General features: G+C 39.6%; 1 long non-coding RNA gene and 3 other non-coding genes across 6 annotated transcripts; 1 reads left to right on the plus strand and 3 right to left on the minus strand.

Annotated features, from left to right (window-relative positions):
- Positions 1 to 5,190: 5,190 nt before the first annotated feature.
- LOC128579635 (small nucleolar RNA SNORA70) lies at positions 5,191 to 5,324 on the plus strand. The gene has a single exon (XR_008378237.1). It is a non-coding gene; the product is annotated as a small nucleolar RNA SNORA70 (small nucleolar RNA).
- A 47,677-nt stretch (positions 5,325 to 53,001) lies between these two features.
- Positions 53,002 to 189,402, minus strand: LOC128579633 (uncharacterized). Of its 3 annotated transcripts, none has more exons than XR_008378234.1 (10): positions 189,095 to 189,402; positions 150,810 to 150,924; positions 71,421 to 71,567; positions 70,334 to 70,415; positions 64,616 to 64,710; positions 63,878 to 63,950; positions 61,274 to 61,351; positions 57,310 to 57,421; positions 54,825 to 54,893; positions 53,002 to 53,288 (listed from the first exon to the last, which is right to left on the minus strand). It is a non-coding gene; the product is annotated as an uncharacterized LOC128579633 (long non-coding RNA). The 3 variants fall into 3 exon arrangements; XR_008378233.1 differs by having other exon boundaries at positions 63,878 to 63,969; XR_008378235.1 differs by lacking the exon at positions 63,878 to 63,950.
- LOC128579636 (small nucleolar RNA SNORA11) lies at positions 181,300 to 181,428 on the minus strand. The gene has a single exon (XR_008378238.1). It is a non-coding gene; the product is annotated as a small nucleolar RNA SNORA11 (small nucleolar RNA).
- A 79,171-nt stretch (positions 189,403 to 268,573) lies between the features above and the next one.
- Positions 268,574 to 268,680, minus strand: LOC128579634 (U6 spliceosomal RNA). The gene has a single exon (XR_008378236.1). It is a non-coding gene; the product is annotated as a U6 spliceosomal RNA (small nuclear RNA).
- Between the last annotated feature and the right edge of the window lie 19,678 nt (positions 268,681 to 288,358).

The raw sequence follows: 288,358 nt of genomic DNA on the forward strand, positions 1-288,358 counted from the left end.
CTTCAGTCTAATGTTCCCTATTTATGGAAGAGATCTTTTGCTCAGAGACTCTGCTCCTTTCCCTCAATACCAGCTCTTTACCTTTCCCCTCTAATTCACCATAGAGGCAGACAGCTTTTCTGCAATCTAAAAGGAAAGCTCTCTCATCAGCCTACAAGACCACACACCTGTCGGCACCATCCACCCAGGCGGGACGTCAATGCCTGAGAGGAGCTGAGCTTCTCAGCTGTTTACCCCAACTTTGATTTGCCCCCATCCTTGGCACAGAAATCACAGATGATGCAAAAACCAGGGTTTGAATGGATTTCAAAGATTTTCAACCAAATCATTTCTTCCAACATCAATTTTAACCCCAAAGTGCTGAAATTTAGAAGGGATGAGTGAAAACTTGGATAACAGAGAAATTGAGTCAGAACGGGGAGTTAGAACAAAGCTCTCCAGGGATTTAGAATGAACCATTCCTCTTCCTCAGATCAGTTTACTTCACTGAGTTTGTTCCCAACCTTACTCCAAGTCAGTGGTTTTCATCTGCCCTGAGAATTTTTAAAGATCATTAATTAAATTATTTTCAAATGAAGTTCAAAGCACAGTAAATATATTCTTTTTTTTTTTTTTTAAAAAGGCTGACTTTAAAACAAAATGTTTGCTATCAAACTTCTTAAAACTAAATAAATGCAAAAGAACTTTAGGTTTCATAGCAGGGTTAATGGAAGGCAAAAGCATTCTATAGATAACATGGTTGTGACAATGTGTGTGATCCTGAGACTATTAATGTCTAGAACAATCAGAAATTCCAGGCAATATTTCAGACTTTCAAGGTCCAAGTTAAGGATTTGCATGGTAACAGGGTCTCGGGTAATATCTGGATGATGGATGAAAGAAAGAAAAGTTCACTGAGGCAAATATATCAGATAAAGAAGGATAAAGTTGGAAAACGTGATGAGGGTGGGGGGCAGAGGGCCCAGGAGGGGTGGAGAGATCTGCTGGGCTGTTGGCAGCTGGAGAAGGATAGTGGCCATACCCTCCTCCTGCTCTTCCCTCTCACCCTCAGAAACTCTCTGTGACTCTCCTGTGCTCTGTGACGCAGGCCTGGGACCATATATACCTAAGCCCTGGCACCCTCAGCCCTCAGTTGCTTCAGGCAGCATAGCTATTGAGAGAATGGACAATATTTTCATTTCTCTGAATAGTAATCCTGAATTATGGTGGAGCCTACACTCTACCATTTTAAATGTGGACCCTCAATTTACATTTCTGGGATTTTTGGCATTAACCTTTATATATGTGACGTACCTGGTCATGAATTCATTCCTATCAACAGCCTGGGACCATAAAGATAAAAAGGGAAAGGAAAACACAAGAGATATTCTTCATTGTTGTTTTCCATTTCCATCCCCATGTTTCTAAATGAGCTGGTCGGCCTGAAGATTGGTAGATATGACTCCGCTAGAGGAAGAGGTGGGGCGGGGCTAAGGGCTCAGGAGGACTAAGGTCCCACCTCAGGCTCACAGGTGCCTGCGTGGGTGTAGTGGAAGGTTCCAGGATAAAACCCCAAATACAGTGAGGTTGTGGTCCTGGGTTGGCACACCTAGAAAGCATAGGTTCTCTGAAGGAGAACAGGCTCCTGACACTTGATGGAGAGTCACATAACCATGGCAGGTGTCACTTGATCAAGCCTTCCTTCTTGCTGCACTGATCAGGAGAGCAATGTCCAGAGCTTACAAACTCTGTCCCCAGGATACAGGGTCCTCTGCTGAGGGAGAAGATGTGACTGTTGGATTCTGACTCAGTGTCCTCTCCTCCTTGAACACAGGGCTTCTGAGAGCATCAAGTGGGGATTTCAAACACAATTCTCCTTTGAACTTTTCAAAGAAGGAAAAAGTGGAAATATTTTATCATTTTTTAAAATTGACAGAAGGAACTAATATTCTATCAATTAAAATGAAGAATCACATTATTTGTGGATAAAGAGTGTCTGCACTTCCTAGAGCAGTGGTTCTCAACCTTCCTGATGCCGCAACCCTTTAATACAGTTGACAGCTGCTATCCTAGTGAGTGGAGTGAGAGGAGTGAGTCCCAGCCTCTTAATCTTTTTTTGTTCCCAGCCTCAGGAAAAAGCCCAGAAGATAGGGAGAGGTGGAAGGAGAAGAGGTGAGTAAAGTTCTGCCTACTCGATGTGAGCTCTTCAAGGGGAGCCGTCCTATTCCTTCTGTGAGGTCCCAGGTCCCTGATCTCTGAGGAAGTCACTTGCTAGACACTGTCTCTCTGGGAAAAAGGGCCCTCAGAGGAGGCACTTCCAGGAAGACAATGTGACCTGAGACACTTCTCAGAGTCCCTGCTCTGCCCATCTGTGGCTCTGGGTGTTGCCCAGTAGGTGGCCATGAGAGGTGGTGAGGGGGGACGACCCCTAGGTTGAAGTCCTAAGAATAGGAGGAAGGGGAAAAGGAAGGGGAGGGAGGGGGTGGTGGGCGGAAGGAGCGTGACTGGTGGGATTACACCTGCGGTGCATCTTACAAGTATATATGTGAAACTTAGTAAATGTACAATGTAAATGTCTTAACACAATAACTAAGAAGATGCCAGGAAGGCTATGTTAACCCATGTGATGAAAATATGTCAAATGGTCTATAAAACCAGTGTATGGTGCCCCATGATCGCATTGATGCACACAGCTATGATTTAATAATAATAAAAAATGAAAATATGAATAACCTCAGCAGGTTATTCATTTCAAGTATCCTGAAATGAAAGACATTGCTGTAAGCAAGTAGAAACTTGAAGGACTTTGAGGCAGAAACATGGCAGATTGCAGCCTTCCCGGGGGCAGATCAAGGTCACCGAGGAGGTGGCCGCTCCTGAGCAGGCAGCTCATAAGTTGGATGCACATTTTAAAAAGGCTGGGAGCCAAGCACAATAAGCTGGAGAAATGATGAAAAACTTTTTTCTATGGAACAAAGTCTCTTTTAATGGAGAAGAACATTTTGTAAGATCTAAATCCTGAGATTAATGAATTGTCCAAATTCCTCAAAAGGAAACTCTTCTGGCCATCCCAGGAACATCCCACCCCTGGAGTAAACAGGAGGATTGTGGCTACTTGCGAACCTCCTTTGGGAAGTGTCCCTCACATATTCACACTTAGAAGTCCTTACCTTCCACTTGAATGCTTCTTCATCCACTCAGGAGAATATTACGACATTTATTCCTGGGTACTCCATGTTCCCCTGCTTTCATCCCAGTCCCCTGGGATAATTTCCCGGTCATTCTTTATACTTGCTTTGGGAGGGAGAGGGCCTGGTTTAGGGAGCCAACACCATTATCAGAAATGCGAAAAACCTCTGTCCAAGAGAGGGCACTTTGGAATAGAGAGGTCTATAGAGTCTAATGTATCAACTCAGACCCTGTCCTTAAGGAGTTTATTTTCCAAAAATGAATTCAAACTTTTTAATTTATGGGAACTCCATAATATAAGAATGACAACGCCATCTATGTCCAGACTGAAGCATGAAGTACGGATTGTTTAGAGCAGCAGCATCTGTACAATGACCTGTGAATTTCACCTTTAAATGCTGGATGCTTTGCCAAGTATAGTCAGGTCTTGTGAAAAGTCAAATAATTTTGACTGAAGGCAATTTCAAAGCCGCTTGTGGTTACACACATGAAAGGTCAGTCCTTAATTTAATTCTGATTTACAAATGTTTATTTACCATCTATTACACTATCTCACAAAGCACCACTGCTGTAGTGGTGATATAGCCCTGATCACACAAACTTTTCAGCCTTCGTAGAGTTTGCCTGTTAATACGTTCGTGTAAAATGAATCAAGTTGGCAGATTTCAAAATAGGACAGTTAACTGACAGAATGGAGTTTGCAGTATGGACACCATGAACTTTCAAATAGAAATCATTTTACACCTAAACCAAGACACATTGCTGTGCCAGTTTGCTGATGCCCCAATTTGCTCTTATTTTCAAAGACATTTTATGGTTTATAAATATTATGATCAGACAATAAAGTGGACTTCCAACAATTGTTCTAGAACAACAGCTGACAGTTATATAGTCTTTTTTTAGTTATATAGTTTTTAATAAGTGGTATTAATGTAGATACATGTTCTATGGAATTTTTAATCTATGATTCATTTAAATATTACAGCAGCCCTGGGAGGCAGGCGCTACTATTATTCCTATGTTCAGATGAAAAAAAGTGAGGGTAAGTAACTTGTCCAATGTCAAACTGATGACTTGGGTGTCAGGAGTCACCCTCAGGCTATTTTGTGCTTAATCTGTTCCTAAATTTGGAACACACTATGTGCAATGCAAACAAAATATTTCCAGAATCTTTTGAGCAGTGATAAAGACAGCGGGAGGTGCCTTTGACTCAGGGACCCAACACAAAGAGTCACAGGCACACAACCTCTGTTTCCTGCCCTCAGTCATGACGATAGGCCCAGTCTGGACACATAGGGGCACCAGAGCTTGTCTGTGTGATAGAAAAAGAGATGAACCAAAGCATAATCTTTTCTGATCTGTTTATTAGCCTGAAAACCCTCTGGATCATGTTGGTACTTACAAGGGTACTGCAGCAAAGACCCAGTGTACGAGGCTTAGGGCCTGTTTGGATGCTGACGTCAAGCTGAGGTAGCTTATGGCAGTTGTCACAGAGAGAGGCCATGGAGGGTGGCCAGCAGCTAATGAGCAGCATCACACAGGATACAGATCCTTGGTGGGGTGCACAGAACCTGTCTGACCTATGGGCTTGCAGGGCTCATAACTTGATGATCTCAGAACACACGTGCTGTGAGGGCAGAGGGACCACCTACTGTTAACCAAGCTCCCCATGAAGGAGAGACTCAGTATCAAGGTGCTCGTTACAAAAGGGAGATACTGCTTTGTAGTGACAAGGATCTGGTGCCTCTTACCGAAGTGTGTGAGAGCCACGTTAATCATCAGTGGTTGTTGGTGGTCACCAAGAGACATATTTTCCAAGAGTGTAGTAAGGCATCATTGCCACCCCACAACCCAGAAACAATGTTCCAGGAGCCTGACAGTTCCCACACGCAGGCCCAGGGGTGGGTAAACCGGCCCTTTGTGCCCCAAACTGATGCAGAAAGGGCTCCTCCATGCAGACGGACTGGTGACTACCATTGTTTAGATGATCCTCAATGCTCTTTGGTGAAAAGCAAGAGAGAACTGCAGCTAATTAAGCCAACCATGCTCCTTTCTTCATGGAGGCCTGGTGTGCAATGGCTGCAAACAGCAGCCTCCTTGGTAGTGTATACAGCCGGTTGTTTTATAGGTTCCTCTAAGGGACTTCGGAGACATTCCTTTCCAATACATGTTCATGTGTTAGAACTTGTGCTGTCCACAATCTAGGGTCCAGACAGGTATGTGTGGTACCTTTGGAAAGTCCCACGGCACTGTGGCCAGGGTTCACACTGGTCAAGTCATCATGTCCCTCTGCACCAAACTACAGAATAAGGAACATGTGACTGAGGCCCTTTGCAGGGCCAAGTTCAAGTTCTCTGGCCTCCACTTCACATCTCCAGGAAGTGGGGTTTTACTGAGTTTACATCTAAATTTGATAAATTTGAAGACATGATGGCTGAGAATCAGGTCATCCCAGATATCTGTGGGGTCAAATACATTCCAAGTCATAGCCCTGGACAAGTGGTGAGCCTTGCACTCACGAGGACTTCTACTGTGTTGCCTGTCATTTGTGCCTACCAATAATAAATCCTAGTTCCTGTCCAAGAAAAGGAAGAGAGAAATTGACCCTGCTCAAATAATTGGCATGTTGGATATTTAGGCTGCTGTACATGGACAGGTCTGGAGGGCCCCAAAACAGGGAGCTCAGGAGTGGTCTCACAGCCTGGCCAGTCTGGTCTGGAAACCACCACAATTTCTGTTTCTCACTCGGGTTTCAAATGCCAATGAGTATCTAATTTTCAAGCTAATGTCTGACCTTGGCCTAGAGGAGGCCCATACATGAGTCTTCCTAGACTGGCATCCATGAAAAGAGCTAATTCTTCAGTGGAAGTCAGGGTGCTTCTCAGAACTGAAATCAGTGCTGAACTGCTCCAAAGCAACAGAAGCCCACAGCACGTTAACAAAGCTCATGAACCAAAGACCATCAAGAGCAAACTTATAATAAAGAGAAGCTGGGCTCACTGGGCCAGGGGGATGCCCCCAGAGGAACCAGGGGCACTGTGCTAAGAAGGAGTCTGCATGGGCTTATTCGACACCTGGGTGTTGTCTTGGTGATTTCAAGGATTTTAGGAAGAGAGGATCTCTTCTGGATTGGATGTGACTTGGAAGTGGTTGCAATTAATAATTAGATGTCTTAATACTTTTTATCTAGGAGGCAAGATGAAAGTGAGAGTAGAGATTCATTGGTGAAGGAGCCGTCATCACTGATGTTAGGCAGAGAGGAATGTTTAGTGATTTTTGTGATTGTTGAGTGTCCTCATCACTGTCTTATTTCAGACATGATCAGAGTGGCCTTGCCTCCTTCCATTCTGGAAGTATCTTCAGTGTCCCTTGTGAACCTTTTGCTCTGGCTGCCAGCTGTGAACTATCAGAGGAGACTCCAGGGAAGGCTGGGACAAATGGAGTTTCTCATTTTCTTAGTCTTTGACAGTCATCAAAATAGATCAGGGCCCCTTGCCCTGATGTTCCTCCTGGGGACTTAGAGAGTCACCAGAGTTTAAGGTGATTTCTGCAGCTAGCTGACCACATCCTTTGGGGCTGCTACCACCAGAAGTAGATAAAGGGGTGCTGGAGCAATGCCCTGCAGGTGTTGACCACATGACACTCTGGGACTGCAGGGCACTTGGTACAATTTTATTAATAAGTCTGAGGATGCCTTTAGATTTTACTAACTTGGTCCTTATGCCCCGTGAACCCAGTCTCTGACTGAAGGAATTTTTCCCCCCAAGTAAGAGTGTTGATATACAGAGATTTAGTGGTTTCCAAAACTGAATCATTAAACAACATAGCTGGCCCACAATTTAATGGTCAACAAGTATCCTTCATGCATCGATGCAACTTCTTCCTCTCATTGCTGATGGCCCAAATTCTCCTGAAAACCTTAATCTTGGGATGACGAACTGGGACATATGCATGGTCAGAGTCCTTGTAGGTGAGGGGCCTCACTGCCAGTGGAAGGGGCAAAGGAAAGAAAGGAGACACTGGGCCACTTTCCTTTGAATTATTTTGCTTCTCATGTTGTGACTGCTTGAGCTCTCTGTGTAGGCTCCAAATTATCACTGTCTCTTCTGACTGTTTCATGAAAACACCCCTGGGCCAGCTCCATAATGACCAGAGGAAACGCGGGTTCCTGCAGCAGGCTTCACCCCCTAACGCCCTGGGCGCTGTGCAGTGTGCTGTTGGCTGCTGTTTCCTGCTCCTCCCTTTTTCCTTCTGTCTCTGTTCATCCTCCTAGGCTCTTGGTGAATTTGTCTTGGTGGAAAGAGATGTCAAGATTAAGAAGAAAGGAAAGATTTACAGCCTCAATTATGGCTAGGCTTAGTATTTTGATGCTGTCACCACTGAATATGTGCAGAAAAAGAAATTCACTGAGGTGAGTGAAGCTAGTCCAGGCTACCAGCACAGAGCCTGCTATCAATGTGGGGTCCTGTTATGTGGCGGCTTAGGGAACCTGGCTGGAAGAAGTTGATGCCATTGTTTATAGCCCTGGTCACTGTAAGTGTGGCAGACTCTGTCTTACTTCATAAGCAATCAATATCTTTTATAGCCAAAATTTACCTACCAAAGGTAATGCTTGCCTTTACAAATGAGTTTTTTTTTGCAGGAGAAATTATTTCTAAAGAAGGTAGAATCTATACTTCCAAAATTCACCAATTCAGTCCAGAACCTCTCGTAAGCTCCAAACTATAGAGTTACTCACTCAGTTGTACTTGTTTTTCTGAATAACAGCACTACCTCATAGGCTATGTTTTAGAAAAGATGAAAGTGAGTTTGAGTTTTGTGCAATTTATATTTTAATTGTTCATTAGGAGTATGGGTGTGAGAGAGAGAAAGAGAGATCAAGTGAGAAACCAAGTGTTGAGTTTGTGCTGAGTGCTTCTTCATGTCAGGACACAGCAATGATCATTATTGACCTCATTCTCCTAGGTCTAGGAATAGACAGGAAAGACACGAATGGTATGATCCCTGCCCATAGGTCAGTAATTTTATTTCTATGCCAAGACTAATACGCAAGAAATTACTAAGGAAGAATATAAGAGAATATATAAGTGATACAAAAATTTACAGTAGAGATGCAATAATTAGGATGTCATGTCCCTTTGACTCACTTGGTAGAAGAGATAAAAAGAAACACTTGCAGAACACTGCACAATAGGAGCTTTTGAGTGCTAATGAAAATGGCATGTTTCCTTTGAAAGAATCAAGCTTTGGCTCAGCACCTGTAGCACAGTGGTTACACCGCCAGCCACATACACCCAGGCTGGCGGGTTTGAACCCCACGCAGGGGGTAGGGGAACAACAATGACAACTGCATCAAAAAAATAGCCAGATGTTGTGAAAGCTGCCTGTAGCCCCAACTACTCAGGAGGCTAAGGCAAGGGACTTGCTTGAGCCCAAGAGTTAGAGGTTGCTGTGAGCTGTGATGCCACGGACTCTACCAAGAGCAACATAGTGAGACCCTGTCTCAAAAAAAAAAAAAAAAAAAGAGAAAGAAAGAAAGAAAGAAAGAAAGAAAGAAAGAAAGAAAGAAAGAAAGAAAGAAAGAAAGAAAGAAAGAAAAAAAAAAGAAAGAAAGAAAAAGAAAGAAAGAAACAATCAAGCTTTCAGCCAATTATGTGGAAGGTTTAAAAAATATGAAGATTGCTGCTCTTCTTTCTCTGGTTAAGTATTTCTTTCTTTTCTTTCTTTCTGTTTTTTGAGACAGAATCTCACTATATTTCTAACTTTACCACTCATCTGTCTGGCAGATGTGCTAAAGGAGATCACTCCTTAGAGAGTTGATTGGATTTTCTGGTGGTTTGTGAATCCAGGGGTGACTCATTAACACCACTAGAGGCCTGGCTTTAAAAATATATCCAAAGCCTGGTCATTTCTTACTGGCTATGCTGTTAGTGCCCCCGAGGGCTAAGTCTGCAAGGGATCTCAGTTCCCACCTTTAGGCTGCTCAGTCACAAGATTACAAGCTCCCGCCTGATCCTTGCTCTGCGACCCTGAGGGCAGAACTTGACAGGGTACTTTTCTCACAATGGCTCTGTGTGGTCCATGGATGAACACTATTAGCTCAGTCTGGGGCCCCAGACAATACTCAAGTCCTCCACACTCTTGTCCAAATTCTCCCAAGGTAGTTCAATTGAGTGCCAATTCCAAAAAAACCAAAGCAGCTCACAGGTAAGGCCTTTCCAGTTTGCAATCTCACTGCCGCTTTACTTACAGCTGAGAGTAGGATTAGACCGAATGAACACATGCAACCACTTGCCAGTTTTACACTGCTTTTGACCTCCTCCTGGGGTCCAGAAGTCTCTCGCTGACTCCCTGTGTCCTCAAAGGGATGTTTATGGTTATATCCCACAAGTCAGAGATGCCTGGAATCTTGTCTCCCCAGACTCACCATGCCTGGTTGCAAGGAAGCTGTTAGTTGGCCACAATCTTGCCCCTCCTCTCCATTTTAAAATTTTATTACCAGATAGAAATGTTTGATGAAACTTTTCTCCTTTTTCCTCGGGGTACAGACGTTCACCTTTCTGAGCCTATTCCACAGTTCACTGTGACCAGGAGACTGAGCTCCAGCCAATGGAATGTGGGTAGAAAGTGGGAATTCCATTTAGGCCTGACCCATAAAAACCTCTCACCACCATCCTCACTAATCTTTCCCCTTGTGCCTGGTGCAGATGACCATGTACCTAGGAAAGCCAGTTTTAAAGGTGGGGCTACAATAGAAGAAACTGTGATCCCCAAATCACTGCCAATCAGGAACAAAACACCCATTTAGGTTTCGGAGAGAGAGAAATGATCTCTTATGGTGTGAAACCACTGAGGCTATAGAAACCAGGTTACCTGAAAAAATGTGAGACAAGGTTTTTCCAACATTATTTACTGAAAGTTCATCCAGTCACCACTAATTTCAAATATTTATTTATTTATGCTTTGATTCAGTGATTTATTTTAGACAGAGTGTCACTCTCTTTCCCAGGCTAGAGTGCCATGTTATCAGCCTACCTCACAGCAATCTCAAACTCCTGACTCAAGTGATCCTACTGCCTCAGCATCCAGAATACCTTCTCTGATAATTTTTCTATTTTCCGAAGAGACAGGGTCTTGTTCTTGCTCAGGCTGGACTTGAACTCCTGAATTCAAGTGATCTTGCTGCCTCGACACCCAGAGTGCTAGGATTACAGGCTTGAGCCACTGCTTCCATCCCATGAAATACGGTTACCTTTAGCAGACGCTAGAGCAGCACATAGAAGTATGGTTATGGCACTGTCCTGTGAACTATAAATTTTACTTGAGCCTTAGTTTTCTCATAAATGAACTGAAATCCATGAGAATATCATACATACTCAGCTTTCAATACATGATAATTTTAGTCAACATTGTTTTAATTATCATATGCTAAGCTCCCTTACACATGGGTCTATTCTTGTCCGTGATATATTTCTCTGTTCCATGTTTCCTTATTGTGTTCTAGGTCTAGCTTTTGGATTCAGTTTTCATGTGGTTAGCCTTAGTTCCACCCCAATACTTGGGCAACTGGGCCTCTACTGTGCATCTCAGATGTGATAAGGTCCTGCTTTGGCTTTTCTCTAGCCCCTTCCAAGGCAGTGAAGAGTCTATGGGACCTACCCAGACTTCATCTCCTCTCCTTCAAGACTATGGACTGTGGTCATGACAATCAAGAATTCCCTGTCCACCTGGCCCCTAAGCCACTCGCAGAGCATGTGCAGGTCTATTCTCTGGCTTCTACCTCCTCAGGCAGTTCACAGTTCTCGGGAGAGCTGAGGGCCAGGCAGAAAAAGCCTGCTTGAGGTGGTTTGGATGGATCTCAGACTTGTAGACTTTGGTTTCTGTATGGGTGGTGCGAGTTCCCTTGCTGAAGATAAAGATGGAGCCAATGTTAGGAAGAAAAAGGGCAGGGAGCAGAGAACATAATTTACAAATCTGCCTTTGCACTCCTAGGTAGCTTCTGCAAAGAGTAAGGAAGCCCTTGGCTGGATTATATACTTGGAAATATGTTTTTTTTTTTTTTTGTTTGTTTTTTGTGAACATCTGTGGTAGGAAAGCTTCAGAGTCCTCACAACAAACAGATTTTTTGTGATTTAATTTGACTGCTGATATAGCTGGGAATAAATCAGACACTGGTTAAAGAAAAAGAATCAAGTTTGAAATAATTGCTCTACTATATTCCAGAATTTGGCTTTCCTGGTGAGAGGCACAAGGCAATCGAATTCTTATCTCTCCCACTTACACATTCCCAGAAGCCTTTAGGATGTCCTCTTTACCTCTGGTATATTGAAATTATGACATTATAAGTGGACACCCAGCACTGCATCCTTCTCCATTGTTCCTGTTTGACACTGATACACATGTTTTGATTCCGGCTCCTGTCTTGTTTCAGTACAATAACAATTCAGATGTTCTGTGGATAGTGGTGTCTTTGTCCTTTAAAATGACAATGATAAGAATTAAAACTTCCTCAATGAATTCTCCTCATAATTGAACTTTTCTTTTATCCAGTTTCCCATTAGTGCTCTGAGGAATGCATCATGTCCCTGGACAATGTCTACTACAAGGTCTTTCTGTGGGTTTGTAACTAATTAGAATATGTGGCAGTTAGCTATAGCTGCATAAGAAATAACCACAGAATACAGGGATATTGAACAATGAAGATTTCTTGAGCATCAGCAGGATGGCTAGGAGATTGTTCTCATCTAGCCTTGGCTAGGGCAGCTCAGTGTCTCAAATCTCTCATCCTACACAGACTAGATGGCTGGACCCCATATGCCTTCCCAGGAATGACAGAAAGTCCAGGTCAGCAGGCCAAATCATACCTTCACTTGCATTTGGCTGATTTCCTATTGACCAAAATGCAAAATCGCTTACATTTTGGCTGATTTCCTATTGAGCAAAGCCAGACACATGTCGAGCTCTGGGTTGGAAAATTACACCCACCTGCTGAGTAGTAGGACAGTGCAAAGTTGCATAGCTGAGATGGTGGATACCGACAATGGAGAAGAATCAGGCCATTAATTTCATCATAGGTCGAGTAGTGTGTATGCTCTCTTGTAGTACCCATGCTGTCAACACCAACGACATTTGTGCAAAAGATGGACAACACTGCACATGTACAGGCCGAGGGCGAGTGTCAGGGCCGTCCGGGATGTTTCTCCTCCACTTCTGTTCAACCTCCTGCCCTACTGCTGTACCTTGTGTTGCCAGTAGGTGCTCAGGTCAGGCTGGTCACGGAGGCTCCTGATGCTGGAACTTAGAACCTGGAGTGCTGAGCGTGCTGCTCAGAACACAGAATGTCAGCAAACACTGATCCCTTTACCTTGGCAAAGTCTGTAGTCAACACAAACCTCCCAGAGTAGCGGACCCTATTCGAAGAACCAGACTGTGCTGAACTGCCCTCATGGGCAATTACCTGGACAAATCTGGCCCGCAGCAGCCTGCGCCAGCTCAGGAGGGCAGGGACCCACAGGAGAGGCCGGACCGCCCACCCGCCCGGACCTCACCTCCCGACCGGTTGACCTATCCTCTCTGGCATGTTACCCCTTGCTCCCCACTCCTCTGCTCCCAGCCTCCAGGAGGCCTTGCCACGGGGACTGTGGGATGTCCTCAAAACGGTAGGTGACGGTACCTCCAAGATGGGATCCGCTTCCACAGCCTAGGTATTCCCATGGGGGGGTACTTCCCAGGGTGTCCTGGTATGCCTGCCCCAACAAGAAGACCCTGCTACCTGTTTGTGGTTTCAGGTGGGTGGGCCACCTGGGGACTGTGAGGATCCTCCCTCCTGACAGGAAATGGACTCGCTCTGTAGGACCGAGCAGGTGATCAGCTCAGCACCGTCCTCACCATCACGTCAAGTCCCAGACCCAAGTGCCAAGGAGACTGTCCCGAGTGCCCTCAAAGACAGGATGAAAAAGACACTGAGGGGAGAAGACCAAATATTTGGTGATGGCCAGGAAAATAGAAGAAGTTGCCATGACAGAAGTGGGACTGGACATTCAGCCCTTGAGCCCCTGGTGGCCAAAGGAGTCCCCGCTCCTTTGGTGCCTAAGCCTGACTGTCTGAAGAAAGGTCCCAATTCACAGAGCTCAGAGGACCCCTTGAATAAGAGATCATGCACATCTTCTGCGAGCTCCTTGGCCAGCACGTACACATGTGGCATCCCCGTCCCTAGACGCAATGCCATTACCAGCTCCTACAGCTCTACCCGAGGCTTCTCAGGGCTCCAGAAGAGAAGCGGCCCCAGTTCCTCTCCCTCCTTATCCCCCTCCCAGACACAACAGAGGCCAGAAAAGAAAATAATAGGAGAGGAGCTGTGTCATCATTGCAATTCCTCAACTCCACCTGTCATAGACAAGGAGTCCCAGGGAGAGAAGGCTGCAGAAACGACCACGCGAAAGGAACAAAACTCCTGGAGTTCCCCATCTACACCTCCCAGCTCTGGGCCTCGAAAAGGGAAGTTTCAGCTGCTGCATTGTAGGCGGGGGAAACCTCTGACATTGCCTCCACCTCCAGAGCTTGGCTATTCAGTCACTGCTGAAGACCTGGACTTAGAAAAGAAAGCTTCATTCGATTTGTTTAACAAGCTTTTGGCAGACACAAATGAAGCTGCCTCCACCTGCCTCCCTGAAACCCCAGCTACTATGCAGCCTGCATTTACTTTGACCCCATCTCCTTCAGAGACTGCATCCTCCATGGCCTCCCTCCCAGCCCCAAGCACTAACCCACTGCTGGATAGCTGGATGGAAAGGCAGAATCCCCCAGGCCTCCCACCCTTCCCGGAATCGGCTAGACTGGGAACCACTGAGGACCATCTGTTTGCAACAACACTCAGCCTTCTGGCTGGGATGGACATTTCACAGTCGGGGCCCCTTCCAGACACCACTACAGACTTAATTTCCACAGTCGAGATGATGGAGGTGGACCCACCAGACACTGATACCAGGTCACCTGTAGCTCTTCCAGCGGAGACGTTTACCAAATCCCAACCCTATCTGGCCCATCCGCCAGTGCCATGCAAGGATTTCAGTCTGGAATGCTGAGCACCCCACCTTCTAACCCTCCATCTTCTGTGGCTCCTGCTGTGCCTTCCTCATCTCCCCTGAGCAGTGTGAGCCGCACTCTGGCATATGGAAACTCTGCAGCCCTGGCCTGAGCTAAAAAGCGAAAAACAACCCCACTCCAGCCAGGCTTTGGCACTGCTGTTCATTCAGCTTCTGGAGGTTTGCTAACCATATCCTCTGCGTTGGGGACACCTGCTAGCACTCAGCCAGCCTTTGCTACCACCACGGCTGTTTTCTCCCTTGCTAGAGCCTCCATCCCCAGCTTTAGAGCCACAACCCAAACCAGCAGCAGAGGCCCCATTAGTTCAATGTCTGGTCCCTTCCCACTGGGGACATCAGCTGCCCCACCTGCCAGTCAAGACATTGAGAAGAGTAAGGATACCCCAGACCACACAGCCACCACCTCTGGCTTGACAGCTTCAACCCAAACCACCAGCAGTGGGACCAGTGGCTCAGTGCTTGGCTCCTACACATTGGCGGCCTCAGCAGTTCCAGCTCGCAGCAGGGCCTTGGGAATCAGTGTGGCTACCCCAGGCTTTAGATCCACATCAGGAGAGTTTAGCATCGGAGCAGCACAGAATGGGACCAGGAGCACTACCACCAGCTATGGGGGGAGCTTACGTCAGAAAAGGCCACGTACACCCATCCCAACAAGTGAGGTCTTCAAGGTGCCCAGCCCGCCTGTCAAGAAACCTGCAGGCGGAGCCACCTCAAGCCTGGGCACACCCATCCTGACAAGTGAGGTCTTCAAGGTGCCCAGCCCGTCTGTCAAGAAACCTGCAGGCGGAGCCACCTCAAGCCTGGGCACACCCATCCTGACAAGTGAGGTCTTCAAGGTGCCCAGCCCGCCTATCAAGAAACCTGCAGGCGGAGCCACCTCAAGCCTGGGCACACCCATCCTGACAAGTGAGGTCTTCAAGGTGCCCAGCCCGCCTATCAAGAAACCTGCACCTGGAGCCAATTCAAGGCCGGGCACACCCATCCCGACAAGCGAGGTCTTCAAAGTGCCCAGCCCGCCTGTCAAGAAACGTACAGGTGGAGCCATCTCAAGGCCGGGCACACCCATCCCAACAAGCAAGGTCTTCAAGGTGCCCAGCCCACCTGTCAAAAAACCTGCACCTGTAGCCACCTCAAGGCTGGGCACACCCATCCTGACAAGCAAAGTCTTTCAGGTGCCCAGCCCGCCTGCCAAGAAACCTGCACCTGGATCCACCTCAAGGCCGGGCACACCCATCCTGACAAGTGAGGTCTTCAAGGTGCCCAGCCCGCCTGTCAAGAAACCTCCATGTGGAGCCACCTCCAGTGCCACCTTTCATCAGAACACCGCCAGCACTGGAGTGGGCTCATCGGGCAGCAGCATCTCTGTTGGAGCATCCTCAACACCCACCAAAGGCTTTGTTGGAGGTGGGCTTGTCATGTCTCCAGCCCCTGCATTTCCCATTAATGCAGGGTCCAAGGATACAGGTGCTCGGCGGCAACTGCATATCAGAAGGAGGCTCACCTCTAACAAGTTGCCTTTGTCCCTTGACTCTGGTCCCCCAGCATCTTTCCCAAATCTGGACCATGGCACCTATTAGGAAGAGGCTTTTACCCTTCAAGTTAGTACCTGCCTTATGGGAAGGGAAGGCTGGTTACAGCAGGGCAGAGCCAGGGACCTTGACTTAGACAATCTCACTGGTGAGGCTGCAGAACATTCTGTACATTCAGTTCACTCATTTCCCTAACTCTTGCTTAGTGTGTAACCTTACTCGGGTGGCCTCCATGCCTACCTTTGCCCTGACAGTCATCTTTGCTGGCAGCTATAAGGTGCAGTCCACTTGGATGTCTGTGCATTTGATAGGATTGGGAAAGACTTCTTTCTAAAACATTTCCTTACTTGGCTTGGTTATCAGAAGTGGCTCTCTTCCCTGAGTTCCCTTAGGGCAGTGGTTCTCAACATTCCTCATGCCGTGGCCCTTTAATACAGTTCTTGTGGGTCACGACGCACAGGTTGAGAACCACTGCCTTAGGGGACTCTTTCTCCATTTCCTGCTGCTTTGTCCCTTGTAGGATTTCATCACAGTGTATGCTGCCTTTGCCATTTTCCTCCTGTCTATTCTGAGTCAATGCCTCATCTCCCAACCTCTCTGCCAGCTGGCCCCTAAAAGCTTGCTGGCAAAGGACTGTTAGCATGGCAGAGCCAGGGGTCAGCCACTTCCCTCCGAGAGGGCAAAGCTCTTAGAGCGGGCAGGACACCCACGCCTGCGGTCAGCTGCCTCCTACCCAACCTCCTTGGTGGCCTCATGGGGCCATTGTCTGCCTCTGCAAGATAATACGTACGAGGCCTTGTCCTGTTACTTGTCTGATGCTCCTGCCTATGTTTGAGGAGAAATTGAATTGTATGAGTGGCGCCATGTTGGGACTTAACTGCTTCAAGTTTTCTGGGACCCAGCTAACTGAAGGGGTGGACATTACAACCACTGTCTGGCTGCAAGTGCTGCCCCTGAATTTCAAAAGGTTTTTTTCCTTTAAGGGCTGGCAGACCTGGAGGGTAGGGGTGGGGAGGAGTTGAGTAAATACCTCCTGGTAGACAGCTGGGTGCCCATAAACTTGAAGCAGTTAAGCCTGGCACTCCCAACATGCCACCACTGATACAATTCAATTCTTCCTCAAACATTCATAGGCATGAGCCTCACACAAATATCACAGGGCAAGGCCACCCACATATAATCTCAGAGAGGCAGACAATGGCCCCATGAGGCCCCCAGGGAGGTGGGGTAGGAGGCAGCAGACAGCAGGCCTGGGTGTCCTGCCTGCTCTAAGAGCTTTGCCTTCATGGTGGGAAATAGCTCACCTCTGGCTCTGCCATGCTAACAGACTTTTGCCACCAAGCTCTTAGGGGCCAAACTGCCAGAGAGGACTGGAGATGAGACATTGACTGAGAAATGGCAGAAAGGAAATGGCAAAGGGAGCACGCACCCTGGTCTCCAAGATAAAGCTAAACTTCAAGATCATTTTCAAACAATGAAATTCTACAAGGGATGAGGGAGTATTACCCTCCACTTATGAGACCTCACTGGGGGCTACCTCACCCATACTCTAAGTTACAAAACCTACCTTAATGAACCATACTTTCAGGTTGCAACTTAGTTATTTTCCCTCCGAGAGCCCTGTCCAGTCATTTCCCCTTTCCTGCTTTATACTACAACCACATGCCCAGGCCCAAGAGCCCCACTGTCATGCCCATCCTCTTTGGGAGAAGACTGAATATGAGTGTCATGCCAACTTTTCTGAAGAGTGTTCTACGGTTGGGATTTTGCCCATCACCTGTTAAGAAGACCAAAATTTAGGGTCAAATACTAATGTATAGTTTGTTAACACTATTTTCATTGTTTTAAGGTGTTTACTATATTTCTTTAAAAGCTGAGGATGCTGAATGATCTTAAGTGAAATGTTAATATCTTTAGTTTTGATGTATTAGAATTTAGGGTTATAAAATCATAAAACAATAAGAAATATGTGTTTCTGTCACCACTTCCAAAATAAGAATGTTTCCAGAGAATGCTTTATAGTCATCATGTTTGTGACAGAAGCCCTACTTCCAATTTATCTCTTTCTTTAGAGTGGTTCTGTATATTCCAGTTACCTAGATGCTCTTTGGAGATTTTTGATATAATTTAAGGAAGATGGCTTGATATCTGCTTTTGGAATCAGAAAAAAACAGGAATATTTATGATATTTGTGTATCTGTATGTATTTTTAGACTATCTTTGATATCTTACACATGGTTTTCACAATTTACTTTGCCATCACCCTGAAGAAATAAAAGCACTTCCAAAAGGTAATTTTTAAAAAAACAAAATTGTGGGAACAAATTTTAACTTTGTAAGATAAATAGTCAGAAATTGAACCCTCAGTAATAATGAACATGGGGAATATTGATATATTAGTTGACAATGTTGCTTCTTCATTTGCATGGAAGTTGATCATCAGGTACATAAAGTTGTTTTTGCTGTTCAAAATAAGTTATGTGAAAAGATGCCATTTTCAAATGTATGCATTGTAACCCTCAGTATAAAGCTGTATAAAAAATTAAATTGGAATGTATTATTGAAAAGTGAATTTTGAAATTCTTCTTTGTCAAATGATACCTAATTTGGAATGAGGGAAGGAGCACCAACTAAAAGATGGGTTCTGTTCTCTAAAGAGAAAAGTCTCAGCAGAGCAATAGAATAAAGTGTTATGTTGAGTATAAATATTTAAAAAATTAAAAGAAAAATAAAAAAGATAAAGATAAATACCTTGAAGTTCAGGGGATCCCGGGGCTACCCTCACTTCAGACCAGCTGACTACAAATTCTGCGGTTCCCACAACCACCTTTTTGGTTGATAATTCTCTAGAAGGACTCACAGAACTCCGGAAAGTGTTATTTGTGAGCATAGCTTCTTAGAGTGAAAGGATGCACATTAGAACTGGGGAAGGAAGAGACACCTTGAGCACAATCTGGAGCATTCCAGATGTGCAGTCTCGTGTCCTGGGAACACGTTCCCCTCCTAGTATCAACAAGGTGAGGCAGGACACACAAAGTCCCGCCAACCCAGGAAGCTCAGCCGAGCCCCAGGTGTTCAGGCTTTTTCGTGAACTTGATCACATGGTGTTTGCATAGTTGACCATTAGCCTTCAGCTCTTCTGGTTGTCAGAAATCGTAGGGGATGTCCTAAATCCCCCAACATACATCACCTTCTTAGACTGTCTGATGGCTAAAGCCCCCAGGCAGTTAACAATGCTGTGATGAGGCAGGACACTCCAGGGACTCTGAGATTTCCTCCCAGTAGCTGAAGCCAGAGACCAAACATCTCTCCAGGTGAAGAGAATTCTCTGCCTGTATCGGGGAAGACATGTTCACCATGAGCTTGCTTGCCCTGTGTAGCTGCCATGACACTATCCATAAACATCCTGGTTTTCCTCTCCTTCTGGGCACGTGGTGGGGTTACGCTTCCTTCCTTTAGCCTTTTGAAGATAGATGTGCCCTAATGACTTGCCTTTGTAGAGGAAATGATGAGAAGGCAGAAACTTCAGAGTCAACATAGGTTCACCACGTTCCCTTCACTGATCTCAGGAGCCTGTGAAAACAGGTTGGGATGAAGGGCCCATGAGCCTGGGTCCCTGAGAAACTAGGAATAGGTACCCCTCAACAACCCTTGATACACTGTCCACATCAGTGAGTGGAAACCCTTTGTTGTGTTAACTGGCTAAGATTTGGGAATTTTTATGGTAGCACAGCATATCCTGGTAGCCAGATATTATACTGTGGTGGATCGTGGGCAAGTTATTTATCTTCTCTGTGCCTCAGGTTTCTTTTTATAAAAAGCAGACAGTAGTACCTGCCTTTTGAGGCTATGGCAAGAACAAATGTTACACATGGTAGTAGTTTGCTAGAGAAGTCATAAGAAAGTACTACAGACCTGGTGGCATAAGTAATTATTTTCCTAGCATTCTGGAGGCTGGAAGTTCCAGATCATGACCGCAGGGTTAGCTTCCTCTGAATCCCTCTCCCAGCCTTGCATTTGGCTGTCTTCTTTATCCCTCTTCACATAAAGATTCCTTTGTGTGTGTCTGTGTGTTCATGTCCTAGTCTCCACTGTGTATAAGGACAACAGTCATGTTGGATTAGAGTTCACCCTAATGACCTCATTGTAACTTCAATACCTCCTTTTTAAGGTCCTATGTCTGTTTACAGTCACATTATGACATTCTGAGTGTTAGCACGTGAACATGTGCTCTTCAGGGGGACACAGTTCAGCCCATATTATACGTGGAAAACAGTTACAGCAGAACAGTACATGGCACAGTAAATGTTCAAGTCAGTTAGTGATTATTGTGCTTTATACACTAATCTTTGGTCATACTGTTGAGAAAATATGATCAAGACTTAATTTTACTGTTGAAAGTTGCTAAATACTGTTTGAATTTTACTGAAGAAAGTTGCTAAACACTGTTTGATATTATCCCTAGTTAATGAATATATAATAAATAGTCACCAATGCTTAGGCACAAGACATTTTAAAAATACAAACAAGCCACTCTGAAATTGCTATATGCCATACTATCTGATATATGATATTCTGGAAAAACATAAAACTAGAGACAGTGAAAAGATTAGTAGTTGCCAGGGGTTGTCAAGAAGGTTGAAAAGAACAGGCAGAACACTAAGAATCTTTAGAGCAGTGAAACTACTCTGTATGCTACTATAATGGTGGATACAGGACATGTGTCCAAACTCAAGCCATCCCTTTGTAATCTAGTCAGCTGCTGATTTCTATGTTTTCACCAGTAAACTTTAGCCCAGGAATTATTTGATTAACACTAGGCTGTAAGGCATCTGGGTCCCTGCCTTTAGGCTGCTCAGTTAATAGATTACTAGCTCCCACCTGATCCTTGCTCTGGGACCCTGAGGGCAGAACTTGACAGGGTAATTATCTCACAATGGCTTCGTGTGGCCCATAGATGAAAACTACTAGCTCAGTCTGGGGCTGTAGACAACACTTAAAGTTCTCCACACTCTTGTCCAAGTTCTCCCAAGGTAGTTCAATTGAGTGCCAAGTCCAAAAACACCAAAGTATCTCACAGGTCAGGCCTTTCCAGTTTGCAATCCCACTGCCACTTTACGTACAGCTACTGGTAGGATTAGACCGAATGAACACATGCAACCACTTACCAGTTTTCTATTGCTATTGTCCTCCTCCTGGGGTCCAGAAGTCTCTTGCTGACTCCCTGTGTCCTCAAAGAGATGTTTATGGTCAGATCCCACAGCCAGGGATGCCTGGAGTCTTGTCTCCCCAGACACAACATGCCCACTTGCAAGGAAGCTGTTACTTGGTGCCATCTTGTTCCTCCTCTCCAGTTTTTAATTTTATTCCCAAACAGATAGAAATGTTTGATGAAACGTTTCTCCTTTTTCCTTGGGGTACAGCCATTCACCTTTCTGAACCTATTCCGCAGATCACTGTGACCAGGAGACTGAGCTCCAGCCAATGGAATGTGGGTAGAAAGTGGGAACTCCATTTAGGCCTGATCCATAAAAGCCTCTCGCTGCCATCCTCTCTAATCTTTCCCCTGGTGCCTGGTGCAGATGACCATGCACCTGGGAAAGCCAGTTTTAAAGGTGGGGCTACGATAGAAGAAACTGTGATCTCCAAATCACTGTCAATCAGGAACAAAACACCCATTTGGGTTTTGGAGAGAGAGAAATGAGCTCTTATGGTGTTAAACCACTGAAGCTGTAGAAACCAGGTTACATGAACTAATCTGAAACAAGATTTTCCCAACATTATTTATTGAAAGTTCATCCAGTCACCACTAATTGCAAATGCTTTATTTATGTATTAATTCATTGATTTATTTTAGACAGAGTGTCACTCTCTTTCCCATGCTAGAGTGCCATGTTATCAGCCTACCTCACAGCAAACTCAAACTCCTGGACCCAAGTGATTCTACTGCCTCAGTATCCAGAGTACCTGTGAACATAGGTGACCACGCCCTGAGTATTTTTCTATTTTTATTAGAGACAGGGTCTTGTTCTTGCTCAGGCTGGACTTGACTTCCTGAATTTGTGATCTTGCTGCCTCGACACCCAGAGTGCTTCAATTACTTGCTTGAGCCACTGCTTCCATCCTATGAAATACTGTTACATTTAGGAGAAACTAGAGCAGTACGTAAAAGCATGGTCATGGCACTGTCTTGTGAACTAAAAATATTACTTGAGTCTTAGTTTTCCCATAAATGAAATGAAATCAATCAGAATATCATACATACTCAGCTTTCAATACATGATAATTATAGTCAATGTTGTTATAATTATCATATAAAGCTCCCTTAAGCATGGGTCTATTCTAAGTTCATGATATATTTGTCTGTTCCTTGTTTCCTTATTGTATTCTAGGTCTTACTTTTTCATTCAGTTTTCATGTGGTTAGACTTAGTACTACCCCAATATTTGGGCAACTGGGCTTCTACTATTCATCTCAGATATGATAAGGCCCTGCTTTGGCTCTTCTCTAACCCCTTCCTAGGCAGTGAAGGGTCTATGGGACCTACCCAGACTTCATCTCCTCTCCTTCAAGACTATGGACTGTGGTCATGACAATCAAGAATTCCCTGTCCACCTGGCCCCTAGGCCACTCCCAGAGCATGTGCAGGTCTATTCTCTGGCTTCTACATCCTCAGGCAGATCACAGTTCCGGGGAAAGCTGAGGACCAGCCAGGAGAAGCCTGCTTGAGGTGTGTTTGGATGGAACTCAGACTTGTAGACTTTGATTTCAGTATGAGTGGTGGGAGTTCTCTTGCTGAAGATAAAGATGGAGCCAATGGTAGGAGGAACAGGGGCAGGGAGTAGAGAACATAATTTACAAATCTGCCTTTGCACTCCTATTTAGCTTTTAGCTTCTGGAAAGTGTAAGGAATCCCTTGGCTGGATCATAACCTTGGAAATATGTTTTTTTTTTTTTTTTTTCTTTTTAACATCTGTGGAAAGAAAGTTTCATAGTCCTCACAACAAACAGATTTTTATTTTGTGATTTCATTTTACTGCTGATATAACTGGGAATAAATCCGAGACTGGTTAAAGAGAAAGAATCAAGTTTGAAATAATTTCTCTACTATTTTCCAGAGTTTGGTTTTCCTGGTGAGAGGCACAAGGCAATCTATTTCTTATCTCTCCCACTTACCCACTCCCAGAAGCCTTTAGGATGTCCTATTTATCCTTGGTATATTGAAATTGTGACATTATACATGGACACACAGCTCTGTATCTTTCTGACTTGGTCCAGTCCCCACTTGTCAGCTCCCTGGACTGCAGTCATAAGTCCTGGCCTCCACCATCCCCATCCATATTTCTCTACCCACAACCCAGAGGCTGTTCAATCCTCAGCCCATTAATGTCATTCCTCTTCTCCCCACCTGCTAGGGCTCCCCCTCATTCACAGCAATCACAGAGACCCCCACAGCCAGCAGGTCCCACAAGTGCAGCCCCCTGCACCTCTCGAGTTTCTGTCTACTGCTTCCATTTTGCCCCCTCCACTCTAGCTACACTGACTTCTCCTTGTTCCTTGACCTGCTCCTGCCTCAGGACCTTTGCACATCCCTCTTCCCCCTGCTGGGAAAGCTCTTCCCCAGATATCCTGAATGCGCACTCCCTCTCTTGGTCAATTCTCTTCTCAAATCCCACTTTGTCAGTGATGCATAAAATTGCAACCTCTCCACCTCCAGCTCTCCCTGTCCCATGCACTTTTTTCTGTGCAATTTATCTTCAAAGACAATATTTCTATGTATATTTAATACAGGAAAAACAAAAGTATCACCCACAGTCCAATGACCCATGGATTTATATGTTTATATTTTCTTCCTATTTCATACTGTATGCAGAAGTCTGTGTTCCAAACTTTTTTGCTTTATATCATCAGCTCTGCTACAAATTAACATGTAATGTTAATAAAATTATTTCAAATTATTATATTACTATTATATTTTGGTATATGATAATGATTTATTATACATAATGCTGTGGTGAATATCTTTATGCTTGAAACTGTTTCATTTTTGGATTATTTTCTTAAAAAATGGTATTCCTCATGTGCTGTGGCTCATGTCTATAATTTCAGCACTCTGGGGGAGCAAAGTGGACGGATTGCTTGAGCTCAGGAGTTCGAGACCAGCTTGAGCAAGCACAAGACCATGTGTCCAAAAGAAATAGCTGGGTGTTGGGGCAGGTGCCTGTAGTCTGAGTTTGGGAGGCTCAGGCAAGAGGATCTCTTGAGCCCAAGAGTTTGAGGTTGCTGTGAGCTATAACACCACAGTACTCAACACCAGGGTGACTGAGTGAAACTCTGTTCCCCACCTCCTCCAAAAAAAAGTGGTATTCCTAGGCCAGTCCTTTTAATGGTTAAGTTTTAGGTTCTTGATTCACATCACTAAATTACTTTTGTAAAGCCTGTAAAAATGTGCCAAACAGCCAAATTTGAAATGTTAAATCAATTTTTAAACATATCTTGAAAGATACTCCATTTTCATACCTGCATTCTTAGGATGATCAGAGCAGCCAGAGCTGACTATGGTTTTCTTTTAAAGTATCTTCTCCAGTTGTTACAGAACCATCAATTGGCTCTCTGCCCTATTTACAATGAAACCAATACTATGACACTGGCCTTTTAGAAAAGAAGAGCTATTGCATGTTGTCTCATAAGGAGACAGGAAAAAAAAAAAATCTTAAATCTGTCTCTGTTATCTGGATCAGTTAATGGGGAGTGATCTTATTGGGTCTTGTCATGGGGTGATGCCAGGGATCAATCTGATTGGATCCTGGATTCTGCCATACAGTGTCAGCTTCTTCATTCAGTGAACTGTCCTCGGTCTGGTTCAAGCACTTAGGTTCCACCTATGGTTGCACACTTGGTTCATCTTGGCATGCTTGGGTTATTTGACCATCAACGTTAATATCCATGGCAACTGAAAATCAGTTCACAGTTTGTTACATAAAACTTGAGCCAGATTGGTCTGGTGCAGTTGCACATTGACCTGAGTGGCCAAAGGTAGGGAAGAGGGGCCAAGAAAGGATAGGGTAATGGGGCCCTGAGAGTCTTATGGTTTGGAGGGTCTTTGGAGGCTTGTTTGGACCCAGAGAGATACAAGCAAGGGTTGGGACTGTGGGTACTGGATTGGAATATAAATAAAAATCAATAACTATGGGATTAAAACTATTCATTTTATGGGGTGGTCAATGGTTGAGTGCCAGAAAAAAAGTATTCACTTTATGACCTGTCGGCATTGTGATAGCATTTCGTATGGAAGTTTTGCATCTTAGAAATAGGCATGATAATATCTAGCACTTACCTCTTATAAAAGGATAGATTTGCATATTTAATATTCCTCCCATGACCAGTGGTATATAAGTATAGAGTTATACATGTATTACTCCCTTTAGTGATGAGTAATATTTCAATGGAAAACACCCAAGGTAAGGATAATTATTTGGATGAAATAATTCCAAGTTCTCTTGTTTCCTCATTTTAATTAAAGTATAGAAATACATGAATTCTCTAGTTCTGGCTGAGAGCAGACACAATCATATAGATGCTGTCTCACAAGGAGATGCAAAACTGAGAAAACTGAAAAATGTTAGTCTCTGAAATGATTTTTTTTTAATGAGAAATAATAGAAATAAATAGAAGAAATACTAGTAACAGCTGTTGTCTGGGGGGTGGCTTAGAAACAGGGAGGATGAAATACCATTCACTTCTGTGCCATCTGAATTTTATAACAAGTACCTGTATTACTTGTATAATGATGCACCAATCAATAAATGTAACACTGGTTGACATAGCCTTCCTGGTGTTTTCTTAGTTATTGTGCTAAGCCCCATGATCACATCAATATACACAGCTATGATTTAATAAAAATAAATAAATAAATAAATAAACGTAACACAAAGATGCCACCTATGTCTACTGGTGCTGTCAAGAGGTCATATCTCTATGGTCTTTGCTATTCAGTCAGGTGGTCCATAGCACTGAGCATTGCAGGAAAATCCCATTAATTGGGCTTCAACTATTAAGCAAAATTTTATGACGGAAATGGCCATGTAAGGAACTGTTTTCAGTTATCTTGGAAACTGCCTTTGATTTATTTTATGAAATGTGTCTTGAATGACTGTCAGGTGCCAGACACTGGGCTTGATATGGCTCTAGATAATTCAGACAGGCTCCATGTGGAATTTACAGCAGGATGAAGACAACGATGGTGGGTGTGGCGAGGAATAGGAAATATACAAGGGTCTTCGGGAGCACGGAGCAAGGGGAGTTTTCCAGATTCCTGAGCAGTGAGTAGCTGTTGTTTGGTGAATTCAGGAGGCAGTTCGTGAAGTCAGAAGTCAGGAGTACAGTGTGTATTCAGGTTGGCCTGCTCTGTCCTTTGCGGTAACTGCCAGACACCCAACAGCTGCTGTGTCCTTGAAGTGGGGACAGTCTGGATTGAGGCACGTATCTTAAGTGTAAAACACACACAGGATTTCAAAGATAGTAGGAAGAAAACTATATAAAATATCAGATAATGCTTTAGAGTGGCTATATGTTAAAATTGTAATATTTTGGATTTATTGTGTTAGATGAAATCTATTATTAAAATTAGTTTTACTAATTTTAGTTTCAGTTTTAGAAACTAAAATTAGTTTCTGTTCAATGGCATTATGTACTAGAAAGCTTAATATTATGTATGTGGAGCACAATATATTTCCACTAAACAGCACTGTTGGAGTTTACTATGAGCCCAGTGTGTTTCTGGGACCTGAAGTTGTTATAGTACAGTTGTGCTCTGGAAAGCAAGGGAGGTGTGACCAGGATGGGTCTAGGCACAAAACATGACTGTCCCTTGGATGTCTTACTAGGGCTGGGAGCTACTTGATAGCATGGGAAGCCTTTGAAGAGATGCCAGCAGGCCAGTGGTAAGAGCAATCTGCATTTTAAAGAGCATCTAGCTTTTGTGGGGAATGCACTGAGAGACAGAGGACTCCTGCCACCATCCACGGCTGCTCTGTGCCCTTGGCCTAAAATCAAAATCCTCACCAGGGCCTACAAAGCCCTTTGCACCATGCCCCTCCCTTCTGTTCCCGTCTCCTATTGTGCTGTGTTTTTTGCTTTCTTTCTGAGGCAAAGACAAAAAAAAAAAAAATACACTTACATCCTTGTAAAAATGCACAGGAAACAAAGTATTTTAACATTTTTTGTAACATGCCAAATTTGTAAATATTTCAAGTGATTAAGAATGACCCCCTTATACTATCTATGGTTACATTTTTTGCTAGTACATTTGGCTCACCCTGATTTGTAGAAAAAAAATTTTTCCTCTCACAATTTCATCATGCATGCATACATTTTTCTATTTTAAATAGTTACTGCTACTAAAAGATGATTTTCTAATAAAAAATATTGCATTTTATTTCCCAGTGATACAAAAGGTAATACATATTCACATCAGCCAGATGAAATCCTTCATTGCTATGTTTCACTCTTGGCATATAAATTGATTTACCATTTCTGGAAAGAAATTTCGGAAAATAGATGGAGTTTTACAAGTGTGGTATTCTTTGACCCAGAAATTCCACCTAATGCACTGGGGCAGGGGGGTGAGAAGGGCGGTGCACAATATGCAGAAACCTGGAAAAAATAAATATTTTTTTCTGAGGAAATAATCAGAAATGTTGACAAAAATTATTGGACCAAGATGTTCATTAGACTACCATTCATTATAACAAGAAAAAGAAAAGCCAATCAAAATTTCCAATGGAAAATGATTAAAAATCAGGGTGACACCTGTGGCTTAAGGAGTAGGGTGCTGGCCCCATATACCAGGGGTGGTGGGTTTGAGCCCAGCCCTGGGCAAAACTGCAAAATAATAATAATAATGATAACAGTAAATAAATAAATAATCATGTATAGAACTGAATGACGTGAGACATGCTCATAATATGCTACTAAATGAAAAAAGCATGTTTATATAAGCAGTATGATCTCAACTATGTCTTTCAGACAAGAAAAAAGTGTAAGACCAGTGGCAAACTGGAGGGCAGAAGGACATTTCCAGCCTTCCACTGCTGCCTGAGGTAGGGAAGGCCTCTTCTGGGACCTAAAGGGGCCCCATGCCCCTCTCATGGGTTAGTGATCCCAGGTATGACACAGCAATCCCACTCTCACAGGGGCAATTTTCCACCTGAACCTTCAAAGAAAGATACCCCTAAAAACTGACAAACTCTTCAACCCTTTGTTTGCAATTCCCCTGATTACAGAATGCTGAGCAGAATCCCCACACAGAAAACAGACACACAGAGATGGGGTCCTGGAACAGAACCTACTATAGTCACAAACAAGAATTCATAAAAGGACTTCTAAAAGCCTTTAGGAGGCTCAAGAACAAATCTGGCAACCACTGTTCTAGATGAATCACTGCTTTGTGATATTTCAAATATTAATGAGAGTCCATTGGCATGGCAATAGGCCAGGGCTAAATGCTGAGGAAATTCTCCTCTCCTCCCCCGCCAGCTTTTTAGAGGGAATACAGATAAATATTTCTGCTTACCATCATGGACATTTGAGGTTTTTATGTTTGTTTGTTTGTTTGTTTTTTAAAACACAGTCTTATTGAGTCGCCCTGGGTAGAGTGCCAGGGCATCATAGCTCACAGCAACCTGGAACTATTTATTGGGCTCAATCAATCCTCATGCCTAGGCTTTCCAAATAGCTGGGACTACAAGTGCCCACTACAACACCTGGCTGTTTTCTATTTGTAATAGAGCCAGGATCTCACTCTTGCTCAGGCTAGTCTCAAAAAACTCTTGAGCTCAAGCGATCCAATCACCTCAGCTTCCCAGAGTTCTGCGATTACAGACATGAACCACCACACCCATCCTTCTGCTTATCACCTTGTTAAAACAACATGTGATCTCACAGCTCACATGGAACAAACAGACCTTGCAGAAACAAAACAGAAAGCAAATATAAAACAGGAAATAAAAGTACCACCATACTTTCTTCCCATCCTTTTCTCCCAGGACAGTTACTCTCCTTTAATTCTCAAGCTTAAAATCTCACCCTTCTTTCAAATCCCTCCTTCCTACCTTTTAGCTTCTAATTATTCATTATGTGTGTGATTATTATTTTAACTACAGTGTGTTACAATAGTTAGCTTTTCATACAGTTTTCGTTTTTCCCCTCTCTTAAACTTGCTTTCATCCTCTAGGCTACTTTTCAGAGACCCTCAGGGAATTCCTTTCCTCTCTTTTTTTTGTGGATCTTCTGCTTTTATGTAGAGAAAGAGAACCCAGCAAGACCAGCATTCTGTATTGTCCCAGCTATTTCTTCCTACCTTGTGGACTCTACCCAAAGCTGTGGCTGCCTTTCCAGAGGAAGAAGAAAGGGCAGACAGGGATGCAGTACCAGCCTCCAAATTCTGCACAATAAACACTGCACCAAGGATGTTTTTCTTGTTCGGGGCACTGAGATCAAGAGAACAGTATCAGTAGCAATACATTTGGACACCCTTGAATACTCTTCCTGTTTTGATTCATTTGTCTGTTTGAAGAATTGGGAATGCATGTCTAGGCAGTGACATAAGGTCCAAGAAAGCAGAGGACGTGTGAAGAGGAGAATTGATTTTCCATAATGAAAATCTGCTTCTGAAAATCTGTTTCTGAAAGTCAGAAACACTGCTTGCTAAATCAGGCAGAAGCCAAAGAGGGGGAATAGCTTTCAATGTTAAGAGCTTTCAGGGGTATGAATTCCATCTCTACTTCTGCAATAAATTTCCTGACACAGATTTGGGGCAAGGCAATAACTTGCCTCTACTTTGTGGGTGACTGGCAGCTACTGGACAGCCTGGAGCCCTGATACCATGACTGTAAAATGGAGACAATAACTCTGCTCATGGTTGTGATGAAAAGGAAATGAAACGTGTATTTCAAGTGCCCAAGACAACGCTGGTTCCTAGATGGTGAACAAGAAATTGCTATATGCTTATAGAAGGCCAGGCTGAAAGCGCAGACTCTTCATCTGTCCTGGGGTTCTATTTTTTCTTTTCCAGAATACTACAGAGGTACAAATGTTTTGGTTTCATAAATCACTTTTGCACAGTGTGAGTCAAAGTTATAAGTGTGCCCTTCACCCAGATGGTGTGCCTTGCACTTGTTAGGTGTGAATATGCCCATCCCAACCTCCCCCCTTCCACCTGCTTGACATCCTGTGAGTGTTATTTCCACATGTGTACAGGTATTAATTGATTTGATCAATTTAATAGTGAGTTCATGTAATGTTATGATCTTGGCAGCACCATTTATCATCTCTGAGCCTCAGTTTCCATGTCTTTAAAATAAGCATTATAAAGGCCATGTGTGCCTCCAAGATTTGCCAGGAGGATCAACCAAGTTAATATGTGTGACATGATCAGATCCATTCCTGACACCACGCAACTATTTAATAAATGCTAGTGATATTCTTTTCAAAACATGGGCTTTTATTTTTTTGGGGGGAGGGTCTCTTTTAACTGCTTAAGAGGAAGACAATGAGGATTTGAGTAGTTCGGATTCTCTTCCTTCAGCCAGCCATCTGTCTCTGTAAGATCTAATTACTAGTTACTTCTCTCCAAATAGTAGGGAACCAGCATTTCTGGTTGTTAAGACTTTAACTGACCAGCGTCTTACCTTGAGAAAATTATGGATGCTTACTGAAATCTATAAAACTATGATAATATTTGTGTTTACAGCACTGGGTACCTGATAAAGAGTAGGCATTTCATAAGCACAAACTGGAATCACTTCATCTTCATTATCATGTATTTTATTAGCTGGTAACTAACAGATATAATAGATTCTTCCATTAGTTATATCAGTTATAAAACAATTATGGACATCCACTGAAATTTTAGCTGACTGCTAACTCCAAGCAGAGATAATAAAATATTATTATATTCATTAAATTTCCTTGTAATAAATTTACTCTTTAAATATTCATTGTTGGAGGAGACAAGTGGCTGACTGAAGCCAGCTTTCCACAGAGGCTCCCATCCAGAAGGAGAGTTAAAGGACAAAAATTGAGCAAGTAACCTGGTGGATTTGAGCTGCACTAAGAGAGAAGGTTGAAGAACGCACGTCAACCCCGCTGAGGCAAGCTGCGACCACAAGGATACAAACAGAAGGTACAAAATCCATCACCAAGTGGACAGGGGTCCCCTCCCACATGAGAACAGCTCAGAGCGTCCAACAAACAATCAGGCAGAGTTCAAAGGTCCTCCCACTACACTCCATGGGACAGACCCTCTAAAAACTGGACCGACCTCCCCTACTAGGGGGCCACGACATCCTCCTGCCAGGCATAAAACTGTATAAAACTGTATATAGTCTCTGCCTGGAATACTGAGCTCCCAGCACTCCCCTCCACTCACACTGAGGTCTGGAGGTCAGACCCCCAGGAGTTCAGAGTCTTGGTTGACTTCTCGAGGGGTGTGGACAGTGCCTGGACTGCAGCTGGTTGGCGCCATATCCAGGGCACAGGAGTGAGGAGAGGATGGTCGGTGGAGAAGGGACCACACCAGAGCGGCAAATCCCTGAGGCACAGTGCAACAGCCGTCTTTTAGTGACAATATGGCCAGGCATAAAACTATGTAAAACTGTGTGTTTTCTCTGCCTGCAGAGATCCCAGCACTCCCAGTGCTCCCCTCCGCTCTTGTTCCAAGGTCTGGAGGCCGACCCCCCAGGAGTCCAGACTCTTGGGTGATTGCTCAAGGGGTGTAGACAGTGCCGGGGCTGCAGCCAGTCGGTGCAGAGTCTGGGGCATGGGAGCAGACAGAGGATGGTTGGCCAAAAGGGAGCTGCACCGGAACAGCAGGTCCCTGAGTCATAAAACAGCAGCCGTGTTTTACTAGCAATAAGGCTCACTACCGAATATTCTGAAGCCACACTCCCAGTCTCCCTGGGAAACCAGAGACTGTGAGTATAGGATTTGCCTGAGGCAAAACCAACTTGCAAACCGGAGAAACTCCCAGGGCGGGGCTGACACAGAGGTCTGCTTTACAGAACCTAAGATGCACCTGGCCCTCAGGGAATCGTCAGCCTATAGACAATTCAAGACCAAAGACAAGCTGATTTAGAACTCAATTCAGCATCTCTTCTGAAGGGGAACCACAAAGTTGTTGTGTTCTGTTCTGTCAGTAACATTAATCAGGGGCGAGACTGGATCTGAGTGAAAACACCCCAACCTTCATCAAGTGCCTGAGGTTGTCAGGCCTCACCTCCTCCTGCTAGAGAGAGGCAGAGTGCAGCAGTCTGACTTCCTTATGATTCAGGCAGGTGCAAATTCCTAGAGTACAGGTTCACTACAGGCAACTGGGTCAGCCAACTGCAGGGCTATCAGTGACTGGGTGTGACAGTGGTGCAAGGTGGGGAAAGAGGCATCAACCTTCCCAGACAGATCTATTGGCTGGGTGGCTCCGTGGCTCCTCCTGACTCCACACAGCACTGGAGCAAAACACACCAGAGTAGTCACCAGACCCCTGTGATCCAATTCTCAGAGACCTCTTAAATTTTCTCACCCAAGACAGGTGCAGACCGAGACAATTGATTTGGACATTTTGAACTGAACCAATCGCCTGAGACAAATCAGGTGGTGCCCTGGGTGCACGGTGGTGGGATGGTTTGATCTTTCTTTTCCAATTGTTTGCCGGTGGGGGGGCGGGGTGACATAATTGCTGATATTTCTCCACAGCTGAGACTTCAATCCAGAGTATCTGTTTCACTAGGGTGGAACAGAAACCAGCTGAAAACAAGACAGAACCACTTAGCCCCACCACACCAGACAAGGCCCCAGTTTCTCAGGCCACAACACTGTACAGGCCCTCGACAAAGCCTTTTTTTTCCCCAGGGGAAAAAAATCAAAGGGCGTAAAACAACCATGAGTGGAAAAGCTCTGGTAACATGAATAACCAGAATAGATCAACACCCCCAAGGAAAGATATGGCAGATGTAATTGAAGAGCCCATTCATAAACAACTGGCTGAGATGTCAGAAATCAAACTCAGAATTTGGATTGCAGACAATAAAATGGAATTAGGAATTCAATGAGAAATTCAAATGTTGTCTTAAGAATTTAATGAATTTAAAGAGAAAACCAGCAAAGACTTAGACACACTGAACCAAGAATTAGCAGCACTCAAATATATGAAAAATAAAGTAGAATCCCTCAGCAACAGAATGGAGCAAGCAGAAGAAAGGATTTCTGACATTCAAAATCAAGTCTTTGAATGCTCCCAAACTCTCAAAAAGGAAGAGAAATGGAGAGCAAAAACGGATCATTCTCTCAGAGAGCACTGGGATAATTTGAAGAAGGTTAATATCCGAATCATTGGAGTTCCTGAAACAGATGAAGGGGCCTCACTGGGCACAGAGGCCATTCTGCATGAAATTATGAAAGATGATTTTCTGGACATGCCTAGAGATTCTGAAATTGAGATAGCAGACAGCTTCAGAAACCCAGCATGATTCAACCCCAATAAGACATCCCCCAGACATATCATAATTAACTTCACTAATGTTAATATGAAGGAGAAAATTCTCAAAGCTGCCAGGAGAAAGAAAACCATTACCTTCAAAGGGAAGAATATTAGAATGACTGCAGATCTCTCTGCTGAAACTTTTCAAGCCAGAGGAGGGTGGTCATCGACTTTTAATCTCCTAAAGCAAAATAACTTTCAACCCAGGATCTGGTATCTAGCCAAACTGAGTTTCATTTATGATGGAGAAATTAAATACTTTAATGACATTCATATGTTGAAAAAATTTATCATAACAAAACCATCTCTTCAGGATGTTCTCAGACCTATCCTCCATAATGATCAACCCAATCCTATACCACAAAAGTAAACTCACTCAGAAACTTCAGATCAAACTCCAATTTCCACACTGGTGAAAGGATTAAAAATGTCCACTAGACTTTTGAAAAACTCGATACCCAAAATTTCACCAGACTTATCAATATTCTCCATTAATGTGAATGGATTAAACAGTCCTCTAAAGAGGCATAGGTTATCTGATTGGATACAAAAACTCAGGCCAGATATTTGTTACCTACAAGAGTCACATCTTAACTTAAAAGGCAAATACAGACTCAGGGTAAAAGGATAGTCATCCATATTTCAGGCAAATGGTACTCAGAAAAAAGCAGGTGTTGCAATTTTATTTGCAGATACAATAGGCTTTAAACCAACAAAAGTAAGGAAGGACAAGAATGCTCACTTCATATTTGTTAAGGGTAATACTCAATATGATGAGATTTCAATTATTAATATCTATGCACCCAACCAGAATGCACCTCAATTTATAAGAGAAACTCTGACAGACATGAGCAACTTGATTTCCTCCAGCTCCATAACAGTCGGAGATTGCAACACTCCTTTGGCAGTGTTGGATTGATCCTGCAACAAGAAGCTGAGAAAAAAAATCTTAGATTTAAATCTAACCATCCAACATTTGGATTTAGCAGACATCTACAGAACATTTCATCCCAACAAAACTGAATACACATACTTCTCATCAGCCCATGGAACTTAATCCAAAATTGACCACATCTTAGGTCACAAGTCTAACCTCAGTAAGTTTAAAGGAACAGAAATTAGTCCATGCATCTTCTCAGACCACCATGGAATAAAACTTGAGCTAAGTAACAACAGGTATCAGCATACTCATACAAAAACATAGAAGTTAAATAACCTATGCTGAATGATAGCTGGGTCAGAGATGAGATTAAGAAAGAAATTGCCAATTTTTTGGAACAAAACGACAATGAAGACACGAACTATCAGAACCTCTGGGACACCGCAAAGGCAGTTCTAAGAGGGAAATTTATAGCACTACAAGCCTTCCTCAAGAGAACGGAAAGAGAGGAAGTTAACAACTTAATGGGACATGTCAAGCAACTGGAAAAGGAAGAACATTCCAACCCCAAACCCAGTAGAAGAAAAGAAATAACCAAAATTAGAGCAGAATTAAATGAAATTGAAAACAAAAGAATAATACAAGAGATCAATAAATCAAAAAGCTGGCATTTCGAAAAAGTCAATAAAATAGATAAACCTTTGGCCAACCTAATCAGGAAAAAAATGACTAAAAATCTATAATCTCATCAATCATGAACGACAATGACGAAATAAGAACAGACTCCTCAGAAATCCAGAAATTCCTTAATAATCCAAGAAACTTTATTCTCAGAAATATGAAAATCTGAAAAAAATTGACCAATACTTGGAATCATGTCACCTTCCAAGACTTAGCCAGAATCAAGTAGAAATATTGAACAGGCCCATAAAAAGTTCGGAAATAGCATCAATCAAACAAAACCTCCCTAAAAGGAAAAGCCTGGGACCAGATGGTTTCACGTCAGTATTCTACCAAACGTTTAAAGAGGAATTAGTACCAATATTACTCAACCTGTTCCAAAAGGTAGAAAAAGCAGAAAGACTACCTAAGACATTCTATGAAGCAAACATCACCGTGATCCCCAAACCAGGAAAAGACCCAACAAAAAAAGAAAATTATAGACCAGTATCACTAATGAATATAGATGCAAAAATATTCAAAAAGATCCTAACAAACAAAATCCAGGAACACATCAAACAAATTATACATCATGACCATGTCGATTTTATCCCAGGGTCTCAAGGCTGGTTCAATATATGTAAATCTATAAATGTAATCCAGCACATAAACAAATTAAAAAACAAAGACCATATGATTCTCTCAATTGATGGAGAAAAAGCTTTTGATAATATCCAGCATCCCTTCATGATCAGAACACTTAAGAAAATCGGTATAGAAGGGACATTTCTTAAACTGATAGAAGCCATCTACAGCAAACCCACAGCCAGTATCATATTGAATGGAGTTAAATTGGAAACATTTCCACTCAGATCAGGAACCAGACAAGGCTGCCCATTGTCTCCACTGCTTTTTAATATTGTAATGGAAGTTTAACAACCGCAATTAAGGAAGAAAAGGCGATCAAGGGTATCCATATAGGGTCAGAAGAGATCAAACTTTCGCTCTTCGCAGATGATATGATTGTATATCTGGAAAATGCTAGGGACTGTACTACAAAACTCTTAGAAGTGATCAAGGAATACAACAGCGTCTCATGTACAAAGTCAACATTCATAAATCGGTAGCCTTTTTATATACCAACAATAGTCAAGTTGAAAAAACAGTTAAGGACTCTATCCCATTCACAGTAGTGCCAAAGAAGATAAAATATTTGGGAATTTATCTAACAAAGGATGTGACCGATCTTTATAAAGAGAACTATGGGGCGGTGCCTGTGGCTCAGTAAGGCGCCAGCCCCATATACCGAGGGTGGCAGGTTCAAACCCGGCCCCGGCCAAACTACAACCAAAAAATAGCCGGGCGTTGTGACGGGCGCCTGTAGTCCCAGCTACTCGGGAGGCTGAGGCAAGAGAATCACTTAAGCCCAGGAGTTGGAGATTACTGTGAGCCGTGTGAGACCACGGCACTCTACTGAGGGCCATGAAGTGAGATTCTGTCTCTACAAAAAAAAAAAAAAAAAAAAGAAAACTATGAAACTCAAGAAAAGAAATAGCTGAAAATGTTAACAAAAGGAAAAATATACCATGCTCATGGCTGGGAAGAATCAACATTGTTAAAATGTCCATACTACTCAAAGCAATATACAATTTCAACGCAATCCCTATTAAAGCTCCACTGTCACACTATAAACATCTTAAAAAAACAATACTTGGTTTTATATGGAATCATAAAAAACCGCAAATAGCAAAGACATTACTTAGAAATAAAAACAAAGCTGGAGGAATTACGCTACCAGACCTCAGACTGTACTACAAATCGATAGTGATCAAAATAGCATGGTATTGGCACAAAAACAGAGAAGTAGATATCTGGAACAGAATAGAGAACCAAGAGATGAATCCAGCTACTTGCCGTTATTTAACCTTTGACAAGCCAATTAAAAACATTCAGTGGGGAAAAGATTCCCTATTTAACAAATGGTGCTGGGTGAACTGGCTGGCAACCTGCAGAAGACTGAAACTGGACCCACACCTTTCACCATTAACTAAGATAGACTCTCACTGTATGAATGATTTAAACTTAAGACATGAAACTATATAAATACTAGAGGAGAGAGCAGGGAAAACCCTTGAAGAAATCGGTTTGGGCGAGTATTTTATGAAGAGAACCCCCCGGGCAACTGAAGCAGCTTAAAAATAAACTACTGGGACTTGTAAACTAAAAACCTTCTGCACAGCCAAGAAGTAAGTAAAGCAAGCAAACAGCCCTCAGAATGGGAGAAGATATTTGCAGGTTATGTCTCCGACAAAGGTTTAATAACCAGAGTCCACAGAGAACTCAAACGCGTTAGCAAGAGAAGAACAAGGGATCCCATTGCAGGTTGGGCAAGGGATTTGAAGGGAAACTTCTCTGAAGAAGACAGGCACGTGGCCTTTAGATGTATGAAAAAATGCTCACCATCTTTAATCATCAGACAAATACAAATCAAAACTACTTTGAGATATTATCTAACTCCAGTGAGACTGGCCTATATCACAAAATCCCAAGACCAGAGATGTTGGCGCGGATGTGGGGAAAAGGGAACACTTTTGCACTGCTGGTGGGAATGCAAATTAATACATTCCTTTTGGAAAGATATATGGAGAGCACTTAGAGATCTAAAAATAGATCTACCATTCAATCCTGTAATCCCTCTACTGGGCATATATCCAGTACACCAAAAATCACATCGTAAGAAAGATATTTGTACCAGAATGTTTATTGCAGCCCTATTCATAATTGCTAAGTCATGTAAAAAGCCCAAGTGCCCATCAATCAACGAATGGATTAATAAATTGTGGTATATGTACACCATGGAATATTATGCAGCCTTAAATAAAGATGGAGACTTTACCTCTTTCATGTTTACATGGATGGAGATGGAACATATTCTTCTTAGTAAAGTATCTCAAGAATGGAAGAAAAAGTCTCCAATGGAGGCGGCGCCTGTGGCTCAGTCGGTAAGGCGCCGGCCCCATATACCCAGGGTGGCGGGTTCAAACCCAGCCCCGGCCAAACTGCAACCAAAAAATAGCCGGGTGTTGTGGCAGGAGCCTGTAGTCCCAGCTACTTGGGAGGCTGAGGCAAGAGAATCGCTTAAGCCCAGGAGTTGGAGGTTGCTGTGAGCTGTGTGAGGCCATGGCACTCTACCCAGGGCCATAAAGTGAGACTCTGTCTCTACAAAAAAAGAAAAAAAAAAGTCCCCAATGTACTCAGCCCTACCATGAAACTAATTTAGTGTTTTTGCATGAAAGCTATAACCCAGTTACAACCTAAGAATAGGGGGAAGGTGGGAAGGTGGAAAGGGAGGGGAGGGAGGGGAGGTGGGTAGAGGGAAGGGGATTGGTGGGATTACACCAGCAGTGTATCTTACAAGGGTATATGTGAAACTTGGTAAATGTGGAATGTAAGTGTCTTGGCACAGTAAGTCAGAGAATGCCAGGAAGGCTACTTTAACCAGTGTGATAAAAGTGTGTCAAACGGTCTCTGTAGCTAGTGATTGATGCCCCATGATCATATCAATGTACACAGCTATGATTTAATAAAAAAAAATACTTTACATATATGTATATGATGTTCAACCACAAAAGTTATCAAAAAATTGGAAAGAAAATGGGTCATCGAAAAAAAAATTCATTCTTTAAGAGTCCTTAGGACTATCACATACCTCAGAGGACTTCTCTAATATTCATTAATTTAATAATAACATATGTTAATAATATATGTGTGATACGATGGATATAGTCTCGGTACATAAGAAAAAAGAGAGGCTGGTCCAACAGCACTGAGAGTCAGGACCACGCAGCAAGGAAAGCAACCAGATGTATAATCCAATGTCCTCATTTGGATGGTCAGGTGACAACATCTGTCCTAGCCATTTCAAAGAAATGGTCAGGATTCATAGGATTTTCTTATCAGGTTGAGTGTTTGCTGCCTGTAAAGTGAGAGTCTTCTCGGTGGGGCCGGGAATCACTACATAATGGTGGCAGAGAGGCCAATAAAGACCCTCTGGAGAACACAGCTCCAGTCAGGGTGGAGTTCAGACAGCGCAGCCAGATTCTCTCCAACACCATTGCTCACAGGAGCCCTGAGAGCCTCCTCATGGTTAGTTCCTTATATTTTCTTGACACAAGAAAGAGCCTGGCATTCCAAGCAGTTAGATTTGGAAGAGAAAAGTCAGAAACCATGACTTGAGACAGATGTTTTCATTAAGTCACTCTATGAAGAGAGTGTATGATGCCCCATGATCATATCAATGTATAGTTATGATTTAATTAAAAAAAAAAGAAATACGCTTTAAATACACTCTAAAGAATGTATTTAGTCGCTCACCCTCTTCCCCAAAATTGACTATGAAATTTCTGCATAAAGTGTTTAAAATTATCCCACTCTGCTCCCATGGGGTAATGTTTAAAAACTTTAAGAAATAGTGGCAGGACAAGGAATAAAAAAAGCCACTTATTTTTTTTTTTTTTAATAATGTAAAAAGCCGAATGTGCTGTAAAAATAAAAAGTACTCATTCTGAGTTTTCGATGGACATCAATTAGAATTTTGACTTTTGTGTGTTACTCCGTAACACAGAACTTATGTTTCATCTTAGGGGTTCAGTTCAGGACCAGAAAAGTCATCTTAGCATGATTCAGTCATTTGTCTTTTCTTGAGCAGGACCAGGCTTGTGCTGGAAGGGAGCACCCAGTTGGGCCAGACATGTGCCCAGATGATTAGAGAGAAGTGTTTAAAACCAGAGTGCAAACACAAGTTAGTTCCTACTGCTATGCCAAGACCCAGGAAATGTCACAGAGGAGAAGCTGCTTGAGAGATCAGTGTACAATCAGTATAGATTGATCTCGTGGGACGAGGGGAAGAAAACAGAGCAGCGGGAACAAAGGAGCCAGCACGGGCAGGAAGGAGCTGGCACAGATGAGCAGCACAGGAAGGGGAAGCTTTGCTCGGGAGAATGGCACAAGGGTCACGGCAGGAAGAAAAGCTGGAAATGAGGCAGGAGGGTGGAGGGGCAAGCAGAGACCACAGTGTGAGGAACCGTGAACACCCTGTGCACTGGACTCTCCTCACAGTCCATGGACAGGTTCCAGCAACTTCCAAAAAGGGCTCTAGCAGGAGTTCAGAGGGTAGGTTACAGGGAGATCACTGAGGGAGGTGCTGCAGAGCTCCAGGGAAGAGAAGGAAAGCGGATCTACAATGAAGCCAGAGCAGCAGAGTGGGGTGGCGGTGGGGGGAATGTCAGAGTTATTTCTGAGACAGAATTGAGAAAACTCCAGTGTGAGTAAGAAGGCGAGGGTGGCCTCCAGATGTGGCTGGGAAAACTGTGACTCATTAGCCAAGTCAGAGCAGAGGAGGTTTGGGAGTGGGTTTCAGGGAAGGGAGGATGGCGATTGTACTTATAAACATGTCAGACTTGATGTGTGGAGTGTGAGCATTGCTTGCCATCTGGGCGGCGGTGGCTCGTTAGCAGCTGAGAGCACAGCGCAGCAGCACAGACTGATCAGGCTGTACAGGGTCTACACATCACAGAGGAGGTCGGGCTCATCTCACTCCACCAAAACACTTTGCCTAGAATCCCGAATTCCTTATCTTGACTTCTCTGACTTTCTCCAGACAACAAAGAATAACAGAAACAGTATTTTGAATACTAATTGATGGGCTCCTCCTTCCTTCCAGCCATACTTACAAAATTCCTGAGGCCTTGTCATGACCTTTAGGCTGGAGAGCAAAGCTACCCACCCAACAATAAAACCCGGATTACAAACACCGGACCACTAATGTGGCACGCCATCACTCCCTGAGAGAAAGGTCCCTGCAGACAGGATAAAAGAAGCCATGTGCTGAGAAAAGAGAGAAGTGAAGGAGCCACACACAGGGGACAGGGCCTGCAGCCTCCAGTGATCAAGCAGCACATGTGGGCAGCACCAGGGCAGCACACAGATGTCATTACTCAACCAGCAACCCAGAGATTGTCCAGCAAGATAACTGTCCATCTCCTCTCTGATTTATCTTCTATAAGAAACACCCTGATACTCAACAACCCACGACACTCCAAACTCCTATGAATAAAACTAGGTTTATTCCATACCTACAGTTACCTCCACTGTAGGGGTGGTGGTAATGTGAAGGGAAACATTTCATAGCTGTCCATAGATGGAACCAGCTGAAAAATCTACCATGGAGATCAGACAGAAACTAGAAATTTCACAACTGTAATGCATTCTTCAGACACGTGCAGGAGAAATTTCCTTGGAGTGGAATTTAAACCATCCTGCTGACCAAGGCTAGCTATTGTTCAGACTCTTTCTTCCATTTAAATAGAGTGGTTTTCTTCTACCCTGCTTAAACCTAGGATGCTTGAAAATGTTCCATGATTTGGCTACATCAAGGCAATCTATTGATAGTGAAATTTTGTCAGATGCCAACGTCTTCTCTCCAGAGGCTTCCTGGAAGAAATGCTCTGCTCACGGGCTCCAATTAGACAGCCCCCTTTGATTTGTTTGTAACAGTCACAAGCAAAAATCCACTTCCTTTCTCTCTGTACAAGATTAATTTGTTTCCCCATCACTTCTGCTTCATTATTTCACATCTTCCAGGCTCAAGTCACCATTACAGATAAACTTTTTTTCCTCCGAATAAAGGAAATGAAATCAAATTGTATAAATAAATGGAGCTCTAATTTTTTTCTCCATATTTCTCACAGCTTTGCAGATGCCCCTTGTGATGTTGCTCTGTAATAAAGAAGCTTATGGGGGCAGGACTAAATTTTTACGAAACACATTAGCCAACGGCATCTCTCTCACACATTCTACTTGAGACTCAAAAAGGAAAAAAAAAAAAAAAAGTTCATCCATTCTAGGTTTTGCCTTTCCAATTAACCAAAATTTTAAAAAGGAATTTGAAAAAATCATATATACAGGATGATCCCAAATGCATGAAAAAGTGTAGGGAAGGAAATTGCCCATGCATTGATATGAATTGCCTCTGGAATGGAAACAATCTGGGAGGTGAAATTTTTTTTATTTCTTCTCATTTGTGCTTTTTTTGATACTTTCTAAATTTTCTAGACCGTGCTATCCTAGTCTTATAGTGAGAAAAAAAAAAGCAAATAGCAATCACAAAACCCCATGGCAGGGTCAAGTGGTCTGCCATCACCAGGTAGGGGCAACCACAGGGTAAGAGGATTCCATAGGATTTATAACCAGTTTCTTTTTTTTTTCTGAGACAGAGACTCACTATGTCACCCTTGGTACAGTGCTGCAGCGTCACAGCTCATAGCAACCTCTAACTCTTGGGTTTAAGTGATTCTCTCACCTCAGCCTCCTGAGTAGCGGGGGCACCTGGCTATTTTTTGTTGCAGTTTTCATTGTTGTTTAGTGGGCCCGGGCTGAGTTCTAACCCGCCAACCTCGGTATGTGTGGCCGATGCCCTACCCGCTGAGCCACGGGTTGCCACCCTCATAATGAGTTTCTATCATTTTGTAGAGCACGAAGTAAGAGAAATCTCAAGCCACACCAGTGCATCACTGGCGATACATATGTTGTGACATACCTGAGCCAAAGGGAAGAAATGGCTTAGCACCTGGAGGAAAAGTGGCAGGGAAGGAAGATCCAGAAACTGCCACGAGAAGGGGATAAATCTGTTTGTGCTAGGACTACGGAATTCCAGAAATCTAGAGGAGGAGGAGGACAGTGTTCTTTCATGTCAGACAGACAAGGAGGAGCCCAGACTCAGTGGAGAGTGAGAACAGGAACTCGCCGCAGCAGAACCACGGCAGCCTCGGGCTGTCGCAGACTCCGCAGTGATGGATCAGAGCAGCTGTGTGGTGCATGAAAGACACACACAGGGACAACATTGCAGGCCCTGCTGCCACCTGTTAGGTGCTGGGTGGAGTGTGGGTGGGATCGGAGGATGGCATGCTTGAGAGATAAGAACGATATTCTTTTTATACACTCAGAATGCCTCCACATGTTCCCATGCAGACTTTGTAGCATTTCAGTAAAGACACCTTAGGCCATCTATGGTTAGGGTTAGACACTGTAAGGAACACTTTAAACACTCCTGCTGCTTCCCACCTCTCCATCCGTGGGCCACACATGTCCTGTCACAGCCACAACATACAGATGCAATCACACACACACACACGACCTAAACACACACACGACAAACCTTGATGGGGGCAGCTGTAAAGGTGGCTTAGGAGAGTTAGTTTACCATTCTTTTAATTTCCGTCTATTCTTTGATAAAGATACTTTCTCAACCATATGCAAAAGCAGCTTCAACCCACCCTTTAATCTACCACACTGCCATCCTCGAGCCCCTGCTTTACGGAAATTCTGGTGTTTCCACTATGCTTTCGTATTGGCAACAGGGGGAGTCAAGCATTTGCAATTCTTATTTGGTTTTACTTCTTAAGCATGGCTTTTCTTTATCTTTTTATTTTTATTTATTTATTTATTTATTTTTATTTATTTTTTTTTTTTGAGACAGAGAGTCTCAAGCTGTCACCCTAGGTAGAGTGCTGTGGCGTCACAGCTCACAGCAACCTCAAACTCCTGGGCTTAATTAATTCTCTTGCCTTGGCCTCCTGAGTAGCTGGGACTACAGGTTCCCACCACAACGCTTGGCTATTTGTTGTTGTTGTTGTTGTTGCTATTGTCATTGCTGCTTTAGCTGGCCTGGGCTGGGATTGAACCTGCCGGCCTCAGTGCAGGTGGCTGGCGTTCTACCCACTGAGCCATGGATGCCACCAAGCATGGCTTTTCCAACATGTTTAATTAAGGCAGCCTGCACCATTGCTATGGCAGATAAGAATGATGTTTGCTATGCGTTTGTAACTGCCAGTTATAAAGTATCACGTGATTTCTACCCTAACATAGAAATTGTTACCATAATCCAGCTTCTTACCCAATGGGAAATATACTCCAGCAATAAAATACACAAGCATTTTGCACTATGGAGAACCCGCTCCATTTTGTGTGTGTATTTATTCGGATTAATGACACCTTAGTATGTCATTGCCACCCAGAACAATTCCCACTGACAATTTTTTTTCTCCTGAAATTCTCATGCACTTTGAAGAGTCACTCTTCAAATGTTTTGCTGTGTCATCGGAAGCTGTCCATACCACTAGTTCTGTCAGATCTCGTAACCAAGCAACTTTTGGCTGAGCATTGAAAACCTTCTTGTTGCCCAGTAGTGCCTAGAAACTGATTGTTTTTTCTCTACCCAGATTCATCCAGCTTCAGATCTAATCCTCCAGCTGTCGTGGGTGAATGGGGTCACACATTTTCCCAGAACACCATTGGACTAATCTGGGCAATCATACTCAATTAAGCTGTCTTTGAGAAACTTGACATTCTGGAAGGAATAGAAAGAGTTTGTTAAACAAAATGTTGCTCCTGACCCGAGAGAGCCAGGACAGCAGCCGAGATGCCCCTGTCAGGACCCCCAGTTACCTCATAGAGATGGGAATCCCAAGGATCAGAGTTAAGACCATCTGCCTTCTCTCAACCTGATTTTTTAAAAAATCCCAATTATACACAATTCTTTTAACAGGGGTCAGACTGCTGATTTTGACCTGTTCATAAATACAGTTCTAAAATATCTGATTTGAAACTCTCCAAAGGAGAATCTGAGCCAGTGGGGAACAGTGACATCAAAGGTAAGTGCTGACGTCTGAGTTTCCCCCACCCTGTGTCTGAAGCTCAGAGAAGAAACAGCCGTGCTGAACCCTCTCTATAGCTCCAACATCCACATGTGTGTCATGAGCTCCCTGTATGATGCTGACATGCTTTCCTGTCTCTCTGTAGCCTCATCTTAAAAAAAAAAAAAAAAAAAAAAGAGGCTGGAGTCATTTTTTGTCTTACTCAAGGTCTCCAAGACAAGGGTAACATCTGAACGGTGGGAGTCCCTACACTCTGGACTTCTAGATAATCAGCAACACTGTCTCTAATCAGAGAGCCTTTAATCTCCAGAAATTAAAGCTGGTTCTCTTTCACTTGCCAAACACACAAAATCACATATTCTGCCAATATACATAGATAAGAATTATGGACACACAGACCCTTCGGCTAAGAAAGTTAGCTTAGCATGGGATTTACAGAGTTAGTTATTAAGGCAGATTTTGAAGGCCATAATGATGAGATTGATCTTTATCATCATTTCTCATGACCCAGTTGGGGATAGAAGATTCCTTCTAAGACCCCATCTTCACTATTTGCACTCTTCACACTGTCCATGCAATTTTTGGCAACCAGTTGCCCACCTTCCCTTCTAACCATCATAACTTCCTTTTAGAAAAAGATTTGCTTTATAGCACTGCAAGCCTTCCTCAAGAGAATGGAAAGAGAGGAAGTTAACAACTTAATGGGACATCTCAAGCAACTGGAAAAGGAAGAAAATTCCAACCACAAACCCAGTAGAAGAAAAGAAATAACGAAAATTAGAGAAGAATTAAATGAAATTGAAAACAAAAGAATTATACAACAGATCAATAAATCAAAACGTTGGTTTTCTGAAAAGGTCAATAAAATAGATAAATTTGGCTAACCTAACCAGGAAAAAAAGAGTAAAATCTCTAATATCATCAATCAGAAATGACAAAGACGAAATAACAACAGACTCCTCAGAAATTCAAAAAATCCTTAATGAATATTACACTTTTATTCTCAGATATATGAAACTTTATTCTCAGATATATGAAAATCTGAAGTAAATTGACCAATACTTGGAAGCACATCACCTTCCAAGACTTAGCCAGAATCAAGTGGAAATGTTGAACAGGCCTATATCAAGTTCTGAAATAGCATCAACCATACAAAATCTCCCTAAAAAGAAAAGCCTGGGACCAGATGGCCTCACGTCAGAATTCTGCCAAACCTTTAAAGAGGAACTAGTACCTATATTACTCAACCTGCTCCAAAATATAGAAAAAGAAGGAAGACAACCCAACACGTTCTATGAAGCAAACATCACCCTGATCCCCAAACCAGGAAAAGACCCAAAAAGAAAAGAAAATTATAGACCAATATCACTAATGAATATGGATGCAAAAATATTCAACAAGAACTTAACAAACAGAATCCAGCAACACATGGAACAAATTATACATCATGACTAAGTCGGTTTTATCCCTGGGTCTCAAGGCTGGTTCAATATATGTAAATCTATAAATGTAATTCAGCATATAAACAAATTTCAAAACAAAGACCATATGATTCTCTCAATTAATGCAGAAAAAGCTTTTGATAATATTCAGCATCCCTTCATGATCAGAACACTTAAGAAAATTGGTATAGAAGGGACATTTCTTACACTGATAGAAGCCATCAACAGCAAACCCACAGCCAATATCGTATTGAATGGAGTTAAAATTGAAATCATTTCCACTAAGATCAGGAATTAAGGCAATGCTGCCTATTGTCTCCACTGGTCTTTAACATTGTGATGTAAGTTTTAGCCATGGCAATTGGGGAAGAAAAGGTGATCAAGGGTATCCATATAGGGTCAGAAGAGATCAAACTTTTGCTCTTCACAGATGATATGCTTGTATATCTGGAAAACCCCAGGGATTCTACTACAAAACTCTTAGAAGTGATCAAGGAATACAGCAGTTACCAAATCAACATTCATAAATCGGTAGATTTTATGTATACCAACAACAGTCAAGCTGAAAAAACATTTAAGGACTCTATTCCTCTCACAGTAGCGCCAAAGAAGATGAAATATTTGGGAGTTTATCTAACAAAGGACGTGAAAGATCTCTATAAAGAGAACTATGAAACTCTAAGAAAAGAAATAGCTGAAAATGTTAACAAATGGAAAAACATACTATGCTCATGGCTGGGAAGAATCAACGCTGATAAATGTCCCTACTACCCAAAGCAATATACAATTTTAATGCAATCCCTATTAAAGCTCCACTGTCATACCTTAAAGACCTTGAAAAAATAATATTTCATTTTATATGGAACCCGAAAAAACCTTGAATAGCCAAGAAGTTACTCAGAAATAAAAACAAAGCAGGAGGAATCATGCTACCAGACCTCAGACTATACTATAAATCGACAGTGATCAAAACAGCATGGTACTGGCACAAAAACAGAGAGGGAGATGTATGCAACAGAATAGAGAACCAAGAGATGAACCCAGCTACTTACCATTATTTAATCTTTGACAAACCAATTAAAAACATTCAGTGGGGAAGAGTCACTATTTAACAAATGGTGCTGGGTGAACTGCTTGGCAACCTGTAGAACACTGAAACTGGACCCACACCTTTCACCATTAACTAAGATAGACTCTCACTGGATTAAAGATTTAAACTTAAGACATGAAACTATAAAAATACTAGAAGAATGTGCAGGGAAAACTCGAAGAAATTGGTCTGGGCAAATATTTTATGAGGCGGACCCCCCGGGACAATTGAAGGAGCTTCAAAAATACACTACTGGGACCCGATCAAACTAAAAAGCTTCTGCACAGCCAAGAACACAGTAAGTAAATCAAGCAGACAACCCTCAGAATGAAAGAAGATATGCACGTTATGTTTCTGACAAAGGTTTAATAACCAGAATCCACAGAGAACTCAAATGTATAAGCAAGAAAAGAACAAGCGATCCCATCTAAGGGTGAGCAAGGTAGCTGAAGAGAAATTTCTCTGAAGATGACAGATGCACAGCATACAGACATATGAAAAAAAGCTCATCATCCTTAATCATCAGAGAAATGCAAATCAAAAATACATTGAGATATTATCTAACTCCAGTAAGATTAGCCCGTATCACAAAATCCCAAGCCCAGAGATGTTGGCATAGATGTGGAGAAAAGGGATCACTTCTACAGTGCTGGTGGGAATACAAATTAATACATTCCTTTTGGAAAGATGTTTGGAGAACACTTCGATATCTAAAAATAGACCTGCCATCGAATCCTATAATTCTTCTACTAGGTATATACCCAGAAGACCAAAAATCACATTATAACAAAGATATTTATACCAGAAAGTTTATTGCAGCCCAATTCATAATTGCTAAGTCATGGAAAAAGCCCAAATGCCCATTGATCCACGAATGGATTCATAAATTGAGGTATATGTGCACGATGGAATATTATGCAGCCTTAAAGAAAGATGGAGACTTTACCTCTTTCATGTTCACATGGATGGAGCTGGAACATATTCTTCTCAAGAATGGAAGAAAAAGTATCCAATGTACTCATCCCTACTATGAAACTAATTTATGGCTTTCATATGAAAGCTATAACCCAGTTATAACCTAATAATATGGGGAAGGGGGAGAATTAGGGGAGAGAGAGTGGAGGATGGGTGGAGGGAAGGTAATTGGTGGGATTACACCTACGGTGCATCTTACAAAGGTACATGTGAAACTTAGTAAATGTAGAATATAATTGTCTTAACACAATAACTAAGAAAATGCCAGGAAGGCTATGTTAACCAGTATGATAAAAATGTGTCAAATGGCATATAAAACCAGTGTATGGTGCCCCATGATCACATTAATGTACACAGCTATGATTTAATAAAAGAATAAATAAATAAATAAAAATAAAGTAGAAACTACAAAGGGGGCAGAATGGGGGGGAGACAAGGGATAAAAAATTGCCTATTGGTCACAATCAACACTGTCCAGACGACAGGCACACTGAAAGCCCTGACATCTGCTTCATACAGTGTGTCTGTGGAACAAAAACATTAGTACCCACTTAATATTTTGAAATAAAATAAAGAAAAACAAAGTATCTCTAAATTAATTAATTAATTGTCCCCTAGGATTAATCACCTCAAATTAGCAACAGTGAACAATGGAGTAGCTTCATTGTGCCTTTTTTCCTCCTGAGGTGAAAATAAAATACCATATGGTATCTAATTTCCCCTACCAAAGAATTTAAGAGTTCACCTTGTCTGTAGTTTTATTCCTTCTCAGCCCCTACAACAAGGCAATTCTGATGGCTGAAAATGTTCCCACCACATGCAGGTGCTCAGGAAGCCACAGCTGTGGGCCACCTGCCTACAAGCCATCTCACCACGCTGACCTTGCCTTTCAAGCCTCCTTTTCTTCAGTGTAATTGAAAGATTCAAAGTGAAGACCAAGTCCAAATGTGAATAACAAAATGTTTTCCTGTCGATTCTACATTTTGGTGTCTATGCCTTAACCATGATTATGCATTCTTCCCTGGACTCATCGCTTTTCCCAAGGAGCTCCACTTGTTCCCTTGAGTAGCCACAACTCTGTGCAGTGACCGTCCCTGGGAATTCCTTTCTTGGCATCCAGGCTTCTAGGAACCTACTGCTCACTTTGGTACTTTATCGAAGTAGCAACCGGTGTTGGCTCAGCAGGTCTGACAGAGGCTCCCATTCTACCTCACATCACTAATAAGTGTAAGCAAGGGCCATGTGTTTTCCACACCTCTGGTTTCTCATAAAAAATGAAAGTAACATTTCTTCCTTTCTCAGATGTTAGAAAGATGAACAGAACATGTGGAAATTATGCAGGGTAAAGATGGTATGTACACGTGAGCGCACTTTCACTGTGTTTGTCATCATTTTAAGTCACGCTAATCTAGTAGAAAAAAGTATACATTTACTTATCCTTGTGGAAGTCTACTGCCATTGCAATCAGTTGTGTCTCACGTTACTTCTTTAGTTAGAAAGAGAACATTTCCCAGAGTCTAACTTGAGATCAGACGGCAATTGGTTCTCTGGCCACTAATGTAACTTCATGATGCCTTTTTAAAGTTACAGATGATACACTCGCTTGAAAACCTGTATTAGCCACTAGTTTATTTTTCAATGGAGTATGCTGACCATAGCTTGAAGTGTAGTGTTATGTGGATTAATAACTGTTGACAGCATGCTAAATGTAGCCAAAGTCATTTCCTACTTTTTTTTTTAATTTTTTTATTAAATCATAACTGTATACAATGATATGATTATGGGGCATCATACACTCACTTCATAAACCATTTGACACATTTTTATCACAGTGGTTAACATAGCCTTTCCGGCGTTATCTCAGTTACTGTGCCAAAACATTTACATTCTACATTTATCAAGTTTCGCAAATACCCTCATTTCCTACTTTTAAAAATTATTTACCAGCTGGATTTGGTGGCTCATACCTGTAATCCTAGCACTCTGGGAGGCTGAAGAAGAAGGATCACTTGAGCTCAAGAGTTTAAGACCAGCCTGAGCAAGAGTGACACTCTGTCTCTATTAAAAATAGAAAAATTAGCTGGGTGCCGTGGTATGCACCTGTAGTCCCAGCTGCTCAGGAGGCTGAGACAAGAGGTTTACTTGAGTCTAGGAGTTCGAGGTTGCAGTGAGCTATGATGATGACACCACTGCACACTACCCAGGACAACAGAGACTCTGTCTCCATATGAAGAAGGGGGATATTTTGAAAACCTAAAGGGGGAAGGCAAGCACAATGATAAGAGATTCATTACTAGTCAGAATTTTTTGACCTATTTGTGTTTTTGATAAAAGGCAAAGAAGTGAAATCCCAAGTTGAGAAATCACTTCCATGGATGTCTAGATTTTACATTAAAATACAAGTATAGCTCAAACATTTTCAAACTCAACTGAAATAAGGTAACTAAATCTTACTTACTTTACAAAGTAAGCCATCTTTACTTGCCCTAAGAATGTTTTCTTTATAATTAACTATGTACAAATACGAAACAAGTTATAGTTTTGGTTAGAGTTCTTACAGAAAAAAAACACACAAAGCCAAGTTTATACATTAAAATCAACCATAATTTGATTATAAATAAAAATGTATGTATTAAAATCAAATACCTCCCCAAAACAATAAAATTAAATGTATAACGTGCTTTTATTAAGCTTTTATACTAGCATTAAGAAGAAAAATTGTTACCATCTAATATCAAATTAGTTACCTCCAGAAAGAACATTGGTCCATGCCACAGGAGCCTCTAGTTGTAGCTTCAGGTGGCACCTGATTACTATGCTTCTGCACTGGGAGGGACAAGTGGTGTGATGACCTTGTTCCTTAGAACGTTTTTCAAGGAGTGTTTAGTACAGTACTAATGAACTATTTTATGGTGTTTAGTCTTCAAAATGAATCCTGGCAAAATTCCTGAAATAATTTTCAGTTATGTACCATTCCCCCCATTTGGTTAGAATCGATGGTTAAATGTCAGCCAAGAAAAATGGCATCATACCTACACATTATTAAAAAAAAAATCTGTATTCCTCCCTGACAGAACAGTCAACTGCTTATCAATAAGCCATTAAAATTTATTACATAACAACTACGTGAAAAATAAAAACATTTTATACATGGATAGAATTTTGTTAGACGTGGTCACCAATAAGCCTTGACAATACAGGTTTTCCTGAATGACAGCTGGACCATTTGTTATCAGCAGGGTATGTGAATTAAGTACATTATTATCTTTACCAAAACTACCCAAATGGAAAGGGGGGGCGAACATAAAACAGAAAGTCACTAAGAAATGGAGAGGTGAAAACCTTTAGTTCATGCCTTTACTTTTACTTTCAAATTTTGACATACTACAAAATTAACTTTTTAACTAGCAACACTGAACATATGTATATATACACACATGCAATCCTTTGGTGTTTATTACTAGGTCTAAAGTAATAACAGGCTCAATATTTTAGTTCATTTGACTAAAAATAGGCCTAAATTCTATCTTTTGGTCAGCCTGACTCTTTCAGTACAGTAGTTTATAAGCATCTACTAGCCATACTTCTATTTGTATTGAAAGTTTCCTTTTCCTGCAGCGAGCTTACATAGTATTATGGTAAGCTATTAAACATTTACAGGTCCTGACAATAGTCTCAACAATTTATACACATGTACTGCATCACCATATGCCATTGACTCCATTGGTTTCCTTGAACCATCTCTTACGGATGCCACCTCCAAGAAACAAGGACACAGTGAGGAATGAGGTGACTGTGAGCAAACATAAAACTAAGGCATAATGCCTTATGGAAATAACTCTGCCCTTCCTGAAACATTTTTACTTTCAATTTTTACATGGTTAGCATTTCAGAACTTTAAAATAAGACCATAGAAATTAGTGACTGAAATATATTCTATTCTTTTAATTCACCACTAAGAAAATTTACTTTCCTTGTAACTTTGACTTTGAAACTTTTTGACTTTTCAAAAGTCAAATGAAGTAAGCGGGTCGAACAAACTTGTCATAGCCCAGAGTTTGAGGAGAATGACCATTGAATTTGGGACTGCTTCTAGTAATTGTATTCCCTGGTGATACGTTATTTATGCACTGTAATATATAAGTTATTTATTTGTCAGTTCAGGTAAACATTTTATTATTTTATGTACACACAGGTACATGAGTGCTCACACACACATACATACACACTGTTTTTTTCTTTTAACTGGGGCATACTATGTAACTTCTAACGTAACTAAAAGTTTAGCATACTATAGGACCAAATGTGAGCAGGAAAATCACCGGGAAAAGCTGCAAGAAAGATAACTGACCACAGCAATCTCTTCTCTTCATCCTCTCTTAATTCTAAATCCTACTGCACACTCCATAAATGAGTACTCTGGTTCCCCAATTTGCCGAGATACTGCAACACAGCCTTCCTTGGATTTGCCTCCTCTTGAACCATATTTTGACTCAGTGATGACTGTTCCCTAACCAAACACGGCACTGGAAGCTGATCCCCCAAAGTGGGATAAGGTGCTTTCTTACAAATGCAGTCTGGGGACAGTCTTCAAAATTCCAAGCGGGACTTAGCTTGTTTCTGTAGGAGGACTGAAAATCCAAAGCCCCATTCTGGTGATCTATCATGAAGAATACTCAATGTGTCTAAATTCACCCTTTGGCCACAGCACCCACTCCTGCTTCTCAATTGGGCAAGATTTTTATTTTTACCTCCACGAGATTTTCCATTTTCTGTTATATCATTGCTGTTTATCCGTGCACACCTTGACTTCCTACTACATTACAAACTCTCCCAGGGCAATGCTTGCACATTATACGTCCTTCTCTAATTTCCTAGAACATCCACCAAAGAGTTGGTTAACAGCAAGGCATTTATTTCTGCAGAGAAGTAGCATATATATATTTTTTTAATTTGGAAAACATTGCCTCTTTTTATTTGAAGGAAAGAGGTTTTCATTATTAAAAGAATCTACATGAAGTTCTCTAAGAAATTACATGATATTCATCACCTTTAAAATACCCTACCACTAGAAAGAACGAAATACATTATAACATTACATGGCCTACCAAGGATCTGTTGAACTTGCTGTAACTGTTTTCGAGGGCACTCCTAAGGCCATTGTTACTGTCGTGAAGCTTCCGGTTAGCTGTTCTGCAGGGTAGAGAAACAGACGAAGAGGTGTAAAAGGAATGTGTTAGTGGGGGGAGTCAATGTCACCACTTTCTTTTCAGGCTGTAACATTCAGAATGTGGAATAACATTACCTCTTCCCTCCAAAGGTCATAAACTGAGATCACAGTTCACTACTCCAACTGCAACAACTTAATTGGTAACTTAATTGTTCTTTAAAGGTCTAGGGACATGTTAGATTGAATTAGCTATGGTGTGCAACACACTCCTCCCCCCGGAAGCTCCGTGGTTTGGACAGGTTTGGGGCAGGTCTTTATTATCTAAATGCCTGAACTTAGCCAGCCAGTCCACACTCCCCAGGGCCAGGAATGGACACCACATGTTCTATCAGCCCTCGCGGCCGGTGCACCACTGTGTACCAGGTAAAGGGGTGGATGATAACCAGTCAGATCTGGGTTCGAATCCTAACTCAGGTGCTTATTTCCATCTGACACTGTTAGAGCGTCAGTGCTTCCTCAGATAAAATAAGGATGATAATAGGGCCCTATCACACAGAGTGGCTGCTCTTCCCCTCTGAAGGCCAGTTCATCCTTTATACCTCAGCTCAGCCCTCACTTCTTCTAGGAACACTTCCTTGACCTTTTAGGACAGGCCAAAGCTTCCCTCAGGAGACAGAATCTCTCTGCACCCCACTTGGCATTTCATATTTATTTCTATGATTATGGGCCAGCTCCTGTCTTCCTCCCCCAGAGTAGCCCCCAAAGGAGAGAGAGATTTCTCACTTCCTTGCTATCCTATCCTCAGCTCCTGGCACACCTGACCTATGAACAATGCTGACTAAAAATCTGTTGAATGAATGAACGAACTCAAATTCTATAATCACCCAGGTGAGCCTTAATTAGAATTTAAAAATGGTAACTAAAAGAAACTGGTCAAACCTAATTTTATTTCATTTGGGAGAACTAAAACCAGAAGAACATACTGCATGGGTAGAAAAGAAAGAAAGGGGAAGGGAGAAGGGAAGGTTTACGGGCAAGATCGTGGGAAGTTGGAATTATTGCAACTTAGTTATGAAGGTGACAGAGCAAGTATAATATTAATACTTTCAACTTAAGGACGGAAAAAAAAAAAAAACTAAGAAAAAATATACCATTAGCCAAGAACAATAAATTGAGAAGGAATGATTAAGTCAGCCCAGTTGTATGGCTCTCACTACAGTGAGAAGCCCGACAAACTTGGTATAGAGCTCAGAGAAAGCCATGGGGTCAGGGTTGTTCTTCTTTACAGAGGTTCAAAAAAGACACGTGGGACAAATCCCCTGACTTGTAAGGAGCTTTGGAGAATTATCCTCTATGTCCTGCAATTTAATAATTTATTTAGGATTAGAAGCAGCAGAAAGTTAAGCCATGCACCAAGGGCCCACTGCCTCGGGCAGAAACACACACTGACCTGCGAACCTGGTCTTAAGAACACAGCAGCGCGTTCTAGGCGGCATGGGTTTTAGTGACGAGGAATAAGTAAAGTGTAAATGTGATAAGTATTCGATTTGAGAACTTACTGGAGTATTTTAATTTGCCTCTCAAGACTATTTTGATCTTCTGTGTACTCTCAGATTATTTCCAGGTCTCTGTAAAATTATATTTTATGTTTGAAACAGTATTAGATACCAAGGTCTGCCTTATGTATACCCACCCTCCCAGAACCTTTTCCACCTTTTTCAAAGACAAGTGACCTTGGCCACGATTTTCCATCCTCTCCTCTTGCAACTCCACAAACACACTCACAGACTGTGCTTCACGGAGCCAGCATCTGCCCCACCTCTGACACTGGAAACCCAGTGCTTTTCCTCCTCGGCTGCACCTTGGCACCCACCAGCTCTTCCATCCCCATCCTTGTGAGCTGGCTCTGTTCTCCATGGGGACTGAACCCCTGACCGGCTCCTAAGTCCCCTCTCTTCAGTTCCTCTCAATATGCTGGACATTCTCTGCTCATTCCAAGCCTTATGTAATCCCAATTTCATCTGTTTCCTCCTTTCCTGTGATTCCTTCCCCTCTCCCAACCTCAAACCTACTCCTACCCTCCCATCTCTCCTTATCCAAAGCCACAGAGACACTCACAGAACCCAGCTTGCTGGGCTCACTAGAAACATCCCAGCCATCCTCTGTTGCTTTATTACAGAAAACACACATTCTGAGCATTTGCAACTCAACTCCAACCTACAATTCCCTCTTAGTATACAAACCCCATCACTAGCACCCCAAACTCTCAGGCTAAGAAGTTTTGTCCCCAACCTCCTTTCCATTTGCTCTGTGGATGATAAAGCAGACAGTTTCCTAATTGTCTATAAGCTTTACATTCTTTAGCCCCAAATTCTGGGCCCCTACACGATAGCCTTAAATGAGCTTTTATAGTTTTTATTTTATTTATTTATTTTTTTGTAGAGACAGAGTCTCACTGTACTGCCCTCGGGTAGAGTGCCGTGGCATCACATGGCTCACAGCAACCTCTAACTCTTGGGCTTACGCGATTCTCTTGCCTCAGCCTCCCGAGCAGCTCAGACTACAGGTGCCCGCCACAATGCCCGGCTATTTTTTTGTTACAGTTTGGCCAGGGCTGGGTTTGAACCCACCACCCTCGGCATATGGGGCCGGCGCCCTACTCACTGAGCCGAAGGCACTGCCCTATAGTTTTTAATTTTTTTTTCATCTTTTGATTTTCAGTTCAAAATATTTCTTTCGGACCAGTGGTCTGACCACCATTCCCCAAGCTAGACTTACCCTTCATTATGTCCCTGCCCTGCTTTGGTACTTGCCTTATCTGGCACATCTCTGGGACTCTCTTTTCCAATCTGCACAGTGGACATAACAAAAGTCCCTATCCCATGGGGTGCTCTGAGGATTGAATGAGTTAGTACTAGCAAGCACCAAGGACAGTGCCTAGCGGATGGCCAGTGCCATGAGCTCTGAGTTGGCATCCCTGCTGCCTCTTCCTCCTTCCACCAGCACAAACCTATCCCTCTACCTGAGTGCACCTCTAGCATCTCATTTTTATAAAGTTCTGCATTTTTTCTAAACTAAAAACTTTTTCTGTGATCACATAGCAATTAACCCAAACCATGACCCTGGTAGTGATTTGCTTCTGAGATTATTCAGCTCTTGCGATGCTTTTCTCCAGCGGCTCTCAACCTGTGGGTTGCGACCCACAGGAACTGTATTAAAGGGCCATTGCATTAGGAAGGTTGAGAACCACTGCTTTACTCCATCATCTCTTTTGCTTTTTATCCCAACTAAACCTTAAAGTATTCAATTAACAGAGACCACATCTTTTCTTTTTTGCATACTCTACACTCACAGCTCCTTATCTAGCTCAGAGACCTATCTATACAGTAAGTATTTAATAAATGTTTCATTGTTTTCTATTTTAAGACCTTAATTCTAATTAAAGTTTATAAATAAAGAATATTTTCCCCAAGGGTACATGCCCTAGGGGTTACATATGTATACAAATATCTATACATTTCTATTTACATAAACTTATATAAATATCCACATCTCTACCCTTTATACATAAATACACATCTGTGAGTGTATATGAGTGAGTACATCAGGTCTTATGTTATCAATACCATAGTGCAAAACTAACACCCAGAAAAATAAAACAACTTGACTAACAGGTCCACTTTTCCCTTTCTTATGTTATATGGCCAGGATTCCCACCCATAAAGCATTTTAATAGGCATTGACTCTCGATATTGTACGCATATTCTTCTGGCTCCCAGTTCAACATTTGTTTAACATTTAATTATTGGCTGTTCCAACAAGCAAATAATTAAATTAATCTGTTCGTCTAAAAAAAAAAAACTGAACAGTGTTAGGACATCTGACAATGGAAGTATTATAAAAATAATTAATAAGAAAGGAAAAACTGTATTAGCAAAGTTAACACCTAACCCTTTATTACTACATAGCCAAGCTCCATTTGCCTGAATAATCATCTAATGAACATTCCACTCCAACTAAAAAATAAAACGCAAAGTTTCTTACCTTTCAGAATTCAGACTCTGATCAGCATAATCACTTTTCAAAGCATCTAATTCACTCTGAAGAAAGGCGATGTTTGTGCTTCTAAAAGATCTTTCTTAACTTTCTGATTTTCCTAAAGAAAAGCGATACATCAAATGATCAGGGTCAGAGCTTCAGCTTCCTCCTCTGGGAAGAAATGAAGCTAAGTGCAGCGTGACCCTCTCCCACGCCACTCCCACCCTTTCAGCATTCTTCACATTTTGGTATTCAAAGAACTGTCACAGCAAGGTAATTTGAAATTATAACAAATAAAGTATTATGTATATATATACACAATATACATAAAATATATTATATATATATATATATTTTTTTTTTTTTTTGTCGGGGAGGACACAGAGTCTCACTCTGTCACCTTGAGTAGAGTGCCATGATGTCATAGCTCACAGTAACCTCAAACTCCTGAGTTGGAGAGATCTTCTTGTCTCAGCCTCTGAGTAGCTGGGACTATAGGCACCTGCCACAATACCTGGCTCCTTTTTCTATTTTTAGTAGCGATGCACTCTCACTCTTGCTCAGGCTGGTCTTGAACTTCTGAGCTCAGGTGATCCACCTGCCTTGGCCTCCCAGAGTGACAGGATTATAGGCATGAACAGTATATAATCTGGACAGTATAAAAAATCTAAATCCTCAAAATTATTCTTCATTTTTTAATGCTTGGCACTTGGTACCAGACTGTAATAGTCAAAACTGTATAATGATGTATTTTCACATGTTACTGGCAAATTAACACCAAACATTTAAATACCTTCTTTACTCAATGAGAGCTGTGAACTACTGGTAAACACTCTGTGGAATAAATTCCACTCTGTAGAATAAATTGTACCTATTACCAGGTACACTGACTACTTTTTACGTAAATTTTTTCACTTAACAATTTTAAGTTTGCACTTAAAAATAAGCATGATTAGGAAATTTCTATGCTTTCTTTTAAAAAAAAAAGATTTTTCTACTCAAGACAGTGGACTAAGGACGTAATTGTCTTTTTTCTCTTCTAAAACCCCATTCACAAGAAATACCAAAAGAAATGAACCCATTGATAACAGTTAAAAGAATGAAAGAGTGGCCCGTGAGAATTCAAGTGACTTAAACACATTTTTGGAACCTGGAAACTGAAAGGAGGTGGGGGAACGAAAATCCCGGAGGTTTTGAAGGTCCTGATGCAGAATGCCGAGGAGGCCAGCAGCCAGAAAGAGGGCATGAGATGTGGGGCTGGAAATGGAGATTGAGAGTGTGCATCAAATTAAGGCAGCCTGCCCCAAATCCCTCCCTCCCTGACCCTAGCAAAGAACACAGACAGACTGGACCCCCAAGGCAACAAGGCAGAGACTGTCTTTTAAAAAATGAATGACTGTACAAAGAAAACTAATACTTCTCTCTGAATATCCCTTCTTTGTTCATTCTGGTGACTGGAATCACACAGTCTGAAAAAGCTCCTAAGAAGACACCCTCTAATGAAAAAGGCTTTGAGGCAAATGGCTGTTATCCAGAAACACAAGGCTCCTACATCAGCCACCTAAAATAAAGCTAATCCTTTACTTTAGAATATGTACAGACCACCAAGGATTGCCAGGTATTTGGGGTGGGGGTTGGGGGAGAAATGTAACTAGAAAGATCTGAATAAATAAATCCCAGAGGAGTCCCAGGAAAGCCTACTTATCTAGACAAATGCAACAAATTGTGAGGGGAATAGACATACGCAACTATTCAAAAACTGAGGACATTTCTCTCTCATATACCTTTCTGAAGAGATTCTTTGAAGATGTACTATAGCAAAATGAGGATGAAAACCCAAAGGAGGAAACCTACAGTACGCAAAACACTGCAATTCAACAAAGGACCCAATGAAAAAATATTCCAGGATAACATATTGGTATAAGTTTAAAAAGCAATCAGTCCAGTAAGAATTGTATATTCAAGAAGAAAAAATAAATTTCAAGTATTGGGAAGACTCAGTAAGAAGTCAAAGTATCACTGAATAACTTTTTATAACAAAAAACCAAAATCTCAACCAGAAAATCTAAGAAACACAGGTAACTCCATAAGAAAGTCATGATCTAAATAAAAAACCAACGAAGATATGGCAACTTCTGGAACTGTTGTTGTGTAAATGGAGTGAGTTCATTTGACATTGAAGCCAGGAACTTTCTCCTAATGGTACAGGGATAATGACAGGAGGGAAAGACTTGCAATCCTTGCTTATTTCCTGGCTCTGTGATGAAAGTATTTAATAGCACCATAATAAAGAAAATACTCTTTTTTTTTTTTTTTTTTGCCGGTACTCAACACACTTTTATTTCAGCTCTTGCATCCCCCTCACAGGCCACCTGACATCTCTTCCCCACCCAAGCCTGGAGGCACCCTGACCTCATCTTCTGCTTTGGTAGTGGGAGTATTACCCACCACTGTCTCCCAGGACAGCAGGAAGGACCACTGTACCTTAAGAGTTTGTAAACCTATGAAAATACTCTCTTTTTTTTTTCTGCCGTGGCCGGGTTTGAACCCACCACCTCCGGTATATGGGGCCGGTGCCTTACTCACTGAGCCACAGGCGCCACTCGAAAATACTCTTAATGGATGGCTGTTTCCTACGTTCTTAGAAAATGGATAATATGAGTATAACTCTTAAAAAAAAAAAAAGAAAATAGTTTGAGTTTGATTTTGCATATTTTAAATCAATGTTACATGTGTGCCCTTCACCCAGAAAGTGTAGGATGTATCCATTAGGTGTGAATTTACCTCTCCTTTCCTCCCCTCTTCAACCTATTGGAATTCCGTTAAATTTGGCTTCTATATATGCACATAAATGTTGATCAACAGGATTCAATTTGGAATTGAGTACATGTAGTGCTTGTTTTTCCATTTTTATGATGCTTCATTTAGGATAATGGTCTCCAATTCCAATTTAGATGTTTTTGTTTGTTTATTTATTGAACACTTACTATGGGTCAGTTTCTTTTTTTTTTTTCTTTGTAGAGACAGAGTCTCACTCTATGGCCCTCGGGTAGAGTGCTATGGCGTCACATGGCTCACAGCAACCTCTAACTCCTGGACTTACGTGATTCTCTTGCCTCAGCCTCCCGAGCAGCTGGGAATTCAGGCGCACGCCACAACGCCCGGCTACTTTTCTGTTGCAGTTTGGCCGGGGCTGGGTCAGAACCCTCCACCCTTGGCATATGGGGCCGGCACTACTTACTGAGCCACAGGCGCCGCCCGGGTCAGTTTCTTTTTAATGCTACCAAAACAGATGTACCCTATAATGTTCTAAAATTTTAAAAAAGGTGTATAAAGCTACCAATAGTAAGATACCCTTTATATAAAGTTTAAAAAGTGGTATAGTTAAGTCTCCTAATATTTAAATTTGTGATGGAAGTATTAAATGTGCATTAGAAGAATAAAAAAAAGAAAATATTCTTCATTTGCTTTCAAATTTGAGTTGACCTAAAATCAAAATAAAGAAAACTTAACCATGATTACAGAACAGATGTAAATAATATCAATTTTGTCAACTGCAAAAGCAAAAATATGGTCAGCAGAGGATGGAAAGGGGAAGAAAGGAAAAAGTGGAGGAAGGGTAAGGCACTAACATCCTCATCGACAAAATCAGGGACACAGGCCACAGCCCATACTACGGAAATGCAGGGTTAGCCTAAGTCGAAGAACCATGTCAATACTACTTTGAATAAAAAAATAAATAAAAATTGTATAATCAGCAGCATATCACTGAGGGGAAAAGCCTGATTAAATAATACCTTTGCTCAAAAGTATTTTAAAGGCTTTCTCTCACCATAGTATTAATTTCTCTATAAGTTGCTGTTCCTGGAACACTGCAATAACAGCACGATTATGTAGTCTAACAGAAAGTCCATTTCCATAAATGAAAAGGTGATTCTGTGCATTGCAGTGAGTGAAATGTAATTCTTACCATGAATAAATCGTAAATTTGCTTTTTCAGTGCTGCCACATCTTCCTTTTGACTTATGTGTTTTGATTGTTCTTCAAGCTGAAAAAGCAAATAAAAACTTTGCACTTATAAACAAAGTCACTTAGAATTACTTTAAATTCAGGACTATCCTTGAACATAGACATGGAAATTCTAGAAGTCTTCAATCGTCAATATTATGTGACTTTATGAATCATTAAGCTACACAAAATCCGTAAGAATTTAAAGATTTATTCTAAATAAACATTTCGAGAAAGGTCTTATTACTAAATTAATTTTCTTGGAAGTAATTAAAAAGCTTTTTTTCAGAATCCATTTAGCTAGTAAACAACCCAGCCCTTGCCATTTTCAGTTATGTTGCATGTGAGTCTGGATATTTATATTCCTCACCCTTAACACTTTCTACCCAGTATTAAAATTTTTTGAGGAATTTCTTCTCTCTCCTTCTAGAGTATAAGTTTTTTTAAAGCAGAGTTCGTGTCAGATTCACCTATGTTTTCTTCATGGTAAGTTCAAGAAATGTGTATTAAATAATAAAAATCAGTAAAATCTAAGTGTAACATGAAGCTAGAAACACAAACATATTAATACAAACACACACATGAGTTTTGCAAGCTGATTGACTCTTTAGTATTAATTACCAGACTAAATTGGTTCAGGAAAATCTATTACATGAAGAACAAAATATGTCTTTCTAACTACTAACTTACATCCCTTGGAACTGTGGGATTTATGGTTATTCACTCATAAAATGTCTATGCATTATCAACATGGACCCCAGCTTCCTCATGGCTAAGTACTCTGACTTTGCATATTCTTCCCTTGGCCAGGTGGTACCAAGGGAAGGTTCTTACACACCGAGTCATGAGACTGAGAAGAGCGTTCTGACTTTAGGAAGAGAAATTGTGGGGAAAAAATGATTTTCTCAGAATCAGCGACATAAATGAATGGCAATAGTAATAAATGTGTACATTTTTGTCTGGTTCTTTATAGACTTTCATATAAATTACCATACTCTTGGGCAGCGCCTGTGGCTCAGTCGGTTAGGCGCCGGCCCCATATACCGAGGGTGGCGGGTTCAAACCCGGCCCCGGCTGAACTGCAATCAAAAAAAAAAAAAAATAGCTGGGCGTTGTGGCGGGCACCTGTAGTCCCAGCTACTCAGGAGGCTGAGGCAAGAGAATCACTTAAGCCCAGGAGTTGGAGGTTGCTGTGAGCCGTGTGATGCCACGGCACTCTACCGAGGGCCATAAAGTGAGACTCTGTCTCTACAAAAAAAAAAAAGTAATAATAATTAAAAAAAATTACCATACTCTTCTGCATAATGACCACACTGGGCAAGAGGAAGTCTGGAATAAGGGAGAAAGCCCAAACTATATAGTAAGATGACTGTCAGTTACCATATTTTGCTGTATATAATATGCACTCCCATTGTTTTGGCTCAAACTTTCAGGGAAAATATCCTTCATTTTAATTTTTTAATTAAAATTTTTATTTGTTTATATTTAGGTACTTGTTTTTTGTATTATGAAAGAAATTTGTAAAAATACTACCTGGATTGCTAGGTATATGAAGAAAAAGTATATGTTGCTCTTCATTGGCTGAAAATGCAACTTCATTGCACGCTCATATGAGTTCAACCAAACCAATTACTGTATTTCAGGGTATTATTTTGCATGTGAATATTGTTATTCACTCTCTAGAGTTACACTTTCAATGCATAAGCATAAATAAAAGAATTAAATCATTCATATAGATACTGAATTAGTACTACCCATATACAATGTGCATCCTCATTTTTCCCTCAGAAATGTGGGCAAAAAGTTTGCATTATATGCAGCAGAATAGGGTATTAGCTGTGTGACTTAAACAAGTTAGTTATTTAACTTCTCTAGAATCCAGTCCTTGCCTTTAGAGGAAGAATATTTATACCCTCCTCAAAGATGGTCTGACAATTCAATTTTTTAAATTATCAAACAAGAGCTTAAAATAAGGTGAAAAGTCAGTAAATTATAATGAGTTATTGTGGTTGAATAAAACAGTTCATTATTAACCCCACTTTTACATATGAGAAGCTGAAGATAAGCAAGACAAAGGGAATTGTGACAGGTGTTACAGGGAAAAACCGGCAGAGTCTTGAGAAGGACTCAGACTTCCTCACTCTGACTCAGGTCCTCTCTTACTGCTCAGAGACATTTGGTCTTCATCACATGCTGCACAAGGGCAAGAAATTACATGCCTTTTTTTGTCTAAAGATTCAGGAAGTCACAGAAATAAGTGAAGACAGTTCCTAGGACAATCTGTGGCTCTGGGATAGACAGGAGATTGGTCCACTCAACTCTATAATCCAAGCATAGTATGTACAGTTCAATAACTTCTGCAAATTAGATATAAGTTTGACATTGATGGTAATTTTCCAGGAAGACTATTGAGGAGAATTCTTAAATCATCCCGGAGGTTTGAATTCTAATAGCCTAAAAATTACAGTTGATTGTCGCTTAATCTCATTACCACTTTCAGGGGTGATTATTTTTTAATTATTCACTTTTATTTTAGCTAAGGTATTTCATTATGGAAACAACTCACATGTGAGAAGTGAGCCTGGTGCAGTGCTGGAGCCAGCTGTAACAGCAGGGGACAGTCTACAGTCTTCTCAACTCTGAATTTAGTGATATCAGCTTGAAATCAATAAATGATGGAAATACTTATACCATGAAAATACACAAATGCTAAAAATCCCTTCCTTCTCCCCCTTCCACTTCCAGAGACACTTTCTGGCATGTCCCTGAGTGAAACAGACCCTTCTCATTAGAAACCAAGTATAAAGCAAAAGCCAAAACCCAATCACAACTTTTTCATATGTCAATAAACTCTCACCTCTTGCTGATCAGGGGTCCCCAAGATCTGAAACTTTCTCCTTAGAACAGCTATATTCATTTCATTTAGTAAACAGCCACCAGATACCTTCCATACACCTTGCAGGAAGCTAGGGTCAGGGCCAAGGGATAGATGACCCAGAAAGTCATTGTAACTGGGCCCATGGAGCAGACCACTGAACAGGGAGACTGGAGCACATGCGCTTGTGAGACTAAGGAAGCAAACTGAGGTTTGACAACAACTGCTCAAGAGGTCAGAAATATTTATCACATCTCTACAAAACACAAGAAGAACTCAGAGACGCTTAGAAAAAAGTCTTTCCATGGAGTCCATCTGACTCTGAACTCTGATTCTACCTGCCATATGATTCCAAAACGTTTCATTGTCAGTAGCATAGACACACGGCAACACCAAGGCTGTTCCTCAAGTATAGTGCCACATTCCTACCTTTTAAAGCTTTTTGTTGGTCACCTGCAGATCTCCCACTTCCATTTCATACTGACGCCTGAGGTCACTGAGGGCTTCCTCGGCTATACATTCTTCTGAAGGGAATAAAAGAGAGAGATTGTACTGATTTAAATAGGTTCAGTCTCTTAAACAACCTCCCAACCCCCACAGATAAGAAAAATTCTGCATCAAACCAAGGCTGACTTCCATAGGGAGGGCAGGAGGAAGACCAGTGACCTGAAGACAGCTCTGCAGCTGAAACCCACCAAAAACGAAGAACTGCGAGACCCACAGCCTACATGCAGACCTCACCTGGGAGTGCCGCCTCTAGGACTTACTCATGTGACAGAGGCCGCAGCACAGCAATTAATTAAGCACTAATTGCTGTAATTAATTAAAAGCTACAGCCAAGCAAAGGGCTCCAGTGCTGGCCTATATCCCATCACGTCAGCGGGCACAGAGGGTACAGACTTCTTCCTAGACCTTATGCCTCATCTGAATTCAAATCACTGCACATTTCTGTGCAGAGTGCTTCCCCATAGGCAGGTGCTTCTCAAAGGTGTCCCTTCAAGTTGTGAAGCAGAGAACAGCAAGAGGGTCCCCTGGGAGACCAGAGGTTGCCATTCAGAAGCTCTCATGGACTGAAACATCTCCAAATTTCCTTTTTCTCTCTTATGTCCTATGTTCAGTATTCAAATGATTTTATATTGGTAGCCAGTGAAATTCAGTGTACAAATATTCGCTGATGCCCCATCTATACTAAGAACAGTTCCAGGCACAGGCACCGGGGACGTGGGGACAGAGCAGGGGACGACGCAAACCAATGCTCTCAGGTATTCTTGTGGGGAGTCAGGGAACAAAGACAGTTTCAGGAAATGATATGAAGAAAAACAAAATACAGGCAGATGTGCTGAGAAGCCAGTTGGGGGCATGGTAGGGCCTCTCTGCAGAGATGTCATGTTCCCACCTCTACATACCTGCCCGGGTAAAAGGGTCTCACTGCCTACTTATTGACTGTGGCATCTGGGAAAGCTACTTAATTCCTTTGTGCCTCCACTTTCTTGTTAGATTATTGTGAAGATTAAATTTAAAAATCCAAGCAAATTAAAGAATCCACATAAATTAAGGTAAATTAAATATTCCATGAAAATTAAATGATCCATATAAATTAAGTAATCCATCTGTAATTCTTAGTATAAAAGCAACATTGTCCTTAAAGGTTACTTGTTTTTTTCTTAGAGATAGGGTCTTCCTGTCACCCAGGCTAGAGTGCAGTGACATCATCACAGCTCACTGCAACCTGAAAATCCTGAGCTCAAGTTTTCCTCTTGTCTCAGCCTCCCAAGTAGCTGGGATTACAGGCAAGCAACACCACACCCAGTTAAAATGTTTCTATTTCTTGTAAAGACAGTGTGTCATTCTGCTCTCAAACTCTCAGCTTCAAGCAACCTTCCAGCCTCCCAAAGTGCTAGGATTATAGGCGGAAGCCACTGCACCCAGCCTGTGTTTTCTTTCTTTCTTTTTTATTAAGTGACTACCTTGACTTAATCCAGATTAACAGGTCATTATTTAATTATCATTTATCTATTGAAGGACATTTGAGTTATTTCCTGTTTGAGGCTATTGCAAATTAAGGGGCTATGAGTATTTATGTATAGGTCTTCATATAGGCATACACTTATGCCTTGGGCAGGCCACAAGTACGGCCCACTTCACAGGTGGATGAAGAAACCAGGCCTCACAATGAGGATTAATGATGCTTCTTGACATCAGAAGGGACATGGGATCAACAGCTACAAAACCAAATTTAACAACTTTCATGCAAAGCTAACTAAAGAAATTTATCGCTTATTTCATTCCCAAACTTCAACAGGGTAGAAGCTGGGACATCAGTAACCTAGGTGAGAAATGGTGGTGGTTCAGATCAAATCTTCACAAACTTCCAGCAAAATGAAATGGAAGGATGCAGCCCAACTCATTCTATAAGACCAGCACTAGCCTGGTACCAAAATCAAAGACATTAAAAGAAAATTACAAACCAACAACTCTTATGAGTGCTGATGCCAAAATGAGAAATTAATTCAAAATGATAATCTATGAAAAGGATAATACATCATAACCAATTGGGGGTTATCTCAAAAGTATGAGTTCATTCTAACATTCAAAAATCAATGTAATTCACCATATTAATAATCCAAAAAAGAAAAAAGAAAAGATCCCTTCCATAGAGTCAGGAAAGACATTTGACAAAATCCAAAATCCATTCCTGATTAAAATAACAACAGAAGCAATAACATCAACGAACTAAGAACAAAAGGGAACCTCCTCAACTTAACAAAGGGCAGATATGTGAGCGACAGACGTTACAGCATCCTCTCTGAATGTAGACCAGGACGACCTCTCCACCACCGCTAATCTACTTGCCAGTGCAGTAAGTCAAGAAAAAGAAAAACATCATGCATGTCACAGGGACCAGTAAATCGGATTTTATTCCTATATAATCATCAACCTAGAAAATATAATGGAATCTACAAAATATTTCAACTTCATCAAAATTAAATTTTTCTACTCTTCAAGAGACACTGTTAGGAGAATGAAAAGACTAGTAATAGTCTGGGTGGAAATATTTATAGATCAGGTATTTGATGAAGGACTTATAAAGAATAGAGAAAGAACTCGGCAAGGCTCGGAAATCAAAAACAACTTAACTTTGAAAATGAGAAAAATGTCTTTTAACAAAATATCTTTTAACAAGATACTTCTCAGCAAAGAAGATATATACATGGCAAATAAACACAGATCGACACTGTTAGTCATTAAAGAAATGCAACTGAAAATCCCAAAGAGATTCCTCTACATAGCTATTAGAATGCTCAAAGATTGGAATTCTCATACACTGCTGATGGAAAGGTACAGTGCCATAGCCAGTCCAGAAGTCAACTTGGCAATGTCTTAGAAAAATAAACATATACTACAGTTGACCACGCCATTCCACTCTGGAAATTTACTCACAAGAAATGAAAGTGTATGCCTACATGAAGACCTGTACATAAATACTCATAGCCCCTTAATTGCAATAGCCCAGAACTGGAAATAACTCAAATGTCCTTCAATAGATGAATGAATAAACAAACAGTGTCTCACCTACACAATGGAATACTACTCAGTGGTAAGAAAAAAAGATGAACTATCGATACCTAGATAAGTCTCAAAATAATCACGCTGAGTGGAAGAAGCCAGACCAGAAATAGTACATAGTGCCTAATTCCATTTCTATACAATTCTACAAACTTGAAACTAATCTACATTGACAGAAAATACAACAGCAGTTGTCTAGCAAAGAGGGGCAAAAAACGGGAGGAAGAAAGTCTTGTTATGCCTTCAAAGGGGCACGAGGAAACTTCTACAGTGGATGGTTATGTCCCTGATAACGCTTGTGGGGATGGTTTCACAGTGTGTAATATGAGTCTAAAATCACCATATTCCGTATTTTTTATTGCATGACAATTATATTTTTGTAAAGTTGTTACAATTTTTTAAAAATCTAACTGAAACAATACAATATGAGAAAGAGATGAATATGGCTAGAGGACCAGGGGAGGGCACCAAGAAGCCAAGACTTTCTCTGAGCTTTTCAGATTTTAGGACAGTGGAAAGGAATGGGGAGACAATCACCAAGGCAAAGAAAACAGCGGGAGCAAAAGCAGAGTCACGGGCAGCGGGCAGGCAGTGATGCAGCCGGCAAGACTCAGAGGTGAAGAACCGTGGGGAGCCCAGGGGAGTCATGTAGACAGGAGAGAAACTAGGGAAAATCTTCCAGCAGCCTGAGCATGTTAGTCCAGAGAGACCATGTTCAGAAGGGTGTAAGAAAGACGCAGGACAGGCAGGCAAAGAGGCTTCCTACCAGGGCCACAGCTGCCCAGCCTAGTGAGGTCATGGGCTGACCTGCTGAGGGCTCAGAGGCCACATCAATGTGGTGAATGACTGGCTGCATATCCCTTGCTGTGGAATAGAAAAATGTTGCCACAGATGCCACATGTTTGCCAGCCTAGGGCCAAAGCCCAAGAACCCAAGGCAGACGCTATAACTAACAAGACATGAATTTATAGTAGGAGCCAAGATTATATCCCCATTACCAGCAACAAACTTGGGAGGTATTTATAAGCAACGAGACTGGTTACCAGAATAACACAGGTATTTGATTAAGTATATGATGAATGAATGGATTAAAAACAGTGGATAAAGAGAAACAAGGCAGAAAAAAAATAAATTTTACTGTTTTTAGAGGAAAGTACTAGAAGAACGGGATACCCATTGTAGTAAAGCTGCACTATGAACCCTGAACCATTTACTGAGCTGATTATGACATCTAAATGCTTACTGAACTTGTAAACACAGAGGACAACACAGAGACCCAAGGTCATATAGAGGGTAAAGCCATATAAGATGAAGAATCTCAGAGGAACCAAAGGTACACGGAGCCACAAAGAGGAAAGCACAGTTAGTCACGGTGCAGCCACCACATCATAGACACTGTATCCAGTCACGGCGGGAATCCTTGTTAAAGCAGGTAGGCGGCATTACTCCATTTTTAAAGATGAAACAACAAGGCTCAGGAGTTGGGCTATTTGTCAGAGCCACCTTGTCCAGGTAAGGGCAGGGCCAGGGTACAAACCGAGGTTCCTGGATGCCACTGCTCAGGCCACGTGCCTACTATCTCACTGCTCTTCAGTGTTAACAGGGCAGAGGAATGCATAAAAAAGGAATTCTTAACCTAATATTAGCGACTCAAAGAAATATATCTATTTTCTGTTTTCAGTGAGCATTAACCACCCAAAAATATTTTTTAAGGAAAAAAATAATTATGTCTTCAATGAAAATCACTGAAAGTAGCGTGCAACTCTCAGCCCAGACAGGTTCCTATAATGCTGAGTTAAGGTGTAGGATCAACCCTCCATATATCTGAGATGCACATCTGTGAATTCAAACAACCATGGATTGAAAATACTAAAATAAAAAATGATGCAAATATAAAAGATTAACAGCAATGTACATAGAATTTATATTTTGTTAGGTATTATAAGTAATCTGGAGATGAATTACAGTATACTGGAGGATGTGATAGGTTAGGGGCAAATACCGTGCCATTTACATATGAACTGGAACATGCAGATTTTGGTACAGCAAGAGTGGGGGGAGTCCTGAAATGAACCGTCTGTTCTGTAATGATGGATAACTATATTCTATTATAAACAATGAAGTTAGAAGACAGAATTTTAATTTCAGTGTAATGTACATTTAAAGCGGTCAGCAGAGACGGCAGTGAGGCAGACAGGTGTAAGTTAAGCCACCTTCTCTGCTGAAGGCTAGCTCTGCCCTCTTCAACTTCAGCTCTCACAACCCTTCTTCATCAAGGCCTCTCATGCCCGACCCAGCAGCCTCCTCTCCCAGTCACTGATTGTCACCCACATTGTCTCTTTACTGTAATTGTCACTATCTGAATTTATCTGCGTTATTTATACATTTGATTATTATCTCCTCTGATCCTTACCCCACCCCTAAAAATGTCACCAGTAAAAATTCCCTTGGTAGGAGCCTCTGTGGGAGCCTGGGCTTGTGCTACTCACATCCTGACACCCAGAGGTGTGTCCAGGGCCCAGTACATAAAAAGTGCCTCATAAAGATCTGTTAAAGGAACGGCCAACCCCAGAAACATACGTCTTTCCGTGTCTTATGCTCCGCAGCCTGAATCCTCTGATCCATTTCCTCTTCCAACTCACTCCACTACTTGTCCTGGGCTCTGCAATTCAAAAGAATGGCTCCTTTCATTAGGTTCGTAGACTTACAACACAAAGAGAAAATGTCAAACTCATCGATGTTAAGCTCTCTATTTTACAGATGAGGAGAAACATAATAATATTCCCCCTTCCCTCTGCATAATCAAATGAGATTGGCAATTTGACCGTTTGGGCGTAAAATGATTTTAAAACTAGATATGGTCATGCACTTCTGAATAATGGGGATATGTTCTAAGAAATGAGTGGTCAGGATATTTTGTCATTGTGCAAAGATCACGGACTTTACCAACACAAACCCAGATGGCACAGCCTACTAAACACCTAAGCTACATGGTGTGGCCTCTGCTCCCAGGTTACAGGCACGTTTGATGGCAACACATATAAATTCTTTTGCAACGAGATGGCTGTTAAAATGAGTAAGATATCCCATGTGAGCCACCTCTGGCTTATGTGGACTTTTACATAGTAAGGGTTTAACAGGTTTTTAGCTTTCAGTTCACAGGAGAGGGCTGGTAACGAGGGCGAGAGATAGGGACAGCAGCATCGCTGTGGCAGCCACAGCATGAGGGGCTCATCCATGATGTCATCTACTAAATCTCAATACCCTGACGATGAGAATATTTTCATCCTCATTTTCCAGATATTGGAATGGACTCAGGAAAATTAATTAACCAGCCCCCAGGGTCTCAAATTTGTGAGTTACAAATCCAGGCTTTAAATGGGGTCCTGTTTGCCTTTCTCAAGTTTCCGATCTGTAGCCAGATATAAGCTAAATCTATGAATTGTTTTATTGAACATTATTTGTGAAGAGTTTATATAATGACCAACTGATTGCTGACTGACCCTATAAATTTCTGTATGATTCAAATTTCTCTGTGCTGATTTAACTCAGGAGGACCACCTACATCATAATGTGATCATGCAGTTTACTCCATCTACCACCCCTGTCGGGGAGCAGGTTAAAGGACACGCTCTCTATGCCACTGAGAAAGGAAAGACTCCAATACCTCTTCACTGCAATGGCCAGGTTTTCCATTTCTGTGCTTTGAAGTTTAATCTCACGAATAAAATTCTTTATAACATGTTCATATGGCTGAAGTAGACCTGGCTCCACGAGGTTGATGTTTTGATAAAAGGTACTAACTTGTTCTTTTCTGCGAAAACAAACAAACAAACAACAACAACAAAAAAAAACAGGTAAATTAACCAAAACAATTAAAAAACAAAAAGGAAACAGAGTAGAATACTTGTAAGAAAGAGAAACATTAAGAAAAAAGAAAGAAAAACCAGTGATTAATAAAATGATCCAGAAGGAAGGAAAGACGACAGTCAGAAATACTGTTGCTTTTTTCTCCACATTAGGAAATGGAGGCCTTTGAGGGAAGAGGAAATGAACCAGAAGAGCCTTGAAGGGAAGTAATTTTTTGCCACTTCTGTTTTGTTTTTTAAAAAGAAAGGTAAATAAATTTACAGAAAAGCTAAATACATTAAACCAGTCACTTCATTTCATGTTTGGCTAATCCCTAATAAAATATTTTCACTTTTATGGTCATAAGAGTGGATATACACCTATTATTTATAGTCAGTTAAAATGACTTCATATAAATTCACATTTATATGTGTATTTGCACTGCTGTTATTCACAATACTCCAGATACCAAACGTGTGGATTTTTTCCTCCTACCAACCAATTCTCCACCTTTCTGGACACCTCTGTGAATCTGACAATTCAGTTCAGTTCTGACAGTTAACTACCCAGATTTAGCACGGACCCCCACAGGCTAAGCATTCAGTCCCATAAGCCTGCCCCTCACTTCAGACCCCCATCATGAGTTCTAAGTTGCCACCTGTACTTCTGACCAACTGGCTATAAATCACGGGCTCTCATGACATGCTCCACAGGTTCCATGATTTGCTAAAACAGCTCACAGAACTCAGGAAAACACTTTGGATTACCAGTATATTATAAAGGACACAACTCGGGAACTGCCAAATGGAAGAAATGCTTAGGACAAGGTATGGGGCAGGTGTGGTGAGTGTCTCTGGGAACTCCACCCATGCCAGCCCCTCAGTGTGTTCTTCAACCCAGAAACTCTCCTAATGCCATTGTTTAGGGGTTCTATGGAGGTTCTACTGAGTAGACATGATAGACTTAATCACTGGCTACTGGTGAGTAACTCCGTCTTTGGCTCCCCTACCCTCCCCAGGTCAGAGGTGGGGCTGAACATTTCAACCATCTAAATCAGGTTTGAGCCCTTCTGGCAACCAACTCCCACCCTGAAGCTACCTAGGGGCCACCAGCCATCTCATTAAAGGACATTCTTGTCATTCTGGAGATACCACTGGTTTTAGGAGCTGCACGCCAGGAACCTGGAACAAAGAAAAAATATTTTTCATATTGTAGCTCAGTATTTACATGTGACAGCCTCTTACCTATCATTTAATACTTTTTATTAAAAGACAAAAGTTTTGGGCGGTGCCTGTGGCTCAGTCGGTAAGGCGCCGGCCCCATATACCGAGGGTGGCACGTTCAAACCCAGCCCCAGCCAAACTGCAACCAAAAAATAGCCGGGCGTTGTGGCGGACGCCTGTAGTTCCAGCTACTCGGGAGGCTGAGGCAAGAGAATTGCTTAAGCCCAGGAGTTGGAGGTTGCTGTGAGCTGTGTGAGGCCACGGCACTCTACCGAGGGCCATAAAGTGAGACTCTGTCTCTACAAAAAAAAAAAAAGACAAAAGTTTTCAGAGGCATTTCAAAAGAAAAAGTCACCAGATTCAGATGCTGAACTGACAAAGGAACGGAGCCAGTTGGTGAGGCTTAGCCATGTCCTTGACTCAAAGGTTAATGGCTAATGCACTGAGTGAAACCTTGCAGTTGTCCAATAATGCATCTTGATGTTTAATGAAGTCTGTAACTAACTGCTACTGAGGGGTGCTATCATCCTGTGTGGACTGAATAACCACACTATTCCTCCCCATAGCAAAGCTTCTCTTCATCAGAAGGGCTGCATACTGGCCTCCTCAGAGGTCATGCAATCCAACCTTCCTTCTTCTGATCCTAGTGGAAAGGCATGCTTGCTAGTATTTAACATAAGCTGTGACTGAGTTGTAATAGTAGCAGCACATGCAGCCTTATTAAAAAATTACTTTTAGTGTTTGGATAATTCTTAGATTTGATGATCTGCCTCTGATGATTTTGTAGTTACTTCTCCAAGAATGCAAAAAGTCGTCTGTCTCTGGCCCCTGGTATGGAGACTACTCTTCTTTGGTGTTTGTCCAGTGCTGTTAAAACCGCTAGGCAGGCTCTACAGGAGGGGGACTTTTTAGAGCAGGGGTCCTCAAACAGTGACCCGTGGGCCACATGAGGCGGTGTGATTGTATTTCTTTCCATTTTGTTTTTTTACTTCAAAATAAAATATGTGCAGTGTGCATAGGAGTTTGTTCATAGTTTTTTTTTTTTTTTTAACTATAGTCCAACGGTCTGAGAGACAGTGAATTGGCCCCCTGTTTAAAAAGTTTCAGGATGTCTGTTTTAGAGTATTGCACAGCCATCTACACTGGCTAGTGATTCTAAAGTTGCAGCCACTGAAGACCTCTTAAATCCTGGGCACAAAATTCACACCCATCCACTCAATCAACATTCCCTGGGCGTTTGTCCTGGTACTCTGTCAAAGACAGCCTGTTAAGAAGCTGCAGGAGTGCTGGGCATAGTGGCTCATGCCCATAATCACAGAGGCCAAGGCAGGTGGATTGCTTGAGCTTAAGAGTTCCAGACTAGCCTGAACAAGAGTGAGAACTCATTTCTAAGTCTCTAAAAGCAGTAGGGTACCATGGCAGGAACCTAGCTACTTGGGAGGCTGAGACAAAAGGGTTACTTGAGCCCAACAGATTGAGGTTGATGTAAGCTATGATGCCATGGCCCTCTACACAGGGCAACAGAGTAAGACTATTTCAAACAAACAAACAAACAAACAAAAAAAAAAACAAACAAGCTACAAGAGCATGAGAAAGAATATGATAATCCCAGACCTTAGTACTTAAAAGGCATGCATACAGCCATCAACTGCAACAGATGACAAAGATACATGATTTACCTATTTTTGTAATAAAAATGTTCTCTTTAGGGTAATCAGTACAGTCCACGTACTGTGCTAAGCAATTTGTATGCATCACATGTGAATGCTCACAACAATGCTATAAACCCATTTTGCAGATCAGGCAGGACTAAGACCTAGCTATGGGCTCATTCCCCATTCACATATTGGAATCTTAAACCCCTAGTATTTCAAAATGTGGCTATGCTTGAAGATAGCATCATTGAAGAGGTAACTGAGTTAAAATGAAGTCTTTAGGGTGGGTTCTAATCCAATGTTCTGGTGACTTTATAAAAAGAGGATATCTGGAGCCAGACACAGATAGAGACAGCCATCTACAACTTTGGAACCAAGTTCAAGATTGTAACACTTGCTGCAGGACAGCCAGTAAGTCAAGAGACAAGGCGTTGGGGAAAGGAAAGCAACTTTTCCTCAGCCAGCAAACAGGAGCAGATGGCAAACTAACGTCCCCCATAACTATCTTAAGTTCATATGTACTTGGGGCTCTTTTTATGCGAAGGGAAGGGGAAGGAGTTGTCAGCTGGGCATCAGTGAGGGGCTGAGCAGGTTGTAAAACTTCTTTGCTCTTGATCAGTTAACTCTGGAGGGTGAACTGGATGTTCTATGAGTCTTTATAGTGACAGTGCTCCTTGTGCGTGGACCATTTTTAATCTCGTAGGAGTTAATTTTGGAACAGTCTTGGCTGTCACCTTTCTCCTAGCCTACATGCAGAGCTATGCAAAAAACTTAAACCTAAAGGATATCATTTCATAGGGTCAGAAGCAAAATGGAGCTAGTCCTGTTACGCCCATCAACGCCTCAGAAGAAACCAACACTGCCCACACCTTGACCTCAGACTTCTAGCCTCCAGAATTGTGAGGAAATCAGTCTGTCGTTTAAGCCACCAAGTCTGTGATATTTGTCACCATGAATACCTAGGCTGCCGTAGCCAACAAGTATTGTATAGTGCCCAAGGTCACACTGTAGTTCATGCAGAACTGGGATTCACAGTCTCACGCTACAGACCTCGTGAACGACGGTAGCATCAGACTGCTTCCCAAAGGTGTTAAACATCTGAATGCTGGTAGAATAAATGGGGCTCAAAATCATTCCCCAGACCTATGAAACACTCTAAAACATTAGGTACACATTATCTCTAAAACCATATTATGACCCCAAGGAATGTCCATGTGGCAAAACTTGCCCAGGTTTGCTCTTATCAATACACTGCTTGATCTGTGAGGAGGCCAATTATGATTCAAAATAATCATTCAAGTGAAATATTAATTAACCTGCAGGAGTAAGTCACTTTTTCAGTGATGTAAGACACAGACAATTGCACAATTTGGGAGGCTGAGGCAAGAGAATCACCTAAGCCTAAGAGCTGGAGGTTGCTGTGAGCTGTGACACCAAGGCCTTCTACCGAAGGCGACAAAGTGAGACTCTGTCTCTAAAAAAAAATAAGAAAAGAAAATTGCACTCAACCCCTCCCATTGGAGTTGAGTACAAACACTGGTTGCAACAGTGAGAAATAATTATTAGAGAGCAGTAGGGGGAAAAATCTACTCTTAGGTTGTCCCCTGTAATTTCAATGAATCATTAACTTCTCTGCCTTTGCCATTTACTGAAATCAAAGCACACAAACCTGTTCTTTAACAGAAATCTGACTGCCAGGGATGATCATTAAGATAGTGTTACCTGGGGTCCTTGATCACTGGCTAACTGCAGAAAATAAAATGTTCACACGTGGATGTCTCAGTAGATGCCCTCAACTTTCTAAAATGGGAAGAAAGATAACGATGCATAAATTCTCTTGGGTCACATGCTGGTTCCGGAATTCATCACAGAGAATTTCAGGAATAGTTTACAGTGAACAATACAAGTAGATTAATATCTGCCACTGACAGAAAATATGTTACATGGTTAAAGGCTGAGCCAGAGCTGCATAGATAACTCCACTATCCTTTTCATCACAAGGCACACAGGGAGATTTGATTTCCCAGAACCGCTGGGCTGGCTGGTATGTTAGAGGCACATGACTAGTTCTGGTGAAGGGAACAGGTACAGAAATGGTGTGTGTTTGCCAAATCCATGCTTGGCCCCTAAAATCTTTTCATCCTGTGTGAGATCTTCAGCTCTTAATTCTTTCCTGTTTCCCCTTTCTTTCTCATTTTCTCTCTCTCTCTCTCTCTCTCTCTCTCTCTCTCTCTCTCTTATTGCTACAAGGATTGTCCTCATTATAAAAGACTACTTGAAAGAAAGCATGACTAAGGTTAAAATGAGATAACCTTACCATACTTAGTTTAACTAAGCCACTATTATCTGCAGTGGAGCACCTCCCCACCCACCTTCCACCTCCTGCCCTGTCTGCCTATATTTGTGAAACTAGAGAACCACCTGGATTATTCTGAGAGACTGTAACGTAATGTACTTGGCCATTCTCACATCTGATGGAAAAAGCGAAAACAAAACAAAAACAAACAAGAAACCCACTTCAACATAACAAGAGATAATACCTGGTCCCTCTGTTTACACCTGAAATGCTGTGACTACACAGGCAGTAGAACACTTGGGGATCCTTCTACTTAGCAGAGTTGGTGCTGGTAACCTTTTACTCCCCTCCAAGGGTGTAGTAGTCACTGGCCTCTCCTGGTACCCTGCTCCTGACATCAAAGGTTAAAGAGGCAGAAACTATACAATGGCCACCCACAGAACTCTGTTTTCTTCTGGGCCTGACCCATTTTGGCACATGTGAGTGCTCAGAGGGGCTTGGAAGCACTTTAAATTCATTAAGACCCAGAGCCTCACCTAAGGCAAATACACTTGGACTCAAACACCATGTAGACCTGTTTACAGGTGTACTTGACCAATACTAGTTAAAGATTAAGGGTCAAGTCACAAGCATTCATCAGTCAAGACAAAAACAGTCTCTCCATGTGCTGAGAGAGCCACCAACACTAAAAATAATTTTGTCTCAAAATATCAAAATGGAAATTCAATTAGAGAAAAATGTACCTTGAATTAACCAATTTTAGATGCTCAAAACCTAAGCCTACTTATCTTCTTGCTCAATAAATTATATGATGAATTGTGTGAGTGACAACAGTAATTACTGATGAAAAATTCACAACTTTTTAAAATATTAAAATAAAAAAAAAAAGAAAGGGCAGTGCCTGTGGCTCAAGGAGTAGGGCGCTGGTCCCGTATGCCGGAGGTGGTGGGCTCAAACCCAGCCCCGGCCAAAAACCACACACACACACACACACACAAAAAATTAAAATAATCCCTAGGAATTAGGCATCTTAAATAGCAAATATTCCCACTGATGCTGAGATGGAATTTTTTTTTTTTTGTAGAGACAGAGTCTCACTTTATGGCCCTCGGTAGAGTGTTGTGGCCTCATACAGCTCACAGCAACCTCCAACTCCTGGGCTTAAGCGATTCTCTTGCCTCAGCCTCCCAAGTAGCTGGGACTACAGGCGCCCACCACAACGCCCGGCTATTTTTCGGTTGCAGTTTGGCTGGGGCCAGGTTTGAACCTGCTACCGTCGGTATATGGGGCCGGCACCCTACCGACTGAGGCACAGGCGCCGCCCTGAGATGGAAATTATATGTACTTGAAGAAAAGATAGGTGTACTTAAGATGTATAAAAATTTTAAAGGGTCACACATTTTCATAAGATGTAACATTTTACTTAAAATATCATACATATATTTATGTTTGTGTATCAGTAATGCAATTAAGGCTGGTATTTATAATGGCTAGATACCTATGATCTCCAGACACCCCTGGGAAACAGTCAAGTGCAGACAACTCTACTCCCTTCTATAGAACATGAAAATCCAGCAGGTTTATTAGGAAAATCACCCTTAGCTCCCAGGACTTGCTGCTTGAGAGCTAACTATTTATCTATTTATTCAAACTATGTGTCATACAGAGGCAGTTTTTGTGGGCAAAAGCAAATAGTATTGAATGTCAATATCTTCATTTTATAGTAACAAATGCCTCAAGAAAATTGATGCTAAGATCTTAATAACTGAGCATTAGAAATTGAAATACACATGCACTATAGGTGATCCTGGAAATAAAATGCTAAAGAGCAGGCTGAGTTCCTACCTGCCTGACTAGAAGGAAGCTCACACTTGGTTGGAATGTTCTGGAAAGATTACCTAAGAGATACTCTGACAGCATAGTTAGGGAAGCCTGACCCTCTGAGGGGAATTACCTAAGACAGGTGTAGACATTAACTAGGCACAAAGCAGACAGGGGGCTGGAGTGTCCTGCTCCAGGCATCAATAACCACAGGTGTGCAAAGCCTCAGGAAGAGGGAGTTGGGGACAGCAGAGGAGCCTCCCATTCTCCAGATGGGGTTAGAGACCTCGGCAGGAGCCAGATGAATGTACCGGGCCTGAAAGCACAGTAAAGACACAGGGCAGGGGAGGGTAATCTGCAGGGTGGGAAGCCAAGGAAAGATCTAAAGCAAGAGATGGCATAACTGAGTTTGCATCTTCACACAGTTTTGGCTGGAGTGCAGAATTAAAGAAAGGATTCTGAAATAAATATTCAGAGATAAAGATAAAACTAAGGCCATTATCATTTAATCTGCAAATATGAAACTTCAGTTGTCACTAGTTTCTTCTTGACTATAGAACTGGTAAAATTATGAACAGTTAAAATCTGATGGAATACTTATTCCTCTTTGGGGGTATGAATAAGGAGTATTTTCTTATTAATGTAGTATCAGTTGACCATTTTAGATGCCCTGAATGAACCACACTATTATTTAGTTTTTTTTTTTTTTTTGGCCAGAGCCGGGTTTGAACCCGCCACCTCTCATACATGCTGCCGGCACCCTACTCTTTTAGCCACAGGTGCCAACCTCACACTATCATTTAGTTAAGTATAAAAGCTTAAACCTTTCCTCTCACACAAGCAAAAATTGATCTCTTTAAAATATACTTTCATTAAATAGTATGCATACTTCCAGAATAAACCCAAATTAACTCCGAAAAAAAAATTCCATGGGCCAAATTCACCTAAGTTGCTAGAACAGGGCAACATTAGTTCTCTTTCTAAAGGTCAAGTTTTACTTTCTAGACAGGATGGCCTCTGCCCACCAAGAGAGCTGCCTTTGATTGGCAGTGGTTCCAATCTGTATTCTCAAGATAGGTCTCTCCCTTCACTAACTCAGCTATAGGATGGCTATCTGGCCCTCTGTTCTAAAGAAAAATCATCAATGGTCTCTTCAAGTTGGCCCCTGCAGACAGCTGGCTTGGAGAGACAACATGGTCCAGGTTGTCTGACCTCCATTTTGCTGCTATTTGATCAGAGGGGGATCTGGCCCAGGCATTCAACCACCAACATCTCATCCAGGGCCTCTTCCCCAAACATCTTTCCTGCAGATAAAATTCCTTCTGGAATCCTATTACACTGAAAAATATTTTACTTATGTAAGTATTTATTTGGATAACATTTAAAAGGTTTTAAAATGGAAGTTTTCTGAAAGATGATAGAGTTAACTAAATCCATTCAATTCAATGTCTAGAAACAATTCAGAATGCAAATTGCTTCCCATTTAAAATCACTGACATTTGGTTACTGGGAGGCTCACCAACGGAGGCAGGAAGATAGAAACAGCAAGAGGTATTGTGCTGAAAGTTTAGAGAAGGTACAGCCTCAAAACAACTGAGGACTTCTAAAGTTATGAATGAATAAATAGTACGCAGGGTAAGTGGAATGGTCTGGGTAAATTTTAAATGCTTCCTGCACCACATCTAAGCTTTATGACCCAGCGAAAACTATCTAACCTCTTGAGCATCAGTTTCTACCACAAAGTGAGTATAATAATGAAACCCGCCACATAGAGTTGTTGTGAAGACACATACCTAATAAAGCACATTGGGCACAGCATAAGGTACATTGGGGGTAACTATTAAGTGTCAGCCATTGCTACCATCTGTTATTATTCCTGACTCCAGAACTGAGTTAAAGACTGTGGCTGTGTCCTGCCTGCGTCCATGTGGTGTTTTGGGAAAAGTGTTAACTGGAAGAAGGTCATACGGTATCAAAGCCCATGGACAGAAAGGTCTTATGGGAACAAAGTTCTGCGGAAACAGAAAAAAAAGAGAATTAGGTCATGCCCAAGGTCAGCCTGAGAAGGTTTTAGGCTGGGTGGATGAGTAAATCTTTTCTGTAAAGCGATAGGTAGAGGACAACTTAGGCTTTGTGGGCCAAATCCTCACTGTTACAACTACTCATCTCCATCCCTGTAGAGTGAAACCATCCCCAGACAATACCTAAACAAAGGAGCCTGGGTGTTTCCAATAAAATTTTATCTGCACAAATAGAGAGCCAGATGGATTGTGCTTTGCTGACCCCCTTAACAGTCTACTCAAAAAGGCCCTGAGCACGGCAATGCAGACCTCACTGCTCCATACCTAGGGAAACAGGCTTTTCTTCACATCCTGGCCCTAGGTTCAGATCAACTTTTTTATATACATAAGTTTATGCTGTCAATATCACGTTATTAATATGCTATATGTGTGTATCTATAATGTAGGAATGTACACCTCTTTATGTAAGAACACTTACCCTGCAATGCACGTTTACTCTTCTAGTATTTTTCTGCCAACTTCCCTTGAGTCAAGCTAAATGTAGGCATAATCTAGTAATATTTAGTGCAAGTGAGTACACTATAGTTATTTTTCACTGAAAAATTCTATTCTGGCAAGAAAGACAGGGGTTGGGGAGAAAATAAACAATGGAATCAGTTTCAATATAAGATTGCCTTCCTCAACAACATCTGTTACCTTTCCAGGATTGTCTAGGAGCAAACTGTCCTTTTTAAAATTTATCCAGAATTTCCATTTTAATCAAAAACTGCATTGCTATTAAATGTTATTAAACTATGTACTAAGTTATTAACAGGTGTATTAAAACAAGCCAGGGTGAGTTTTGTGAATCGCCACTTTCACCTAGTAGCGAGAGACATCCTTGCAATGAAAAGACTTCTCGTTGATACCTAGCTAAATCAGGAGATGATCTGTGATACTAAACCCACCTCTCCTTTCCTGACCCTTTCCAGGCACAGTGTAACTATGACATTCCTTTCAGGACCAGGTAACAGAGTACTCACGGATAAAACAAATTAAGGCTGGACAAGAGAAGCTGAAGACAGATAACTCCTTTAGAGCTCAAATGGGGCTGGAGAAAGATCAAAGGCAGCAGCTTCTGCTGACCACCTGGAGAACCAGCCAGTTGTGGACTGGCTCTGCAAGATGTGTGATGCTGCCAGGTGGCTGTGTGGCCCAAATCATGGGGATTCACAAGCTCAGTGCATGTTAAATTGGTATAGAAAACAGAAGTTAGACAGTACTGTCATACAGAAATAAGCTCATGCTACGATCTTATTTAACCTTCTTTTTTTTTTTGGTATAGTTAAAACGTATAATTATTTCACTGAATGGCAATGCTTTTATATTTTGCAATAAACCCTTTTGATGGCAATGGCCTCAAAAAACATGCAAAAAAGATGCATGCTTAATAAAAAGCTGAGTACTCAATTTGCTTTCCTTGAGAAAACTGATAAATGTGTAACTATTCAAAATGTTTGACTATCATAACCAAGAGAAGACTAAGGAAATATGACAACTGAATATAATATAATGTCCTGAATGATATGCTGGAACAAAAAGGGGGGGGGCATGAAGGAAAAGTTGAGGACATATGAATAAAATAAGGACTTCTGTCATTAAATTTTCACAAATGTACTGCCCCAAAGCAAGATGTTAATACTAGGAGGAAGTGGGCACAGGTTACATTGGAACTCTTTGCTTTCTTCCCAAATTTTCTTTAAATTTAAAACCATTCATTAAAAATGTTTATTTAAAAAAAAAATAAAACTTGTCAACATTTATCATCCATCATGGAAATTATCAAGCCCCTGAAAACCAGAAGATATAAATCTCCTGAAGAAGTAACAGAATCTACATATTTTAAGAAAACTGTATTCACAGCCTATGATTTTACTGAAGTTTCTATGGAAGGTACATTTCTATATCACCTGTGAAGCATAACTTACCAAGGATCAAGAAACTATTCTAAACTAATTTTGCATAGTTTTGATTTCAAAACTTTATTGTATAAATGCAAACAGGAAAACAATAGCGGGTGAAGTCATCTCCATTAGCAGAGAAAGCTCTCATCCAAGGTGAATGAGGCTAGTTTTCTATCAGCGAGTGCAACAGGAGACTTCAAATAGAATCAGTTGTGTTCATTCCAATCATGGTTTGCTTTTTTCCAACCACTGAGTGAAATCAAAGTTAAAGCTTTTGGAAGTTCATCTGGTCGAATATAAAATGCCCAGCCTTTGTATAAATACTATTATAAATTCAGTGAAAAATAAAAGAGTACTGTGGTAAAAATTCTACTTTTACTGAATTAGGAAGTCTGTGAATTAGAAATGCACCTGGAAAATATCCACGTAATTTAATCCAAATATACTGACATTCTGCCTCTTTTATTTTACATGAAATAAAAGATGTAGCTATCAAAATTTCCAATGTATTTACACACATGATTATACTATCTAAACTAAGCATTTTTGTGATAGTCATTTCGTTTCTTTGCCACCTAGCATCCTTCAGGTATTGGAAATGTTTGAACCTTTGAAGAACTCCTAAATGTCTTATGTTTCATCACACTTTGTCCCAAGTCAGTAGGAAATTTTAATCATATTACTCAATAATAGGAGCTATAAAAGCTACTTTCAGTTTATTAAGCTTTCAGCAGATTGAAATTAGTTGAAAACTAAAACTGAAAACATGAAGACACTAAGAAACTAAACAGATTAAATGAGGAGAGCTCAAATGTACACATTTAATTGAGATTCTGTAATTGTTAGTCGGAATGTCTCAATTCATAGGAAAAATCTTTTGTTGGGCTTTTCTTTCATTGATTAAATATATATTCTGAGACAGAAAAGAATGGAATGAAAAGTCCTACGATTGCAAAGCATATAAGTATGGAGAAAATATTTAAATCGTAAATGAAGACTGTTAACATACTTCACAAGTCTTATCTTGTAAAAGTTAGGAAATGTGTCGAGGAAAATACTTTCGAAGGAGGTAAAGACACAGAACTTGTGACAATCAGGTAATTATAGACTCAAATATTTATGTGTTAGTATTTATACATGTCAATTACCAAAAAAGGAAAAAAACTGAGAATATCCTCCACTTATCAGAATTTGGTCTACACTGATATTTCAGCACTTGGGTATTAAAAATATTAAAATATTTTCAAGGTATCCAACCAGATTATTTGAGGACTATTTTGCTTATTTGTGGTGAAGGATATTGCAAAAAGTATGCACAGCTCATCAGCTTTCATTAGTGTTTGTGTATGTAAGATGACCCTTGTTCATCCAAAGTGTGGCAGAAAAAAGGGTGGATACCTCTGATACCTAGAAGAGTCAACTGCTGTCAACAATTTCAAATTGAATTTGAAGCATGTAGCCCCAGAGGCCTGGACTGCATTAATAACCATAAAATGTAACTCTAGAGAAACTACAAGCAATATTAGGGAAAAAGTAAAATATAACAAGACCATATGGAGAGAATATTCTTCAGGAAAGTGTCAGTGTGTATGGCATTAGAGTCAGATACAGGTAATTAACTGATGAAAATACTTACATATGTTCTAGTACTAAGTATTCTGTTTAATTTTTATTGTTCATAAACTTGATATGAAGATTTTCTTTGCTTTAATAGACCTAAACTTTTCATTTATGTTAGAAAAGTTTTTAAATGTTTGAATAGAACTACTTATATAATAAAGGAATTTGTCAGGACAGAATAGTATTTCAATAAAATTAGATAACTTAAAGAATAGTAGTTCTTTCTCCTCATTTTATTCTCAGACAAGTCCTGCTTTGGGGAATCAACTCTATGTCCACTCTATTTTCCTATTTTACCTCCTTCACCCTCTCCCATTCTTAGGTACTCAAAGTCTTCAAGTATTGCCTACTTTTTCAACAAAGGAGAAAAAGTCCAGATGAAACACATTAATTTGGCTGATTTCACATCATCCCATCCTTTAACTATTTTTTTCCCAATTTTTGAGACTGAAAAAGATTGAGAAAGAGATTTATCTCTTGCTAATCACAGCACAGTTTTAATACCAGTCTCTTATCAGAATCCAAATCTTTTGTATTTCTTATCTAGAAAACAAAACCTGCACATCTGTCAAGGCTGTCCTGAGAGTTGCCTCCACAAGAAGTCTGGACTGTTCCAGCCACCGGAAATCCCTCCCTCATATCCCGGCCACACTTCATCTGAGTTCTGCGTACTGAGTTTTCTTTAAATGGTTTAACCATCCCTGTTACCCTATCAGTCCCTCAACCTTCACAGCATCTAGCCCCAGAGGCCTGGACTGCAGTAATGAATGAATAAGGCAGGAGGCCGGGAGAAGGAGGAGTCAGTGTGACCTGGAATGGAGATGGGAAAGTTTTGTGCTGGGCCGAAGGCAGGCTCAGAATTCTCTCAAAGAGAATAAAGAGGACAGTGGTGGGAAGGAATGAGCAGTTGAATTTCATGGGCACAGGGTCACCGAGGGGACGAACTGTAGGAAATGGGCCTGCCCAGCTAACAAGCGTTCCCTTGCATCCCCCAACATGCTGCTGCCTTCTCCACTGATTTTTCCCTTTTCTTCTAGATGCACCCAATATCTACCACATAACCACACTAGTAACACTGAGAAGAGTGCAAATTTTTAACAAGAAACTATTCTGCTGTGCTTTGGAATTAATATTTCTAAAACGGAGAGGCCCCTTTCACTTCCTTCCACCTCAGATTTATGTGTTTTGCAGGTTGATGTTGCTGAAATATGAATTCCTGGTGAATGGCTAAACCAATGGTTTGAATCCTGAACGTATTTTAAATATGGGTACACTTTTAACAACAAAAAAATTGTATTTCTTTGTAATATGAGTTCCAAAAACATAAATTATGTGATTTCATATATATAAACTCCCACTTAAAATACTGCCTACATAGATAATCCCCTAACAGCTTCTACAAAAGAATTTGCTTGCCATTCTAAAATCTCCAAATGATTTATTAATATGAGTACCAATGAAGGGGGCATTTTATCTCCCATAATCACTACATTTTAGAGCATAAGTGCATTCTACTTATTCACTCAATAGCAAGTATATTTCCTGAATTAGCATTTATTATATATTTGAATACCTACCACTAATTATTAAATGTCTGGCATTTAAAGCTAAATTATTATTAGTATGATGGAAGGATAACTGGTTGGTACCTAAGCTATTATAGTCACATTTTTTTCAACCGTTAAACAAACCTTATGTTTAAGGATGTTTAAAGTATAGATGATACTGGCAAGAAAATTTGTTGGAAATTGTACAGGAGCTACTCTGACTTTTTAAAAAGACTCTTTCAAAGGTCACTAGAATTTGGTCTGAAAGATCATGTAATTAACCAAGAAATTCATTTCTATGACCATGCCTTTTAATTATCTTAAAATTATTTTTAGGCATGGCACTGTGTGTTTACTTAGTGTAAAAAAAAAAATTCATAGAAAGATTTTTTTAAAAATCTACTTTAAGAATCATTGATTTTTATCTACCTACCTTGCTATCTAATCAGCGAACACAAAGATAAATCTATCACAGTATTCCAGTCTGTTTCATGCAAAAATATAAAAATGGACCCAAAGTATCAAACTAAAGAAACATTAGTTATAGAGTTTTTATTACAGATTTTCTTGAACATATTTCCCTTTTGAAGTAAAATGCTGGTAATACCTCTAATTTGACAACTCAGTAGTTAAGACCCTGGTCTCACTCAATGGTGCCTGGGGTGTATTTTCCACAGGGCAGAAGCTTCCTAAGATGGACACAACTGCCCATTATCTGTTCACTCCTCTGCTTTCCCACCATCCTGCTGGAAAGTCTAATTACCTTTTCATTTGATTTTCTGCGCAATCCAAAGGGTGATTTCCTAGAATATGCTCTAAAAAGAAAATAGCCAAAAATCTTATTAAAATTTGACCTTTTCACATTAAACAAGGGATCAGTGGTCCTGAAACCAGTCCACTTTTAAGCTCACAGAACCACAGCTCACTAAGAGAGCAAATAACCTTCAGATTTGCAAACACTATCTGCCAAAGGAATCTGACCTCAACCTCCCAGAAGAGCTAGGAAAAGGAAAACAAGTCTTCCTTAATTGAGTCATCACCATAACTCACTGCTTCATCTGGTAAGGAGAAAGCAATTTCAGTGAGCTGTGTATTTACATTTATCTCAGTTTATATTTTTCATCCCAAACCTTTAACATTCCCTGGGTTTCCAGTTCCTTGTGGTTGGAGCTGCCACTCCTCTCTTACCGGCTTGGATAACATCCCCTCTGGGCTACAAAACTGGTGTAAAAGCTACTAAACAAAATAGAAATAATTTGTTGCTTTAAATGCAAGTACTAAAGAAAGAGCTGTAATAAAGTTATTATAACAGTTCTCTTGAGTGGACAAGAATCCACAATGCAGTACTATTTGCCTATCTCTGTGTAAAGTTTTTGAAGCATTCTCCCAAGACTGAAAAAAAGGAGGATTAAAAATAATTTCAGTGATCAACTGTTAGCTGGGAGCCCAAGACACAAGACACTACCCACCCAGTAATTCCGCTATGTAAGCCAGCCCCTCCACCAGACACCTACTTCTTACCTGTGTGCAAAATAATATCATGGTTTTACATGGATAATATCATGTATAAAATAATATCCATGGTATACGCTTATCTTTACAAATGGCCTAATTTCTACAAAGATAACTTAAAACTACAGTATTTACTTGAGGAAATTTCCATATAAACAATTTTTAAAAGACTTAACATATGACTAAAATTGGTAAAGGAGTAAAACTGCAAAAAGTAACAATAATAATTTCAAAAGTATGGCAGCCCTGTGGCTATCTGAAATTTAGGTGTCTGTCACAAAGAAGAATCCAAAAGAAGGTTGTAGTCGGGGGAAAAAGCCTGAAAAAAGCCTGTAAGATACCCCCTGCTTTAGTATAGGACTGAGCTATTCCAACAAGGGTTCTAAACTACAATTCTTATATACTTGATAATTTGTTTTTCAAATCTTCAACAGATAAAGGGACCCGGGGAGGAAATACCGACAATACTAACAAGTCACCTGGCAGCCTGACAGTTAAGAACACAAAAAACGCACAGTAGCTCAAAAACCCAAGCTGAACCACCAGTTCTGAGGATATCACTATAATACAGCCCAGGGTAAAACTAGACCTCACAGTACCGACCCCAAGTTAGCAAGGAAAGCTGAAATGATTTTGCAAGGAATGCGCTGCACACCTTCAATTGCTTCTGAACCTGATGACAGACGCTCACTGTGGCGCTACGTGTAACAGGCACAAGGTAGAAATTACCCAAATGGCCATTAGTAGCAAACTGGATAAATAAACTGTGAGATATTCTACAATAATTAAAACATAAGATCTAAACTACAAGCTCACAAACATGTTAAGTAAAAGAAGCCAAATACATTACGGGACCCTACATATGGAAAGTAAAAAAAGAAAAAAAAAAAAAGACAGGCAAAGAATAATAACTTACCCTGGGATGTGGGAGAAGGCTCTGTGGTAGTCGGAAGCAAAAGTGACCATACCCCCCTTTTCATTTTCCCAGCAGAGTTTAGGGCACAGACACATCGCCTATGCATGGGTTTTAGTGGGTTTGTGCTGGGGCCTACAAGTCTGAATTTCTATAGGTTCTAGAAACACTCCCAGGTGTTGACAATTCTGCTGGTCTAAGGCCCCTGACTAGCAAAGACTGAGAAAAGATGTGATTTAAAACCAGGGCCCGCTGAGCTCCTGGAAACTTAACTAAAGAATGAAGCTAGCACCTCTCCTGTGGCTGCGTTTTAGGAAATGGTGGACCTGGGCTTCCTCTCATATTATATCCCTGTTAGCAAGCACCTATGCAGGGACAAAAACTAGTAGTTGGGGATAGCAAGATAAGAACCCATTCCGTTCCTTACTAAAGTCGCCCGGCTGGGGCTGTCCCGGCGCCAGAAGACGGTCAGCGCCTCCGTGGTGTCCCTGTCAGCCTCGTCCTCTTCGCCTTCCTGGGTCTCAGACCCCATCTCGCCCGGCGCGGCCCCCAACAGCTGGCCCCGCGGAAAGCGCTGGCGAACTCCTGGAAGGCGATGACACCCTCGCGGTGGGCGTCCAGCCCCTGGAACACGCCTCAGCATTGGCTGGCCACAGGCGCAGCTCCGCGCACAGCGCGCCAAACTCTCGCGCTCCAGGCGCCCGAGCAGTTCGCGACGCAGGCAGCTAAGACCGCGCACAGCCTGGCCAGCTCCTCCTGGTCCCTGTCCGCCTCCATCCCGCCTGGCAGGGGCGGGCGTAGAGGGCTACAGAGCGCAAGGGAGCGCACAGCTCCCACCGGCTGCAGCCGCTCAGGGAAGTCCAGGGCCACCTGCTGGTACCGGCAGGAGTCGAACTCCTCAGGTCGGGTTGGTTAGACCACTTGCAGGAATGTTCTGGAGAGACGATGTATCTGGGAGGGTCAGGGTTGTCCTTGCCGCCCCCTTACAGGTTGGGAGCTGTAGGATGCGCCCAGACTCCAGGCGCTGCGAAGCTGCACTGCCCGTGACAGAGCCTGCACAGCGCAGTAGCACTGAGCACTTCCACAGAGAGTCGGCTCCGCTCAGCAGCGAAGGAAGAGGGAGCGCCGGCTCTGGTTTCCATACCTGCGGGAGCCAGTCGGTGCTTTCAGCGATGCTGTTGGGGCCTTTGGCCAGAATTGGGGGTGCTGCCCCTCCAGCCGCGTGCTCCATTCCTCCCCGGATACCCGCTGGCATCGTTGCAGGACAAGGCAGCACCACGACCTGCTGCCTTAGCCCTGGAGGTGTTCACAGCTCCTGCGGATGGAGGAATCAGCTTGCTGGAGCAGCCTGACACCTACAGGAGAGATGCTGGCGCCTTGCTGTCTGCTCCACTTGGACTTCTGACTGGTCAGTTTCAGGGATGGCTCCTTGCTGTCTCCTCCACGTGCACTTCTGACTGGTGGATTTCCTGTCAGTTTCCAAGACCTGAGGACAGCTGGCTGTAACTGACAGGACCCACGCTCTAGCAGAACAACCCCTCCCCCCACTATATAAATCCCTGAGCAGAGAGCCAGAAGACAGACCTTGAAGAGGGAGTAGGAGAGCTTGTTCACCTCCTGGGTTCTCTCTGCCAGGTTAAGTTTTTGTAGTTGTAAATTTTTGTTTCTGTAAATAAATCCTGACCTTCGCCAAGACCAAGAACCTGAAATTCCAGTATCAGCATGAGCGTGGGAAACTCACAGGACGGAGGAGAAAGGTAGGTAGGAGTAAGATTCCAAATTGGCTAACCTTATATGCATTTTATGCTCTTTCTAATTCAAAACTTGGTAAACTTCTCTATATACAAGTTTTCTTACAAACCAAACTACAGGATTTACCAGAAGACCCCATTCTCTGATTTTACTACTTTCTTTAACACAGTTTCATCCAGCTAACATTAAGGTCTTACTACTTATTAATATACATTAGAAATTACATACATCTTCCAAACCCAAACAGTTTTTCTAATCCTTGCCTTCTCAACCAAAATCACTTGGCAGGCAAAATTCTTTTAAACAAAGAGTGGGGTACTTTCCGATTTGGAACTTTTTTCTCGGTCGGTTTAAACAAACCTCATGGAAATTATATATTTAAAGGTTACCCTTTGAGTCTGAACACTTATTTCGACAATATTAGTTTCTTTAACACTGACTCATTTTGTACAAGAGATTTTTAAAAGTCATCCATTTTGGTTATTTTATAAAAGTCTTGTTCATCCATTTCCAGGAGATTCTGAATCTGTTATACTGTTTAACGTTTATCCTTTCGGTGATTCTCATACCTTGTTAAAAATATGTTTGGGTGTTTTTACTTTATTTACATTATCCATTCCCTCTGCATTTTAGACTATCTTTTAGTTATTACCATTTCTTTTAGTTATGACTCTGTTTTCCTTTCATCTCATTCTGGATTCTCTTTATCACTTATCACTTTTATTTTTTAGGTCTGATAATTAAGTAGGAGATTTGACAGGCACATTCCCACCAGGCTACTGTTCTTAAACATAAAGCTTAGCACTAAACATCTGAGGAACTGTTTCTTCTTGAATTGTACAATAAATGCCATCAACATGAATAGCTTTTATCAAGCAGTAAATACTACTGATAACCTCCATCTGCATATTAAACTGATAAATTATGAGATACATTCCACTAGAATCCCTGGTTTTAGCAACCTAATTGCTAAGTGAATATAGTTTTCTGCATTTGCACAGCTAATATTTGAAATGAATTTTACCATTAGTGCAGAGTAAGTTGTTATTGATTTTCAGTTTATGTGCTTTCTTGTTTATTCTAAAGATTTTTCCATAAAAAGTAAAAAATGGCTATCTTAGAAATACCTTTAAAGCTTTACAAATATACTTATTAAACTGCCTCTTTGAATAATTATCATTATATGTTAGCAGTTAATAAATATCTGCATCTTTCAAAACAAATGAGTTAATGATATTTGTAACTGCTTACACCGAAGTGCTTTTTGCAGTCTGCTTACATGACTTCCCTCCTGATTTCTGCTGACTTTTGTGCTCATTATTTCTGAATTCCTGCATTCTACGACCTACCCTGACCCCTTTATTGAAGAGCCATCAAAAAACATTGATTATTCCAAATGTTTTGTGTATACTTTTTATTTCCACTGATATTGATCTACTTTAGAGTTACTGTATTAGATATTTATCACTGTATAATAATACAACCAAAAGGGAGTGATTGGAAACAGCAGTCATTTTATTTGTTCATAATTCCATTGTCATCAATTTGAGCAGGGCTCAGCCAGGTGGTTTTTCTATTGGCTTGCCTGGGATCACTGGATAGCTGTCATGTTGACTCAGTGCGGGCTAAGTGGTCTTTGAGAGCCTCACTCACATGTCTGGAAGTTGGTGCTGGTTGTAGACTGGGTCATGTGTCTCCAGGAAGCAAGTTTGGGCTTTGTCACTGGGTAGCAGTGACATTCACAAATGCATTCACAAATGCATCACCCAGCATATATTATTAAGAGTCAAGGAATAGGCTGCAGGAATGCCTTGGACTATTCCCAGCAGTGTTCTCAGGGGAAAGCCAAGGTTATACAATCTGACTCTAATTTGTTTTTTCAAGAAACAGAGTAAAGAGAGAAGAAATAGGAGGTACTCCTTTTCTAATTTAGCATCCAGAAACAGCTAGCCAGGAACAGATGATAACAGAGCAGCCTTTGAGAACTGATGAATTGATAGGTAAGGAGAGCTTGCCCTTAGTTATCAGCATGACTTTTGGAAATATCAGCTTGCTCTCTGGCTGTTTAAGGATTTTAGAAATCAGAGATAATCTTGTTAAAGTATGTTTCTCAGAGTAGTAAAAAGATATCCTTAGAAATGCTATTGTGATCAAATGCATTTGTAAAATGCAAACAAATTTGGAAAAAATCCTACTATATCCTTTCTTGGATGAGATAAAGCAGGTTAATATTTCCTAAATGTATTTGACTGTGGAAGCTTTTAGTTCGGGGATTTGATTTGGTTTGTTTTCAGATTTCTGCGAGTTTTCCAAAGCTAGTGCTCTTGAAAACATACTTTCAGAAACCTCATGTTAGACAGTGACTAGGGTGGTGAGCCATGAGACATGATCCCTCACCACTACATCATAGATTGGCCCAAATTCCCATAATGGGAATGTGCAGTACCCACTTAACCTGTTTGTCACCCATTAAATGGGAGAAGCTTTTAGTGGAAGCTTGTTCTAATCTACTATGTAGGATTTCTTTCAGGTACTAGAACCTTCCTCAGAGCATGACTTAACACTACATTTACTCTGCCCCAGAAATATCTGATATGACAGTTAAGATGGAACTAGATATCCAAGTAATGGCATATGCCAGAGGGACAAATTAGCATGTTCACCGACTCTCTCAAACACATGCATCCCTTGAAGAACCCGAGTCTTCATGTTCTCATGCATGTCTAATCACAGCTCACTACTGGAAATAATGGGGAAAATGCTGGAGATTTTGTGAAGAGGAATATATCATAAAACTTACATCTATTTACACTTTATGTAAAGCACAGAATAGAGAAAATAATAACATAGCATATACTACCGTCCAGAATTTGCAAATAGGAAAGTGCTATCATATTTTCTTCAGATCTGCTTTTAAAATAAAGCATTACAGACTCTGTTGAACTTCCTCATTGAACATATATATAGCACTGTGCAAGTGTTGTGTTAGCAGTGATCAGACTTCGGTAAATCTTTCACTTAAAAAATTAAATCTCTCTATAATGTTTCAAATAATATCAAATAAAATTTCATACTGCCAACTACAGCAGAGTTGGTGTTCATTGCTAGAACTGAGTGAGAAGTGTTAAATTTCAAACTTCTGATCCATTGTGTGATGCCTGAGCCACGCTCATGTGCCGTCTTTCCACATTAGCAAACTGTTTCTCATACATCTTGCTCTCTTGGGTGAGAAAAAAGTTTGTCCCCTATATGAGGAGTCTTCAAGAAGTTCATGGAAATGTGTATTATGAAAAAAGTATACATGAAGTTCAGATTTTTTTCCACCAAAATAAACTTGTACAAACTTGTTTACAACATGTCTGAGCTGGATCTCGTTTGAAGTGTTAACAAGGATAAAACATCACTTTGAAAAGAGTCTCTAGGCAAGCAACACAAATTCTGCTAAAAATGAAGCAAGAACAAACATCAAATTTATGGTGAAGCTTAGGTAGGAGAATAATGAAATAATTAATGCTTTATGAAAAGTTTATGGGGACAATGCCACAAAGAAATCAGTTTACAAATGGATAACTTGTTTTAAGAACAGACAAGATGATGTAGAAGATGAAGCCGACAGCAGCAGACCATCCATATCAATGTTCAAAGAAAAAATTAGTCTTGTTCTTGCCCTAACTTAAGAGGACCAACAATTAACAGCAGAAACAAGAGCCAACACCATTAACATCTCAATTAGTTCAGCTTGTACTACTCTGTCTGAAAAATCAAAGTTACAAACCAAAAGTCTGTAAATGGCACTCATTTTTCATCAGTTAATAATGTAAAAAAAAAAACAGCATTGACATAGTTAAATTCCTGTGATTTGTTGCACACAGATCAGCTGCAGACAAAAGCAGAGCTTTCAATGGAAATTTTAAAGTGGGATCAGATCCTGAAGCACTTTCTTGGTTCCTTCTGACTTCTTTTGGTTTGCTAATCTTAAAAGTCTGTAAATGGCACTCATTTTTCATCAGTTAATAATGTAAAAAAAAAACAGCATTGACATAGTTAAATTCCTAGGACCCTCAGTTCTTTAGCGATGGGTTAAAGGGCTGATATCACATAACAAAAATACCTTGAAATTAATGGAGCTGATATTAAGAAATAAAGTTTCTATTTTTCATTTTTGTCTCTTAATTCCATTTTCCACAAACTTTTGAAGTCCCCTGACATCATGTATGCAGGAAGTAGAGAAAGAGAAAAATGAAAAAAATAAATGGCCCTCAGTTCAGCTTTTGGACAGCAGAAAAAGCAAACTGTGGTAAGCAGAAATATACAGTGTTCCCCAATTCTCCCCTTGGGATACATGCATAACGCTGCATAACCCCTTCCTTTTCAGAGTGAGAAGTACCTTGAATATGATAATTTTAGTCTTTTTTAATTTTAGCAATTCTAATGGATGTGTAGCATAGATACATATCCCATTACAGTTTTAATTTGCATTTCCCTGATGACTAATGATATTACACAACTTTTCATATCCTTATTAGCCATTCTTCCATCTTCTTTTGTGAAATGACTGTTCAACCCACTTTTATTGGGCGGTCATAGTATTGCATTATAAGAATTCTTTCATATATTTCAAAAACAAGGTCTCTGTCACATGCATGTATTTTGAAAACTTCCCATTCTGTGCTTTGTCTTTTTATTTTTTTTAATGGTATCTTTTGAGCATACAGGTTTTATGAAATCCAATTTATCAATTTTTCTTTTCTGCTTTGTGACTCATCTAAGAAATTTATGTCTACTCAGAGTTGCAAAGGTATCATTTATCTTTTCTTCAAGAAACATAGATTTGTCATTCACTATTGTGTTTGTGATCCATTTTTAAGTCAGTTTTTGTGTACTGGGTGAGTTAAAAGTCAAATTTCATTTTTTTTTTTTCTATATGGACAACCAGTTCTTCCAGCACTATTTTTTTGAATACTATCTCCTCCCCTATTAAATCACCTTTGTGAAAAATCAAAAGACCATATGTGTGTGGATATATTTCTGGGCTCTCCATTCTTCCCTGTTGATTAATCTATTTATCTTTTCACCAACACCATATGGTCTTGATTAAATGTCTTGATAATAAGTCAAATATAAGTCTCAAAATAAGGCAGTATCAGTTCTCCAAATTTGTTACTCTTTTTTTGAAGTTGTTTTGAACATTGGTGCTGTGCAAATTTTAATATCGATTTGTCGATTTATACAAAAATATATCCTTTTGGGTATTGTAATTGTGATGAATCTTATAGATCAATTCTGGGAAATTAGATATTAAAAATATTGAATCTACCAATCAATGAGCATGATCTATCTATATTTAAGCCTCTTTTAATTTCTCTTAATAATGTTTTTAAGTAGGTTATGATTTATAGATCTTCCACATATTTTGTTAAATGTATCTCTTGATTTTTGAGCTATTTCAAAACACTGTATTTTTAATATCAATTTCCTGTTGCTTGTTGCCAGTGTCTAAAAATTCAATTGATTTTTGTACAATTACGAATTGATATTCTGAGACTTTCTATATTCACTAATTACTTCTAGTGGCTGCTTTTATAGTAAATTCTTAGGACTGTCTCTATACATAATTATATAGTCCATGAATAAAAAGATAATTTTGCTTTTTCATTTCCACACATTTTTCTTGCTTTGTTGACTTGTTTGAACTTGTTAGAACTGCAGTAGTAAATACAGGTAGACTTGCTTTGTTCCTCATCACATCACATCAGAGATCATTTGATCTTTCACCATCAGTTGTGATGTTAACTGTAGAGTTTTTATGTAGATTCCCTTTGTTGGGTTTAGGAGGTTATCTTCTACATTGCTAAGAATGTTTATTATGACCGGATTTTGAATTTTTATTAGATCATCCAGCATCTACTTAGATGATTGTGTTGTTTTTACTCCTTTATTCTGTCAACAGTGGTGAATTATACCAATGGATTTTTATTTTAATCCAACTATCACTTTTCACCTGTGCTCAGGGCCTCTTTACATGGGGAAAATTGGGCTTCTAATGGGCTCAGGGCTCTAAGAGTGAGTGTTCAAAGAGTCTTACACAACCTAGCCCTGGAAGTCCCAGAACATTATTTCTGCCACCTTCCAATAGTCAACCACGTCACCAAGTCTAACCCAAACTCAATGGGATATTCCTTAGTCTTCACCTCTCAATAGAGTAGGAGAATTAAAAAATTTGAGGCCATCTGTAATCTAACTTTTCTTTTTTTCTTTTCTTTTCTTTTTTGAAACAGGGTCTCACTGTTGTCACCCAGGCTAGAGTACGGTGATATCATCATCACAGCTCACTGCAACCTCAAACTCCTGGGCTTAAGTGATTCTCCTGCTTCAGCATCTCAAATAGCTGGGACTGCAGGCACATGCCCAGCTAATTTTTCTATTTTATTTTAGATTATGGGGTCTTGCTATGCTGCTCAGGCTGGTCTTGAACTCCTGACCTCAAGCAGTCCTCCTGTCTCAGACTCCCAAAGTGCTAGGATCACATCTGACCTCAATTTACCATTTTAAAAGTCTTTTTCTACACATCTGTTTGAAGCAAGGGATGTAATGTCCACATCAGCTCAGTCCCCTGTATTGAACAGGTTTCTCCTTCCCATGCTTCAGTCCTCAACTTAGTGTTATTTCCCTGACCTTACAAAAAGAGATTGTGCCTCCCTTCTAGTGTCCCCAAAGGACCCTGTTGCTACCCTATACCTTCACACATGTGCCCTGCCCTCAAGCCACACTGCTTCTCACATAGTAAGCACTGTTTTTAAAGACGCAACACTTCCTGCATGCTATTTCCTCTACTCAAGGATTCTTTCTCTACTTTGCCACTGTGCTGTCTTATTTAATCCTCTAAACATCCTTCATGGAGATAGGTTTCCCAACTTCAGAAACAGGAAAAGTAAGTTCACATTCAATTAAAATCACACAGCTAGTAGAACTAGTATTCAAACCCAGATGACCCAACTCAGCTTACTGCAAGTGTCCCTAAATCGTGCATGTAGCAGATGCCATCTTGCTCCACTCCACCCCCCTCAATCCCTTGTGCATTTCCACTCAACAACCATACCCTGTGTCACTTATTGGGGGGACCACCCTCCAGCTGGTGGAGTTTGCTTTGCCTGTGTATCCATGCCTGATGGAATAAATACCCCACCTCCCTTATACTATACATAGAACAGCTCTGAGACTGACAGATACCGTCCTCAGCTATGATACTCAGACAGTACCCCCCAGGGCATGGTGCTTGTTGTCAGCATTGCACTGTGGCTTATACCTCCCCAGTTCTGCCTTCACCCTTCCTCTCTCTTCCACATTTACCTGAATCCTCATCTCAGCATCTGGGTAACCCAACTAAGATAGTGCACAACCCCTTCCTTGGTATACAATACTCTCCAAAGAGATTCAAGTCAAAGACTGTGGTGGTGTCCATAGTTTGAGAAAGAACCCTGTGTGGTACATGGGCTATTCTGGGAGCCACAACAATGCCCTGGCACGAGGCCTGCAGAAATCAACATGGTATTTGATGTTGCTATAGTACATATAAAGGCGCTGTGAATATAACTAAATATTTATAGGGCATAAAAGAGTAAATATTCCTGCCAGAGTTATCTGACTTACTCTTCTGTCATGATACACTCGGGACTAAAATAAAGGTTGCAAGATGCCAGTTAGTAATCTCAGGTAATAACTGAAAAACGTTACAAACAATTTAAACAAGCAAGAAAATACTAATATTTAAAAATTTTATGCCTTTTTACTTTCTCATTATTTGGAGGAGGAAGAAGGAGGTGTTAGGCATTTTTAAAAGTGTATTATTTCATATGATGCAGAAATTCCATGTAGTTATTTCTTGATTATCTCCAGATAATCAAGGTAAACTGAAAAGTAAGGTATATATACATACAAACTGAATGTATTATACATACAAACTAAAAAGTAATGTATAATACATCTCCAGATCAAGGTAAACTGAAAAGTAGTGTGTATATCACTTTAATTGGGAAAATTCTGGGCATATTTAACTAAATATATTTTCAAAATCTTTGTTGGTAGAAATTCTATTTTCCTAAATATCTTAGCAGGTAAGGGCAGAAATATCATGAAATCCTTTGACTCTTCTGTAGCTTTTATTATGAACCTCAGGTCAGACATGATGATACAGCCCTACAGATGGAGAATCTTCAGTTTTAAAAAAAGAAGGTAACATAATGTGAAGTGGATACATTTGAGCCTAGATTCTAATCATAATAAATGCATGGAAAGTCTTTCAAATATCCTCGACTAGTATTTTATGTTTCTCAAAGAAGAAAAATAGCATCAAACTGGAGTACTGCATGTATATTTTTAAAATTTGTCACGTGAGTGTACTCAGTAAGGGAATTGGTGAGATTATCTAAAGTTGAAGGCAAGCTATGTGCCAAAGGAAAGGGTGTTGGGCCCCATGGTGAAAGGTAGTCTAAAGCGGATGTCAGGAAAGCTAGCCCACCACCCACTTTCACAGGGCTCATACCCTGAAAGTAGTTTTTATGGTTAGAAAAAATCAGAAGCAAAACATTTGGGGACATGTGAAAGATGCATGAAATTTTAATTTTGTTCACAAATGAAGTTTTTTTTTGTTTTTTTTCTTTTATTTATTTTTTTTAATCATAGCTGTGTACATTGATGTATTCATGGGGCATCATTCACTAGCTTCACAGACCGTTTCCCAAGTTTCACATATACCCTTGTAAGATGCACTGCATAAATGAAGTTTTATTGTAACACAATCACACCCATTTGCTTTCATACTCCAAGAGCCACACTGAGTAGCTGTGACAAGACACATATAACCTGCAAAGCCTAAAATATTTCCTCTCTGGCCCTTGATAGAACGTTTTCCAATCCAGCTCTGGAGGAGGAAGTGACGGAAGGGCACATTTCACTTATTCTCATAGCATAAGTTAACTTTATGCATTGGCAAGAAATATCCTTATTTTGAAACCAATCTTCTACCTTCAGGACATGGAAAAATTCTTCAAACCAATTAAAAACATAATAATTCAACTTTCAGGGAAAGAAGGTAAGTCATCACAAGAGAATGGTGGGAAGAAGACTATGGAAATTCTGTTAATGATAACTTATTTAACATTTTTACAATAAGAAGAGACCGACTGAACAGCATCTGCAGAATCCCTTCTGTGAAAAATCGCCAGAGCTCTTTGTAGAAGGCAAAAAGGACCAGGGTGACATGCATGCTGTTTCCCATTTTGTCATTATCTGATAACAGATTGCAGCTGAATAGGGTCTGTATAGATTTACAGGGTTAAACTTCAGTGTTCAGCTCAACCCCAGCCCCATTTCTGCTCTTTCTCTAGCCTGTTTCCAGTCAGACATTTTTTATTATAATTTTGAGTTGCTTAGCTATACGTATATGCATGTATGTTTTTAAATATAAAAAAACTCAAGTCTTTTCGAAAGAAGGCAATATTGAGAAATTGTAAATAACATAAGTAACTTCAGTAGTTCGTTTTAATGTTGGTACTATCAGAATAATTATGTAAATTAAGGAAATGTAAACTTTTCCTTACTATTAATATGCTAATTATTCTACAGCTGTTTAGGACACACTCTCCTTTCCCCAAGCTTACATACTAACACCAGACAAATCATATTCTAAGATGATCACAATGGATTTCTTCCTAGGGAAGCCTCTGAATTTGATCTCAAATGTTTAAAATTACTTTTTGTTCCAGAGGATGCAATGTATGTATTGCAAGATCAGAAATACATTTACATTCACCCCAAATAAAGAAGATACATACATTTTTATGTGGCATGAAAGTATTTCCCAATTCTGTAACATAAGGAGATGTTAAAATATTAATCTATTTTTTAGACTAAAGAAGATTAAATCTTGTGTTCCCAGAAGTACAAAATGAGACAAATTAGATGAGTCAGAAAAAAAATCTAAAGAATTCTAAATCCATCTCCATTCTTCTGGAAAGCATTGTATAATTCGGTTTTCAAAGGATGAGGTATTCAAACAAGTCTCTTTTCACCAGTACCCTAGAGCCTCAGATTAACAATGAACTAGGACACTAATTTTTCATTAACATGTAATATGAAATACATAATCAGGATTTCTAATAATGATACAAGAATTTGTTAAGTGGTCAGTCTTTCATATCATAGACGGATAAATTAGAGAGCTAGTTTTTTGTTTTTGCTTTTTTAAAAAAAGAGGTTACTTTTGCTCCATGAAATGAGATTATGGAAGAAGACAAAATTCTTTCTCTACCAATACATTTGTTAAAAATGCCATACCTGTAGAAAAGAATGTTTACTCTCTTTCAAGCTCTTGATGTATGTTTTCTAGCACAGTAGGACTAATCATGTACTTCTTGAAATATGGAACACCTGAAAAGGTATCTGCACCTCTGATAATTCTTTAAACGTCTTTTTTTTTCCCCCTCTCCCTTAGCTTATTGTATAATTCTGGTAAAAGGTATTTCAAGGTCAAAGGCCATCCTGAGTGAAAAGTGTCCTTTTGCATTTTTGGAAATAATTTTCAGTTCAAAATTTTTATATGAATTCCAAATTACAAAGAAAAAATATATTTTCTGCTATTGAAAAGGTTATGAAAACTTGGTGTATCCTTAAATGAAGTTTCAATTTTGTGTTGATAAAATGGAGACAACCAGGAGGACTTCTCAAGAAAGAAAAACCAATACTTGGGTAATACCAGGTTTCCTCTGACTTTGTGACATCTAAGACTAAAAGAGACACAAAGGGGTATGGTCAATGTTTTCTTGTGGTCTAAAATTCTTACAAAGTTCTTTAACACATCCAGGGTGACATTCTTACAGAAAGTCACACATTCCAAACTAATATAATAATTAGTCAGCGAACAAACTCTGGAAAGTAGAAAGACGACAAAAACTTGCTAGAATGGGTTGTTAAATATACCTTTCACAAATGATTTTTAAGAATTCAACCCTCAAACTTACCTTAGTCCTGGCATATTCACTCACCCCACCCCACCCAGGGTGAGAATGCAAATGGCACTTCATAAAAGAAATACATACAATGAACACGCTTAATAAGATTTCCAGACTGCAAAAATCAAGCAGAAAAAGATGATAGAGACAAAAATCTAAACATGTCTCTATTTTTAGATTACTAGAGAAATAACCTGGAGAAGTGTTACAGCATTATCATTTTAATGTGTATTTAATAACAATGAGGTGGAGGTAACCATGATCTTAACATCTGGCACCAGGATTGCTCCTGGAAGGAACCATCTTTTGAGTTAATACCTTGATAGACTCTTGTAGGAGGAAACAATCTGTGGAATAAAAGTGGTGATTCTGTCACTTCTTGTGGACAAGGGTAGGTTTTTATTCCTCCCAACAGGTGGGGGAAGAAAACAAAGGAGAGGAAGGAGAGACAAGAGAAAAAAACTGAAGAGAGGGTGGAGCCAGCCAGGTGCTGTGATGTAAGCCCCTACTAGATTCCTGAAATATGTTTGCTCTAGTTCATTTTGCTCACAAATGAACTGGAAGAAGAACCTGAGATATCATTGACCATGTAGGAGGGAAAAGGAGCCCAGGAAGCAAGAGATGAAAAGGAGGGGAAAGGAAGGCATGAGAACTTAAATCTCCATACTTTGTTAAAATTGTAGAGATGGAATTTTGATAAGTAAATGTTTGTTAGATCTAAAGAGTCCAAAAGGCCTTTTCCAGGATGAGGGATCTCTGTACAACCAAACATGCTAGTTCTCAAAGGATGGCTCATGCGCTGACAGCATCAGTCTCACCTAGGAAATTGCTGGAAGTTTGGGGGCTTCACCCACTGAATCAGAAGCTGTGGGGTGAGGCTCACCAGTCTTTGTTTCAACAAGTCCTCGTGTTGATTATAATGTACATAAAACTTGAGAATTGCTAAACTCAGACAATGGTTTGCAGCTGTTAATATAAATTCAGTGGCAACCAGGCCTAAAGAATACCTGAGCAGAAAAAAAATCTTACCTGGCTTCACACAAAGTAATCTGAGTTTCCTTCTTGATAGTCTCTTAATGTCTGAGTAGCCACAATTCTGTTTTTGTGTATCTTTTTCTGTTTGTTTCTGGCCTGAACATAAACAATAGAAGGAAAACCTTGTGATTGGACCATGGCATGCATGGAAAAGTGTCTCGAGTGTTTTCATGAGCACAAGAATGGTGTTTCATGTTTTCTTGTAAGAAAGATCTTTATATTTCTATAATGTGTTTCTCAAATTACTAAGCCACCATTGGAAGTTCCCATTACTTTTAGAATAGACCATTCCTTTCTCTCATAATGGACTAAATCCTGCTAAAGTTGGCTCAGGAGGTACCCTTGTTTCAAGAATAGTAAAACAACTCTTAAGTGGGAATGCTGCAGAGAGAAGATGTGAGATGCTCAGTGTAATACAACCATACACAGAGGGTCTTGGGGGCCAGACACTGTCAGAGTGTGGCAGTGTGGCCCTGACTCCAGGTTCTAAGTGCTATTGGGGGAGATTCAAAGAAAGAAGTGTACAGAAAATGTTGCAGGAAAAAGTTATAAGTCATGTTACACCATGCACCAGGAAGTGCAGAATGCAGGGAGTGCAGACTGTTCTGTATTGATGTATCTAGTGTGGGAAACACGTGCTTTGACACCTGCTTATTAGTCTGCCTGGGATCTGCCTTAGCTGTTCCGCCTCACTAAGTGATTACTTAGTTATGCATCTGGTTGCAGCTTTTGCTGCTGACACATATGCCCCTATTCCTTCCTGTTCACATGGCTGCAACTTTGTTACAGTCACATGCCTAGCTTAGTGTCACAGGTCAGTAATTTTTGCCACTGCCCTGGACATCCTGTTCCCTAGGTATACCTTGAGATGTCTCTTACGTGTTTCCCACAAGTAGAATTTATGGCTCATGATGTTTTACTTTATCACAGTCATATAGCAAAAAAAGAGGAGCATATTAAGACTCTGCAGTGATTACATCTTTCTTCACAATCAGTAATTTAACATTAAGAAAAACAGCAAATATCTTTTCATGAAAGACAATTGAAATTTGTTCTCCCACGACCTGCCAAGTAGCTGTAGTGTCTCCAAGTGGCTGTAGTGTGTTTACCAATTTGATCACCCCTCTATAAATTAAACTTCTGAAGTACTGGCTTGGGTGCAATAAACAGTGGTTTTCAATTCACATTTCAGTCAATTGAATGCTTTGTTTATTTAAGATATTGGAAGTAAAACATAAATGGAAGATACTCAGGCAGCATAAACCAGATAATCCTCTGAGTGCCAGGAGAGTCAGCAAAAAAGAGGATGTTGCCGTAGTTCCTAAGAAACACAGCCTAGATGCTCAATGTCAGTAAGATATTGAAAATGTAGCAAAATAAGCTCTTAAGACTGGAGTCACTCTCTCCTCTATACTTAATTAGTATGATCTTGACCCTTGCAACTAAGTCAAAATGGAAAAAAAAAATATTTTTATTCTGCCTGTTGACAATGTTCTGTACTTAAGGAAGCTTTCTCTCTGGAGCTTTTGTTGCACATTAGCATAATTAGAGACATACTCTCCTTCTAAAAAGAAGATAATTTCCTAATTAGGTTGGGTTCATTTGTTCTCTATCACTTGTGATATCCCAGCACCATGGGTATCCCAGGGAAAACCATGATTCCGGCTGAGTAACAACACCCTCATTATTTCTCCATCATCCAAGGAAGTTACCTTTGTCCCAGCAAAGACAGTGGTGCAAATCCAGAGACTCATCATTTGCCCAGCACCCTACATTTGCTTTTTTTCTTCATTACATTTCAGTCCGATTTAAGGGTAAAATTCAAATATGTGTAGTAGGCTGATCAAACTACAATCTTTATCCAGACATTCACAGATGAATAAAAGAAAGGCAGCAAGAGAGAAATAAGTTAGTCCTACATTAAAATTGGGTTTCAAGACTATGATGAAGTAAATGTCTCCCTTTCTGTTTGTTTTGACTGTTTTTCTCATATGAAAGTTTATTGGATTCTCACAAGTTTACCTTTCTCTACCAACTGCTGCAGAATTTATGAAGGAGGAATAAAAGTATAATTAGGAAAGAGGGATGACATTGCTTATGCAGCAAATGGATGTGGAAGCTTGTCAATTCTTTAATAGAAGCTCATGGGTCCAGTGATCTGCAAATACAGAGGGCATAGAACTTTGTCAAATATATCTTCAGTAAAAGAGTGGAAAATCCCTGGGTTACTCAAAGTGATGCCTACTGGACCTGGCTCTGTTTTTTCCATTTAGATCCATTTGTGGATGCTGTATCAACACAGTTCTACAGGAAGAAACCAAGTACAATCCTATTACTTCTAGAACATCAGTGGGTAATATCTTAAAATCTTTTATGCTTCCAGGGGATGAAGACTTAACCACAAAGCAGACCTTGTTTATTTGATATTTTGAAAAGTTACATATCAATAAGAACAAATAGGTACAAGACCATCATTTAATGTTTCCAGGAAAACAGAATTGCTTCCAGTCAACAACAGCCATCACCAGACCCTCCTATTTCATTTCAAATAAAAATAGTAATAATACCTAGAAGCTGGGAGGCCATCAACTTCTTATAATCAGTTGTAAATTGATTCTCTATAAATTCGGTTATTTTAAACTATTATCATTTTACAAATATAAAATCTCAATTTTCATGATATAAAATAATGAGTATTATAGAAGAATTTGTGAGTCTTCTAACTGTAACCAATGATGGATCACACTGAGTAAGTGTGAGACCCTGTCTCTACTAAAAAGAGAAAAATTAGCCAGGCATCATGGCACGCGTCTCTACTCCTGGCTACGGGGGAGGCTGAGGCAGGAGGATTACTTGAGCACAGGAGTTTGAGGTGGCAGTGAGCTATGATATCTCTGATACATTCTGCTTAGGGTGACAGAGGAAGACTTTCTCTAAAAAAAGAAGAAGAAAACAAAAAACTAACAATGCACATGTGGCTATTCACACAGCACACTTTCCAAACTGAGACCTCTTCTGTATTCCTTATTTCATTGTTTTTATCTTCAAGAAACAATTTCAGGTGGCTTTGGGCAAAAAGACGCTTTAAGCAACAAACTAAGAATCACTTAGCATTTGCCTACCAATCACCTAGTGGTGAACAAAATGTGTTATATTTTAAGAGGATATAAAGGAGTAGAATTAATCTCTTAACATGTGTACAGGAGCTTCAGCTATTTGGAAAAGATTTAGGAATTAGACATTATTAACAAAAATAAAGGTCACGATCCTTTTTTTCTACAAAGAGACCACTCAGCACTCAACAATGTATTTGTTAAAATATATATCCATAAAATATATTTGATACAAGGGTTCTAGTAGAAACGGTCAAGAGGTCATCAGTTTCCTATTCAGTTAAGTAATAATATTTATCTTGAACCCTTCTCCATTTGTAATGCATAAAAGATTACCCCCAAACTTACAGCTTAGAAGTGTGACCCTGGGTCACTCTTAGCTTCCCTGGGTCAACAAGTCATGTGCAACTTAGCTGGGTGATTCTGGCTCAAGTTGGTCATGAGGTAATAGCCAAGCTGCTAGGCGGGCTGCAGTCTCATGGTAAAGCCCAACTTGGGGAAGTTTGCTTCCAAGATCCCTCACAGGGTTGTTGGCAGACATGTCTCATCTCCTCACTAGCTGGTTGCCATATAATTTTGTTGCTTACCATGTGGGTCTCTTTATAGGCCTCATGATATGAGGCTGGCTTCATATCATGTTTGTTTGTCCTCATGATATGACAGCTGGCTTCTCCTGGGGTGGGGGACATGGTGGAGAGATCAAGGTGCCCAAGATGGAATCCTTTATAATCTGAGAAGTGAGATGCCTACACTTCTGCTGTATTTTATTGGTCTCATAGACCAATGCTAATACAGTTTTGAAAGGGGCTACAAAGAATGTGAATACCCAGAATTAGGATCATCAGGGGCCAGCTTGGAAGCTGGCTGCCACAAAGAGTAACTGTGATAAAATAGTCAGAGACATTTAAAATAAGTATTTTGGTCACATCCCCTGATTTTATTGGAACTCAAGTATGCAATAAGAAAGAAGTATTTATGTTTGACTATTAAGGGGTGGGGATCTCAATGAAAGCCATAATATAAGGTGGCACAGGAGGGACATAACAGACAAAATTTTAAAAGTTACCCTGCCATGGACTGAATTCTGTTGTCCCAAAATTCTTACACTGAGTGATGGTATTTGGCCTTTAAGAGGTATTTAGGTTTAGATGAGGTCATGAGAGTAGGAAACCTCATGATAGGATTAGTGTCTTTGTAAAAAGAGACACCAGGAGAATTTGCTCTTTCATGTGTGTGTTTATCTCTCTCCTCACTCTTCCCTCTTTCACTCTTGATTTTATTGAGGCTTCTCTATTTTCTCTTGATTAGTCTAGATTAAATATTTCGTTAATCTTTTTAGGTAACAAACTTTTAGTTTTGTAGATTTTTTTTTAATTGTGTCTCCACTCTATTTCATAGACTTCCATTCTAATATTTCCTAATATTATCTCCTTCCTCTGCTAGCTGTAAGATTTAGTTTGCTCTTTTTTTCTGCATTTGAGTGTTTCTTTTTTTAATTTAGGTATTTACAGGTATAAATTATCTTTGAGGACTGCTTTCACTGCATACTATAAGTTTTTATATACTGCATTTTTGTTTTAATTTATCCCAAAATATTTTCTGACTTACATTGTGATTCTCTTTGACTTGTTGGTTATTTAGGAATGTGTTGTTTAATTTCCACATATTTGCGAACTTTGTTTATTTTCTTCTGTTATCAATTTCAACCCATTGTGGTCAGAAAACGTGCTTTGATTTAATTATTTTTATTGGCTGAGACTTGTTTTATGACCTAACATATGGTCTTTTCTGGATAATGTTCCATATTTATTTTGCTAGTCTAGTTGATTAATGGGTTTTTCAAGTCTTCTATTTCCTTACTGATCTTTCCTCTAGCTCTTCTAACCATAACTCAAAGTGAGATGTTGAAGTTTCCAATTAATTTTGTTGAATTGTCTATTTCTCTCATGTATTTTGTCAAATGTGCTTCCTGTATTTTGGGCCTCTGTTATTAGATACATATATGTTTTTAAATCCCATATCTTCTTGACAGATTTACCCTATATTATTATAAAATGGCTTTCTCTGTCTTTAATAAAAAATTTGGTCTTAAAGTCTATTTTGTCTACATTAGTTAGCTACTAGTTACTAATTATAGCTACTAATTACTAATTACAGCTACCCCTGCTCTGTTTCAGTTTTAATTAGTATGCTTTGTGTTTCTTCATCCTTTTATTTTCAACCTATTTGTGTCTTTCAACCTAAAGTGAGTCTCTTATGGACAGCACATGGTTGGATTTTTTTTATCCATTCTGCCAATGTCAGCCTTTTAATAGAAGATTTTAATCCATTTAAATTTAAATTCATCACTGATATGTTAGGGTTTCTATTTGCCATTTTGCTATTTGTTTCCTATTCCAAGCAATTTTTATTCTTCTGTTCTTTCATTACCACTTCTTTTGTGCTAAATATTTTCTGGTTTATCATTTTAATCCTTGTAATTTCTTTTACTATTTTTTAGTTATTTTCTAAATGGTTGCTTTGGAAATTACGATTAATATCTGAAACAATCTAGTTCATATCATATTGAATATGGAAAACTTAAAACATTTCTGCTTAAAACTGGAACCTCACAAGGTTGAACACTGTCTCCACTTCTATTCAACATAGTACAAAGCCCTAGCCAGAGCAGTCAGACAAGAGAAAGAAATTCAGGGCATCCAAATGGGGAAGGAAAAGGTCAAACTAGTGCTCTTTGCAGAAAATATGATTTTATATCTAGAAAACATAAAAGATTCAACCAAGAGACTCCTCAAATCTGTAAATAAATTCAACAAAGTCTCAGGTTACAAAATCAGTGTAAACACGTCAGTAGCTTTTAGATACACCAAAAACAGTCAAGCCAAGAATCAAATCAAAGACACAATACCTTTCACAGTAGCGACAACAAAAATAAAATACCTAGGAATCTATTTAGCTAAGGAGGTGAAAGACCTCCATAGGGAGAATTATGAAACACTAAGAAGAGAAATTGCAGAAGATATAAACAGATGGAAAAATGTCTCATGCTCATGGAGATTGGCAGAATCAACATTGTTAAAATGCCTGTACTACCTGAATTGATGTATGGATTCCATGCCATTCCCGTTAAAATACCAACATCATTTTTAACAGATCTAGAAAAGATAGTTCTGTACTTCATACAGAATCAGAAAAGAACTTGACTAGCCAATGTATAATAAGAAGAAATATGGAGGCATCGCTTTACCAGATTTCAAGCTATACTGTAGGAATATAGTAACCCAAACAACATGGTACTGGCACAAAAATAGAAACATAGACCTATGGATCAGAACAGAACCCAGAAATGAAAACATCCTCATATTCCCATGTGATCTTCAACAAAACAGACAAAAACAAACATTGAGGGAAAAAAAATCTCTATTTAGTAAACGGTGCTGAGAAAACCGCATAGCCCCATGTAAAGACTGAAAGAGGACCCACGCCTCTTATCACTCAAAAAATAATTCATGATGGATAATAGACTTACACCTAAGACACAAAATTATAAGAATTCTAGAATAAAATGTTGGAAAAATTCTTATACACATGGGTAATGGCCTAGGCAAAGAATTTATGAAGACCAAATAGTAATCACAACAAAAACAAAGATAAATAATAATTAGACTTTATCAAATTAAAAATCTTCTGCATATTGAAGAACACAATCAATACCACAAATAACCTACAGAATGGGAGAAAATAACTGCATGCTATACATCGAATAAAGAACTTATAACCAGAATCTGCAAAGAACTCAAGCAAATCAACAAGAAAAGACCAAACAACCCATTAAAAAGTGGGCAAAAGACATGAACAGAAACTTTTCAAATGAAGATAGACTAATGGCCAAAAAATTACTCAGCATCTCAAATCATCACAGAAATGAAAACTAAAACCACATGGAGATACCACCTAACTTCAGTGAGAATGGCTTATATCAAAAAGTCACAAAACAACAAATACTGGCAGGGATGCAAAGAGAAAGGAACACTCATACACCATTGGTGGGACTGCAAACTAATACAACCACAACCTCTGTGGAAAGTAGTATGGAGATGCCTCAAAGAACTAAAAGTAGACTTATTACTTGACCCAGGAGTCTCACTATTAGGTATTTACCTAAAGATAAAAAGACACTTTATAAAAAAGACACACTCAAATGTTTATAGTAGCACAATTCACAACTGGAAAGACGTAGAAACAACCCAAGTGCCCAAGAATATAAAATTGATTAATAAAATGTGGTATATGTATACCATGAAGTACTACTCAACCATTAGAAAAAAAGTGACTTAGTATATCTTTTGTAACAACGTGTAACAACCTCCTCTCCTCTGCCTCCTTTCTTTCTCCTCCTCCTTCCTTCCCCTCTTCCTTCTTTTTTCTTCTTCCTCTCTTCTCTTCCTTTCTCTTCTCTTCTCTTCCTTCCTTTTTCTCTTTCTTCTCTCTCTCTCTCCAAGGGTTGCTGCACGTCAACGTGCTGATAAAGTTGATTCTGACTATTCTTTTTACAGTTTTTTCACTGCTTTGATGGAGGGAAAAAAATTTGAAAGTCCTTACTCTACTATTTTCACTAACTCATCTTAAAATTTTTAGTTATCATGAAAATCTTCAAGTGTGGAACAAATTTCACTTCCCTCCAAATTCCAGATAATAAAATATTCTAGTCTGATAGCATATTTATTTTCTTTTCATTCTTTTTTAAGATAGAATCTCACTCCATCTTGCCTCAAGCAGCTGTGTCTCTGAAACATTTACCAAACCACCAGCTAGAATGGGTTTGGAAGTCTAAAATACAGACCTAAAACTGCCAAACCCAGCTAGAATGTACTGGTGTCAGCTTAGCTTATTGCAACCTCAGACTCCTGGGTTTAAGTGATTCTCCTGCCTCAGCCTCCTGAATAGCTGGGACTACAGTCACCTGCCACCACACCTAACTCATTTTTCTGCTTTTTTTGGAAATGGGGTCTCACTCTTCCTCTGGTTGGTCTTGAACTCCTGACCTTAAGCAATCCTCCTCCCTCAGTAAAAAAGCATTTTGAGAGTATATTTTCCAGAATGATAGCTTTATAAATAAATGTTTTGTTGTTGTCGTTGTTGGGGATTTGTTGAGGGTACAAGAACTAGGTTGCATTGATTGCATTTGTTAGGTAAATTCCCTCTGACAATTGTGTCTTGCCCCCAAAAGTTGTGTCATACACCAAGACTCCACCCCTCTCCCTCCTTCCCTCTTTCTGCTCGTCTTCTCCCCCACCCCTCCCTCCTCCTTTCTCCCTCTGCTTTCCCCATCCCCCACCTCCATCATGTCATTAATTGTCATTAATTATCCTCATCAAAATTGAGTACATAGGATTCATGCTTCTATATTCTTATGATGCTTTACTAAGAATAATGTGTTCCAATTCCATCCAGGCTAGTACAAAGACTGTAAAGTCTCCATTTTTTTTAAATGGCTGAATAGTATTCTATGCTATACATATACAACAGCTTGTTAATCCATTCCTGGGTTGGTGGGCATTTAGGCTGTTTCCACATTATGGCGATTGTAAATTGAGCTGCAATAAACAGTCTGGTGCAAGTGCCCTTATGATAAAAGGATTTTTTTCCATCTGAGATAGCATAGTGATGGGATTGCAGCATCAAATGGGATATCTAGCTTGAGTTCTTTGAGGGTTTTCCATACTTCCTTCCAAAAAAGGTTGCATTAGTTTGCAGTCCCACCAGCAGTGTAAAAGTGTTCCCTTCTCTCCATATCCATGCCAGAATCTGCAGTTTTGAGATTTTGTGATGTGGGTCATTCTCACTGGAGTTAGATGGTATCTCAGAGTGGTTTTGACTTGCATTTCTCTAATAAATAGGGATGATGAGCATTTTTTCATATGTTTGTTAGCCTTCTTTAGAGAAAGTTCTATTCACGTCTCTTGCCCATTGACATATGGGATTGTTGGCCTTTTTCATGTGGATTAATTTGAGTTCTCCATAGATCCTAGTTATCAAGCTTTTGTCTGATTCAAAATATGCAAATATCCTTTCCCATAGTGTAGATTATCTATTTGCTTTGGTTGTTGCCTCCTTGGCTGTACAGAAGCTTTTCAGTTTAATTAAGTTCCATTTATTTATTTTTGTTGTTGTAATTGCCATGGCAGTCTTCTTCATGAAGTCTTTCCCCAGGCCAATATCTTCCATTGTTCTTCCTATGCTTTCTTTGAGGATTTTTATCATTTCATGCCTTAACTTTAAGTCCCTTATCCATCTTGAATCAATTTTTTATGAGTGGAGAAAGGTGTGGGTCCAGTTTCAATCTTTTACATGTGGATATGCAGTTCTCCCAGCACCATTTATTGAATAGGGAGTCTTTCACCCAGTTTATGTTCTTTTCCTCTGTCATGGTTACTATTTAGCACAGAATAGCTGAATAGCTGAATTGTCTAGCCAATACAATTAGGCAAGACAAGGAAGTAAAGGGCATCAGAATGGGAGCAGAGAAGGTCAAACTCTCCCTCTTGGCTGATGATATGATCTTATACTTAGAGAACCCCGAAGACTCAACCACAAGACTCCTGGAAGTCATAAAAAAATACAGTAATGTCTCAGGATATAAAATCAATGTCCACAAGTCAGTAGCCTTTGTTGTTGCCAATAACAGCCAAGATGAGAGGCTAATGAAGGGCAAAACTCCCTTCACCATAGCTTCAAAGACAATTAAATACCTAGGAATATACCTAACAAAAAAGGTGAAGGACCTCTATAAAGAAAATTATGAAACCCTAAGAAAGGAAATAGCAGAGCATATTAACAAATGGAAGAACAGACCATGCTCATGGCTGGGAAGAATCAACATTGTTAAAATGTCTATACTTCCCAAAGCAATCTACCGATTCAATGTCATCCCTATTAAAACTACAACATCCTACTTTTAAGACTTGGAAAAAAGGATTCTGTGTTTTTTATGGAACCAGAAAAATCTCCGTATAGCTAAGGCAGTTCTTAGTATAAAAACAAAGCTGGGGGCCTCAGCATACCAGATTTTAGGCTATGGCAAAGCCATAGTGGTCAAGACAGCATGGTACTGGCACAAAAACAGAGACATAAACATTTGGAATTGAATAGAAAACCAGGAAATGAAACTAACATGTTACAACCACCTAATTTTTGATAAATTCATGAATAAATGTTAACTGAAAGTCTCATAAGCAAATAAATTATATAATATTGGGTTGAACAATGTTTAACAGATTTGTTTATTGCAGGACTTCTTAGCAATTTTGATATGTAAGGCAGCTATCATAATCCTCTATGCAGAAGATCATGTGCAATATTTCTTAAATTTACTTAGCCATGAAACTTTTTTTTTCCTCAGGGTGCTTGATGGGACTGGTGTTTCAAAGACTGAAACTGAAACACACTATCCTAAGATCAGAGTCTTGTCATGCAAGATCCTACAGTCTAGACCTTTGCTGTCTAAGACCATAGTCTTTAACCTTACGTGGCTTTTGATCAGTTGAAACGTTCCTGGTCTAAATTGAGACATGCTATAGGTATAAAATACATAGTGGATTTTGAATATTTTACATAAAAAAGAATGTAAAAAATCTAATATTTTTATGTTGATCTCATGTTAAAAAGGATAATATTTCACATATAGGGGTTTAAATAAAACACAATAGAACCTCCATAGTTGACCACCTCCCTTCATTGACCACCTATTTAAGTTGACCTAATTTTCATAGATTGGACATGCACCACATGTACATATCAGTGCAGTAGGCCTAGTTCCTTATGTTAACCATCTCTGTATGTTGACCATTTCGTTATAGTCCCTTGGATGGTCAACTCACAGTATTTCTACTGTGTATTATTAAAATTAGTTTCACTTATTTCCTTTTGCTTTTTTAATGTGGCTACTAGAAAATTTTAAATTACACATGTGGATTGATTTGTATTTCTGTTAGAAAACACATGTCTAGACCTTTCCTGGGGCTATCTTGTCATTATCTGAAACCTATCCAAGCACCTAGGTTCTCTATTAACACTATCAGTAAGGAAGAGAGACCTGATTAATGATATAAAAAGGAATTTACTGTAAGATTCTAAAATGAATGACAAGTTTAGGCATAATAGGTTTAGTTTAAAATTATTATTAGAATAAAATGAGTTATAAAACACTAGAAGACTAAAATGTTATTGAAGGATGAAAATATACCTGGAACTTCATAAACAGGAAAAATCAAATCTAATCTATCATCAACCCCAAGATTTTATGTGATTTTTCTTCTCACTTCTAACCACTACTCACTATGTTTTCGTTTTTAACCATCACAGTTATAACTACTTACTACTATATTGACTGGAAGATTTTATTTCCCTAATATCATTAATATCATAAGAAGTTACTAATTACTGCCTAATTGCAACTATGATTATTCCAGGCACTGAATATGGACAAAAGCTTTTATTTGTATTAGAGAAATTTAAAATATATAATTTATAATAGAGAAAGATCTGAGAATTCCTATCTATTGTGGATATACATACACACAAAGGAAGAAAGATCCAAGTTCTCCATATCCTTTATGCAACCTTACATCTATATCTAGTTATCTGTGTCCTTCCATAGATCCATATTTATGTATATTCTATCTATCCTTCTATCTATAATGTATTAAGGTTATTATGCTGTACTATTCTCTGTATCCATCCATTACAGTGAGGATACATATATATTCATGCTCTATACATAAATGAGTACAAAAGTCCACTTGTAAAACCTCAAGACTCAGAGAACTCAAATTTATTAGCAAGAAAAGAACACATGACCCCATTTCAAGGGCAAGGGACTTAAAGAGAAACTTCTCTAAAGAAGACCGACGCAAAAATCTACAAACACATGAAAAAAAGCTCATCATCCTTAATCATCAGAGAAATGCAAATCAAAACTACTCTGAGATATCACCTAACCCCAGTAAGAGTAGCCCACATAACAAAATCCCAAAACCAGACATGTTGGCGTGGATGTGGAAGAAAGGGCACACTTCTACACTGCTGGTGGGAATGCCCACTAATACGTTCCTTCTGGAAGGATGTTTGGAGAATACTTAGAGACCTAAAAATAGACCTGCCATTTGATCCTATAATTCCTTTACTAGGTTTATACCCAGAAGACCAACAGTCACAATATAACGAAGACATCTGTACCAGAATGTTTATTGCAGCCCAATTCATAATTGCTAAGTCATGGAAGAAGCCCAAGTGCCCATCGACCCACGAATGGACTAGCAAATTGTGGTACATGTATACCATGGAATACTATGCAGCCTTAAAGAAAGATGGAGACTTTACCTCTTTCATGTTTACATGGATGGAGCTGGAACATATTCTTCTCAGCAAAGTATCTCAGGAATGGAAGAAAAAGTATCCAATGTACTCAGCCCTACTATGAAGCTAAATTATAGCTTTCACATGAAGACTATAACCCAACTATAGCACAAGACTATGGGGAAAGGGCCAAGGAAGGGGAAGGGAGGGGGGATGTTTTGGTGGAGGGAGGGTAATGGGTGGGGCCACAGCTATGGTGCATCTTAGAAAGAGTACAGGCGATTGCACTAATGTACACAGCTATGATTTAACAATAAAAAAAAATAAAATAAATAAATAAATAAAAAATAAAACCTCAAGACTCCAAAACTTCAAACTCAAGGGCAAAGTCAGCATGTTTTTCTTCCATGGTGACTCTTTAATAACTTATTGCAAAGCTCTGCCTTCAGGGAACATAACAGAAAGGGCCTTTGATTTTCCAGAACATAAAAAGATGGAAAATCACAGGCAAGATACTATTTCATATATTATATTATGCTAAGTTATTTTCCCCTACACTTCGGTGAGCCACTTTAAGGAAATCTATCTAAGATAATGTTGAATTTATAGAGCAAGCTAATTAGGAAGTAAAAACTCATTTTACAATTAATTTAAGGCATTGTTTGTAAAAATAATAAGCCCTTATGATGCATTTAAAATAAGACTTGATTCATCAAATTTTAATTTATACATAATTTACTATGAGATGGCTTTTGTAGCTTTGTCTCAGAGCAGTCATCAACAAAAATTTATGAAGTACCAACTACATGCCAGGAACTGTGCTTGGCTTCTTGTGCAGCACTGAGGGTGCCTCCCAAGACCTTTTGAGGCTGGCCTCTAAATTTATGATCTTAATCTTACTTGTCTGTTTTCCTGCAAGAATCTACAGAAGACATAAGTCAGAGAGTCATCGAAGTACTTATCCCTTATCATGCTTATATTAACTAAGTAATCTCAAATATTATACTGATAACAGCATTTGTTAGATTCAAATAATTTATCTAATAGACAATTGGGCGACATCCATCATGTTACTTATGGTATTTAGTAATCCAACACATACATAATGCTAACTTAAGAGTTCTTCATGAATGAAAAGCAGATACTTCAACACTGAATAAGGTTAAGCTACTGTTGTTGTGTGAATTTGGTGTTTTGAGTAAAAAGAGACTAAGAATGAGAGCTTATTTCTTCCCAGAAGTTTCAGTTTGTGAAAGAGTTTCCCAAACATCTCTGTATACATCACCAAGTAAGCTGAGAGCAAACTGTCAATTTTTAATGGAGAATTTCTTCCTAGAACTTGACAAATAAAGGGAAATGTAGTATTGTTTTTTCATTATTTCATTCAGAGCTGCATTCACTCCAGAACCTTCTAGAGCCCAGGAAGAAGCTAGTAAAAGAAAAAAAACTGAGCTCCCAAAAGTTTTCATTTGGCTCCTTACATCAAAACATCCTTTCTCTGGCTTGCAACCAACCAGGATCAGAAATTTACAAACATCACACAATCATAATCTCTTCTAGCCAGAAGGACTGTCCACTCTATGTTCACAGACTATTCTGAGAATCTTTGTTTAATTTTTGAAAATCAGCCCATCTCATTGTCATATCACTTTTGGAATAATCATATGTGGAAGGAAAATTAGACTTCCCTCTCCTTCCATGTAGAAGGAAGCCGACGAAGGGATATAGTGGTAATAAGTCAGCAAACATTGGTCCAACCTCACTAGCTTTTAGACCTGCACTGTATCTTTCAACTCCTGGGACCTCAGTCATTGAACCTGTAAATTGGGAATAATGCTACTTCTCAGGGAGGATGAGAAGGTAATGAAGTAATCGTGCTTTGTATAGTTTCATGGAAGTTCTCAATAAATGGTAGCTATTATGTTTATCTCATTCATTTGATAGGTTTATTGACAACTATAAATATTAGTTCAGTAACAAAAATTGACAAAAGATCCAGTTGATTGGTTTGACTCTTAGATCTGTTACCTACTAAACAGCAATGTTTCCTTAGGGAAATTAAATTTGCTCCTCTAGCTTCAAATATTTATTCTTTCTGGTAGCCATAATCCAACATGAAAACTGTATCACACAGGTACTAGAAGTTCTCTCCCTTTAAATGTATTTTTCAGATCATTATTTCATGATGAGGTGTGGAAGCCACAGAAACATTATGTTCTAGGAATGTGGAGAGACGAGAACCACTGAAAAATTCAACCCAAGTTCAGAAAGTTTCACCATTTTGAGGCCAGCAACATTAAGTGTGGGTGTTTCTCATAAATTCTCCAAACTTCTGACCAGGCAGACCTCAGCACCCTTGGGGACTCCTGATGTTCACCGTCTGCAGGTGGGGACAATGCAGGGAACCCACACTCCTGGCAGTAAAAGCAAGGCAGCCAAATACTTCTATTTTGTAGAGGCTGGTAAACAGAAAAGATCTGTGAAATATTATACTGTGTTCACTGATCTGAAGCTCCTAAGAAGATCACTAAAGTTTACCATTTTTACTCGTTCTTGATAGAATGTCTGCATTATAATGTCACATTTGTGAAGTGCTGATGACATGAAATGAGTTGATAAGTTAATCAACAAACAGATAAAATTCTCAAAGAGTGATATCTTCCACAAGCACAGGCCATGTTGAGTCTTGTTATTTATGGTAGTTATGAAGGTGTGACAATTAAGTTCACAAACGTATCCTAGAAAAGGTGCTACATACCGCATTCCTGAATATTATCATAGTTGCCTTCAAAGCACTCCCCTTGGGAAACTACACACTGACACCAGTACCTAGTCCCCATCAAAGCAATTTTGCAACTCTTTTTCTGGAATGGCCATCAGAGGTGTCATCATATGACACATAAAAACGATAATAAACACCACTCAGTAAGGCACCATCACACATCGACAGGAACACAGCTGGGAGACGCTGATATACCAAAGTTATGAAATCTTACTGAGTTGTTTATACAGTGCTGTCAGTGTAAGCAGGCAGTGGCAGGTTCATGAACTTAATTGTCAGACCTCATAAGATGACAGCTCTGATGGCCATTCCAGAAAGCGTTCCAAAATTGCTTTGAAGGGTGGACTCAGTGCTGATGTCAGTGCATAGCTTCCCGAAGGGAGTACTTTGAAGGCAGCCATAGTGATCTTTAGCAATGAGGTACATATGTTCCTTTTGTTTAGCCTTTTTCAGCAGAAGACAGTTATGCTCCATGTGCTGTCACAAACACTGGATTAGAGATACTGAACAATTGCTCCTAGGGGAAATAAATTCCTGCAAGCCTCTGGTCATTCAGTACATAACCAGGATTTTATGTGTACTTCTGCTTAAAGATAACTTCTTTAACATACATTGTTGATTCATTAACATTGAACTCATGGTCAACCATGCCTGAACAAAACTTATCTAACACATGTATATTTTCTCAGTAAAGCACATCACAACCTTTTTGCACTTTGAGACTCTTAGCACTTTAGTACTATATTTGGGGGCCATTTTAAATAGCAAAATCACCAGAAAGAAAGAAAGGAGGGAAGAAAAGGAGGGAGAGGGGACGGAGAAAAGAAGAAGGAAGGAAGAAGGAAAGAGAAAAAAAAAGACAAGAAAGAAAGGCACAAAAAAATGTGAGGGAAATGGGGCATGAAAGGGACACTTCACAGAATAAAAGCAGAAACAAAGGCAAAGCCTCACCTTGTTTGGACCTCAGCTGCAAACACACACTTTGGGTGACTCAAATTTGCCACCTCTCTTTACATGCCCACATATAGTTATGAAATAACCTAAACTATGGATTTGGGGGTTACAAATAAGAGAGTGGTAAAATTAGCAAGTAAAGAACTCATGAATAATGAGGATCAACTATGTCAAGAAACTATAATACAGTTACAAAAGGAACTTTACCTAACAATCCCAAACAGTGTAACTTAATTTTTTGCACCATCAATGAATCCCAAACAAAACAAAACAAAACAAACAAAAAAAAATTAGCACATATAAGAAAACAACTTACAGTAAAAGCAACAGTACTGGGGTGGGACCTGTGGCTCAGTGAGTAGGGCGACGACCCCATATCCTGGAGGTGGTAGGTTCAAACCTGGCCCCAGCCAAAAACTGCAAAAAAAAAAAAAAAAGAAAAGAAAAAAATACCTTATTTTGTTCTGGTGACACCTAAATTACAGCAGAGCCATGCTTAGTGGCACAGGAAGTTTATGAAAATGATTCTCATCCCTGGGCTGGGCATGGTGGCTCACACCTGTAATCCCAGCACTCTGGGAGGCCGAAGTGTGTGGATTGCCTGAGCTCACGAGTTCGAGACCAGCCTGAGTGAGAGCGAGACCTCATCTCTAAAAGTAGCCAGGCGTTGTTGCAGGTGCCTGTAGTTGCTCCTACTAGGGAAGCTGAGGCAAGAGAATCGCTTACACCCAAGAGTTTGAGGTTGCTGTGAGCTGTGATGCCACAACACTCTACCAAGGGTGACAAAATGAGACTGTCTCAAAAAAAAATAAAAATAAAATAGAAAAAAAAAATAAAGAAAGAAAAAGAAAATGTTTCTCATCCCTTCCAAATTTCTACAGGAAATATCAAACCTGCCTGATTGCATTAGCTTGAAGGCTTTCTATGATTAGTGGAGCTCTATTGGAAGGATGTTCTATTGATGTATTTTTCACACTTACTTGTCTGATTTAGGTTGCTATTCAACGTATGTTTTGGGAGCTTTCTCCCAGAAAATTTCATGTCATAGTAAGAGTACAGGGAAGACAGGTAATATGTTTTCTGCTTGGCATAAGTTGCAAACTTGTCAGTTGACTATGAAGAAATCAGGAAATTTCCACCACCCTCTTTTTGTGTAACTTTCCAAAAAATGAATACCTATAGCAGCAGCTCTCCAAATTTGGCTCCTAAATCAGCAACAACTTGCTAGAAATATTATGTAAATGTTTGGGGCCCACCCCAGCCTACTGTATCAGAAGCTCTGAGGGTGGGGACTCAGCAATCTGTGGTTCCACAAGCTGTCTGGGTTATTCCCATGCCTCTCAAGTTTGAGAACCACTGATGTAAAGCATCTTCCTTAATGGTGTCTTGGTCACTTCAGCGGTTAGCAAAGGCACATGGGCTTGAGTCCATGACTACATTTTGGATGAATATGTTTGATTCTGAAGATTGGAAATTTAATTGTGTATTTCCCAGAACCAGTACAAATGGCAAAATATCTCACAGTATACTTTAAGATATTATCTCAAAATCAATTCATATTAGAATCCATGAGTTACTGTGAAGTGTTTTAAGACATGACCTTTTAATTTACTGTCCCATCCAACTAGATAGATTAATCCAAGTTTAAAGTTTTTTTTTTAAAAAGACAGGTGGAGGGCGGTGCCTGTGGCTCAGTGAGTAGGATGCCAGCCCCATATGCCAAGGGTGGTGGGTTCAAACCCAGCCCCGGCCAAACTGCAACAAAAAAATAGCTGGGCATTGTGGCGGACGCCTGTAGTCCCAGCTGCTCAGGAGGCTGAGGCAAGAGAATCGCATAAGCCCAAGAGTTAGAGGTTGCTGTGAGCCGTGTGACGCCATGGCACTCTACCCGAGGGTGGTACAGTGAGACTCTGTCTCTACAAAAAAAAAAAAAAAAAGACAAGTTGATACTGACAATGAGGATTCAGGTGTGGGGTGTGTTTATCTTGTGGGTTGTTTGTATTTGAAGTTAGAAAGAAAACTCTACCTACTACAGTGTATCAGAATTATAATGAAATATGACATAATGTCCATTGGCAAAATAGAAACACTCCATTGTGAGAACTTTTTTATCAGGAAATAATTAATTTCTCAGTTATTTAAATAGCAAAATTAACGTAATAAATGCTTATTGCCAAGTTAACTCCTATAGTCCCCTAGAACTTGTTATCAGGAGATATGATCTACACTGAATAGAAATCAGATTTCAGTGAAAATGATCAGCAACAGATATGTGCACATTAGTGTCAAGAGGCCTGTGTTTCAGCCTTTGCCTTTCTGAAGTCTGTTCTTCATTCAGAACAGCTCCTTTCTCTTTCTGAAGTTCAGTTTCCTCACTGGTAACAGAATATTGGATTTAAAGAGCTCTGAAGACTCTAAGAGATCTAATATTTTCTCTGGGCTGGAAATGCAAGAGATAGCTTGAGAACTGGGACCAGAGAAGAGGAAATACTTAAGGTAAAATCAGGTACTGAAAGCCACAGATATGGATGGCCCTTTTCTGCTGACTATTGCAAGACTGGGTGGAATGTGCAGGCCCAGAAGGGATGGTGGCCTGAGAGAAGAAATATGGGGAGGTATCGACGTCCCAGTGAAAGAGATGATGCCTTCCTACAGTCCTAGGGCAGTGCAAATGTTAGGGTTATGTTCATAACTAAGAAACACAACTCCCTCCAGAATTCAGGAGGCCATAAAGATAAGTGAATGATCACCATCCACTCACTAAGTCTGCCCCTGCCAGTGAAGATGTTTTCCACGTGCTGTTGACCTCCCTGTCTGTCCCTCATTGCTGTCTTTTCACAGTGTTTAGTCTCCAACCTGACTAATTAACCTTGAATCCTCACCTGTTTCCAACTAAGCTTGCTAGATCTTGCAGCAGCAAGCTCTAGCTCAGAGCTTGTCAACCTTTTTTATCTCATGGCACACTTGAACATAGAGTTTAACTTACATGGCACATTTCAATTATGTTGATCAAAACAAAAAAGAGTTAAAAAAAAAAAGAATTTACCATGCTTTGAACTTCTTTCAAAAATAAGTTAATTAATGATCTTTAAAAATGTTCATAGCGGGTCAGCGCCTGTGGCTCAAAGGAGTAGAATGCCAGCCCCAAGTGCTAGAGTTGGCGGGTTCAAACCCAGCCCTAGCCAAAAACTGCATAAAAATAATAATAATACTAATAATACTAAAATAATAATAATAATAATAAATAAAATAAAATAAATTTTATAGCACACCTAAGAGTTTTCTCAGAGCACGACAGTGTGCCATGGCATACCCATTGAAAATCACTGCCCTAGAATATTAGGTTCCAAAGTTTTTACTCACTCCCCCACCTTGTATTAGAATAGAGGTTTTATTATTATCCAGGTATGGTAAATATGGGATGGTATGGTAAAGTCAACAGATAAAGATATGGCAGTCACTGAAAAGATGATTTGTTATCCTCATAGCTCCCATAGGAGGGGGCTTGCTATAGTATACAGGGCCATAAGGAAAGCACTGGTCAGTCAGAGGGAGTGAAAGAAAATATTTTCTTCTTCCAGGAGGAAGAAGCAAGTAAGGCAAGGTAAGCAGGTTTAGGATTGAAGAGTTAAGAGTAATTTCAGCAGGTTCTAGGGTACATGGACTCTCCCCAGTTTTCTATGGATTAGGACAGATTGGATAGGGGCCTGGAACTGTGAGTCTGGTACATAAGGGACGCTCTGGACTGATTGTTTTGCACATGAAAAGCACAGTTGCAGTCTCCCAAGCCCTGGCTAGCACTAGGAGGGACAGTCTCTCCAGTGATTGGTGATCTTCCACTAGGAGTATTGGTGTATTTTTCAAACATTATTTGTCTGACTCAAGTAACTACTTCAATATGTGTTTTGGGTACTTCCTCCTAGAAAATTTCAGGTCATAGTAAGACCTCAGTGAAGATAGTTAAGTAATATGTTGTCTTTTTGGAATAAGTTGCAAGCTCATGAGAGGCTGTGAAGAAATCAGAAGTTAGCAAGACCTCAGACATCAAAACATCAGAATAAAAAGACATGCTTAATATACATCTCCACTGGCCACTTCCCTCAGGCTACCCTCAACAGCCTGTAGTTGGTCCCAAAGTATCACAAAATCAAAAGAAGGGAGCCTATGCTAAGAGTAGTCAAAGTCACATACCCAAGGCAGCAGGATTTTACTTGACAGGGTCATATACCTTTGTGGGAGGCCCCAGATTGAAACCTGTTGCCACTATTCAGTAATCGCTGAGAATGTCATTTAGCCAGTTGGAACCTCAGGTTTTTTTCCCCTAACCTGCTCAATAGTGATGACAATATATACCAATTTTTTGTGATAACCTAAAAAGAAATAATGTGTTTTAAGGCTATAAAGAGGTATATGTTAGTATCTATGGATATTTTAACAGAATAAAAAATAGATCAACAAAGGTGAATACTGAAGTATTTATGGGTGAAATAATATATCTGGGATTCTTTCTCAATGAGTGAAGAAAACAAACAAGTCAAGGGGATTGATGATACAACAATAAATAATATTGATAATTACTAAAGCTGGCTGATGGGTACAGGGAATTCATTATACAATTCTCCTTGTGTATATTCATGAGTATTTGAATAATACAAATTTTAAAATGAAGGCTGAAAGACAGAAGAAACCATTAGATACTAGCAATCACTAGATTGCTGTTATATAAAAATACACACTGTATGGTTATTCTGTTTTACAATATTTATTTTTATGAACATGATTGAATAGCCCATCCTCTTTCTTAGACTCATGGGTTCCTAGGATGACTTGATCTTTTCACTGGTTCCAAATATCTGCAGGCTAATACTTACTTAGATTAATCAAATTCTTAGTATAATACATTTATGTTAAAAAATGGAATTCCTAATAGTAAAACTATAATCAACATGTTACGACTATTTTATGGTGAGAAGTCCTATCCAATTAAAAAATTTATGAGAAGTCCTATCCAATTAGGAAATTTCCCCAATCAAAGGCCCTTCTCTCTCAAGAGGGTTTCACTGAATAACAGTGGCAGTTACTTAATTAGTGAGGTTAAAACATCTCTCAGAAACGAGGTCAAGATGACATTTCTATCTATGGCACGCTGATGAAAGAGACCTTCAAACACAGTGCTCAGAATCTTGGTCTAAGACTTACAGGGAGAAGAGAAAGGAATATATATTAATTCTGAAATCAATGGATTTTTCTTTAGGCATGTGCTAGCTATTGGCTTTATACAAGCATTTCCTTAAATTTGCATAAAATTAACAACTTTTTGCTTGAGAAAACTCTTTTTTCCAAATTCATTTTTCTTGTTTGAAGAAATAAGAATCCTTAAAGAAGAAAGATCCATGAATCATTAACTATAAGCCAATCAACAGAGAAAATTTGAAAAGAAGAGTTTATCTAAAAGTCATCTTTTCATAGTGTCTGTAAAGAAAAGGAAAGATATTGCAAGAAACTTTGAGTTGGTCCATGCAATAAAAAGATATGGATCAATATAAGAGAGCCTTTATTCAAATTGCTGCATGCAACCACAGAACAGTTGATAAGCAACATGTCTACTATTTGTGTGATACCACACAAATACACTTGATGATATCAATTCATTCAAACTATAAATAGTTATTTCATTTTTTAATTTTTCTTCCCATAAGAAAATACCAGTGACAAATCCCAAAATTTTTTGCTTTATCTAACCAAACCATTTTTAATTTCCCAAATGATTAAATTTGTGGTAGATTACATTTATGGATTTATATATGTTGAACCAACCATGTATCCCTGGAATAAGGCCCACCTGATCATCATGTATAATCTTTTTAATGTGCAGCTATACTTGGAAAGAAGTAGGAGAATCCTCAAAGAGCTAAAAGTGGACCTTCCATTTGACCCCACAATACCATTACTTGCTTCTACTCAGAAGGAAAAAAAAAAAAAACATTTCACCATAAGGATATTTGCACTAGAATGTTCATCACAGTTCAATTCACAATTGCCAAGATATGGAATCAACCCAAGTGCCCATCAATACATGAATGGATTAATAAACTGTGGTATATGTATACCATGGAATATTATTCAGACATAAGAAAAGATGGAGACCACATCTTTTGTATTTACCTGGCTGGAGTTGAAAAACATTCTTCTTAGTAAAGTATCATAAGAATGGAAAAGCAAGTATCCAATGTATGCAATACTAATATGAAACCAATTAATAAACAACTATACTCCCACATGAGAGAAAAACACAAATAAATTCAAGTTGGGGGAAGAGGGAAGGATATAGAAGGGAAAAGGAAGGAGGAAGAGAGATTGGTAAGCTCTCACTATGGACACAAAGTAAGGGTATACACCACACTCCTGAGTGAAGGGCTTGGACTTTACCTAACAAATGCAAACAATGTAACCTAATATTTGTACCCTAATATTAATCTAAAATAAAAAATATTCTTAGTAGACTTTCAACTTTCAACTTTCAACATCAACTTTCAAACCCCTCATTTAACTTTATGTATTTTAATGTGGCCTACAGTGAAATTAAAATGTCAGTTTTCTAAAAACATTAAACTGCTCAAACTAATATAAGGATATCCCCAAAGTGTAAAATATAACAGGGCACATTATTAAACACATACCAAAACCAAGATGAGTTTGTCTTAAACAAAAGACCTCATTGCATCCTTTCTACACTTTGAAACTTCACTTTGGTACCAAGAATAAGCAAATAGTTCAGCCAAGAAGAAAAAATAAAAGCTGCACATTTATTGAGTATATTGTTCAAGGTAAATAAGTATTCATCATTTTCATTGGTAACAGGGAAGGAAATGGGGTTCAGGAGTTGTTATTATAAAGCCTACTCAAGCTTGAGCATCTGTAAGAGACAAAATTTCAACACTGGTGCTCTTTCCTCTTCCTTTTGTTACCTCTGAAGCCTACTGAAATTTACATTACCAGCCAAATGTTTGGAATATCTGTCACCTCCCTGCTACTTTAAAAAGAGTAATAAAGTCAAGTGAGATAGTTTAGAATCCTATACTGAGCAGCACTACGTTAAAAGTGAAAAATCAATGACTAGACAGTAACCACCATGAAGGCTGAAGAATAGCATGAAGACCCACCTGCTAAGGTTGTTTCGACTTTGCCCATTTTGGTTATCAGGAATTTTTTTTTTAATTCAGATTTTTTTCTTTTTTTTTTGAGATAAAGTCTCACTCATTTGCCCTGGGTAGAATGCCATGGTGTCAACGCTCACAGCAACCTCAGACTCCTGGGCACAAGTGATCCTCCTGCCTCAGCCTCTCGAGTAGCTGGGACTATAGGCATGCACAACACCCAGCTAATTTTTCTGTTTTTAACAGAGATGGGGGTCTTGCTCTTGCTCAGGCTGGTCTTGAACCTCTGAGCTCAATCCGCCCACCTTGGCCTCCCAGTGTGTTAGAGGTGTGAGCCACTGTCCCTGCATCAGATCATTAAGAATTGGCAGAGAATATACCTTGCCTCTGACTGCCCAAATTTATTAGTCAAATCTAAATTTCCCTCAGTGTACCTTTTGTTTCCACTTAACAAACCAATTAAACTAACAGAAATGATTAATCCAAAATACTCTTTTCTTAGCCAGAATTTCCCCAGAAATGCAAATAAACCATAAGACAAAAGCTTTGTATTTATAAAAGAAAAATGTATAGTATGATATGAGATCATATGCGTAAAAGTACATTGTAAACTCTTCTAAAGCCTGTAAACATTATGGAATGTGTGATTGCATTATCACAAATCCCAGAAGAGTTAAGCTTAAAATAAACATAACCAGAAATTTTGGTCATAAGACTCAACAACAATAAAGGTTTCTACCGTCTCCCATGCCTTGGCTGCAGGACTGCCGCCTACAATACCACCCAAAGCCAAGTGGCTGTGAAAACAAAGTGTTGGGACCAAGATCATCTAAGTCTAGAGAAGTCCCCTGAACACAGGGCCCTGTGCCCACCCTCTTCAAAGAGGTTAACTGCAAACTTCCATGCGTGTTCATCAGGAACACCCCAATATAAGTCTCTGGCCATCCATCCTCTCCTTCTCCCTCATCCTTCCTGTTTGCTACTTCTGGGCCCAGGACCCAGCATATCCTTCTCCCAACCATCAAAACCCTTCATATGAGCTCTCTGGAAATACTGTTTCATATACTGCTTTCTATGAACTTATCTATTTCTTGCTTAATCCCTCCACCTTATTTAAGAGAGACCCCAATGCAAATACTTTCCCACATCTCTCGCAAGTGGAGACAGTTCCCTGTTCCTTTTCTCACTGTCAAGGTAGCTCAAAATCAGCACATGGGAGTTTTTTGGCTTCTGTGCTTCCCACCATCACCTGCCAACAATAATCATCTCCCCCTATGTCATGCCTGACAGCCTCTCCCCTTCCTCCTAACTGCCATTTACCACCTTTCCAGTGATTCATCAGCTTCCGTTGTCACCACCACTCACAGGAGGCTTTGGCACATGATGACAGTCTTCTTCCTCACCCTAAGTCCTGCCAATAGCTGAGTCACTTAAGTAGTTAGGTGGAGGACCCACCTGACAGCTTCACTTGGATTCTTGACCTCCTCATCACTTGCAAACTTCTCCTTTGTCACCTACCCCACAAGCACGGCTTTGGACTTTCATAGCCTGAAATTATTCACTGGGACATCTTTCATTTAGATCCTGACTTCCTTCCCTTCCTGTTTATTATTTTATTATTTTATTTTATTTATAGGTATTTTATTAAACTACACCCATAGTGACCATTTTTCCAGCTCAATAGGGCCTCTAAATAACTGTCTTCTTTACTATCATTCCTACCATCAACCTTCTCATTTCTTCACTTTCATTTTCTTTCTTAAATTCCATGATCCACCATTTTAGTGACAATCTGGCCAGCACTCCAAAGACCTGTCACATATTTGGCATAATCACAATCAACATAAACACTATCCATCCTCTGACTTTGTGCTGGATTAAATTACACAACGTACTTAGATTTTAAACAAATGATCAGCAGCCTGCTACATTTATCTGGTCAACATATTATACTACCTAATGTATGTCACTCTTTCTCTAGACAGATCCTAATAGCACCAACACCCCTTTCCTCATAGCCAATGGTATTACCTCCTACTTCATGAAAAATGTTGAAGCCCTCAACATCCACCACCACACCCTTCCACACATTTTTTCAATTTTCTCTACTCCTATTACATTGGTCGAACATCTGTCTTCTTTTCAAAAGCCAAATCCTACTCTTTGGATCCCATCAATTCCAATCTTTTCCAAAAGCACAAACTATCATTCATTCATATGTTTTCCATTGTATATATCCAGCCATTCCATCTCAAGTGGATCTGTCATTAGGAACTCCCCTCCACAATTCTATGGGCCAGTGGTAGTACAAAAGCAAATTTTACTTATTAAGAATATAATTAAACCTTTAAATTCTCCACTAAGAAAGAGTACTCAGAGTTTGTTTCAATTTTTTTTTTTTAATTTTTTTATTAAATCATAAGTGTATACAATGATATGATTATGGGGCATCATACACTCACTTCATAAACCATTTGACACATTTTTATCCCAGTGGTTAACATAGCCTTTCCGGCGTTATCTCAGTTACTGTGCCAAAACATTTATATTCTACATTTACCAAGTTTCGCAAATACCCCTGTAATATGCACCACAGGTGTGATCCCACCGATTCCCCTCCCTCTACCCACCCCCCCCTTTCCCACTTCCCCCTATTGTTAAGTTGTAGTTGGGTTATAGCTTTCATGTGAGAGTCCCAAATTAGTTTCATAGTAGGGCTGTGTACATTGGATATTTTTTCTTCCATTCTTGGGATACTTTACTAAGAAGAATATGTTCCAGCTCCATCCATGTAAACATGAAAGAGGTAAAGTCTCCATCTTTCTTTAAGGCTGCATAGTATTCCATGGTATACATATACCACAATTTATTAATCCATTCGTGGATCGATGGGCACTTCGGCTTTTTCCATGACTTAGCAATTATGAATTGGGCTGCAATAAACATTCTGGTACAAATATCTTTGTTATGTTGTGATTTTTGGTCTTCTGGGTATATGCCCAGCAGAGGAATTACAGGATTGAATGGCAGATCTATTTTTAGATCTCTGAGTGTTCTCCATATATCCCTCCAAAAGGAATGTATTAATTTGCATTCCCACCAGCAGTGCAGAAGTGTTCCCTTTTCTCCGCATCCACGCCAACATCTCTGGTCTTGAGATTTTGTGATATAGGCTAGTCTCATTGGAGTTAGATGATATCTCAAAGTAGTTTTGATTTGCATTTCTCTGATGATTAAAGATGATGAGCATTTTTTCATATGTCTGAAGGCCGTGCGCCTGTCTTCTTCAGAGAAGTTTCTCTTCAAATCCCTTGCCCAGCCTGCGATGGGATCCCTTGTTTTTTTCTTGCTGATGCGTTTGAGTTCTCTGCAGATTCTGGTTATTAAACCTTTGTCAGAGTTATACCCTGCAAATATCTTCTCCCATTCTGAGGGCTGTCTGCTTGCTCTGCTTACTGTGTTCTTAGCTGTGCAGAAGCTTTTTAGTTTGATCAAGTCCCAGTAGTGTATTTTTGAAGCTGCTTCAATTGCCCGGGGGGTTCTCCTCATGAAATACTCACCCAGACCAATTTCTTCAAGGGTTTTCCCTGCGTTCTCCTCTAGTATTTTTATAGTTTCATGTCTTAAGTTTAAATCTTTAATCCAATTAATTTATTGATATTATCTGTAGCTAAGTGTTCTTGACATGCAATTTACATGTTTATAGTTTAAACATGCAATTTACATGTTTGTAGTTTAACTCTTACATAAGACTATAATTAAACCTTTAAATTCTCCACTGAGAAAGAGTACTCAGAGTTTGTTTCAATTTGTTGATATTATCTGTAGCTAAGGGTTCTTGACATGCAATTTACATGTTTGTAGTTTAACTCTTAAGTGGTGGAAGGATGGAAATATAAATATTCCTGAATCTTTTTTTTTTTTTTTGAGATAGTCTCACTTTTTCACCCACCCTCAGTGGAGTGCCATTGCATCATAGCTCACAGCAACCTCAAACTCTTAGTCTCAAGTGATCCTTTTGCCTCAGACTCCCAAGTAGCTGGAACTATAGGCACCCACCACAATGCCTGCCATTTTTAGAAACAGAGACTCACTCTTGGTTCAGGCTGGTCTTGAACTCCTAAACTCAAGCAATCCACCTGCCACAGACTCCCAGAGTGCTAGGATTACAGGCGTGAGCCACTGCAACCAGGCTCCCGATATCTTCATATGGTCCCCAGTCTAGCACTACAAACACTAGAACTCAGGGTGGTGCCTGTAAGCTCAGTGGGTAGGGTCCCAGCCACATACACCGAGGCTGGCAGATTCGAACCCAGCCTGGGCCAGCTAAAACAACAATGACAACGTCTGTAGTCCCAGCTACTTGGGAGGCTGAGGCAAGAGAATCGTTTAAGCCCAAGAGTTTGAGGTTGCTGTGAGCTGTGACACTACGGCACTCTACCCAGGGAGACAGCTTGAGACTCTGTCTCAAAAAAACTACAAAAACAAAAACAAATTTATTTAAGCATGTATGGTCTTCAGAAACAACAGTAAGTGAGCCAGGAAGTCTGTATTAGAAATCTGTGTCTGTTCAAAAACACAGATCACAGAAGAATCTCCAAAACACTGTTGCGTTAAAAAAAAAAAGAAACAATAAAGACAAATAAACACACACACACACACACACACACCCCACACTGCTCCCTAATCTCATTTCAATGAAGTTCCAGGAAAGGTAAAATTAAGCAATGGTGATAGAAGAGGGGAAAATGTTACTTTCGAAGGGAGAAGGCAGATGGTGACTGGAGAGGGACATGAGGGGATGTTCCAGGATGATGAAAATATACTATATCTTGATCTGGGTGGTGGATATGTGGGTGTAGGTATACATAAAAATTCATCAAGTTGTATATTCAGGATGTGTTCCTTTTATCCTATGTAAATTATACCTCAACATGAAAGACATGACAAAGTTATTTGTCATTGATATTACCAAGTCATAGCCTAAGTTAGAAGTCAAAGATGGCCTCTCGGGCAACACTGTTTTGTAAATAAAGTTTTATTGGGACACATCCACACCCACTTATTTGCCAAGACTGTATAAACTGCAAAGCCTAAAAAAATTACTATCTAGCCCCTTTTAGAGTAAGTTCACCTACCCCTGACCTGAGCCAATGGTTCATAACTTTGGGTGGGGAGAGAGTTCACTGATCTCTTAAGAGAATCCAGTGAAGGGTAGAGATTATCTCCTCAAGAAAACACACAGCTTCTTAAATAAAAAAAACGATATTTAAAATTTTACAAAGTTTAGATACTCTCTAAAGCACAGTCACGGTCCCCACCTTTCCCAGACCTTCTGTTCAAGGTTTTCATCACAAATTACTAACCCACTCTACTGAGAATAATCCATAGGCTGGCCCTCTTCTTGGAACTACATCAGTGTGAACTTCCATTTCACATCCTTATTTGTTCCATGGAACTACTCATTGTTATGGCCAATAACAGAATTACCCAGATAACAATATCCCATCTAATATCAATCAATTCGTTTTGCTCTTTCTCAAGGGGGAAATCTATATATTATACAACCTAACTTTGAGAAGCCTTTCTGAAAATGTATGGAATGTACAAAGCTTTTCTGAAATGTATGTTTGGTACAGAGAGAGACCATGAATGCCAGAAGTGATGAACTGGCAAACTCTAGCATCAGTACTAGAAAAAGCACAAGGCAATTAACAGTGTCACATTCACATACAAATAATATTGACACATCTATTCAATTTCACAGACCTGAGTAAAAACGTGTGGACCAAACAATGGAGTATACGCTACTATGGTGAGCTCGTTCACAGCAGAGCTATGCTTATGCATCTGTTTAGCCTCTGTGGTGCTTCACACATTGTGCTAAACTAATAAGTAATAAAGAAATGGCTGAATTAAACCAATTTGTAAAAATAAAAGTCATTATTTTATAAATGGTTTAAGCTTCCTGGGAGTTTGATTCATTTTCCTTTCTAGAAAAAGACAATTATGAGTAAAGAACACTCCCCGTGTTCTGTAATTTTGATTTTATATTAATGTGCTCACAAAACATACATCAAAGGTCTACTTGGTGGGAGGCCTGCCAACTTATTAATGCCATTTATTGTCCTGAAAGAAAGCACTCATAGCAGTTGTTTAATGAAGGCACAGCATGTTTTGACCAATTCCTAAATAATAAAAAAGCCATCTTCACACAAAATAAGAAACTCCAGTCAGCATGATCTCTGATTTAATGTTAATTCTATGATTCTTCATTACTGCCTTCCTAGCTGAGGTATGAACAGTGGGTGGCATTTTACAAAAGCTGATTATTGCTGGGATATTAAATTGCTGAAAATTGAAGGAATGTGCCCCATGCTGACAAATTGTTAATCAAAAATTGTCATTTCTGGGTGGCACCTGTGGTTCAAGGAGTAGGGTGCCGGCCCCATATACTGGAGGTGGTGGGTTCAAACCCGGCCCCAGCTACAAAAACAAAAACAAAAACAAAATTGTCATTTCTACCACTGTGCAAGCTTTAGCACATTTTATAAAATGCATGTACATTTCTTCCCAGATGCAATGCTATAAATTCTCCCCTCAATGAGATTGAATGTTTTTCTTCTAATAGCAAAAGTTTTAGGGGTTCATCAACAGGCTAAATCACTGTAATTCCAATGAGTCAACTTCTAAAGTGAAAGGAAGATATTTCAGTGCATATTTTCTACTTTTTATATCAATTTGATAAGAATCCACAGATCCATGCAGGTCTATGATAACACTGAATCCTTATAAATTTATTTAAAAAGCCATTTATAAGGCAATTATATTGTTAAAGAAAATTAAACGGCCTAACTTCCTATTGGTATTCATTTTTAGTAGTTACCATTACTAAAACCTCACAGCAGTTAGCAAGCCTAAGCTTTTGTCAAGTGACCATTTTAATAAGAAAGATGATAACCATTAGAGCAACCATATTTTCAGAATAGACTCAAAAGAATAAAAGTCAGATGTTGGAATTTTTATATGCAGAATGTAAGATACGAATGCATAACTAAAAAAATAACAAAGAGTATTGATAATATAAACAAATAACAAGAAAGTATCCAACTTGGTTAGGTAGATTTAGGGAAAAATCAAACAAAAAACCTTCTAAGAATACAATGTAATAAAATTTAAAATGCCATTGATGGATTCACAGAAAATTGCATTTACTTTAAGAATTAATGAACCACAAATAAATCTGAAGACAATTTGTAGAATTCAGATGCTAACCAGACATTGATTCTTCAAAAAATAAATACAACAGAGTAGAAGGATGGTTACCAAGGGTCAGGAAGTTGGGAAAATGGGGAGATGGTTGTCAAAGGATACAAAGTTTCAGTTATAAAGTGAGTAAGTTTTAGAAGCCTAAAGTGACTATAGTTAATAATATCATATTGCATACTTGAAATCTGGTAAGAGAGTAGATCTTAAGTATTGTCGCCACAAAAAAAAAAAAAAGATAACTATGTGGTGATGGATATGCTAATAAGCTTGATCATGGTAATCATTTCACATTAATACACATATCAAAATATCCCAATATACAACTTAAAGATATATAATTTTTCTTTGGCAATTATGCCTCAATAAAGTTAGAAAAGAATAGATATATGGTAATTATTATAGTATTAAAATGAAGAACAAGTAAGGTTAAATCAACAAACTTACCAGTATTTCAATGGGAACTATGGGCCTGCTTTTGGCTAATGAGATGGTCAATGTCCATTTCCATATTTGTCACTGCTAGTCATAACAAGTGATGCAATTGTGCATCAGTTAGTCTAGATCTGGTTGGAGATTTTAGATGTTTAATTCTGGAAAAAGTCTGTTCACAGACATAAGTGCTGCCAAAGATGGTTGCCATTTTGAGTGCATGGTTCCTGAAATTAGGCTATGTCTCAGAGGGGAGAGATGCAAGGAAATTAGGAAGGCTGCTTGACTTGAATGTGTCTTTCAGAGAGTCACAATTTTGCAGTTCACCCAGTTCCATTTGGTTAATTGTATCCACATTTTCAATGTCAATAGAAAATGGGTTACAGACAAGCTGTATGTCCTGTTCATAGAGATGAAGCTCTTTAAATCTAAATTAGAACTCCTTTTGCAACTTTTCCAGTGAATCTACACGTGTTTTATTTGGGAATGCAACCAATGGATTTTCTGCTAACAGATTTTGAGTTGTGAGGAGATGGCAGAAAATTTCCTCCTTTACTTGTTTGATAAGGAGGCCTAATTTTAATTCAAATGCTTTCACATGTGATTGCATATCACAGATGAGCTTCCCCTTTCCTTGAAGTTGCACATTGAAACTGTTAAGTAGATCTGTTACATCTGTCAGAAAGGCAATTTTCCATTTCCAATCTGCATCATTGAGCTCTGGTACTTCTTTGTTCTTGAAAGCAGAAAAGCTGTAATCTGTGGACGTAAGTAATAGAATGTTTCAAAACTCTCCCTTGACTCAGCCAATGGACTTCTGCGTGGTACGGAACATCTTCACAGGCAACATTTAGCTCAGACAGAAATTCTTTTTTTTTTTTTAATTTTTTTATTAAATCATAACTGTATACAATAATATGATTATGGGGCATCATACACTCACTTCATAAACCATTTGACACATTTTTATCACAGTGGTTAACATAGCCTTTCCGGCGTTATCTCAGTTACTGTGCCAAAACATTTATATTTTACATTTACCAAGTTTCGCAAATACCCCTGTAATATGCACCACAGGTGTGATCCCACCGATTCCCCTCCCTCTACCCACCCCCCCTTTCCCACTTCCCCCTATTGTTAAGTTGTAGCTGGGTTATAGCTTTCATGTGAGAGTCCCAAATTAGTTTCATAGTAGGGCTGTGTACATTGGGTATTTTTTCTTCCATTCTTGGGATACTTTACTAAGAAGAATATGTTCCAGCTCCATCCATGTAAACATGAAAGAGGTAAAGTCTCCATCTTATTCTTGAAATTGTCTGTGGTTTAGTGCATTAGCTCTAATGAAGTTAACACAAGATACCACAGTTTTCATAACAGAGTCCCACTTCAGTGATTTATTACACAGCGCTTGTTGGTGGATGAGCATATGGCTGAACTCGCACTGTGCAGAGATCACAACAGTGTGAACCGGGGCTTACACAGCACACAACATACAAAATCATACGCAACTGAATAGCAATCAGAATATAAATGCACTTATTGTCAATTAAATTGGGTTTCCTACTCCTCGGCTGTCTACAGAGCCAGATTAAGTTCCCATGGGGCCCTAGGCAGATTACCAGTTTGGGAGCCCCATTCTCTAACTCTGAGCACTGACCATTTGCATTAACACTGACTGCAGACCATTTGCGATAACACTGAACACTGACCATTTGCATTAACACTGACCCCTGACCATTTGCGATAACACTGCTGACAATTTGCATTAATAATGAATGCTAACAATTTGCATTAACACTGAGCACTTACAATTATCATTATCACTGAGCACGATTGCATTACCTCTGAGCTCTGACCATTTGCATTACCTCTGAGCACTGACAATTTGCATTAGCACTGAGCACTGACTATTTGCATTATCTCTGTGATGCAACCCCCCCAGAAACCACCCCCAACCAACTAACCAATTTAAATAAAAAGGCTCCCCTAACTTAAAAAAAAAGACTCTTCTAACTTCAAAAAAAATGGCACCCCCTATCTGCGACAAAAAAAGACCTCCTAAACTTCAGAACAAAAAGGCCCCCTTTAACCATAAAAAAAGGCCCTACTAACTGCCAAAAAAAAAAAAGACCTCCTAACTTCAAAAAAAAAAAAAAAAAAAAAGAAATCCTAACTTGTTCTTACCTCAGTCCTTAGGCAGCAACAGGCTCTGCACAGGCAACCTGGTGACTCCTCTGATTACACCAGAGACTGAGAGCAGTCTTTGAGAGACAGAGAGAAGGAGGGGAGTTAGAGAGTAGGAGGGGAGTCGAAGAGTGTGGGGCACATTCCACACATGCGCACTGTGGGCAGGGACCAGTGGGCTGCTAAGCAGGGCAGCAAAAACACCTGCTGCGAGAGACAGAGAGAAGGAGGGACAGGGAGAGACAGAGAGAAGGAGTGGAGTCAGAGAGTTGGCGCACATTCCACATATGCGCACTGGAGCCCGGGATGAGCGGCTGCTAAGCAGGCCAGGCAGGACGGCAAAAACACCTGGCAGGCTGGATAAATGTCCTCGCGGGCCGTAGTTTGAGTACCCCTGCTCTATAGGAAACATTTAGAAAGAATCTTAATGGAAATATCCTTCAATATTTCTTAAGTGGAATGACTGAGGTTGACAGATTTTCACTCTAATTTGAGTTGGCTCCCAATTTGTGGACAATCAGAAGGGAATCTAGTAAGTTTTCCCTGAGGTGGAGAGCAAAGTCACAGGCAACCCTTGCACAAAGAGAGCCTTCATCCCTACAGTAGCTCAGTAACTCCCTGTGGAGAAAAGCTGCTGTCTTTTCTTCAACTTTTTGTTTGGCTTAAAATACATTTTCCCAAGGCCAGCAGCCTGGGAAAGTCTAATGAAATAGTACATTGCATATGATAATGTGTTAAAAAAAATGGCAAATGATTTAGCCCTGACATGAGTTGAGAGTTTGATTCATTCTCAAGAATTAGTTTGAAACATCTCCACTTTGATCAACTTTCTTCTTTATAATTTTATAAGTCACAAAGTCTTATATACAAAGCACTGTACTAAAGGCTATGTATTTCTGAAGAGTAGCATGGGATACTCTAGAAAACTGCTTCAGATTGTGGTTAGTTTGATGCCTTAGACTTTCTACTTTCCAAGGAGGAAAATATTCTTAGAAATATAGATGAACCTAAGTAATCAATCAATTTGTTAAAATGAAGGAACATTGGCTAGATTATAATTTGTTTACAGAATACCTATCATCTTACCCATTGGCATATTAATTATTTTTTCTTCACATTCTTACTTTTCTTTAAAGCCTTTGAATTGTGGGAAAAGAACATGGGAATCACATAAGCCTCTTTATCAGTTATTTGAGTTTGGAAAAATTATATACTTTCTGAGCTGTGATTACCTTATTTATAAAGTGTGGGCCATAAAGACTATTGTGGGGAGGTGTTGTGAAAATGCTAAGAGATAACGTATATAAAACCCTAGTGACTAGTACTTAATATGTGCTCAGTAACTGCTGTTTTAATGGTTTTCTTCCAGCCTGCACTGATTATTTCTTTTCTGAATGCCTGTATCACATACTGTACATTCCCCTGTATTTCTATGAAGATAACTCTGTCTCTTTAACTAAGGTGTAAAGCAAGAGTATCGTATGCACCTGCAGGATTTAACATAAGGCAGGAACTAATTTGGGGAAACACCATGAAAACTCCCAAAGTCAACAGGCTGTGCATTGTGCAAAAGCTTGGTTAGTGGTAAAAGACACTGAGGAGTGTGGCCCGTGTGATAAAAAAGGCTATAAAGGCCAATAAAAAATCTCACAAATTGAATTCTGATTGCCCAAGTATACGAGTAAATTAAGAAGACCAACATTCCTAAAATAAATTGGCAGACAGGCTGTGGTTTCTCCAAATTATCTCAAGTCTTTTGAATATTGGTCTTTGAATGACTTTGACATAAGTCAACATTAAATGAAAAGATAAAATTAGAAATGAAATCTTGGCAGAGAATTCCAAAATGGTGCCTGTTGCCACAGTTTTGAATCTCATCTTCATTCACTTTGGAATGTTAATGCCAATCCTTTGGTTCACAAAAGGTCCAATATATTTTTCCTATTTCTTTGTTAAAGCTATTACTGTTTGGATATATTTTCTTCTAATTTTTGTTAATGAATAGATGTTATCTACTTAAAATGTAGCTTTATCATTTTTAGTATTTTAGAAAATATTTTCCTCAGTATTGAAAAGTTACAGCATCAGGGCAGTGCCTGTGGCTCAGTGAGTAGGGAGCCGTCCCCATATGCCGAGGGTGGCAGGTTCAAACCCAGCCCCGGCCAAACTATAACAAAAAAATAGCCGGGTGTTGTGGTGGACGCCTGTAGTCCCAGTTGCTGAAGAGGCTGAGGCAAGAGAATCACATAAGCCCAAGAGTCAGAGGTTGCTGTGAGCCGTGTGACGCCATGGCACTCTACCAGAGGGCAGTACAGTGAGACTCTGTCTCTACAAAAAAAAAATAAATAAAAAGAAAAAGAAAAGTTGTAGCATCATTTTAATGTTTGCAATATTCATTAGCCATTTCCTGAATTTTGGACATTTATACATTTTTAATATTTTAAAGTAAATGTTGCTTCTGTGTAGATTCTCATCTCCCCTTGTATGACTATATATTTTGGCTAATGGGATTTCTAGGTCTAGCCAAATGAAAAAATCTTAAAAATCTAGGTCTAGTTGAATGAAAAAATATTAAAAATCTTAAAAAATTTAAAATCTAGCCAAATGATTCACATCTCTAAATAGTCTCAAAGACTGAACTAATTTACACTCCATCAGCAGACTGCTATTTGTTGGTGGGGTAGGAAATTAAGGTCCGGGGACAAAATGAACTTCATGATTTTCCTGAGAAAAAAAATATGTCAATGTTGTTACATGATTGTTTTAATACTATTTTATTTGATTACTGGTTTTTAATTGAAATCATTTCCACTCAGATCAGGAACCAAACAAGGCTGCCCATTGTTTCCACTGTTCTTTAACATTGTAATGGAAGTTTTAGCCATTGCAATTAGGGAAGAAAAGGCAATCAAGGGTATCCACATAGAATCAGAAGAGATCAAACGTTCACTCTTTATGATGATATGATTGTATATCTGGAAAACACCAGGGATTCTACTACAAAACTTTTAGAAGTGATCAAGGAATACAGCAATGTCTCAGGCTACCAAATCAACACCCATAAATCTATAGCCTTTAATATACCAACAATAGCCAAGCCAAAAAAACAGTCAAGGACTCTCTTCTTTTCACAGTAGTGACTAAGAAGATTAAATATTTGGGTGTTTACCTAACAAAGGATGTGAAAGATCTCTATAAAGAGAACTATGAAACTTTAAGCTGAAGATGTTAACAAATATAAAAACATACCATGCTCATGGATGGGAAGAAGCAACATTGTTAAAATGTCTATACTACCCTAAGCAATATATAATTTTAATGCAATTCCTATTAAAGCTCCACTGTCATATTTTAAATATCTCAAAAAAATAATACTTCCTTTTATATGGAATCAGAAAAAACCTCGAATAGCCAAGACATTACTCAGAAACAAAACCAAAGCAGGAGGAATTACATTACCAGACCTGAGACTATACTATAAATCAATAGTGATCAAAACAACATGGTACTGCAAAAACAGAGAAGTAGATGTCTGGAACAGAATAGAGAACCAAGAGATGAATCCAGCTACTTACTGTTATTTGATCTTTGATAAGCCAATTAAAAACATTCAGTGAGGAAAAGATTCCCTATTTAACAAATGGTGCTGGGTGAACTGGCTGGCAACCTGCAGAAGACTGAAACTGGACCCACACCTTTCACCATTAACTAAGATATACTCTCACTGGATAAAAAAATTTAAACTTAAGACATGAAACTATAAAAATACTCAAAGAAAGTGCAGCAAAAACTCTTGAAGGTATCCGCCTAGATGAATATTTTAAGAGGAGGACTCCCCAGGCAATTGAAGCAGCTTCAAAAATACACTACTGGGACCTGATCAAACTAAAATGTTTCTACACAGCCAAGAACATAGTAAGCATAGCAAGCAGACATCCCTAAGAAGGGGAGAAAATATTTGAAGGTTATACCTCCAACAAAGGTTTAATAACCAGAATCCACAGAGAACTCAAACGTATTAGCAAGAAGAGACCAAGTGATCACATCTTAGCCTGGGCAAAGGACAGGTGCATGGCCTACAGACACATGAAAAAATGCTCATTATCGTTAATCATCAGAGAAATGCAAATCAAAACTACTTTGAGATATCACCTAACTCCAGTAAGATTAGCCCACATAACAAACTCTCCAAACCAGAGACATTGGCGTGGATGTGGAGAAAAGGGAACACTTCTACACTGCTGGTGGGAATGCACACTAAAACGTTCCTTTTGGAAGGATGTTTGGAGAACACTTAGAGATCTAAAAATAGACCTGCCATTCGATCCTATAATTCCTTTACTAGGTATATACCCAGAAAACCAAAAATCACAATATAACAAAGACATTCGTACCAGAATGTTTATTACAGCCCAATTCATAATTGCTAAGTCATAGAAGAAGCCCAAGTTATCGACCCATGAATGCATTAATAAATGGTGGTATGTGTATACCATGGAATATTATGCAGCCTTAAAGAAAGATGGAGACTTTACCTCTTTCATGTTTACATGGATGGAGCTGGAACATATTCTTCTTAGCAAAGTATCTCAAGAATGGAAAAAAAAGTATCCAATGTACTCAGCCCTACTATGAAGCTAAGTTATAGCTTTTATATGAAGGCTATAACCCAAGTACAGCAAAAGAATATTAAGAAAGGGCCTAGGGTGGGGAGGAAAGATGGGAGGGTGGAGTGGATTGAGGGTAATTGGTGGGGCCACACCTACAGTGCATCTTAGAATGGGTACAGGCAAAACTTACTAAATGCAGAACACAAATGTCTTCATACATGAAAGCTATAACTCAGTTACAACCTAAGAATAGGGGGAAGGGACAAAGGAAGGGGAGGGAGGGGGAATGTGTGCAGAGGGAGGGGGATTGATGGGATTACACCTGCGGTGCATCTTACAAGGGTATATGTGAAACTTAGTAAATGTGGAGTGTAAATGTCTTAGCACAATAACTAAGAAAATGCCAGGAAGCCTATGTTAACCAGTGTGATGAAAATATGTCAAATAGTCTATGAAACTAGTGTATGGTGTCCCATGATCACATTAATGTACATACCTATGATTTAATAAAAAAAAAACATGTCTTCATACAATAACTAAGAAAATGCCATGAAGGCTATACTAAACAGTTTGATGAAAATATTTCAGATTGTATATGAAACCAGCACATTGTACCCCTTGATTGCACTAATGTACACAGCTATGATTTAATAAAAAAAAGAAAATTTATGGGCGGCCCCTGTGGCTCAAGGAGTAGGGCGCCGGTCCCATATGCCGGAGGTGGCCGGTTCAAACCCAGCCCCGGCCAAAAACCACAAAAAAAAAAAAAAAAAGAAAATTTACATTTATTCATTTGTAATCCATTTATATTTAATTTTCCCAAATTGTTAACCAAATACATAATCAGTTCATAGGATTGCAGAAACTAAATTATTAAAAGAATACTTAGCTGTATTCCTATTAACTTCATTATTTTCAGTGTTTAAAACTGCCATCCTGGGCAGCGCCTGTGGCTCAAAAGAGTAGGGCACTGGCCCCATATACCAGAGGTGGCAGATTCAAACCCTGTTTCAGCCAAAAACAAAAAACAACAACAACAACAAAACTGCCATCCTGATTATGGTAAAGCTCTGTAAACTTGACAGACATTGAGACAGTTCATCACACAGCTTCAAGTAAAAAACAGGTCAGGATTTGCTACTCTTCTAATTAAGAAAATTCTGCTTACAATAAACATTTATTGAGCTATCACCCGAATCACAACAGTCACGAGATCCTGAAAGTGTCCACCCCTGCTTATTGAAAAACCACGCATAAAGAAATTTCTAAAGACCCTCTTAATAGCAGTAAATGATTTATGGTTTAAAAAAGCAAGGCGTGGCGGCACCTGTGGCTCAATGGAGTAAAGCGCCAGCCCCATATGCTGGAGGTGGCGGGTTCAAACCCAGCCCCAGCCAAAACTGCAAAAAAAAAAAAAAAAGCAAGACGTTATTTTCTGTAAGGTGATTAAGATTGCCAAAAATATTCCTTTTACCTTTCCAACCACAGAGGAAGATAAATCTTAGGCTGATATTATTGGAAAGGAGAGATTTCAAGGAAGTAGTCCCTATCAAATCCCAACTGATCTAGTGATTTCTGATGTTTTTGAGACATGTCACCTCTGAGGAAATATTTTTAAATATACATTCCATGATTTATTATATTTACTAAATCAAAATATTCCTGGAAGAGCCTAGACTTATGGACTTTTTAAAAATTTCCCCAGATCGGGCGGCGCCTGTGGCTCAGTCGGTAAGGTGCCGGCCCCATATACCGAGGGTGGCGGGTTCAAACCCGGCCCCGGCCAAACTGCAACCAAAAAATAGCCGGGTGTTGTGGCGGGCGCCTGTAGTCCCAGCTACTTGGGAGGCTGAGGCAAGAGAATCGCTTAAGCCCATGAGTTGGAGGTTGCCGTGAGCTGTGTGAGGCCATGGCACTCTACCGAGGGCCATAAAGTGAGACTCTGTCTCTACAAAAAAAAAAAAAAATTTTCCCCACATCACTGTGATGCACAGTTCTAGCTGAAAACTCATACAAGAGACATCACGTCAATCTCATCTGTTATCCACATGGCCAATCAATCCCTTTTGTCAATTAGGGATCTGACAAAATAGGAAAGAGAGAGAGTCATTTACTGAAAATTCCATCTGATTTTCTTGGTTAGGAATCAAACAGGGACTAATACACTCAAACAGAACTTGATTTTGCTATTTATAATATCTTCCCATCAAGACATTCTAGATTGGACAGCAGAGTTCACATTCTTAGCAAATGGCTGTTTTCGTGAGAATAGGATAATAAGTCAGCTAATTCTTTGTTCTTCCCTCTTCTGATGTATTTCCCACTTCATCACCACTTGTTCACAGGCAATATGTTTTCCTCAGAGTCCTCCTAAAACTGACTCTAGGCAAGTTTACAGCCCATTAATTCTCTTTTCTAAACTGAGAATTATTATCATCAAAACTGAAGAGCACCTTGCCTCAACATAGAAGCTGGAAAAAAAAAAAAAAAAACAACCAACCAACCAACCAACATAGACCAAAAAAACCCCTCTTCTTGGTATTTCCCCTCCATTACATAATTTCTCAATTGGTCTGCAGATTTTTGATGTTCTCCTTTCCCTTTCTATTCATCTCTTTTAAGCCTTGCCACTGAGAATTAAATCTTTTTCATATAAATTAATTTTAAGAGAAGTGTCTAAAGCAGCAGGATTTCCATTCATTATAAAATGCTTTAGATTTGTATAAAATAGACTTCTAAGATAAAGTCTATTTCGTGGGCAAATTTTGCTTTCCTGTGTTGTTTTATACTAATTAGGAAAAAAAATACTTGGATGAGGAAAAAGTACTTCGCAAAAAAAATTCACCTTTAGCAAATTCAGTGATTTCACAAATATTTACCATAAATGCATAAAAGTGTACCCTCTAATGTCTCATTAAAAATAATGATATTTTAAGAAAAATCTTAGACAATTAGGTCATTCCAAAATATTTTCATTCATGCAATGTTTGAGCTTCCAATATGAACCACTGACCCTTACATATATGTCAATATTAAAACAAATGCATTTCAAATATTTTGAAAATGAAGTTGGTTAACCTGTACTTTGTTTTTTTTTTTTATTTTTATTTTTTTTTAATTTTTTTATTAAATCATAACTGTATACAATGATATGATTATGGGGCATCATACACTCACTTCATAAACCATTTGACACATTTTTATCCCAGTGGTTAACATAGCCTTTCCGGCGTTATCTCAGTTACTGTGCCAAAACATTTATATTCTACATTTACCAAGTTTCGCAAATACCCCTGTAATATGCACCACAGGTGTGATCCCACCGATTCCCCTCCCTCTACCCACCCCCCCCTTTCCCACTTCCCCCTATTGTTAAGTTGTAGCTGGGTTATAGCTTTCATGTGAGAGTCCCAAATTAGTTTCATAGTAGGGCTGTGTACATTGGATATTTTTTCTTCCATTCTTGGGATACTTTACTAAGAAGAATATGTTCCAGCTCCATCCATGTAAACATGAAAGAGGTAAAGTCTCCATCTTTCTTTAAGGCTGCATAGTATTCCATGGTATACATATACCACAATTTATTAATCCATTCGTGGATCGATGGGCACTTCGGCTTTTTCCATGACTTAGCAATTATGAATTGGGCTGCAATAAACATTCTGGTACAAATATCTTTGTTATGTTGTGATTTTTGGTCTTCTGGGTATATGCCCAGCAGAGGAATTACAGGATTGAATGGCAGATCTATTTTTAGATCTCTGAGTGTTCTCCATATATCTTTCCAAAAGGAATGTATTAATTTGCATTCCCACCAGCAGTGCAGAAGTGTCCCCTTTTCTCCGCATCCACGCCAACATCTCTGGTCTAGAGATTTTGTGATATAGGCTAGTCTCATTGGAGTTAGATGATATCTCAAAGTAGTTTTGATTTGCATTTCTCTGATGATTAAAGATGATGAGCATTTTTTCATATGTCTGAAGGCCGTGCGCCTGTCTTCTTCAGAGAAGTTTCTCTTCAAATCCCTTGCCCAGCCTGCGATGGGATCCCTTGTTTTTTTCTTGCTGATGCGTTTGAGTTCTCTGTGGATTCTGGTTATTAAACCTTTGTCAGAGTTATACCCTGCAAATATCTTCTCCCATTCTGAGGGCTGTCTGCTTGCTCTGCTTACTGTGTTCTTAGCTGTGCAGAAGCTTTTTAGTTTGATCAAGTCCCAGTAGTGTATTTTTGAAGCTGCTTCAATTGCCCGGGGGGTTCTCCTCATGAAATACTCACCCAGACCAATTTCTTCAAGGGTTTTCCCTGCATTCTCCTCTAGTATTTTTATAGTTTCATGTCTTAAGTTTAAATCTTTAATCCAATGAGAGTCTATCTTAGTTAATGGTGAAAGGTGTGGGTCCAATTTCAGTCTTCTGCAGGTTGCCAGCCAGTTCACCCAGCACCATTTGTTAAATAGGGAATCTTTTCCCCACTGAATGTTTTTAATTGGCTTGTCAAAAATCAAATAGCGGTAAGTAGCTGGATTCATCTCTTGGTTCTCTATTCTATTCCAGATATCTACTTCTCTGTTTTTGTGCCAATACCATGCTGTTTTGGTCACTATCGATTTGTAGTAAAGTCTGAGGTCTGGTAGTGTGATTCCTCCTGTTTTGTTTTTATTTCTGAGTAATGTCTTGGCTATTCGAGGTTTTTTCTGATTCCATATAAAACGAAGTAATGTTTTTTCAAGATCTTTAAAATATGACAGTGGAGCTTTAATAGGGAGTGCGTTGAAATTATATATTGCTTTGGGTAGTATGGACATTTTGATAATGTTGATTCTTCCTAGCCATGAGCATGGTATGTTTTTCCATTTGTTAACATTTTCAGCTATTTCTTTTCTTAGAGTTTCATAGTTCTCTTTATAGAGATCTTTCACGTCTTTTGTTAGGTAAATTCCCAAATATTTCATCTTCTTTGGCACTACTGTGAATGGGATAGAGTCCTTAACTGCTTTTTCAGTTTGACTGTTGTTGGTGTATATAAAGGCTACCGATTTATGAATGTTGATTTTGTAACCTGAGACGCTGCTGTATTCCTTGATCACTTCTAGGAGTTTTGTAGTAGAGTCCCTAGTGTTTTCCAGATACACAATCATATCATCTGCGAAGAGCGAGAGTTTGATCTCTTCTGACCCTATATGGATACACTTGATCGCCTTTTCTTCCCTAATTGCGGTGGCTAAAACTTCCATTACAATGTTGAAAAGCAATGGAGACAATGGGCAGCCTTGTCTGGTTCCTGATCTGAGTGGAAATGATTCCAATTTAACTCCATTCAATATGATATTGGCTGTGGGTTTGCTGTAGATAGCCTCTATCAGTTTAAGAAAAGTCCCTTCTAGACCAATTTTCTTGAGTGTTCTGATCATGAAGGGATGCTGGATATTATCAAAAGCTTTTTCTGCATCAATTGAGAGAATCATATGGTCTTTGTTTTTTAATTTGTTTATGTGCTGAATTACATTTATAGATTTACGTATATTGAACCAGCCTTGAGACCCTGGGATAAAACCAACTTGGTCATGATGTATAATTTGTTTGATGTGTTGCTGGATTCTGTTTGTTAGGATCTTGTTGAATATTTTTGCATCTATATTCATTAGTGATATTGGTCTATAATTTTCTTTTCTTGTTGGGTCTTTTCCTGGTTTGGGGATCAGGGTGATATTTGCTTCATAGAACGTGTTGGGTAGTCTTCCTTCTTTTTCTACATTTTGGAACAGGTTGAGTAATATAGGTACTAATTCCTCTTTAAAGGTTTGGTAGAATTCTGACGTGAAACCATCTGGTCCCGGGCTTTTCTTTTTAGGGAGGTTTTGTATAGTTGATGCTATTTCTGAACTTGATATGGGTCTGTTCAACATTTCCACTTGATTCTGGTTAAGTCTTGGAAGGTGGCGTGCTTCCAAGTATCGGTCTATTTCCTTCAGATTTTCATATTTCTGAGAATAAAGTTTCTTGTAATATTCATTAAGGATTTTTTGGATTTCTGATGAGTCTGTGGTTATTTTGTCTTTGTTGTTTCTGATTGATGATATTAGAGATTTTACTCTTTTTTTCCTGATTAGGTTGGCCAGAGGTTTATCTATTTTATTGACCTTTTCAAAAAACCAGCTTTTTGATTTATTGATCTGTTGTATTATTCTTTTGTTTTCAATTTCATTTAATTCTGCTCTAATTTTGGTTATTTCTTTTCTTCTACTGGGTTTGGGGTTGGAATGTTCTTCCTTTTCCAGTTGCGTGAGATGTCCCATTAAGTTGTTAACTTCCTCTCTTTCCGTTCTCTTGAGGAAGGCTTGCAGTGCTATAAATTTCCCTCTTAGAACTGCCTTTGCAGTGTCCCAGAGGTTCTGATAGCTTGTGTCTTCATTGTCATTTTGTTCCAAAAAATTGGTGATTTCTTTCTTAATCTCATCTCTGACCCAGCTATCATTCAGCATAAGGTTATTTAACTTCCATGTTTTTGTATGGGTATGCAGATTCCTGTTGTTACTCAATTCAAGTTTTATTCCATGATGGTCCGAGAAGATGCATGGAATAATTTCTATTCCTTTAAATTTACTGAGGTTAGACTTGTGACCTAAAATGTGATCAATTTTGGAGTAAGTTCCGTGGGCTGATGAGAAGTATGTGTATTCAGTTTTGTTGGGATGAAATGTTCTGTAGATGTCTGCTAAATCTAAATATTGGATGGTTAGGTTTAAATCTAAGATTTCTTTGCTCAGCTTCTTTCTGGAGGATCGATCCAACACTGCCAAGGGAGTGTTGAAATCTCCAACGATTATGGAGCTGGAGGAAATCAAGTTACTCATGTCTGTTAGAGTTTCTCTTATAAATTGAGGTGCATTCTGGTTGGGTGCATAGATATTAATAATTGAGATCTCGTCATATTGAGTATTACCCTTAACAAATATGAAGTGACCATTCTTGTCCTTCCTTACTTTTGATGGTTTAAAGCCTACTGTATCTGCAAATAAAATTGCAACACCTGCTTTTTTCTGATTACCATTTGCCTGAAATATGGATGACCATCCTTTCACCCTGAGTCTGTATTTGTCTTTTAAGTTGAGATGTGACTCTTGTATGCAACAAATATCTGGCTTAAGTTTTTGTATCCAGTCAGCTAACCTATGCCTCTTTAGAGGACAGTTTAAGCCATTCACATTGATGGAGAGTATTGATAAGTCTGGTGGAATTTTGGGTATCGAGTTTTTCAAAGGTCCAGTGGACATTTTTAATCCTTTCGCCAGTGTGGAAGTTGGAGTTTGATCCGAAGTTTCTGAGTGAGTTTACTTTTGTGGTATAGGATTGGGTTGGTCATTGTGGAGGATAGGTCTGAGAACATCTTGAAGAGCTGGTTTACTTATGGCAAATTTTTTCAACATATGAATGTCATTGAAGTATTTAATTTCTCCATCATAGATGAAACTCAGTTTAGCTGGATACAAGATCCTGGGTTGAAAGTTTTTTTGCTTTAGGAGATTAAAAGTTGATGACCAGCCTCTTCTTGCTTGAAAAGTTTCAGCAGAGAGATCTGCAGTTATTCTAATATTCTTACCTTTGTACGTTATAGTTTTCTTTCGCCGGGCTGCTTTGAGAATCTTCTCTTTCATGTTAACTTTAGTGAAGCTAATTATGATATGTCTGGGAGATGGCTTATTTTGGTTGAATCGTGCTGGGGTTCTGAAGCTGTCTGCTATCTGAATTTCAGATTCTCTAGGCATGTCTGGAAAATTTTCTTTCATAATTTCATGTAGAAGGGCCTCTGTGCCCTTGGCTGCCACTTCATCAGACTCCGAAATTCCTATAACTCTTATGTTATTTTTTTTCGAATTATCTGAGAGCTCTCTGAGTGAGTGATCCGTTTTTGCTCTCCATTTCTCTTCCTCTTTGAGAGATTGGGAGCGTTCGAAGACTTTATCTTCAATGTCAGAAATCCTTTCTTCTGCTTGCTCCATTCTGTTACTGAGGGATTCTACTGTATTTTTCATATCTTTGAGGGCTGTAAGTTCTTGTTTCAGTGTGTCTAAGTCTTTGGTGGTTTTGTCTTTAAATTCGTTAAATTCTTGAGACAATTTTTGAATTTCTCCTCGAATTCCTAATTCCATTTTATTAATCTTGTCTGCAAACCAAATTCTGAATTCGACTTCTGACATCTCAGCCAGTTGTTTATGAATGGGATCTTCAATCACATCTGCCGTATCTTTTCTTGGGGGGGTTGATCTATTCTGGTTATTCATGTTACCAGAGTTTTTCCGCTGATTCCGCCCCATGGTTTACTCCCTTTGGTTTTTCCCCTGGGGTTTTATCGAGGGCCCGTACAGTGTTGTGGCCTAACTGGGGCCCTGTCTGGTGTGGTGGAGCAAAGTGGTTCTGTCTTGTTTTCAGCTGGTTTCTGTTCGATCCTATTGCAACTTCTACTCTGGCTTGAAGTCTCAGCTGTGTGGAAAAATCAGCAATTAAGTCACCCCGCCTGCCCACCTCTGGCCCCAGTTGGAAAAGGAGAATCAAACCTTCCTACAATCGCACACCCAGGGCACCACCTGAAAAGTCCTCAGTCTATTAGCCCAGTTCAAAAGGTCCGAATCAACTGTCTCAATCGGCACTTGTCTCGGGTGGAAGGGTTCAAGAGGTCTCTGGGAACTGGATCACAGGGGCCTGGTGACTCCTCTGAGACAGCTCACCCCAATGCAGCGTGGAGTCAGGAGGAGCCACCCTGCAAACAGAGAAGTCTGGGAAGGTTGACGTCTCCTTCCCCACTTTGCCCCTCCGTCGGACCCAGTCACTGGTATCTCTGCAGATGGCTAACCCAGTTGCCTGCAGTGAACAGACACTCCAGGGGTTTGCACCTGCCTGAATCGTGAGGAAGTCTGCCAGGCCCCCACAGACTGCCGCTATCTAGCAGGAGGAGATGGGGCCTGACATCTTTGAGTGTTTGATGCAGGTGATGGGAAGGAGGTGTTCACTCAGGCTTAGCCCCGTCCCTGATGGATGCTGCTAACAGAACAGAACAGAACAGACAACTTTGTGAGGTTCTGTCTCTGTTCCTGTCGTCGCCTACAGGAGACGGGCTGTTTTGAGTTCAAACGTCTTTGCTGCTGGAGAATTGTGTCTGAACACCTCTCTGGGTCGGCCCCGCCCTGGAGGCTTCTGGGTTTGTGAGCCGCGTCACAGGTGGCCTCCTCTGGTTGCCCAGGGAGACAGGGGGTGTGGCCTCAGAATATCCAGAAGTGAGCGTTCTGCCGTTAAAGAAAAAACGGCTGTTGATCTACCTCCAGGGAACTGCTGCTCTGGTGTGGGCACTCAGGCGACCCTTTTCTCCTCTGTCCCGCGCCCCAGAGTCAGCATTGAGCGGCCACAGTTTGTGCTGGGTCCACACCCCTTAAGAGATCCCCCAAGAATCAGAACTCTTGGGGGATGGGCCCCCAGACCCCGATTGGGAGTGGGGCGGGGGGAAGCTAGAGTTTCATTCAGTTTCACGCAATACTACGGTCCGGGGAGGGCTCCTGCACTGCACCGCAGGGAAGTGCCGCCAAGGCTTGATTTCCCCTCAGCAGAGTGCCCTCTCCTCGCTCACGTGTCCCAGAGTCAGCGCTGACCTGACGCAGCTCAGGCACTGTGCACTCCCCTCGAGAAATCACCCAAGGAGCCGAACTCCTGGGAGATAGGCCCTCAGACCCCGAGTGAGAGTAGGGGCTCTTAGCTCTCAGCGGGGAGGCCAGAGTCTGATTCAGTCTTGGGCCCCGTATGCCCGGGGAGGGTTGCTGCACTGCACCGCAGGGAAGTGCCGCCAAGGCTTGATTTCCCCTCAGCACAGTGCCCTCTCCTCACTCACGTATCCCAGAGTCAGCGCTGACCTGACGCAGCTCAGGCACTGTGCACTCCCCTCGAGAAATCACCCAAGGAGCCGAACTCCTGGGGGATAGGCCCTCAGACCCCGAGTGAGAGTAGGGGTTCTCAGCTCTCAGCGGGGAGGCCAGAGTCTGATTCAGTCTTGGGCCCCCTATGCCCGGGGAGGGTTGGTGCACTGCACCGCAGGGAAGTGCCGCGAGGCGTGACTCCCCCTCAGCCCGGTGCCCTCTCCTCACTTGCGTGCCTCAGAGTCAATGCTGACCAGTCGCAACTCGGGGACTGTCCACTCCCCTTGAGAAATCACCCAAGGATCCGAAGTCCTGGGGGACAGGCCTCCGGACCTCAGTGGGCGGGATGGGAGCGCCGGGGATTCAGGGTTGCCGGCAAAGGATTCCCAAAGTTTTATTCAGCCCTATGTCCGGCAGGAGAACGCCACGGCACCCCAGTAGGGGAGGTAGGTCCAGTTTTTAGAAGGTCTCTCCCGTGGAGTGTAGTGGGAGGGCCTTTAATTTCTGCCCGCTTGTTCAATTGTGGGGCTCCAGAGCCGGTCTCATGGGGGAGGGGGACTCCCGTCCGCTTGGTGGTGGATTTTGTACCTTTTGTTTGCGTCCTTGTGATTACAACTTGCCTCAGCGGTGTTGATGTGCGTTCTTCAGCCTTCTCTCTTGGTGAGGCTCAAGTCCACCAGGATACTTACTAAATTCCTGTCCCTTAACTCTCCTTCTGGACGGGAGCCTTTGTTGAAAGCTGGCTTCAGTCCGCCATCTTGTCTCCCCTCTGTACTTTGTTTTTTATTTCAATATTTGCATGGTGTGAAAGCCGTTTTTGTACTAGCAACACATTTTCCTTATAGACAGCATAGTGGAGGGCAATGTTGCTGTAGATAACCTGAAGGTTGGGATTAGAGCCGTATTCCAGTAGAGAAACAGTACATCCCCTTTCCTGGCAATGTACAGCCTGTTGGCATTAGACCATGAAAGATCACAAATTCTAGGAATTCGAATAAACATTCCACAGGTTTCACCAACCAATTATATTTAAATGAGATAAATTCATTTTGGATCCATGTATTTTAATCAAATCCTCCTCATGCTGAAATAGTTATTACATACCTTCATCACAGGTGTCCTCTTTTCTCTGTCACAGATGTGAAGTTGGCACCATCTTTCCAGCAGGAGAATCACCACTGCTAAATGGCCTTTAGTACAGGCCAGATGGAGAGAAGTCCTATGAAAGAGAATTTTTAGAAAACTATAGTGCACTACCTCAAAACAAACAATGATTCATGCAGTTGTAAACATTAAATAGCATGTTATTATTCAAAGTAATTTTCTTGTGAAGAAGATACGTTATTTATTAGCTCTTATGGCTTACTACATTATTTGAGAGAAGCCTATTTGAATGGAAAGAGCTCGACCTATGGATGCAGTTCAATTTCAGCTTAAATCCCTACTTTAAGCTCTGTCACTTATTAGCTATGGCGTACCCTTTCTGTGCCTCAACTTCCTCCTTTATAAAATGGTGATGAAATAGTAGCCATCTCACAGGACACCATCAGGATACTTATGTGAAAATCTATGCAAAGTATTTAAAGCAGTTCCAAGAGCAAATGAAAGCTCAATAATTGTTAGATATTGTAAGAATTACTGTTACTACTATTTAACAACCGTTACTATAACTTAAAAAGAGAACACTTTAAGTAAAATGTTTAGGGCAATTCCAAGCACAAAAAAACAGCTCAATAATCATTAGATGTTATAAGAATTACTGTTACTACTACTTAACTACAGTGACTATTACTTAAAAAGAAAATATTTGAAATAAAATTATATAATTGTGGCTCCTAGCAGTAGGTTTTAAAAATTAAGAGATAGTATTATTTCAGTGATTGTCAGATGCTCATTTTCTCACATTTTAACATCTGTGACATTAAAATTCCACTTAAAATTGATTTCTTACAACGGTTACAGGCAGCATTCAAAAATCCTTTTATTGATACCAAAAATAATAGGGAATCACATAATCCCTTGGTGCTTTACATCAAGTGAAATGTGATACATATAAAAGGTATTGGGAAGATCTAGATATATGACCAGCATTTAAATAAGAACTTTTAGTTTCTAAGAACTCTTAGTTCTTAGAAGTTGTGTGGGGTCAGAGGGTTGAAACAACAAAAACAACAAATTTTTAAAACAAAGTAATTCTTTCTTTAGTTTTCAAAAAAACTTCAAGCCAGTGGGTGTGGTGGCTCACACCTGTAATCCTAGCTCTCTGGGAGGCTGAGATGGATGGACTTCCTGAGCTCAGGAGTTTGAGACCAGCTTGAGGAATAAATAGCAAGACCCCATCTCAAAAAACAAACAAACAAACTCAAAAACACACAACCCCTCCCCCAAAACCAATAAATAAATAAATCTTCAAGCCAAAGCAAACTCAGGATTCAAATGAATAGTAAGACTTATTTTATTCAATGGTTAGATGTATAGAATATATGTCCAATCCTATATTTTTCAGTGATTATTAGCATTTAAGATGTTATACCTTTTCAAAAGGGCAGTTAATTTTTTTTTTTTTATAATTTTCTACACTCAGAAATGCTTTTGTTTGAAAGGAGGGAGGAAAGACTTCAATTGAGATTAAGTCCTACCATTGTGATTTTAAATCTTTCAACTTTCTCAGGCTAGGCAGGTAAACAAGACTATTTCTAAGAATGGAAGGGTCCTGAGACATAAGCAGGACATGTCTGCTACATAATAGATATTCAAGTTATATTTGAAGAATAAATGGATTGAAGGAATAAATACAGTTGATAGTTCAATATATTTATTTATTTTTTATTTTTTTGGTAGAGACAGAGTCTCACTTAGTGCCCTCAGTAGAGTGCCGTGACGTCACAGGACTCATAGCAACCTCCAGCTCTTGGGCTTCCGCGATTCTCCTGCCTCAGCCTCCCGAGCAGCTGGGACTACAGGTTCCCACCACAATGCCCTATTTTTTCGTTGCAGTTCAGCGGGGACTGGGTTTGAACCCGCCACCCTCGGTATATGGGGCCAGTGCCCTATTCACTGAGCCACAGGTGCCACCCTATTTTAAAAGAAAACTCCGAGAAAGTAAAGCAATACTTTTGCAATACTAATAATCATTTGTACTTGCTACTTTTTATTTTCCTAAGGATACAAACTAAAATGATTACTCTATAATTGCTCACATATATCTAATAAATCTGTATGTAATAAAAACATGTCTGTAATAAAATGTGTACATAATAAAATCTACATGCACAGATAAAAAAGATTCTCTTTAGTCATGAAGAGGCTATGCCAATAAGAAAAATAAATTTAAATACAAAGAAATTATTTTTATCTGTGCAAGATCACATTCCTGCTCTCCCCAAGGATTATTTCATAAATAATAAACTTTTAATGGATGTTTTATACATGTTCATTGCAGAAATCACATAAAGAAAATAAAAAAAATTCACTTATAATACAAACGACTGGAAGTTACAAAGTTTTATCCCATTTTAGACATATTTTCTGCTAACACCAGACAAGTCTGTGTCTATGTATAATCAAATTGATCTTTTCTCACTGGATATACAAAAGTACACTGTCACATACCAACATCATATTGTATCTATTTCCCCTTTTGGTGTTTACCTATTATTCCATCCTATGGATGCACTGAAATTTAGCTACAAAATCAAATATACAGATTCTTATACATTGCTATTTTAAGGAGTGCTGACAAAAACAAATTGTATGTATCATTAATTAGTTACTAAAGATATTTTAGTACAATTAAACTGATGAGTAAAGGACATATATATATATATATATATATATATATTTTTTTTTTTTTAATGTGGTGCTGGCCACCAAATTATCTATTTGGAAAGTTATCGACACCTTAAACTTGAAGCAATAATCCTAATGCCACTGCTCTTTATCCTCACAAACTCTGTGGAGAGAAAACAGTTCTATTCCTTTTAATTTAAATTATTTCTCTAACCAGGAACAATTTTTTTCTATGTGCATACATCACTTGTAGAACTGCAAAAAAGTACTTTGCCCAATTTTAGATCTCTTGTCTTACCAATTCCAAAGAATTCTGTGTAAAAATGTGTTTTTATCTGATATAGATTGTGTATAAATATCATTGTAAGAATTTTGCAATGACATGATTGCAAGAGGGACTTTACCTAACAATTGCAATCAGTGTAACCTGGCTTATTGTACCCTCAATGAATCCCCAACAATAAAAAAATAAAATAAAATAAAATAAAATAAAATAAAATAAAATAAAGAATTTTGCAATGATGTTGGCTTTTCTTTTAATAATTCTTTCTACACACGGTTTGTTTTCGTTTTTATCTTGCTAAAACAACTTTTGAAATGCTTTTGACATCATCCTTAGGAAGGTCTTTGTCACTGTAAAAATGTACCTGTATAAATAGGCATTTGTATTTTCTTCTGGTACATTTCTCATTTTGTATGTTGAAAATTTTAATCTATATTCCATCAAGAACATATTTTTGTGATACAAAAATCTAGGTTTTCTCTAAACAGTTAATAGGCCTTTAGTTTACAAATAATTCATCTTTTCCTACAAATGTGAAATGTCATCATTAACAAGTTCTAAATTTTTACATATATCTGGGTGTTTCTGCATTTTCTATTCTGTCCCATTCACTTATCTTTTTTCTCTGTTAATAAACGATTAATTTGGGGGAGTGAATAATCTCTTTTGATATCTAGAAGGGCATGTATTTTTTCACTTCATTACAAACATTTTCTCATTGACTTCACAACTATAACTCAAAAGTTTTAAAACTTTGGGTTTTTATTTAGTCTACATAAAAGAAACAAGTTCGCATTTTGAGAAACGCAAATCTTCCTACTTATAAACATGAAACCATCTTCCCACTTCAGTTTCCTTACAAGGCCAGTAAAGAGTTTATATACACAGCCATAAATGGATATAAAATGGATACTGAATTTTATCTGAAGAAGTTTTAGCCCAGAAGTTGGGCCAAATTATTTCTCTCTTTATTCATCTTTCTATAGTATAGTGTTTTGAAGCGTGTACATTAAAAATAAAACATTGCAAGCCAGGTACGATGGCTCATGCCTGTAATCCTAGCACTCCGGGAGTAGAGGCAGGTGGATCACTTGAACTCAGGAGTTGGAGACCAGCCTAAGCAAGTGGGAGACTCCATCTCTAAAAATAGCCAGGCATTGTTGCAGGCTACTGTAGTCCCAGCTACTGTAGGAGGCTGAGGGAAGAGGATTGCTGAAGCCCAGGAGTTTGAAGTTGCTGAGAACTATATTGTCCCAGTACTCAACCCCAGGGTGACAAAGTGAGACTCTGTCTCAAACAGAAGAACAAACAAACAAAAGAATAAATAATACAAAAAAAAAAAACCTGCATATACTTAATTGTGTTAGAGATATCATTTTACAATTGTCAATAAAATCTCTAGAAGGTAAATGATGCGTGGATTGTAAACCTGCTTGTTTTGTTTTTGTGTTGTTGCTCATAAAAAAACCCTCCAAGGTTTCCCTGTCCCAGGTACCTGGGGAGAGAGGAAATCCCAGTCCCCTAGGGGACAGGAGGGAGGGCTGGCCCAGGAATGGGGGGAAGACAGGAGGGACGACTGGCCCGGGAAGGGGGATACCCCGCACCCCACCTCCCAGCTGGCCCAGCCACGGCCTCGGCCTCTCCCTTCCTAGTACCTGTTCTTCTTGTCTGTATCATCCACACCATTTTTTCACGGAGGAAAGGATCTGCTCCACTTTCTTTGCTCACCAGCAAAGGCCGCTTCCTGGATTTTTCTAAGATGTTTTTGTGGACGCAATAATAGGGACTGGAAAAGACACAGGGAGTGGAGTCTCCCTGGGGACTCCTAGATCTTCTTACTCTCCAACCCCCAAATTTTCTTCACTGCAGAAGCCATTGTATTGCCTGGCCTCTTGGCTTTCCACTGCCTCCTCACCTCCTGGGAGTCTGTGCTCAATCCAGGAAGCCCACGTGGTTAGTCAACAACGTCAGCGGAGCCTCAGGGCTCCCATCTCCTACCAAGTAAGGCGGAGAAAGCCGTTGAGCACAAGTGCGCACGCGCAGGGCAGGACCATGTCCCAGCACGTGTTCACAGGGGGCAAGCGCAGAGACCATTGGAAGCTCTTGCGGGACCGCCCATGGTGAGAATGTGGAAGCCAGCACCGGACCTAGTTCTCCCCGCTATGCCTCAGGGTCGCCAAGGGTGCTGACCTCAGCCTGCGGGCTGGACTGACGGTGCCAGCAGGCAAGTTCTCTTCTGCTGTGTAGTGGGGGCTGTGGCTGCAAGTGCTTAGCACTCAGGGGCTATGTTGGATTGTACTGTGATGGACATTCAAGTGCAGAGTCTTTTTTATAAAATGACTTCTTTTCCTTTGGGTAGATACCCAGCAGTGTGGGATTGCTGGATCCCAATGGTAGGTCTACATTTATTTCTTTGAGGATTCTAGACACTGTTTTCCTTAGAGGTGTTACTGATTTGCAGTCTTACTAACAGTATATAAGCATTCCTTTCTCTTTGAATACATACTAGAATCTATTATTTTTTGACTTTTTAATAGTGGGCATTCTGACGAGGTGTGATTGAGAGTTAAACAATGGGTACACACGGGCATAAAAAAAATTAGGGACATTGGCAGATATGAAGAACTCCCTTCAGCATATCTTGTAAACTACCTCAGACTCACTCTAGCCCAGGAGTCAGCAAGGTAGTCTGAACTACCTCAGACTTTGTTTGGGAAAGTCTTTATTACTCCTTCATTTCTGACAGCTTTACCAGGTAAAGTATCATTTGGTAGTTTTTTTTCTTTCAGCACTTACATATATACCACTCTTGGCCTGTAAGTTTCCTCCTGAGAAATCTGCTGCTGGCCTTTTTGGAACTTGCTTATACATGATATCTTTATTTTCTTTTGCAGGTTTCAAGATCCCCTCTTTGTCTTTTATTTTTCTTAAATTTTCTTAAAGCCAGGCAAAGATGAATAGGCAGTTTACAGAAAAAGGAATGCAAACACCCTGTAGGAAACGGAAATAGATGCTTAATTTAAATTCAAATAAACCACAGTAAGATACCAATTTCTTCACTCCTCAGATGGTTAAAGTTTTAAAGATGGAGAGTGCAGGCATTTACCTTCCTGCACCGATAAAATCAGACCTAAAGTACCCAACTAACATCTCGGAGATTAGGATCTGGGAGAAGCACACCTGAAGCCCAATGCCAGATAATTTTATTGGGAGGGAACATGACAAGGAGAACACAAAATCGGAGCAGAAATAACCAACTTCTTAGAGAAACCAATTATGAGGAAGACTGCAGTGATGAAGACACTGCCTGTGCACTCCTAGGCGGTCAATTTGCTGAGGGGATGATCCATAGGTCGCCCACATCCTGCGAACTCTGCCCCCAGAAGGGACCGGGCTAGAGGAAAGCGCAGGTGCACAGCACCGCAAAACCGGGCAACCACCGGACCAGGCGTGCGTCTGTGGCCACCACGGACCGCCAGGGCTTCCTTCCAGTTGAGAGAAGGCCTCGCCCACAACTCCGGCCACGAGCTTCTGTGCTGGTCTCCCAGGAACTGCAGCCGCTGAGCCCCAGCCCGCCCGCCCTTCCCGCCCCACAGAGGCCGGAAGGCCAAGAGCGCCTCCCCGCCCGCTGCTCCCCGCCTGCAGCTGCCGACCTCCACGCCGGCACCCCACGTCCCCGCAGCGCCCGGCGCCCCAGCGAGCCGCAGGTTGGGCGCGTGGCGTCGGCCCGCGGGGCTGGGATCGACTCAGACCGGAGCGCCTGTGGACCCGCGACCTCCTTGGCGGCTTCCACCCCACCGCTGTTTTGTGGGACTCCACCGCCTGGAGGCAAGAGAAGACGCGGAGACAGCCACGGGCCAGGCGGATCTGCTGCCTAGGGCGTCGGGGACAGAGGAGCGGGGGGTGCGGAGACAGCTGGGGGACCCGCGGCCTCCTGTGCCTGGCGCTGGCCCAGACGCTGGGCTCCCAGGGCTCTGTTTGGGGATGGGACAACAGTTCAAGTGGGAAATTAAACAGAATTTATTTTTTAGGGGAGGGATGAAAAAGAAAGGGAAACTCAAAGGATGGGGGGCTTCAAAGGTGGCCATCTCTGTCAGGTGGTGAAAGGAGCCAGTCGGACTGAAACGGTGTCCCGGGACAGGCACTGACCACCTGAACTCCTGACCCCTGTACGGAATGGCTTTGGAAGAAACCGCAGCTTCTCTAGGAGGCAGCCTGACAGGGTACAATGTGTATTTCCTCCAGCGGTTTTTGGGAGTTCAGTCACTCTGTATTTTTGTCAGCACTTGATATTGTCAACTTTCTTAATTTTAGCAATTGTAATGGTATTTCCTTGTGGTTTTTTCTTATTTTAATTAATTAATTAATTAGTAGAGGTTGGTCTTCCTCTGTCGCCTTGGTTAGAGTGCACTGTCACAGCCTGAAACTCCTGGGTTCAAGTATCCTCCAGGCTCAGTCCCCTGAGTAGCTAGGACTAACAGGCCTGTGCCACCCTGTCCAGCTAATTTCTTTGTTTTTTTGTACAGATGAGGTTTCCCTGTGTTGCTCAGGCAACTCCTGGACTCAAGAGTTTCTCTGCCTTGGCCTCCCTCAGACACTACTATGTCCAGCCTCCTGGTTCTAATTTGTTTGGTGAAGCATCTGTTCAAATCTTTTGCCCATTAATGAGATGGCTTGAATTGTTATCTAAGAGTCCTTTGTGTATTTGAGTTCTTTATTATGTTTTATAGCATGTTCTTTATTAGTTGTGTGTTTTGGGATCTTTTCCACCAGTCTGTAGCTTGACTTTTCATTTTATTAAATGCCTTTTGAAGAGCTAAAGTTTTTACTTTTGGTGCAGTTTGTCCATTTATTTTCTTCTACACAGTTCATGCCTTCTTTGTCCTACTTAAGAACTCTTTGCCAAGTGCAAGGCTACAAGATAGATTTTGTAACCTGTCATCTGGAAGTTTTATAATTTTAGGTCTTTGTTATAGTTCACAGGAATTATTTTATTTATTTTTATTTATTTATTTTTTTTGGTTTTTTGGCCGGGGCTGTGTTTGAACCCACCACCTCCGGCATATGGGACCGGTGCCCTACTCCTTGAGCCACAGGCGCTGCGCAGGAATTATTCTTTATAGGGTGTGGTAAGAGCAGAGGTTCATTTTGTATCCTTATGAATTTCCAGTTGTTCCAGTCTGCCTGTCTCCATTGAATTACCCTGGCGACTTTGTCAAAATTCATTTGGTCATATATTAGAACCACAGGACCAGCCCAAACCTACTCTGTTGCTAACACAATGTTTTGTGGGACTCCACAAAACTATTACATGTAGTCTGAGCATGTGCAATAAAGAAAGCTTTGACCTGTAATAATACCTGGGACCATTTCTTCCCTGTGGAATTAAGAAGACCAGGATATGATCCAAACATGAGTGCCAGAACCCTATCAGAAGTGAGGAGTCTGTTGGCAGAGAAAATCTGGGGCTAAAATCCTCCTCACCATAGTTTACCATGAATGACTGAATTTGAAGTTCTCCAATCAGACCATCCTAAGCCAGCATGCCTAATACTTCCCCTTGCCCTTTGACCTTTCAAAACTTGTCTCAGTCTTTCTTTAAGGCTGCATAATATTCCATGGTGTACATATACCACAATTTATTAAACCATTCGTGGATCCATGGGCACTTGGGCTTTTTCCGTGATTTAGCAATTATGAATAGGGCTGCAATAAACATTCTGGTACAAATATCTTTGTTATGATGTGATTTTTGGTCTTCTGGGTATATGCCAAGTAGAGGAATTACAGGATTGAATGGCAGAATGTATGATGTCCCATGATCATATCAATGTACACAGCTATGATTTAATAAAAAAAAAAAAAAAAAAAAAACTTGTCTCAGCCCCCAAGCTAGGGAGGTAGTTTGAGCAATGCCTTTCCATCTCCTTACTGGTTAGCCTCACAATAAAGCCTGTCTTTTTTGGTTTGTTTGTTTTGTTTAGAAGGCCCTGGCCGGGTTGGAACTGGCTACCCTGATTGCACGCGGCTGGCACTCTTACAACCGAGCTACGGGCGTCCAGCTGAAGCCTGTCTTTTCTCAAAAACTGATGCTATCATTTTGGTTTCTATGGTCATTGAGCAGTCATCCCATTGTTCTACAACAATTTGATTGGATTTATTTCTCTATGTTCTGAGACATAGCTAAATGGAACACATAAAGATCAACATCACACTGTTTTATATAATGTAGATTCAAAGAAAGTCTTGAAATCAGTTCATAGAAGTGCTCCAAGAAACACTATACTTTTTCAATGATGTTTTGACCATTCTAGGTCCTTTGCTTTTTCATATACATGTTAAGATTGGTTTGTCAATTTCTACATGGACTGCAGGGATTTTGATTGCAATTGCATTAAATTAGATCAATTTAGAAGAATGACACGGTTCTTCTGTCCATGAACATTATCTCTCTCATCATTAGTTTCAATCTTCTTTAATTTCCTTTAGCAACATTTTATAGTTTTCAGTGTACATCAAAAATATTTTGTTTAATTTGTCCTGAAATCCTTTTTGATATGGCAAATGGTATCAATTCAAATTTAAATGTATGATTGTTCTGAGTATATAAAAATGCAATTAATTTTATATACTTACCTGGAATCCCTTGTATTTTTTGTATTTGCTTAATAGTTCTAGTAGGTTTCTTTTGTAAATCTTTAGAATCTTGTGTAGGTGATTATGGAGTCTACAAAGAAAACAGTTTTATACCTTCCTTTCTAATTTGTACGCCTTTTAAAATTTCCTTGTTGTATGGACTGGTACCTTCAGTACAGTATTGAATAGAAGTGATGAGAGGCATTATTGCCTTGTTACCGATATTAGTAAGAAAACAGTCATTCACCATTAAGTATGAGGTTAGAATTATAGGCTGTATGTGGTCAAAAAAGTTTCCTCTGATGCTAGTTTGCTAAGAGTATTTATCATGCATGAGTGGGTATTGAATTTTGTCAAATTTCTTTTCTGTCTTGGCTGAGGCAATTCCATAGTTTTTCTTCTCCATTAATATTGTGAAATATAATTAAATTTCAAGTGCCTTTTTGGGCTAAACCCAATAGTCATGAGGTATTATCCTTTCTATATTTTGTTGGATATGTTTTATATGTTCAAATCTGTAAGGGGTTTTTATGGCTATGCTAATGAAAGATTATTATTGTCCTTTAATATCTTTGTCTGGTTTTAGTATTAGGGTAATGCTGGTGTCATAGAACTAATTGGGAAGTGTTTCCTCTTCCTCTGTTTCCTGAACCAAAGTGTGAAAGATTGGTACTATTTCTTCCTTAACTGTTCAGTACAATTCATTCCAGAAGTCAGGTATTTGGAGAGCCCTAATATCCTATATATAATGATTACCCTTTCACTTAAAATTCAAATAGCATAAATTTGGCCCTTCATTCCATTGATGAAGGAAACCAAAGTCCAGTCTGCTGGGGCTTGTATTTCTGCCAGCCACCTCACATTCCAGTGCCCTTGTGGAATTCTCTACTTCTGTTCTACGTCTGTCCTCAGATGATTCCTGCCCACATCAGCACCCAGTGTGGACTTGCCTCATAGTCTTTGATTTCCCAAAGTACCACTAACACAGGCTTCTGTGAATGGTGTGGGGCAACAGTAGGTATGTAAAGAATACCTTACAGTTTGTTTCTTATGGTTAAAGAAAAATGATCAGCGTGTGCTTTCACAAATCGCGGTTTATTGCCATGCAAAGATCTTCTTCTTTTTCCCCAGTGATTAGACAAGGGAGTTCACTCCAGGTTCACATCACAGCAAAACATTTATCACTTGGGTAAGCAAACTATGCAAGTGTTTGAAATCATTTTGAAGCCACATAACAGTTTTAAATTTAATATTAGATGGAACTGGTCTGCAGAATTCATTGCCCATTTCCCATTGTAGTTACATCAGTCCATAAATTTGCTTTGTAGCCATGACACTGAGACATATGTCATCCTCGTCACACCTCCTCAGCTACAATTAGAAAGGAGCTCTTGGATGGGCTATTTTTATATCTACATTTAGAATGGTTCTTGGAACATAGCACTAAATATAAGTATTCAATGAATTAATGAATCCCATAACATTCAGAATTTTCATTAAATTTTTCAGCAGTGTGCTAAACTCAAAACTCTGTAGACACATTCCAAATATAAAATATACATCTACATAACAGAAAAACATATTAAAATTCATTTGTTTTGTTTACTTTTTCAAACTTCAGTATGTCTTTCATTCTTGCAGTGTTTATTAGAGGTATGGTATTTTAAAAAATATGTATTGCTTTAAATATTCACTTTATTTTAACTTAATTAATTAATTCATTTTTTTTTCTTTTTGAGACAGAGTCTCAGTATGTTGCCCTCAGTAGAGTGATGTTGTGTCACAGCTCACAGCAACTTGCAACTCTTGGGCTTAAGCGATTCTCTTGCCTCAGCCTCCCAACTAGCTGGGACTACAGGCGCCTGCCACAACACCTGGCTATTTTTTTTTGTTGAGGTATTAGTTGTCATTATTTAGCAGGCCCAGGCCAGGTTTGAACCCGCCAGCCCCAGTGTATGTGGCCAGCACCCTAACCACTGACCCATGGGAACTGAGCCTAATTTATTCATTTTTGAAGAGACAGGGTCTTTCTCTGTTGCTCAGGCTGGCCTTGAACTCCTGGGTTCAAGCAATTCTTCTACCTTAGTTTCTCAAGTATTTGGGACTATGGGTATGCATCACTGTGCCTGGCCTTATTTTTAAATGATAATTATTATTCAGGAAATAATTCAAAAAAGCTAACATCCAATAGCAACCTTAGACATATAGGAATTGTTGTTTACATAAATTTGTTTCATTAAAAGTATTTTTTTTATTAAATCATAGCTGTGTACATTGATATATTCATGGGGCATCATTCACTAGCTTCACAGACCATTTACCAAGTTTCACATATACCCTTGTAAGTATTCTTGATTCATTGCTTTATTGTTTATCTGGACATTCATCAAGTAATTCTCTTTTTTAATTGTAAACTGACAATTTATAATTGTATAAATCAATTAGGGTATAAAGTGATGTTATAATTTATGGATACCATGTGGAATAGTTAAATTAAACTAGTTAACAGATCCATTACCTCAAATACTTAACATTTTTTCCATGAACACGTGATACTCTTTTATGTTTTGAAATGAACTATATGTAATTATTAACTATGTTCACCATGCTATGCAATACAACTGAAAAAAATAAAAAAATCTATTTCTCCTGTCTAACAGATTTTGTAATCTTTGACCATCATCTCCCCATTCCCCTTACTCTCATGTCAACTAATTTAAACTAAAATCCATCAAGCCCTTGTACTAATTAGATATATGGAAGAATAGAAGAATCCAAGGGAGAGAGAACCTTCACTGGTCCTCTCAGATTATAGCCTTAGTGTGGGTGAGACAAATCCTCTGTTGTCACTGATGGCTACTTGAAGTGCTTCCTCCATTCTTTCCATTGTAGAATATTTAGGGCAGTCCAGAATATTATGACAAGTCATGATCTTGGACAATCTCTTTCACTGAAAGTTTCAGGACAGCTAAATAATATTCCCATTTCCTGTAAGCCTCTCACATGTAGCCTATCCCATCCTGTAAGAAAAACTAGAAAGGAATACAATTTAGTTAAGATACTCATAGAAAGAACAAAAGTAATCACTCCATTCACTAAATATTTATTGAGTGCCCTTGTGCAGAGGACTGCATAGGGCCCGGAAAAATCATGATATTTTGTCTTTATCCTCAGTGAGTTCATGGTCTAGTTGGGGTGAAATTACATACATAAAAAGTAGCAAGACATAAGGAAATTTAATTACATTTTTGAGGAAGTGTGAGGCTACGAGCATAAAGGACTCAAGACAGAGAGAGACACCAGGCCGGTCAGAGACACTTCACAGACATCACACCTGGCTAGTTCTAAACATGGAGGAGCTTTCAAGGCAGAGGACAAAGCCCACAAAAAAAGGCAGAGGTGCAAAGTGCATGAGTTCACCGAATGTCCAGACAGTTGAAGCACTGGTCTGAGAGGATGCAAGGAAAAATTTCTATTCTTTTAAATTTACTGAGGTTAGACTTGTGGCCTAAGATGTGATCTATTTTGGAGTATGTTCCGTGGGCTGATGAGAAGTATGTGTATTCAGTTTTGTTGGGATGAAATGTTCTGTAGATATCTGCTAAATCCAAATGTTGGATGGTTAGGTTTATATCTAAAATTTCTTTGCTCAACTTCTTATTGGAGGATCTATCCGACACTGCCAAAGGAGTGTTGAAATCTCTGACTATTAGGGAGCTGGAGGAAATCAAGTTGCTCACGTCTGTTAGAGTTTGTCTTATAACTTGAGCTGCATTTTGGTTGGGTGCATAAATATTAATAATTGAAATCTCATCATATTGAGTATTATCCTTACAAATATGAAGTGACCATTCTTCTCCTTCCTTACTTTTGTTGGTTTAAAGCCTGTTATACCTGCAAATAGAATTGCAACACCTGCTTTTTTTCTGATTTCCAGGAGGTGAGTGGCTACCTGTATTTACAGTGGCTCCCTGTCCCTGGCATCGCCACCTGAGCTCCCCATCTTATCAGAGGCAGCATTAGATTCTCACAGAAATGAGAACCCTCCTGTAAACTGCACATGTGAGGTGTCTAGGTTACACTCCTTATGAGAATCTAATGCCTGAAGATGTAACGCTCTTGAATTATTCCCAAACCATCCCACTCCCTCATTCCCCCAACCCCAGTCCATGGAAAAATTATAAAATTATCTTTAATGGAACTGGGCCCTGATGACAAAAAGGTTGGGACTGCTTTACTAAAGCGTCAGAGTTCTGCGATTGAAGGGGGATGAACAGGAGTGGGCATCAGTTCTGCAGGGGAGGAAATGACTGTCTTGGCTGGCCTCCTTCCTCCTTGGAAGCCTGCTCTGGGGGTGGTTAACTATGCCCCAGTAGAGAGCTGTGCCACACACAGGGCCCTGATGGTGAGTGTTGGAGTGTGGGATGCGGACAGAGGGGTTACTGAGGGTGAAAGAGAGAGGCTTTTTGTCATGTTCTCTTAAGTCCTTAAATGCACCATGTAAAGAATTTGTTTCTAGTTCCTTTAAATGACAATAAAAATGCTCAAAAGAAGATGGTGTTACAGTCCTGAGAGGAGAATTTCTCAGGGGAACAGGTGTGTTTAGTCTTGGCCCTGATGCTGGCCCCTGATGTTTACCTTCTGCTTGAGGTCATCACCCTTTCATGACCACCAGGAAAGTGCCAGGGTTTGTTAGGCTCCCTCCCTTTAAAATGGTACCCTGAGCATAGGCAGACATGCCTTTCTTTTCCTTACTTTCTATAAGCATAGCTGAGGTAGACTTTTATTAAGCATTACGGTAAAGCCCAAAGAAAATTAGCATGCAAATACCTTAAAAGGGCCAGGATTGTTCACTCCTCAGTCCCTGTTCCAGCTCACCCCAGTACTGTCTGTGCTTTGCCTCAGGAGTTATCAGTGCTGGCTGCACATTAAAATCATCTAGGAAGCTCTGGGTCTGACCTAGGTGGGTAAAATAAAAATCTCTCAGGACAGTACTCAGCATAGGTATTTTTTAAAAGCTCTGCAAACAACTGATTTTGCAGGTGGGTTGAGAAGCACAGCTGTAACTTGGAGGCCAGCACAATTGCAAAAGACCTACTGTGTGGCCCCTTCACACGCCAGCTCCTTGTGCAGCTCCTCCGGGAACAAACAAGGGCTGGGTGCATACTGTGTGAGTGAGCAAACAAATGGTCATCTTTCTTTTCACCTCGTGGTCTTCCCATTGAAGTCAAAACCAACACAACTCTTCCATCCACATCCTTTCTGCCCAGGCCCTACCCTGGCTTGAGGAACGCCCCTTCCCATCATTGGCAGCCCTCTGTTGGATTGTTCTTCTTTTGATACCAGGAGTGGTCCAATTCCATTCTTTGTTGTGAAAACTTAGTCATTCAGTAACCACAGCATGCAGGCAACCAGGGTCGCACACTTCCATTCACAGGAGGGGCTGCACATCCATAGGCCACGCCATGGTTGAGCTTGGGGACAAAGCAGAGCCAGCTCAGTCCTCCAATATCTGAACAGAAAGCAGGAGCACAAAGCCACCCAGAGGGACACCAGCTGTGGATTTGCACTGAGAACCTCAGGGACAATGTCATTTTTGCCTGGTGTTTGCTGACAAGCAGACTCAGAGATGGTAAGAGTCACAACTGAGGAAGGAGGAAGGCAAATCCTACCACTGTGTGCTCGGGGCTCCTCCAGCAGAATAGACTCTGTCCTTTCTCCAGGGACGTCCTTTGGTGTTCCCTCAGACAGTGATCTGGGTCACATGGAGAAACGGGATCATGGTCTTATCATTGCAAATTTCATTGCAAATATCATTGCAAATTTCAAACACAGAAGAAAAGAATCGAGGTCAGTAGAATATTAAAACAATTTTCTCTTAGGCTCAAGGCTTCCATTTTTGCTATATGACATAACTGAGAAGCAATTTATATATGGTAAAATAAAAAGAGCATATTCATTATTTCTAGAGTATTTATACAATGTTTGAGTCTGGAAATAAACATTTAATGCTAATTAATATGCTAAGTGACTTACTTTGTTTTGGGAATCCTGGGATTAAATTGCCTAAATATTTATTTATATAACTATTTGTCATTATAAAAAGTGATTTTATATATTTTTCTAAGTATGATAAAATAGAAAATACAGTATATATACAAGTTTTTTCATCTCTTTCAAAAAATATAATTCAAAGTCAATATACAAAGCATACATGCATGATGCATAGGAAAACATTACTTGGCTTGGAATTAGAAATTTATTTGTTTATTCATTTAGTTATTTATTTTAGAGACAGGGTCTCACTGTTGCCTAGGCTAGAGTGAGAGGCATGATCTTAGTTACGTGTAACCTCAATTTCTGAGCTCAAGCAATCCTCCAACCTCAGCCCTCTGACTCTGGGATTACAGCCATGTGCCCTCCCGCCCAGAGAAGTTTTCTTCTTATATTTTGTAGAGTTGGGGTCTCACTGTGTTACCCAGGCTGGTCAAACTTCTGGTCTAAAGCAATCCTCTTGCCTCAGCCTCTCAAGTAGTGGGAACTACAGGCACTTGCCTGGCTAGTTTTTCTATTTTCTTTCTTTTTTTTTTTTTGTAGAGACAGAGTCTTCCTTTATGGCCCTCAGTAGAATGCCGTGGCATCACACAGCTCACAGCAACCTCCAACTCCTGGGCTTAAGCAATTCTCTTGCCTCAGCCTCCCGAGTAGCTGGGACTACAGGCACCTGCCACAACACCCGGCTATTTTTTGGTTGCAGTTTGGCCGGGGCCGGGTTTGAACCCGCCACCCTCGGTATATGGGGCTGGCGCCATACCGACCGAGCCACAGTTGCCGCCCTAGTTTTTTTATTTTCATTAGAGACAGGGTCTCAATCTTCCTCAAGCTAGTCTCAAACCCTGAGCTCAGGTGATCCACCTATTTCAGCCTCCCAGAGTGCTAGGATTACAGGTGTGAGCTACCATGCTGGCCTCTTTTATTATTTTATTTTGTTTATTTTTATTATTTATTTATTATTTACTTTTTAATTATTAAATCATAGCTGTGTACATTAATGCGGTGATCATGGGGACAATACACTGGTTTTATAGACCATTTGACATATTTTCATCACACTGGTTAGCATAGCCTTCCTGGCATTTTCTTAGTTATTGTGTTAAGACATTTATATTCTACATTTAGTAAGTTTCACATGTACCCTTGTAAGATGCACTGTAGGTGTAATCCCACCAATCACCCTCCCTCCGCCCATCCTCCCCCCTCCCTCCCCTCCCTCTCCCTCTTCCCCGTATTCTTAGGTTATAACTGGGTTATAGCTTTCACATGAAAGCCATAAATTAGCTTCATAGTAGGGCTGAGTACATTGGATACTTTTTCCTTCGTCTTGAGATACTTTACTAAGAAGAATATTTTCCAGCTCCATCCATGTAAACATGAAAGAGTTAAGTCTCCATCTTTCTTTAAGGCTGAAAAGTATTCCATGGTGTACATATACCACAATTTATTAATCCATTTGTGGATCGAAGGGCACTTGGGCCTTTTCCATGACTTAGCAATTATGAATTGGGGTGCAATAAACATTCTGATACAAATACCTTTGTTATAATGTGATTGTTGGTCTTCTGGGTATATACCTAGTAGAGGAATTACAGGATTGAATGGCTGATCTATTCTTAGATCTCTAAGTGTTCTACAAACATCTTTCAAAAGGAATGTATTAATTTGAATTCCCACTGGCAGTTTAGAAGTGTTAGCTTTTCTCCTCATCCATGCCAACATCTCTGGTCTTGGGATTTTGTGATAAGTGTTAATCTTACTGGAGTTAGATGATATCTCAAAGTTGTTTTGATTTGCATTTCTCTGATGATTAAGGATGATGAGCATTTTTTCATATGTCCGTAGGCCATATGCCTGTATTCTTCAAAGAAGTTTCTCTTCAAGTCCCTTGCTGAGCCTGTGATGGGATCACTTGTTCTTTTCTTGCTTATACGTTTGAGTTCTCTGTGAATTCTGGTTATTAAACCATTGTCGGAGACATAACCTGCAAATATCTTCTCCCATTTTGAGGGCTGTCTGCTAGCTTTACTTACTGTGTTCTTGGCTGTGTGGAAGTTTTTTAGTTTGATCAGGTCCCAGTAGTGTATTTTTGAAGCTGCTTCAATTGCCCGGAGTGGGGGTGGGCGGGTCCTCCTCAAAATATTTGACCAGACAGATTTCTTCAAGAGCTTTCCCTGCACTCTTTTCTTGTATTTTTATAGTTTCATGTCTTACATTTAAATCTTTAATACAGTGAGAGTCTATCTTAGTTAATGGTGAAAGGTGTGGGTCCAGTTTCAGTCTTCCACAGGTTGCCAGCCAGCTCACACAGTACCATCTTTTCCCCATTGAATGTTTTTAATTGGCTTGTCAAAGATCAAATAACGGTAGGTAGCTGGATTCATCTCTTGGTTCTCTATTCTGTTCCACACATCTACTTCTCTGTTTTTGTGCCAGTACTATGCTGTTTTGATCACTATCGATTTATAGTATAGTCTGAAGTCTGGTAGCGCAATTCCTCCTGCTTTGTTTTTATTTCTGAGTAGTGTCTTGGCTATTTGAATTTTTTTCTGATTCCATATAAAACGAAGTATTATTTTTTCAAGATCTTTAAAGTATGACAGTGGAGTTTTCATAGGGATTGCATTAAAACTGTATATTGCTTTGGGTAGTATGGACATTTTAACAATGTTGATTCTTCCCAGCCATGAGCATGGTATATTTTTCCATTTGTTAACATTTTCAGCTATTTCTTTTCTTGGAGTTTCATAGTTCTCTTTATAGAGATCTTTCATGTCCTTTGTTAGATAAACTCCCAAATATTTCATCTTCTTTGGCACTACTGTGAATAGAGTCCCATTCACAGAAGTATTTTCAGCTTAACTATTATTGGTATATATAGAGGCTACGGATTTATGAATGTTAATTTTGTAACCTGAGATGCTGCTGTATTCCTTGATCACTTCTAAGAGTTTTGTAGTAGAATCCCTGGTGTTTTCCAGTTATACAGTCATATCATCTGTAAAGTGTGAAAGTTTGATCTCTTCTGACCCTATATGGATACCCTTGATTGCCTTTTCTTTTCTAATTGCAATGGCTAAAACTTCCATTACAATGTTAAAGAGCAATGGAGACAATGGGCAACCTTGCTGGTTCCTGATCTGAGTGGAAATGATTAATATTTAACTCCATTCAATATGATATTGGCTGTAGGTTTGCTATAGATGACCTCTATCAGTTTAAGAAATGTCCCTTCTATACCCATTTTCTTAAGTGTTCTTATCATAAGGGGATGCTGGATGTTATCAAAAGCTTTTTCTGCATCGATAGAGAGAATCATATGGTCTTTGTTTTTTAATTTGTTTATGTGCTGAATTATTTTTAACATATATTGATCCAGCCTTGAGACCCTGGAATAAAACTGACTTGGTCATGATGTATAATTTGTTTGATGTGTTGCTGGATTCTGTTTATTAGGATTTTGTTGAGTAGTTTTGCACCCATATTCATTAGTGATATTGGTCTATAATTTCCTTTTTTGGGGGGTCTTTTCCTGGTTTGGGGATCAGGGTGATGTTTGCTTCATAGAAGGTGTTGGGTAGTCTTCCTTCTATTTGTATACTTTGGAACAGGTTGAGTAATATATTTGCTAATTCCACTTTAAATGTTTGGAAGAATTCTGACATGAAGTCATCTGGTCCTGGGCTTTTCTTTTTAGGGAGAATTTGTATGGTTGATGCTATTTCAGAACTTGATATAGGCCTGTTCAACATTTCCACTTGATTCTGGCTAATCTTGAAGGGTGACGTGCTTCCAAGTATTGGTCAGATTTTCATACTTCTGAGAATAAAGGTGCTTGTTGTATTCATTAAGAATTTTTTGAATTTCTGAGGAGTCTGTTGTTATTTCGTCTTTGTCATTTCTGATTGATGAACTGAGAGATTTTACTCGTTTTTTTCCTGGTTAGGTTAGCCAAATGTTTATATATTTTATTGACATTTTCAAAAAAACAACTTTTTGATTTATTGATCTGTTGTATAATTCTTTTGTATTCAATTTCATTTAATTCTGCTCTAATTTTGGGTATTTCTTTTCTTCTACTAGGTTTGGGGTTGGAATGTTATTCCTTTTCCAGTTACTTGAGATGCACCTAAGTTGTTAACTTCTTTTTCTGTCCTCTTGAGGAAGGCTTGCAGTGCTATAAATTTCCCTCTTAAACCTGCCTTTGCAGTATCCCAGAAGTTCTGATAATTTGTGTCCTCATTGTCGTTTTGCTCCACAAATTTTGCAATTTCCTTCTTAATCTCATCTATGACCCAGCTATCATTCAGCATAAGGTTATTTAACTTTCATGCTTTTGTATGATTATGCAGATTCCTGTTGTTACAGAGTTCAACTTTTATTCCATGGTGGTCCGAGAAGATGCAAGGAATAATTTATATTCCTTTATAATTACTGAGGTTAGACTGGTGACCTAAGATGTGATCAATTTTGGAGTATGTTTCATTTGGTGATAAGAAGTATGTGTATTCAGTTTTGTTGGGATGAAATGTTCTGTAGATGTCTGCTAAATCCAAATGTTGGATGGTGAGTTTTAAATCTGAAATTTCTTTGCTCAGCTTCTTATTGGAGAATCTATCCAACACTGCCAAAGGAGTGTTGAAATCTCCAGCTATTATGGAGCTGGAGGAAATCAAGTTGCTCATGTCTGTTAGAGTTTCTTTTATAAATTGAGGTGCATTCTGGTTGGGTGCATAAATATTAATAATTGAAATCTTGTCATATTGAGTATTGCCCTTAACAAATATGAAGTAACCATTCTTATCCTTCCTTATTTTTGTTGGTTTAAAGCCTATTGTATCGGCAAATAAAATTGGAACACCTGCTTTTTTCCAATGTCCTTTTGCCTCAAATATGAATGACCATCCTTTCACCCTGAGTCTATATTTGTCTTTTAAGGTAAAATGTGATTCTTGTATGCAGCAAAAATCTGGCCTAAGTTTTTGTATCCAGTCATCCAAACTGTGCCTCTTTAGAGGACAGTTTAAGCCATTCACATTAATGGAGAATATTGATAAGTCTGGAAATATTTTGGGTATCAAGTTTTTTGAAAGTCCTGTGGACGTATTTAATTTTTTCACCACTGTGGAAGTTGGAGTCTGATCAAAAGTTCCAGAGTGAGCTTACTTTTGTGGTAGAGGATTGGGCTGATCATTATGGAGGATAGGACTGAGAATATCTTGAAGAGATGGTTTGGTTATGGCAAATTTCTTTAACATGTGAATCTCATTAAAGTATTTAATTTCTCCATCATAAATGAAACTCAGTTTAGCTGGATACAGAAACCGGGGTTGAAAGTTATTTGTTTTAGGAGATTAAAAGTCAATGATCACCCTCTTCTGGTTTGAAAAGTTTCAGCAGAGAGATCTGCAGTCATTCTAATATTCTTCCCTTTGTGGGTAATTTTTTTCTTACTTCTGGCTGCTTTCAGAATTTTCTCCTTCACATTAACTTTAGTGAAGTTAATTATGATGTGCCTGGCGGATGTCTTATGTGGGTTGAGTCGTGCTGGGGTTCTGAAACTGCTATCTAAATTTCAGAATCTCTTGGCATGTCTATAAAATTCTCCTTCATAATTTATGGAGAAGGGCCTCTGTGCCTTGAGAAGCCACTTCATTGTTTTCAGGGATTCCAATGAGCCAGATATTAGCCTTCTTCGAATTATCCCACAACTCTCAGAGATCATGATCTGTTTTTGCTCTCCATTTCTCTTCCCCTTTGCGAGTTTGGGACCGTTCAAAAGCTTTGCCTTCAATGTCAGAAATCCTTTCTTCTGCTTGTTCCACTCTGTTACTGAGGGATTCTCCTGTATTTTTCAGACCTTGGAGGACTGCAATTCTTGCTTCAATGTGTCAAAATCTTTGGTGGTTTTGTCTTTGAATTCGTTGAATTCTTGAGACAACTTTTGAATTTTTCCTCGAATTTGTAATTCCCATTTTTGAATTGCTCCTCGAATTTCTAATTCCAATTTTTCCTCCATTCTAGTAATCTTGTTTGCAATCCAAATTCTGAATTCAATTTTTGACATCTCAGCTATCTGTTTATGAATGGGATATTCAATTACATCTGCCATATCTTTCCTTGGGGTGGTTGATTTACTCTGGTTATTCATGTTACCAGAGTTTTTCTGCTGATTCCACCTCATGGTTATTTTAAACCATTTGACTTTTCCCCTGGAGCTTTGCCAAGGACCCGTACAGTGCTACAGCCTGAGAAACTGTGGATCTGTTTGGTTTGGTGGGGCTAAGTGTCCCTGTCTTGTTTTCAGCTGGTCTTTGTCTGACCCTAGTGAAACAGTTACTCTGGGTTGAAGTCTCAGCTGTGGAGAAATACCAGCAATTAAGTCACCCCACCCCCCACAGGCAACAATTGGAAAACGCAAATCAAACCTTCCTCCCACCTCACACCCAGGGCACCACTTGGATAGTCCTCGGGTGATTGGCTTAGTTAAAAAGGTCCAAATCAATTGTCTCAGTCTGCACCTGTCTCAGGTGGAAGAGTTTATAAGGTCTCTGGCAAGTAGAACTCAGGGGTCTGCTGACAACTCAAATATGACTTGTTCCTGTGCTCCATGAGGGCAGGGGGACCCACACAGCAAATAGATTAGTCTGGGAGGATTTATGCCTCCTTCCCCACCTTGCACTTCTGTCAACCCCAGTCAATGATAACCCCATAGGGCTGTGACTCAGTTGCCTCCAATAAGCAGATACTCCAGGAGTTTGCACCTGCGTGAATCACAAGGAAATCTATTTGTCCTCAGCCAGGCCGCTGCTCTCTGCCTCTCTCTGGCAGGGGGAGGTGAGGCCTGACAACCTTGGGTGCTTGATGCAGGCTGTCAGGGGGGTGTTCACTCAATTCCAGCCCTGCCCCTGATTGATGCTGCTGACTGAACAGAACAACTTTGCAGAATTTGTTTCTGTCCCTGCTAAATTCCCCTGCAAAAGAGAAGTTATTTTGAGTTCACAGAACCTGCTCCTTAGGCCCTATCTTTGCTGTTGCCTGGTAGTTTTTATTTGCAACACGGTTAGCTGTCAGTTCTAGCCTCCTGCCATCCTTTGTCTAGGCCGATGATCCCCTGGGGGCCAGGTGCATCTTAGGCTCAGTAAATCGGTCCTCTGGGTCAGCCCCACCCTGGAAGTCAGCAGGCACTGCACATGCATTTTCTACTACCTGCGCTCCACCAGGCCGGTACCGCCTCAGGCAAACCCTTTACTCACGGGGCCTATGTTTAGACAGTGGTTGCCACCTGAGAAGATGCCTGGCCTCCTCTGGGTTGAAGGAAGCCAGGGGTGAGAGACAGAAAGACAGAGAGACAGAAGGTGTGACTCCAGAATATCCAGGGGTGAGCCCTATTTTTGGCAAAAATGGCTGTTGCTCTGTGCCTTGGTGTACCCTTGTTTCAGCGTGGTTCCCTCTCAGCCAACCGTCCTCTCTTCACTCCCGGGCCACAGAATCAGCACTGACCAGCTGCAGTCCAGGCCCTGTCCACAACCCTCAAGAAATCACTCATGAATCTGGACTCCTGGGGGACAGGTCTCCAGACCTCAGAGTGAGAGTGGAGGGGAGTACTGGGAGCTCAGAATTGCAGGTAGAGAATATATACAGTTTTACAAAGTTTTTTGCCTGGGAGGAGAGCGCCATGGCACCGTAGTAGGGGAAGTAGGTCCAGTTTTTAGAGGGTCTCTCCTGTCGACTATAATGGGAGGACTTTAGAACTCTGCTCATTTGTTTATGGGGTACTTTGAGCTGTTCTCATGGGGGAGGGGACTCCCGTCCACTTGGTGATGGATTTTGTACCTTTTGTTTGTATCCTTGGGGTCACAGCTCACTTCAGCAGGGTTGATATATGTTCTTCAACCTTCTCTCTTGGTGCAGCTCTAATGCACCAGGTTACTTGATAAATTTCTATCCTTCTACTCTCCTTCTGGATGGTAGCCTCTGTGGAAAGCTGGCTTGAGTCAGCCATCTTGTCTCCACCCTACCCTTTTATTATTTTAAATAAATTATTATGTTTTATTTTTCTTAAAATTGATTTGCTTGAGAAACTGCCTACAATTTCTATCTAACCTCCACTTTTCATGATTTTCCCTTTGTATGGAAGATATGTGGATACATATTTGTGAAATATATCTCATCCTTCTCTAATCTCACATTGTGGTGAGGTGGAAACACCTGCGAGGCACAAACTATTCTGGAAAGGATCGTAAGTCTCAGCATCTTACCACAGCACTTGAATCCTACAGAGTTCACATGATTAAAATGCTCGGCTTCCAAAGCATTTTCTGTTTGAGCAGACTCACGCCATCTGGGGCAGAAGTGATTTTTTCCACCTGCCACTTTTAAATGAGGGGAGCTCCTGCCGAGGCTGACTACATGATTTATAGGGTCCAGTGTCAACTGGAAATGAGGGTCCTTTGTTCAAAAAGCAGGGCAAAATGCCATTAAAGCTACTGAAGTATAAAGCTCTTTTATTTCTTCTCTTTTTCTTCTTTTCTCTCTTATCACAGTGCTTTTAATTTGCTATTTCTTTACTAAGTAAAGAAAAATTAGAGGTGAAAATTCTTAATATGAATCTTATCATTCATCTTAATACTGTATAGTTTTAGTTTTCTTTCTTTCTTTCTTTTTTTTTTTTTGTTTTGAGACAAAGTCTCACTTTGTCGCCCTGGGTAGAGGGCCATGGAATCATAGGTCACAGGAATCTCATTATCTCAGGCTCAAGCAATCCTCCTGCCTTACCCTCCTGAGTATCTGGGACTACAGGCACCCATCACAACTTGGGGCTAGTTTTTCTGATTTTTGTAGGAATGAGGTCTTGCTCTTGCTCAGGCTGGTCTTGAACTCCTGAGCTCAGGTGGTCCACCCATCTCAGTTTCCCAGAGTTGTAGGATTCCAGGTGTGAGCCATTGTGCCCAGCCACAGTCCTGTTTTTGATGCAAATATAACTTACATGGAATCAAGAAAACTGTACAATTTGAGTTCATAGCTTGCACATGCATATGTATTTCTAACTGGAACAGTGGAAACGTTCATGCACCCACTGAATTGTTTCATTTCACTTCTTGGTACGTGCCTATTCTACCAACATGCTGTACCTTCTGCTCATGGATGAGTCAGGAGGAACAGAGAGAAAAAGGAAGTGATGGGCACCCATTCTTTCACTTTCCTTTGCTGTCATCATTTTCAGTGCAGTTGTTGGCATACGCAGGGAGGTAATAAGAGCAAGAAAGAATATAATACCACCCTTGGCTGTTCATATGTCTTAGGATGCAATTATCTATTTATTTATTTATTCATTTATTTTTGACCAGGGCTGGGCTTGAACCTGCCACCTCAGTATACAGGGCTGGAGCCCTACTCCTTTGAGGCACAGGTACTGCCCTTATCTTTTTCTGTCTTCTAAGCAAGTTACAGTTCTAACAGAAAGCCTGGGCTTCTGCCCACCCTCAGCCCCTGAGTTAGTTCCAGTGCTCACACCCTCACCTTGTATTTGAGGCTTCAGGGCTTGCTGAACCATCATACAATACGGAGCCACTGGAATTCTCTGCTCAAGGAGCAGTGCTACATTTGTGTGTATATGCAAATAGGGTGAGGAGGAATGACATATTTCATCATGTAAGTATGACCTCCATTGTCACATTGACTTTCACTCACAAAACACATTATTAAGAATTTCAGGATGATAACAGGAACATTAAACCAAGCACTGAGTCCTTCTGAATGTGGAGCCCTGTGTGACTACACTGTCACCTGCACAGAAGCTGGCCCTGGCTCCTGCCATCTGATAGACGGTAGGGATACTCCAAACCCCTACAGTACATGGGGCAGTGCCTGACATTAGACACTGCAGGAAAGGTTAGTATTCTCTCTCAGCAGGGCATGTGAGGTCAGCGCACAAGGCCACTTCTTTCCTCTGGAGTAGAATTGTTCCCAGAGTGGGGTCTGCTCTGTGTTCCTCAATGTCATGTTCACACCATCCGAAACAGCCACTGTCTGCTTTTTGAGGGACTGTTTACTCTGCAAAGCCAGGCACCTCCTTTGCTCTGTTTGCTGTTGAGGCCAGACAAGGTGGCCCAGTTTTCCAAAATGGACCTGTTCTCAGTGGACCTCATGTCCCTATAGCACTGTCCCCTTGAAAGGAATCCCACAGCCACTGCCTTTCCCTTTGGGTGGGACATGGGGAAATGCAGCCTTCCAGAGGTTGGACCTCGCCAGCAGTGGTCCTCATGACTGTCCTACCCAGGTGGGCCATTTCCAACCTCATAGTCCACCACACTATTGCAACTTCCTGGCATGATTGAAAGTTGTTTTATTTTTTGTTTTGAGACAGAATCTCACTCTATTGCCCTGGGGGTGTGCGGTGGCATCACAGCTCATGACAACTTTAAACTCTTGGGCTCAGGTGATCCCCTTGCCTCAGCCTCCCTTGCTGCTGTGATTATAGGTGCCAGCCATCATACCCAGGTAGTTTTTCTATTTTTAGTAGAAACCTGGTCTTGCTTTTGCTCAGGCTTATCTCAAAAATCTAAGCTTAAGCAGTCCACCTGCCTCAGCCTCCCAGAGTGCTAGGATTACCAGCATGAGCCACCAGGCCTGGCTTGTTTGAAAGTTTTAACAGAGGGTGTTCATGGTGTAGGTGGCTAGGAAACCTAGGACGGGGGCAAAGAGCAGGCATAGAATGAAAGTGGGGCAGTGTGGGGGAGGGCAGTGAGGAGAGGGTTCAGTATCTTCCTTAGATTTTTGTCCTCCTGTGTGCCAGAAGGAGTGCCAGGATGAGCGAGGAAAAATCCCAGCCAGCCCAGTTAATTCCCCACCCACATTTTGGGCTGCAATTCCATTTCTTGGTCTCCAACCACGCACAGCATATGGTGGAGGGGGGAGTGATGCTGAAGAAGGCCCAGGCCAGAGAAGTATTTTCATAGCATTTAGTGCTGCTGGCACCGGCTGTGCAGTAACGAGTTTAGGGCTGCCCTATGATATTTCCATATGCCTCAAAGTCAAGGTTATTCTTTGAACCTTATATCTGAATTCTCAGCGTCTGAAATAGCTTCATTTGTATTAATCATTTATAAGGCAAACATTTTGCCTCTAGCACTAAAAACAGGATACCCTGCCCTCAGGGGGCTTAGTGCCTTTAGCCACAGGGCCAAGAAGAACTCCACCCTGCCACTTGTCTTGACTATGTTTCCTCCTTTGAGGCAACCACATCATTTTATTCCAAGTAGAATATAATAAACCCAACCCCTCATTTCTGTTTTGGCTCCCAGTGGAGATGCCAGCTGCCCCTGCAGGGTCTTTATGTCACTGATGACTGTTCTTTATGGACATGGGGAAATTGTCAGTTTCTTGAATCAATAATCAATAATTTGGAAAAAAAACATACATTTGGAAAGCTATAAATTATAATACAACATAGAAAACACCAATAATAACCCCATGGCTTGATATTTTAAAAGTTTTAATTCTACACCAAGCTTTCTGCAATTGTGTTCATTTAGTACCCAGGACGTTTGCGTATATCCTACAGCTGGGTGATTGTCAGTGAAGGCACATTCTCTCCTGGGAAAGGGTCTGACCGTTAGTTAGTAATTAGGATGGCTTACTAAACTTTATTTTGTACATTACATTGAGCAATTTTAATGATCAAATAATATTTAATCACTTGAGGAATGAGACACTTCCCATGCATGGTAATTCAGATGTTTAAATAAACTTCACCCTATCATTTATCTCACTTCAAAATATCTACTTTTTTCTTTAAACTTTGAAAGAAAAAGTATGTAACTTAGATACCAAATCTATTTTCTTCCATTGTAAATCTTTTCCTCGTTGGCAGGGTGTAGGATAATATTTAGAAATAAACTTATCCTACATCAAGCACACAAAGTAAATTCAGTGTGAGTTTAAAATGACATGCTTTTCTTCCAGAGGCTTAAGAGGCTTGGACCCCCCCCTGGGTTACTCACAGAGTTAGGCTTTTTTGGAAAATTCCTTAGGCCTTTTCTCTGAAGCAGTACACCCCGTGAAGCCCGAGATCCAAGGGCATGCCGCCCTTCCTCAGAGATACGGGCCAGAGGGTTGACATATGTTAACAACATATTGTCAGAGGTCTATAGGTGCTCTGCCCTGAAGGAAGGTCACAGTCATTACTTCATACTGAGTAAACTGAGTGAATGCTTGAAGATATTCTTCTATTAACTCTGTTCCCCTATAGCTGCTTTTGTCTTTGTGCCCTGCTCGGAAAACTAGTCACTGTTTAGAGGAAGAGATTTACTACACAAGTGGTTACATTGATATGATAAATATTTCCTTTCACGTTAAAATTCAGCTGATAGATAATGGATTAGGTGTGTACGTGACTGGAAGAGTATAAAACTTAAACTTGGAATAAAGAACTTTGGTATATGCCATCCCACAGTGTATAGTCTGTTTCTTGACTTAATAATTACAGGAGCGAGTTTACACCTACAGCAAAGCTGCTGCTCTTTCGCGTCTCGGGTCACGCAACAGCAGGGCTCTGATCTTCAGATTTAAAATGTCCCTTAAAAGAAGTATTATAAACATGAATGAGTTGACTCTGGTTCCTAAGAAATTGCTCCACCCAGCAGAAAAACTGTAATTTCTTATACTTTTGCTAAGTATACATGGAAGAGGCCAAGAAATAAACTCTACTTTGGTAGAGGGCTTTTTCTTTTTCTAAAATATTGTATCAATCATCTTAGCCTTTGGTAATATCATTTCTTAGGGGAAAAATACATGTAATTACATCAACATTATGTTAAAAATATATATCTTAAATACTTTTGTTAGATAAGCTGCACTTGGAAAATGACAAGGAATAACACAGCTGTGTACCAGTGACTAATCAGACTTTCAGTAATTACTTATTAAGTGGAAGTGTAGCACAGAGTTGAGTTAGAGTCTGGTCTGTGGTCTTGTTTGCCTCAGTTTCCTTATGTGTAAAATGAAGATAGAATACCACCAGCCATGTTCTAGCTACCCACTACTGCATAACACAATGCCACAAAACTCAGCATCTTAACCACAGGTCACCGTTCACTTTGGTCATGAATCTTCGATTTGGAAGGTGGGTCTGGGAGGGACAGCTTGACTGTGCTTCCCTTGGCATCAACTGGGGTGATTTGAATGCTGGAGGCTAAAATCATCTGGAGGTTTGTTCGCTCCTGACTGGTGGTTGGCACTGATTGTCAGCCACGTTCTCGACTGGATGCTGTTGGCTAGAACATCTGTATGTGGCCTAGCTGTCTGGCCTGGGTCTCCGTACAGCATGTTGGCTGGGTTCCAAGGTTGACAGTCCCAAGGGAGAAATGGCCAGATCTTGTTTTTTCATGACTCCTCCTTGACAGTCTTATCACTTTCTTGCTATTATTGTCTATTGATTGAGGCAGCCACAAGTGCCTGCACAAGTTCAAAGGGAGAGAAGAGGCTCCCTCTCTTGATGAGGGATGGCAAGGTTCTGAAGAGCAGAGATACTGCTGTGGTCATTTGTGGAAATAACAACTTTCTACTTACTGTGGTTTTCATGAGAATTAAATGAGCTGATACAAACATAACACGTTTATTACATATTGAGCAGTAAATAAGAGCATGCTATTATCATCACTGGGCATGTAGAAATGTGCGTGGAGACTGTACAATATCTTTGATTAGCAGAGACTCAGAATTCTAGGGTTGCCAGTCCAGGATCCTTTACTTAAACACAGGAAATCAAAGTCCAGTAATCAACTTGCTCATTCAGTGAAAGAACTGGGGCCAGGAGATCAAAGTGCTTATTCCAGATTAGTCTATGGAGTGTGGAGAATTACAGAGTTGGCAATCACAGAAATAGATCTCTAAATAGTTAATTAAGACAGGTAATGGATGCTCTGTCTCCAGAGATCCTCGGAACCTGATTTAAAGATACACTTGAGTATAAATAAATAGGTCTCTCCTCTAACTTGGAGTATATTTGTGTTCAGTTGTAAAGTTGGTTTTTGTGCCTTTATTTTGTGATTGATAGGATCAGATGAATTTCTTCCAAAATTGCTAGCGCCACATATTTTGCCACATCACACACAATAGGTAGCTTTTTCCTTAAAAATTAGTTTTTTATATGTCAAATATGTGAATTAGTAATACAGAAGGCATGCCACTCTTACCGACAAGTATAATTGTACCTAATATAAAATTTCAAATGGTTATAGCTATTAAAACTTCAGGACAGTTCAAGATAGAAAGTCCGCAGGTGAAGAGTTGGATATTGGCAGTCGTGTTAGATAGTTACTGTGACCAGGTCCTAAAGAGACAGCAATTATTATGTTCTTAGAGAATTACCTATGTAGCTTATCATGAAGTTGTACCTTTTTACTCAGAAACATGTTAGCTGTGAAAAGTCCTCAGAGGAAAGTGGAGATTCCATGTTAGTAGGTTGTAGCCACGTCAAATGTGACCCCTGGTGGTGGCACTGGGCCATGTGGAAGGTGGATGACTAGTAGATGTTAACTCCCATTCCAACCAAGCCTGGCTTCTTGGGGCTGAGCTCCGTAGAACTCACTGCACGAGGGGCCTTGGCTGATGAGCGATGTCTGTCGTGGTCTCAGGCAGAGAGGGTGGCTGCACATGCATGTTGTATATTTGCTGCCTTTGCCATGAATTGCACCCAATTTTCTTTTTTAAAAAATAATTTTCCAATATTTTATTAGGCAATTTTTCAAAACTACAGTACAGCTGAGAGAATTATACATTGATCACCCATATGCCCACCATATATATTTTATAATTTTTCTTTTCTTTACATGTAGGGAATATGTTCTTATGGAGGCCACAAGTTTTGCTCCCCTCATCACAATGACCCCAGATTCCTGTACGGAGTTTTATAAACAGGGGAGCCATTCCTCAGGCCCCCTGATGTGAGCACACAGCCCCCACACACACACCCAGACTTCTTGAGCTGGTTACTTGTATGTGCCAACTTGGCTAGGCTGTAGTGTCTAGATTTTTAGTTAAACACCTGCTTAGAAATTGCTGTAAAGGTGTTTTTCAGATGTGATTAACATTTGAGTCAGTAGACTTTGTGTAAAGCAGTTATTACCCTGTGAGTGAGTCTCATCTAATCAGTTGAAGGCCTGAAGAGCAAAGACTGAGGATTCCCCAAACAGCCTGTAACAGAGGAAAGCTGCATGATTTTCCAACTCGCTGGCCTGAGAAATCTGGACTCAAGATGGCAGCAGTAACTATTCTCTGGATCTCCAACCCGCCAGTCTTCCCTGGAGATCGTGAACTTGTGAGCCTCTGTAATTGTAAGAACTAATTCCTTCAAACAGATCTCTATCTGCAGATACACAGTTGATTCTGTGTCTCTGGTGAACCTAGACTTGGGTCTCTTATGTAGTATTCCCCACCCCCCCACCCGCTTGCCTTTTTAAAGAATTATCTCATGTAAGGAGGCATGTCTTCCACATGTCCGGTTTCTAGGGACTATAGGTTTGAAGCAAGATCCATAAAGAAGGGTTCATGTTAGCACAAAGATACAAAAAAACTGTAATCGACTTCAAGAGAAAGGAAAATTTAAGAACAATATTATGAGATATAGAAATACATAGAAAGGGTGGTGCTAAAGAGGCTCAGGCTTGAGTTTGGATTTGGGTTGTGATCTGCAGCTTCATGGCTATGTGACCTTTGGAAGAGCATCTAATCTGTCTGAGCTCCAGGTTTCCTCCTCTATAAAACAGGGGAAATAATGTCCAGTTCCTCTACAGGTAGTAGACACTGTGGGTGCTCACTTTGGCTCTTTGGGTTATGAAAAAATCGCATTTGAGCTATGGCAAAATAATGCAGTGGTTAAGTTATTCGTTATTGATTCTTCCCCTTGCTCTCCTGACTAGGTTCTCTTCTAGCCTCCTCTTTACTTCACCCAACCCTGCTTGCAGATTGTTCATTCATACCAAGATCGGTGACAAATAAAAGTACATGTTGTTACACTTTTGGTAATAGGGTTTAAGAATAAGCAAAAGTAGCAACATTCAGGCCATAACAGAATGCAGGGGAAGTTGCGTTCAGTTGGGCTTGAGGACAGGGAAAGGCAATGATGGCTGCTTCCATAGTTAGCCCAAGCACGTGGTCCTACCTTCCTGACTGCACATAGGGAAAGAACATAGTCAGCTCTCGGTAAATGTTAGCTAGAAACAGTAGCAGTAGTAGCACTAATTTATTGCAAAGATTGACATGGAGCACTCGAGTTGAGGTGAAAGGAAGGAAAAAGACAGATGGGAAGGTAAACATGGTGTGTACTGTGGCACCAACTAGACTGTGGAGTAAGTTTGCACTGATTAGTGGAAAGTAAAACAATTAAGGTAGGGCCAGGACAGTAAACCATCACTAAGCACTGTTATACGGTTATTATTACCACTGTTTAGTAATGGTTTACGAAAGTCTGCCCCATAAAACATCACCTTTGATATAAAGGTGACTGTTTTAAGCCCTGGCAGGATGATATTACCTGGTATTTCTGCAAAGTTAACCATGTGATGTGGTAAGCATTGATACTTGCTTGGACAATCAACTCCTGGATTTTGTTCGGATATTTTTCACCCATGTGATGCAGGCGGATGTTGATTAGTTTGTGATAAAATGATGGTTCTATTCCCATTGCCAGAGGTGGCCATAAGATCAAAGAGAAGTATGAAAAGAAGCCTTTGGTTGGAATGTGTGTGCAGAAGGGGCAGTTCACATTTTGCCATTTTTTACCCATCTGGAGTGAAAGACTGAATAATTTATAAAAAGACATTTATCAGATTTTGTCATTATCCTTCTCTGCTCACTTGAACGGCCATCTCTTCCGTATATCAAATACCAGAATGCTTTTTAACCTGTGCCATTTATCCATCTGTCTGTTTTGGTGTGTTAACTGTCATGTTATTTTTTAAATGTTTGAGTAAGAAGAGTGAAAAATCAAGTGTAATCCTGTATGTATCATTTAATTCTCTTAGAGTGGGGGGGATTCTTTAATAATTAGCACATCTATGTACATTTGCATAGCACATTACTAGTCACTGTCACCTAAGCCAACCATGTGCAAGGCTTTGCAGATGGTAAGAAACGTTATGGAACATGTGACTTTAGGAGCAGAAACATATTTAAAAGAGGTGTCTATAACCAATTCAAAAGGAAACAGATGCTCACATGTTTTTATGAACTCTGGTTTGGAGCTACTCAAGATGCTTACTGTGATGTACATTCTTGCAACCTTAAATCATGGTCTGTTAGCTTCCAAGGAAACAGTTTCAAACACCATATTGAGCGACAGTGAAATAAGAACTAAGTCAGGTTCTTTCTTTTTTTCTCCATGTTGTGCAGACTGTCATATCTGAAATTGATTTTTATCAACAAATTTTGTCTTTTCTGTATGTTTATCATTGAGATGTGGTTTAAAGATGGTTCTTATTCCGGGTGGCGCCTGTGGCTCAAGGAGTAGGGCGTCAGTCCCATATGCCGGAGGTGGCGGGTTCAAACCTATCCCCGGCCAAAATAAAAAAAAAAAAAAAAAAAAAAGATGGTTCTTATTCCGTGAAGTATGTGGAAATATCATGGTGGCTCTGAGAATTGGATTGTCTACTTTTGGACAAAAAAATGTTGCCTTGTTCTATGAAATAGCACTCATTGCTGGTCTGTGTCTTTGTGTAGGAGAGAGAGGGAGAGGGAGCATTGCAGAATCATTTTGTGTGTCTCCTGGGCAAAATGAGAGGCGAAAAGTTGGCAATTCACTTGTGCCCAGTCAAATTTATTAATTCAGAAGAATAAAAACTCTAGCATTTTATCATGCCAACACAGAAACCCCCCCCAATCATAAGACTCAAGCATTTTAATTGCTACCACTTGTCAGTAATATAATAATAAATTGAATGGGAGGAAGGGTTCTACATAGACGACAATGTGACATTTCAGGCATTTATAATTGGATATCTAGTTCAGGGAACTTTCTCACTAATGGATGTTCATAATTTTTCTGAATAATGTCTACATTTTAATTATGTTGCTAGAAATCAAATAGTTTAAAGGTCACGAAAATAATAGTTTCCCACGAGCATTGCATAGCACATTTTAGAACATTGACTATCAGAAGCACTTTCCCTTCTTGACAAGGAAGATTGAACCCAAACATGCCAAGTGACATGTCGAAGTCCCTTGGTGGGTGGGTAGTGGGGCTGGCTGCAGATCCAGACCTTCAGACCCAACAGACCAGTGTGGGTCCTGCCATGATGGGGACTGTGAACTGCTTTCCACTGGTGTCAATGGCAAAGGCCATTTGGAGAACTGTGTGAAGCACTCGGAGGTTACAGCCACACCCACTATTTTTTTTTCCTTTTATTAAGTCATATACACATAGATCGTGAATACATTTATGCTTTTGTGGGGTACAACCCACTTTTAACAAGCAGCATGCTGGGCCACCAGTGCCTGCCTTAGAGAGAGTGGGGGTGTAGGAGGTCTGCCGTATTACCCCTTCTTTTTACTTTGAGACAAAAGTTTCTAGGTGTTCCTTAATTCTCTGTGAAGGAGTCCCCGCAAGCCATGTTTGGTGAGTGGCTGAAGGTCCTTGTCACAGGCAGCCTCCAGATTACGAACAAGATGGGTTCTGTAAGTTTGTTCCGAAGCTGCACTTGTACGCAAGTTGGAACAGGTACATTTACCTGTAATAGCTTCCACTTGTGAGTGTGAGTCTTACATAAGTCAGATGTGTGTAACACGGGGGCTGCCTGTACCTGATTTTAGGAGAGCACATGAAGGTAGAGCGATGCTCAGATGAGATTCCTGATCATCCTGACTTTGCAAACTCTCAGCTGTACTCTGCCTGGAAACTGAGTGTGGCACAAGAACGCCCTTATTCTCATACTGCTTTTGTGGGCTTGAAGCCAGAGAGGAGGTGAGTGCAGGGCCAGTGCAGAGCCAGCTGTTCTTTACCACACCTGACTCATCATTTCCTACCACCTCCGAAGTTTTGACAGGCAGACCTTGCCACCCCGCAGTTAAGAGGCAACCTGGGATCCGGCCAGCAGCTGACGGACCATTTCATCTGCTTTATTAGCTACCTAGTATAGTCCTGGATGATATCTGCCCTCCACAAGCAGAACTCACAGGTTGAAACTTTACAATAGAATGTTTTTCTGGTTCATCTTTCTCTTTTAATTTCTCTTCTACCAATCCATATTTCCTCGGTTAGGTTTTATGTTCTACAACCTATTTGGCCAGCAGATTGGCATCAATGTAAGAGGGATGCTAGCTGTGTACGGCAGGACATGAATGATGGGTTGAAATCATTCAATTAATGGTCCAGAACAGAGGAAAAACTTCAGAGAGGGAAGTATTACTTATGAATTTTATCATCAGACATACTTGATTAAAAATTAGTGGCTCGTACTCCCAACTCTTTAATATTGATTAAAAAAACCCAGTGAAGTGACAATTTCCCTTACCCATCACCACTGGTCATGCACCATCTGCACTGATTTATTTTATGTTATATGGGTGCGATATAAATGTTGAGCTGTCCTCTGTGTAGAGGACAACACTAGTGTACTATGTTTTACTTGTAAGGCAGGTGCCATAGATGTTTTCACATGTTGTGATGAATTTTTGTGAGGCTATTGACCTCCAATCAATTCTTCCCCGTGACAATTGGGCTATACACTGAGGACAGCTTAGGCGACTGAGCCATGTTCTGCACCTGTATTTCTGAAAGAGACTCAGACCTCTGGCTCATTCCAGATTGTAAGTACAATCTTATCTTTTTAACCCTATAAATACCAGCTGAGTTCATTGAGCCAGAGATAATGGAGTAGAAGTTAAATAATTTCCAAAGGTAATTTGCTTTTCAGTGAATGAGAAATTGTATCAATAAAATAAATTAAAAATTGTCACATATCTGCAATCCACCCATAGCTTTACACTGTGTTAACCTTACCTGAAATCACAAGAAGTAAGTGTTACTTACTCTTTTACTTCACTTTGCAATACAAGAAAGAAAGCACTAATAAGTATATTTTTCATCTTTTATCCTCTTGCTATGAATGAATTTATTTATCTCTCTAGAGTAACATGATTTTATATAAAACCATTTCTTTGTGCATCTTAGATTCAAATATGAGTGTTTTTTTTTCACTATATATACTTTTTTCATCTTGCTTTAGAGATTTTTCTGTACTCGGTTTGGGAATATTTTCCAAATGCAGGTGCAATATCTGCCTATAATATATACTCAGATGTGTAATGGTCTTTTTAGCTCATCTGAGAATTAGGCCCTGCCCCTAATTTTCTGCCCTCCTCCTAGTTTTCTAAAAAGGCATCATTGTTGTACTATTGCATTTTTAAAATAAACTGCCCAGTACATTATGTGATTCACATAAGTATACCAGATGGATTCAAAAGATATTGAGTCATATTGTTCAGCCTTCTGAACACACATGTTGGTAGCATCATTTGCCAGCATTTCTTTTTTATCATTTTAAAATGTTCTGTTTCATTTCACCTGGTAATGCTTCATGAGACTTGGAAGTATGTCTTCTAATTTTTTACTTCTTGGAAGCTGTTTTATTTGAGTCTTATTATCACTAATTATTAAAATAAATTGCTTGAAGGCTTCCAAGAAAAGTGTGACTTTAACATACAAAGAATTTGAAGCATATATGAGAGAACATTTCTCCATAATTAAAAGCTTCTAAATTGAGGGTGTTACTGGCCAATATTATTTTTTGGGGTTCACAATAAAATAGGGTTTGAATATTTTCTTCTTGATTTATTCCTATCTCTCAATGATCAAAAAATTATTACAGAAGAAATCCCATTTTCCCTTAAAAAATTGTTTCTTATGTTGTCTGTGAAACTGAGTGCTTTGAAAATTTTAACTGTAATTAATGAAGGAACACCTGGAAATGCTGCTAACTTCATAACCCTGGTTTGAGACTTGGAGATGGGGTAGATAAAGTAACAGCCAGAATTTTGAAATTAATGATTAACACCTTCTTGGAGATTAATGGTTGATTTGTGTTTCCCCCAGTACAGATTGAGTAATTAGCTGATTAAGTAAACAGAAAAAGCAAACTCTGCACTTTGGGGCTTGAACCATCTGCTTTGTTGTCCCCATTGATTAAATAAACTGTAAAATGATCACTTACCCACTGAATTTCCTCATGCTCTGTGGGTACACTGAAGTTAAGCATTGAACAACAGGGTGGCCCACCTGAAATCTGCCTCAAAGTACCTGCAGCCCTGGCGAATATGTAAATTCCAGAGCCACATCCCAAACCAATCAGAATCTCTGTGGGTGGAGCCTGAGGATCCTCACTGTGACCATCAATCCTGGCTGTTCTTAACAGATACCAGATTTTGAGAACCACAAAGCAACCAGAAGCTCCATGACCAGCCTGTCCCCTAGACCTGACTTTTCCTGTAATTAGTCACCCTCTTTGTCACTTTTCCCTTTGTTTTCTGCTTTCCATTGACTCTGCCAGGGCTGGGTAAGTTCTTTCCTCTTTACGCCCTTGCTCATGTTCATTTTTATTTTTTCTAAAGAGAAATCTACAAAACAAAAATTTGTAACTCACAGTAGGTTTTGAAATAAGCCCAGCAGCCTTAGCTGATATATCTATCTATCTATCTATCTATCTATCTATCTATCTATCTATATATATGCAATACTGTATACATATATAAGTAAAATAATCACACTCAATTCTCCATGAAGTTTGAATATTTATTGCACATTTTTATCCTCATTTTCATCCTATGAAATATACCCGGGTAGGTATTTCTGTTGTGATTTGAAAGGTGAGTTAAACTAGCCCAGGGAGCTAAAAGGCTTGCTCATAGGACCAGAAAGTCTATGGCTTCCATGAACATTTTGAGGACCCAGAAGTGTGGTTCTCTTAATATTCTCAGTGCCTAGCATGTTGCCTGGCTTTTAGGAGATGTTCAGAAGTGTCTGAATCCCTCCATGTATTGTTTTTTCATCTGACAGGTCCACCTCTTCAGAACAAAGGCCTGAAGCAGTGAGAGCAGTGAGGTGCTGAACTGTTCTAAATCTTTACACAGGAGACCAAAGAGCATGATTCACCTTTCCCAGCTCTGGGTTCCTGATTTATGGGGTTGCTTTCTAAGAGAATAGGCCAGGTGAGATAATGTGGCTGGATAATTACATAATTTTTTATTTTCACTGACTTTGGCCTAAGTCTTTATAATATCGTTAAATGTGTAGACACAAATTAGTCCTTTTATACACAAATCTCCTTCTCGTATCAGTTATAACATTATGTTTTCTCAGAGGAGGCGGAGCAAGATGGCGGCCGAGTAACAGCTTCCTTGCATATGGGCACCGTGAGTCTGGGGAGATAGGACTCCAGGCATCTCTGGCTGGTGGGATCTGCCTATCATCACTCCTATGAGGATACAGGGAGTCAGCGAGAGACTTCTGGACCCCAAGAGGAGGACTAAAACAGTGGAAAACCGGCAAGTGGTCGCATGTGTTCAATCCGTCTAAACCCACCCACAACGGTAAGTTCAGTAGCAGCGAGACTGCAAACCAGAAAGGCCTTACCTGTGAACTGTTTTGATGTCCTTGGACTTGGCACTGAGTTGAACTGCCTTGGGGAAGGCCTGAGCGGGAGTGCGAAGAACTTTGGCCGTTGTCTAGGGCCCCAGTCTGAGCCGCTGAGCCAGATGGAGCTAATAGTGTTTGGCGATGGGTCACATGGTACCATTGTCAGTGATCTGCCCCGGCAAGCTCCGCCCTCAGGGTGGCAGAGCTAGAAACGGGTGGGAGCTGGTAACCCAGCAACCAAGTAGCCTAAGGGTGGGGTCTGAGCCGCCTTACAGCCCTAACCCTCAGGGGCAGAGTGAGACCGGTTTTGGCACACTGGGTAAGTGGATAGCCACTTCAGCAGTGATTCCAGCAAGAAAGCTGGGAAAGATTCTGCTCAGCAAGTTTACAAGTTCAAAGTGCCTTTTAAGTGGGCTGAAGAGAGATTTAGGGTGTCTGCCTGCTGGAGTTTGAGAAATCAGCAGCCTCCAGAAATATCAGAACTGTGATTAACATCTCATACCCCAGAAGACCACGTGTTGCCCAGACAATATTCAATAACATATACAAACTGCTTAGTTTTTGGTTGTGTATTTTTTTCTTTTTTTTTTTTGTTTGGTTTTTATTTTATTTTATTTTTTTTTGTTTTGTTTATTTTGACGTTGTTGATGTTCTTTTGTTTTTTAATTTCAATCTTTTCCATACAGATCCCTTTTTCTTTCTCAATTTTTCTAGTTTAATTATAATTTCCCATTGCTGCCTTTTTTAATAACTAGAACTTCATTTTTGCTAGTGTTTCTACTGCTATCATTTGGTTTTTCACCCAATTTTATCCCCGTAAAGTTTTCTGTTTGCTTGTTTTGGTTTGACTTATAGCATTTTTGTCTTTCCTCTCCACTTGGTGGAGGTGGGGTACTGTGTCTGATCAGGTTAGCAGAGAGCAGCTGACCTCAAGGGAACCACCCAACTGGGCACCCCAGAAGGTGGGGTTTTTTAAGGTTGTGTCAAAGTACCCTACTGTACACCTATATTGCCCTGTCTCCCTCTTTCTGTGCCTCTCTTCTTTTTGTCAATATCCTTATACCCACCCCCTCTCCTTTCTCTATCTTTCTTTTTTTTCTTATCACTCGGTCCTCCTTTCTTTCATCCCTTTTTTGCTCTTCAACCTTCTCACCCTTCTGGTCCTGTAACCCTTAGTCCACAGGCACGAGAACTTAAAGAGCAAGAGGAAGTGAAAGGAAAACTAGGGCAAGGAAACAGATAAAAGAAATCACTCATGAGGAAGAATCAGCAGAAAACTCCAGTCAACATGAAGAACCAGTCTAGAACAACCCCACCAAGGGAACATGAGGTAGCTACTGCAGATGATTCCACCTGTAAAGAAAAGTTAGGAATCACAGAAAGGGAATTTAGAATACACATGTTGAAAACAATGAAAGAAATGATGGAAACAATGAAGGAAATTGCTAATAAAGTGGAAAATAACCAAAAGGAAATACAAAAACAGAATCAAATAAGAGATGAACGATATGAAGAATATAAAAAGGATATAGCAGACCTGAAGGAACTGAAACAGTCAATTAGGGAACTTAAAGATGCAATGGAAAGTATCAGGAACAGGTTAGACCATGCAGAAGAAAGAATTTCAGAGGTAGAAGACAAAGTTCTTGAGATAACTCAGACAGTAAAAGAGGCAGAAATGAAGAGAGAGAAAGCAGAACGTTCACTGTCAGAATTATGGGACTTTATGAAGCGTTCCAACATACGAGTTATAGGAATTCCAGAAGGGGAAGAAGAATGCCCCAGAGGAATGGAAGCCATACTAGAGAATATTATAAAAGAAAATTTCCCGAACATCACCAAAGATTCTGACACACTGCTTTCAGAGGGATATCGGACCCCAGGTCGCCTCCACTCTAACCGAGCTTCTCCAAGACACATTGTGATGAACCTGTCCAAAGTCAAGACAAAAGAAAAGATTCTGCAAGCTGCCAGGAGTAAGCAACAGTTGACCTACAGGGGCAAATCCATCAGAGTGACCGCAGACTTCTCTAATGAAAATTTCCAAGCAAGAAGACAATGTCCATCTACCTTTAATCTACTTAAACAGAACAATTTTCAGCCCAGAATTTTGTACCCTGCTAAGCTAAGCTTAAAAATTGACGGAGAATTCAAATCATTTACGGATATACAAACATTGAGGAAATTCGCCACAACAAGACCAGCTCTACAGGAAATACTTCAACCTGTTCTGCACACTGACCACCACAATGGATCAGCAGCAAAGTAAGAACTCAGAAATCAAAGGACAGAACCTAACCTCCACACTGATGCAAAAGATAAAACTAAACAATGGACTCCCACCAAATAAGACGAATAGAATACTACCACACTTATCAATTATCTCCATAAATGTTAATGGCTTGAATTCCCCACTGAAGAGACATAGATTGGCTGACTGTATTAAAAAACACAAGCCATCCATTTGCTGTCTGAAAGAAACACACCTGGCTTCAAAAGACAAATTAAAGCTCCGAGTCAAGGGTTGGAAGACAATTTTTCAGGCAAATGGAATTCAGAAGAAAAGAGGAGTTGCAATCTTATTTTCAGATACATGTGGATTTAAAGCAACTAAAGTCAAAAAAGACAAAGATGGTCACTTTATATTGGTCAAGGGAAAACTACAACAAGAAGACATTTCAATTCTAAATTTTTATGCACCCAATTTAAATGCTCCCAGATTCTTGAAACAGACCTTACTCAGTCTGAGCAATATGATATCTGATAATACCATAATAACAGGTTACTTTAACACTCCTCTTACAGAGCTGGACAGATCCTATAAACAGAAATTAAACAAAGATATAAGAGATTTAAATGAGACCCTAGAACAACTATGCTTGATAGACGCATATAGAAAACTCCACCCCAAAGATAAAGATTATACATTCTTCTCATCACCCCATGGAACATTCTCCAAAAGTGATCATATCCTGGCACACAAAACAAATAGCAACAGAATCAAAAGAATTGAAATTTTACCTTGTATCTTTTCAGACCATAAGGCACTAAAGGTGGAACTCAACTCTAACAAAAATGCTCAACCCCACCCAAAGGCATAGAAATTAAACAATCTTCTGTTGAATAACAGATGGGTGCAGGAAGAAATAAAACAGGAAATCATTAATTTCCTTGAGCATAACAACAAGGAAGACACAAGCTACCAAAACCTGTGGGATACTGCAAAAGCAGTTTTGAGAGGAAAATTCATCGCTTTAGATGCCTACATTCGAAAAACAGAAAGAGAGCACATCAACAATCTCACAAGAGATCTTCTGGAATTGGAAAAAGAAGAACAATCTAAGCCTAAACTCAGTAGAAGAAAAGAAATACCCAAAATCGAATCAGAGATCAATGAAATTGAAAACAAAAGAATCATTCAGAAAATTAATGAAACAAGGAGTTGGTTTTTTGCAAAAATAAATAAAATAGATAAACTATTGGAAAGACTAACGAGAAATAGAAAAGTAAAATCTCTAGTAACCTCAATCAGAAATGATGAAGGGGAAATAACAACTGATCCCACAGAGATACAAGAGATCATCTCTGAATACTACCAGAAACTCTATCCCCAGAAATTTGACAATGTGAAGGAAATGGATCAATATTTGGAATCACACCCTCTCCCTAGACTTAGCCAGAAAGAAATGGACCTCCTGAACAGACCAATTTCAAGCACTGAGATCCAAGAAACAATAAAAAAGCTTCCAACTAAAAAATGCCCTGGTCCAGATGGCTTCACTCCAGAATTCTATCAAACCTTCAAGGAAGAGCTTATTCCTGTACTGCAGAAATTATTCCAAAAAACTGAGGAAGAAGGAATCTTCCCCAACACATTCTATGAAGGAAACATGACCCTGATACCAAAACCAGGAAAAGACCCTAACAAAAAGGAGAATTTCAGACCAATCTCACTCATGAATATAGATGGAAAAATTCTCAACAAAATCCTAGCCAATCAATTACAGCTTATCATCAAAAAAGTCATTCATCATGATCAAGTAGGCTTCATCCCAGGGATGCAAGGCTGGTTTAACATACGCAAGTCCATAAATATTATCCACCATATTAACAGAGGCAAAAATAAAGATCACATGATCCTCTCAATAGATGCAGAAAAAGCATTTGATAAAATCCAGCATCCTTTTCTAATTAGAACACTGAAGAGTATAGGCATAGGTGGCACATTTCTAAAACTGATTGAAGCTATCTATGACAAAGCCACAGCCAATATTTTACTGAATGGAGTAAAACTGAAAGCTTTTCCTCTTAGAACTGGAACCAGACAAGGTTGTCCTCTGTCACCTTTACTATTCAACATAGTGCTGGAAGTTCTAGCCAATACAATTATGCAACACAAGGAAATAAAGGGAATCCAAATGGGAGCAGAGGAGGTCAAACTGTCCCTCTTTGCTGATGACATGATCTGATACTTAGAGAACCCCAAAGACTCAACCACAAGACTCCTAGAAGTCATCAAAAAATACAGTAATGTTTCAGGATATAAAATCAATGTCCACAAGTCAGTAGCCTTTGTGTACACCAATAACAGTCAAGATGAGAAGCTCATTAAGGACACAACTCCCTTCACCATAGTTTCAAAGAAAATGAAATACCTAGGAATATACCTAACGAAGGAGGTGAAGGACCTCTACAAAGAAAACTATGAAATCCTCAGAAAGGAAATAGCAGAGGATATTAACAAATGGAAGAACATACCATGCTCATGGATGGGAAGAATCAACATTGTTAAAATGTCTATACTTCCCAAAGCAATCTACCTATTCAATGCCATTCCTATCAAAGTACCTACATCGTACTTTCAAGATTTGGAAAATATGATTCTGCGTTTTGTACACAACTGGAAAAAACCCCGTATAGCTAAAGCAGTTCTCTGTAACAAAAATAAAGCTGAGGGCGTCAGCATACCAGATTTTAGTCTGTACTACAAAGCCATAGTGTTCAAGACAGCATGGTACTGGCACAAAAACAGAGACATAGACACTTGGAATCGAATTGAACACCAAGAAATGAAAGTAATATCTTACAACCACCTAATCTTCGATAAACCAAACAAGAACATACCTTGGGGGAAAGACTCCCTATTCAATAAATGGTGTTGGGAGAACTGGATGTCTACATGTAAAAGACTGAAACTGGACCCACACCTTTCCCCACTCACAAAAATTGATTCAAGATGGATAAAGGACTTAAATTTAAGTCATGAAACAATAAAAATCCTCAAAGAAAGCATAGGAAAAACACTGGAAGATATTGGCCTGGGGGAAGACTTCATGAAGAAGACTGCCATGGCAATTGCAACAACAACAAAAATAAACAAATGGGACTTCATTAAACTGAAAAGCTTCTGTACAGCTAAGGAGACAATAACCAAAGCAAAGAGACAACCTACACAATGGGAGAGGATATTTGCATATTTTCAATCAGACAAAAGCTTGATAACTAGGATCTATAGAGAACTCAAATTAATCCACATGAAAAAAGCCAACAATCCCATATATCAATGGGCAAGAGACATGAATAGAACTTTCTCTAAAGATGACAGACAAATGGCTAACACATGAAAAAATGTTCATCATCTCTATATATTAGAGAAATGCAAATCAAAACAACCCTGAGATATCATCTAACCCCAGTGAGAATGGCCCACATCACAGAAACTCAAAACTGCAGATGCTGGCGTGGATGTGGAGAGAAGGGAACACTTTTACACTGCTGGTGGGACTGCAAACTAGTACAACCTTTCTGGAAGGAAGTATGGAGAAACCTCAAAGCACTCAAGCTAGACCTCCCATTCGATCCTGCAATCCCATTACTGGGCATCTACCCAGAAGGAAAGAAATCCTTTTATCATAAGGACACTTGTACTAGACTGTTTATTGCAGCTCAATTTACAATCGCCAAAATGTGGAAACAGCCTAGATGCTTACCACCCCAGGAATGGATTAACAAACTGTGGTATATGTATACTATGGAATACTATTCAGCCATTAAAAAAAATGGAGACTTTACATCCTTCATATTAACCTGGATGGAAGTGGAAGGCATTATTCTTAGTAAAGCATCACAAGAATGGAGAAGCATGAATCCTATGTACTCAATCTTGATATGAGGACAATTAATGACAATTTAGGTTATGGGGGGGAAGCAGAAAGAGGGATGGAGGGAGGGTGGTGGGGCCTTAGTGTGTATCACACTTTATGGGGGCAAGACATGATTGCAAGAGGGACTTTATCTAACAATTGCAATCAGTGTAACTGGCTTATTGTACCCTCAATGAATCCCCAACAATAAAAAAAAAAATAATAAACATTGTTTTCTCTGGCCTGTGGTACAAACCCCTCCTAAAGCTCTCTAGACCCTGAAGAGCCCCATCTCTTATTACTATTCCCTTCATTTGCATGTGAGTATCCTCATTATGAACTTTTTTCTATAAACTGGAGCCTTTAGCTAAAGAAAGTGCCAGTGCAGGTAAGAGCAGTTAGCTCTGGAAACTCTCTTGGATTCCTGCTGGGTTTCTGGCTACCTTCACTCTTGTGGTTAAAAGAATATCAACCAAGCCACAGTTCTATCTGCTTTCTGGCCCTGTTTGTCTGCCATGACAAACTAAGTCTGGCTTAGTTTTCCAGGTACAACGGAACTGCACAATTTCTTCAGAGTTTACTTCTGATGTTTTCCCTTCACCCTGCATTCTAGAGCCTGCTCTGATTAGTTCATCTGTTCATCAACAACAAAAATGAAAGGCTTGTTTTCTTTTTAATGCAATAAATAAAAACTTACATTTAACCCCCCCACCCCCAGGCTCTGCCTTCCCCAGGCTAATTTTATTTGCACTTTCAGCAAAAAATCATACTCGGCTTGTCCTCAAAACTGTCAAATGCTCAGATTTTACTGTGGAAGAGATAATACTGTCTGCAAATGAGGACATCGGAGTTCTTGACGCAACATGTAATATTACTCTGGACAAAACAAATGGCCTTCTTTGGGCTTTAAAGTCTTTGTAAAATGAGGAATTGGAATAGATGTTCTCTAAAGCATTTCTGCTCTTCATTTCCAAGACTCTTCTAGTTCCCTCACCTCAAACTAAAAGAAGATATGCAGCATTCCAAATTCTGCTAACACCCTTATGCAAAATTATCCCAACTTATTATTGAAAGAGTATACTTTTATTAAAATGACGTTTTACTAAATATTAGGTCAGTGTTTTTCAACTTTTTTTTTTTTTTAACCTCATGGCACACTTGAACCTATAGTTAAACTTCCATCATTAACACTTAAATTATGTTGATAAAAAAAAGAGTAAAAAAAGAATATACTTACTGTGCTTTGAACTTCTTTTGAAAATAATTTGATTAATGATCTTTAAAAATTTGGGGGCACACCTAAGGTTGTCTCATGCATACTAGGGTACAGTAGCACACCAGTTGAAAGTCACTATTTTAGGCAAAAAAAAAAAAAATATATATATATATATGCAAACAAATCAAGCAATGTATTAAAAGAATAATACATTGTAAGTGACTGAGTTTATCCAAAGTATGAAAGATTGGTTAACATTAGAAAAATGACCAATGTACTTTGCAACATTTTTAAATAATAAATTCAGTGAGAATAAATCATAATTTTTTCTTAATGGGCATGGGGAAGTATTTGAAAAAATATTTTATATATTAAGATACATATATATTTTTAACTTGAGTCCCATAGTGAATCCATGAATCAAATTCAATAGTAAATTTCCTTCTAGTTATAATAAATGTATTTCCAAAACCATATACGGGTTTTAGAACAAATAGACCAGTAATAATCAGTAAGGATTCTGAATTTTCTTTTTTTCTTTATTTCTTTTTTTCTGTTGAGACAGAGTCTCATTATGTCACTCCTCAGTAGAGTGCCATGGACTCACAGCTCACAGCAACCTCAAACTCATGGGCTCAAGCGATTCTCTTGCTTCAGCCTTCCAAGTAGCTGGGACTATAGGCACCCACCAGAATGCCCTGCTTGGCTAGTTTTTCTCTATTTTTAGTATAAATGGGGGTCTTGCTTTTGCTAAGGCTGATATCAAACTCCTGAGCTCAGCTTATGCGCCCTCCTCAGCCTCCCCGGGTGCTAGGATTACAGACGTGAGCCACCACACCTGACAAGGATTCAGAATATTGAAAACATGAAGGGATTTAACAAAATGGATTTATGTAAAACAAGATACTCATGAACTTATGAATATAAATTGTTTACAAGCACACATGCAAAATTTATAAAAACAGACCATGTAGACAATAAAAAATTCAAAGCATTAAAATCATATAATATTTCTTTTGTGATAAAAGTAAAATTAAGGTAGAAATTAAAACAAAAGATAAACTACAAAACCACCGTACACTGAAAATTAACTACAACTTTAATGAAATTATGGGTCAAAAATGACTCATAATAAAATATGAAAAAAATCTCAAAATTGAAATAGTGTGGCTAATACAGTAATTAGAGGGAAATTTACAGCATTAAATGTTCATATAAGAACAGAAAAAAGGCTGGCGATTAATGGGATCCGTATCCATCTTCAGAAGATGAGAGAAAAAAATTAACCTAAAGAAAGTATAATGAAAGAAATCATAAAGATAAAGCAGAAATGAGTGAAACAGAAAAACAAACTTAAAATGGAGAGGCTCAACAAAGGACAAGTTAAATTTTCCAACAGACTGACATTGATATAGAAAAAAGGAAAGAAAACCCACAATACCAAAAATAAAATGTTATCTAACTATAGAAGCTTCACTATTTAAAAAAAAATAAGAACATATGAACAACTTTATGGCAAAAATTTTGAAAATTTATATCAAATAGACAAATTAAATGAAAACTTTGGATCAAATGGCCACATTTACCAAATGAACATTTTGCCACATCTGACTCGAGAACAAAAACCCAACCCCAAACAAAATGGTTTCACTAGTGAGTTTTTCTAAATATTCAAAGGAAACATTTTTTACTAAGTCCCACAGAAAATCAAAAGAGAGGGACCAATAAGAAGCTCATATAGCCAGGTGCGGTGGCTCATGCCTGTAATCCCAGAACTCTGGGAGGGCAAGGCAGGCAGATCACCTGAGCTAAGTGAGACCCTTTCTCTAAAAATAGCCAGTTGTTATTGTGGCAGGTGCCTATAGTCCCAGCTACTTGGGAGGCTGAGGCAGAGAATCATTTGAGCCTGAGAGTCTGAGGTTGTTGTGAGCTATGGCACTGTGGCTATGCTATGCTACCAAATCTGTCAAGGGTTGTATGATAAAGGATATTACAGGTGCAAGTCAATCAAATACACAGATGCAAAAATCTCACTAATTGTTAGCAAACAAATCAAGCAATATATTAAAAGAATAATGCATTATAACTGAGTTTATCCAAAGGATGAAAGATTGGTAATATTAGAAAACTAGCCAATGGACTTTGCCGTGTCATTAAATAATAAATTCAGTGAGAATAAATAGTAAGTTTTCTTAATGGGTATGGGGAAAGATTTGACAAAATTTGACAGGCATTCCTGATAAGAAATTGCCAGCTAGAAATAAAAGGGAAATTATTAACCAAAAACTAAAAACATAGATTTGACTACATTAAAATAAACAACTTCTGTTTATTAACAAAACCACAGTATTAAAAAAAGCCACAAATAGGGCCACAAAGATATTTACTGCACATATAACTGACACAGGGATCGTGCCTGGAATATACACAGAATAGTAAGGAGAAGGAGACTACTCATAGAAAAATGGGTAAATAACTTAAACAGGTGCTCATAGATGATAGATATTCAACCCCATTTGTTATCTGGAAAATGCAAATTTAATCCATGAGCTATAATCATAAGCTTATTATGCTGAAAATTTTAAAAATACGACACATACTATGTATTGACTACAGTTTTGAACAATGGAAGTTGTCCTTGCTGTTGAGAGTGTAAATTTGCACAATTCTTTGGATAACAAGCTGGCAATACTTAGAGAATTCTAGCATGCTTATTCTCTGCAACAAGGAAGACTACCTCTACTTTTAGATTTTGGAAGTCAAGGCCAAAAACGTTTGCAGCAGGTCTTCCATAATAGCTAAAAACTGAAATGAAGCCAACCTCCATTAATTGTAATGCACATTAAATAATTTGATCTTTTGATTAAATAAGACCTATCTAGACAATAAATTATTAATCTACAGCTCCAAATAACCATATACGTTTGTGACAAAATAAGAAAGAAAAACAAGGAAGTGATTATGAGAAAATTCAGGGGATTGTTTATTTACCTTTAATGAGTAGAGGAATAAGTTACCAGTCAGGTGGCTGGTAAGAAATGGCCAGTATCATGTTTTTACATGTAAGTTTTGAGTGTGGCTAAATAAACAAATCAACTAACAAATTATGGGAGAAGAATCTGAGGCTAAGGAACTTGATATTTCATGAAAACAATAAGATGAAAGGGGCCAGGCGTGGTGGCTCACGCCTGTAACCTAGCACTCTGGGAGGCCCAGGCAGGTGGACTGCCTGAGCAAAAACAAGACTCTGCCTCTAGTAAAAATAGAAAAACTGAGGCAAGAGGATCGCTTGAGTCAAAGAGTTGGAGGTTGCTGTGAGCTATGATGTCACGGCACCATATCCAGGGCGACAGCTTGAGACTCTGTCTCAAACAAACAACAACAACAAAACAATAAGGGAAAAAATGTAACACTATAGTATTTTCATTATGAAATATAGTAGTTGTAAGCTCCTTCATCTGAAACTGGTTAATTGACTTCTGTGTCTTGTACAATTAATTTCTATTTGCCATAGTTTGCTTGCTTGGAACTTTTAAGGCACCATCTACAATTTCAATTGAATGGATGTAATTTACTTTTATTTGAAGGTAGCACTAATTTGCATCCTCAGTGATGCTGTTTCTCTTTTCTTCCCTGCCTCTCTCTTTCCCTCCCTCCTTTCTTACTTCCATTTCTGGTTCTTAGTCCAAAAACTCAGTATGTTTGACCTGGAGTTTTTGACCCTGGCAGCCAAGCTCCCTGGGACACAGAGTAAAAAACACGAAGTTAGTTTCCTGTCCCGTAACTCTAACAAACACTTCTGAAGTCTGGGTTTGTTTTCCTTCAGCTTCTTTTTCTTTTCAAATGTCACGGGGGTGGGAGGGAAATACATAAAACATCTGATCTCCTTCTTCACTTCCTTTTCTATTTCCAGCTACCTGTTCTCTTTTTCTAATTAACTCCAACACAGTAAAAAGAGCCAAGATTCTCTTGGTTACATAAAAAAAAGTTATAATAAAAAGAAAAGCCACATACACTAGGATTTTGCTGGAAACTCATGACTGGGGCAGGATTTTTGTGTTCTTTGTGCATTGGAGATGAAGCAAAGGTGACTTGTCTTCTCATTCCTTTGCTTCAAATATTAATCAAATTTTTTCACCAGTGTTAAGTATATCAGCATGAAGAAGCTGAGACTTGTTAGGTGAATTCAGACAGGTCCAGGAAAGGACACACTTGCTCAGGGTGTCTAGGACAAGGGCTTTTCCAGCAAAGGCTGATAGTTCATGGAGCCTCAGAGGGTCAGCAGACGTGATTCATTCTACATTGATGCATGCAGGGTTCAGGAAGCTTGTTAACTTGTGGAGAGTGTTTTCATGGCAAATGGTTGGCCAATAGGGACAAAATTATCTAAGAACATCACTGGACCCAACTGAAGGGTGTGTGTTTGTGTTCACAATGCCCTTGTTCTGCAAAACATTTGAAACCAAATGGAGGGAGAGAGAAGGGCCCCTCAGGGGCTTACAGGGATGCAAAGGGTGAGGACAGAGAAAGCAAGACAACAGGAGAGAGACATGAACTTGGCATCAAATTGCAACCCTGGTAACTGGCCCAATGATACATGGCCTAGAAACCCGAGCAGCCTTTCTAATATTCACACTCCAATGTATTTCCTGCACTGTCTCCACACAGAGGCCTGAGCTGGCGCCAAAGGATCATCTCCTCAGCTGTTTCCTCCTGCACCTTCACTCTCACTGCAAGGAATCAGCAAAACACGGCAAAGGAGGCTAAGAGCAGGAAATTAATGAGAGCAGAGAAGGGGCCAGGGAAGGAAGATAGAACAGGTTGGAAAATGGAAAGATACTCACTAAGCTGTACTTCCTGAGTGTCTGGTGAGAACACCAGGTGCTGCGGACGATGGTCAGAAGGACCGATGGAGTCATCTGAAGAGTGGCTGCTCTAGTGGGGACACAGGCTAAACCGCCTTGTGAGGGAGTCCTCCTATGATGCCCACTGTACTGGTGAGGAAGCTGGCTTGTTGAAGGTCCCACAGTGAGTGGCAACAGGCCATCCATCTATTCACAGCTAGATCTTGGATTGAAGGCAGAGCCATAGGAATGTCTGCATCGTTTGGGTGAGAGGAGGGCTAGTATGTAAGGCTGGGCAGGAGACAGATGCTGGCCAGGGGTGGGGTGGGGGGGTGGCGGGGCAGGGGACCCTGAGGGCCATGGTGAGAGTTGGCTTCCATTCCAAGTACAATGGGAGGCCATGGGAGGTTCTGAGCCATTGAGTAACACCTTGGATTTACCTTCAGGAAAGTTACCCTGAGCAAGTGGAGAGATAAACAGAAGGTGTAATAAGGCAATGATTGCAATTGGAAAAAAACAGGAAGTGAATGAGGGGCTATGTTTATGGATTTCCATTTTGCGCAGAGAAGGAAATACTCTTCATGCTCCATTACTGGCTGCTAGCTCCTTGCTTTTCTTCCTTATCCTGAAGACTAAGTATGAACAGCAAGACATCATGGAAAGGACTCTGGCCAACGGGGTAGAGCAGGCAGTGCTCATTCTGGCTCCAGAGCTATTCGGAGCAAGACCTTAAGTGAGTGACTCCAAATAATATCCCAAGCCTTCATTTTCCTGACTAAAAATGGAAAGAATTGATTCTTTATCTCAGTGAATGTTTTCAGGTTTTAAAATATTTCAAGAGGCTATGCATGGTGGCTCAAGCCTGTAATCCTATCCCTGTGGGGGGCCCAAGAAGGAGGATCCCTTGAGGTCAGGAGATCAGAACCAGCCTGATCCTTGCAAGAGCAAGACCCTGTCTCTACTAAAAATAAAAATATTAGCTGGGCCTTGTGGTGGTTCCCTATAGTTCCAACTACTTGGGATGCTGAAGCAGAGGGATCACTTGAACCCAGGAGTTGGAGGTTGCTGTGAGCCAGGCTGATGCCACTACACTCTAGCCTTGGCAACAGAGTGAGGCTGTCTCAAAAAGAAAAAAAAAAAATCATGATATTCAGAGAACCCAAGTCTTACCCATCACATCGTTCCTGAAGGTGAAACCTTGCCCTGTTATGCCAACCTGGCAGAGTTGGACATTTAATTAATAGTTCATGAGTCACTATTTAGGAGAGACCAAAAATTGAGGATAGCTGGTGAAAGGCTTCTAGTTCCACACATGCCCTACCTCCTACTCCCATTATAGTTTTAAAAGTTCTTCATTAGGAATTTATATCTGTCTGCTTTTTATTGCCACTTCTAATGCCTCTAGCTTGGTATGGGAACAAGAAAGGCCCTGGGAGCCATGGAACTGCTTTAAGGGTCAGAAATCCCCTATTTGCACCACAAAGTTGCTGTAGTTGGAATTCAGTCTTCTATAACTCCTGCAGTTTTTAAAATGTGCTATATACGGAGGTTTTTATGATTAACACTATTCTAATTCATTGAAAAGCATTACTGAATTCATAGTCTTTTTTTGTCATTGTGTCATGAGGGATATGTGAAATATTTTGACATTAAAAGGAATCATCTTCACAAGATTGAGAGCTGCTCCTCTAAAAGGTAGAAAATATTCTTCTTTCTGATGGAGGATAACCTTCCTGTGGTTAACCCCCTGAGATTCTTGCTCTAAACCCGATTTCTCCAGGGAATAAGAATTACATTTGAGAGATTATTTAGTTACATTCCAGACTTGCACTTTCAGACAACTTGACAGTCTGGGAAATTGAATCCTTATTTAGCAGAAAAGTGGTGATTATGAAGATTGTACTATTTACTTTAGGGAGGATAGTACCATAGGTGGTGTTTTTTGTTTGTTTTTGAAAATTCCTTTAAAATCATATTACTAATACTGCTCTCATTCTTCCTTCCCACAGCCATTAGGAAGGAAGAGATGGTGGCTAGTTTTGTTTGGGAATTCAGACCCTTTTGTGAAATATTTAAGAGATATGGTAACGTGGTCAACGGATCTGAAAGAGGCCAGGAGATGTCTGGGCTGCATCTGGGGCCTCATCAGAACTCTTGGGAGGATGAATCTACAAATGGCTTAGTAAGAGAGTTGTGGTCTGAAAATGCAATTGACGTGCTAATTACCCTGGGTCAAGGATTTCCCCAACCCCTTATCTGTGATCTCTCTCTCTCCACACACATACACAGAGTACACCATCACCCAGGGCAGACCACAACCCCAAAGGATGACCAGGTGATATCTCTGGTCTGAGTCAATCCTGAGAACCTCCAGCAGGGGGAAGTGGAGGCTGCGGAAGGGGGAGGCGCGGGTGGAGGGTGGGCAGGAGAGGGTGGGTGTGGGTGTGGGAGCCAAGGTCTGGGCCTTGCTGGGGGAGGAAAGCACGCGATACCCTGGCTTCCAAGCCTCGCCCTGTGTTCATCACGTGGTGCCTACTTTTGCGGTGGCCCTGTCTGGGCTGTTCCTCTTATTTCTTGGCGCAGCCTGGGGCAAGAGCACAGGATCCACCAACCCAGCTCAGCTGTGGGTGTCTGGCAGCTCTGGGAGGGGAGGAAGGAGATTGCCAAGTCCATCGCGGAAAGTGAGCCACCTGGGAAGGGGGCAGGATGGGCCATCTCCCCAGTATGCTCACTGTTCTCTGGTAGAGAAAATGGGCTTGTATCAGGCCTTTGTGAAGGGCCCTAGGTGCCCAAGATTTGGGACAAATTCTGGATTTCCCTCTTCCTCTGGATTGCCATTGCCAGCCCCTTCATAGACATTCTAGAGTTTGCACTGACTGCAAGAAAAGAGGAATTTTTAGGAGGATTTTGATTTCCTGTGTCTCCTTGGGGTGAAAGGAAGTAAACCTAAGTTTCTGCAGAATTTTGCAGAAATCTGTGTGGTAGTCAGAACCCCCTTGTGGGTCTCTCTGAACTTTTATCCTCCTCTTGGTTAAGTTATTTGTTATCCATGTGCTCAGAAAAATGAAATACTTAAAGCACGGCTAAGATAATATTTTCACACACAAGCCTTTTCTCCGTATCCACTCACTCGACTGAAAAGCCGTTTTCTGTGTGGGTGTGTGTGTTTCCCCAAACCACTTAGTTATAATATAGCTCCTAGATGACAGATACTCGTCCATGTTTTGTTTTAAAAGCTTGATTGTTTTTCTTTTTTAAAAAGATTTTTAATATTGGGCAATTTTTGGTTCACAGTGAAACTCAGCAGGAAGAAGGTGCAGAGATTTCCCATACGCCCCCCCCACCCATGCACAACCTCCCCATTACCAACACCGTCCCTCCCCGCAGTGGTCCGTAGGTTACAGCTGATGGACCTACCTTGACATGTCATAATCACCTGAAGCTTACAGTGTCACCAGGGTTCATTCTTTGGAGAAGTGTTCAATGACATTTGTCCACTATTATATCTATCATACAGTGAGGTTTCAATACACTAAAAATCATTTTCAATAATTTCAAAATTATTTTACTTTTCAAATATAGAGATGAAATCCACCTGATTTTTTATGTAAAATGTGAAGTAGTCAAGGTCATTCTTTTTTCTTCTTTTTAAAAAATTTAATGCCTCAGAATTTAAGAGGCCTCATCTACTTCACTTTCTTAAAAATGTCAAAATAGTAAGGGGATACAGATGTTTTTGCTACATTGATAACCTTGTACGTTGCTTAAATCAGACAGTTTAGTGTGTCGGTCATAGAACAGTGTTCACTGTAACCAATAGGTAAGTTTTTATCCACATTGCTCCTCCCATCCTCCACCTTCTTGGTTTCCAATGTCCTTGACATCTTTTTGCGTTTGTGTGTAACATTGTTTAGTCCTTACTTATTAGTGAGAACATATGGTGTTTGATTTTCCATTCCTGATATATTTAGTTTAGGATAAAGGTCTTTAGTTCCATCCAAGTTGCTGAAAAAGACATTTCATCCCTTTTCATACCTGAGCAGTACTTCCATGGTAAATATCATATATACTTTGTTTTCTTTATTCTTTCATGAATTGGTGGACAATTAGGATGGTTCCACATCTTTTCAATTGTGTACTCTAATAAATATTCAGATACAAATGTCTTTTCAACAAAATGACTTCTTTTCAGATACCCAGTAGTGGGATTTCCTTGAGGAATCTCCATACTGTTTTCCTTAGAGGCCATACTAGTTTGTAGTCTGAAACAGTGGATAAGTGTTCCTATCTCTCTGCATTCATGCCAGGATCTGCTGTTTTTTGACTTTTTTTTTTTTTAATATAATGGCCCATCTGATAGGGGTAACATGCTATTTCATTATAGTTTTAATTTACTTTTCCCTGATGATTAGTGATGCTGAGAAGTTTTAAATATTTTTGTAGGCCATTTCTTTATTCTTTTTTGAAAAACTTCTGTTCATGCCTTTTACACAGTTTTTGGTGGGGTTATTTTTTTCTTGCCAATTTGTTTGATTTCCCTGTAGATTCTAAATATTAGACCTTTGTTGGATGCATAGTTCGTGAATATTTTCTCCCATTTTGTAGGTTGTCTATTCACTCTGTTGATTGTTTCTTTGCTGTGAAGAAGCTTTTTAATTTAATTAAGTCCCATTTATTTATTTTTGTTTGAGGTCTTACTCATAAGTTCTTTGCCTAGACCAATGTGTAGTGTAGAGACATTTTTCCTATGTTTTCTTCTAGAATGTTTATAGTTTCAATACCTTCCTTTTTATTTTTTTTATTTTATTATTTTTTTTTAGACATAGTCTCACTTTATTGCCCTCAATAGAGTTCCATGGCATCATGGCTCATAGAAACCTCGAAGTCTTGGGCTCTAGTGATTTTCTTGTCTCAGCCTCCCAAGTAGCTGGGACTATTTGGGTGCCCACCACAATGTCCAGCTATTTTTAGAGACAAGGTCTTACTCTGGCTCAGGTTAATCTTGAACCTATGAGCTCAGGCAATCCACCATCCTTGGCTTCCCAAAGCATACCTTACATTTTAGTCTTTAATCCCTCTTGAACTAATTATTGTATATGGCAAGAGACAGGGGTCCTGTTTTATTTTTCTGCATGTGACTATCCAATTTTCCCAGCATCATTTATTGAATAGGATGTCCTTTCACCAGTGTTTGTTGTTGTCTACTTTGTTGAAGATCAGTTGGTCATAGCTATATGGTTTTATTTCTGGGTTCTCTATTCTGTTCCATTGGACTATGTCTCTACTTTTACCTAAGTACCATGCTGTTTGGATTACCATAGCCTTGTAGTATAATTTGAAGTCAAGTAATGTGATGCTTCCAGATTTTTTCTTTTTGCTTAGGATTGCTTTGGCTATTGAGGGTCTTTTTGCAGGAAGAATGGGGACCAAAGACCCCATTCTTGGCAAGTGAAAGCACGCCCAGAAAAGGAGGAAAATTAAAAAGTAAGCTGAGTGGCTCAGGACAAAGAAAAGTAAGCTAGTTTACATTTAAGCTAGCCATTGCTAGCAAGCTTCCTGTCTTTTCTGAAATTCTAGACTGCTGGGGATACACCTTACAAAATCAAAAGTTTCCTTGAACTAACTGACAAAGGGGACACAAGTAGGCCCCTACTGGTTCTCTGAGCACTCTGAGGAAAAATGGCCATAAAAGAGGCTATGACAAAGACCTAGGAAGATACATTAACTGGGTCATTTCCTGCCTAGGAAACAGGCAAAGCAGATACCCATTGAGGAGATTTGCATTTGCCTGGGGCAGAGATCAAGAGAGTAGCCTGAGCCCTGAGATATGGGCAGAAGAGCTTATATCTTTTATTACAAAGGAAGATCCTCTGTGGTGGTAATGGGAGGAAAATTCCTCCCTCCCACTGATTCCTCAGAGGAGATTAATGCTGGGGGCGTTTTACTGCACAGGAAATTAGAGGAGTTTAACACCTCCCTAGAAATGTGTGTGTGTGATCTCAAGCAGGAGGCTCTCCCAATACAAGGCTCAGATTTCAGATTTCTCAAGGCTGGTCAAATCCTTAAATAATAACAATAAGACCTGATATGCTCATTCAGAAACTGCTGGCATCTTTGTTCCCTCCCTCATCTTACCCTCTGGGAAAATAGACTCCAATAAAAGCAGAGTGAAACAAATATTTGGTGCCATTGACAGGATCCCACAAACAGGCAATGGACTGCTGAGTTCCCAACTTTTATTCTATGCTGTCTCATGTCTCTTTGTTTGCCCTCATTTCTAACTTTATATTTATTCAGTCAGTTGCTACCAGTTCCACAGGCCTTAGCAGACCCTGCCCCTGGGGTGGGTCCCTGACACTTTTCCTGTTCCCAATAAAGCTTAGCATAATTTTTTTTCTAGGTCTGTGAAATAAAAAAAATGGTTTTCAATGGGAATTGCATTGAATTTATAAGTCACTTTGGGCAGTATGGACATTTTAACAATGTTGATTCTGACAATCCATAAGCAAGGAATGTTTGTCTTTCTTTTTGTTTGTGTCATCTTCAGTTTATTTCATTAGAGTTTTATTCTTCTCCTTCTAGAGATCTCTCACTGCTTTGGTTAAATATATTCCTAAGTATTTTGTTTTCTTTATAACTATTGTGAATGAGATCGAGTTCTTTTTTAGCTTTTTTTTTTTTTTAGAGACAGAGTCTCACTGTACCATGCTCAGGTAGAGTGCCATGACTTCACACGGCTCACAGCGACCTCTAACGCTTGGGCTTATGCGATACTCTTGCCTCAGCCTCCCAAGCAGCTGGGACTACAGGCGCCCACCACAACACCCTGCTATTTTTTTTGTTGCAGTTTGGCCAGGGCTGGGTTTGAACCCGCCACCCTCGGCATATGGGGCCGGCGCCCTACTCACTGAGCCATAGGCACCACCCAAAATTGAATTATTATTTAGACTCTTTGCTTGACTGTTATTAGTAATATGTACATATATATGCTATTGATTTGTGTACATTGGTTTTATAATCTGAGAATTTGCTGATTAAACTCTAAAACTCTAAACTCTCCACCACAATGTCATGTTTTCCATGAATCAGGTGTTTCCATATGTGTAACAATGTCATGTTTTCTACTAAAAATAGAAAAACTAGTCAAGTGTTGGGGTAGGTGCCATAGTCCCTGCTACTTGGGAGACAAGAGGACTGCTTGAACCCAGGAGTTCGAGGTTGTTGTGAGCTATGAAACCATGGTACTCCACACAGGATGATAGACAAAAACAAAACAAAACAAAACAAAAAAGGATAAAACTCAATTTAATTCTAGTTGGGGAGAGGGATGGGGAGGGCTGGTGTGCTCTCTCCTAATGGAGACAATGTAAAGGGATATGGCACACCTCCTGAGTGATGTGCACAAGTATGACCGGGGCCTTACCTAACAAATGCACACATCATAACTTAATCATTTGTATTATGAGACAAAGAGGGTCTGGCCACCTGTCACTGTCAGCTAATATGCAGAGACTGGGATAGGTCCACCAAACTTGGTCAGTAGGCTGGCAGTCCTGGAACACAGTGAAAGCAGCCTCTTTAAGACTGTTCTGTTCTTCCATTTCCCAAATCACAGTTTTATACATATGGTTCACAGTAAAGACTACATTAATTCTTGTTTAAATAATAAACTCCACAACTCAGTGACAATCTATTACAACATTTCCGATTGAAAAGTTAATTTACTAAACTATTGCAAGATGGGCATCATTAGGTTGGGAGCTAAATTTACAAAACAATGAGAATGAGAGACAGGAGCTGAAGGTCACTTAGGACCTAAAACAGACTCCATCTTATTCTCACTACATGTGCTTTCATTTGTACCCTCTGAGTAATCTGAAATTTTAAAAAAGGAAAAAAATATGGGACTGCCTGCACTTTCCAAATCAATAGGTTGGGTGACTCCTTCCTCTTAAGTAGCTGTGTTTTCTTTTCACCTCTTAATCTGACTTATCCAGCCACAGCTAATTGGGTCAGAATAAGCCAAGAGATCCAAGGTGTAGCCTAAGGAGTGGCCTGATATGAAACTGCTGTTTTATTGGGACAATGGTGATATGCTGAGTCTACTGGGTACTCTCTCGGGAATTTCAACTGATAATATGGCAAGGGCCAGTGGAAGCAGAACCTTGGCTGGAACGCCCTCAGAGAGAATGTAGTGTATGGGAGGGGCATGGTGGCTCACACCTGTAATCCCAGCACTTCTGGGAGGATTGCCTGAGCTTGGGAATTTGAGACCAGCCTGAGCAAGAGCGAGACTCCATCTCAACTAAAACTAGAACAACTAAGCAGGCATTGCGGCAGGTGCCTTTAGTCCCAGCTACTCGGGAGGCTGAGGCAAGAGAATCACTTGAGCACAGGAGTTTGAGGTTGCTGTGAGCTATAAGGTCATAGCCCTCTAGCCTGGGCAATAGAGTGAGGCTCTGTCTCAAAAAGAAATAATAATAATAACAGAGTAGAAAAAGTTAAACTTTAAAAAAGAAGAAGGCAGTATAGGAGTTATGAAGCACTACACATCATGAATAAACAAAAACAGGATTAGGCGAATGCCATGTAGTTAGGGATACTCCAGAAGAACAGGCGAGGTGGTTAGTTGGTGGCAGCTGATGGAGTGCTGGGGCCCTTGCATGGTAGAGAATAACCTGGGTAAGGTGATACCTGGAGCTATGCTGATTTTTTCTGATTTATGAATTGTTAATGCAGCTCAGGTAAATATTTCCATGGCATATGGGTATGACACTTGCATCCCCATGTCATGGCTCCCTCCTCCCCCACTTATGGCAAGGTCACAGAAGACCTTGCATGACAAACAGCCTAACACAGGAGTATGTATTTGTGGTTTGTATAACTTTTTTTTTTTTTTTGCTTTTCTCTTATCTTCATTCCTCTCTTCATAAGTTCCAGAAGTTGCTGCCCCTTGTCCCTCATCCTCCACTGCAGGATGACCAAGAGCAAAGTGATAATGAGGACAGTGAGGGTTAAACTCCCTAGAAAAGTTGGTTAAACCACCCATGCCAATCACCAAAGGGCCCTCCAGACACAGTCTGGCACGTGCTGTCTTTGACTTTTTAAATCAATAGATCTTCCTAATGGATGGACGAGAATGGGATAATTAAGCTCAAATATCAGACCACTTCCAAGTTTAGAGTAGACATTTTCCTTCTCTTTCTGTTATTAAAGAAACCATGAAATATTATGCAGCCTTAAAGAAAGATGGAGACTTTACCTCTTTCATTTTTACATGGATGGAGCTGCAACATATTCTTCTTAGCAAAGTATCTCAGGAACGGAAGAAAAAGTATCCAAAGTACTCAGCCCTACTATGAAACCAATTTATACCTTTCATATGAAAGCTATAACCCAATTATAGCCCAAGAATATGGGGAAAGGGGAAAGAGAGGGGAGGGAGGGTAACTGGTGGGACCACACCTCCAGTGAATCTTGCAAGGATACATGTGAAACTTACTAAATGTAGAATATAAATGTCTTAACACCAATAACTAAGAAAATGCCATGAAGGCTATGTTAACCAGTTTGATGAAAATATTTCAAATTGTATATAAAACCAGTGTATGGTGCCCCATGATTGCATTAATGTACACAGCTATGGTTTAATTAAAAAAAAGAAATAATAATAACAAAGTAGAAAAAGTTAAAACTTAGAAAAGTTTAACTACTCTTATCCCTAGATTCTTCTTTTCTCCATCCAAAGACAGAAAAACAGACACATTTTAGAGTTTGGCTAAGACACTTTTTCTAAGAGTGAGCATGAACCTTTTGACTTTTTTTTTTTTTTGTCCACACACTTAAGCTGTATAGTGATAGTAGACAGAAGCCCCTGAATTTCAAATTTGATCTATTACAAGTGTATGTGTATACTACACTCTCCTTCAATGCAGCCTTGACCCTTACAAGAAAGTTTTGAAAAATCCTTAACTGCTTCTTCATTTCAGCATTAGAACATCCCTGAGTTTTAGCAGAATACTTATGACTGCCCAGCTTATGACCATATTTCCTAGCCTTCCTCATAGCCAGGGGTGGCCACAAAGGAATGTGAGCAGAGTAATGTTTGCAACTTCTATGACAATTCTTTAAAAGGAAATGGCTTGCCTTCCCTTTCCTGTTTTTCCGTCTTTCATCCCCAAGTGGGGTATGGGTTGGCCAGCGTCATTTGTGCAGATAAGGGTAATGTTGTAGGAAATGGCACAGCAATAGTTGGAAGGAAGTGGAGTCCTCGGATAACCCGCAGAGCAGAGCCGCCCCCACCCTGGCATAGCTCTGCACCATTACATGAGAGGGTGATGAATACCTCTGTCTGTGGGAGCTGGCCTGATTTTGAGTTTCTCCATTTAGCAGTTGAGTCTATTCCCTAACACACAATGATAGACAAACACGAAGTACTTAACTACATGGCAGGAGACGCCTGGAGTGCTGACTTCATGTTATGTCATTTAATTCTCCAGCAACCAACTAAATAGGTACCACTTGGTCATTTCACAGATGTGCAAACAGGCTTTGTGGGGGAGAGGGCGGTGACATACCTTGCCCAAGATTGCATGGCTGTAAGTGGCAGAAGGGACTTGAAAGCCCAGAAGTGGCTCAAAACACGTACTCTTAGTACTGTCTTTTTTGTTTGTTTGTTTGTTTGTTTTGTTTTTGGCCAGGGCCGGATTTGAGCCCACCACCTCCAGTATATGGAGCGGGCGCCCTACTCCTTTAAGCCACAGGTGTCGCCCTCTAGTGTCTCTTAATATTCATTTCAACACTATTCATTATTTCCACAGAAAATATTCAAAGTATTCTTCTCCACCACTTTCAAGTTTCAGTCGCTTGCTTGTCATGCCTCTGGACACACTCTCTGCTGGGCTTGTTGGAGATGTTCATTTTATCCTGCTTTAAAAAAATATTGTTCTTCATTCTGAATAGGTTTATCTTGCTTTGTTCAATAGATTGTATATCCCTCAGTGGATGGATAAAAAATGCTAAATACATGACAATTATGTCTAAAGGGATAAGAGCTGTCTGGTCTTCCAGAATGACTCAATATTCTCTTATGTTTTTCTCATGAATGTATAAGTTCTATTGTTAATGAATCAACCCTGGTGAACCCTCTCCTTCAATTTTAAGCAAAATTTCATGGTAGCAGCAGATTTGAAGAAAGAAAATATGTAAAAGATGGGTTTGAATATGTAATGATACCCATTCTGTTTATCACTATATGAAGCAGGTGAAATTTGCAGGTGGAGTTTAATGTTCTCAAGATTGTACTTTAATCACATGTCACATTCATGGTCACTCTACCATGCATATGTTCATATTAAGTTTCCCGAGTAATAAATGAAAACTCTAAACAGCAGTTGACTAAAAAAAGATGTAAATCAACCCTATTTTAAAGAAATTACAAATTGACCCTTGTTTCTTAGATTGTGTTTTCTAGACAAACTAACAGAGTTACTGTGCTAGTCTGTTCTAAAATGCCCAATTTTTCTGTCTATTTTTCCTGGAATTTATAGTATAGTAACATAAAGACTTAGATTAAAATTTCTGGTTATGTACACAAATTCAATAAAATTCGTGTTCATTGAATTTTGTTCATCAAAAAAATGTATTATTTTTTTCTGACATGAAAGGGGTCTGAAAATGGACAGCTGAGAACTGACTTTATGGTATCTTGGTTACTGGGACTCAGGCTCCTACTTTTTCTTCCAAAATCCCTGAAAATGGTTTCTATTCTAAAGATTCCCTCAAGGCTGCAGAAAGCCCTGGAACGATAACCATCAGTCAGGTAATAGGATGAGGATCGGGCAAAAGGCCTTAATCTGACATTTTCTTTTCAATCTCTTTTTTCCAGAATTTTCACTAAATGAACTTCCACTTCTACCTCATTGGTCAGAACTTAGCCGCACCTAATTACATAGGTAGTCAAATAAAATCAAGATTTTGTTTTTAAGTAAGGAAGAAAGGGAAGAATCAGTGTTACAGGTAGACTGCTTTTCTTTCTAATTAGAAAACTGCTGCCAGTCTAGATCAGGGGTTGGCAGACTGGCCCACGGGCCAAATCTGGCCTACAGTCTATTTTTGATAGAGATTTATTGGAACAAAGCCACACACCTGGTTTCATCTATGGCTGATTTCATGCTACAACAGCAGAGTCTAGTACTTGTTTCAGTGCTCATGTGGCCCACGAGCCTCAAATAGGTACTATATGGTCCTTTATTGGAGACAGTGTCCTACTCCCTGTCCTGGATCACAGGGGACAGCTTCTGAGGAAGGGCAGCTTGTGCTGTGAGGCCATGACAGAAACAGTGTTGGCGCCATACGACTTGGGAATCCTGTGTTCCTCTCCAGCTCCAGTGAGGTCACTGGGGTTCCCTATTGCTGAGTGTTGCCCTCAAAGCTGAGCTTTTCCTTTCTCCCCAGCCACACCTAGAAGGTGGCGTAATACTACATATACATAATCTAGAAATGATTTAACGTATACAAGAGGATATACGTAGGGTATATGCAAACACTTGGGCATTTTATATCAGAGACTGGAGCATCCGTGGATTTCGCTATCCACAGGGTATCCTGGGACTGTCCCCAGGGGACACACAGGGCACCAGCATGTTCCGGTCCAGCGCCTTCCTCCAAGTTAACTGGGCCGATCGGGCGCCTTCTCACAGCCTCACCCTTCCCTCCCACCTTTCACCCCTACCCATCCTGTCATGGTTCCTGAAATTAATTTCTCCTCTTTTCTCCTTCCTTTCATGTTTGTGGCTAGGTGAGAAACCTGAAATGAGACCGAAGAGGCGAAACTGCAGAACGCCAGCAGAGGGATGCCGTCCTGCGCCCGGTGCGGCAGGTGTCCCAGGAGAGCCGGCGCCAGGAGCGCGCCCGGGGCAGCCCAGCCGGGCGTGGGCGACGTAACCAAGAAGCAGGAGAAGTAACGCGCTGGGTTTGGCTCTTGTCACAGGCTTGGTTTCCAGCCTTCCTGTTAGCATAGGATGCGTCGCCAAAATGTCGCCAGTAAAGCCAACCAAAGTGTCATCGGCGCCTAGCGGCAGAAGGAACTCGCACAAGCCCAGCCGGGAAGCGCTGTCGGGAGAAAGCGCAGCTGCGACCCCGCATGGAATCAGCGCTCTGGAACGTCGTGGGCCAAAAGGGGCACTGTAACCGCAAAAGTAGTGTTCAGCCCAGTTTGTTTTTAAAGTTCTTTAATTAAAAGAGGAATTCTTGGCTTCTTTATTTACCTCTGCCTTTTCTGCATTCTTTTGGTGAATTGAACTAGCAGTCTTTTTCCCCCTCCTGAATTACTGAGTACAGTACTGTGTTCCTTGTAATATTTTAAAAAGATATACTGGAAGGTGAGGGAATGGAGTTTTGGCCACCCTCAAATATGGACTTGAAAGCTTTTATGAAGTGGGTTCCCACCCAAGATCAAATTAAGCAAAGGCAAACTCTAAGACCACATCCTGCAGGGTCTTACCAAGGCTTATTTTATTTATTTATTTATTTATTTATTTTGCAGGTTTTTTTTTTTTTTGGCTGGGGCTGGGTTTGAACCCACCACCTCAGGCGTATGGAGCTGGTATCCTACTCCTTTGAGCCACAGGAACGGCCCTCAAGACTTATTTTTATATTACTTTTTTAAAAGGAGGCATTTAGGCTTCTCAATAATGCAACCCTTTAGTCACAATTCTCTGTATTATCTGAAAACTAGTGGGTACACCCTGTGCAGAAATCCTTTGGGATAGTATGGCTGTCTCTTCCCAGGTCAAGATTAAATAAAACAGGACAGGTGAGCCTGCATGTGCTAGTTGCCCTGGCCTCAATTCTTTAGCAGCCCCATGAAGAACAACTAAAACTGTAGATTTCATAAATTGCTGCCCCCTAGAGATACTTTCACTCAGGTCTGACTACCAGTGCAGCCCTTGGAGGGCATTCTGGGGCCTTAAATGCCGGGTCATCACCGGGCTCTGTAAATGCACTAGTACCTTACTCGCTTTTCCCATTCATAAATTAGAATTGTTTCCAAGATTATAAAAACCACATAGGTTAGGAATGAATAACACCTAAAGGGGGAAAAGCATTTTTTCAGCTCTGTGAAGGAAAAGACAGTGGGAACAAGAAAGTGACAGCTGTGAATGCAGTTACAGAGCTGTCTCTCTAGCAGTGTGACAGCTCCCTGCTTCACTCCTGTGCTGATAATGCACATCTTTGGAGTTGCCAGAGTCCCATTTCCTGGGCTTCACTCAGTGAGTTGGTGGTGGGGCAGCAATTTAAGAAATATACAGTTTTAGTTTTTCTTCATGGGGCTGCTAAAGAATTAAGGGATGGACAGGAGATGGTGGCTGAATACCCCCAGACATCTTGCCCCTCAGGTGGGCCAACTCCCCACCGTGTTCCACAGTCCCACAGTGGTTGCCGCCTGGTGGAGTCTCAGGTGTGCAGGGCCCTGGCCTTGTCCCTCTCTTCTCTACCTTCCTGTTGGTGTTTCTTAGGATGAGCTTCCACATGACGTACTTCCTATAAGAGAAAATAGTGGTTGCTGATGATTGGTGTCTTGTTACAGGAAAATTGGATCAGCCTTTCTGCAGACACAATCCGCCCCAAGAGATACTGAGCAGTAGCTGGTATCTTTCAAAAACAGACACCAAAGTAAATGACTCTGAAATTAGATGTGTTGTGCATTTTAATCTCATGATGGATATCTTTGTTGTCTTGAGATTGATTTATCTCAATTCTGTTGCCTAAGTTGGCTCAGTGATAACCATTGGGCCCACATGAACATCACATGAGCAGGCACTGGAGGCTGCTCTACTGAGGGGAAGTGGAGGAGAGATGACTGCCAGGCCATGCAACTTATAGATCTAAAGGACTGAGATGTAACAGGGAGGAAACTAGCCAGGTGTTGTGCTGGGCACCTGTAGTCCCAGCTACTTGAGAGGCTGAGGCAAGAGAATCACTTAAGCCCAAGAGTTTGAGGTTGCTGTGAGCTGTGATGCCATGGCATGCTACCGAGGGCAACAACAACAACAAACCACAAGTTGGCTAAGGTGATCACTAAGCTTTCTAATTTTAAAATTAGATGATTTTATGGGGGGTTTTTTGTGTGTGTTTTGTATTGATTTTTGGATTCAGTAATCAGGTTCATAAATTTTTATATATGCATATAATCAGATAAGCATTACCAGGTTGACATCAAACATCAGTATCACCCAGCAAGTTTCATTATGTCTTTGCCAGACCTAAAAAATATTCTGACCTAGAGAATCAGACATTAATTTTACTTTATCTTTTCTGAACTTCATATAAACAAAATCATGCAGTATATGCTTCGGGGGGGTGGGTGGCTATTTTTTCTTTAGTATTTTGTCTAAGAGATTTCCTCATGTTGCTGCAAATAGCAGCAATTTGTCATTTTTGTTTGCTGGGTGTTCTATTACATAAATATGTCACCATTTATTTACCTATTCTACTATTGAATATTAGGGTTTCTCTCCGGCTAATTTTGGCTATAATAAATGAAACTTCTATAAATATTCTTATACATGTCTTTGGGTAGATACGTGCAACTTCCCTTGTGTCATACGAACCAGGAGCAGATTTTCTGGGTCATAGTGTATATGTATTTAATAGATTGTGCCAAAGAAGTTTCCCTTGTGGTAATACTAATTTATCCTCCTATTAGTAATATGTAAGCATTCCCATTGCTTCATATGTTTCAGGCAGGCCCCATCCTTCTAAAGAGAGTTTGTTTCCCAAGCATTGCGAGATTATGGGAAATTTTACTCTGCCATTACAGTTCTTCTTTTCCCTGCCTCCCACATGTAGTGCGAGGATTCAGCAAGTGTCCTCTGGGGAAACTGGCTTCACTGTGGATACTTCAAGCTTCCATTCTGTCCATCTGACTGCCAGAATCCATACTTATAGATTTTCCTCCAGTCTTCATGCAGAGTAAGTGAAGACCCCCTTTTCCTTCCCCTTATAAGAAACTACCTGGTGATAACTCATTCAGGAAGGCCCTCCCTCATCTGGAATTCCAGTACACCTGGATCCTATTCACTCCTCATCACTCTGCTTTACTTAAAGGATGCTTTTGGCAATTTTTCCACTCTTTTTTCTAGCTACTACAGTGGAGCAATGGGCTATAGTCTTCCCAAAGCAGAAATCATCTGATTCTATGAATTATTAACCTAAGCCATGTAGACATGTTGGTATCAGTGGTATTGTACTAGTTAAAGATCATATTGCGATAAAGATCATTACTATATTGGGATCAAATATGAGAATTAAAATTCAGCTTTCAGTTTGGCTTATGTTTTTTTGTTTGTTTGTTTTGTATGTTAGAGAGGATCTCACTCTGTTACCCAGGCTAGAGTGCCAGGGTGTCAGTCCAGCTCACTGCAACCTCAAACTCCTGGGCTCAAGAGATCCACCTACCTCAGCCTGTTCAATAGCTGAGCATACAGGCGTGAACCAACATACTTGGCTAGATAAAAAAAAAAAAAAAATACAGAGATGGAGGTCTCAATCTGTTGTCCAAGATGGTCTTGAACTCCTGAGCTCAAGTAATCCTCCTATCTCATCCTGATCTGTTTTAAAATCATTGAAAGCATTCTTTGGAAACTACTCACTTCATTGATATGCTTTCTGAGATGCAGTGTTTGTGGCAAGAAATTTTTTTCAGGATCAAAGTCATTTAAAATTATGCTTGAAGTGAGTCATAAAGGAGCCCAGTGTTATTAAATATCAACCCCTTTTCAGCTCTTGTCTTTTTAATCCAACTTTCTGTAAATCCTACCCTATTCCTTCTACACCAGTGATTTTTAACTGATGTACTGCAGTACACTGGCGTGCTCAGAGAGGATCTTAGCATATTCTGTTGTGCCAAGAAAAATTTTAAAGATCGTTAATTAAATTATTTTTGAACAAAGTTTAAAGCACAGTAACTATATTCTTTTTTTTTTTTTGACCAACTTAATTTAAGTGTGCTGTGGAAGTTTAACTATAGGTTCAAGTGTTCTGTGAGATAAAAAAGGTTGAAAAACACTGCTCCACCCAATCTCTTCCCTATCTCCACTAAGCTTTTGCCTGATCATTATCATCCCTAAATAATTTTAAATCCAACTACAAAAGGAAGAGGTGAAAGGAAGAAGGAAGAAGAGGGACAGAGGGCTCAAATGAATCCAGAGAAGAGTAAGTTTTCCACTCAGTGTAATGATGTGTATGTGTGTACCTGCACAAATGAATACAGAGAGGGGTAAGTTTCCTTGTGTATGCGTGCACCTGCACCTGTGCACACCTGAACCTTGCACACGTGTGTTTGTGTGTGCTGGGGTGGGTTTGCTTTCTAAGTCCAAACACACATATTTAAAATGAAATTAAGTAAATTCTTTTTGGTCTTGGTTCTAAATGAAAAGCGGCCTGTTTTGTAAGAACAATGTACATAAATATGTAACAGAAATACAGTTGACCCTGGAACAACACTGTTTGAACTGCCTAGGTCCACTTATGTGCTGATGTTTTTCAACCAAATGAAGATCGAAAACACAATATTCACAAAATGTGAAAACTCTGAGTATATAGGGTTGATTTGCAGATATTCAGATTCCGCACAACCAGCTGTGTGACTTGAGTTATGTGTGGATTTGGGTACATGAGGGAATCCTGGAACCAAACCCCTGAATATACTGAGGGATAACTGAAAATTTGCATAAAAACTAGATATTTAGAATTTTGTTCTTTTTCAGAGGTAGGAACTCTGTGGCATCTAGAAAATTACAATGAATGTCTGAACCTTTTTAGACATATGACTATGATTTCCTAGAAACTTGCCAGCCAGACCTTCAAAGAGAATTCTTTGCTGACAATTCTTTATTTAAATTGAGTGATGAAGTCAGAATTTAAAAAAAACCAACCAACCAGGAGTAATGGTTTAATCCTATAATCCTGGCCCAATGGAAGTCTGAAGTGGGAGGATCCTATGAGCTCAGGAGTCTGACACCAGCCCCGGCAAGACAAAGACTCTGTCTCTACTAAAAATAGAAGAAATTAGATGGGCCTTGTGGTGGGCGCCTGTAGTTCCAGCTACTCGAGATGCTGAGGCAGGAAGATTGCTTGAACCTGAGAATTTGAGGTGAATGTGAGCTAGGACAAGGCCATGGGAGACTGTCTCAGAAAAAAAAAAAAAAAAAAAAAAAAAACTTTGACCTGAAGTAACCTGATGTTAATCCCCAATTATATTTATTTTTGTTAGAAAATGACCAATCTTGTATCTGCTTTCTTTACTTCTTTTTCTGTCTATAAAGTCAAGCTTCACTGCTTGACTCTTTGGAACACTTATTGTATTTAATGGAATTGAGTGATGTCTGATTTCTTTAATGTATGCTAAAAGAAGCAAACTTTAAAGAATCAGGCATTGCTTCCCTGATTTATTGTGAATCTACAAGAGTTGTAAAATCACAGTAAAGGAAGCTGAGATGTTGAAACTAAATTTGAGCTGGTAGTTTGGAAGGCCAAGGCTGGCGCATTACCTGAGCCCATGAGTTTAGGGCTGCAGTGAGCTGTGATCATGCTACTGAATTCCACCCTGGGTTACAGAGCAAGATCCTGTCTCTTAAATAAAGAATTTTGTTACAATTTTGTCTTTTGAGGACAGCTTTCTTCTTCCTGTCTGATTCTAGCTCCTGCCACTTTCTACCTAACATGCCAGGCTCTACTAGTATCAAAATACTTGCAGCTAGTTTCTCTTTGATTTTTCACCTCTATGCTTGTGATCATGTAGCTGCCTCTGCCTATGACAGTTTCCCCAGCCTCTTTTATCTTATAAACTTTCATTTACTTTAAAGAATCAGCTCAAGTATTTTGTCTTCCTGGAAGTATTTCTTACACCTCTACATCTTCATTCATTCAGGCACTCATGCTGCTCTAAACCCAGGCTTTTGTGTGCCCAAAACTCCCAGGGAGCTCTGTCTTGATATCTACAACATAGTCACATGTTTGTCAGCTAAAGCATCCATCTCTCCAGTTAGGATTGGGTTTATAAATCCTTCCAGGGCAAGGACTATGTCTTAGTAATAATTCTTATAGTCACATGATGTGGTTTGGACTCACCAAATGTGAAATTGAGAGGTACTTTCCAACTTTCCAACATGTATGTTGAGCTGAGCTATATCTTAAGGATGAGGCACAGATGAAGGTGAGGAGATCCCTCTTGATCTGGCCTTTTTTTGGATGTGTGATGAAATGAGTGAAGAATTTTATTACCTCTAATCATAATCATCTTTGGCAGCTACTTAGAGGTGTTTCAGGCCTATGATTTACATTATCTTATGACAGGAATTGCTTTCAGCGATTCTCAACCTGTGGGTCACAACCCCTTTGGGGGTTGAATGACCCTTTCACAGGGGTTGCCTTAGACCACACTGCATGTCATATACATACAATACGATTCATAACAGCAGCAAAATTACAGTTATGAAGTAGCAACGAAAATAATTTTATGGTTGGGGGTCACCACAACATAAGGAACTGTATTAAAAGGTCATGGCATTAGGAAGGTTGAGAACCACTGACTTATATCAAAGGGTATTCAATAGTAGCCTGTGTGTCTAGTCAGTGAATCAGAGAACTTTAGAGAAAATGTGAATATTTATGTCTATTTTAAAGAAAAGAATCACTTTTATGTATTGTTCCAGTTGAGAGTGATTTAATTCCAATTCTTCAGCAGCCACATAGAGAAGTTTAAAGAGATCCTCAGGTCTTACAAAAATGCTACCACTTCATGTCATCCCCAGTAATACCAGTAATACTTCTCTACAATGCTCATGTCTATTTTCATCCCTTTTGCTGTCATTAAAGTTTACCCCTCAACATGAACAGAATCTTCTCCAAGGAAGACAGATGAATAGCCAGCAAACCCATGAAAAAAATGCTCATTGTCCCAAATCATCCAAGAAATGCAAATCAAAACCACCTTGAGATATCACCTAACCCCAGTGAGAATAACCCACATTACAAAGACTCAAAGCTGCAAATGCTGGTGTGGTTATAAAGGGAGGGAAGCACTTTTACACTTTTGGTAGGATTGCAAACTAAGCCTCTTTAGAAAGAAATATGGAGAATCCTCAAAGGGCTAAAACTAGACCTTACATTCGATCTTGCAATCCCATTATTAAGTATCTACTCAGAAGAAAAAGAAATCATTTTAACATAAGGACATTTGCACTAGGATGTTTATCACAGCTCAACCCACAATTGCCAAGATGAAGAATCAACCCAAGTGCCCATCAACCCTTGAATGGATTAATAAACTGTGGCTTCTGTATACCATGGAATACTATTCAGCCATAAAAAGTGACCCTACATCTTTTGTATTGATCTGGATAGAGTTGGAGAATATTCTCTTTAATAAAGTATTACAAGAATGGAAAAGCAAATATCCAATGCACTCAATACTAACATGAGACCATAGATGAACAGCTACCTACACACGAGAGAAAAATGCAATTAAATTCAAGTGCAGGGCAGAGGGAAGAGAGATGAGGTGGGAGGGGGATTGGTGTGCTCTCACCTAATAGGTACAGCGTAAGGGTATTTGGCACACCTCTTGAGTGAAGGGCTTAGGAACAACCTGGACTTTACCTAACAAATGCAAATGATGTAACCTAATTGTACCCTCATATTAATCTAAAATTAAAAGAGACATAAATAAAAAAAATTACCCCTGAAGGATACTGAAAGTATTGCCAAACCAGAAGGGAGAACATTACTGTTGAGCAGATGGTAAACAGTGCTCAGGAGAGAGAGTCCCAACAGTGTCTTCTGATAGGCCATTCAAAATAGAAGCCAAAGAATGAATTAAAATTCGTTTTTGTTGAATCCTTTAGAAAAAACACATTTACTCATCCAAGACCTAAAGTCTATGTCCAAGGATGTTTTCCCGAGGTTTTGAATGACCCTTGAGTTTTTTCCCTCTTAACTTCTTCAGAGTTTCAGATGATAGTTTAAGTAATACATTCTCTAAACCTAAGTGGCAGGATAAAACTTTCACTACCAAGAAATGAGTCTAAAGAGATGTTTTGAAGTTTTGGCAAATAGAGCGATAAATACTGTGGAAAAAACATAATTTCTCTGATTTATTATTATTATTTAAAAATACTTTGGCCCACTCGGTTATATTTCACCCTTCTACCATAGGGTCCTACTCTTCCTTCTAGTTTATGCCTTAGTCTTTAGTTTTCTGGTCTTTTCCTCTTGAGTGGAGCCAATCAAATGCTTCCTCTTTGCCCTCTGAGGGTTTGCTGAAAAATCAACAGCAAAAGGCAGATTAATTAGAGGAAAGGCACACAAATTTATTTAAGTTGTACACACAGGGAGTATCCTAGAGTGATTGCCTTCCCCCAAGATAATCAGAAGATTGTATACCATCTTGGCAAAATAGGCTATGAGAAGAGGGAGAAGAGGAATTTTGTTGAGGGGCAACAAGGATTACCAGGGAGAATCAATGAATATGGGAACAGAGATTAACTTGTAAATAGTATTCCTTGATAGTAAAAGGGTCTGTTTAAGTGTGGTTACATTCTTGGTCTTATGGAGAGGGGAAGAAAAAAGCAATTGTTCTCTTTGGTGGGTTTTCATCCTAGCAGAAAAAGGAATTTCAACTTCTAAAAAGAAGGCAGGGTAGTGGTCAGAGGGGCTTCAAGGCTTCTTCAGTTCAGTATGTGAAAACACCATATTTTGAGGTGTCAGTTTCAGAGACCCAACAATCTGTTAGGTGCTTATGTAATTAACAATAATAATTATGATAATAAATATAACTACAGAAGCCAAGAGAGCAGTGACCTTCACTTTCTTGCCTGGCACACATTGGGTCCTCAATATGCATTTGTGGGGAGTGATGTTAGCAAAATGGCAGAGGAGAAACACCCTGTCTTCACTGTCCTCCAAGGGAAACCAAAAACAACTATCCAATGTCCGGATTATTTCCATCAATAACCCAGATTGAGGCTGTGAAGATCCCTGGGGCCACAGACAAGTAAAAAACTGTAAGCAGAAGACAGGAGGAACAAATTTCTCTATCCATGACATTCTCCCTTCAAACTGGCAGCCATTGCATGAAAAGCTCCCCATGGACTAATGGTTTCCACACTGGAAAAACTGAGATTGAGGCAGACTGCCATCTTCCCCATTACCTTGGGGAAAGCCATTCCTGCATCGACCCTTGGGAAGCACTGCAGATGCCTGTAGGGAAAGGGAGCCTGAGGGCAGCTGGAGACAGACACTGGAGGCTTGGCTAGTAGCCCCAGTGTGTGAAACTTAGGGGCTGCTCTCTATCAGACAGAGAAAATGCCAAATAATGGAGGCAGTTCAGCTGCCCCATGCTGTAGGTGGTACATCCCTGGATTCTCTAGTTTTCCCACGCAGCTAGATAGAAGAATCTACTTTGTTGTTTTGTTTTGTTTTTTTTTTTTAGAATTTCTTTTTTTTTAATTAAATCATAACTGTATACATTGATATGATCATGGGGCATCATACACTCGCTTCATAGACCATTTGACACATTTTCATCACAATGGTTAACATAGCCTTCCTGGCATTATCTCAGTTACTGTGCCAAAACATTTACATTCTACATTTACCAAGTTTCGCAAATACCCCTGTAAGATGCACCACAGGTATGATCCCACGGATCTTCATGTCATGAAGATTAAATGTTTAATTGCATGTAAGGTAACTAGGATCGTGTTCATTATATGTTGTGATTTTATTTGCAGAATTAAAGAATGTATCTCAGTCCTCGTCTGCTTCTACTCCACTCAAACAAAACTCCCAGACCAAAAGCAATGATAAAGAGGTATGGTAACTCTTCTCTTGTCTAACTCCAAAAAGCCCATACATGTAAAGACAGGATCTGATTATCTTAACTGTACCTGCATATTGGCTGACCTAAAAGAATTATCCCTAGCAAGGTTATCACTAAATCACCTGCGCAGATCCTTTTAACGATCAGAGCTCCTGCTAAAGAATGAATGTGAACGGGTTAGAACAATATTTATAATCTCAGGTGAAGCAATGCTATCTTGTCTAGGAGCCCTTACTGACCACTTTCCCACTGCAGTCAACCAGGTAACATCAAGCATCCCTGATGTTACCTAAGATTTTCTCCACAGGCCTCCTCCTGCCTACGTTTCCCACCACGGCCTTACTCTGGGCTTTCACTATCTCCATCATCTCCACACTAACAGTCCCTAATTGGTCCCTGTGAGTTCAGTTTCGCCTCTTCAGGAAAATTCCCAATATGCTATCTTTCTAAAATATAAATGTGGTGATAGCATTGATTCAAATCTTTCAGTGGTAACCCATACTTACAGAACTAGGTCCAAGTTCTTCAACATGACATACTGTCCTGTAACTCCCTCTCTCTGGGCTCATTTGTCATGACTCTTCTTCGAACTTTACATTATAGTTCATGTACACACTGTACATGGTTGTATGTACATGTATCTGTTTTTGTTCTTGTTTTCGGCCTAGACCAGGGGTCAGCAAAATATGACCTACAGGTCAAATCAGGACGATGACTCATATTTTACAACCGTTGAGCCAAGGATACTTTTATATTCTGAAAAGTTGTAAGACACAAAGAGTATGTGACACAGACCTTCCATATATAACCTGAAAAGCCTGAAATATTTACTACCTGGCCATTTACAGAAAAAAAGTATTGCCCCATTGCCTTGGCTAAATCCCTTTTATCACTTAATATACATGTGAGATCATCAATCATCCCCTCCATGGAACTTTCCTACTTAACTTCTTCCTGTACCCAAGATGAATGTTAGAAATATCTCCATCTTTTCATAGTACCCAGTGAATAGTTCTATCATTAAACTTACCCACTGCATTTCAGGGAGTGGTCCTCCCATTTAGACTGTTAGTTATTTATTATGAATTTTTCTATTCACGTAATCTATCATAGGCACATAATAAATGTTTATGGCATAATTTTTAAAAGGTGTTACAGTTTACAGCATATGCTGTCAAGCAAGTTAAATGACAGAAACTCTCCGTGGTACTGAAGAGCTCTTGCTTCAGCTCAAACTCCTTCCTGTGGGATGCCCAGAACCTTGTGTTTCACATTCCTCAGTTACATTCACCAACCTCTGTCCAGACATTTTCTGCCACTCTTCAGTCAACTTCCTGTATAATCCTAAGTAACTCTTGCCCCATCCCCTTTCTGCTCCAATTGACAGTATCTATCTTTTTTTTTTTTTTTTTGTGGTTTTTGGCCGGGGCTGGGTTTGAACCTGCCACCTCCGGCATATGGGACCGGCGCCCTACTCCTTGAGCCACAGGCGCCGCCCGACAGTATCTATCTTTTGATCAAGGTGCTTATTGCTCACGAAATGGGCATATGCTCCCACACATTTTCTGGTCACTTTGCAGTTCAAGTCGGCCATGAGTCAAACAGGAAAGAGCAGAAATAAAGTACACCCTTTCCTTCTGAGGCACAGAATAGAGCACATGAGGGCTCCACATTCCTTTATTCGTCTCCCTTGATGGAAAGAGAGGCCACATGCTGAGCTGGCACAGCCACGATGTGGAAATAGCCCGTAACTGCTGAGTTCCCGCATACAGGACAACTACTCTGAAGAGTGACCTGACTCCAGGAAGACCAGTGAGTCAAGCTGATATTTAGGATTTAACTTTTCACCACACCAAAGCTGGACTTACCTGATTAACACACCCTTTTAATACAGCACTTACCACAGTTCATTTACTTCTATGTCCTTTACTACATTATAAGTTTCTTAGGAGAACTGATTTGGTCTCACTGATTCTGAAGAGTATCACTCAATAATTGTTTGCCAAACAAATGAATAGATCTCTAAGTTGGCTTTTCTCTTTTCCATGGTATTTATTACTCTCAAAAGGAACAAACTTTATTTTACAACAGTCATAAAAAAAAAATGGTGATGAGCATAAACTGTTCATTAGCAGTCAAGAACAAAGACTCTAGAGCTAAACATCCTGAGTGCATACGCCAGTTCTGCCATATAGCAGCTATATCCTTGGTAAATTATGTGCTCCATGCCCCAGTTTCCCCATATGTGACAGGAACAGCCACTTCCTTGGGTCATACATCTACTGGACACAGAGTGTTTAGAACAAGGCCTATCACATAGTAAGTATGATAAGCCATATATATATACACATACTTATGTAAATGTATACATTTATATAGTACTTAAATGTTGGCTATTACTACATCGCTGAAACTTCTCTTTAGGAACCCTAAATTTAATTTTTTTTTTTTTTATTGTTGGGGATTCATTGAGGGTACAATAAGCCAGGTTACACTGATTGCAATTGTTAGGTAAAGTCCCTCTTGCAATCATGTCTTGCCCCCATAAAGTGTGACACACCCCAAGGCCCCACCCACCTCCCTCCTTCCATCTTTCTGTTTCCCCCCCATAACCATAATTGTCATTAATTGTCCTCATATCAAAATTGAGTACATAGGATTCATGCATCTCCATTCTTGTGATGCTTTACTATGAATAATGTCTTCCACTTCCATCCAGGTTAATACGAAGGATGTAAAGTCTCCATTTTTTTTAATAGCTGAATAGTATTCCATGGTATACATATACCACAGCTTGTTAATCCATTCCTGGGTTGGTGGGCATTTAGGCTGTTTCCACATTTTGGCGATTGTAAATTGAGCTGCAATAAACAGCAGTATCATTTGCCTAGTACAAGTGTCCTTATGATAAAAGGATTTCTTTCCTTCTGGGTAGATGCCCAGTAATGGGATTGCAGGATCGAATGGGAGGTCTAGCTTGAGTGCTTTGAGGTTTCTCCATGCTTCCTTCCAGAAAGGTTGTACTAGTTTGCAGTCCCACCAGCACTGTAAAAGTGTTCCCTTCTCTCCACATCCACGCCAGCATCTGCAGTTTTGAGATTTTGTGATGTGGGCCATTCTCACTGAGGTTAGATGATATCTCAGGGTTGTTTTGATTTGCATTTCTCTAATATATAGAGATGATGAACATTTTTTCATGTGTTTGTTAGCCATTCGTCTGTCGTCTTTAGAGAAAGTTCTATTCATGTCTCTTGCCTATTGGTATAAGGGATTGTTGGCTTTTTTCATGTGGATTAATTTGAGTTCTCTATAGATCCTAGTTATCAAACTTTTGTCTGATTGAAAATATGCAAATATCCTTTCCCATTGTGTAGGTTGTCTCTTTGCTTTGTTATTGTCTCCTTAGCTGTACAGAAGCTTTTCAGTTTAATGAAGTCCCATTTGTTTATTTTTGTTGTTGTTGCAATTGCCATGGCAGTCTTCTTCATGAAGTCTTTCCCCAGGCCAATATCTTCCAGTGTTTTTCCTATGCTTTCTTTGAGGATTTTTATTGTTTCATGCCTTAAGTTTAAGTCCTTTATCCATCTTGAATCAATTTTTGTGAGTGGGGAAAGGTGTGGGTCCAGTTTCAGTCTTTTACATGTAGACATCCAGTTCACCCAACACCATTTATTGAATAGGGAGTCTTTCCCCCAAGGTATGTTCTTGTTTGGTTTATCGAAGATAAGGTGGTTGTAAGATGTTAGTTTCATTTCTTGGTTTTCAATTCGATTCCAAGTGTCTATGTCTGTTTTTGTGCCAGTACCATGCTGTCTTGAGCACTATGGCTTTGTAGTACAGACTAAAATCTGGTATGCTGATGCCCCCAGCTTTATTTTTGTTACAGAGAACTGCCTTAGCTATATGGGGTTTTTTCCGGTTCCATACAAAACGCAGAATCATTTTTTCCAAATCTTGAAAGTACGATGTTGGTATTCTGATAGGAATGGCATAGAATAGGTAGATTGCTTTGGGAAGTATAGACATTTTAACAATGTTTATTCTTCCCATTCATGAGCATGGTATGTTCTTCCATTTGTTAATATCCTCTGCTATTTCCTTTCTGAGGATTTCATAGTTTTCTTTATAGAGGTCCTTCACCTCCTTCGTTAGGTATATTCCTAGGTATTTCATTTTCTTTGAGACTATGGTGAAGGGAGTTGTGTCCTTAATTAGCTTCTCATCTTGACTGTTATTGGTGTACACAAAGGCTACTGATTTGTGGACATTGATTTTATATCCTGAAACATTACTGTATTTTTTGATGACTTCTAGGAGTCTCATGGTTGAGTCTTTGGGGTTCTCTAAGTATAAGATCATGTCGTCAGCAAAGAGGGAGAGTTTGACCTCCTCTGCTCCCATTTGGATTCCCTTTATTTCCTTGTCTTGCCTAATTCTATTTGCTAGAACTTCCAGCACTACGTTGAATAGTAAAGGTGACAGAGGACAACCTTGTCTGGTTCCAGTTCTAAGAAGAAAAGCTTTCAGTTTTACTCCATTCAGTAAAATATAGGCTGTGGGTTTGTCATCGATAGCTTCAATCAGTTTTAGAAATGTGCCACCTATGCCTATACTCTTCAGTGTTCTAATTAGAAAAGGATGCTGGATTTTATCAAATGCTTTTTCTGCATCTATTGAGAGGATCATGTGATCTTTATTTTTGCCTCTGTTAATATGGTGGATAATGTTTATAGACTTGCGTATGTTAAACCAGCCTTGCATCCCTGGGATGAAGCCTACTTGATCATGATGAATGACTTTTTTGATGATAAGCTGTAATCTATTGGCTAGGATTTTGAGAATTTTCGCGTCTATGTTCATGAGTGAGATTGGTCTGAAATTCTCCTTTTTGTTTGGGTCTTTTCCTGGTTTTGGTATCAGGGTGATGTTTCCTTCATAGAGTGTGTTGGGGAAGATTCCTTCTTCCTCAATTTTTTTGAATAATTTCTGCAGTACAGGAATAAGCTCTTCCTTGAAGGTTTGATAGAATTCTGGAGTGAAGCCATCTGGACCAGGGCATTTTTTGGTTGGAAGCTTTTTTATTGTTTCTTTGATCTCAGTGCTTGAAATTGGTCTGTTCAGGAGCTCTATTTCTTCCTGGCTGAGTCTAGGGAGAGGGTGTGATTCCAAATATTGATCCATTTCTTTCACATTGTCAAATTTCTGGGCATAGAGTTTCTGGTAGTATTCAGAGATGATCTCTTGTATCTCTGTGGGATCAGTTGTTATTTCCCCTTTATCGTTTCTGATTGAGGTTACTAGAGATTTTACTTTTCTATTCCTCGTTAGTCTGGCCAATGGTTTATCTATTTTATTTATTTTTTCAAAAAGCCAACTCCTTGTTTCATTAATTTTCTGAATGATTCTTTTGCTTTCAATTTCATTGATCTCTGATTTGATTTTGGATATTTCTTTTCTTCTACTGAGTTTAGGCTTAGATTGTTCTTCTTTTTCCAATTCCATAAGATCTCTTGTGAGATTGTTGATGTGCTCTCTTTGTGTTTTTTGAATGTAGGCATGTAAAGCGATGAATTTTCCTCTCAAAACTGCTTTTGCAGTATCCCACAGGTTTTGGTAGCTTGTGTCTTCATTGTTGTTATGCTCAAGGAAGTTAATGATTTCCTGTTTTATTTCTTCCTGCACCCATCTGTTAGTCAACAGAAGATTGTTTAATTTCCATGCCTTTGGGTGGGGTCGAGCATTTTTGTTAGAGTTGAGTTCCACCTTTAGTGCCTTATGGTCTGAGAAGATACAAGGTAAAATTTCAATTCTTTTGATTCTGTTGATAATTGTTTTGTGTCCCAGGATATGATCAATTTTGGAGAATGTTCCATGGGGTGATGAGAAGAATGTCTATTCTTTATCTTTGGGATGGAGTGTTCTATATGCGTCTATCAAGCACAGTTGTTCTAGGGTCTCATTTAAGTCTCTTATATCCTTGTTTAATTTCTGTTTAGAGGATCTGTCCAGCTCTGTAAGAGGAGTGTTAAGGTCCCCTGTTATTATGGTATTATCAGATATCATATTGCTCAGACTGAGTAAGGTCTGTTTCAAGAATCTGGGAGCATTTAAATTGGGTGCATAGATATTTAGAATTGAAATGTCTTCTTGTTGTATTTTTCCCTTGACCAATATAAAGTGACCATCTTTGTCTTTTTTGACTTTAGTTGCTTTAAATCCACATGTATCTGAAAATAAGATTGCAACTCCTCTTTTCTTCCGAATTCCATTTGCCTGAAAAATTGTCTTCCAACCCTTGACTCGGAGCTTTAATTTGTCTTTTGAAGCCAGGTGTGTTTCTTGCAGACAGCAAATTGATGGCTTGTGTTTTTTAATCCAGTGAACCAATCTATGTCTCTTCAGTGGGGAATTCAAGCCATTAACATTTACTGAGATAATTGATAAGTGTGGTAGTATTCTATTTGTCTTATTTGGTGAGAGTCCATTGCTTAGTTTTATCTTTTGCATCAGTGTGGAGGTTTGGTGCTGTCCTTTAATTTCTGAGTTCTTACTTTGCTCCTGATCTGCCGCGGACCGCCGGTCGATGGGCCTCAGTCCGAGGGTGCTCAGGGCGAACGGTACAGGTTGGTTGAGAGGTCGACGCAGGATAAATGACAGACTGCTACACAGCAAAGTGATGAAGGAAGCAGCTGTACTTTACTGAATTTTTGAGTTGGTATTTATACATTTTTGACAAAGCATTACAAATCACAAAAGGTATTTTTACAACTTGCTGAAGCTTACAAGTTATAATTTAAACTTGCAGATGTGAGTATTCAACCATCCCACTTGCACAATGTCCTGCCCGCAAGGGGTTTTGCCCGCAAGGGGTTCTGCCCGCAAGGGGGAATAAAGGTTATTGGTTATCAGTTGTGTCTTTCACTACCCCTTATCTAAGTAAATGCTTCAAAGGTTAAAGTTTTAAAACGTGAAAATTCTTTCTTTATAACTACTAGTATTAGTAATAATTCACAAATTATTTACTTCTAATGTGATTAAAAGATTTCATATATGTGTGGGTTATGTAAGTGATTATAGTATTAGGAAATATATGAAATGTAAAGGTATGTGGAAAGTTTTAAGTCGTGGGTGGCTGTGGGTGGTGTAAGTACATATCTAGATGGAACATCTTGTTTGCTGTTCCTGCATTGTCTCAATGCACTGTCTCAACTCACTGACATTTATGATAGGAACGTGCTCTTACATCATTCCCCCTGGAGACATTGAGTCTTCACAGGCATTCTTACTATGTTTAATTATGGATCAGTAAGTCATTATGTTTATTCTTAGTTTCTCAAGACAATCAGGCATTCAACTGAACAGACAGGTTTCAGAGCAAAGGTTTCTTAGGCTTTTATGCCGCACCTCGTGAGTCATTACGTTCAACAAAAAGTATGCTAGGCAACTTCTGCGCTGCTGTCGCATACTAGTGGTGCTGGGGGCTTCGCTCCGGGGAGCACAGACCACCTACCCATGCGTCTTACAACGCGGACAGCGCCACCTCGCTGCGGCTTGATGCCGAGGGTGCGGCACTGATCCATTGTGGTGGTCAGTGTGCAGAACAGGTTGAAGTATTTCCTGTAGAGCTGGTCTTGTTGTGGTGAATTTCCTCAATGTTTGTATATCTGTAAATGATTTGATTTCTCTGTCAATTTTGAAGCTTAGCTTAGCAGGGTACATAATTCTGGGCTGGAAATTGTTCTGTTTAATTAGATTAAAGGTATATGACCATTGTCTTCTTGCTTGGAAAGTTTCATTAGGAAGTCTGCGGTCAATCTGATGGATTTGCCCCTGTAGGTCAACTGGCACTTACTCCTGGCAGCTTGCAGAATCTTTTCTTTTGTCTTGACTTTGGACAGGTTCATCACAATGTGTCTTGGAGAAGCTCGGTTAGAGTTGAGGCGACCTGGGGTCCGATAACCCTCTGAAAGCAGTGTGTCAGAATCTTTGGTGATATTTGGGAAATTTTCTTTTATAATATTCTCTAGTATGGCTTCCATTCCTCTGGGGCATTCTTCCCCTCTGGAATTCCTATAACTCGTATGTTGGAACGCTTCATAAAGTCCCATAATTCTGACAGTGAACGTTCTGCTTTCTCTCTCTTCTTTTCTGCCTCTTTTACTATCTGAGTTATCTCAAAAACTTTGTCTTCTACCTCTGAAATTCTTTCTTCTGCATGGTCTAACCTGTTGCTGATACTTTCCATTGCATCTTAAGTTCCCTGATTGACTGTTTCATTTCCTTCAGCTGTGCTATATCCTTTTTATATTCTTCATATCGTTCATCTCTTATTTGATTTTTTTTGGATTTCCTTTTGGTTATTTTCCACTTTATTAGCAGTTTCCTTCATTGTTTCCATCATTTCTTTCATTGTTTTCAACATGTGTATTCTAAATTCCCTTTCTGTCATTCCTAACATTTCTGTATAGGTGGAATCCTCTGCAGTAGCTACCTCATGGTCCCTTGGCGGGGTTGTTCTGGACTGGTTCTTCATGTTGCCTGGAGTTTTCTGCTGATTCTTCCTCATGGGTGATTTCTTTTATCTGTTTCCTTGCCCTAATTTTTTTTTTCACTTCCTCTTGTTCTTTAAGTTCTCGTACATTTTAGAACCTGCGTTTCAACTCCACCACACAAAACAAATTCCTCCTGCACCGGAATGTCTTCTTTGAGTTTTGAGTTCATTTCTGTCCGCCTAGAAGGTGGCCGGCTTTCCCTCGCATGTACAGATATTAAAATAATGTTTTTTTCTTATCTTGTTTCTTTTGATCCTCCCAGTCAAAGAGTGTTGGAAGTGAGAAGAGAAAAGGTTACAGACCAGGAACCCTAAATTTCTATCCATGTCCTTAATGACTGACAAAATCAATGCATGTTTTCTAGTACTTCATTCAGGAACTTATCTTTGTTTTCTTATAGAATTAATAAGTTAAAGAATATTACATCACATGTAACACCAAAAAGTTACAGCTTAAACATGTATCGTATTACAATTATCACAAGCACTTTATTTACATCATGTTAGCAGATTAGGTACACTGGGAAGTATTATTACTTTATGAATTCTGATGTTGAAGTATATTTCATCCTGTTTTCAGTTCCTCTAACTCCAAATGCTACCTAGATAAGATAAACAGTATGTTTTTAAAAAGACAAATGTGTATTACTACTTCCGCTTAGTTTTTATTAAAATTCACCCTCTACTGAGGCAATAATGTGAATAATTTGGATCAGAAAACTAAGTGTTTCATAACCGTTGAGGCTAAATGGTTACAAATGTAGTCTCAGGAATTCTGAAGACCCCTTCATATTCAAAATAGATTAGAGAAAAAGACAAAGTACAGGTCTTTTTTATTAAAGACTGTGCCTTTTTCTGTTGCTCAGGCTAGAGTAAAGATGGTATCATCACAGCTCACTGCAAACTCAAACTCCTGGGCTCAAGTGATCCTCCTGCCTCAGGCCCCTTAGTAGCTGGGACTACAGGCACATGCCACCAGGCCTGGCTAATTTTTCTATTTTTTTGTAGAACCAAGGTCTCACTCTTGCACAAGCTGATCTCAACCCCTGGCCTCAAGCAGTCCTCCAGTCTTGGCCTCCCACAGTGCTAGGATTACAGGAGTGAGCCACCTGCCCAGCCAAGGTCTTATTTGTTATATGAAGTTAGGCAGAGCATATTGTTCTGACTAAAAACAATGCTACTGGGATTATATTGAAAAGAATATATAATCACTCCAAAGATTACCAAAAAAAAAAAAAAAAAAAAAGATTTTTGAAATAAAAGGCAGGTGATTCCTAAAAGCTAAATTTAATTATGTTTCTCCCCTATACCTTTCATTCATTTATAATAAATCATGGCTGACTATACAAACCCTTTAAAGCTTCTTTATCAAAGGAGAAACAAATTTACTTTTAAATTTGGAATTATTTTTGCCTATAGTTTCTAACTAAAAAGGCTGTCACCCAAACATTTTTAAAAATAATTTATTTGTATACTTCTGTTTATAGTTGGGAATAAATAGCAGAATATTTATATTTTAACATTAAATTTATATGTCCCACAATATAGAAAGTACATTAAGACAGAAGTATGTTATGCAATTCATGAAAGTTAAGTAAACATACAAATCTATAATTATACATTCACCGTAAAAAAAATATTTTACTAATACGGAAACCCAGTACAAAATGCTTGGCTACTGGATACACAGTTACAGCTAGATAGGGGAGGAGCTGTTCTGTCGCACTATAGGAAGAATGTGGTTAATGGTAATTTAGTGTATATTTTCAAAAAGTTAGAAGATTCTGAATGTTCACAGCACAAAGAAATGATACATCTTTGAGGCAACTGATATGCTAATTACTCTGATTTGATCATTGCACATTGTGTACACGTATCAAAATATCACTTTGTATCCCACAAATCTGCACCATTATTATGTGTCAACCCAAAATAAAAGAAAAAAAAATCACTACCTTTGAAAGTCAATGCTTATGTAGATTCACCAAGCAATTTGCTACTATTATTGATTCATCCATCATATTCCTTGCTAAAGCACACACCTTAGAGTTTGGTTTAGTCTGGGTTTGAAATGCCCTTAGTCACTCATTCTGCCATAATAGTTTTGTTAGGTAAAGCTCTCTATGCTGATGCTTATTCTCCCTGGCACTTCATAGTCACTACTGAATTACATTCTAGACTTTATTTCTGACCAAAAGTGGTTTGCTGATCTAGCTATCATCTCTTTGCAGATAGTTCTTTTTTATTTTCCCTGATTGCTTCTTAAACGAAGTATTTTTATCGATGTATAATATGCATATCCTCACAGGACTGGTGACTGGAAGTCCAGAAACGAGGGGTGAACAGGGCTAGCTCCTTCTGAAGGCCCTAAGGGGGGAACTGCTCCAGGCTGCTCTCCTGGCTTCTAGGAGGTCCCCCATTGCACCCCTCGTCCTCGCAGGGCACTCTCCCTGTGTCTCTGCAGCCAGCATGAAGACATGATAGCAGACAGGCTGAGGGAGAAGCCCACCTGCTCATATGGCCTCCCCTTCACTCACTCTAACTTAATCTGCAATGACCCTGTTTTCAAATAAGGTCTTATTCTGAGGAACTGGGGGGTAGGAGTTCACTACAACTTTTTTTGGGGAGGGACACAATTCAACCACAACATGCCTCAAGGGAATAAAGAGGAATACAAGCAGCTGCAGCCTTCTTACTCGAAAAATGCTTCAATACTGACAGTGTGGATGCCGTTCTGCCGGGCAGAGGTAGGTGGAGGGGCTGGTCTTTATTAGATGCTATCAAATGAGAACATTTCATTTCCTAAGTATTGTTTGAATTCTAAAATACAAGCCACATAAAATGGGTTAGGAGTAGATAGAAGGATGTACAGCAGGAGGAAGGGGGAAATTGACACCGAAAAGAAATTATGTTGACAAAAAATGTCTAGAGGAAATTCTGCCTTTGCAACTAGAAATTGTATGCATGACTCAGCATGACCTTTTAAAATTAATATGTTCCTTTAAAGAGAGGCAACCCATTGTTTCCCATAATTTAATATTGAAAATCACTAGCTAATGTAAATTCTAAAAGAACACATAAACATTTATGGTATGATGATCATTAACTCTGTCACTTAAAGATTTCCAAATAGGAGGAAGTTATGGTATCTATCAAGTTATTAGGAAAAACTATCCTAGTAGTTATTTTCTAGCTCGATTAGCTACACTTCCCATTCCTCAGAAGATGTTATTGTCTGCTGATACTGAATTCTTACAAGCCAAGCAGAATTTAGTCTTACATTATAATATATTTCCTTATAAAGATGTCATAGAAAGTGACATCAAGATCTTTTTCTAAAGACTGACTGCACAGCTAAGAGAGACTATTATTTAAGCTATCATTGAATGTAGATTTTTATGAATTTTTTTAAGAAATAAGGAGAGCTCCACTAAAAGATTGTGATTGTAAGTACCTTCCATGAAAGGCCGTGGTTGCAAAAAGCTCCCCTATACTGTCCAGTTTGGGGAGAAAGTTAAATTGGCCTCTTTTAGGCAGGCTGTCTTTTTCCTCCCCGTATGACACACGGGGTATAACACGACCTCACCTGGGCATACAGGGGTTTGTGAACACAATTCCAATTACAAGAAACAGGATTTGCACACGTCAGGGCCCGCCCAGAGAGCAGCAAATTCACCTTCTAATTTGCAGTGTTGCCCCCGGAGGCTGAGCGAGATTCCGCCCACATATGGCAAGTGAAGGGATGCTTGCGCTCAGTGCACCAGGTGGGAGGTATGGCACTCCCAGTCAGGGTGGCTGAGCAGATGATTTACGGCTGACGTCTAAGCACTCCTTCGAGGACTGCCAAGCACTGCACTAAACGCCACCTATCAGGCAAATCCAGTCGTGGTAAACAGGCTTGGCATGAACAACAGAAATAAAATATGCTAATCAGTGGTTCTACTCCAGGAAAACAAGTCACCAGGGAAGGAAAAAAAGCCACATCCTTAAAGCATCACAAAGGTTTCTGGTTAATCTTTTACATTTACCTCTAGCTATGCCATCCCTCATATTTTTACCCCATTTACAATATAATAATGTTTTATACAACTGCCCTCTTTAGCCTTCTTTTTAGAAAACTCTTCAAATACCCTTCCATGCCACCTGAAGTTTAAAATTTAAAAACATATAGATTACATCCAGCATTTAAAAATACATCGATTACATCCAGCTTGTTTTCAGTATCCTCCATGGGATGCAGTGCAGTGTCATAGTTACACACAACAGGGATGGCGCTTGGTAGCCAGGACTCAAATCCTACCTCTGCCACTGAATAGTGTGGCCTTGACCAAGTTACACGCTACACTCTCTAGGTTTCTACTATCTCACCCATGAAATGGGATTATAATGGTATTATATGTTACTATTTTTTCTTTGAGACAGAATCTCACTATGTCGCCCTGGGTAGAGTACAGTGGCATCACAGCTCATAGCAACCTCCATCTCCCAAGTGATTCTCTTGCCTCAGCCTCCCAAGTAGCTGGTACTACAGGCACCTGCCACAACATCCGCTATTTTTTTGTTGTAGGTGTCGTTGTTTGGGAGGCCCAGGCTAGGTTCGAACCCGCCAGCTCCGGTGTATGTGGCTGGCACCCTAGCCATTGAGCTACAGATACAGAGCCTATATGTTACTATTGTTGGGGGAGTTAACCAATATAAGCAAAACCCTCAGAATAGTACCTGGCACGTAGTAAGTGCTCAGTAAATGCTAGCAGTTGTAAGACAATATACTTACTGTCTGTCACCTTTGACCTCACAGTTGTATTCCTGATAAATACAACATTATAAAATCTGATTAATAAAGCCAAATACTTTGATAGCTTGTAATAGGGCACAAGAGTTAGAAATACTCAGAAAAAAGATAATTTTCATGGAAGGAGGGGGAAGTTTTTTTTTTTCAGGTGTAAGTATATAGTTACAAATCATAAACATCACTGAAAAAATATGTGCTTATACTTCGCTTATTCACATGAGCCTCTCCGACCTGTACAGCCCTGTTTACTAGTCATTACTCCACCATTGCTATACTTCCTTATTTTACTGCCTTGATTACTCACACTTGAATATAAAGACACACCCACAAGGTACTGATGGTGCTCCATACTTTGTATTCCTTATTACAAACACTGACAACATGCTACAAATTTTATTTATTGATACTAATTAACTGATCCTATTATATCCAGCTAGACCTGTAGAAAAATAATCCCCATATAGTTTATTACACATAATGATGACTGGCCCACAGCCTGCCAGAAGACAGAAAAAGTAGAAGGCTCCAGGTGAAAAGAACTCAGTTCTATATTTTCAATTCTTCATGACTGGGGGCAATCATTGGAGAAGGTAATATTTGTTCCATTTATTTTCTTATTTTTGAGAAGGTAATATTCATTCCATTTATTTTCTTATTTTTGAGACAGAGCCTCCCTCTGTCCCCCTGGGTAGAGTGCCGTGGCATCATCAGAGTTCACAGAAACCTCAAACTCTTGGGCTCAAGTGAGCCTTTTGCCTCGGCCTCCCGAGTAGCTGGAATTACAGGCACCCACCATAACAAAACCTGCCTAGATTTTCTATTTTCAGGAGAGACAGAGTCTCACTTTACTCAGGCTGGTCTTGAACTCCTGAGCTCAAGGGATCCACCCGCCTCAGGCTTCCAGAGTGCTGGGATTACAGGAATGAGCCACAGCCCCCGGCTACTTGTTCCTTTTAGCTTTAAAACTGAAGGGGTAAGAGTAAACTAGTCAGGTGAGTGGGGGGAAAAAGTAGAGAAGATAACAGCAATTACCAGTTAGCTTTAATGGGAAAACAGCGCATGCTTTGAGCACTTTTCAATTGTGTGCATAACTGAGGCATCAATATGACACAAATATTTACCACTTCAGTTTCACCATAATAATGCTGGGTGCATTGGTATCCTTAAAGATTTCCTATTTAATCTCACACATATTAAATAAAATGTAAGTAACATATTAATTGGATTTTTAACTATATGGTACAGGTGTGTCCAATATCATTTCATTCCCCATGGTGAAATAATTTTATACAAAACCTAAAGATAGATGCCTGTTTTTGTAGCAAATCTTCAGCAAGTTTTGAAAAATGTGAATAAATGGAGCACAGAACATAGTGACAGGGGTTTGGGTATTTCTCTGATTTGCCGTTAATGAGAAAGACTACACAGAGAAGATACACCACTTCGATTCTTTTTAAATATGCACAATGACAACAATTAACATTCCTCAAATCCTCGTGAACCAAATGTCAATTCTATGTATTAAGCCCTATCCTCTAAAGGCATTAGGACAATTACTTGTTTTATTGGCTTTAACCATGCGGGTCTAGCCATGACAAACTCAATCAGGCATACGTTATTCATTATATCATAACTATAAATGGAAAATTATAATATTCCCCAGCTGTTTCTATCAATAGCAGTTGGTAATTAATGATGACAAAACTAGAAAAAAAAAACAAAACTCCAAAATAACTTTATACTCAACTCTCAAAACAATATTCATTATATCATGAATTCTGAGGCAAACACATTAACACTTCTTTCCTCTATTCCCTAAGGGATCAAGGTATTAAGTTTTTATTTTAATTATAATGTGTAGCAAGCCAATTATGATATGGAGTAAGGCAGTAAATGGGATCGCGTTGCTTTATGGGTCCTTTGATGCTACTGAAACACTGACTGTTGAGATGCAGGAAAACAGATAATGAGGAAGAACTCTCTCAAATGAGGAAAGAGTTTCACTAGGATAAAAATAATAATAAAAACAGTAAGACACACCATTTATTGATGTTTACTATATAACACGAAATTAAAAAAAAAAAAAAATTCCTCCCTCCAGACCTGTGGAATAGCAGCAGTAGAAATGGCAGAACTGGCTTATTCTGGCTAGAGAAGGCTGACTGTACCCACCCTCCCGACTCCGACTTTGATGCACTACATTGGTAGCCTACAAGCGGCCATGCTGAGAGTATTTACACCACAGAAATTGGAAGATGGTACACATACAAACCAGGACTTATTTTTCCCCTGGAGAGCTGATTCTTAAACATTTACCAGGACATTACTAGAAACAGGTGTGATTATTCTCATGTTATAGGGAAGGCAACTAACATTTAGCAAGATTAAGTGATTTGAGCAAGGTGACAAAATTCAAGCCTGAGATTTGCTTCAGAACAATCCAGTAGAGAAAGGAAAATGGGTGGGGATGCAGCAAAAACAAAATTGGCTCTGAGCTGCTGACCACTGAAATGAGGTGATGGACACAGAAGGGCTTGTTGCTATCATCTCACAATTCACATGATTACATTTTTCATAACAACATCAAAACACACAAACATACAATACTGACACTTGGATAAACAAATCAATTCCATATAATAATGCTGAATAAAGATCCATTTGAGGGAATGGAGGTTAGGAATATGTTTTGGTGTTAAAAGTTGACAACTGCTGCTTTACAGTAGAATTTATTTACAGAAAGAAAACCAAACTGGAAACAACTCAAAGGCAATCAATAGAGGGCGGATGGGTAAATGTCATGCACACCAAGAAGCACTATGCTATAAAATAATAACTATTTCTACACATTAATATTGCTTGGTTTCCTACAAATACTAAAGAACAAGTACTAAATTAAATTGAACAGCTCTGAGATACCAGGTAAAGCAAATAGTAAAAAAAGGCTGAAGGGCAATACATGGAAGGTATCCAAACCAATTCAAAGTTTCTTTCCATCATGCACTCATATTTCTTTTTTTTAAATAGCTTTATTGAAACATTATTTACATGTCATAAAATTTGTCCATTTTAAGCACACAGTTCTTAATAATTTTAGAGAGTCAGGCAACCATCACGACAACCCAAATTTAGAATATTGCATGACCCCTAAAAATTCACTCAAGACCATCTTCCTTAGGATTTCTAAACAAGTTCTTTTCAGACGTGAAAATGTAGAAATTACCAATGCTCAGTAATCTGTTTCTTGCGTCAAGCTGTCCTTGTGCGCATTTCTTAAGCAGACTTAAGATCCATTTGGATAATTCCAGTATGTAGCACCCAACGTTTCACAGTAACAATTAAAATTCCTTATAGAGATGTTTAATTCATACAGAAGACCATATTTGGGGATTCACTTAAGATAGCTTGATATTTCCTGGGAAATGTAGCAATCATAATTCCAAAACAAACATGATGCCAACTTCCTCCAAGTAATCAATAGCATAACTTTGATATGAAAGTTTTGTATCCCCCAAGGATAATTATGTATTTAGCACTGTAAAAGGTAATATCATGAATACATACGTGAAATGCGAAGTTCCTAATAACAAAGATCTTATATACTAATTGAGGCGATATACAAATACCAAAGCACAAGACAGAAAGGCTAACTTATAAATGCTAAAGTAATGTAAGGGAAGATATTCTCTTCTCCTCCTGCTTAAAATGAGGAAGGCCTTCTTAAACAATAGCATATTTTTCTCTGATGTGTACATTTATGATTGAAGGTGAGAATAGATTTCTAAGAGGTGGTTTCAAATATGCCTTCAATTGTCTAGGAATTCTTTCATCTCAGGAAACTACAAACATTATCCAAATTAAAAACACAATTGTCTCAAGTCCCTGGTATGCTGACAGACTATTGGGGTTCACATTTAGAAAAGAATGCAACAAATTACAAACCACTGCCTTGTTTCCCGTTCAGGGATGGGAGGGAAGGAGTCAGACTTCAAAAACCCTGGAGGGTGTCAGAGCCAAAGCCAAAAAATAACAACATTTGGACATAGGTTATGCTTCAGGTGTCTCAGCCACAGGTTTTCTTTGTTGTCGTTTGTTTGTTGGTTTAGTGAGCAGCACCCTGCCTGACTCTATCTCAGGTAACATAAAGTTGCTGTAGTTAATACTGACCATGTAGAATCACGGAAAATCCTACTCACCACCAGGAAAAACTGGTTTATGTTCCACATACAGAAAGTGGTCAATGGTGTCAAAAACTTCTAAGAGACCAGTAAAAAGGAGAAATTAAAAATAGATCATTAGATTGGCTAAAAGAATGTCACCACTGACTTTTATGAAAATAAAGCCAATAGTCTGGGGGAGGAGGAAGCTTTGTAATTGTGTTTTAAGTAGTGAATTAGTAAGGAAGTGAAATTTGTTAAGTGCAATGTTTTCACATGAAATCTGGCAGTAAAGCAAAGGTGGGAGATAGGATGATAGTTTGTAGGTGCGGTAAGATAAAGCACTGGGTTTATTTTTTGGTTTTAGACTTCTGAGCATGTTTTTAAGCTAAGAAAAAGCAGAGAAGAGGAAAAGATCAAAAATAAAAATATAGAAGTATGCAAAGATGAAGTCTAGACTTTACCAGAGGAGGGCTCAGGAATTAATTCAGTGGCCACCCATCAATGACAGCCCACCCCAGCCATAGTGTAATCTCTTGGATGAAGTCAAGATGTAGGAAATTCATATTTTTACTGGAGTAAAACAAGCATAAGTTTTCTGACTGAAGAATGAAAAAGCTGAGATTATTTGGGTAGTACAGAAAGGCTGACCTTTCAGTACATAGATGTGAAAACTGGTAAATTTGAAATATTGCAGCATTATCTGAGTATTGTGTGTGATTACAGTTGATACATGTTCAGAGTCTTCAGGTGTATAAAAGGCAGTGACAGCCGGGAATACATTTTTAATTTTGGTATTGGCCATTCTATTGTGGTACTGGTCTCTACCATTTATGCCTCATTAGACAATCCACCCATTCATCCATCCATCCATCCTCTCAATCTCTCTCTCTGTCTATCTGCTCACTACCCCACCTCTCTGTTCCCTTCACTCTAATGCCTATTTCTCTTACTTTTCCCCATTCCTCTTTAATCTTTCCACCTTTAAAAACTCTCTAACTTCTGGGAGGCCTGAGCTCAGGAGTTCGAGACCAGCCTGAGCTAGAATGAGACCTCGTCTCTAAAAATAGCCGGGTGTTGAGACAGGCGCCTGTGGTCCCAGCTACTCAGAAGACTGAGGTAGGAGAATCATTGCTTGAGCCCAAGAGTTTGAAGTGGCTGTAGGCTCTGACACCATGACACTCTAGAAGGTGACGAAGTGAAAGTATGTCTCAAAAATAAATTCTCTAACTTATGGCACATTTTCATCTCCTGGGCATGACACATGTTGGGTGCTCAATACCTTACTACTGAAATAAAGAATTTAAACTTCACTCCAGAGACTCTTCATCTACAGTCAAACACAGGTGAACTAAAGTGACAAGAGTGGGGACAAAAAAATTTTCAATTTAATTTATAAAAAAAGGGGGACAAAAAAATTTCAATTTAATTTATAAAAAAAAGTCAACCATTTGTGATGATTCCTTAAAAAAAGAGTCCATGGGGGAAAGGATCAGTCTGCAAGGCAGAAGTGGGCGGGAATACTGAAACAGAAAAGCAAGGAGGACCAGCAATCTAAGCCTGGCACACACAGCAGCAGCCAGGATGCTCTCTTCCAGCAGTTAGGGTACAGGAGCAGATGGTTTAAGGGATGGCGAAAACTCTCTATTTGTTCCAAAATAGGCAGGAAGAAATATAGTGATTTTCTCCCAATAAAGAAATATAGTGATTTACTTAGGGAGAGTCACATATAGAATGAACATTTATTCAAATTCATATCAACAGTTACTGGAGGTCAGAATCTGTAACAGGCTGGGCATCTGGAGAGCGAGACAGGTCAAACACTAAGACGGAACAAAGAAAAGATTTAGGAACACAGTCACCTGCTATTCAAATGATAAAGGCCAGCAAAAGAGACTGAAAAGTATGAGTCTGAGAGAGATGGCACAAAGCATCAAGGAACAATTATCATTATCTACCCGAAAGACAATTTTGACACATACACCTAAAGAAAAAAACACAGAATATTAGAGCTGTGGAAGGGGCCCCTGGCTTAATTTCTTCTTGTTATTGGTGAGAAAACTGGGTTCCGGAAAGGTGAAGTGATTTGTCCAAAGTCATAAAAGTCATCAGTGGGAGACAGGAGAGACTGGAACTCAGGTCTCCAAAGCTCAGGCTATTTTAAAATCCGGCATCCTTAGAATGAGAGAAGTTCATTAAACGGCCTCCTTCATCTCATCTTTATGGAACACTAACTTTAGGGATCTTGAGGATGACCCAGAGGACTCCAGCTGCACTGTGGAATACAGAGGTGGCATCAACTGTGCCAGTGGGATTAGACTGAACAGACCATTCAACACTGACATCCTATATTTGCACAGTGATTTTTTCAAGGTGCTTCCCCGTACATTTTCTCACCTGAATCTACTCTGACATTGGTGAAGTGGACATTATTAGCACCTTCTACAGATAAGAAAGTTTCACTCCAAGACCATATGCTGGAATCACATCTTATATTTCACACAGTGTAAAACTATTTGTAATTAGTACTTTTCTTTTAAAATTCATTTGAGTTTCTCAGCACTGGAAGAAAGCACTGTTTTGTGGAATGAGCACCAAATGAAGGTAACTGGCTTGCAGGCAGGTGACATGTTGTACAAAACATATGGATCTTTAAACTATAAAGCTCCACTCAGCTGGGGGGGATGTTCACCCCACTGATGCCACACAAGAACTCAGACGAAGTGAAGGAAGAGTAGATCCACATCTCAATTTTGACCTTCACCCAGAGGTGTGCACTCTTTGGATGGGAAAGTGGGTGGAATCACTAGGATCACTGATTTTTTATTCTTCTTTCTGTCTCTTTCAATCATAGAGGTAGTCTCATAATTTAAACACATACATGATACAATTCTAAGTGACTAGCCCAGGATCTCAAAGCTAGTGTCATCTCAGGCCTGTATGTATGTATCATGAAAAAACTAACAAAAGTATTTATTCTTTTATTGTGGTAAAAACATTTAACATGAGGTCTACACCCTTGAAGTTTTTAGGGCACAACACAGTCTTGTTAATTATAGGCTGTACAAGTATGTACAACTTAGAACTTAACTCTAGAACTTCACTCATCTTGCATAACTGAAATTTTATACCCATTGAATAGCAATTCCCCTTTCCCTCTGTCCCCAGTCCTTGGCAACACCATTCTGCTCTCTGCTTTCGTGAGTCTGACTTCGTAGAGACCACATGTAAATGGAATCACGCAGTATTTGTCTTTCTGTCACAGGCTTATTTCACTTGGCATCATGTCATTCAGGTTACTGCATAGGACTGAATTTTCTTAAATAAACTTCATATTTTAAGGACTATAAAAAGAGTAAACTAAGTCTATAGTTAGCAGAAGGTAAGAATAACAAAGATTAGAGCAGAACAATAGAAAAAAAATCAATAAAACTAGGAGTTTTGATTTTATTTTCAAACTCTTAGTTTTTAAGTATCTTTTTGCTTAAAAAAATAAGATGAAAAACCCTTAGCTTAACTAAAATCAGAAAAGACTCAAAAAAATAAAAATGAAAAAAAGACATTACAACTGATGCCACAGAAAGAAAAAGGATGAGGGCTATATGACCAATTGTGCATCAACAAATTGGATAAAACACAAGAAATAAATTCCTAAAAACCTACAAGCTATTAAGACTGAACCATGAAGAAATGGAAAACTTGAACAGACTAATAATTAATAAGGAAATTAAACCAGCAATCAAAAACTTCACAACAAAGAAAAGCCCAGGACCAGATGGCATCACTGGTGAATTCTACCAAACATTAAAAGAAGGACTAATACCTATCCTTAATCTCTTCCCAAAAATTGAAGAAGGAACAATTCCAAACTTATTTTATGGGGCCAGAATAAGTCTGATACCAAAGCCAGACAAAGGCACTACACTAATAGAAAACTACAGATCAATATTCCTAATGAATGCTGATGCAACAATTCTCAAACAAAATATTAGCAAATGGAATTCAACAGCATTACAAGGATCAATAAAGTATGACCAAGTGGGCTTTCTTCCCAGGATTCAAGGATGGTTCAGAGAACACAAATCAATGAATATGATATACCATGTTTGAAAGCTTTTCTTCTAAGATCAGGAACAAGGCATGGATACCTACTCTCTCACTGTATCTATTCAAAATAGTACTGAAAAATGTTTGTTTTGAAAGGCAAAGAGTGAAAAACCCTAAACTCCGAGTCAAGACGCTCTGATTTAGCACCTACAGTAATGTCTGAAAACCACTGGGCCTTGGTCAACTTACCCAATTACTTACCTTCAGGTCTACCTGCAAAATGAGCTAGTGTTACTAATCTTGTATTCACAGTATGTTGTATGGATCAAACAAGAGAATGTCAGTTAAAATAATTTGTAAACTGAAAATTCATAACAAATGTAAGAATTGTTATTTAAAAATATCAGTTTCGGTCTTGGAATTGGTCCTGGTAGTTTGATTAACTCCTTAGCCTATTACTAGAAGCAAGTGATGACTATTATTTCATCGTATACAAAAGAACACTACAGCTTTAAAACAATAACAAAACTCAGATTAAAGTTAAGAAAAACAAATCAAAATACATTTGCTTTGCTTTGTGGGTACTTTGCCAGATCAAGTTAAATTGGAATTTTAGGACTTGCTGTAGGGCACGTTTGACAGAAAGTGTGAGCTGGCTTCTCTGTAGGGACGGGTACAGCTTTTCCACCCTAAGTTATTAATTATTCAACTCATTATATTTTTTAAAAACTAGACATGTGTGATTTTTACTCCTGAAATTATTGAGCCTCCAGTAAATCATTTCAGTAACCAAAATAAAATCATGTACTCAGGAGTTCTTCCTTTTTTTGAATATTAATAAAATGTTATGATTATCAAAACATTTTTCTCATCAAAGATACTATTCATTAAATAAATAGACAAGCCACAAATAGGAAAAATATTTGCAAAGCATATAACACACACATATTCTGAATATACAGAACTATAGATAACTATATATACATTTGAATTTCTCTTTTTTATTTCAAATTAATATCAGGGTACATATTTTTAGGTTACATTGTTCTCATTTCCAAGGTAAAGTTCAAGTTGTAGTTGAGCCCTTCACCCAGGGGGTGTGCTGAACACCCTTACGTTGTGCACATTAGGTGAGATCCCCCAACTGCCCTCTGAAGTTATTTTTCTCAAATTTTCATAACTTAAAGCCAAAATGGTAGGTATTATAATTAAGATCAACAATTAGGCATCCTAGGCTGAGTGCATAATCCTAGCACTCTGCGTGGCCGAGGAGGATGGATCGCTTGAGCTCACAAGTTTGAGACCAGCCTAAGCAAAAGCGAGACCCCCTTGTACTAAAAATAGAAAAACTGAGGGAAGAGGATCGCTTGAGCCAGAGTTAGAGGTTGCTGTGATCTATGACGCCATGGCACTCTATCCAAGGTGACAGCGTAAGACTCTGTCTCAAAAGAAAAACAACCAGGCATCTCTATTAACAAAATATTTCTATAATGTGTACCTCAGGATGTGTGTTTTCACTTTATAAAACAATGCTCTCATTGCTGTTCTATTAGATCATGCACATTATAAAATACACCCCAAATTAGAAGTCATGAAAGGATAAAATAATGATAAAACTAACAATAAATTGAAATTCTAACATTTTCCTTACACCATCCAGGGGATCATCGTGTCAGCCCTCTGTGACATCTGTACAGCCTTCCCTACCCCCTGACAAACAAACACTTTATTAAGTCAAATACACATAGATCATGAATACATTTATGCGTATGTGGGGTACAATGTGTTGATTTTTTTTTTATACAATCTAACGTGGTTAAGATCAAACCAATCAACATAGCTTTCACCTCATTTACTTGATTATTGTGTTAAGACATTTATGTTCTACACTTGACAGATTTGACTTGTACCCCTGTCATAGGTGTGGTGAAGACAGGCGCATGGTCTACAGACACATGAAAAAATGCTCTTCTTCTTTAATCATCAGAGAAATGCAAATCAAAACCACTTTGAGATACCATCTAACTCCAGTAAGATTAGCCAACATAACAAAATCCCAAAACTACCGATGTTGATGTAGATGTGCAGAAAAGGGAACACTTCTGCACTGCTGGTGGGAGTGCAAGCTAATACGTTCCTTTTGGAAAGAAGTCTGGAGAACACTCAGGGATCTAAAAATTGACCTGCCTTTGGATCCTGCAATTCCTCTGCTAGGAGTATATTCAAAAGACCAAAAATCACTTTACAAAAAATATATTTGCACCAGATTATTCATTGCAGCTCAATTCATAATAGCCAAGTCATGGAAGAAGCCCAAGTGCCCATCAGCCCATGAATGGATTAATAAAGTGTGGTATATGTATACCATGGAATGCAAACACTTTAGAGTCACAGAACTAGATGGTGCTTTGTTCATTAAGTAATTACAGAAAGAATCCTTAGCCATCCCTGTTTACTGCCCTAAAAGATCAATGTAGTTCGTGTATCAAACCAAACAGGAAGATATGTAAATTATAGTTGTACAGTTTAAAATTAGGCAACCTTAAGCGAAAGAAAGAAGAGTGAACAGATTGCTTTTAACCCACAAGCATAACTGAATTGATGGTACACAAGTTCTACAACAGCTGAATAAATGACAGTTAACATTTACCTGAAGCAATTTAAACATTTCTGTGTGGATCTTGTTACAAAATAAAAATTATTTATGTACTCTTATGCTGCACACAGCGCATTCAGACCATGAAGCAGTACTTTCATTTTTAAAAAAACTTGTTAAAGTAGACAATTTATATTTCCCAGTTTGATAATAGTCCCCCAAAATGTCAACCCCTAAGATAAAGATTAGTTCATTATATTGCTTTACTAAAAAATAAAAAATACATACAGGCTTATTATGTGTCTTTGGGGCATAAAAATATTACATCAAAGAAGATTCTGTGTGATAATTTTTGTTTTGGAATATATATTACAACTATTTAAAATATGGTAGATCAAAGCCACTAAGCTGTCTATGTAACTATTAAACTTAGATTGGAAAAGGACAAAAATTTAAAAAAAAAGAAAAGAAAGAAAGGGACAAAAATTTAACTGGGAATATCTGGAAATATCTCCGAGAAGAAAAATTAGTATTTATTCACCTGAAGTAACTAAATTAATATTTGGGTCAGAATTCTTACCTTCAAATATGCTATTTTAAAAATCTTTGGTGCTGTTCCTGATTTGGCTTATTTCCTTCTGTGCCATCCTGAAATTTAATCTCTCCTTGACTGCAGGAGGCTATAATGTTTAGTAATCATACAAGTGCATATACTCTTTATTTCATTTTATAGAATAATGAGAGAGGGAAAAAAACTACCAATTTTCTGTATGTGATAAAACAATGTTTACCAATCACGAACCACCTAATTCATATTCCAAACCAGAGTAGACCCCAGGCAACGCTGTGAAGTCAGCCAAATCGGTCCACTCTGTCCTCCCCACCTCCCTTTCCAAAGTCTTTTTTCCTCCTGGCGCCAAGTGCCCTCCTGTTCTATCCAAGTGCTTCACAAAATTTAAAGCTCTATTTTGAGAAAAAATTTGGCCCTACCCAAAGGCACCACTTAAGGCCCCCTCCATACCTAAGTGGATGGTACTCCACGTGGACATGAATATACAGTGACTGGATTTTTATAATGAAAAGGCACCTGCACATCTGTAACCTAAAACACATGGATTTCTTTTCAATCAGTAAAATAGGGTGTCAGGAACCAGGAACCAATTTGGAAATTCAGCCTCAAACTCACTGAGTTAAATGCATGTTTGAAAAACTGGATGTCGAAAGAAAGCTTCTAAGGGCCATGTCAAATATTTTTAGGCTTCCCAGACTCTAATTCTGTGTTGAGATAAATAAACTAAAAGAGCAGTAAAATAATGCTTTCAAAACCTACCACCATATAGAAATGAATTTACTATACATTATTCATTTTATTATAGAAAATAAAGATAAGAAATTCCATTTCAAGATTGTTTCTACACTATTTCAGAATCTTGATCTGGTAAGACATTGTCTTTTGCCATAAATCCATCCCAGAATTTAGTCCTAGAGAAAGTCTACACATCCAGATCACCCTTCACTAATCAGACAGAACTAAATAACAAAAATTACGATACTCTTTTTGCTTGGTATGCTATGGAACTCAGTGTTACATCTTCCACTATGGTTTGGGCTTTGTCTATTTCTCCCTAGTTCTTTCAGGTTTGCTTCATGAATTTTGAACCTGTTAAATGTCACACATATATGTTAATTAATATTTAGTATCATTATAACTTCTTATTGAATTCCACTTTTTGTTGTTCATAAAGAATATTTAATGAGTTTTAATATTTTGTCTCATATTAATATAGTCACACCCATTTTTATACTTATTGTTTGCATGGTATATCTTTTTTCATCCTTTTGCTTTCCACCTGTTTATCTTTTTCTATTTAAACTGCATTTCCTATGACAAGATTTTGTGGATCTTTGGTTTTTATATACAGTCTGATGAAATCTTCTTTTTAGTTGTAGTGTTTAATCTACTTACAGTTAACATAATTGTTGATATGGCTGGGTTTAAGTTTATCACCTTTTTTTCTTTTTTTTTTTTTTAATTCTTTGTCCTTTATGTGCAAAGGCTTGAGGGTAAATAGTAACCTCATAAATTTTGTAATGTATAGAATGTGAAGTATAAAATTGTAAGAACCCGGAAGGGTGAGGAAGCATGTGTAAAGGGTCAGGTACAATTCTTTGTCCTTTATGTGCAAAGGCTTGAGGGTAAATAGTAACCTCATAAATTTTGTAAAGTATAGAATGTGAAGTATAAAATTGTAAGAACCTGGAAGGGTGAGGAAGCATGTGTAAAGGGTCAGGTACAATAAACTGGTACAATAAACGGGCATTTTAAACCTCACATTTTAATAGAATTGTGTTTTCTTCTTTAAGAAATTACAAGGAGAAAAAGCCCATCATACATGACATTCACTCACGTTTATTTAACATAGCCTTCCTGGCATTTTCTTAGTTATTGTGCCAAGACATTTACATTCCACATTTACTAAGTTTCACATATACCCTTTTAAGATGCACCACAGGTGTAATTCCACCAATCTCCCTCCCTCTGCCCACCTTCCTCCCTCCCTCCCTTCCTTTTTCCCCTCCCCCCTAGTCTTAGGTTGTAACTGGGTTATAGCTTTCATGTGAAAGCCATAAATTAGTTTCATAGTAGGGCGGAGTACACTGGATACTTTTTCTTCCATTCTTGAGATACTTTACTAAGAAGAATATGTTGCAGCTCCATCCATGTAAACATGAAAGAGGTAAAGTCTCCATCTTTCTTTAAGGCTGCATAATTCCATGGTGTACATATACCACAATTTATTAATCCATTTATGGATCGACGGGCACTTGTCACCCACTTTTATACAATTTTCAGTGCTCTTCCTTTTTTTTTTTAGAGAATTTAAACATGCTTTATTGTCAAGAGGATATTATTTGATGAAATTCCCCATCTTATTACATAGCTCCCACAAAAACCTTTACCAAAAAACTGGTCTCTTGGAGAGGTATAGTTACTGAAAGAGAAAACATGTCACATTCCAAATTTGTATGTTCTTTTAAGCATGAATTAGCTGTCAATTGGGCTACAAAGTAATTCGTGGGTTTCCCTCATCACATCTTACATAATTTCACCCACAACCTATAATAGGTTTATATTACTAACCCACTAAGATCGGCAGAACTCAGAACGTACAAAAAACGACCTAAACATTCTTTAAGCAGTCAGGACCCCGGGTCAAGATCTCGTGAAGGACAAAAATCATGCTCTACCTAAGACGAGTTCTCCGTAGCCATCGAGCAGCAGCCCAACTACAGAAAAGGAAAACTCCAACTCCCAGAAGCCCCTGCGCGGAGGCGAGGCTGGGCGAGGGCTCGACGGGACCCGAACCCATGGTCCGGGCTCGCGGAGGATGGCGGGAACTGGAAGAGCGGCCGTCTGCAGTCCTCCCCTCCTACCCTTGCCCCCGCGACCCGGCCCCTTCTCAAGCCCTCTGCACGGTACCTGTCCCCAGGACTCTCTGTTCTCTTTTCCGCTGCAGCAGGGGCGGCACTACCGGGTCTCAGATGGCAGCGCGGGGGCGACGACCCGAGGGCTGTGGATGAGGGGAAACCTGGCCTAGCAGGCATGCAGCGCCTTGTCATGTCGGCGCCGCTGGCGACGGCGGCATGAGCTGTGGCTGGAGAAGTTGGTTGCATGGTTGCCGTCTTGTCGCTGGGACTTGGGGAGACAGTCGGAGCAGAGGTGGGCGGCACCCCCTTCTCTCTTCATGGCGGTTCTCTCTTCGGAAGTCTCAGTGCTCTTCTTTACAACTCATTTACTACATATAGATTCAGGATTCCTCCTATTATTTCCCTTTAAAAAAAATAATGTCTTTTAGTAAAAGAACAATTTATATGATATGAAGAGAATACAGAGTATGGAAATAATGCCTTTTAGAATCTCCCACAGTACAGGTCTAACAAGGAAATATTTCAGCTTTTATTTGAAAATAACTTTTTAATTTTTATTTTGAGGATATTTATGCTGGATATAGAATTCTGGGCTTACAGATTTTTTTTCCTTCAGCAATTTAATATTACCATCCAAAGCATCACTAATGTAATTCAACTTTCACTGTTCTGATAAGAGGTAAGCAGTGACTTTCACTTACACAGAAGGTGTCTTTTTTTCCTCCTGGCTGCTTTAGTTTCTTTTTATCTTTGCTTTCTAGCTTATGACAGAACGCCTATTTACAAATGTATATTTACACTGTTTGACATTTACTAAACTTCTTGAATCTGTAAATCAATGTTTTCCATCAAATTTGGGGAATGTGGGGCCATTAGTTTTTCAAATGTTGTTCACTCTCTTCTTCTTCTGGAAATCCTATTTTTTCATACAGGTCCCTGAGGTTTTTCTTCAAACTTTCTATTTGGTCTGCAGATTGGATAATTCCTATTGATTTGTCTTCAAGTTCATTGACTCTTTCTTCTGCCATCTCTAATATGCACTTAAGATCATCCAATGAATTCTCATTACAGATATTATTCTTTTCAGTTCTAAAGTTTCATATTGGTTCTTCTATTATTCTTTCTATTTCTCTCAACATTCTCTACGTATTAAACTCACTGCGGCTATGTTTTCGTTTAGTGCTTTGAATATATTTTACTTTAGTTCTTTGTACCTTTTTTGGTATTTTTTTTTTTTTTGTAAGGACAGAGTCTCACTGTACCGCCCTCAGTAGAGTGCCGTGGCGTCACACGGCTCACAGCAACCTCCGACTCCTGGGCTTACGCGATTCTCCTGCCTCAGCCTCCTGAGCAGCTGGGACTACAGGCGCCCGCCACAACGCCCGGCTATTTTTTTGTTGCAGTTTGGCCAGGGCTGGGTTTGAACCCGCCACCCTCGGCATATGGGGCTGGCGCCCTACTCACTGAGCCACAGGCGCCACCCCTTTTTTGGTATATTTTTATAATAGCTGCTTTGCCGTCTTTGTTAAATCCAACATCTGGGCCATCTCAGGATTGGTTTCTATTGAATTCTTTTTTTCTTTGCTTGACAATAGGTCCTGTTTTGCTATTTCCATATACACATTGCTGATGATACCATGCAGAGAGTCTGGTTTCTGTTCTTTTTCTCTGAAGAGATTTTTGTTTTGTTTTGTTTTTCAAAATGTTAAGGGGGGTACAGATGTTTTTGTTACATAGCTTGAGTCAGGCTATAAACGAGTCCATCACACAAATACTGTTCATTGTACCCAATAGGCATTGTACACCTCTCCTTCCATGCCCCTCCCCCTTGGTTTCCAATGACTTTTGCTTCCCTCTGCTCCTGTGTGCCCTGTCAGTTAGTTCTGATTTATTAGAGAGTGCATGTGATTATTTTGGGGTAGGCAATTCAACTACCTGGAAGACCATCTTAAACTTAGGTACCTGGGTAAGACTTGCATTATAAAAGTTTTGCTAGGGCAGATCTGTAGAATGCCCAGGGAATTTCCCAAGTCCCTCTAAATTGCTGAGTTTGGATTCAGCATCCAAACTCCATCCTCCTTGAGGATCTCTATCAAGGATTGATGGTTTTAGAGGAGGTCTTACTCATGGTCATGTCCTTACTGCTAAGGCATGGCATTTCTGGTCTTTCTGGTATCCCAGATTGGTGCCTAGACATCTCTTCATTCTGGTAAGGCCAGACCTTCAATGTCCTCTAGTTATGCTCACCCTCCAGCATCTCTATTCTGTTCTCAACCTTATAGGCACCACAGTCTGAAAAGCATCATGTGGTCTCTTCCTGCATGTGTACAGTTTAGCTCTTAATCCAATACTCACGAGCAACTCCATGAAGACCTCTGCAGCCCTACCTCTGAGCAGTTCCCCTGGCTCCCCATCCTACAGATGGCAAATTCACCTGGCCCAAATTCAGGTCTTTGCCTCCTGGTCTCAGTAGGACCACTGTGCTCTTCTTGGAAACCAACTCATTGCTCCGCAGTTAAGAAACTACTCTCAGTCAGAAAACTGAGGCAATCATATAGCTTACTTTCCATATTGCACTGCCTGTACGTAAAAACAGTAACCACCTAGGTGGTGCCTGTGGCTCAATGGAGTAGGGCACCGGCCCCATATGCCGGAGGTGGCGGGTTCAAACCTAGCCCCAGCCAAAAAACTGCAAAAGGGGAAAAAAAAAAAAAAAAAAACAGTATCTACATATATTTTGTCCAGTTTTAAAATTGATTAAGGTGAGTTATCTATCCAAGTATCAGTACTTCATCATGGCTAAGGGGGAAATGCCTCAGAGTTAAATCTAGTATTCAACTACCCTGTTTCCCTAAAAATAAGACATCCCCCCAAAATAAGACCTACTTACAGGAAAGATAAAACATTCCCTGAAAATAAGACCTAGCGCGTCTTTGAGAGCACACCTTAAAATAAGACACTGTCTTATTTTTGGGGAAACAGGGTAGAGTAATTAACTCGACTTAATTTGCATCTCTAGCTCTCTTTCTACCTAAGTGGTTTCTTCTCATTCTTTACTATGGGAACTCCCTTTTTACCTATTTTCCCATTGTAAGTAGTCTCAAATTGTTTTCATAAGTGGAAAATTACAATTATAAATAAATAACAACAACCCAATCTCTATTTTACTACTTATCACATGAACTATTTTTAGTGATACACAGAACGCATGCCCCACACAATCTTCAGCCACCAAGAACTTATTTCCAAAGCAAAAAGCTCTATCTGTCATATTACCATAGAACAGACACCTATTTTTAGGTCAATGGCTTCAGAGCACTTTGTCTCAGTATCGGGCTTTGTTTATTGCTCCACCACAGACCATGGTGGGAAGAAGAGGGACAACAGGCAGTGTCCTGGCCCATCAAGACAAGGACTGCAAAGGGTCACAAAGAACTCCTGTGGGAAACGTTTTATTTTATGCATCAAATATGAAGTAAGAGTAGACTAGGATTGAGAGAAAGAGAAGAGCAAAACAACACGTCAGCAACCTGTTTCACTGACATAGTTATCATTTCACCTTTACAAGAGATGGCAATCCCTGATTGATAGTTTGATTCACTCGCTGATGGATGTATTTCAACATTTCCGTACTTCTGGAGAGCTACCAGAGGCTTCAAATACTAGTGTCCATATTAGAAATTATATCCACTTTACTAATATGAGAAATTGAACCAATGAGATACAATGCTAATTATTCATATAATCATTTATCATTTACATTCTGAGCACAAGGAATAAGCATAATTTTGCATAGAAAATTTCCAATTCCAATTCTTAGCAGACCACATCTTGAAAAACTGTTCAAACATTAACTACAGATTGTTACTATACCCCCCCAAAATGCTAGAGATTAATCACAGTCTAAGCAAACTTAAAATGCCTCTTTAAAACTACAAAGTGGACATAAACCTACGGCTTACTTCATAAATGATCACAGCAAAGGAAAATGTACAGGAGACTTAAGAATGTTTTTCTAGGCATAGTCTGGAAACATCAAAAGATTGCAACCCAGTGAAAACTCAAAACCCTGGATTTCTTTTTTTTTTTTTTTTTGTAGAGACAGAGTCTCACTTTATGGCCCTCGGTAGAGTGCCGTGGCCTCACAGCTCACAGCAACCTCCAACTCCTGGGTCCAAGCGATTCTCTTGCCTCAGCCTCCCGAGCAGCTGGGACTACAGGCACCCGCCACAACGCCCGGCTATTTTTTGGTTGCAGTTTGGCCTGGACCGGGTTTGAACCCGCCACCCTCTGTATATTGGGCCGGCACCTTACCAACTGAGCCACAGGCGCCGCCCTGGATTTCTTTTTTATAATTGATGAATGGAAATCACCTTGGGACCTGCTAAATGAAATTTCCTTCGAGCAAGATGATTCTGAAGAAATTCCAGAGAATGAAATTTCCTTGATATAACATTATTCTGAGGAGATTTGAGAGACTCAGGACACAATTCATATATTAAGTATGTGTGAGAGACAACCCTCGAGAGTCCCTGCACAGCCACATAAAAGCCACTTTCCTGAAAGCATTCTTGAGGAAGCAATCTAAAGACAACAAAACAACCCGAATTCCCAGAGTAACCATCATGTTCTTGGTGCAGGATAGCTATTTCTCTGTTTGATTATGTGCTCCTAAAGGACTACAGAGTCTAGTTTCTGTCTTTCACTTGCTCTGACAATTGGCCATTACGGATACTTTTTTTAGGATTAACTTGTGCCGAAAGATGGAAAGAAAGGCATTTCATTAAGGCATTCAATTAAGATGTCAGAATATATCTTTTGTATCCCCCCAAATAAATGTTTGTTTCATCTTCTGAATACATATACCTGTGAAAGGTTGTACACAAGGGCAAACTCACACAAAACAGAGATGTGGACAGGGGGGCGCGGATGGCAGAGGGAGGGAGGGCATGAGGTGGGATCGCCCTAATGTGCACCTTGTGAGGGTGTATAACACGTTCCCTGGGTGAGGAGCTCCTCTACAAATGGAATGCACCCTGGAAGTGAGAACAACATAACCTAAAAATTGTACCCTCATATTAATTTGAATAAAGTTTAAAAAAAAGATAAAGATATGCAGCATTAATTTTGGGATTACTATATATTGTCAAAAGCAAAAAAAGAACATAAATTACTTTTTTCACTTAATCATAGTTATTTCCTGTCCCTCTAAAAGGACTTATTGGTCTATAAGCTTTTATTCATGCTTAAATATATAGATAAATACAAAACATATACTATCAAATGTAAGTTATTACTATCATTAAGCTTTTATTGCTCTTGAACCTTCTACTGGCGTCAGTACTACTTTATAATTGCACTGAACATTAACAGGATAAAGCCTGGTGAATGGCTGATTTCATTTTCACTTATGAATATGAGACTTACTAATCTCCACCATAAAAGTTCAATAATGAGAGCTCTTTTCAGAAATACATCACATGATGCTTAATGCTAACTGAAAAATAAATTGATTCAAAACAAAAAAATTATCAAATCACATGACAAAACTTCTGCTATTGAAAAAGACAGGACCAAGCTGGGTACGGTGGCCTGTAAGCCCAGCATTTTGGGAGGCTGAGGTGGGAGAATTATTTGAGAGTAGGAGTTCAAAACCAGCCTGGGCAACATAGTTAGATCCTGTCTCTACAAATTTTTTTTTAATTTGCTAGGTAGAGTAGCACCTGTAGTCCCAGCTACTTAGGAGCCTGCGGCAGGAAGACTGCTTGGAGATTGAGGTTATAGTCAGCTATGATCTCTGCACTCTAGTCTCAGAGATAGAGCAAGAATCTGTCTAATAATAGTTTACAAAAATAAACCCTAGGTGAAAAACCACTACTTTAGGCTTTAAAATAAAAATCCAAAAAAGGCTATTTACTTTCACTTACTACTTTCTACAGAAAATCAAATTCAAGGTCACCAACAACCTCTATGTTGCTGAATCTTATGGACACTTCCCAGTTTTTACTTCACCTGATTTCTCCACACCTTTGACCTGCTGACTTCCTCACCCTTCTGGAAATGCTCCACTCCTTGGCCCCTGAATCCCCCTGTCCACCAATCCCAGGGTCTCCTGACTCCTACCTGTCTCTTCTCAGTGTCATTTGCAAATTCTTCTTCTGTCCCTCCTACAAATACTGGTACACCTCAGGGTTTAACGCATACCTCTATTAACACTTTCTGCTGCAGAGTGAAATCCTCCACTCCTGTTTGTCATCTGTGAAAGCATTCATTTGCATTGAGCTCTTTATTGTCACATATTGGACACTGCCATTTGAATATTCCAACATGTTGGACTCAATTATTGCTCTTAGTATGTTCCTTGTCAGTGTGAAGATGATCACCTTATACTCAGATCAGAAACCCAAACATTATCTCAACCCATCGCTTTCCTCAATTTCATTTCCAAACTCACAGGTTTTGAGTCTCTAAAGCTTCCACCTGCGGTGCATCTTACAAGGGTATATGTGAAACTTAGTAAATGTAGAATGTAAATGTCTTAACACAATAACTAAGAAAGTGCCAGGAAGGCTATGTTAACCAGTGTGGTGAAAATGTGTCAAACAGTCCATAAAACCAGTGTATGGTGCCCCATGATCGCATTAATGTACACAGCTATGATTTAATAAAATAAATAAATAAATAAATAAATCTTCCTAAGCACATGCACTGCTCTCCCTTTCCTCTGTCACCCCTCTGCTCAGCCCGTATCATTTCCCCCCAGATTACTGCCAAGAGTCTCCCTCCTCCATTCCTGACTTTCTCCACCCAATTCTCTATACCCTACTCCCCAAATCATCTTCCTAAAGTACAAATCTGTCACATGAATTCCCTGCTGACACACCCTCAAGGCCCCACTCCCTCGTATGGTCCATGAGACCATCAAAGTCTGACACGAGCTTTGTTCTCAGGCCCCCCACCTTCCATCTCCTCTCCGTCACACTAAACTTCTTCCAGTTATTAAAACTGCAATATCTCAGGCGGTGCCTGTGGCTCAAAGGGGTAGGACACTAGTCCCATATACCAGAGGTGGTGGGTTCAAACCCAGCCCTGGCCAAAAACTGCAAAACGAAAAACAAACAAACAAAAAAAAAAACTGCAGTATCTCTCTGTCCTCCAGGCCTTGCCATGTGCTGGTCCCTCTTTCTAGAGCACCTCTCTCTTTCCTGAGCCCTCCATTTCACACCTGCAATTAAGCATCTGTGGGTGTGAAGATGAAACTTAGCTAAGAAGAAACTTTGCCCCTCTCGCCTGCTCCCCGGCACCCTTTACACAGCCAACTGCAGTTCACCAAAACTCTAGGACTGGGACTTATTCAATAACGTATCTTTGGTGTCTACTTTGGTAAATATTTATCAAATTGTTGGATATTTATCAATTGTTGGTGTTTACTCCCTTTCCCAACTTTCGGGTACATATTTTTCAGAACTGTTCCTGGGAGATGACTCATCCAGTAAGTGACAGAGGAGTCACTTCCCACTGTAAAGAGTGAGTGAGTCTACTAGAGACCCCACCTGAGGTGCTGGCTAGAGGCCTGTGAATGCCTCTCCAGCGGCAGGTGCTGGGGCACAACTGGAAATGTGAGACTCAAGGTCTTGCTTGAAATTTTTGAGCTCTAACAGCTCAAAGTTACACTTTGTATATCAAAGTTACACAGTCATTGTGATGGGGTGCAATATTAAAACACTAACAGTCAGTAGAGAAACACCATCAAATTTATTTTCCTGTCTTCAAGAAAGGTAGATCACCAAGGTCCTCTTTAAAAATATCTGTCCAAATATCTCTCTCCAGAAGAATCTATGCTTCTGACTGCAGACCAGACCCAGACTGATTTTCTATGAGTTACGCCTTTCCTGACGGGCAGGCAGATGATCAGAGGTTGACTTTACTCTTGGTCAATTTTCAAACACAAACTCAGGAGTTAAGTCATAACTCAGGCTTTTACACAGTGAACCTCAGGCTGAGGCCCTAATGTTCACCAAGGACAAAAGACATGACTTGTAAGATATTACTAACCATATCCTCTTCAGAAGTATGAAAGTGTAACTTTATAGGTAAAAGGCTCAGTTCTACAGTTAGGGAAATCCAGATTCTAATCTCAGTTTACTATCTATATGATTTAGGGTAACTCAAACTCTCCAGGTTTTAATTTCCATATGAATGCAATTCTTTGACAGTGTTTTAAATAGAATAATTGAACTAATATACACAAAGAGTTTAACATAATGCCTGCTACAAATATTAGCTACCTTAATTAGCTATTCATCCTTCTCTCTTATATGTTTTCTAAATCAGGCAGAGATTACTGGAGTTAGCAAGGGCAGAGAGAACATCTCTCAGTTTTGTAAATTACGATGTTTGCATTAATTACTAGAGGATTACCCACCACAATAAGAGAACCAAACCACACTTCCACATTCCACTGGAGGGAATATGCAGTCCTCCTGGATGTCAAAACATTCATTTCATTATGATTCAAAGAGAAGAGAATGACCTGCCAAAACACCTACCACTAAGCTTCCCGCAACACGTGGATGTCTCTGACAGGTGTCTCCATTCCAAACACTGACCTAGGCCAGCAGCAGCCGGAACAGATGGCCCAGCTGGCAACATAGGCCTTTTCATCCGCCTGCGGTTTCTCACAGGTGCTGGGAGAAGGCGAGATAACTCAGTGTTTTCTGATGTTTTGATAACCTTGACTGCTGTCTTTCCCACAGGCCAATTTTATTTTGGACATATTTCTATTTTTTAATATTTGACAACTGAAGACACTGGTAGGAAAAATAAAAACGTTTTTCTGAAAACTGATCTCATACACACATAATCATACAGCTGGCTTCTTCCCAGCCATCATTAATTTCCTTTCCCTTGAGCCTTTTTTCTCACCTACGTATCAGTGTAACCGTCATCAAAATATCACAAAATCTGCTTGTAAGCATTTTTCACAAGCTGGGTTTAATACCGTAGTGTGTTTAAATAAGACATTTCCCCTTTTCTAAAATGAAAAAACTGCAAAAATATAATCATTCTTCCTCATGGTAGCCACGGTAGAGCCCACTTGCTCTTTGTCTGTGTAACTTCCAGATTAAAACAGATGGGCTGACTTAAGAAACAGGTAATTTTAACATCCACCTTCACAAGCAGAATGGTGGCATGGCACATTTAAGTAGAAAAGCTTACACTTTCTAGGTGTAATTTATTAGTAACTTTTCCTTAGAACTTGACAAAGGTTTAAAACACAGAATAGAATTTTATACACAGAAAACATCTCTTTTTAAAGATATTTTAGCTATTCCTTTATTTTTGGCTCATTTGTGATATAGCTCATGAATAAGCTGTTATGAAGCTGTTATTAAGCTCATTATGAAGCTGTTCCTTTAAACGTGAGAAAACTAAGGCACCAATAATTATAGGTTGTATATACCTAACGTTCATTTCATTAGCTGGAATCCAGTGTAAGAGCCCCTCCCTTATCATCATCATCGTCATCGTCACCAAGTACAGTGGTCAGGAGCACAGCTGTGTTAAGTGGGACCTAGGTTCAAATATCCTGTTCCTGACCTTCCTAGTCCTGACCTGGAACAAGTTTCTCAACTTCTCTGAGCTTCCATGTCTTCATCCAGGAACCCGATAAGCACTCCATAAGGTACTTCTTCTTATTTATCATTTACTTCTAACATAAATGTAAAAGTATGCCAAGGCCTCTCCCATCTTAAACAAACTAATTTTCTCCAACTTCATTTAACTACTGTTTGTTTTTCCTCCCTTCCATTTCCTTAATTACTATTAAGTGCTCAATCCATTACAGTCTGGTTTCTGCTTCTACTAAAACTGGTCTGACGGTGGCCACCAACTACCACTTCTCTGCCAAATCTAGTGGATGTACTCATTCCTCGTCTTCCTTTACCTCACTAGAGAGAGCATTGACCCTGTTGGTCAGGTTGTCCTTGTTAAAACTCTCGTCTCCTGTAATTCACGTGATAACCCTCTCTCCTGATTTTCTTCCTACCTTCTTGAACCTGCTCCTTCTGAATTCCTGAAAACTCCTCTTCCTCACCTCCTGAACTGTTGGCATCATCAATGGAGGCAGGAAAAGAGCTTTCGGCTCTTGTTGGCTCAACAAACATGACCCTTTGTGATCTGGCCCCTGCTTGCTCCTGTAGACTCGGTCTCTCCAATTAATCACATTTCTATTTCTGCCCCTCTCTCCCAGTCCTTTTATGCCATCGACCTACTTCCAAATGCCTGCATGCACCCCTTGTATCCTGCTTCTCAGCCTTCCAGAAGACACGTCTTTTTCTTAGGTTTTCTCTGCTCCCTCCACGTTTTCTCTGTATTTAGCCTTCAGAACTCAGCTCAAGCATCACCTTCTTCTCAAGCCGTCTCAACAGGGGCTGAAAAAGTCATCTTTAATATTCTACCCTCAGCTGAGGTTTCATGAATAGAGACAGGCTTCCCTATAGAGCCCTGGCAAAATTACAGAATCATGAGGAAATAAAGAATTGTTTTTGTTTTAAGTGGCCAAGTTTTGGGATGTTTGTTAGGCAGCAATAGATAGACAAAACACCCCAAACTCACTAGATTTTAAGTTCTTCAAAGGCAGACTCATGTTGCGTTGAATACTGTATTGAAAACAACACATTCTCTGGTTTATGAAGCCCCCATGAATGATTAGTCAACTAACCACCCAACCAACCAGTCAACTAATGAGCCAGTCCATCAGTCAAAGTGGTCTAAAGTTAGTCTTTTCCCTTTAATTTAATTAAATGTTTCTTTGAACGTGGAAGCCAACAAAATGGGGAAAAGGGAGAGATAAGAAGAATGAATGCTAAGTAAATTCATGTCCCTGGAGGGACTTACCGATCTAAAGTTCTAGCTCTGATCTGCTCTTATCACTACAGTCTCACTTCTATTTCCTACTACATATTTCCATTGAAGTATGTCCCTCTCTCTTCTGCCAAACCTAAACTTTTTACAAACCTTTATACCAGGGTCCTATTTGATCTTTTTGGCTATGATACGATCATTGTTCATTCTTGAAATTTCAGTCATCTTTGATTTCTGCCTTCTTATCCCTACAAATATATTCCACCTTATTATTAGTTCAGACCAATTTGCCTTGGTAATTTTTTTTTTTTTTTTTTGGGCCAGGGCTGGGTTTGAACCCACCACCTCCAGTATATGGGGCCACTGCCCTACTCCTTTGAGCCACAGGCACTGCCCTGCCTTGGTAAATTTTTTTTGGTGATTTGTCCTTTCCTTTAAACTCCTTCTTCCCTCATGCTAGTTTGGACTCACATTACCCCATTTCTGTATTAGTCAAATGTCTTATGATTAAAATGCTGTATTGAGAGTCTTATAGTTACATTTCCAAGTCCTGATATGTCTAATCTGAAGCCTTTTTGTAGATGAAACATTTAATTTCAGGGCAAATAGGTTAAAGAAAATGGTAATTATTTCAATTGTCATTACTCTTTCCCAAAATAAATATTATTTGTAACAGTGAAAGGAAATCAGTTTTAAAAATGATATCCATGAAGTGACTAAACATTAGAACCTATTATTTGACAAATCTTATTAATGAGCAGTGCCATAAAAATAGATGACAGATGATGACTCTAGTGAGGAAGCAATCTGAATTTGTTTTTGTTAGCCTGAAAGCCAACATGAAATAAATAGGCAAAAGAAAAGGGAACAAAACCCAAGCTGGAACCCCATCTCTTTTGTATACATCAGTTCAACCTTTGTTAATAGGATAGGGGATTCATTATTTATATCAAAAGGAAATGGACAAACATTTTATGCCTGATAAGATTTTTTTCTTTATGCATCAAATTCTTTAAAGGATCCACTGAAAGATAGTCTTCATCATGGGAAGTTTGGAGAAAGGATTTATCCATATGCTAAATCTATCAAAGCTATTTCATGATTCTGTACCAGCTGAAGCTAACCCCAATTACCCTTTTTTCAATCAAGGGATTATCTTTCATGTACACATTAATGCACATCTTGATTTTAAGCAACAGTGAGTTATTTGCTTTGTGAGAACATGAAAGTCATCTTGATATTCAGAACAGAAAAAAAAATTCATTCTAATTAAGTAAATCCCATAATGTTATAATCTTATCTAGGAAACAGCTACGAGATAAGAATAGCTGTTTGCAAACTAACAATTGAGTTAACAATTAAGGTCACCTAACCTTATCTATCCCTACTAAAATGTCCTATTTTTCAGTCATTGTAAGAATGTATCTTATCACCAATAATAATTCCATATCAAAAATGATTCTGCCTTCACAGCTGGTGCCACAAAGTATGTATTTTTAGAAAGCTTCCACCCTTGAATTCATTTACTAGCAATCTAGTGGTTATTTACAGTGGACAAGAGGAAATTAAGAATAGGAACAAATGAACACATGTCATAGGACAACATACAAATAAAGACAAAACAATAACAAGGCCAAGGTGAGAACCAGTGCAAGGTGATTTTCCACTTCACACAAATGTTTTTATATCCAGATTACTACTGAGGGGTCTTTATTAAATTACAGAATACTTACTCCAAAATCTCTGCTTGTTCCCATCCTTGGGTCAATTTTGCCAATTTAATTTCCAAAGACAAAGCATGCCCACCTTGACAAAAGGCAGTTACTGAAAGGGAGTTTGGGGGAATGTAGAAACCACCTCCTCTTCCAAATTCAGTATTTGGCACTCCAGACAGCCTCATAAATTACACCAATCTTGGTGTTGGCCAATTAAGTTACACAGAAGATAGAATTAGTTGAATACCCTGCAGTGGGTCTTAAGTGAGTCAAGGTGACCAGAGGAAAGTTGCCTAAATGGTATACAGAGTGAAGATGTCTGTTCCTGGTACAGTAAACAAGACCAAACCAAAAGATGAGTTGCAAGAGAGAGGAAATAAGGTGCTAACTCAAATACTGGCAACTGAAAGGGAAATTATGTAAGGGACATCCAAAATGCTGAAAAGCCAAAAGAAAAATGAATTGTGAATGCAGAATATGATTGTCTTAACACAATAACTAAGAAAATGCCAGGAATGCTATGTTAACCAGTGTGATGAAAATGTGTCGAACTGTTTATAAAACCAGTGCATGGTGCCCCATGATCGCATTAATGTACACAGCTATGATCTAATACTAATAAAAATAATAATAATAAAATGGCAAAAGAAAATGCAAAAAAAAAGAAAAATTAATGGTGTAGCATGACCATGCTTTGTGGTCTACTCTGGCTGTGACAGATGGGATGGGAGGAAGGAACGGAGAACCGAGAGCTGGATGTTACATGAGTAAGAGGTTTCTGTGGTTAGACATGAGAACAATATAGTCTAGACAAGAAGGGCACTCGAGAATTGTCCCATGGAGAGGAGGGACTCTGCTTTTGCTCTAATTAAATTGTTTTGGTATGTTCATGGGTGTCACTGGTGGGAAGCAAGAAGAATGGCTGGATTTAATGAAGAAGCACCAGAATTGGGAAAGTTCTTCCATTTCCTTGCCTTTGCATTTGACATTTTCAGAGGAGTTCTGGGGAGAATGTGCTCATCTCTCATTACTCATAGCCATAAAATGGCAAAGTAATAGGAACTAGTCCAGATGGTTCAGAGGAAAACTCTAACATGGATACACTGTGCTTCTTTCCTGCCAAAAGTTAGTGAAAAAACATTTACTCCCCTCAAATTGCTGGCATTTTCATTGCCTTATCCTGCCCCACAGAGGTTTTCTACTGCTTCAGATACCCCAGGACTCAAGAAGAGTTCTGAGCTCTTCTTCTGTTGTGGTCCCAAATCTCAAACTTTCTTCCCCTTATATAAAGTCTCGTGGCTCCCAAAATGACAGCTGGATCTGAGCTCTTCTATACTTGCTTTTTTAAGAAAAGATTATATAACCCGAGAACCTGGACTCAAATAAATATTTATGGAGTGAAGGTATGGAGAGACCCGGAGGGGAATCACAGAAATTGCTTTGCTCTCTCCACCTCACCAGATGTCTTCATTAGCCTCGTCTCTCAGATGGGGCTTGAGATTGGCCACCAAAAGCCATAGAAAATCCCAAAAGTGGAATCAGAAACTGCATTAGTGCTTATGTTTCCCTGATGTTATTATACTTAAAACAACATCTGCCATTTCCTAATCCCGCCTAATCATTTAACAAGTTTTTTAAAGACCATCTATTTAGCATCTTGCTACAGATACAGCCTCAAAGTGTGGTAAAGAAGACCCCCTGGCAGAGTGACTACTAGCCTACTGTTGGCCTTTGTAGAAAGCAGAAAGTTATCTCCCATAGGCGAAGCCACATGGTACCCCAGCTTGGTGCAGAGTACAAGACCTGGTGAGCCAGCATGAGCCGGATGCCAGCCCCACTCCAGGAGGCTCTGTGTAAAGCACTACCTGCATGACTCTGCCCTCCCCCAGCCCTGCTCCCAGGCTCTGACCACTAGTAGCACATCTCTGCATGACTCCGACTGACCCTTCCTTATCAGTCTGGCTCTCTGGTCCTGGATCCCAGGAGCATCCCAACATCATCACTTGGCCTGCTGGCCACTGCCCACAACCTAAGACCTCAGCATGCTGAGGACTAATGAGTTACAGCTCCTTGTTCTGACCTTTTGTCATCCAGTTCTGCTCTGACAAGAGAGAATACACAGAGGCCCAAACAGCCAATTAAACAAACTTATGCTTATCAAAGCTGATAGCATCCAGAGCAGAGACACAGTTTACATTATCTTTTAACTATTCCAAGCACTGAGATCCCAGGCTGGTTTAGAATGTGAAAACAATCTATACTTCCTGTCATTTAAGTAAAACACTCTTGCTATTCTGATGTCACACTTTTTGGAGGTGATGAGCTTTGCTGGCAGCTCTTGCGCTCTTTGGGAATTCTGGTAGCAAGATGATGGCCAATGCTACCACCGAGAGTGTTAACAGCAGAGGACTGAAGGCCAGAACACTTATTTCTCTTTGAGAATACTACCAACCACTTAATATGCAACTTATGAGCTAAAGTACACAACTCACAGAAAGTGCAAAAAGCTTTATGAAATTTTATACTTTTTAGAGTCCTGAGGCTTTAGTAGGCCTGGCATAGGCCACTGAAGGGCACCCTTCATATTTCAATCACTCTTGATAGAACCAGCTTAGACGGTGTCACAGGTTCCTTCAAAAGATGCTACATCCTTTCCAGGATTATCTCATTCCCTCCACTTGACAGAGACACATTATGGAGGGGGGGAGGATGGCAGAGACACTGAGGCAACAACGGGGGATGACACTCTAAAGACCAGGAAGGACCGCCGAATGAGTTCAGTTTTCTGTAGTTGTCTACAAAGACCCAAATACTTCCTCACAGGAGAGAATAAGCAGCACCAACCCTAAAATCCTTGTTTAAAAGACTAGACTCTAGAAACATTTTCCCAGCCTCATCCAAGCAGGTAGACACAACACAGAATTTGTGCCAGGTAAAAGCATGACCTTTCCAAAACTGACTTAGCTGGCACTGCGAGTGAGGATGTCTCTGGGTTCCGGCCACATAGTTACCCCCAATTCAATTCTCCTCCTGGCCCAGTGACCTTTTGGTCACGTCCTCCTCTCTTTTATGTTTCCTTGACTTCCTTCATTCGGGCCCTTCCCATGGAGTCTCCGTGGTTTTTACAGTCTGCCTCTGGTTTTCCTCTCCTACATCCTTTATGTCTCCACCATTTATACTGCAGCTACTCCTGCTTTAAATCTCTCTAGTTGCTCAGGCCCTTGTTTTAATTGTTGTGGATTCATCAAGGGTAGGCACTCAGAACTTTTTTTTTTTTTTTTTTTTGTAGAGACAGAGTCTCACTGTACCGCCCTCCGGTAGAGTGCCGTGGCCTCACACTGCTCACAGCAACCTCTAACTCCTGGGCTTACGCGATTCTCTTGCCTCAGCCTCCCGAGCAGCTGGGACTACAGGCGCCCGCCACAGTGCCCGGCTATTTTTTGGTTGCAGTTTGGCCGGGGCTGGATTTGAACCCGCCACCCTCGGCATATGGGGCCGGTGCCCTACTCACTGAGCCACAGGCGCCGCCCCTGGCACTCAGAACTTTTTAAAAATATTTTCTTTCTAGTGCAGGGAGACTGTTATTTCTTTTCATTGTGACTGTGGCATGCTGTGTCCACTAAATGGTAGGAGATATCTTTGGGATTCATGCCACAACACCCTACTATGGGGAACACAAATGCCCTTTAGATACACGTCGTCAAGCTCACTATATACACGTAGAGAATTAAGCCCTGCAGAACATGAGGTGACCCTAGATATACAAGTGAGAAAACAAGTCCTATTGTTTGAAGCCTTTGACATTTTGCACATATATATGATAGTACCGACTTACTTCTGAACAAACTCAAAGGGTGCAAGGCAGATGAAAAACATTTACTGAGAACATGTTATACCTTGGTAGGTTTTCCTCTATCCTTTCATCCGGTTCCCACCACACCACGTAAGTATTAGGGAATTTGGGTAACATTTTTGAAGACCACAACCAGTTCTGCTCAGGTCTGAGTCTTTAGCTAAACAATTCTGTAATTGGGCTAACACATCTGTAATATGTTGTAGCTTACGATTCATAATATATTTCATACATTTGAAAGAGCAATTACAGAGAGCATAACATCTAATTCAATCATTTAAAATATAATTTATAATACACTTGGATAGCATAATTTTTATTTTAAAATATACTTTTACAGTATTTCTTATTTTAACATAGACTTCATAATATGCTTTTTTTTTTTAATATGAAACGCTTCACGAATTTGCGTGTCATCCTTGCATAGGGGCCATGCTAATCTTCTCTGTATCATTCCAATTTTAGTATATGTGCTGCCGAAGCGAGCACCATAATATGCTTTTATAGTATACTTTTAATTTTTAAATATAGTTTAAAAACTTTTTTTCTATGTTATAATCTGATGAAGACTTACAACTATAGTCTTTCACCTCAAGCTGCCACTTCTATGGCCACATCTCAATGTGCTGTCATAAGTTTTCTGTGCAACACGCTGTAAACATAGGCCTGGCAAATCACAGTGGCTCTTGCCTATAATCCCGGCATTCTATGTCCAAGGCAGGAGAAGCCCTTGAATTCAGAAGTTTGAGAACATCCCGAGCAAGTGAAAGATCCCGCCTCTACTAAAAATTAAAAAAGTTAGCTGAGCTTTGGGGTGGGCACTGTAGTTTGAGCTACTCAGGAGGCTGAGACAGGAGGATTGCTTGAGCTCAGGAGTTTGAGGTTGCTATGAGCTATGATGATGCCACTGCACTGTAGCCTGGAAGACACAGTGAGACTCTGTCTCAAAAACAACAAAAACCTGCCCTCCCCACCAACACTGACCAGCACCCTTTCTTTTGCCTAGGGATTTGTTTCCTGCCAAAGCCCTGGGGGGAAATGCCAACATGTCCATCTCAGGGAGAGACACTTTTCCTAACCTACGAAGATTTACAACTGTTATGGACCCATAATAATCAAAAATAAAAATCTTAAAACAACTCTTATATTAGTATGTGTTTTGATTATTTACAAGGTAATTTAAGATTTTAATTTTTTAAATTTCTGTGACCACGCCATTCTGTAAAAATTTAAGTTAGAGGCTCAGCATCCGTAGCTCAGTGGTTTGGGTGCCAGCCACATGTACCAGGGCTGGTGAGTTCAAACCCGGCCTGGGCCTGTAAACAATGATGACAACTACTACAAAAATATAGCCAGGCATTGTGAGGGGTGCCTATAGTCCCAGCTACTTGGGAAGCTGAGGCAAGAGAATCGCTTCAGCCCAAGAGTTTGAGGTTGCTGTGAGCTGTGACGCACGGCACCCTACTGAGGGTGACATAATGAGACTCTGTCTCAAAAATAAAAAAAAATTAAGTTAGATAACAATTTTTGGTTTTATAAAAATGCCCCTTAGAAATTAACATATTCAGTTTTTTTAAGTGATTTCAATTTTCCAAATTTCTGTAGTCCTTCAAGACTATAATTCATTTTGCTTATTTTTGTTCATGCGCTAGCATATAAACTAGGTAGTGTCTAGTTTAAAGCTAAAATTACTAGGTCTTCCCAGCATAATGCTGCCTTTTCTAGCACAGACTCATATTTCAGGGTGTCCCAAAAGTTGTCCCTGATGTTGCAATACATAAAAAAAAGGGAAATTAAAGCTAAATGTACCTTTATTTACAAAATATTCATTACTAAATTTTACAAGGAAGTAAGAATTTTCCTTTACAAAGAAAGTCAACATGTAGAGAATATTTTGTAAAATCTTGTAATGAATATTTTGCATCATCAGTAAAGGTACACTTAGCTACAGTTTCCCATTTTTGTCTATGTCTGGTGATTTTAGGGGTGACTTTTGGGACACCTGGGTATTATTCTCAGATGGAGATCACTTTAGGAACTACCTGTATGCCTGCCGGAATAACATTTCAGAATATTCCTGTCATCAATCCCTATGACATATTTAGATATGTAACAGGAAACTGATGGCTTAGCCAAAGGAGTCTTTAGTTCTGAGCCCAACATATAAATTTTGAATTTTGAAATAGAAGAGAGTGGACCTGGGATGGACTTCTATGGTTGAACATGTAGAAAGAGTCTTAAAAGGGCCAGAAAGAATTCTCTGTGTAGCCCAAATATAAGGACAAAGGAGAAAACATTTTGCACAAGGAAAAGAGACAAAAATGAAGGTTTCTCTTTCTTGCTTCCAAAAGCTGATTTACAGGTTACTCTGTATGAGGGTGGAATACAGACATGCTGGCACTCAGCCAGAGAGAGGCAGAACCCCCAGAAATTCCTCGAGGATGCAGAGCCCTCAAGTGGTGCCACAAGCTTGGACGCTCAGGAATCTGAGCATCCAGACTAAGACTCCTCTGTGTCTTTTTATGTCCATGTCCAGTTCAAACACTCGACTCCCTTTGTATGGTAATTTCTGCAAGGAAATAAAATTCTTGTCACTTCCTCATTGCATGAAAACAACTAGAGAAACACAAAACTGCCTTGCAGCATGAATACTGAGAGGCCACTCGTGAAGCCTTGAAATGTGTGTTGTTCCAATTTGCATGTTAGCCACATTGCAGGCTGTTACATGACTTTGTTCTTTGAGGCTTACTAGTCACTGAAACTGAATGTTAACTCTTACATGCCCAAGACCATTCTAACGTATAAGGAAGGTGGACATAAACGCGCGCACACTTCAGCAACCACACGGTGTAAGGGACCTCTTATGGCAGTGAGTGCTTTTCAAATTCTTTTTACGGATTTTATTTATCTTTCCAAAGAACCAACTTGTTCCATTAAATTAAATTCTGATTTAATTTTGGTTATTTCTTTCCTTCTGCTAGGTCTGGGATTGGACTGCTCTTCCTTTTCCATTTCTTTGAGATAATTCATTAGGTTATTGACATGCTCTCTTTCTGTTTTTCATCTAATGGGATAAATTTCCCTCGTAGGACTGCTTTTGCTGGTCCCACAAGTTTTGGTAGCTTGAGCCTTCATTGTTGTTATGTTCAATCGTTGTTGTTAATGATTTCTTTTTTTTTTTATTCTTCCTTGACCCAACTGTCATTCAGCATAATGTTTAATTTCCATGTCTTTGTGTGGGGATGACAATTTTTGTTGGAGTTGAGTTCCACCTTATAGCCTTGTGGTCTGAGAAAATCAAGGTAAAATTTCAATTCCTTTGATTTTGTTGAGGTTTGATTTGTGTCCTAGGATATGGTCTATTTTGGAGAATGTTCCATGGGCCGACGAGAAGAACGTATATTCTTTGGCTCTGGGATAGAGAGTTCTGTATATGTCTATCAAGCACAGTTGTTCAGGGGTCACATTTAAGTCACTTGTATCTTTGTTTAGTTTCTGTTTAGAGGATCTGTCCAGCTCTGTAAGAGGAGTAATACCACCATCCAGAGCAGAGAATATAGTTTTTATTTTGAAACCAAGGACACAGAAAACTTTGTCACAACATGGTTTAAGCATTAACTACAGAATATTACATAGCTCCCCAAGGTTGCAGATTAGTAAGACAGAAGTATGCATAGGATGAATCAGTAAATTGGCTGATTTCCTCATCATCAGAAGAGTAGAAGACCAAAATGAATTAAACAATCATGCAGCACTGTTTCTCCTTTCTTTTCTTGGAAGAGAAACTACTCTCAGGTATGGATGAGGTCTGAATACAAGAGAATAAATTATAACTTATTTAAATTTCCACTTCAATAACTCTTACCAAACTTTCAGTGTGTTAAATGTAAGGTGTCCAACCAATTTTTCCTTTTCTGCTGCACACTGGAAGAACAAGAGATTTCTTGGGCCACACATTAAATACACAAACACTAAAGAAAGCTGATGAATAAAAGAAAAGGTCTATGCATAATTTTTGCAATAACCAAAACCACAAATAAGCAAAACAGTTCTCAAATAACCTGAATGTGGTTCCCAGGACGCAGGTTGGACACCCTTGATTGTATGAACAATGAACAACAATCAAAATTTTCCTGCTAAAAGTTTGTCATTATGCATTTTATCTTCTTTCTTTCTTTCTCTCTTTCTCTCTCTCTCTCTCTCTCTCTTTCTTTCTTTCTGAGATAGAGTTGTACTCTGTTGTCCTGGGTGGAGTGCCGTGGCATCTTAGCTCACAGCAACCTCAAACTTCTAGGCTTAAGACATTCTCCTGACTCAGACTCCAGAGTAACTGGGACTACAGGTACCCCTCCATGACATCCACCTAGGTTTTCTACTTTTTTTTTTTTTTTTTAGTAGAGACAGGGTCTCGCTCCTGCTCAGGCTGGTCTCAAACTCCTTAGCTCAAACAATCCACCTGCCTTGGCCTCCACAGACTGCTAGGATTTTATCTTATTTCAAGAGAAATTATTAAAAATATTCTTCATTGTAATAATCTATGAAACCATAGATTGTCTACCACCTTCTTATTTCTTGAATAATTCGTAACTTTCTTATTTACAAAATTTCTAAATTCTATGAGATTTTTTTGACCTACAATATAACCTTCACTGCTGTAAGATTTTGAAAAAAAAGTTTTAATAACATATATATTTATAAACAAGTAACTGAAGTTTTACTTTTTGCCCATGACTAAAAGACTATCCAAACAAAAGCAATTTTAAAACACTTAGATTTTCTTGTGTACTAAATACATGACATACCCATTCCCTCATTAGTTTAAATTTTTAAATTAAAAATAGATTTAAAAGCATGCTAAGTGGTAATAAAAATGTTAACTTTTAAAAGATGGCTTGACATATGTGTTTTCATATACTTTCAAAGAATTCCTGCCTGCCCAGTCAAGACTTTTTTGCTTCTTTGTGAATCTCCAGCTCCCCATTTCAGGTGCTCCAGCCTTAACTTTAATAAGCAGAAAAACACAGAGGAGGTTGTGGCCCGATTTCAGAAGAAAAATGTCAGGCTGAGAAAGCCCATGCAATTATTGGGATCAAGAGAAAAGCAAATTAATGAAGCCTCAAATTTGGTGTGTAAGCAGCACAGGAGCAAAAAGCAGCTGATGTGTTCAGTACCTACAGTGACAGAAACTGTGTCTTTAATGTAATGGCCTGACCCACTGTCGTAAGCCCTGCAATGCCAAAAATCACGCAGGCTCACCCCACCCATGCTCTGCTCTGGCTCCACAATGTAATCTTCATGTAGTGTGTTTGTTTGCTTATTTATTTATTTGACAGAAGAACTTCATCTGTAAACTTTCTTGACTAACATCAACTTGGCAACAACTCATCAGTTAATTAACTGTTAACAGATTCTTCAAGATATGACTGCTACACTGATACTTTATCTTCCTGTTAATTAGTAATTATGCACTGGCAAGAAAAACAGTGTTTCTTTCCAATTATCCCAGAATTCAGTGATTATTTAAACTTGACTAATTAGCATTAGAGAGCTGTACATCTTCTGGACAAATTGTGTTTGATAATCCTTATTAAAATATACATAGTGGTTGTTGACTTGTAACAAGAGAAAAAACAGTGGTAGTTCAAAGGGTATTAGATATAGCACAAGGCAAACAGGGGCCCATTAAAATTTCCCCAACTGCTCTAATGAGAATGCCGAGGGTCATTTCTGCCTAGTTTAACATCTGTTTGGTTTCTGGCATGTGGCTCTGGTGAGAAGGGAGTGCCCCAAAGCCCTTTCGGCTTATCACAGTGTCATCCAGGGTCTGAAGTAATTTTGGCCTTTCATAAAGTGGCACTTTCATAAAGTCAGACACTTACACATGTGGAATGAAAAACTTATTAAGTGTGAAAATGATGCTACCTGACGAAAAGCATCCTGATTTTTTGGTTGTTGTTGTTGTTGTTGCAGTTTGGCCGGGGCTGGGTTTGAACTCGCCACCCTTCGTATCTGGGGCCAGCACCCCACTCACTGAGCCACAGGCACCACCCAGCATCCTGATTTTTAAAAACAGGGAAGCAATGTTTAAAAAGGAACTTTACAAAACATCGTATATTAAATTCTGTATCTGCTTTCCAATCACCCAAAGGTTTTCATGATTTTATGATAATGAAAAACAGCTACTTTTCAATAATTAGGCTCTCATTAAAAAAAGGATTTGCCTTGAGTCATGTGATGGTATGCTAGACAGGACACAGGAAGCGATAACCACAAAAGAAAAAGTTGATAAATTAGAATTTCTCATAGTCATCACATAGTAACATTGAGGGGAAAAAAAGAGACAAGCCATGAGCGGGAAATACATTCACAAAACATAAATCTGGTAGAAGACTATAGCCACGTCCTCCTATACAACTCAATAAAAACAGAACTCTGTCTTTTAAGACGGGTGTAAGATTTGGCAGACTTTGACAAAAGTGGCTGATAAGCACATGAAAAAGTGTTCAACACCAATAGGCAGCTGGGAAATGCAAATTAAAACAACAGCGAGATGCCACCACACACTCACAAAAATGGCCAAAATTAGAAACAGACTGTGTTGAAGATGCAGAGAAATTGTGACTTTCACGCTCTGTTTGTGAGAGTGTAAAATGGGATAACTGTTTTGAAAAAAACATCTTATAGCGTCTCATAAAAGAAAAACCCAAGAGAGAACCTCACTCATCTGAAGGTGTAGAACTGGCGAACTAATCTATGGACAATCAAAACAGCGCTGCCTCTGGGAAGCAGGGTGAGAGTTGACAGAGAAGAGGCGTGAGGGAAACAGGAGGTGACAGTAACATCCTATGTTTTTTATAGGGGTTTACACAGCTGTGTACATTTATGAAATCTCATCTCATATACCCTTAAAACGTGTGTCGATCATTGTATATATAAACGTTACCAACACAATGGGTGTTGTATGATTCTATCAATTTTGATATTTGTTTAAAAATTATAATGATGTGTTAAAAAGTAGATTGATATGACTTTAATCAAATCCCTACTAAATTACTTTTAAAAATAACATTAGTTCACTAGGTGAATCGCTACATATAATGTAAAGCCACATAAATGTAACTGTTGACAAAGCATCAGTTCATTTTGTCACATCGGCGTTGCCATAGGAGAGCAGGTACCACTGCTTTTGTGTTCAATATCTGTCCTTCTACCAGTGTGTCAACCTGGTGTTCGCTTATATGGGTATGCATGTGGTATGTGCCCCTCAACCTGTTTATCCCATTTGAACATGATATTATCGTAATGTAATCTCATCAAATGGTATATAAATTGATGAAAAATGAATACAGGCAGTTCCCAGCTTATGAGAGAGGTTCTGTAGGTCTACCCTTAAGCTGAATTTGTATATAAGTTTACAACAGGTAAATTTGCTCTTACATAGTACTTGTAATAGTCTCTGTTCATAAGTGTGAGTTATACACCAATTAGATGTTTATAACTTGGGGACTCACTCTAACAGCCTCCATTCTCATAAGTGCAAGGTGTACTTAAAGTGGATGTTTGTAACTTGGGGACTGCCTGTATGCATAAGAAAAGGAGTTTTTGTTCATATATAAACTAACTTGAATGTTTCAGGCAGACGTGACAAAAAGAAGCTAAAGAAACGTTGCTTTAGATTATGATGAAAAGGGTACCAGTTAAAGATTGCAAAACAAAAAATCATAAATATCTAGAATTCTGTACTCAGACTTCTTCACAAGTCTGTTTATGTTTCTGCTCCATTTTAAAGAAATGAAAAGTAGGAAAGTGGTTTATGTAACAAAACAAAACCCTAGTGGGTGCCAATCACTGGGCCCACATTTAAAGAACAGTTCTTAGATAAACTTTGAAAAGGGTAACTTTATTACCAACCATCCTATTTGATACCCAAACGGGTTAGGCAGGAACTAAATCTGGAGGGCGGTTCCTAGGGGACGGGGACCAATCAGGGGCAGGGGCTGCAGGAAACCACAGAACACCTGTCAGTCATGTATCTCAATCTCCTGGTAACATCCACACTTCCCTTAACCCCCGTCCAGAACTAGCCCAATAAAAGGAAACCACCTGAGAGTCCTTAATTTCTTTCTCTGCTCTTAGAGATTGACCCATTCTCTCTCCACTTTGTATAACTTCCTTCTTTTCGACAATAAAAGCTGTTTGTGTGGAACTGCTTCCTGTCTGAGCTCATTCCCTCCACCAGCTCTGCTTGTGATGCTTCCAAGCAAGGAGCCAAAGACCCAGGACAACAGTGCACCAAGAGCCCAGACCGGACAAACCCACACAAGTACTCTGTTACCTATCCCTAGCCACTTCCTTTCCTCCCCACGGGATTTACCTTTTAACAAACTAATGAAACTGTTGCTTAATTATTCATAGAAAAATCAACATCAAGCATGTCTAACCGATTTGTTTTAACTCCCTCACTCCTAGTACTGATCAAGTCAAATAACAGAGTTCCTGTAGTTTTTTTACATAATTTAGTACGGATACGAATGTGTAAGTATTTGGAGAAGCAGGGTCAATTTCTAAACTCCGTGTGTGTGTATTTGTATACATATTTCAATTATACTCTAACCATTAAATATTATGCAAAACATAATTTTAATTACAGAATTCTATTCCTGAATGCTAACTTAATATATTTCCGTATTTAGAAAATTTTCAAAATCCTATCATAAATAGTGCCTAGTGAACAATCGTGTACATCGAATTGTCTGTGTTTGTTTTTTTAAATTTATAATAGATGTCCAAAGGTAAAAGAACAGAGTCAAAATATATAAACATTTTAATGGTTCTTTTTAGGTACCATCAGTTTGCTTTTTAGGTAACCAATATACATACATCAATAATAAATACCTATTCTATTTTCTAGCACTAATACTAGTTATTAAATATGCAGAATTTTAAACATCTTTGCCAAATTAAAAAAAAGTACCTCTTACTGTTATGTATGTTTATTAGTAAGTTGAATATTTTGTTCACATATATTGAACATTTGTCTTTCTTTTTTTTGTAAATGGTCTGAGTTTTTTATACTTTTCTATTAAGACATAGGTTACTGGTTTCATTGTACAAAGGCTTAATAATCCCTTTACAGCTACAGCAAAATGTTTGTTCATTTTATTAATTTTTTAATACACAAGCAATACTTTTTCATTGCCAGAAAATTTTTTAAAAAAAGAAGAAAACTATTAGACACTATGAGATTTTCCAAGTTGTCCTGCACAAAACTAGTTCTTTAAGATACAAAACAAATTTTCTTTGGGGGAAATAAAAAGAACTCTTTTGTTGACATATATTTTTGAAAGAATGCTCACTATATGCTGTTGTTAAAAATTCATAATGTGCAAAGGTATATTTAACTCACAGCTCAACAATAAAAAGACTCATAAGACAATTAAAAAATTGGAAAAGGCCTGAAGTAGATATTTCTTCAGAGAAGACACACAAACACAAGAAAAGATATTCAGTGTCATCAGTCATTAGGGAAATGAAAATCAAACCACAGTGAGATACCACTTCACATCTACGAGGATGGCTATTGTAAAATAAATAAATTAAACAGAAAAAAACAGGTGTTGGCAAGGAGGTGGAGAAATTGGAACTCCCATACATTTCCAGAAACAATGTGAAATAGCACAGTTTCTATGACAAACAGTTGCGTGGCTCCTCAAAAAGTTAAAAAGAATTATTCTATGACTTAGCAGTTCTACTTCTGGGCAGATACCTGAGAAATTTCAAACATACATTCGCACAAAAGACCTGTAAGGCGATTCATAAGAGTATTATTTACAATAGTCCAAAGTGGAAACAAACCAAATGTCTGTCAATACATTAAATAGATAAAATATGGAATATCCATCCAATGAAATATTATTAAGCCATAAATAAGGATGAAATATTAATACATGCTTCAATACGGATGAACCTTGAAAACATGTAAGAAGCCAGTCACAAGAGGCCACGTTTTGTATGATTTTCTTTATATGAAATGTCCAGAAGAGGCAAACTCAGAGACAGAAAGCAGTTGAGTGATTGGCAGGGGAATTTGAGATGCTAATAGACAATAGGGTTTCTTTCTGGGGCTAACGAAGATGTTTTCAAAATTAGTGGTGATGGTTGCCTAACATAGTGATTGTGCTCAGATCCACTGAATTGCACTTAAGATGGTAAATTTTATGTTATGTGAATTATGTCTGAAAAGAAAACATTAAAAACTCTAAGAAGTACTGTTTAACCTTAACCAGAATATTCCCAGCTTTTTATATGGCAATGCCCCTTCTCCATGTTAGACTTATTAATAGATCATGAGGCAGTAATGTTTGCAAGAAGTGAAGTGTGGGAAAAAGCTGCTATTAACACAACATTTTAAAATTCAGTCTAAAATGTGGCTATCTGAGTTCCTGGCTGAAAAGGGGACAAGGATGAGAATGAAAGAGAAAAGCTAGGGATCAACTTCACCAGCCTCATAATGATTCCAGAGCTGGCCATTTGTTCCATGCTCTAGACACAGAAAGCACAAACCTCAATTGAGTTCTCTTATTAGCAACAGATTTCTCTCCATCTTTGCTATTGTTGTAAGAAATGCTATCAGATCATACAGGTTAAAAGTCAGGTTAAAAAGGAATCGTCTCATAATACAAATAATTATTTTAAAAAGGAAACAAATGGTAAATAAAACATATTCCCAGAATAATATCTCTGATAGCTACATTTATTGTATGTTTAACTTGCTATTTACAGGAGTTCAAGTGGAGAGGAACTTTTCTGAAAGAGAACCAGAAATAACATAATTAACCAGATAATAACAACAACATGGTTCTGCTGTATGAAAACGTGCAGGAAGAAAAGCAGGAGGGGAGTTCAATCTGAACTTTTACCAACATATTAACAATTTTCGCTGTTCTGTTTTCCAAAATGGCAACACCCACACTAACAAGTATCTTTCCATCCAGACAATTCAGAGTCCTGAAAACAGTAATTTAGTTGTGTGCTTGCCTCAGAGAGCAGCCTACACATCTATTAGGCTAAATGCAAAACTCTGCATCAGAGCATTGAAAACAAACTACAAAACAGAAGACGGGAGTGGAAACAAAACCAGCACTTGGTGAGGGGCCTTTGTTGGACTCCTACATCTATTTTCAAATTATAATGTTGTATGCACAACTATTTTCTGGGAGAAGAATTTACTTTCACTATTTTTTATCTCAAAATAAAATCAGAATTATATCAAAGAAGTAATAACATTACAAAATCATTGTTAAGCTTTTCTTAGATGTAACTGCCAAGAAAGAGAAGCCAACTTCATCCAACAGTATTTATAAATAAGTTACTGTGTACGTGGAACATAAACTCATTTACCATTATCTGGAAACAAACAAAAAAAAGGACTGGAAAACATCCAGATTAAACCACACTGTAAGTAAAACAGCTGCTAGGTCAGAGTCAAACTTTGAAGTCCATTCCCTGGAGCATGTGCTTCCGTCCCCTCTCCTGTTAATGTGAACAGTCTGGCTTATTCAGAGAAGTGTCACTCTCCTGGAGAACAGCGCCTTTTAACAGCAAAGACCCACAATTCCTAGATGTTTTTAAACATTATTATTGAAGAAAGAGAGAGAGGAAAGTATTCCTCATTCTGTTCTCATCAAGTGAGGGCTAAGAGTTCATTTACAGAAAGTCACTTTCCAGAATTATTCTTAACAATTTTGGCCCATGAAAAAGTACCTCAAGTAACGACCTCCACTCCATTCCTGTTTGTTTGCTCAATAACCAGGGCAAATGTCTTCTTCAATAAAAGGAATAAGCTCTGCCAAGATAGAAGAAGCCCTTCACACATTTTTAACACCAGCTGGCAAATGATAGAATATTTTCCGAAGTCATAGCTTATAACTTCCACCAGAACATGCTCTAAAATGTGCACTTCTTAGCCCTCTATTTCAATTTCCTACATAATTTTATATATACATACCAGTTTTCTGTATGATTTATAATATATATATCAGTTTTCTATATGATTCTGAGCATATTCATTTGAACAGAAGTAAGAAGAGAAGAACTGCTCTTCAGGATACATTTTTAAACCATCCACAGTGGTTTCTGGGTACATGTCTTATCAGGACTAAATTCCTCCACCTGCAATCTGTAGAGTGTCCAGAGAAAACTGACAAGTAAATTATTAAGAGCTAGGAAATGGATGACTCTTACACATCTGTGAAGTGTATGTTTTGGGAATTTTGTTTCTGTAAAGGAAAGAAAACAAGAGACAATTACTTTCTGACAAACACCATTTTCAGTTACATGAAAAATTAGGTGAGTAAGATGCTGAAGTTAAAGCAAAGGATTAAACTTTTATAGAGGAAATCTTTCATTATCTGACTTGACTTAATGTTAGAATATGTTCCTAGGAAACTGCAGAGTTATCATTTCTGGGAAGATACAAGAGAGGAAATAAGAACTACGGTGTACCACCATGACATTAACCTGCTCTGAGAGCTGAGGCTGCACTGGGCAATCTCTTAAAGTTCTTTCTATCTTCTTAATCAATCACTGTCCTATCTGAGAGCATTGGTACCCGTCAGCTACAGTAGAAAAAGGGACAGAGCAGTTGCCAGGATGTCTAGAGATGTAATATTCCCCACAGCCAATACATATCCACACACTGGCACATACACATGTATTTAGTAGTAAAATAGCCTGTGAATCCTCAAAGATTTGAGGATGTTTCAGGACCTTTCTCACATAATTTTTCATGTTTCCCCAGGAGACAGAGCCAGAAGGAATTCCAAGGGCCATAACCAGGGCAGCAGAAGTTTTAAAGCAGCTGGGACTTTGGAACCAGGCATGGGTTATTTTGAATGGTTCATGGGTGCATATGTGTGTGTGTGCTGGGAGTGCGTATCTGGAAAGGGGTGGTAGGAGGCTGGGAAGAGATGGGGCTAGAGCAGAGAAGGCCTTTCCTTCATTTCTTTTGGCTGTAACAGAAACAAATCCAAACTGGTTTGGGCTGCCAGGGAAGCTCAATGAGAAGCCAGAGAGCCTGGTCTGAATTACGGCTTTGTAACTCCCTAAGCAAGTGTGACTTCAGGCAAGTTTCTTATCCTCTCTGTGCCTCAGCTCTGTATCTACAAAATAAGGAGAATGATAGTAGGATTTCTTTTTTTAGCATGAAAGAGTTAATACTTGCAACACACCTTGCATATACCAAATGCTTGGTATATTAGCTATGTTTATCATTTCTTAGAACCCCAAAATAATCCTAAAATAGGAGAATGGAGGCCAGGTGCAGTGGCTCATGCCTGTAATCCTAGCACTTTGGGAGGCTGAGCGGGTGGATTGTTTGAGCTCAGGAGTTCAAGACCAGCCCGAGAAATAGCGAGACTGTTTCTACTAAAAATAGAAAAACTAGCTGGGCTTTGCGTGGGCACTTGTAGTCCCAGCTACTCAGGAGTCTGAGGCAAGAGGATCCCTTGAGCCCAAGCGTTTGAAGTTGCTGTCAGCTATGATGACGCCACACTCAGTCTCAAAAAAGGAAAAAAAAGAAAAATAGGAGCCTAGAAAGCTCCAGTACTTCAGCACACTGACTCTCACCTTCTCCTTTCCCTGCTCAAAACTCCTCTGAGCCATTGCTGAGGGCGGCTGCCCATCACTCCTGAATGTTTTCATGCTCCATGGGTCTACCTCATGAAGAGCTGGGGACTGGGATTGGTGAGTCTTGACTTACGTAACTCAACAAGGGTTAGGCTAAAAACATGCCACCATGCCTCTCTTGACTGGCAGAAAAGGAAGGCCGAGGAGGAATTTGTCTTGATTCCGAAGTTTGAAAATTCTCATATCTCAGCCATAGAACAGATTAAACAATTTTAGTCTTTAGAGATTCTGAGCCACTGATGATAAATATTTAAGGAATTTGGTGATCCTACTGCTCAGCATCTTCCTTAAACTGTTTTTTCTTTTCCTTCTTTTTTTTTTTTTTCAATTTGCACAGTCCTACGTCCTTTTATAATAAAAATCTGGTAACTGCCAAATATCCACCTACTAAATAAAGTAACGTCTATCCATACAGTGGAATTTTTATTTGGATGTAAAAAGGAATGATGTAGCTATATCATGGTAAACCTTGAAAAAGTTATGATAAGGAAAAGAAGTCAGGTACAAAAGGCTACACGTTCTATGATTCCATTTACATGAACTGTCTAGTATAAGCAAATTTATACAGAGGGTAGATAAGCGTAGGGACTGAGGGGAAGAAAGAATGGAGAGTAACTGCTCATGGGTCCTGGGTTTCTTTTAGAGGTGATGAAAACACTCTGGAATTGCTGGTCTTGTGCATATACAGGAAATCATTGAAATATATCCTTTAAGCGGTCAATTTTATACTATTATATTTTTTAAATATCTGGGAACTGGATGTGACACTAGAACACCTGGTTTTAGTCCTCACACTTAACCAGTTCACATAAGAGTCACCACTTGCCTTCCAAAATTTTGCTTCCTTACCCAGACATTTGGACAGAGGCTGAGCCAGACTCTCCTGGAGGTCCATTCCCGCTCAAAATTCTATGGGTAAGAAACAGAGTGCATTCCCCCAGAATCAGAGGCAAACTCTCTCCTTTTAAACCTTCTTGAACAATCCTCCCATTCCATCGCCCTTCTCAAAGAAATAATTCTTGCTTCTTTCTGAGTCTTTAAATAATACCTGTTTGGAACATGTAATATACTTTGTATTTGAATGGTAATTTTATTTACTCCATCCAATAACTCTCTGTACTGAGCACTACTGTTATTCTCATTTTACAAATACAGAAACTAGGGCTTGGGGAAGGTAAGTCTATTGCTTAGGTTAGCAAGAAGGAGGGCCAGGCACAAAACCTAAACTGCCCAGCTCCAGAAGTCATGTGATGAACCATTCACAATGAGTTACCTTTCTCTACCAACCAATTTCTCTGTCTTGGCTCAAATCTCATGGCCTTAAACATACGCATAAGCAATTTGTTGATTGATGAACTCAACAGTATATGGACTATGCCCACTATTCTATTGTAGCAAGTGATTCTTTTCAAGTTGGCTATTTAGAAGTTAGGAAATATCCCTGAATTCTTTATCGTATGTCAAATATAAACTAAATAAAACTACTTCTTAATGAAGGTAATGCTGGCATACCTAAGTAGAATAAATAAAGACCAAATTTAAGTTAATACTCTGTAAACAGGAAAATTAATGGCAATTTCAAATCCTTTTATCATAAGGACACTTGTACTAGACTGTTTATTGCAGCTCAATTTACAATCGCCAAAATGTGGAAACAGCTTAAATGCCCACCAACCCAGGAATGGATTAACAAGCTGTGGTATATGTATACCATGGAATACTATTCAGCCATTAAAAAAATGGAGACTTTACATCCTTTGTATTAACCTGGATGGAAGTGGAAGATATTATTCTTAGTAAAGCATCACAAGAATGGAGAAGGATGAATCCTATGTACTCAATTTTGATATGAGGACAATTAATGACAATTAAGGTTATGGGGGGGGAAGCAGAAAGAGGGATGGAGGGAGGGGGGTGGGGCCTTGGTGTGTGTCACACTTTATGGGGGCAAGACATGATTTCAAGAGGGACTCTACCTAACAATTGCAATCAGTGTAACCTGGCTTATTGTACCCTCAATGAATCCCCAACGATAAAAAATAAATAAATAAATAATGGCAATTTCACCTCTTGTCAGCTGTGCTCCTTATACCATTGACCAGAGTAATTTGTTTAATTGAGTCTTCCTGTTAATTTTAGATCATTTATTATACCTAGTAAAAGGTCATGCCTTTGAATTCCTCAAGTATATTTCAATTGCATTTATTTTTTATTTCCTTGTAAAGAGACAGACAAGACAAATTTATCCAAATCATCCTGAATATAGTAAGCTTAATCTGGACTGGTAAATACCAGAACAGATCCTATTTAATAAAGTCAGTAGGGGTTACCCCCCTTTACAGACATTAATTTCTTATGCTCATGTATTCAGACTGTGCATCTGACACAGAAACAAGACCCTTAGGACTGAACTGTAGCTAATGCTTGGGTGGGGAGGAGTCTTAACGATAATTAGCAAAGTCATAAAAGGTTCAACTTAGTCTTAACATGATAACCAAAACAGTTAGCTTAAAGAGACCCTGTATTTTTCTTTTCTTTCCTTTTATTTTTGGAAATGGAGTCCCACTCTATTGCCAAGGATAGAGGGCAGTGGCATGATTACAGCTCACTACAACCTCTAATTCCCAGGCGCAAAGCATCCTACTGCCTCAGCCTGCCAAGTGGCTGTTACTACAGGTGTACACCACCAGGCCCATTATTTTTTTCTATTTTTAGTGGAAACAGGGTCTCACTGTCACTCAGGCAGTCCTTAAACTCCTGGCCTCAAGTGATCCTACAACCTTGGCCTCCCAAGGTGCTAGGATTATAGGCGTGAGCCACTATGCCCAACCAACCCTGTAGGTTTATCTTTAGTGAAAATAAAACAAAGTAGTAAAAGCTTGCATTCTGGTGATGAAACATTAACATACCATCTAAATCTACTGGCAAAGTACACATTTTTACTAACTAGTGACAATATAAGATTTACTAAAATTTGAAGTCCTTCTGAAAGTATTTAAGTAATTTGTTGTATAAATATACCCAATCTAGAGTGTCAAATCACATTTAAAAAAATAATATCAAGTTAAAAATTCTAATACTGTGTTTTAAAGATAACATTGAAAATATTAATTTTATGTTAATTGCTTAATCTCTATTAAAAATATAACATGAATGTTTAAGAGAGAAAATTAAAAAGAAAAAAATAATCCTAGACCTGTTCATCAGATCACCATCCCAAACTCTTGAATTTCATCAAAAATTGCCATTTTAAAAGTTTTATTACTTAAATTATTGGATCTAGAATGCCTAATTATTACAAAACAAAAATATGAAACAAGTAGGAAATTATAAAACTTTAAGTTTTGAAAAATTGCTAAAATGCCTCATGGGTTAGCTAAGCAAGATTATCTAGGAATTGCAAAGACCTTAATTTATGCAAGGTCTAACAATTGTGGCTGGTATTTATCAGACTTGCAAACCTGATTTTCAGGTCTTCGAACCAGAATATTAAAAATTGAGTAAAATCTCTAGCATTTAGAGCCAGAATACTAAATATTGAGTAAAATGCATTTCAGCCCTGGAACAGGAACAATTTTGCACGAAAGGATATTCAAATCGCTCTTCATTGAGCAACCACAACGAGCCTTGAAGATTTACATGATTGAGCTGGAATTCAAAGCCAAAGACAAGAGAGAAGCATTTTTTTTCTGGGACACACAAAGAGATATCCATAATTAAACATCACACTTTCCTAGGGCAGCATGTTTTCTTATATTGACAAGCAAAATGAGGCATTTCAAATCAGACATTGCTGGCTTACAGTCATTTTTTTGCATAGCTATTGTTTTAATGTATTTCTGGCTATTAGGCATTTGTCTATTTTTGGTCGGTGAGGCATGCATTTTATAGAATTCTGGTTTTGCATAAAAAGCTGTACTTACGTTAGTGCAATTACATTCCTACCACAGTATCTTAAGAATAATTATGGACTTATTTTGGATGGTCATATACACGTTTTATATTCAAAAGAGAGTGGCTGTAACCATAGTATAATTAGTACAATTCAAACAACTCTAGAAAAAAAAATTTCCAAATTACCTATTTAGACTCAATCATATACTTTATTTTGCCTTACTGTCACAGCTAAATATATCACAATCATGCTAGGATTTGGAAAAATGCCAAACTAGGTTTGCTTAACATTCCATTAAAAAGGTCAGAGATTAACAATGGAGTCAGTGTTCAATAACTCTTTTGTTCTAGGTCAAAGAATGCCATATTACTTCAGCCTGATTCTCATATAAATTCTAAACTACCAAAAAGCAGCAATTCTTTTGAATTTTACCTTCTATAAGTTTCCCCTACTTTCCTACCTGTACCCTAAACAAATTAAATCTTTTTTATTTTGTTCTTATATTCTAAAGAATATGTTTAATTTAAATCAAATACCAAAGAACAATACAGTTTACTTCAAAAGTGACCATTTTATCTAAAAAGACATTTAACCTCCTGCTTTCCATTCTAAACATTATTTATGAAGATTAACTCTGCTATGTAATATTCAGGCATACTATTAAATTTCATTTTAAAGTTATTTATCAGTATCACATAAACAAGCATACAATTATTAGGATATTATTGGAATCGACCTATCCATCCATATAAAAATTATGTTCTATAAAAAAGGAAAATATCTAGTTCAAGACCTGAGCACTTGGCTGTGGAAGTCAAACTATCATCAATGGACTCTGTTTATATTCGGAAGCCTCTTTGGACCATTAAACCAAGGATACAGGATTGACAGTGATGGGAAGCCTAAGTGCAATTTCAGCTCCCCAAAATAGATAATAATTCAACTAAAAATTGATTTTTCGTATCTTTCAAAGTCACTGTAAAAAATGTCTTGATGCCTGGGTTTCTTAAATCATGCTTAACAATTTTGTTATTAGTGTTGTGTTTGTCTTTCCAGCTAAAATTGGAGACAATATGATACATATATTTTATATGTTCCTTCAAATGTACTTGTAACATACTTGTGAATGATCTTTAATGACTTTCCTTAAAGCCCCCAAATTAACAAATGATAGTTACTTAATTCAGCCAAGTTCTCTCAAATCATCTCCACCAACATAGTACAGATTAATTACACTTCAGAACTGTTTTCGGCATCCATTACAATTTGTTCTCAGTACTGACCCCAGAGTGATTTCTTCAAAATCAAAGGCTATTCAAGTCACTCCTCAGCCTACATTTCTCAATGGCTTTCCTTGCTTTTGGAATGAAGACCCAAATCTTACAACATCCCAAATAGTCTGTTCCTGGTCTCTTATCCAACCATAGTTATCATTTTCCCTCTGGATTCCAGGCCCAGCCACACCAGTGTCCCTTCCTTTATCTAGGATACGGCCAGCCTGTTCCCACTCTAAGCCTTTGCACTGCCCTTCTTTCCTTTGGGCATGCTATGCCCTGCCTTTCACAGGCCTTTAGCCAAATAATTCCTGCTCCTTCAGATCTCCACTCCGATACCATTTCCTCAGGAAAACCTTTCCAAAGTACACCCCACCTTACCTAAGACTAGGTCTAGTTTCCTTGTGAGACCCTTTCCCAGCATTCAGTGTATTTGTCAGCCCCACTTACCTGATCATTTCATCGATATTTGTCTTTCTACTAGAATTATTCACACTTCAGCATGTATCAACATCACCTGGAGCATTAAATAAATGGCCAGTGGGTCCCACCCTCTACTGATCACCATGTCAGTAGTGAGGCCCCGAACTCTGCAATTACAACTTCCCAGAGTTGCTGATGTTACTGGACTGGGAACCAACTGGAGAGCTTTAAAAGTTACCAATTCCCAGGCCCGGCTCCAGAGGTTTGATTTAACCGGGCTATGGTGGAGCCCAAGAGTTCTTATTCCAAATATTACATGCTTATACTACAAAATTTAGTGGTTTATCTAAAATTTAAATTTAACCCACTGTAATGTATTTTATTTGCTAAATCTGACAGCCCTACTTATAACAAAACAGATAGTATGCAATATACTTACGCATTTATACATGATCGTAACCTGACTCTTCATCTCTACAGCGCGTAAGAAGAGTGGGTCTGAAGATGTGGTATTTTTAGACATAAGAGAAAATTTTTTCCCTGAGGTTTAGACCTAGAAGTCGTTACCAAAACATTATAAAATCTCATCTATGACTTTTTAAATATAGGTAAATTCTCATAGTCTAAAACTATAGGACTTAATTCTCATAGTCTAAGACTTAGGAATTAAATGACTTTGAGGCTCCTTTAAGTCCTAGGGCTGTGGACCTCATCTGGGGCAAGCAGAGAGAGAAGGCAGCATCAACATAGCCAATGAGTCACCTGGGCAGAGCTACTGCTGGGACTCGACACAGAGCAGGGGGCTCTTTCATATACCAAAAAAACAGGTAAAAACCATTTATTTCCATTTATAAATTTATAAAACCATTTATAAATACAACGGGAAAAA

Source organism: Nycticebus coucang, unplaced genomic scaffold, assembly GCF_027406575.1.
Source record: "Nycticebus coucang isolate mNycCou1 unplaced genomic scaffold, mNycCou1.pri scaffold_78, whole genome shotgun sequence".
NCBI classification, from domain to species: Eukaryota; Metazoa; Chordata; class Mammalia; order Primates; family Lorisidae; genus Nycticebus; species Nycticebus coucang.